Source organism: Hypanus sabinus, chromosome 4 (genome assembly GCF_030144855.1).
Source record: "Hypanus sabinus isolate sHypSab1 chromosome 4, sHypSab1.hap1, whole genome shotgun sequence".
NCBI classification, from domain to species: Eukaryota; Metazoa; Chordata; class Chondrichthyes; order Myliobatiformes; family Dasyatidae; genus Hypanus; species Hypanus sabinus.
Window position 1 is genome coordinate 43,958,791 of NC_082709.1, and position 226,647 is coordinate 44,185,437.

Consider the following 226,647-nt stretch of genomic DNA (forward strand, 5'->3'; position numbering starts at 1 on the left):
TCTCCACAAGTGCTGATCTGCTGTGAATTTCCAGCTTCTGCAAATTTTTTTTGGCCGGGTAGTCTGAGGAAACATTTGTTTCTACAGCGGGTTTTTGTCATATGACAAGTACTGTCAGTAGCTAACCTAAACAACTCAAGTACGCTGGCGCAATTGATCAAACAGGCTTGTTCTGTATGGTTTAATTTAATGATTTAATTCAATAGAAGTGTGTTTATCTTATTAAAAATCTTGCATCTACATGTTCTTCCTGAGCCTGCAGCTTGACTTCCTGTTATCATAATTCTGCTGCAATGTGTCAACTTGCTCATCTCATAAATATTCAAATAAGTTTTATAAATGATGAGGAACATGCAAACTTCGTATTATATATGCAGCCAGTGGAACTTTAGGATTGTGTATTTTATAGAAGTAAGGACTTAACGTTTTTTCCTTTCCACCCTCTTGCTCTCTGTCTGTTTCCAAACACCATTAAAAAACCCATTATCTTCTGATTATTCATCATTTATCAGTGAAAGAGCAAAACAAAAAGACTTCCTCATCCTTTCTTGTTTAGAACCATAGAACACTACAGGCCCTTCAGCCCCCCATGTTGTGCTGACCCATATAATCCTTTAAAAAAAAGTACTAAATCCACACTACCCCATAACCCTCCATTTTTCTTTCATCCATGTGCCTGTCCAAGAGGCTCTTAAATACCCCTAATGTTTTAGCTTCCACCACCATCCCTGGCAAGTCATTCCAGGCACTCACAATCCTCTGTGTAAAAAACTTACCCCGATGTCTCCCCTAAAGATTCAAGATTCAAGATTCAAAAACTTTATTGTCATTCTAACCGTACATCAGCTCTGCAGGGCAGAATGAGACAGCGTTTCCCAGGAGCAGTGCAATCATAACATAACAAATGCAACACTAAATAATAAACATAACAATAAATAATAAAACACAACAGCCTCATGTCAGTTAAAAACAAGTTATAAGTGTCCAGTGCAAGTTAAAAGTGTCCAAAGCAGAGTCAGGTAGAGCAGCTATTTAGCAGTCTGACTGCCTGTGGGAGGAAGCTGTTTAGTAGCCTTGTGGTTTTAGTTTTGATGCTCCTGTAACGTTTGCCTGATGGCAGAAGAACAAACAGTTCATGGAGAGGGTGTGAGGGGTCTTTAATGATGTATCGTGTCTTCTGCAGGCATCGACTCTGAAAGAGGTCTTGGACAGAAGGTAAGGAGACCCCAATAACCTTCTCTGCTCCCCTAACCACCCTCTGCAAGGCTTTTTTGTCAGCAACACTGCAGCTGGAGTACCAGGTTGTGATGCAAAAGGTCAGCACACTCTCAACCACTCCTCTGTAGAATGTAGTTAAGATGTTAGTGGGGAGTGATGCTTGTTTAATCTTCCTCAAAAAGTGCAATCTCTGCTGGGGCCCGTTTCACAATCCCAGTGGTGTTCCTGGACCAGGTGAGATTGTCCGAGATCTGCACCCCAAGGAACTTGATGTTTTCCACTCTCTCCACTGTGGAGCCACTGATGCTGAGGGGTGTATGCTCAAGCTGAGACCGTCTAAAATCGATGATCATCTCCTTGGTTTTGGTGACATTAAGCATCAAGTTGTTGTCACTGCACCAGCTCTCCAGGTGTTTAACCTCCTCCCTGTACATTGTTTCATCATTTTTGCAGATGACCCCCACCACTGTGGTATCATCAGCAAATTTAATGATCAGGTTCTCCTTGAATCTGGCTGCACAGTCATGTGTTAGCAGTGTAAACAGCAATGGGCTGAGCACACAGCCTTGTGGGGATCCAGTGCTCAGTGTGATGGAGTCAGAGATGTTCCTGCCAACATGGACTGACTATGGTCTCTCTGTCAAGAAATCCAGAATCAAGCGACACATGGCAGTGTTAAGGCTAAGTTTCTCCACTAGTCTCTGCGGGATGATGGTATTGAACGCTGAACTGAAATCAATGTACAGGATTCTGGCATAAGTGTCTTTGTTGTCCAAGTGAGAGAGAACTGTGTGCAGTGTGGTGGACATTGCGTCCTCCGTAGAGTGATTTGGACGATAAGCAAACTGTAGAGGATCCAGCGATAAGGGGAGGCTGGCTGTGATATGAGGCTTGACAAGCTTAAACTTCCCTCCCTTAATTTTGTACATATGCCCCCTGGTGTTTGCTATTGGTGCCCTGGGAAACAGGTACTGACTATCCACCCTATCTATGCCTCTCATTATCTTGTAGACCTCTATCAAGTCCCCTCTCATTCTTCTACGCTCCAAAGAGAAAAGTCCCAGCTCTGCTAACCTTGCTTCATATGACTTGTTCTCCAGACCAGGCAACATCCTTGTAAATCTCCTCTGCACCCTCTCCATAGCTTACACATCCTTCCTATAATGAGGTGACCAGAATTGACACAATACTCTAAATGTGGTCTCACCAGAGATTTGTAGAGTTGCAACATGACCTCTCTACTCTTGAACTCAATCCCCCTGTTAATGAAGCCGAGCATCCCATAGGCCTTCTTAACTACCCTATCAACCTGTACAGCGACCTTGAGGGATGTATGGATTTGAACCCCAAGGTCCCTCTGATCATCCACACTCTTAAGTAACTGACCATTAATCCTGTACTCAGTTTTCTGGTTTGCCCTTCCAAAATGCATCACCTCACACTTGTCCGGATAGAACTCCATCTGCCATTTTTCTGCCCAACTCTGCAACCTGTCTATATCCTCTTGTAACCTTCAACAACCTACAGCTCCATCCACAACTCCTCCAATCTTTGTGTCATTCGCAAACTTACTCACCCATCCTTCTGCCTCTACATCCAGATCATTTATAAAAATCACAAATAGCAGGGGTCCCAGGACAGATCCCTGCAGCACTCCACTAGTCACCGACCTCCAGTTAGAATACTTTCCTTCCACAACTACCCTCTGGTTTCTTCCTTTAAGCCAATTTTTTTATCCAAACAGCCAAGATTCCACTTATCCCATGCCTCATGATTTTCTGGATGAGTCTCTCATGAAGGACCTTGTCAAATGCCTTGCTAAAGTCCATGTAGACCACATCCACTGCCCTACCCTCATCAATTTCTTTTGTTACCTCTTCAAAAAACTCAATCAGGCTCATGAGGCATGATCTCCCCTTCACAAAGCCATGTTGACTATCCATGAGTAGACTGTACTTCTCCAAATGCTCGTAGATCCTATCCTTAAGAATTCTTTCCAGTAGTTTGCAGACCACTGAAGTAAGACTCACCGGTCTATAGTTCCCAGGTTTCTCCATATTACCTTTTTTAAACAAGGGAACTACATTTGCCATTCTCCAGTCCTCTGGCACTTCCCCTGCAGCCAAAGAGGATTCAAAGATCATAGCTAATGCTCCTGCGATCTCTTCTCTCAATTCCCACAAAAACATGGGGAGTATCATATCCGGCCCTGGGGATTTATCAACTTTGTTTTTAAGAAGATCCAGCACTTCTTCCTTAATCTCCACATTGTCCAGCACACAGGCCTGCTCTACTTCGACCTCATCCTGATCAAGATCCTTTTCACTTGTGAATACTGAAGCAAAGTATTCATTTAGGACCTCCCCAACCTCCTCCGCCTCCAGGCACATGTTGCCCTCTTTATCCTTTAGCAGTCCCACCTTCATTCTCGTCATCCTCCTGTTCTTCACATATGCATAGAATGCCTTGGGGTTCCCCTTAATCTTACATGCCAAGGCCTCATGCCCCCTTCGAGATCTACTAAGTCCTTTCTTTAGCTCTTTTCTGGCTACCCTATATTCCTCATGATTCCTCCTATTCCTGCTTCTTATATCTAATGTATGCTTCCTTTTTCCTCTTGACAAGTTGCCTCACATGTTTCGTCAGCCATGGTTTCCTTTTCCTACCATTTTTCCTTGCCTCAGTGGGACAAACCTATCCTGAACCCAGCTCAAGTGGTCCCTAAACTTCTCCCATATTACTTTTGTGCTTTCCCCTTTGAACATCTGTTTCCAATTTACTCTCACTAGTTCCTGCCTCATCCTTTCAAAGTTAGCCCTTCCCCAGTTAAGCACTTTACCATTTCGTCTGATTTTATCCCTTTCCATAGCTTTGCTGAAGCTAAGGGAGTTGTGGTCACTCTCACCAAAATGCTCCCCCACCAAGAGGCCTGTTACCTGACCAGGTTCATTACCCAGAACTAGATCCAGTACAGCCTCTCCTCTCATCGGCTGGTCCACATACTGTGTCAGGAATCCTTCTTGCACACACCTGACAAATTCAGCCCCATCTATCCCCCTTGCACTCAGGAGGTGCCAGTCAATACGAGGGAAGTTGAAATCACCTATAACTACTACCCTGTAATTCCTGCACCATTCTAAAATCTGCCTGCTTAACAGCTCCTCGGTGTCCTGAGGGCTATTTGGGGGCCTATAGACTTCTCCCAGAACAGTGATTGATCCCTTCCTATTTCTGACTTCCACCCAGACCGACTCAGTGGACACTCCCTCTGCGGCGTCCTCCCTTCCACCTTAATCCCTGCACTCACATTCTGATTCCCACCCCCTGCCAAACTAGTTTAAATCCTCCCCAACAGCTCTATCAAACCTGCCCACCATGATATTGGACCCTGGCACCTGGGAGGCAAACTACCATCCGAGTTTCTTTCCTGCGTCCACAGAATCGCCTGTCTGACCCCCTAACTATAGAGTCCCCTATCACTACTGCCTTCCTCTTCCTTTCCCTACCCTTCTGAGACACAGGGCCGGACTCTGTGTCAGAGGTACGGCCACTGTCGCTTCCCCCAGGTAGGCTGTCCCCCCCAACAGTACTCAAACAGAAGTACTTATTGTCAAGGGGTACAGGCACTGGGGTATTCTCTGGTACCTGACTCTTCCCCTTCCCTCTCCTGACTGTGACCCATTTCTCTGTCCCCCGTGGCCCCGGAGTGACCACCTGTCTGTAACTCCTCTCTATCACCTCCTCACTCTCCCTGACCAGACGACGGTCATCGAGCTGCATCTCCAGTTCCCTAACACGGTCCCTTAGCAGTTGCATCTCGATGCACCGGGTGCAGATGTGGCCGTCCGGGACACCGGGAGACTCCAGGAGCTCCTACATCTGACACCGACCACAGAAAACTGGCCTCACGCACATACTACTTCCTTTTGCAATCAACCACTGCCTCGCCTCGTCCCATTACCGCCAAAGCCTGTGGAACTAAAGCCCTTTCACTCTGCTGCCCGCTCCCAATGCTGCCTGCTGGATATGGCTACCTTCTTTTTAAACTGTTCATGCTCAACAGGAGAACGTCACGCGCCTGCACAGTCTGGCCTCTCTCTCCCCCCGGGAACTCAAAATGTCTTCCCGCTGGAAATCCTTAGGTGCTCTCCTGCTGCCTTCTTGTTCCAAATGATACTAATTACTCTCAATATCTTTGGATAAAATTTTACTAGATTGAGGAAAGAACTAAACAGAAGGATCTGGGATTATATTTACATGAATTACATAAATGGAAAAGTGGTTAACATAACAAATAGGATCTACAGAAAGGAAGTCATGATAAGAGTGATGTATACTTCCTTGTTCAAGTGCAATATTGCATCTATTTCTCAGTACTACACATCTGGAAAGATGCAAGGCCCTTTGTAAGGACACATGAGAGATTTATTCAGATGTTTACAAGGATGAGCAACTTTTGTTACATGGATAGACTGGAGAAACTGAGTTTGTCCACTTTAGAACATATGAGGTACAGAGGAGATCCAAGATTTATAAATTATAGCATCTCGGTAGTGTATATTAAGAAAAGTTGTTAGTATTAGCAATAGGCCAAGGTGCAGAGGAATTAAGCTGATTGCAAACAAACGAAATGAGAAATATCTTAGTATGTAGTATGTGGCTAAAAATTGAAATGCCCCATCTGGTGGGATAGGAGAGGCAATTTTAACTAGTGCTCTAAAAGGAATCAAGTAAGTGCGTGAAAAGAAAAATATCGCAGGGGCACGAGGCATGGGAGGACAGGGAATAAAACTAGTTATTCTTGCATAGAGCTGGTGTGTGCTGAATGGGCTGAATAGTCTCCTTCCGTTCTGTGATGTTATAATTCTAGCTCCCCTGTACACCTCTTTTTTCCGGATGTAAATCTTAAAGCACAAACAAATGTGCATTCTGACTGGCAAAAAATTAAATGACATCTTAAAAATATATTGCACTTAATTTTAAGTCTTTTATTCTCTTGGCGACCAGCAGTTTGAAGTTTAAACCCAACATAGTGAAGAAGTCAGGACTGCAATTTTATTCAATAATTTTAATCAATTCATAAAATTTTATCAATTTTATGAAGAAAACTATTTACATCTTACTTCAAAGGTTTTGATATTCCTGCTTTTCAAAATTATCTGAAGAAATAATGAAATGTTCAATGTAACTAAATCGTCAAAAATTTTCTGAATCCCTTTAAATGTTAAACACTTAGGGGCAGTAGTTGCTAACCTGGATGCTAAGCAGAAATACTGCCTTTTAATAGTTACGTCATCAATCAAGAAGCAACCATGTGTTGCTTTTGGCATTATATAAGTTATCACATCATCACCCTTCAGAGTAAATGAAAAGATATAAGATGAATGCTCATTAAGACATACATGGTAAACAGTAGGGCATTGAAGAATGCAGTAGAACAGAGTGTTCTAGGAATAATGGTGCATAGTTTCCAGAAGGCAGAATCTCATGTGGATAGAGTGGTGAAGAAAGCTTTTGGAATGCTGGCCTTTATAAATCAGAGCATTGAATATAGGAGTTGGGATGTAATGTTAAAATTGTACAAGGCATTGGTAAGGCCGAATTTGGAGTATTGTGTACAGTTCTGGTCACTGAATTACAGGCAACAAAATAGAGAGAGTACAGAGAAGATTTACTAGAACTTGTTGTGGGATATTTTATGCCATCCTGTGATGTAAAATAATCCAGGCACTAGTTTAGCAAGTAAATTGAAAGACTGTTGCTAACAGTGCACTACTAGTAGTGCATTACTTTTAATAATGCTCGGGTGCATCTGCCTACTTTATACTCGAGTTTCTGAAATGGAACCTTCAAATCCCTCAACTAAAGCAGATGCCAGGGAGCTATCCACTGAGACAAGAGGTACTTTAACCAATTGTGCTGAAATGTACAATGTAGAAGAATGAGCACTGAATGTTTGCATTTTAAAACATTGAAAACATCTATAGACCTTAATCAAGTGATTTTCATTTCATTCTTATGCAGAATCAGTATCAGGTATAATATCACTGACATATATAATGAAATTTGTTGTTTTGCTACAGCTGTACATTGTAATACTTGGTGTTTTTAAAATTAAATTACAGTAAGAAGTGTATAGATCAAAACTTAAATGATATAAATTGTGCAACAAGAGAGAAAAAAAGGTGAGGTAGTATTCTTGAGTTCATTGTCCATTCAGAAATCTATTCAGGAGAAGGAGCTTTTCCTGAAAGGTTGAGTGTATGTCTTCAAGCTCCTGTACCACCTTCCTGGTGGGAGCAATAAGAGGGCATGCCCTGGGTGATTGAGAACCTTAATGATGGATACAGCCTTTTTGAGGGTGGCCTTTTGAAGCTGTCCTCAGTGCTGGGTAGACCAATACCCGTGATTGAGCTGGCTGGATTTACAACTTTCTGCAGCATTTTCCAGCCCTATGCAGTGGCCCCTCCGTTCCAGTTAGACCCAGGATAGAACTTCAGAGACATTGGCACCGAGGAACTTGAAACTGCTCATCCTTTCCACTGATGATCCCTTGATGAAGTCTGGTTTGTGTTTCCTTGACTTTCCCTTCCTGAAGTCCACAATCAATTCCTTGGTCTTAACTGATGTTGAGTGCAAGGTTATTGTTGCCAAACCACTCAAGCCAGCTGGTCTATCTAGCTTCTATGTGCCTCCTTGTCACCATCTGAAATTCTGCCATCAATAGTTGTGTCGTCAGCAACTTTAGAGATGGCATCAGAACTGCGCCTAGCTACGCGATTGGGGGTGTAGAGAGAGTAGAGCAGGAGGCTAATCTTGTATCCTTGATGTGCACCAGTGCTGATTGTCAGCAAAGAGGAGATGTTACTACCGAACTGCACAGACTGTGGTTCCCCCAGTGAGGAAGTCAGATTCATTTGTAGACAGAAGTACAGAGGCCAGGTTTTGGAGCTTTTTGATTAGAACTGAGGCTATGATTATATTGAAGTAGGTGTTGTTATTGTCCAGGTGATCCAATGCTGAGTGAAGAGCCAATGAGATTTCATCCACAGTAAATCTGCCGTGGCATTAGGCAAATTGCAATGGGTCCAAGTCCTTGCTTGGGCAGAAGTTGATTCCAGCCATGACCAACCTCTCAAAGCACTTCATCATACTAAATGTGAGTACAGCTGGACAATAGTCACTGAGACAGTTCACCCTGCTCTTTTTGGGCACAGGCAGTCCTTTTGAAGCAGTTGGGAACCTCTGACTGAAGCAGTGAGAGATGGAAGATGTCCTTGAACACATCTGCCAGTTGGTTGTCACAGGTTTTCACTGCCCTACCAGGTACACCATCAGGGCCTGATATCTTGCAAGGGTTCATCCTTCTGAAAGATATTCTGACATCACCCTCCAAGACAGAGATCATGAGGTGATAAGATGCTGCAGGGATTTGCACAGATGTAGATTTATTCTGCCTTTCAAAGCATGCATGAAAGGCATTGAGCACATCTGGGTTGTGAAGCATCACAGACCCTCATGATGTTAGGCTTCCCTTGGTAGGAAGTAATGGCCTGCAAAATCAATTCACCTTGATACCTTATATTTTATGTACATCCAACAAGTCTAGGATCTCTACCACCCAGAGGGCAAGGAGCTGCAGGCAACTAGATGATTGTGTTACTTGTGCGTTCCCCTCCATCGTTGTTGCCGAGCCTCAATCTTTGAACCCATATTGAACAGATGCACGAAAGACTAAGTTTGCTCACAGTATTCAAATTTTTCAAGAAATTGTAATACATCAGGGTTCCAGCAGTTTAATCTGCACATATTCTGGGGAAGTATCATGAATCCAATACTCAATTTTTTAGCTTTTCCTCAACCCTCTAACCCAAGGCATGTCATTAATATTTATTATGTACAAGTTGCTTTTTGATGATGAATGGCTGGTTGTAGCAAATAATTTACTTTCTCTTCCATTTAGGATTCATCAAACATATAGTAATATCATGAAATACCAAAAAGGACAACTTATTCCCAGGAAGCTATTAGCACGTAACTTTTATTAATTTACTTTTCTGCAGATGCTGCCAGAGTGTTTCCAACATTTTGCTTTTAGGAATCACAGGATCTGCAATTGTTTTTCTTCAGCAAGAAAATCTGACTAACCCTGTCGTCCTCTTAGGTGAATCAGTGCCCTTCCACATTAGGCAACACTTGAATGAGGTACAAAGTAGAATGTACACAGGAATAAGATTTTAACTCTGGTCATCCACTAACCAACTATTATGAAAGCCTAGTGGTGCTTTGCCTGGCTCCTTGAATGCATTTTCCCATGCTCTCTTCCACCGACTAGGGCCCAATTTCTCATCTTCCCTTTCTTTCTCTGGCACATGGCTCCTGAGCTCCTCTGCAGCTCAACTATTTCACCTGATACGTCCTTCCCCAAACCCCCCCCCCCCCACACACACACACATTTACTAGGTTCACTGAAATCTGTTTTGCTTAACATTTTAAAAACAATGATGAAATGGAGCACAGGAAGCAGTTAGTCTAGTAGCATGGTGCCAAGACAATAACTTCTCTCTCAGTATCAGCAAAGACATAAGACTTCAGGAAATGAGATGTGATACACAACTTGCCTATAGAAATAGTGCTGAGGTGGAGATGATTGAAACTATAGCCAAAAAAAAGCATACCAACACCTTTACTTCCTCACAAAGCCTAAGGATATTTGTCATATCCACATTGACGCATGGTAACTGCTCTGCCCAGTATCACAACTGAACACAGTCCTATTCATCAGACAAATCAACCTTCCCTCTGTGACTCCGTCTACTCTTCCCATTATTATGGAAAAGCAGCGAACATAATTAAATATCCCTTCCAATAGTAAGTCACTTTCATTCCTGTTCTCCCACCAGTCAAAAGACACAGAAGCCTAAGAGCATGAACCACCATACTCAAGGACAGCTCTATCCCACTCTTGACAGACTTTTGAAGAGACCTCTCATAGGTTAAGGGATAAACTCGTGATCTCTCAATCTAACTCACTGTAGCCCTTGCACTTTATTTGTCCATTGCACTCTGTATTTTGCATTTACACTTGGTGACTACTTTAAGCAAACCTGCTCGTTAATGCAAGTATTTAACCAGCCAATCATGTGACAGTAACTCGATGCACAAAAGCATGCTGACATGGTCAAGATGTTCAGTTATTGCTCAGAGCAAACATCAGAATGGAGAAGAAAAATGATAAGTGACTTTGACAATGGAATGATTGTTATTAAATTGGCAGACGACACCAGTGATTGGCCTAATCTCAAATAATAATGAGGCACCTACCGAGAAAAAGTCATCACCCTAACACAGTGGTGTCAAGAAAACCTCTCCCTCAAATGTCGCAGAAACAAAGGAGCTGGTAATGGACTACAGGAGGAATGGAGACAGGCTAACCCCCTATTGACATCAATGGATCTGAGGTTGAGAGCGTGAACAGCTTTAAGCTCCGTATACACATCATCGAGGATCTCACTTAGTCTGGACACAGAAACTGTGTGGTGAAAAAAGCACAACAGCTCCTCTTTCACTTCAGACAATTGAAGAAGTTTGGCATGAGTCGCCAAATCCCAAGGACTTTCTGCAGGAGCACAACTGCTAGCATCTTGACTGGCTGCATCACTGTCTGGTATGGGAACTGTATTTCTCTCAATCACAGGACCCTACAGAGTGTTGCGGTGAGCCCAGCTCATCTGTAGATGTGACCTTCCCACTATTCAGGACATTTAGAGACAGGTGTGTGAAAAGGCCTGAAGGATCATTGGGGACCAGAGTCACCCCAACCATAAACTGTTCCAGCTGCGACTGTAGCATTAAAGCCAAGACCAACAGGCTCTGGGACAGCTTTTTCCACCAGGCCATCAGACTTACTAATTCACATTGATACAATTTCTATACTATATTCACTGCCCTGTTGTATATACTATTTATTACAAATTACTTTGAATTGCACATTCAGATGGAGATATAATAAAGATTTTTACTCCATGTATGTGAAGGATGTAAGAAATAAAGTCAATTCAATTGGTGCCAAACAGGGTGGTTTATGAATGGTGCAAAAAAAAAACAAAAAGAACATCCAGTGAGCAGCAGTTCTGTGGGTGAAAACGCTTTGTGAATGAGAAATCGGAGGAGAATGGCTATACTGGTTCAAGTTGACAGGAAGGCGACAACTCAAATAACTACACATGACAGTGGTGTGCAAAAGGACATCTCTGAAAACACACATCAAACCTTGGAAGTGGATGGGTGATAGCAGAAGGCCATGATACACTCAGAGGCCATTTTATTAGGTACAGAAGATAACTCGTAAAATGGCCATTTAATGTAGTTTCTACTACCAGGATGTGATTATGATTTGTCTGGATAGCATGTAAAATGAGAGTTCTCTCTGTATCTCACTGCACATGGCAATAATAAACCACAATTGCATTGGAGTATTAATAGCATTCAATACTGTAATCCAAAAATCCTATTAATCTGCACCATCATTCCAAGCATACTAGAAAACAGACTTTCTGTACTATAGATCAGTGACAACCAGTGCCTTGGCAGCACCATCACTCACCGAGTCCTGAAAGGGTTAACTGCCAGATTATGCTTTTGACAGATACTGTATCAACTAGATAGTCATTAACCAATTTCACTTTACCCTTAATCCATCCAATGTTCATGAGAGCATCAATGTGAATAGCCACAGCAATTGTGGAGGAAAAGTTCTACACTTAAAGTATGAAAAATAAAGCAGTCCATGTGTGTATGCAGCAAAATCCAGACAACATTTAAGCACGTACTGATAAGGGTCAAGAAATACCATAAGAAAATTCAAATAATGATGAGTCCAAGTACTGTACCGATTGACATCTTTGCCAGTACCACACCAGCATCTGAGGGTCAATACTGGCCATATGACCATTTCCTCAGCAATAAATAAGGTGCATCTTGAACTTTCAATTAGAATTTCAAAATTTAACTGATAACCTTTCACACCTACATAATCTTATTCCTACCTCAAATACCCAAAAGCAGCAGACTGCACCAAAAATACCATTACACATGAATTTCAATCAAAAATAAACCAAACCTTTACTACATTAAACAACCATTGGAGTTATCATCTCAAGAGGTGTTACCATCACAACTGTAGTTATCGTCATCTGGACTTGATTGCAATCTAAAATATTGACTGCCCATTTCCCTCCATAGATGATCTATTGAATTCCTCCAACACTTTATGTTGCACCACATTTCAGCACAAGTAGTCTGCTGTTTCAATTACCACCTCAATCTAATGAGCAAGGACTATCAAGATTAGACCATGGAGCTCAACAGCACCATGTTGTTCAAGTTGATAAAAAATAGCAACACTTGGGGCAGCATGAGAGCATAGCAGTTAGCGTAACGCTAATACAGTGTCAGTGATCCCATGTACAGAGGACAGTATAAGGAACTTAATATGTACGTTCTCCCTGTGACCACGTGGATTTCCTTCGGGTACTCGTTTCCTTCCACATTGCAAAGATGCACAGGTTAGTCAATTGGGGAAATTTAATAGTCCAACAAGTTAATGAAGATAATGTGTTCCTTAAACTTTCTTGAAAGCTCCTTAAAAATAATTTGAGAAATATAGACTGAAGACTAATTTTTTTTAAAAGAAACAATCTAAGCTTGAATAAAGACAAACTCAAATGAATTGTGAATTGAATATTCATCATCCTGCTGGTCATAAAATTGGGTAGTGTAGCGACCCACTTTCTGTGCAGGTGAACTGGCTCACAAATAGCCAGCGCGCGGGGGGGAAGACTTTGGTAATGCACCTCTGACGCCATTTCTGCCAGGAGAGGGTGGGCACTAGGGATTTAAATGCCAGCACCACGAAGTTTGAATAAACTAGTCTCGAAACGACTTACTGACTGCATGTCGTTATTTCAGCGCTGTGTGTAGCACATCGCTACATTGGTGACCCCGACTGTCCAAACGGGATTTGGACCAAAGCTGACCTACTCTTCATCTGTTCACGCAGTTTCACTAAAACTGCCGACTTTCTGGATGCTGTGACCACACGTGTGCTTTAGCCAAGCAGAAGCCCAGTTCCAGATTCGGCAGATCTCTTCTGATTCCACGCATTACTACCATGTGGTGAGTGCCCTTGACCAGCAGATGGCCGCCCAGGTTGCAAATTTCATACAGTCGCCCCCGGAAGAAGAAAAATATGAAGCATTCAAAGCGCTGCTCATAGGGACCTTTGGCCTCTCACGGTGTGAGCGGGGTGCCCGCCTGCTTCACCTGGATGGTTTGGGAGACAGACAGCCGTCAGCATTGATGAATGAGATGCTGTCCCTGGCTGACGGACACAAGCCTTGCCTCATGTTCGAGCAAACGTCCCTGGAGCAACTGCCTGAAGACATACATCAGCTGCTGGCCAACACAGATTTCAGCGACCCCCGGAAGGTGGCAGCCCGGGCAGACGTGCTATGGAAAGCCAAGCGGGAGAGCGTGGCGTCCATCGGTCAAATTGCCAGGCCACGCGCCCAACAGCAGACCAGACCAGGCCCGGTGGGGGGCACACACAACACAGAGGCAGGAGTGAGGAGGCCAGTGAACAGGGGTGTTTCTACCACCAGCGGTGGGGCATGAAAGCCTGCCATTGTCGCCCGCCCTGCAAGGACCAGGGCCAGCTGTCGCTAATGACAATGGCGGCAGGCCACCAGGACAGCCTCTTGTACGTCTGGGACAAACAGTCGGGACGCCGCTTTTTGGTCGACACCGAAGCAGAGATCAGCGTCTTGCCCCCGACAGGGTACGACACCCGCAACAGAAAGCCAGGACCCACCCTGAGGGCCGCAAACAGCAGCACGATACAGACCTACGGTACCCGCACAGTGCAGCTGCAGTTCAGCGCCAGTCGGTTCACATGGGACTTCACACTGACCGCTGTGGCCCAACCACTCCTGGGGGCGGACTTCTTGCGAGCTCACAGCCTGCTGGTCAACTTGCAAGGGAAAAGACTGGTACATGCCGAGACTTTTCAGACATTCTCCCTGGGTGAAGCCAAGTTGCCGGCCCCACACCTGGACTCCCATCACGCTGTTGACAACGAATTCACCAGAATCCTGGCGGACTTCCCATCGATTCTGGCACCAGAGTTCACGGCAGCCATGCCCAGACAAGGGGTACAGCACCACTTTCCGACCCAGGGACCACCCCTCCACGCCCGTGCACGAAGGCTCCCTCCAGAAAAGCTCCGCCTGGCGAAGGAGGAGTTCAAGAGGATGGAGGAATTGGGGATCGTACAGAGGGCCGACAGCCCATGGGCGTCCCCACTGCACATGGTGCCCAAAACAGCCAGGGGTTGGAGACCATGCGGCGACTACCGCAGACTGAACGAGGCTACCACTCCAGACCGCTACCCCGTGCCGCACATACGGACGGGACTTTGCAGCAAACCTATATGGGGCAAGAATCTTTTCCAAAGTAGACCTCGTCCGGGGATACCATCAAATCCTGGTGCACCCTGAAGACATCCCCAAAACAGCACTCATCATCCCGTTTGGCCTGTTCGAATTCCTCCGAATGCCGTTCAGCCTGAAGAATGCCGCACAGACGTTCCAGCGGCTAATGGACGCCACCTGGACTTTGCGTTCATCTATTTGGACGACATCCTTATAGCCAGCAGTTGTCGTCAGAAGCATCTGTCCCACCTCCGCCAGCTCTACTCCTGCCTGAGTGATTTCGGCCTCACTATCAACCCAGCCAAGTGCCAGTTCGGTCTCGATACCATCGGCTTCCTGGGCCACAGGATTACCAAAGACAGGGCAACACCTCTGCCTGCCAAGGTAGATGCGATCTGCCACTTTGCCCGGCCCAACACGGTCGAAGGCCTGCAGGTGTTCGTTGGTATGGTGAACTTCTACCAGTTTCCTCCCCTCAGCAGCCCGTATCATGCGTCCTTTGTACAGCCTGATGTCGGGTAAAGGCAAGGACATTACTTGGGTTGAGGAGGTCGCTTTCATTAAAGCCAAGGAAGCCTTGGCAGATGCCGTGATGCTGGTGCACCCCAGAACAGACGTTCCGACCACCCTCACAGTGGACGCATCCGACACAGCAGTCGGTGGGGTGCTGGAGCAGCTCATCCAGGGGCTCTGGCAACCCCTGGCGTTCTTCAGCAAGCACCTACAGCCACCCAAACTCAAGTACAGTGCTTTCGACCGGGAGCTGTTGCCACTGTATCTGGCAATCCGGCATTTCAGGTACTTCTTAGAAGGCAGGCCGTTTGCCGCGTTCACAGACCACAAACCGTTGACCTTCACGTTCACAAAGGTGTCCGATCCCTGGTCGGCTCGCCAGCAGCGACATCTGTCCTACATCTCCGAGTACACAACGGACATCCAGCATGTCTCGGGGAAGGACAACGTTGTGGCGGACGCACTCTACAGACCAGCTGTCCAGGCCCTGTCCCTGGGGGTGGACTATGCAGCACTGGTGGAGGCGCAGCTGGCAGACGACGAGATGCCCAGCTACAGGACCACAGTCTCGGGTTTGCAGCTGCAGGACTTTCTCATAGGCCCAGGTGAGAGGACCCTCCTGTGCGACGTGGCTACCGGCCAACCTCGCCACATCGTCCCGGCAGCCTGGAGGCGGCGAGTTTTTGACTCCATACACGGTTTGGCGCACCCATCTAACAGGTCAACCGTCCGGCTGGTCTCCAGCAAGTTCGTGTGGCACGGACTTCGCAAGCAGGTCAGTGAGTGGGCCAGAAAGTGCGCATAGTGCCAAACAGCCAAGGTGCAATGGCACACTAAAGCCCCGCCGCAGCAGTTCGAACCCACCCACCGGAGGTTCGACCACATTCATGTGGATATCGTGGGCCCCCTACCAGTGTCCTGAGGAGCGCGGTACCTCCTAACGATGGTAGACCAGTTCATGAGGTGGCCAGAGGCGGTCCTGCTCACCGACACATCTGCTGATTCCTGCACCCGAGCACTGATCACAACCTGGGTAGCATGCTTCGAGGTACCGGCCCACATTACCTCCGACAGAGGCGCCCAGTTCACCTCCAACCTGTGGTCGGCTGTGGCCAGCCTGTTGGGAATGCAGCTGCACCTCACAACTGCCTACCACCCAGTCGAACGGACAGGTGGAACGCTTCCACCGTCACTTTAAGTCAGCTCTCAGAGGACCTGAGAGGACCTAACTGGGTGGACGAGCTTCCCTGGGTCCTGCTTGGAATTCATACAGCGCCCAAAGAGGATCTGCACACCTCGTCGGCTGAATTGGTGTACAGCACACCCCTGGCCGTCCCGGGAGAGTTCATACCAGCCCCAAGGGGGCAAGAGGAAGAACCCGCAGCAGTCCTGGATAAGCTATGCGAGAGGCTCGGCAACCTGGTCCCCGTACCAACTTCACAGCACGGACGGACCCCGACCCACGTACCCAAAGACCTGCAAAACTGTAAGTTTGTGTTTGTACGAAGGGGCGGACACTGGGCGCCGCTACAGCGGCCATTCAAGGTGATCAACAACAACAGGTCCACATACGTTCTGGACATTGGTGGGAAAGAGGAGGTTTTCACGGTGGACCAACTCAAACCAGCCCATGTGGACTTGGTGCAGCCGGTCGAGGTTCAGGCACTGCGGCTCAGAGGTAGACCTCCCAAACAGGCTGATCCAGACTGTGGACATTGGGGGGTGTAACGCCGGTTCTGGGGTTATGTGGTGACCCACTTTCTGCACAGGCGTACCGGCTCACAAATAGCCAGCGCGCGGGGGAGACTTTGGTAATGCACCTCCGATGTCATTTCCGCCTGGAGAGGGCGGGCACTGGGGATTTAAATGCCAGCACCGCGAAGTTTGAATAAACTAGTCTCGAAATGACTTACCGACTGCGTGTCGTTATTTCAGCGCTGTGTGCAGCACATTGCTACAGTAGCACAGATTCATTGAGCTGGAAAGGCCAGTTAACGTGCTGCATCTCCAAATAAATGTAGGACAGGATTATTCATAAAGAACTTCACATGTCAAAACATTTTTAAAGATAGTAGAAAATTTGAATATTAGTTTATAACCCTGTAGAAATAAAAGAAGTCAAGCAGAAGTACATAAAGCTACATTTATATTTTTTCAAAAAAAATTTTCTGACAATTTAAAGAAGTCCTTTATAATGCTTGGTCTAATAATAAAGCACCAGGAGGCAACATACAGAGAGACATATTTATTACAACATCAAGTGTACCTGCAGTGACTTATTTAAAGAAAAAGTACAAGCCTACCAGTTATAGAATATGAAATCATAGGTGAATCTGACCACATAACCAACAAGTGACGTGTTTATTACGCTGTCTGGATTCATAAGTTTTCAAAATTAATTTCAGTCAAAATTCACTATGTCAAGAGTGGAAGATAAAGCCAATCATATAACATTAATCCTAAAGTTCATACTGTTGTAGCTTTAGTTTTAATGTGTTATAAATATTACAATAGAGAATGAAGAGTATTTACAACATAAATTGGAGATTTAATGGCAGCAAAACACTGTCATAAACCCATCTCCATATACTTGGAAGAATCAAGCAATTCTTAAATGTCACTGTTAATGTTATTGAGTAAAACTTAGTAAAGACATTTATCTCAAAATAGCTCATTTGAGTTTCTATTGTAGAAGCTACATGTTTTTCCACATTTCCACATCGATGGATGAGCAATCATGGTACATATCTTCATACTTTCATTAACAGTGACATGATCCTTCCATTCAAACTTTGTCTTGGATGCCTTGTTTGGGGATAAATGAGCATTTTACAACTTGTGGTGTCATGGGTGTCAGAAGCTGATTAATTCATTCAGCTTGTCAATTTAATGACCAATTGCTCACTTCATTCCTGGGATTTTTATCTGTCCTAATCAAGCAGTTACAGTTCATCTGCAAATAATAACCCCCAAAGTTATCCCTGAAGATCTTTGTCACAAACTATAGAAAAGATCATGCAAAGTGAATACTATATTTTAGCAAAAGTAGAAAAGGTACATCCGGTCATGTAAAGGTAACTGGGGAAATTTAATAATTCTACAAGTTAATGAAGATAATGTGTTCCTTATCTGAATCTTTCTTAAAAGCACCTCAAAAATAACTTGAGAAATATAAAACAGACTTAGACTTTTGTTTATTTTTTTTAAGAAACAACCTGTCAACACAAGGAATGAAATCTAAATCTCAATAAAGACAAATTCAAATGAATTGTGAATTGAATATTCATCATCCTGCTGGTCACAATATGATTTGGCTATTTAACAAGTAATGGGACTAAATTTACAGTCTTCAAGTCCCAATTAAAATAAAATAGTACTTCTAGCCCTATCCACTTACTACTTATACAATCTGTTCCAACAAGATGACCAATGTTTTTATTTCAGACTGTCATCACGTCACATCTGAAGCACAGCAAAAGTTTGGGTAACCAAGGGCAATTACAATGCAGCAAAATAGCAGACAAAGACAGTGTGAAGAATAACTTGCTTTATAAGATGTAGTCAAGTTCATAGCGGACATGTGTATTTTTTTCATCATTAAATATCCTTGGATAATGTGCAATTAGGGCATCCTGTGAACCGATGTAGATCGAGTTGTAGATCTTCCAGTAGACATCACGTACTTTTCTGGCAGGATGGAACAAGCCCTTTGAAAAATAAGAAAAAGGCAGAACTTTACTATGCTGCTGAAGGCCAATGAGGACTTCCAACATTGAGAAAACATTAAATGCTAACTCTTAAAATAAAACAGACACTGTTTAAAACCATAAGGTTTTTGGAAGTCGCTTTCCTTTGTTCACTAATTAAAACTTTAGTGAAAGGATTGAAATGCTTAAATTATTGCGATTGACAAGTGCAACATGCAGCACTGCGAATTAAATCAGAATGGCAAAATGGATCATACAGTCCAAGTGTGTAGCTAATTAACATTTAGTTATGTGAAATTTTTCCCCTACACAGGGAAAGCACTGGGCCATGTTGAAAGCCAGCAAAGTGCAACCTAATTTACTTTAACACCAACATTAGTATCTAGTACTAATGAGTTAGTAGAATGCATGCGTGCATTAAGGACAAATTGTTAACCTTAGCTGTTTTATTGTGAGAAGGCTGAACACCTTCCTTAAGAGCAAGGGAAAATTCTTGTAACTTGGCCACTCTTGTGCACCCTTCTTGGTGACACGAGATGACATGCAAGGAAATTTCTACAAGAATATCAGGACAAAAAGACTTGCAACAATTAAAAGTCATTAGCTAGAGGTCCTATGAAAACAATGTTGCATCCAGATCAAATCTAATCCAAATATATGATGACAAAATTTTAACTTACCTGTAAGCAATATTGTAGCATTCTGCAAGGTCCTAATGCGACCCTTAGACCCTCCAATGCCCCCATTACTGCCTGGATAACATGTGGTGATGTCTCAAAAACATTGGGCCATACATAATTTAACAAGTGATTTAGAGCATCTTCACACCCAAATCCATATACTCCCAGGGACATGTGCTGCACAACTGCACTAGCTGTCTGTCTGTGAACCAGGTCTCTAGAATAAAGACAAGACAAAATTACATATTAATTCACTACTTATTTTTAAGATTATATTTTATACCACAAAAAATCTTGTTTCCTGCCAATACAAAATTCTTTAAATCACATATTTCAAAGTTTTGAGACATAATTTATTGAAAACAGATATTATAAATTGCTACTGGTAATCCATTTTCCATTAATGATTTAGTTTATGAGCTTAGCAACAGCTAAGTGAAATACTCCAGTTGCCTTCCACAAATGGCAAAGGAGCCTGCACCAAACTATAAATGGGTCAGCTTCGACAGGAAAATTCTGGCAGAAGTAACATTACTTCATTTATGTGTGAGCAACTTCAGTACTTCATTGCTTTTAGAGCACTCTGATAGTAAAAAGGCACTATATAAATGTCACATTTCTAAAATATTTATTTTCCTTTGAAAGCAAATATATAGAATGCAAAGTTTGGTACCTCTCAGATATTTAATAAACACAAAATTCTTTCCTTGTTGGGATGGACAGAAACATTATGCTAGCACTTCATGTTTTAAGCAAAATTATTTTACTTGCAATTCTTGAAAGTGATGATTAGAGTATTGGACCACAAGTTTATAGTAAGAGCATGATTCAGCTTCCCACAAATGTGAATATTAATTTTTGCTTCAATAGAATGTTTACAGCTTTATTTTCCTTTTCTTTACCCCATTCCAACAGACAGCATGTGGTAATTTAATGTTGAATGAATGAGAAATACTGATCAGGATAAAGTCCTTCTCTTACTTTTCTTTCAAACAGTTTCATGTAATCTAAAAGAGACACCCTATGATTTTTGTTCTCCAGCCTCAGAAGTATGCCTTAAACTGTATCTTTTTGATTTAACATAGAAAAACTACAGCACAATACAGGCCCTTCAGCCCACTAAGTTGTGCTGAACATGTCCCTACCTTAGAAATTACTAGGCTTACCCATAGCCCTCTATGTTTCTAAGCTCCATGTACTTATCCAAAATTCTCTTAAAAGACCCTATCGTATCCACCTCCACCACCGTTGGCCAACAGCCCATTCCACGCAGTCACCACTCTCTCGAGTAAAAAGCTTACCCCTGACATCACCTCTGTACCTACTCCCCAGCACCTAAAACCTGTGTCCTCGTGGCAACCATCTCAGCCCTGGGAAAATGCCTCTGACTATCCACATGATCAATGCCTCTCATCATCTTATATTTGGATAAAGTAATGACTGTATAACCAGCTGACTTTATAGAACAGAATCACAATTAATTTGCCAGAAAATGACACTGGAATATGTAAGGTTTCATAATTAAAAGACTTGAAATAAAAAGTACACACAAAACTAAATTTGAGTTTTCTATTCATAACCAAAACACAAAACAATAAAACAAAATTGCCATGACAATTTTAAAATGTGTTCCATACCCATCTGCAGTGTTGTCTGTTTACAGCTGCTGAGAGACACCTTTGAGCTGGTGTGCTCCAACAGGGGTGGCGTGCCACAGCATTCTGGCTGGAGTTGGCGCTGATCCGACCCCTAGTATTTGCTCGGCTGAACAATGGACTCAGGATCTGGACTATATGCATATATATCTTGCGTGATTGTATTTTACTATATGCTATCTTGTATGTGCGAGGACTAAACCTCAAACCACAGTATTGCTTGTTTACAGCTGCCAGTGAGGGGCAATGGAGGGGGGGGGGGGAATATGACGTGGCATTGGTGTTGCTGTCTCTCCACCCCCACCCCCCTCACCACACAATGTTCGCTTGGCAGAAAACAATGGTGATCTGCAGATTTCAGTGCTTTTGGATGGCATGAGTTTGGTTTCTTTTATTGAGTGATTATTTTTCTATCTTATATGTGCTATGTATGCTTGTTGCTGTGTGAGACTGTTGGTACTGTGTTTTGCACTTTGACCCGGCAGTTACACTGTCTCATTTGGCTGTATTCTTGAGTATTCATGTATGGTTGAACAACAAACTTGAATTGAATTGAAAAAAAAAAACATTGGTCTTTGGCTGTTAAGATATCTGCTATCAGAATTTAACTGAACTCACCTGTCCATTAAAGCATCTTCAAGCAATGGTGTAACTGCATAAATATAATCTTTTCCCATTTCGCCAATGTACTCAAATAAGAACGAGAGAGATTTAAGCACACCATTCTGCACATTCAACTCAGGAACTCTATACTCATTCATCAAAGCAGGAAGCACTGTGAATGGAGAGCATGTTTCTGCCACAATAGCAATAGCTACTGTGGTACAGACCCGGTTCTGACGTTCTTGAACCTTCAGATTATTCAAAAGCGTGGCCAGTACATCATGTGGACTGAAAGGAAAGTAAACAAGTGAAAAATTTAAAAAGTGACTTTTTTTTTATTGATTCAAGATTCAAAAACTTTTATTGTCATTCTAACCGTACATCAGCTCTGCAAGGCAGAATGAGACAGTGTTTCCCAGGAGCAGTGCAATCATAACAAATGCAACACTAAATAATAAACATTACAATAAATAGTAAAACACAACAGCCACATGTCAGTTAATTGGTCAAAGAATACTAGAAACTTAAACTGCATTTTTTTTATTGTACAGAAAGCATTTCTTTTTAGAGTGCAACAGGAATCTAATTCAGTTATTTAACATTAGGAAAGCAAAGATTTTCTCCCTGTGCAAGAGCACAGCAGTCTTATATCATTCACCTTTTACAGTTGTATGTAGACAAGTGAAAAATAAACATACCCTTTGGACAACACTAAGCACTGACAACCAATTCTAACCTGCTACTGTAATCGCTTCACTGAACTTACCCAATAGCTTTTGCAATGTAGCCAAAGGTGTTTACTGTTGCTCTTCTGATGGCTTTTTTGTGTGCCTTTAAAAGTTCTAACAATTCAAAGCATATCCTCATCCATTCACGAGCAGATACATACTCTGCACCTCTGCATAAAGAACACAGGCATTCAGGAACAAGTTGTAAATGCATCACTGTATAATTTTTGATCAGTATTAATATCAAGCAACCTCAAACCAGTTTTGACTCCAACTGCACCATTTTAAAATGCCAATTTTTCAAATAACAGCAAGCACCCATTTCCTGGATTTTCCTTTATTTTCCCCAAATTTCTTTCAGGTTACCGTACCTACCTTTCATTCTCATTTACTGCAAGTCACATTTGATCAAGTACCAACTAAACTACAGTTTGCTACTTAAAAAATTATTCAACAAAACTAAAGAAAATGAGGTTTACTTAGTTGGCTAATTACCGATCAGCAATTCGTCCAACGAGGTCAATACAGTTCTCCTGAACCTTTTCATGCCTGTTTTTCAAAATTGGAGTAAGACGTGGAAGAAGATCCTTAATGGGTGGAGTCATTTTATGCATACCTGTAATATTACATAAGGCAGAAATTTTCTTTAAGTATTTCTTCAGTTTAATTGAAAATAAGCAGTCCAAGTTTAGATAATGGACATACCTATAACATTTACAATAGCTTTCAGTGCTCCCAAAATACTCCCCAATACTTCAGGGTACTCTTCACCCAGGTATTCATATAGCACAACACCCAAGTGGCCCATCAGTTTTTCCTATAATAAAAAAGGTATTAGCTCACATGACCTGAACAAGAAACAGTAAATATATTTGAAACTAAATTCAATGTAGTAGTTAAGAAAATCTAACACGGTCCTGAAAAGCATACGTACCTCCTGACAGGTCTTCATAACCACTGCTATCCGAGAGATTAGGTCTGCAGCTTGCTGTCGTACTTTGGCGGATTTATTGTTCAGACGCCACAATACTGTGCCACAAATCTGTGGTAAATAGGGCTTTACACGCTTACCCAATGCGTTTACCACTGTACCAAAACCATTTAACATTACAGAATCCTATAGGGAGAAAAATCAACAATATTAGAACAAATGTACAAAAGAAAACAATGTATGAAAACACTATATACAATTATTAATCAAAATAAAATTCACAGAGTGAACTGATGTCATTTTAACATTAGGGAAACTGAAATACCAAAGAACTCTGATGCAGCAGAAACTCAAAAGACAGTTAGCAGTTTTACTTGAACTAGACAAAAGGTGAATCCAAATGTAAATGCACACCTCAGTAGTCTGTTCCTGGAATGCATACAAGATGCCATCAATGAGCTGTTCTTCTAATTTATGATCAATATCTGCAGCTCCCAGATTACCCATGATCTTTTCAATGGTTTCCATCACCATTTTTCTGTATTGCTCAGCTTCATCTTTTAAATCATCAACTATCCTGGAGATTATTTCAGCTGCTCCAACCTTGTTTGCAAGTTCCACAGTGGTATCTACTAACTGTAAAGAACAGAAATGCAAAAATGTTATTCACAAGTACCGAAAATTTGTTACTTTTAACATGGATGATAGCAAATAATTTCAGATCATTTCAGAAGTATATAAAAAAAATTAACTGAAAGGTTAGAAATCAGTACTGTCCTCTAAAATTGTAGTGTCTCAACAATGCATTAAGAATTGAACCTTGCTTTGCTACAACTGAACTGGGAATAGTACTACAAGGATAGTCTCCATAATTGAAACAAATATTCCAATGTATAAATCAGACCAAAGGGACTGAAAATTAAAAAGCTTAAGTTCACAATGGAGAAAATATGAGGTTATCTATCTTGGATCAAGAGACACAGACTAGAGTATATGCTAAATTTTAAGATTCAAGTAACTAAAAAGGCCAGGAACAAAAGTATGGAAACACCACAAGCTACCAGCTCCCTTCCAAGTCACAATAGCCTGATTCAGAAATACAGCAGCAATTGCTTATTTTTGCTGGGATTAATTCACAATAAGTGAGGATGCTTTCACAAGAAATGCACTGTTGAAGTGGTGGCAATTGTTGAAAGACAAATACTGGTCTTGTGAGCAATCCTCAAATCTCTAAAATGCATTAAATAATAGATTTGCTTCCTGAAGATATAAACTTGATGTTCTGTTCTCAGTGGCTTAATATCCTTTCAAAATATAGTGATAAATGTGCTTCATTTAAATTTTTGGTGGACTTAAGATTGTATTGCTACTCTTAAGGATTTGTCCACAAGTACATACAGATCATAATGTCCTGAACCCATTGTTTCTTACTTTCCAGATATTCCTTGACTTTTTCACATTTGTTGACAAAACTTTAAAGCTTCACACTGACCAAAGTAGAAAACACATCAATTGTATTCCTATTCATCAAGTTTACCAACTTGTTCCTTCACAGTATTTACTTCCCACCCATCCCACTTTGCTCCAATTGATGAAATAAATAATAACCAACAACCCTGGCATTGGCTAAATGGAGCCTCATTTTCCATCTTCAGCCACTATGACTTGAATTTAAATTTTAAGCATCGTACCATATGAATTGATGTTAGCAGTTAATTGGTATGTTTCTCATTTGCTGTCAATGCCCATGTTCACTCTTGTCCATCCCGTAAAAATCCTTAACCTCACACGGAATTTACTTATTTGCAAAACGTACTCATTTTTACATCTGCACGTTTGCCCAGGTAGACCCATTGTTTCAGTTTGTTCCTGCCCCACTGAACTCATATCTCATACCTTGATTGTATGCAACAATCTTGGCGCTGGCTAAATGGAGCCTCATTTCCCAACTTTAGCCACAGTGAACATCTACCCTTTGTATCCATGCCTTTAACTTACACCCCCTTCATTACACTCCCCCCCCCCCCAAGTTCAGTCCCTTCCTATCTTCATCTGTGACATGTCACACGCTCTAGATCTTTTCAATGATTTCAGGTTCCCTCGCCCCCATCATCTTATTTTCACGATGGATGACCAGTCCCTATACACCTCCATCCCTCACCAAAAAGGCCTCAAAGCTCTCCATTTCTTTCTTCCCCTCCACCACCATTCTCCTCTAGCGGAACTTGTCCTCATTCTTGATACTGGCTCCTCCCACTTCCTTCAAACAAAAGGGGTAGCCATGGGCACTCCTGTGTGTCCCAGCTATCCCTACCTTTTTGTTGGCTATGTGGAACAGTCTACATTCCAAGCCTACACTGGTGACCACCCCCCCACTTTTCCTACGCTACATCGACAACTGCATTGGTACTGCTTTCTGCACCCACGTGTAACTCATCGACTTTGCCTCCAAATTCCACCCTGCCCTCAAATTTACCTGTTCCATTTCCAACACCTACCTCCCCTTTCTCAATTTCACTGTCTACTTCTGGAGACAGCTTATCTACTGATGTCTATTATCAACCCACTGACTCTCACAGCTTCCTGGACTATACCTCGTCCCACCCTGTTACTTGTAAAAATGCCATCCCCTTCTCTCAATTCCTCTGTTTCCGCTGCATCTGCTCTCAGCATGAAGCTTTTCATTCCAGAATGAAGGAAATGGCTCTACTCTTTTAAAGAAAGTAGCTTCCATATTCCACCATCAATGCTGCTCTCAACCACACCTCTTCCATTTCATGCACGTCTGCTCTTACCCCATCCTCCTGCCTCCCTACGAGGGATAGGGTTCCTCTTGTCCTTCCCTACCACCCCACCATTCTCTGCATCCAGCATTTAATTCTCAGGAACTTCAGTCATCTCCAGCGGGATCCCACCTCAAAGCACATCTTTTCCTCCACACTTTCTGCAGGGATCACCTCCTCTGTGACTCCCTTGTCCATTCATCCCTCCCTATGGATCTCCCTCCTGGCACTTACCCTTGCGAGTGGAACAAGTGCTCACCTGCCCCTACACCACCTCACTTGTGACCATTCAGGGTCCCAAACAGTCCTTTCAGGTGAGGCGACACTTCACCTGTGAATCTGTTGGGGTCATATACTGTATCTGGTGCACCCAGTGTGGCCTCCTATATAGCGGTGAGACCCAATGAAGATTGGGCAATCACTTCACCAAGCATCTATGCTCTGTCTGCCAGGAGATGCAGGAAATCCCAGTAGCCACCCACTTTAATTCTACTTCCCATTCCCATTCTGACATGTCAATCTATGGCCCCCTCTACTGTCGCGATGAAGTCACACTAGGTTGGAGGACCACCACCTTCATATATTCTGTCTGGGTAGCCTCTAACCTGATGGCATGAACATCGATTTCTCAAATTTCTGCTAATGCCCCCCCACCTCTTCACCATTCCCCATCCCTTTCTCCCCCTCATCTCCTAGCCTGCCTCCCTCTAGTGCTCCTACCCACTTTTCTTTCTTCCATGACCTTCTGCCCTCTCCTTTCAGATTCCCCCTGCTTCAGACATGTAATCTCATTTGACAATCAACTTCCCAGGTCTTTACTCATCCCTCCCCCTCCCAGTTTCACCTATCATCTTTCTCTCTCCCGTCCCCCCACCTTTTAAATCTACTTATCTTTTTTCTCCAGTCCTGCCAAAGGGTCTCAGCCCAAAATGTCGACTGTACTTTTTCTCCCCTATAGATGTTGCCTGGACTGCTGAGTTCCTTCAGCATTGTGTGGGTGTTGCTAGGATTTCCAGTATCGATGGATTTTCTTTTGTTTGCTAGTTCATCTGTATTTTTCTAGTGTACCTTTTTCCTTATCTTTATGTATTATACCTTTCTCTCTGGAGTACATGCACTAACTGCAACTTGTATATCATGCCTTTCTTCATCAGTGGTCTCAGTACATTTAAATCTAGTATGTTATCCTAAACTCTACTGAATACCTACAACAAAACAAACTGGTTTACCTGTCTGTAGTTTCTCCTGTCCAAAGCCATTCGATGCTGCCAGAAGTGCTTGAAAAATGGAGGAAGGATTTCTGTTTTGATGTAATTGGCTTCCACACCATCCGTTCCACAACATTGCTTTACCACCTACATATAGCAGGTACAATTAATTACTCAAAGCTGTGATTAATTTCCCATTAGTTAAACCCACATCACAAATTTAAACTCCCTTCACAATGAATAGAATAAATAATCAGAGGCTAGCTCATGCATAAAACATGTTCTTGGTTTGCAAACTACTTGTAATAACAAAAACCCCTTAAATACATTTTCAGCAATATATTACCAAAGCATATTGGGAGAAAGTGCAGCACCTAAAGTTAAGAATGCTCAAATAAAATATTTTAAAAACAGTAGCAATGCATTACTTTTAAGTTTTACAACTAAGTATTTTATATCCTAATACCAGAAATTAATTGGTAGGTCATATACAGCGACTTATAAGAACTTTAGACTCAAAATTATAGTATTAATAAACGATTTTACCTGAACGCACATACTTTCAGAGAACATTACAGCACAGTCTCGGCTCATGATATTGTGCTGACACTGTTAGATCAATCTAACCTTTTCCTTCCACTTAACCCTCCAATTTTCTATCATCGATTTGCCTATCTTAAAGACCCTAAAGTATCTGCTTCTACCACTACTTCTGGCAATGCATTCCACACACCTACTAGTGAGTAAAAGAAAAAACTACTCGATATTCCCCCCCCACTGCCTTAAAGTTATGCCTTGTATTAGCCATTTCTGCACTAGGGGAAAAAATCTCTGGCCATACATTCAACCATGCCTCTCATTATTCGGAGCACCTCTATCCTCATCTTTCACCCTTCTCCTTTTCAAAGAAAAAGCATCCTCATAAGACATGCTCTCTAATCCAAACAGCATCCTGGTAAGCCTCCGTTGCAACTCATCTCTTCTGAAGATCCCACTAGAACTGAGCACAACATTCCAAATGTGGTCCAGCCAGGGTTTTATAAAGCTGCAACACTACTTTGCAACTCTTGTATTCACCCCCCAACTAATAGAGGCTTACATACCCTAACAACTTGCAGGATTTCAGTGCATTAAAATTATTCCAACACGATACTCAATAACACACTTAATAAAACATCAAAAGAATGATGCAGCATTCTGAGGTCATTCATTTTATCACATGCACCAGATCTTTTTGCCTTTTAGTTCATCTTGAAACTATTTGATATGAATTATTCTATGTGAAGTGTTAATATCAACTCTGCTGCACACTTCAGATTGGAATTAGCTTATTACCGTCACATGTACTGGGGTACAGTGAAAGGTTGCATTACAGACATACTGTTTAAATAAATCATATTACTTCCATCTTTCCTTCAACGCCTCATTCACTAATCCAATTATTCAGAATTTTTTTTTTTAAAAACTACATACCCCTGATGGCTAACAAAGGATAGCATCAACCAGCAAAAATTTAAGACAGTAAGCAATATTTAGTCATGCTTAAAGTTATTAAGTACTAGAATATCATCATAATGGTTACAAACTTGCCTTAAGTACGATTTTTTTCATTTCTTCATCAGGAGACTGAAACTCTCGGATAAGGATCAACATCACTTCTCGTGTATAGTAGTTTGCATATTCAGCATCCATAAGCGGAATCAAGTAACCAATAGCCTTTAAAAAGGCAGCCAAACCCTGGAACAGACAATATCAATTCTAGGTGCTAGAATTTCAATGATAAAACGTTTAAACAATCACATTAATTTAAAAATAGCAAAATGTTGGTTGGGACTAGGATGCTCCACCAAACAGTAGAATGTTAAAAAAGAATGCACACCGCAAAAGTCAAATGAATTTACATTTGAAAGGTGAAATATATGAAAACATCAGCAAATTCCAATAGCTGAATCATCAAAACATTAAGATGTATTCAGTTACCTGATTCTTGTTGGAAAATTACAAAAATAAGTGGGAAGAATACTAATTTCAAACCTGTTGATTAATTTTTCTAAAATCTTTCTCTGTCCACATTAAAATTGCTAACATCTTGCAACATTTTTTACATCATACAAAGAAATTCAGATAAAAAAAAAACATTAAAATAGTCAACCACCAAGTTCCTTCATATTTGTTGGTTCCTTAAAGTTGTCATAGCCAGGTGAGGTAATGGAGATAGGCTCCTACTATCTATAAGTGCTCCCAACAACATGTGTCTCAAATAACCTCTGACAACCAAGCCCAGCTCCTGTTCTTCACATGTAGCTTAGCTACTAAGACTGGAGGAACCATTTTTACTAACAGAAGATAAAAAACAGGTTACTAGTGCCCTAAAACCAGTTACTTTAGGCAGATGGTGCTTGTCAGCTGTGGTTGGCAGCTCATCTAGAAGAGGAAAACTCTGATCACAAACCTCCACTACCTTGCAGCTAGACCCACTCATGGGGAAGGCTTCAGGAGTAAATCCGGAGGAAAAAATTCTGGAGCTGGAATCTCTAAGGCAGTCCTACGTTAAGTTCAATGCTGACTGGTAACTCCTGCTACACCACTGGTGTCAAACTGTACTGGCCTCTACTTTTGCTTTGGATTCGTCAGCTGTGTGAGGGGGAGCCAGTTACATGGGCATAACTTGCTCTCCATATCATACTGCCCTGGCTTGCGTATCCCATAGTCAGGCATGATGCAACCTCGACCAACAGAGGGCCTCACTCAATATTTGTTGTACAATGTAATGTTATCACATCTGCTCACTGACTATAGTCAAACCAGCAAACGATATACAATATTATGCTTACTTTGCCTCTATGTTGTCGAATACCTTTCCACAATGGTTTCAGAACAGAGTCAAATGACTCGATGCCATATGGAGTTGCAGCTTCAGCCAAGGCAGCAATAGCCAGAGCACTGATAGTTCGTACTTTCTGCTGCTCATCAACCAGACCTGTGGGGCAAGATATTTCATTTGATCAATTTATGCAATCATTGAACTTCAGATATAATGAACTAGAGTCACCAATTAAAACTATAAATCTATGTGAATTTCTCAGCTGGTTAATAACCGAATGGGATGAACTCATTAACATAAAAAAAACATTTAATCCGTTAGTACATACCATGTTCAATAATCTCAACCAAGCTCCTCAAATGAGGCAAGATGGCACAACCCATAAGGATGGCAATCTGCTGCACAATTTTGATTCCTGTATGTCGAGCCTGCCATGATTTTTTACTCTTGCATACAGCTTTGAGGAAAGGCAGCAGTGATGGAATACCCAAGGCTGAAGCAACAACAGCAAAGGCTCTAGCTGTTGTGTTTCTTACATATTCATCCATGTTATCAATATCAGGACGCATAGTAGAAATCATGGTGGCAAGACCCGCAGCCTAATAAAAAAAAACCAAACCGTCAATACAGGCAAACCCACAAGTTTTCACCCAGACCCTACAGACAAATTCCCAAATTTTAAACTTTGAAATTAATATATTTTAAGGGACTTTATTCATACCTTTGCTAAGTTAGAAATGATTTCTCTGCCTTCTACTCTTGCATAATAGTCTTCATCAATCAGCAATGGCTCAATAACCACAAGAATCTATAACAAAACAGCAACAATTTTGTGACTAAAACAATCACGTACAAATACATTTCCCCTCCCGCACTATCACAACAGGAAATAGTAAATGCGAACAGCCAAGTTTGACTTATTTTCTAATTTTCAAGAGAAACCCATGCTTTCATCCCCATAAGACCCAATTCCATTTAAGGCACCTCATTAAAGGATTATATTTCTGATTATTACTTTTTTGAATATATCAAAATGTAATAAATCAGGCACACCAAATTAATTATTTATTATTATTATTTTTTTTTAAGTCCTTATATTTGTTCCTCTCCCCAGCAAAAACTCCTAGGTTCAAACTTTTTTAAGAAGCACTATCATTTACCATCAGCTCATCACTTGTAAACTACAATTAATTGACATGGTTGTGTAGGTTATCAAGTGCCAGAAAATTGGTGGGCAATGCTTCATAATTGAGTTTAACCATCTACCTTTCACATTCCATGGGATTACCATCAAACTTTCCATCATTAACCAGAACCTAAAAGCACCAACCTCAAGGTAGGAGGCCTGGTTGTCTGCAGCAGGTTATATCACAGAATCCTAAGACCTATTCACCATAAAAAAAAAGCTAAGTAGGAGTGTGATAGATGTCATAGATGTGCAGGTTCAACAGTTTGAAGTTTAACATTCAGATTGAATCAATCTCCATTTGGCATTTCATTCTCCATTCTAAACATGTATTCCCTCTCCCACTGGCACACACTGGTTACAGTGCCTACCTTTTTACAGAATACACTGCAGGTGCTTGCCTAAGCCACTATGTCAGTGACTCTCAACCCACAGCCTCCAACAGAGGACAAAGGCTTCAGGAACATGGAAGTGCCACTATCTGCTTATGTATGCTCCTTTCCAAGTTACATACTATCCAGAATTGGAAATATATTGCCAGTCCTTCATTGTTGTTGCATCTAAGTTCTGGAACTTATAAAGTACCTTCACAAGATAGATTACAGCAGTTGAAGATAGCAACTTGTCATTGTCTTCTCAAGAGCAATGAGGGACAGACAAGATCTCAAGGAATGAACTAAAAATCACTCAACTTGAATTTTGCTTCTCACACTGTGCAAAGCTAATAAACTGAATGATTTGAATTGAAAGAAAAGTTAGTGTATTAACATTAAATTGCCCAGCATGAACAGCCAGGAATTCAAATGAGACAGACACAACTTACCAAATTGATCCCACCAATGAGACTACCAGAACAAGATAATCATGGCTATGACATTTGGTTCACTTCTTCAAAGTTCACCTATCATTAAAAAAAGCACTGTAGAGGAAGGATGCAATAACTGGACTCCTACAACTGAAGCTGCAATGATCAACCCATGTCATGATTGGTGCCTTATATTTCAATGTCCATCAGTAACATAATATGACAAACCCCACAGGATGCATTTAGCTAATAATAATAGGTCTAAGCGGGCTTACAATTTCTACCATTAAGAATGGGAAATAATTTCACAAAAATATCACAGTTGTCAATCTTGACAGATATGTCAATACCTGTTCTCACTGCTGCATAGCAATCCATAAGTTCAAGACCATTGCAGAAACACTATCACAGGGGCTGGCTATTTTTGTTTTGATAGTATAACAGGATCTCAGGTATTTAGGTAAACGCAATTTTTTAAAAAAACAGCCGTACCAGCACTGTGCTGGACAACATTTCTAACTAAAAGCTATAATTGTTAGATTAATCTTAAACAGGATACTATAAAGAATTCACAGCAGACATACCTTGTGCACATATGGTCGGACTAAATCGTCCAACTTGTAAAGGATTCGGTCAATAACTTTAACCAGCAAGTGGCGCTCCTGGTCTTCAAGAGTTGGAGACATCAGCAATGGGAGAATCTGATTGAATAGGGGACCAGCTCCAAATTCTCTGGCTTTATCAGTAATTTGACGCAAGGCAGCCTTGAAGTGGGATGGAGGAAGAAGAAAAATTAGTTTTTCCAGCCCCAAAACAACACGACCAGTTATAACTTTAAAAAAATTACACCCACCTTCCTCATTGGAGGAGTGCCATTCTTTATCTTCAAAAGCAACTTCATTATCTTTCTTTCTTTTTGCTCTTCTGGACTCAGGGTAGATTCATCAACTTCAACCTGGTGAATGCAAATAAGAAAATCTGCCTGTTATGTGCTACAACACCTTGAATCAGGTTGTTGAAAACTTCCTTCTGGGTACAGCTACAAAGCATTTATGGTATCCTTCTATCAAACAGTTTAAAAATATTTAACCAAAGTAAAGCTTTACAAGTATAGGGCACATATTATCATTGTCTAATAGTCTTCATTGTATAGAACTTTTTTTTTTAAACATTTTCACAGTTGAGTCAGTATCCCAATCATTAAACACTATTCCATCATTATGCGCTATCACTCTATCATTAGACATATGCTCTTCAACTTTGTTAGAAATTAAATATGAAGATTGAAGTCCTAATGGGTGCTTTCAAACTACAGCACTTGAATGTTATGTGTTTGTGGATTAGAGAAACTAGTTGGGGAGACTAAGGGTGGTTTGAATCCATCACTACCCTTCTCATTCAAAAATACAATATAATGGCACAGGATGGAAAATATAATCTACAGGCAGTCCCCGGGTTACGTACGAGTTCCGTTTCTGAGTCCCTCTTATTGGCTCCCATACCAGGCATGATGCAGCTATTCAGGGGTGCTCTTAATTGTGCCACTGTTGAAAGCTCTTAGGATTTGGAGTCCCATAAAAAACTTCAACCTTCTGAGGTAAAAGAGATACTGTTGCGTCTTTTTCACCACACAGCCGGTATGTAAAGACCACATGCAATCCACGGTGATGTGTACATCAAGGAACCTAAAGTTGTTCACCCTCTCAACCCCAGATCCATTGATGTCAATAGGGGTTAGCCTGTCTCCATTCCTCTTTGTAGTCCACAACCAATTCCTTTGTTTTTGTGACATTGCGAGACAGGTTGTTTTCTTGACACCACTGCATCAGAGTGATGACTTCTTCTCTGTAGGCTACCTCATTATTAGAGATTAGGCCAATCAGTGTAGTATTGCAAATTTAAGCTGTGTGTGGGGGCACAATTATGGGTATACAGAGAGTAAAGGAGGGAGCTTAGTCACAGCCCTGAGGGGCATCAACACAGAGGGGCAGAGATGAGGGAGCTCACTCTTAACACCTGCCGCTGATCTGACAGGAAGTCCAGGACACCTGTAGACAGGAAGGAATTACTTCACTTCCAAAATAGAAAGTGCACACAGTTCTTATATTATCGGATAAAATTTTTACCCAACACTACTTATACTTCCATGTGTATTACAACATTCTCAATTACAAGATCATAAGACCCAGAAGCAGAATTAAGCCATTTGGCCCCAGTCTGTTCCTCTATTCAATCGTGGCTAGTTTACCATCCCTCTCAACCCAATTTTTCTGCTTTCTCCCCATAACCAAAGACACACTGAGTAATTAAGAACCTATCAACCTCCGCCTTAAGTATACCCAATAGAGAGTAGGTGCAGGAGTAGGCCATTCGGCCCTTCTAGTCAGCACCGCCTTTCACTGTGATCATGGCTGATCATACACAATCAGTATCCCGTTCCTGCCCTCTCCCCATATCCCTTGATTTCGCTATCTACAAGAGCACTATCTAACTCTCTCTTGAAAGCATCCAGACACTGCCTTCTGGAGCAGAGCATTCCACATATCCACCACTCTCTGGTTGAAAAAGTTTTTCCGCATCTCTGTTCTAAATGGCCTACCCCTTATTCCTGAACTGTGGCCTCTAGTTCTGGACTCTCCCATCAGCAGGAACATGCTTCCTCCCTCCAGTGTGTCCAATCCCTTAATAATCTTATAAGTTTCAATCAGATCCCCTCTCATCCTTCTAAATTCCAGTGTATATAAGCCCTGTTGCTCCAATCTTTCAACATATAACAGTCCCGCCATTCCGGGAATTAACCTTGTGAACCTACGCTACACTCCCTCAATAGTAAGAATGTCCGTCCTCAAATTTGGAGACCAAAACTGCACACAATACTCCAGGTGGGGTCGCACCAGGGCCCTGTACAGCTGCAGAAGAACCTCTTTACTTCTATACTCAATTCCTCTTGTTATAAAGGCCAGCATGCCATTAGCTTTCTTCACTGTCTGCTATACCTGCATGCTTGCTTTCATTGACTGATGTACAAGAACACCGAGATCTTGTTGTACTTCCCCTTTTCCTATTTGACTCCATTTAGACAGTAATCTGCCTTCCTGTTCTTGCCATCAAAGTGGATAACCTCACATTTATCCACATTAAACTGCATCTGCCATACATTTGCCCACTCACCCAACCTGTCCAAGTCACCCTGCAGTCTCATAACATCCTCCTGACAGTTCACACTGCCACCCAGCTTTGTGTCATCAGCAAATTTGCTAATGTTACTTTTAATCCCTTCATCCAAATCATTAATGTATATTGTAAATAGCTGCGGTCCCAGCACCGAACCTTGTGGTACCCCACTGGTCACAGCCTGCCATTCCGAAAGGGACCCGTTAATCACTACTCTGTTTCTTATCAGCCAGCCAATTTTCAATCCATGTCAGTACTCTGCCCCCAATATCACTTGCCCTAATTTTGCCCACTAATCTCCTATGTGGGACTTTATCAAAAGCTTTCTGAAAGTCCAGGTACACTACATCCACTAGCTGTCCCTTGTCCATTTTCATAGTTACATCCTCAAAAAACACCAGATGATTACTCAAGCATAATTTTCCCTTCGTAAATCCATGCTGACTCGGACTGATCCTTCTACCATTATCCAAATGTGTCGTAATTTCCTCTTTTATAATTGACTCCAGCATCTTTCCCACTACTGACGTCAGGCTAACCGGTCTATAATTCCCTGTTTTTTCTCTCCCTCCTTTCTTGAAAAGTGGGACAACATTAGCCACCCTCCAATCAACAGGAACTGTTCCTGTATCTATAGAACATTGGGAAATGATTACCAATGCATCCATGATTTCGAGAGCCACCTTCTTAAGTACCCTGAGATGCAGACCATCAGGTCCCAGGGACTTATCAGCCTTCAGACTCAAGTCTATCCAACACCGTTTCTTGCCCAAATTTCCTTCAGTTCATCCATTACCCTAGTTCCTTTGGCCACTATTACATCTGGGAGATTGTTTGTGTCTTCCCTAGTAAAGACAGATCCAATGTACCTGTTCAACTCATCTGCCATTTCTTTGTTCCCCATAATAACTTCACCCATTTCTATCTTCAATGGCCCAATTTTGGTCTTAACTATTTTAGTGCTTTTCACATACCTAAAGAAGCTTTTACTACCCTCCTTAATATTCTTGGCTAGTTTACCTTCGTACCTCATTTTTTCTCCGCGTACTGCCTTTTTTGTTATCTTCTGTTGCTCTTTAAAAGCTTCCCAGTCCTCCGGCTTCCCGCTCATCTTTGCTATGTTATACTTCTTCTCTTTTACTTTTATACTGTCCTTTACTTCACTCGTCAGCCACGGCCACCCCTTACTCCCCTTAGGATCTTTCTTCCTCTTTGGAATGAACTGATCCTACACCTTCTGCATTATTCCCAGAAATACCTGCCATTGTTGCTCCACTGTCTTCCCTGCTAGGGTATTGTTCCATTGAACTTTGGCCAGCTCCTCCCTCATAGCTCCATAGTTCCTTTTGTTCAACTGTAATACTGACACATCCGATTTTTCCTTCTCCTTCTCAAATTGTAGGTTAAAACATATCATATTATGGTCACCACCTCCTAATGGTTCCTTTACCTCGAGGTCCCTGATCAAAGCCAGTTCATTGCACAACATTAAATCTAGAATTGCCTTCTCCCTGGTAGGCTCCAGTACGAGCTGTTCTAAGTATCCATCTCGGAGGCACTCCACAAACTCCCTTTCTTGGGGTCCAGTACCATTCTGATTCTCCCAGTCTACCTGCATGTTGAAATCCCCCATGACAACTGTATCATTACTTTTGCGACATGCCAATTTTAACTCTTCATTCAACTTACACCCTACATCCAGACTACTGTTTGGGGCCTGTAGATAACTCCCATTAGGGTCTTTCTACCCTTAGAATTTCTCAGTTCTATCCATACTGACTCTACATCCCCTGATTCTATGTTCCCCCTCGCAAGGGACGGAATATCATTCCTCACAAAGCCACCCCACCCCCTCTGCCCGTCAGTCTGTCCTTTTGATAAGACGCATATCCTTGAATATTCATTTCCCAGGCCCTGTCTGCTTGAAGTCATGTCTCTGTTATTCCCACAACATCATACTTACCAAATTCCAGAGATTCACTACACTCTGGCTCAAGAACTTCTTCCTCATCTGTTCCAAATGGATGTCCCACAATTCTGAGGCCATCCCTCTGGTCCTACACTCCCCCACGATAGGAAACATCCTCTCCACATCCACTCTCCCTAGGTTTCTGAATACAGTCGGCCATCCTTATCCACAGACCAACTGCAGATCAGAAAAACCCAAAAGTTCTCTCCCCAGCACTCGTCATTTGAGCATGTACAGACTATTTTTTTCTTGTCATTATTCCCTAAACAATATAGTATAAGAACTATTTTATTAGGTATTATAAGAAATCTAGAAATGACTTAAAAGTACAGGAAGCCCCCGGGTTCTGAACGAGTTCCATTCCTGAGTCTGTCTTTAACTCGGATTTGAAGTCGGAACAGGTACATCCGTTATTATTTAGAGTCACTGTTAGTCAAGCGTTTTTCTTAGTATATATTTTACCTTTCTATGCATATAAAACACTTAAGAAACGTATGTATTTCAATAATTAAACCACTGCGTTGCTTAATAATAACTAGCTTTCATCGGGGCAGGGCCTTTCACATGCTCCATTAAAATTGTTCCGATCACTGACCAACTGTAGCCTAACGCTTTTCCAATGACCCATGGCGTTTCACCTCTTTCCGATCGCTTTATTACTTCCACCTTATTTTCAATCGTGATTATTTTCATGAACAGAAACACTGCAGATTCAGAGCAACGCCGACAGGTCCTAATGTCCACCGCACTGAACAAGTTAAATAAAGTCCGGGGTTCCGCTGGGTCCTAAAGACCACTGCACTGAGATAGGTTAAACAAGGGACTTGAGCATCCGCATTTTTTGGTATCCGCAGGGGGTCCTGGAACCAATCCCCCGTGGATAAGGAGGGCTGACTGTATTCAATAGATTTCAATTAGATCACCTGCCGCCTATTCTTCTGAACTCCAGCCAGTACAGGCCCAGGGCCATCAAGTTCTCAAATGTTAACCCTTTCATTCCTGGGATCATTCTCATGAACCTCCTCTGGACTCTCCAATGCCAGCACATCATTTCCTAAATAAGGAGCCCAAAACTCTTAACAATACTCCCAAGTGCAGTCTGACTAATACCTTGCCTTTGCATTCTAGTCCTCTCGAAATTAATGCTGACATTCCATTTGCTTTCCTTACTGCTGACTCCACCCGGAAATGAACCTTTAGGAAATCCTGCACGAGGACTCCCAAGTCCCTCTACACCTCAGATTTTGAGTTTTCTCCATTTACAAAACAAACCACGCCTTTGTTCCTTCTGCCAAAGTACATTGCCATGCACATCCCTATAATACTTACCAACAATTTGTCAAAGTATTGAATGTCATCAGGCTTGAGGAATGGAAGATTACCAGAGGGTTGATCATTCATATTCTTTGCTGAACGTTCCTCAGATTGCATGTGGAAACCAGTTAGACCTCCAAGCGGTGTTGGTGTTGCAGTCAGCTTACGAGCAGGCGTTCGAATTGGGACATAACCAGCTGGAGGTGGAAGGACCTGAAAGCATTTAAAAACAAGCTATTAATCAATATATGATACCAACAATTCAGACAAAACAAGACATATACGAGGAAATCTGCAGATGATGGAAATTCAAGCAACACATACAAAATGCTGGTGGAACGCAGCAGGCTAGGCTGCATCTATAGGGAGAAGCACTGTCAACATTTCGGGCCAAGACCTTTCATCAGGACTAACTGAAAGGAAAGATAGTAAGAAATTTGAAAGTAGGAGAGGGAGGGGGAAATCCAAAATAAGAGAAGACCGGACGGGGTGGGGTGAAGCTAAGAGCTGGAAGGGTGATTGGCAAAAGGGATACAGAGCTGCAGAAGGGAAAGGATCAAGGGACAGGAGACCTAAGGAGAAAGAAAGGGGGAGGAGAGCACCAGAGGGAGATGGAGAACAGGCAGAGTGATGGGCAGAAAAACAGAAAAAAAAGGGGGGGGGGGAGAGAGAACAAAATATATCAGGGATGGGGCAAGAAGGGGAGGAGGGGCATTAATGGAAGTTAGAAAAGTCAATGTTCATGCCATGTCGGAGGCTACCCAGCTGGTATATAAGGTGTTGTTCCTCCAACCTGAGTGTGGCTTCATCTTGACAGTAGAGGATGCCATAGACAGACATATCAGAATGGGAATGGGACTGTCTATCCATGGCCTGTAAACACTCAGGTTAGGCAAAATCTACTGAGAGGAAAATAGTTGGCCTACCAGGCTGATGGTTTTTCATTAGAAATCTAGATGATGATGAACTTGAAATGTTAATGCTCTCTCTCCACAGATGCTCCTTGATCTATTCAGCAATTCAGCAGATTCAAATTTGTGTTGAGTTTTTCTGTATCTATATTCATGACTGTAGAACTTCATCATTATGAACTCTTAACCTACCCAATGAAACTCAAGATTATCAACTGCCCACAGTATCTTTTGACTCAAAGATCCGTAGGATGTGAATCTCTGTAAATAAACTAGTGAGACCCATAGGTCTCCAGGCAGTAGGTTTGACTTACTGTCAGGAGATTTAAGAGACATTGCATACAGGATAACATCGACACATTTCCAAAAGCCAAACTGCATATCACCAACTCATTCACTGAAGCATACACAAAATGGAGCTTGTATTTCACAATGAGGTTATCTACCTTTAAGTCCTCAAGAAAGGTCCCTTAGGCAGCTCTTGCCCCCCACATGGAAAATCCCGTTGAGCTACTTGAGCCCCAAGCTGAAGAGAAGGCTGATTGACAACAAACCTCTACCAGTGTTTCCCAAGAATGCCCCGAATACTAACATCTTATTGACTTGCAAGAGGTTTTTCACTACTTTAAAACAAAATTGACAGTCAGAAAGCTTCATATAAATTAAAAAATATATAATTGAATACATTAAAACACCAACAAATAATTATCATCAAGTTAAGTAAGGTAAGAATTCACTGGACTTCTATTCCTTCAACAGATTTCTTTGGTATAAAGCTGAAGTGAAGCTCAACCTGCTCTTCAGTACCTCCTGTGTTCCACTGCTGTGCTAAGTAGTGTGTTCAGCGAGAGTGGACAGCTACATGTGCTGAGAGAAGTCTAAGACACGCTGAGCTGCAAACAACAAATAGTCTAAAGTACTGGCTAGTAGCAAATAAAATTTGGTTATTTTCTAAACAATAATACGTAATCAGTAAAATATCAAGAAAACACCATCTTCTGTTGAGTACAATTAATAAAAAATAAATGTAGTAACTGAGACATTACCTTATAGCCTTCAGGGAACATTGCATCCAGTTCCTCATCTGTGAGTGGACGATTCCTTTCATCAATTTCACGTTCCCAACGCCAAGCCTGCAGTTGTTCAGGTGTCATACTCATCAAATGACCTAAGAAAATGAAATACTTTAATATTTTCTCTGTTCAATTTTTAATTCGTTCCAAGAATGCAAATCTTCAGCAGCTCAATTGGTTTACATTTGCAATAAACTTGTTCTAATTAAATTAGAAATTAATGCAATTAACATCAATATTAGAAAAAGGATCACAAAGCCTCATGTTTTTTGTTGCAATAAATTTTAAACAATTATTCAGCAATTCTGATAGATGAATTAACTGTTCCAAATAATGCTATTGATTTAAAAAATTTTGAAGACCAGAGTTAATGTTTCAAATATTGGAATGGAAGTGGACATTTTATCAAGGATGAGGACCACGCCAATTTCAATAGCATTGACTCCTTTCCCTACCACAAAGTATGCTGATACAAAAATAAGCCATTTGGTAAAGTACTGGGAGTTTACTACTGGCTACTAAACTACAGTCAAATGTGATCAGACAAAATATAGCATTTTATACTGCCACATGTAAATTCAGAAACAGTTTTTGTTTTATAATCAAAACCACCTACCTGGTGTTGGTGTTGCCATAGCCATTGCCGGTGTGCCTTTTGGTGTGATTCCACTGGGAGTAAGCAATGGAGTACTACCTCCCATCTGACTAGCTGGTGTTTCATCCCAACGAGATTTTCTTTTGCTTGCACCAGGGGTTGGAGTTTCACCGATGGAGTCACCTCCACGATCTGTACGTGGCGTTTCAGCCCATCCACTGCCATGTCCAGGTGTTTCTAAAATTTTTAAAAAAATGGACATTGAAGAATCCAATATTAATTCTCCAAATTCTGGGAAAATAAAACTCCCATTACTGAGATCATCTTGCTAGGTGCCCCTTGCATTATATTAGATTTTTGAGATTACAAATTAATATGTTCAAAAATATTCAAAAAAAATTCAAGACATTCTCATTAATTACTTAACAAGAATCACAGTAGTACAGAAAGTCTTCACCTCACCTCTATCTGTTTTTGGAGTTTCATCCCATCTATTTTTGCGCACACTGGAAGTTGCGCCTCCATGACCTGGTGTAGCATGCCCGGGTGTGTCTCGTCCAGGTGTAGCAGCTCCTGCTGGTGTATGACTGGGAGTGGGCTCCCACATTCTTGAGCTTGGGGTTGCACCAGGAGTCTCACTGCCCTTTGATCGACCAGGTGTTTCATCCCATCGGCTCTGAGAAGGAGTGTTGCCAGGTGTGTGACCTGGAGTATGCCCAGGTGTGTGTCCAGGTGTATGCCCTGGTGTGTGCCCTGGAGTCTGCCAAAAGAAAATTGCATTTGCTCATGCAGATTTATTGCCACTGAAAAATGTACAATAATATTTGCAGAAATGGAATCCACACAAATGCCTATATGATTTCAGAATTCAGTATTCTGACCGGATTCTCAACTAACTATTCAGCAACTCAGTGAATTTCGACAGAAAATTTTAATTTTATACCAAAAGCAGCCTGATCCTACAGATTTCTGAAGGATAAAAGGATTCAAAGAAAGTAGGAAAGGTAATATAATCTGATAAAGAAAATTATTGGTTACAAATAAATCTTCGAATTTATGTAAAATGCAACTTCCCATAATACACTGAACTTCAGACTAGTGCTGGTTGTCTATCCAACAGAAATTGAGGAAAAGTATAACAAAGGTTTGGGCAGAAGCCCGAAGATGCTGGTTAGAGTGAGAGTGGCTGGGGCACAAACAGGAGACAATTCCAAAGCTGAAGAACTTGGCAATTAGACAGCAAATTTGAGAACCATTATGATAGAAATAAGTAAAACATTTTTGATATTTACTAATTAGGATTTGGATAAGGGACTTGACCCAGGCTTAGCGTGCATTCCTCAGCATAAATGTCATGTTTGACTGTGTCCCTGTCAGCAGGTGCAATACGTTTTTGATTTAGGTCAGGAAAAAACAAGTATTTGGGCTGTTAGGTTTTTACAGTGGCTGAAGTAACAAGTGGTTGGATTTTAACATTTATATCTCAGCAAACTGTCACCTCCCGATGAGTGCTGTATTGCAGTGGGTCACTAAAACATGGAAACTCAGAAGACACCAGGTTCATACAGACCCCCCCCCCCCCCCCAAACAGCATGTTACTAAGCCTGGAAAAAAGCTGGTGGGTTTCATGGTTTTGATTCAATAACTGAGTAACGGAATAAGATCCAGATTATCAATATTCAAATACTTACTAGCAGATCTTGCCATGCTTCATCGATGAAATTTCAATTAATTGAGCGACCTTGCGTGGACTGACTTGGCCAAGAAATGAAAGCATTTCAAGAAAACAAAAAAAAGCCTTCTTCTCACCTCCGCTTGATCCCAGCTAGATAATTTCTTGGGAGTAGCGCTTGGAGTTTGATCTGCTGTTTGATCCCAACGGCGCTTGCGCTTGGCAGGTTGTTGGGCTGTTCCATTGACTGCTTTAAGATCCCCAGCTTTAGCTTTCTCAGCCAACTGTTGTCGGATTTCTCTCTGGGGGCAAAATATGTTCAAATTAATCAAACATCAACACTGAAATCATGCTATTAATATTTCAGATGAGCATTTGTAAGAGTGGGGAAATAGGCATCAGCATTGACCAGAAATTCACAAACCAACCACATAAATACAGTGGTTGCAAGAGCAAATCAAAGGCCAGAACTTGCTTTCTCACAAATCCTTTCTAAGATTTGTCAGGAGCAGAAAGGATCAGATACCATTTGCCTGACTGAATTAAATTCAAACATTCAAGCAGCTTGACAGGATCCAAATTGAAGTGTCTTGCTTGACTAGAAACCAATTCATCTTAAGCATTTATTTCAATTGTCACCAGCGCTATATCAAGAACTCTAGCAAGAAGCACATGATGATCAGGTACATACAGTAGGAACACTACCAGCTGCAGTTTTCTCCAAGTAACAAGACAACCTGAAACAAATCCTTTATAATTATTAGGCATACAGTGGTGCTAGAAAGCTTGTGAACCCGAACCCTGTAGAATTTTCTCTATTTCTGCATAAATGACCTAAAATGTGATCAGATCACTTGACCTACAACAAGATAAAGAGAGCCCAATTAAATAAACAAAAAACATTATACCTATACATTTATTGAGAAAAAAGATCCAATAATACATGGAAAAAGTATATGTTTCTCTGGGGTAACACATACCATAAAAGCTATCTGGAGTCAGCTGTCTCAATGAATGAGATGAGATTATAAAGGTGCTCTGTCCTATATATTAAAAAAAAGTCAGAGCCTGCTCTTCTTAAGGAAGATCCATTTATGTGCACCATGCCTCGATCAAAACAACTTTCAGAGGATATTACAAGAATTGTAGAGATACATCAAGCTGAAAAAGGCTACAAACGCATTTCTAAAGACCTGAGTGTTCAGTAGTCCACAGTAAGAGAATTGTCTACAAATGGAGGAAACTCAGTACTGTTGTTACTCTCCCTAGGAGTGGGCACCCTGCAAAGATCACAAGAGCACAATGTGCAAGCTGAAGGAGGTGAAAAAGAACCCAAGGGTAACAGCAAAAGACCTGCAGAAATCTCTGGAACTTGCTCTGTTCATGTGTCCACTATAAGGAAAACACTGAACAAGAATAGCTCATGGAGAAAGAACACCATTCTCCAAAGAAAACATTGCTGCACCAAAACCTCATTCCAACTGTGAAGCACAGTGGAAGGAGTGTCATGGTTTGGGGTTGCTTTACTGCCTCAGGGCCTGGACAGCTCACAATCAATGAAGCTTAATAGAAATTGGCTAATGCAACAAGACAATGATCTGAAAGACAAGAGTAAATCAACAACAGAATGATTTAAAAAGAAAATTTGTGTTTTGGAATGGCAGAATCTAAGTCCTGACCTTAATCCTATAGAAATGTTATGGAAGGTTCTGAAATAAACAATTCATGCAAGGAAGCCCACCAACATCCCAGAATTGAAGCGTTTTTTTAAAATGGCAAAATGGCCTACAATTCCTCCAAACCAATGTGCATCACAACTGTTACCGGAAATGTTTGGCTGAAGTTATTGTTGCGGCGGGGGGGGGGGGGTCACACCAGTTGCTGAAAGCAAAGATTCATATACTTTTTCCAACAAACATGCAATACTAGATCATTTTTCCTCAATAAATAAGCAAACAAGTATAATTTTTTTTGTGTTATTTATTTAATTGGGTTCCCTTTATCTAGTTTTAGGATTTGCATGAAGATCTGATCACATTTTAAGTCATATTTATGCAGAAATAGAGAAAATTCTACAGGGTTCACAAACTTTCTAGCACCACTGTAAATCCTGAAATGAATCACCCAAACACCTTTTCCCAAGAGGTCTGTAGCAATTCAAGGTGCCTCTTCTTGAGGGCAAGAATGGGCAATATATGCTCATATACTAAACAAACAGAAATACAAAAATTATTAATAATCTGCAATTACCTCTTCCTTTGTTAAATGTTGTTCTCGCATAACATCCATGTAAGTTCTGACATGCAATTTAGGGTCTGGTGTCTTTCCACCTGAGGGACAAAAATAGTGAGAATAGACAAAAAAAAACACCACCAATTAGTGCTGATATAAAAGTTCAACATTATTTATCTAGCTATGATAATTTTTGCAAATTATAGTTTAAACATTATTTTTGTTCAGCTTTTTTTTCTTTAAATTTAAGCTTGCTGAATTCTCAAATTTTCATATTTGTTTAAATCACAGCAACTTACAAAGAAGCAACCTGATGGTCAATTAAACCTGCTTGAATACAAACAGCAATAATTACAACAGTCTAAAAATAAATGCCTAACTGCAGTAATAAGCAAATCATACGCAAGACATCAAAACACATCAAGTGTCCATTATTGTTGGTTTTCCTTTGTTGATGTTCCGGAATACGTACACTGGCGGGCCTGTGTGTCCATCAGCAGTTCTGACTTCAAGCAGCAGAACAGAAGCCTAGAAAATTATCTCTTTACCATTAGTAACACTTTGGAAAGGGTTTTAAAATTCAAAACATCACACCTTGTGTTAGTTTTTAAAATCTCACTCAATATGTGTTCTAATAAACTTTTTTTTAGGAGAAAACAAATTTTACCTGCTTAATATTAACTATATTAAAATAATAATTGTAAAGGCAACTAGTTAAGCATAAAACGTTACTTCAATACTTTTATTTGGGATTATGCTGTTTGGGTTTGTCTAAAAAACATGCTACATTGGCAGTGTCACACTGCCACTTTCATTGGACTTCCTTTTGGTTTAGTTTTTCAGCATAACCTACACACGATCTGTAGCACTGCACCCTTAAGAATGCAGACAGGACTGTCATAGCAGTACTGCTGTAGGAAAGAAATTAAGGACAGTTAGTATGGGCCCGTGGAATTCCGGCAAACATATTTAGAGCAATTACAGTTACAAAAATGTCAGACTCTATCCCTGATAACACATACATTCTGTAGGTCTGTTACCTCTTAAGTAAAGCTGTACCACTAACTAAACTGAAAGCATTGTAAATATATTAAAACATTCTGTCTTCCTAAATGTAAGCTCACTCATCTGAAAAAAATCTCAATTTGGCCCTCTATGCCTCCCAGTATCAACCCTACCACTAATAACTAACTTGCTGTTTTAAAACTCATATCTTAAAGGCCATTCCAAATTAATTCAGAGAAGCTCCAAGCCAGAGATTTACAACTTTAAAAAATGAACATGGAGGAATCCATCTTCACGCAAGCTGGAACAACCAGAATTATTCTCCCACTTACCATCTTTCCCTAACTTCTTATGGAAACCCAGATTCTTGCAGAACTGTTCCACAAACATAGTTTCAGCTCACTTTGGTATCTGCACATTATGTCTTTAAACAGTGGATACTGCTCTAAAGAGGAATAAATTTGAAGGGTGCCACAATTAAGGCCACTCTGATGTAATGTTCATAACAGTGAATTTTTAAGTGAGATCCATAAAGGACTAACAGTCCACTTTACCATTTTCTTTAGCGCAATAAAAATGGGAATAATAGCAAAGCCCAAATTCTGGCCCTTGTGACTTTGAAAAGATTGGAAATTCATTTCAAGGCTTTAAAATGTTTGGGCAAAACATACACTGTTATTTTTTTTTCCATTAGAAATTACTAAAAAGCAATAGATATTTTAATCTGGCAACCTCAGATATTTTGTAATTTTTTTTTAAATATGTATAATTTATTTTTAAAAACCCAACCTGCTTTTGATAATTGAAGAGGATTTAAGGGGGAGTAAACATGTTTTATTGCTTTCACTCTGTATTAGTGTGATGTGTAGTATTTAATGAGTCGCTTAACAAGCCTTTGCAATTAGTGAACGTGAAGCCAATTTATGAATATTTAATTTGTACAATAGTGAAAATGCAAACTTTATGGTTTTTCTGACATTAATAAGTTTTCAAACATGAAATTAAAAGTGCTTTTTATGCTTCGGTTACACAGCCTACTGGCAGAAATTTATTGCACATTTAATGTGCTGAATTAATACTTTTAATCAATGAGGTTACACTTAGTTTTCAAAAATTAATCTTGTTATAAATATTGTGGTACTTGAAACAAGTCAGAGGGAATTGCTAGATAATTCTTGGCAAAAAAAAATTGAAAATTTGATTTAAAAAATGTTCCAAGGTTCATCATTATATCGAATGAACAAAAACTTTTTATGTTTTGGTACAACAGATGAACTACGAACATAATCACTGTAACATTTAATATTTTGACTCACCCGATGATCTGTGGGAGATGACTTTCTTTGTTGGGCCAGCAAACCTCTGTATACATTTGGAAGGCCTGTTATTTAATCCTCATCTAATTTTTGTACACGTAGCAAAACCTTCCACACAAGACCAGTGCTGAATGTACTGTTCTTTTATGACATTCACATTACAATAACATCTTCCCAGAAAAAAAATTAAATGTTAATAATCCCCATTGGATCTATAATTTCATTCAAGAACAAAAATTCAACCAGCAGGTCTTGCTTGAAACAAAAAACTCACTAATATATCACAACAATTGACATACTTTCCTAAGTGTACATAAAAAATTATCATCTCAAGTTGTACTGTTTCAACAGCCTGTCACAATCTACAAAAGGAAAAAGTAAATCTTCTATTGTATATCAACATGTATTTATAATTCCCATAAACAAGATTTAAAGCTACCTGCTATTTTAAATCAACACAAGCTGTGAAATAAGCATAGTAAATAAAGTTCAAGGGTACAACCTCAATGAAGAACAGCACAATCTGAAAAAATTACCATCTGCAAATGGATCATGTCGCTCAGGGGAAATAATCATCTGTCTCCTACGTGTTTTGTACTCATCCTCTCTTTCCGCAATTCGTTGCGGCCTATGTTCAGCAAACGGATCATACTACAAAAGAAATAAACAAAAAGGAGTAAACAAGCTGTGAACAGAAAAAATAACCTTAAATTTCCTGTGTAATTTTATCCATAAAACAATGAACCAATTTCATTGTAATCCAATAACTTAATATATAAAAAGATATGCTTTCTTATTCTTTGGACCGAGCCATTGCAGCAAGATTAATATTTATTGTCCATCCATCAGAATGATAAATAGTATACATTGACAAGAGAAAATCTGCAGATGCTGGAAATCCAAGTAACACACAAAATGCTGGAGGAACTCTGCAGGCCAGTCAACATCTATGGAAAAAAGTAGTCAAGGTTTCGGGCTCAGGCCCCCCAGAAGGACTGGAGGGAAAAAAAAGAATAGATTTAAAGGGTGGGGAGGGGAGAGAGAAACAAGGTGATCGGTGAAATGGGAGGGGGAGGGGTGAAGCAAAGAGCTGGGAAGTTGATTGGTGAAAGGCACAGAGCTAGAGAATGGTGAAATCAAACAGGGGAGGGCAGAAGGCCATGGAAGAAAGAAAAGGGGAAGAGAGAGGAGCACCAGAGGGAGGCAACAGGTAGGCAAACAGATAAGGGGAGAGAGTAAATGGGATAGGGGAATGGTGGGGCAGTGGTCATTTTCAGAAGTTCGAGAAATCAAGTTGGAGGCTACCCAGACAGAATATAATTTCAAGGAGAATGGAATGTAAAAGCAAGGAGATAATGCTGAGCCTTTATAAGACACTAGCCAGGCCGCATTTGGAGTATCGTCAACAGTTTTGCACCCCATATCTCAAAAAGGATGTGTTGTCATTGGAGTGTGTCCAGAGGAGGTTCACAAGGATGATTTTGGGAATGAAGGGGTTAACATGTAACAAGCATTCGGCAGCTTCGGGCCTGTACTCACAGGAATTTATAAGGATGTGGGGGGGGGGGGGGGGGGATCTCATTGAATCCTACCAAATGTTGAAAGGACCAGATAGGGTGGAAATGGAAAGAATGTTCCCTATGGTGGGGGTATCCATAACTAGAGGGCACAGCCTCAAAACAAAGGGGCGACCTTATAAACAAGAGATAAGAAAGAATTTTTTGAACCAGAGAGCAGTGAATCTATGGAATGGTCTGCCAGACTACGGTGGAGGTCAAGTCCATTGGTATAGTTAAGGCAGAAGTTGATAGTTTCCTGATCAGTCAAGGCATCACTTAGCGAGAAAGCAAGTGTATTCGGTTAAGTGGGATCCATGATCAGCCATGATGGAAGGGTGGAGCTGAATGGCCTAATTCTGCCATGTCTTATAAGGTGTTGCTCCTCTGACCTGAGAGTGGCCTCATTGCAACAATAGAGGCCATGGATTGACATATTGGAATGGAAATGGGAAGTGGAATCAAAATGGGTGGTCACTGGGAAATCCCGTCTGTTCTGGTAAGAGGATCGTAAGTTCTCAGTGAAGTGTATGTTCTCCCAGTCTATGTCAGGTCTTACCAATATACAGGAGGCCCCACCGGGTGCACCGGACACAGTATATAACTCCAACTGACTCACAGGTGAATTATCACCTCACCGGAAGGACTGTTTGGGGCCCCAAATGGCAGTGAGAGAGGTGGTGTAGGGGCATGTGTAGTACTTGTCCCCCTTGCAAGGATAAGTGCCAGAAGGGAGATAAGAGGGAAGAGATTAATGGACAAGAGAGTCGTGTAGGGAGAGATCCCTGCAGAAAGCAGGAAGTAGGGTGGGAAAGAAGATGGGCTTGTTGGGGGGATCCTGTTGAAGACCGCAGAGATTACGGAGAATTATGTGCTAACCGCAAAGGCTGGTAGGTGAGGGTAATAGGAACCTATCCCTGGAAGGGTGGCAGTAGGACGGGGTAAGAGCAGATGTACATGAAATGGAAGACATGTGGTTGAGGGCAGCATTGATCGTAGACAAACAGAAGCCCTTTTCTTTGAAGGAGTAGGGTATCTCTTTTGTTCTGGAATGAAAAGCTTCACCCTGAGAGCAGACACAGCAGAAACAGAGAAATTGAGAGAGAGAATGGCATTTTTACAAGTAACAGGGTGGGAAGAGGTATGGTTCAGGTAGCTGTGAGAGCCCATGGGTTTATAATAGACATCAGTAGATAAGCTGTCTCCAGAGATAATAGTTAACAATTAAGCAAAATTTAAACAACTAGAAAACCTTCCAAGTGGAAGATAAAGTATCCTTCATTTCTCAATCAGATTCCAACTATTTAATAAACACACAAAGTTGAAAGAAAAGCATTCCTACCTGCTCATTTGACTGTGGTATATCATTAAGGAGCGCCACTGGTGCATGATATCCTGGCTTTTTCTGGCCAAGCAAACTTGGAGAAGAATAGTCATCATCATCCTAGCAAAACAATACACATAGTGTTTAAAATCCAAATACAGTGCATTAATAATTAATTGCGACAGCCGCTTATTTGGGACAAATCTTGAAAACAAAAACTAATTGAAAAAATTGCCGGAACTTCCTTTATATATTTGGAATACTATGCTTCTTAATTGCAGGAGGAGGCTAACACCAAAGTTTCTAACTAGTGTCAGTTGCGTGCACTTCTGCAGTCATTAGGTGCTACACCATGCTTAGAGGGAACAATTTTTAAATAGCGTCAGTTGTATGAGTTTGTGTTCAAAAAGAAATTATAATTGTCACTGATTGACGAGAAATAAGCAATAAAACAATTCAGAACTGTTCATAGCAGTTTCAAGCATTCAGACTTGGAGATGCCAGGAATGGCCAGGAGTGAATATGAAACAATTTCACCACTTTTACAACTTAGGAACTACAAAAATTTGAAGGTATTGACAATCATCTTGCATGTTACAATGAAAATGCAGATTTGGAGGACATAATCATCAATAGCATTGTATGAAGACAGTGCATTATCTGCACCAGATGTCTGTGCTGATTTTATTCAATGCATACATTGGATGAATTCTTTGGTCAATAACTATTAGGAACTAATATACAGTTTTGTCGTACTATTGTTGGTGTTCTAATTCGTTCTGCATTTTTACTTTGTTATTGTTTATACCTTTTTAACTATTTCCATGAAACTTCAGCTAACTGGGACTAAATATATTGGTCCCCATGTGACCTCATTAACTGGTATCAAACATATCTTAGAACAAAATTAGCATCATTCTTTAACTGTTGAAACTTTTACAAAATTAGATGCAAGAGACAGCTGATTTTCAAAAACTATCTATTCTATCCAATTATTTTGATCCAGGATTCTGTCAATGAATAAAGATACTTGACAACATTTTATAGCATTAATGTCGAAAATGTAGTGAAAACTGAATATTTTAAAGAAAATGATTGATTTTTGATTGCACTTTCAAAAAGTTTAACATAGTTTTCATAATTATTTAGAATTCAAAGCTTAAGGGTTAAGGTAGGTGAAGATGAGTCCATGGTCAGATCAGTCATGATCTTATTGAATAGCAGAGCAGGCTCGATAGTCCAGATGGCCTACTCCTGCCATTTATGTCCTTATACTAAGACTGTCTGTCCACTCCATCAGGGAGGAGGTCACACAGCATCCATGCCAGAACCACCAGACTCAAAAAAGTTTCTTTCCCCAAGCAGTATAGCTGATCAACACCTCCACCTACTCACCCATCCCCAAAAAGAACCAATTTTCTGTTGGTCACCTTCCATACCAGACACTCCTGTGACTAATGTCACTTTATGGATGTACAATCTGTTCATAAACTATCATTTATATTTATTGTGCCGTTTAAATTATTGTGTTCTCTATCCTACTGTGTTTTTCTTTGTGCTTTACCAGATCTGGAGTACAAATATTTTGCTCTCCTTTACACTTGTGTACTGGAAATGAACAATCTTGACTCTGAACATACCTATCATTATGTACTTTTAAGTCTAATCATTAAGTCGTTAAGTCTAATCAGAATGCAGTTATCGCTTAAATGATAAATAATGCAGCAGAGCATTTGAACTAAAGGCTCAAATGGTTTAGTATAAAATTCCATCAAATATTATTCTATGGATCATTTCTACATTTAGACCCAAAAAAAGTCAGCGTTACAGGGTAACACAGAATTGCGATCTGCTTTTCCAGTTTTACAGTACGAGGTAAATCAAATTTAAATATAACGTAAAAGCAAAGATTGATCATAAAATAGCTATAACATACTAAGCAATTAAGCCAAGTTATTACCTCTTCTTGTTCATTTGCAGGAATTGATGTCATATACCCTGCAAATCTGCTGTCACTTCCGCCATAGATTTCCTGATCATAGTATCCAGTTGAATCAAGACCAACTCCATCTGCATCACCTTCTACAACAAGAGCTGCCTTCTTGTTCTGGATTTCTCGGATCTGTGCCTCAATATCTTTAGAAAGTAGAAAAACAATATTCAAAAGTAGATACAATTTGAACAAATCAAATTCTATAAAAAATGTAATAATGTAATATATTTCTCATGGAGAAATTAAATTGAGTCCACACAAACCATGCAAGAATTGCAAACAGATGTAAAACACTGGTTAATGTTTGCTTTGTAAACCTTTCTACCTGTTCCAATTACATAAAATACTTAAATTATAATCATTTAATTGAAGAGTATTTATTGCAATGGAAATGACAAGTAACAATTCCAATTTGTCTGATTAAAAAGTGCACCTAAAATACTATAACATGGAGAGAAAAAAAATTAAAAATAGAGGTAGGAAAATTGTATAGAACTGCTTTTACTACTTGCTTTCTTCACTCTTCGAAAAAAAACCTATTCACTGAATCTTGACTATTGTGGCAGTTTACTAATAGCTTCCTCAAGAAAAAAAATGTGATTGGCTCAAATCAACTGTGCTTTTAGCCCTCATTTTGCATGTAAAGATATGGTGCACATACAGCAATTTCATACCTTATAGACTAAATGAATTCTAAAGAAAAAGTGCACCTAATTTAAATGCAAGAGTAAAAAGTCCTAAAATTGGATGCAACAGAATGAAGATCAATTACACGGAAATTATTTTGGATCTCTTACTGGGTGACTTCATTATGGCAATAAAAAGAGACAGATTTTTAATAATTGTGATATTGCTTGCAAGTCACATTAGTAAACTGCAAATCTTGTAATATTACCCAGTTTAAACTGCTATTTCCATTTTCCCAAATGGAATTCAAGATTTCGAGCATGGTGGTATAATTGCATATGGGGGGGGGGGGGGGGGAGGGTGGTTCGCTAAATTTAGATTTCAATTAAATACATACTAATGTACTCAAACAATAATGACCATAAAACATAGAAGCAGAAGGAGGTCATTCAGTCCACTGAGTCTACACCACCATTTGATCATGGCTGATCCATTTCCCTCTCAACCCCATTCTCCTGTTTTCCCCCTGAACTTTTCACACCCTGACTTATCAAGAATCTATCAGTCTCCACCTTAAATACACCCAATGATCTGGTCTCCACAGTCTTCTGTGGCAACAAATTTCAGATTTACCACCCTCTGGCTAAAGAAATTCCACCTCATCTCCATTCTAAATTGATGTCTCTCTGTTCTGAGATTGTGGCCTCTGGTCCAAGACTCCCCCACTATAGAAAACATCCTCTCCATATTCATTCATCTAGGCCTTTCAACATTTGATAAGCTTCAGTGGGATCCTCCCCACCCCATTCTTCTAAATTCCAACAAGTACAGGCCCAGAGACATCAAATGCTCTTCATATGATAAGCCTTTCAATCCCAGAATCATTTTCCTGAACCTACTTTGAACCCTCTCCAATGTCAGCACATCTTTTCTTAGATAAGGGGCCCAAAACTGCTCACAATACTCCCAAGTCCTCTCCAGTGTCTTACAAAGCCTCAGCAATACATCCATTTTATATTCTCGTACTCTCAAAATGAATTCTAACATTCAAGCTGTCTCTACTTGTGTAACAATCGTCCCATCCTCTGCCTCTTCACTTTGGTTCCCACCCCCCTGCAAATCTAGTTTAACCCACCCACCCAAACAGCATTAGCAAACCTCCCCGCCAGGTTATTGGTCCCCCTCAGATTCAAGTGCAACCTGTTCTTTTTGTACAAGACAGGATGAAGCACAGGGCTACCCTTGAAGTAACTGAATAGCAGGGCAGTTGGGGTGGGCTTACCAACTATTCCTAATCCTAGTGTTTATGAATTCTGACATGGTCAGTCCCAAGCCCGCTGTGAAATGAGGTGGGTTTAGCAATGCCATCCCATTAAAAAAAATCTCAAAGCTATAGAAACATCCCTGGGACAGAAAAGGAGCCTCGGGACCCACATCACCAAGTTCAGGAACAGTTATTACCCCTCAACCATCAAGCTCCCGAACCAGAGAGGATAACTTCACTCACTCCAACACTCAACTGACTTCACAACCTATAGACTCACTTTCAAAACTCTTTAACAGAATTATTTTTAAATTATTTTCAAATTTTTTCCACATTGGTTGCTTGGTAGTCTTTGTTTATGTATAGTTAAACACAAGTTCTATTGCAGTACTTTATTTTATTGTAAATATCTGCAAGAAAATGAATTTCTAGGTAGTATCTCGAAATCCAGGAGTCCCAAGAGACTCCTGGATAGTACATAGGGCTTAGAATAATAAAGGGCTATGGGTAACCCTAGGTAATTTCTAAAGTAAGTACATGTTCGGTACAGCATTATGGGCCAAAGGGCCTGTATTGTGCTGTAGGTTTTCTAATGTTTCTACTGCAGTTGTCTTCCTCACCGCAGACTTAACCTTCAAGTTAATCTTTAAGGAATCTGGCATGGTGACTTCCAAGTTCAGATTTTTCAGTTTCTCCCCATTTAGAAAAGTTAATGGTTTTATTCCTTCTACCAAACTGTGTGATAGTACATTTCCTGACACTGGAATCCATCTGTCACTTCACTGCCCATTCTCCTAAACATTCTTAGGTCCTTTTGCAGCCTTCTTGCTTCCTCAACACTATCTGCCCTTTGACCTATCTTTGTATCATGCGCAAACTTGGCCACAAAGCCATCAACTCTGATCGAAATCATTAACATACAACATAAAAAGGATGCTTCTTCTTAATACCACATCTTCAACATAACACTTCACCTCAAAATAAATACTATTATCCTATTTAAGTCCTCACAGATCCAATATTTGATATGTCATACCAACTTAGAATGCAAAAAGGATATATGATTAATTATTTAACCTTTAACATAAGTACTTATAAACAATTTGGCAGGGTTACATACTGTATTTCACAAATCAACATTACTCTTGACATAATAGTGTGCATTTCCTACTTTGCAAACAATTAAAATTTACTAAGCTTTCCTCATTGTATCAATAATATTAACAGGATTCAGAATTACATTCAGAAATAAAGCATACTAGACACATACACATTAAGATATAAGGCAATAGCAGATTTAATATATGTGATAGTAACAGGATACTTTTCAGAAAACCTGAAGTATGGGCTGCCCGATTTGTCTGAATAGAAATATTTACTTAAAGAAATAGCACCCAAGTTTATCCATTAATAACTGCAGCCCAGCAACAATCTGAAAAGCCTTCTTGCCAGAACAAAGTTGAAATTTCAACCACCTTCCCAAAATTAACTCTGTAGAGAGGTTTTGATGGCGAAGGTGTCCTAATGGGTTTAGTATCGACAAGGCCACGAAGGAACTGCGTATCGCAGACTTAACAAGCAAACACCCGAAATACACGATTTCATGCTTGCATGTGTGTGTGTTTAGGGAATAGGGAGTCTGTATTCTTTCTCTTATTTAATTTCCGCCACGTAACAAATCGAGGCGTCCGGCAAGACAGTGGAGTAGTGGCTGGAAACGGGCCTCTCCCGTCTGCCAATGAACGCGACGCCATTTCCCGACTCGTTTCAGCCTCCGCTCCGATGTTCGGACACCCCCTTCTCACGACGCACAAAGCTGCCGGAGTCGGCAGGAGATGGTTCCTGCGAACCTCATTCGCGCCTTTACTTTGCTCTGAACGACATAGCGCCCTCCGGCAGCAAGAAACAGTCGCCATTACCTTCATGTGTTTTTGCGATCTTCGCCATTTTGTCCAAAGATCGAGAAAGGAAGTGAGTCGATGACTTTGTTCCGGTGATGGGCGGGGCGAAGGTTGATGGACAGCAGCTCAACGCTCGTGTCCGGACTGGGTGCGCGTCAGTTCATGAAATCCCCCCCCCCTCCCGTTTAACTGTAAAAATTTATGACGCAAATTAATTTATTTCTTCAACTGGGCGCCTGGTCTTTCTAGTCCGTGTTTGGTTATATTATTTGGTTGCGGGTTTTCCCCCGTAGAAGACATTCAGAAAGAATTATGCCTTTGAAATAGTACTTGAAATTTAATGGGCACAAGCGTAAAGTATTAACCGTTGGAGAAAAAAACATTTGCCCCTATAAATATACAGTAGTCACGGGTCGCTACTGATCCCACCAATACAGTCTTCACAAAAACGTCGACAACACCGTTGTTGTTACAAATTACAAGTGGTGATGAGGACACCTGATCAAGTAGTGTCATCACAACATTCTCCTGCTCAATGAACAAAGGACCGCACGGAAAATCCTGGCAACCTAACTATAAAACTGACTTTACAAGGGGGAAGGAGAGCAAACATGTGCTCTGTGGGTGATCCTTTGTGGAGAGAATCAACAGCTTTCAATTCCTGAGAGTTAACATAACTGCTCTGTCCCAGCACATCAATCAGGAGGAAGGCGTGCTAGCTTCTCCTTCTCTGCTTTCTTAGAAGGTTAAGGAGATTCAGCACGTCAATGAAGAGGTGAAAGCATCCTGTCTGGTTGCATCATGGTCTGGTACACCAACATGAATGAGCAGGAAGGTGAACTGGAGAGGGTTGTGGACTCAGCCCACTACAGCATGTAAGGACTCTGTACCTCCCCCCCCCCCCCCTTCCCGTGACCATGTGGATTTCCTCCTGGTGCTCCAACTCACCAACTCAGCCTCTTTTTACTTGGCTTCCACGACTGTTCTAACGATGCTCAAAAAAGTTTAAGAACTGATCTGCACTTTCTCATAGTCACTTATAGTCTTATGGCCTTAACATTGATTTTTACTTCTTTATGTCCTAACTATCACCCCCAATTGGCTGCCGTAAATTGACCCCAGTGTATAGGAGAGCGGCAGAATTGGGGGAAGTTGATGGTAACAAGAGGAAAATAAAAATGGATGAAGGTAAATGGGTGTGCTAGTTGGTGTAGGCTTTGGGGCCTAAGAGTCTGCTTTGTGTTGTGTGATTTTGTGACATTAGTATCCCAGTGTGCAGGTGCTGGTAATGAGGAATGTGAGAGAAATGATTCTTAAGGAGTCCATTTAGAATGTGCTGACACAGAAAGAACGTGCAAAGCAACTTGCAGGGCAACGTATAAACCAATTTGCAAAATCAGGATGAAACAATAGCTTGCTGATTAAAGAAGCGATACGGGTAACGGGAAGACATGCTTAACGGTTGAACAATAACGGTGTTAATGCGCTGAGGCTGATAAGTGGGCCAAAGGGGTAATCACATTTGTAATTTTGTAATGAGATTAAAGAAGAATGTAGGGTATAAAAAACTGTGCAAAGTGTAATTCGGCACTCAATCTAGCAGGAGCTGGTTGGGTCCGACTCTGCAGACTCGAAAAATAAAGTTTACCGTTCTGCAAATTGCTGAGACTCAGTGTGTTTCTGACAGAATGGCTGTGTCACACCCCACTATCAGGTGTGGGTAAGCGTGCCCAACGGGGGTCACCAGTTGAAAAAAACAGATGGTAAGCTGCAACAGCATGTTAGTGCCAGGGGTTTTATTTGGTGCCGGGTGGGGGGAATAAAAAGCAAAAGCTGCCCAAAAATTGTGAAGAGAAGAAGTATTTACAAATAGACAAACAAAAACAAACATATACAAAAATTTACAAATGTTCAGAGGATTTCTCCATGACACACTTTGTCGGTAACTTTCCAATATAACTATTCATCAACTGTCAAATCTAGCCTCCACACCTCTCAGCAAAGCCAAACTGAGGGTTTAAATCTGCTTGTGTAGGGTGTAGTGCGCCTGCTCCCACAAACTCAGGCATTATTTTAAGACACCCCAGATTGTCTCTCGGGTCTTTTGAGGCCATTATGCTGTCTACAAACCAATGTAACAGTGCTAGTGAAAATAAATCAAACTGACTGGAATGATTGTGTCCAGAATCCTTATTTTTATGAGTTAACTGAAAGGATTGTTTTGATTAGCCAAACTAGCTAATGGTGTAAATGGTGAACTCCCAGAATGGGAGGGCAAAGTGTATGAACTACTGAGGAAACTAGATTAGGGATAGAATGAGGAGGAGTGACTAATGGGGCAGGCTGCAGTAGATGACAGGGAGTGGTGTTGTGCTTAATTGAGTCTGATGGGGAATGTCTGTTTCTACATGGCTAGGAAATTGACCTGGGTCTACTCTTCATTATTTTTCCTCATTCCCAATATGTCATCTGCTCTTTGTCTCATTCACTATGTTTCTTCTGCCATACATTTTCTCTAACTCATCTTTTATTTCTTATCACCTCACCTGTGATGAGCACCATCACCTATTTATCCCTCCCTCCGCCTCGACTGACCCAGACCTTCCCAACTCTGATTCAATGTCTTCAACCTGAAATATTTAATTCTTTTGTGACGATGCCAAGCTTGCTAATAGTTTTCCATCATTGTTTCTATCTCAAAATTATAGTATCTGCAACACTGTTTCAGTTCAGAATAACCACTAACAGAATCCCCATTTAACTACAACTTCTGAAAGTATGACAAAGGAAGTACTGACTAAAACTGACAGTCCTCCAGTCAGAGTTCTGTTCACCAAGTCACAATTACAAATACAAAGCCCTTACAAAGACTAATTCTTCATGGTAAGGGTTAGAAAGATGCTCAAAAAAGAAGGAAGAGGAATGGCCACAAGGAATTAGAGATTCAAGCAGCATGCACAGAGGACAAAAGAGTATTAAAGTTTTAGTTTGATGACCTTCCATTAGAAAAAGGAATTAGGGCAACTCTTTTAAGAGGCAAAGAAACACTAGGCTGGGTTGTTGAGCCAAAGGGCCTATTTTAACACCAAATTATTTGTGAGAATTTTAAAAGGCAGTCGACAGATGTATATAAGTTTACATTTCAAATTATTAGGAACCGACAGTCTTCGAGCTCACAGCCACACGCTGCATGGCCAGGTAGGGTGTCCAACCCTGGGAACACCCACACCTCACAAGGCGAAGCCAGAGAGGCGAGGCAAGGCAAGGCAAGGCTGCACCCTCCGACTGGAGAAGAGTGAAACAGGATAGATCAGACAAAAGACAACATTAGAAGTTGCAATAAGATATTCAAAATGGACTTTTTCAAGATGGCGGCACAACGCTGCTTGCAGCGGCCACTCCAGAGCTGATATGGTATTTGTTAAGCGGGGGTGCCATGCACAATCCTAATCTAATGAAAAACGGACGTGGGAGCACGGAGGAACATCTGGAAATCTCCAGGAAGGCCCTCTTCGTTGCTGCTGCTGCTGTGGGGTCCAGGTCTCCGCTGAGAAGAACAGGAACCCAGTCCTCGGGGTTGTGTTGCCGGTGGCCGTTGGCAGGGGCATCATGATAATGCTCGGCAGAGGATGGTGCTCAGAGAAGCTGTGCCGGAGGCTCGGTGGTTTGACAGACTCGGAGTCCGCAGCGGTCAGGTCGCTTTCAGTGTGTGCTGCGTCTGTGAGGCTGGCTTCGATGGAGCTTTCATTGTGTGCTGCGTCTGCGAGGCTGAGTCAGGCCGTGCCATGGAAGTCCATAGCGGGGGTATTCCCTTCTGCCGCTGGCGTGAAATGATGAGTCTATCGGGACCCTGAGGACTTGTGGAAACTGTGTGGTGGTTTCTTTCAAACTTAGTCTTTTAACATCTTTGGACTATTTTTACTGTCTGTTATTTTTATCAAATTATGGTATTGTTTGCGCTGTTGTAACTATGTGGTTTTGTGCAGGTCTTGTAGCTTTAGTTTTTGGTCTTGTTTTGTCTGGTGGTTTTGGAGCTCCTTTCTCGGGAATGCACTAAGATGGTAGCGCAATATTAATACACAGCAGCCTCTCTGGACTCTGGATTGGGGATTGCCAAACATTATGTAGATTTTCTGGTGTAGTCTATTTTGTCATGTGCTTTGTTCATATCATTCTGGAGGAACGTTGTCTCATTTTTTAACTGCATTGCTTTTGTGGTTTTTAAATGACAATAAACTGAATCTGAATATGCTCAGTGGCCATATTATTAGGTACACCTGTATCGTGGTTGTTAATGCAAATATCTAATCAGCCAATCACATGGCAGTACTCAATGCATAAAAGCATGCAGACGTGGTAAAGAGATTCAGTTGTGGTTCAGACCAAACATTGGATGGGGAAAAATGTAATTTAAGTGACTTTGACTGTGGAATGGTTGTTGGTGCCAGACTAGGTGGATTGAGTATCTCAAAAGCTGCTGACCTCCTGGGATTTTCACACACAATAATTTATTGTGAATGGTGTGAGAAACAAAAAAAAAGAACAAAGAACAGCAGTTCTGTGGGTGAAAATGCCTTGTTAGTGAGAGAAGTCAGAGGAGTAATAGAGTCATAAAATAACCAAACTGGTACAACCCGACAGAAAGGTGATCTTAACTCAGACAACCACAGTGGTGTGCAGGGCATCTCCGAATGCACAACACACTTGAATCTTGAAGTGTGTGGGGGGGAGGGGGGGGCTACAACAACAGAAGTCTGTGAATATACATTTGGTGGCCACTTTATTAGGTACAGGAGGTAATAAAGTTGCTACTGAGTGCATAATACTGAAGGTTTGGTTTGACATCTTCCAGATAGCTCACAAAAATGTATTCTTTGCTTCTTTTCACCTTAAATTGTGCTGCTGGGACTGTAGAGCCTGCAATTTGCAGTTTCAGGATTGCTTAAGAGATCCAGCGCTTTGCTGTCTCTGCGAAGATTCTGGGGAGCGAGCATGTACTTTAGTCAAATGGCCTCAATACAAAGAAACTTCAAGACAGAGCATGATGTGGAGCTCCATTTTGCTGTTTCAAGCTTCCATTAGTCACTGATTAAAGCATCAAGGAAAATTGAGACATCAAGACAAATGTGGAAGGTTAGCGAAAGTTCAGCATTGACTGCCTTCCTTTTGATTGCTGCCAGAAAAGAAATCTGTTAATGGCATATTATTGTGTGGCTCCCTGTGACAGGAAGGTAGGCCTCTCTGCTTCACGTGGTGCCGCTGCCTTTCGATGAATATCAATAATATCAGAGAATAGTATCGTGGTTTGCACTTATGGATTGGACTACTGCATTTATGGACTTAATCAGACTTGTGGTTAATATATTTTTATCGCTTCTTCCTTTTCCGTTTTGTTGTGTGAGGGGAGGGTGTTTGGGGGTTCATGTATTGTGTTGTTAGTTTTTGTGTGGGGAAGGGGTTGTTTTTTGGGATCGATATTCCTGTCCCATTTTGTGTGGGGGAAGGTTTTTGGGGTTTGGGGATCAGGGTGCTATTCTCTTGTCTGGGGAATGTGGATTTGATGCTTCTCTCTGAACAACTTTCATGTTCTTTCTTTGTTTTGTGACTATCTAGAGAAGACAAATTTCAGAGTTGTATATGGATGCATGCATTGATAATAAATGGACCTTTGAAGCTTTGAACCCATGAACTGCTGCCTTGCTTGCCAGGAGGCTTCAGTCAATGTAGGATTGCACAGAATTGCAGAATAATAAGAGAACAAGGCAGTGTTTTGCTTTAATAGATTGTGGAGGGTCGGTGGTAGGTGCTTTGTTGGAAGACATTTTTATTTCCACAGTTCCAAGATTTCTTGATATAGTTCTTCCTAGAATGGACTAGAAAATTGAATAGAGAAAAAAAGTATAGTTTAAGAAACAATTTAATGAAGCAACTTAAGTTTTTAATAGTTAAAATAATATTGGTTAGAATATCTGCTTCATCCAAAAAGACAAAAAAACGACCAAGAGTAGGTCTATTGGCCTCTCAAACCTGCTTAGCGATTCACTAAGCAAAGTTGATTCAATCTTGCTCTCAATATCACTTTTACACTCTCAAGCTCCTGATTCCTTTTCAGTTTACATGTGTGTCAAGCACCACCTTACATACAGTATATTGATCCTGTCTTCCTCATAATTTGACATGTTATTTCAGATTTAATTTTTAGATGTTAATGACAGCAAGCACAATTGATTGTGTTAGAGAATGCCACAGATTGACAACCATCTGAGGGAAGAAATTCACCCACATTGCTATCTGTAGTGGGTGATTCTCTTTCTGAAACTTTGTTCCATGGGTCAACACTTCCACACTGAAGTAAATATCCCATCAATATCCACTAATGCTCAAACTTTCTTCAAAGGCTAACTTCTTCATCTCAGGAGTGAATCTTCTCTGCTCCATTTCTGATACATATCTTCCTCAAACATTGAGGACAAAACTGTACACAGTATTACAGGTGTTTTCTCAGCACCATCCTGTAAAATTCTATTAAACATTTCCTGCATCAATACCGGTACTTTATTGTCAGGACGCTGAAGCAGGGACCCAATCGCAGACCAAGTACTGTGCCCACTGTGATATTTACTGAGTAGCATATCCAGAGGAGCAACAAAGTTGGCATCAAAGTTCAGGCAGAGATCAACAATTTCAAAGAAATCCAAAAACCAGAATTGGGAAACAGGCAGAGACGATATCCGGATGGACAGAGTTCAGATATGAATGCTGGAAAGGTTCAGGAAAACTCACTGGCACACTCAGGTGAAAACACAGGACTAAAATACACTGAGCAATAAACAGAGAGGCAGATGATAGGTGGAGCACATTGAGATAGAAGTGGCAGCGAAACAGGTAATAATGAGAAACAATTGAGAGGTGGAGTACTCAGTAATACGGGGGCCGGAGTAGAGCAGGAGTGGGGACTCGAGCACATGGGGCATGAAAACAAACAACAGCACATGGCAATACAAAACCACAGACTGACGGCTAGGGGGAAAACACACAACAATACAAAGTTCAACTGAAGGTACTGACACTTTATACCTTTTGCAATAAAGACCAACATTCCATTGGTCATCCTAGTAACATCACTCTACTAGAACATGTTGGCTGACAAGACAGATGTTGTCACTTTGTATATCGGGCATGGTCACAAATGGATGGAGAGATAGATATTTTATTGATCCCAAAGGAAATCACAGTGTCACAGTAGCATTACAAGTGCACAGATATACAAATTTTAGAAGAGAAGTCAGAAAGAATAAAAATACATGACCTCAAACATGGGGTCATGTCTAGACAACAGGAGAGTGTCATCACTTCCCCAGCTATAGATTGACTCATTATAGAACCTAATGACCTCATATAGTGCTCTTTGGAGTAGCACAGTTATCTTAGTTTATTACTAAAAGTGTTCCTTTATTCAGCCAAAGCTGCATGCAGAGAGTAAGAAACATTGTCCAGAATTGCCAGGATTTTCTGTAGGGTCCTTTGTTCTACCACAGCCTCCAGTGTGTCCAGTTTTACTCCTATAACAGAGCCAGCCTTTCCAATCAGTTTATTGATCCTGTTGACATCACCCATGTTGATGCCATTGCCCCAACATACCACTGCATAGAAGATTGTACTGGAAACAATAGACTGGTAGAACATGCGAAGGAGAGGCTTGCATATTCCAAAGGATCTCAGTCTCCTCAGGAAGCAGATACAACTATGGCCCTTCCTGTGTTGGTGCTCCACTCAAGTCTGTCATCTAAGTGCAACCCCGGGTACTTGTAGGTCTTCACCACATCCACATTTTCACCATCAGTAGGAACAGGAAGCAGTGCAGGCTTAGTCTTCCTAAAGTCCATCTCCATCTCCTTTGTCTGATGTTGAGCTGCGGATGATTCAGTTTGCACCATTTGACAAAGTCCTGTCCTCCCTTTACACACTGAACCGTTGCTGAGTCATCAGGGAATATCTGCAGATGACTCAGCAGTCATGCTGCTTATAGCCATGTCTGACACACAGCTCTGAAGCCACACAAACTGTGGTCTGCCAGTCAAGTAGTCCATTATCCAGGATACAATGGATGTGCCAACCTGCATTGAACAGAGCTTGTCCCCCAGCAGTGAGGGCTGTACGGTATTGAAGGCACTTGAGAAATCAAGAAACATGATCTTCACAGTGCTGCCCTGCTTATCCAAATGGGAGTAGGCTCTGTTCAGCAGGTAGATGACAGTACCATCGACTCCAGTGTGCTCCTAGTAGGCAAACTGCAGGGAATCAACACCTTTGGTTCCCACCTGCCACCCAGCTCCCACAAAATAACTGTTTGCTGCAACAGTGGCCTCACTCTGGTACACTACTTCAACTAAACCAGGTGAGGGTAGCCAGGAACCTCCAACACAGTGAGATGGGGTTATGCCTACTCCAGCATGTGAAGCCAGTTCCAGCGGACTGGGTGGATGAGATCAACTATGTTCCAATGGCCAAGAAGGCTGTGCTGCAACTTCTTGTGGAGAGCGGAGGGCATGACAAGGCACAGAAGGCGTCGTGGCTATCCACTGCAGCCAAGGAAGTCTCCAGTTGTGATGATTTTTCGTACCATTGGACCAAGATTTTTGAGGCTGAGAGAGTAGATGCAGGGAACTTGTTTTATGTGCCACAGCAGGGCACCTAGCAAGGAACTGCCAGAATAGACAAAGAAGGGTAAAGGAGATGATTTACGACTGTGGCCTCTCAAACCATAATTGGAGGCAGTGCTCTGAAAATGGAATGGAAGAAAATGGAAACAGGCAGAAATGACAGCAGCCTGATTGCACTGATTTGACTGCCAACCAGATCATCAACTTGGTGATGACAGCGTCCAAATCGGACAAATGGAGGGCAGCAGCCTCCATTGTGAACACAGGTCACCCACGGATGTCCACAAAGGGTTTATGAGGAGGCCGGCAATGTAAAGTGTTTGAAGGCATAGAGACATCAGTATCGATAACTGACCTACCCACGCCCATGACTGGAAAGAACAGGGGGTGAAACAACGAAAGCAGAGAGAAGTGAGCCTCAGGTACTCAAGATTGAGGGAGTGCGGCTTCCTGTAGATTTCTGGGTGTGCCCAAACAATGAGTGTACTGTGCTGGAGATAAGACATTCTGAAGTAATGCAAGTGCTATCATGGACTCAGGAAAAGGAGAAATGACATGGACAAAACATTTATGACCCACAGAGCAGCTAACATGGCCCACAGAGAGACAGCAGCCACAAGTGGGGACAGGAGACAGGACAATGTGTGGACAAGAACTGTTAGAAGCAGTGCAGCTGCCTGCAGAGGTAGCAGCAATTAAAATAGGCACACACAAGAAAGGGGAGAGAAAGGAGCAGAAAGGGAATGAGTGTGAAAATCGCAGAGAGAAGAGGAGCATGAGTTGATGGAAGTTACAAGTGCACAGGAAGAAAATACAAATGGCAACTTAGTAAGGTTACACGAAGATGTGAAGGACCACTATAACCAGGGTAACTGCTGTTTCAAGGGATTGAGCAAAACAGCAACACATTACTGATTGAAGAGAACCAGAGGGAGAGAAGATAGTCCTCCCACAGCCGAGTGGTCAAGTCATGGTGAGGGAGCTGCCTGAAAGGGCAGGGCTTGTTCCCAGGTGGATAGGACCACAGGTGGTGCTTCTTACAAACAACACCTCTGTTTGCACACAGACTCAGAGCCAGAGGGAGAGAAGATAGTCCTCCCTCAGCCGAGTGGTCAAGTCATGGTGAGGAAGCTGCCTGGAGAAAGAGGTTTCACTCCCAGTGGATAGGACCACAGGTGACACTCAGTACGAACAACACCTGTGTCAGTGTTCAGACCCGGTGAGGCAGCCAGCGGAAACACTGGATTCAGGTTAAACCGTCTGACTCACATTCTTGTTGTCCTCACAGACAGAACAAGGGATCAAGACCACCCAGTAACAGTATCATTACAGAGAACCTAAGTGATGAACACAAGCCTCCTGTGTCACATTAGACACACAGATGAAAGAGAACAGAAACATAAATGCGGAAGTCAGAGAGAGAGGGTGTCAGCAAACCATGAAAAAAGTTTGAATTACAATGAATGATGGTTCATGTTTAGTTGCATAGATCAGAATATAAAGATATTGGGGAAAATATATGGGAAGGGATACAAGGTAAGGCAGAGACATCAAGTTCCACAACCTCGATGGCAAAGCAGTATGAGAAAGTGAGAAGGCAGCAGATTGGGGAGGGAATACAAATAAGCTGGGCCCTTTCAGTGGTTGGGCCAGCGATCTTAAGACCATAAGACGTAGGAGCAGAATTAGGCCATTTGGCCCATCGAGTCTGCTCCGCCATGGCTGATCCTTTCCTGCTCTCCTCAGCCCCACTCCCCGGACATTTCCCCATAACCTTTGATGCCATGTCCAATCAAGAACCTATTAATCTCTGTCTTAAATACACCCAATGATCTGAGAGAGAGATCGATATCAAAAATAATAACAGTATTGCTCGCTGCACTGTTTGCAACAGTGACTTTTCTATTGCCTATTTTGGGTTAAAATGCAAAAGACATGTTGAGGTGAATTTAACAGGTGTCATTCATTCATTCATTAGCATAGCTAACGTTATTTAAACTAGCTGGCTAGCTGCTAAGGAGGTATTCTATTGCAGACATTCCACCTCTCCCGGAAGTTCCAGGAGTCTCCCGCAAATTGATGGTGCTACCTCCCTGAAATGAGTTTTTGCAGGGTGGGATGTCTGTTATCACAGCCGGTGTCTAGGTGAGCTGATTTGACTGGTTTCAACCAGAGTTGAATAGAACAAAAGAAGTTACTTAAGACATGAAGTTGTGTATCCCTTAGCTTCATCAATGGGAGTCAGATGACCTTGATCCAACAAGATTGAAACACAATATTTGAACTCTTTAAGGGAAGGGTATCAGAATGAGGGGCTTTGAATGCAAAGGGGTGAGAACTCTGGAGATTAACTCGCAAGTAAGATACCCATGCCAGGGGCTGGGAGAAGAAGGATCAATCATTTGGTCAACAGGAGATCCCCTGTTTTGAATTTATAAATTGGAGAAGTCATCTGATTGACTGTTGGTACAGAAGGAATCGTAGAATTCATGTTTTAAGTTGTTGGCCTGAGGTCATAGTTACATTGGTGTTTGTGCAGAGACAATACAGTGCAAGCTTTGATAAATTAAGAGCTGCATAGTGAATTGCCTAACCGAGACCAGTTGATGATTGGTCAACACTTCCTTGCTGCAAGAGATCATGGCCTGGATATTGGGTGTCCTTGATGATTGATGCTGCTTTCCTGTGACATGTACATGTGCTCAGTGTTGGGGAGGGCTTTACCCGTGATAGACTGGGTCATATCCACTACTTTCTGAAGACTATTCCATAAAAAGGGCATTGGTGTTTCCACACCAAGCCAATATGCAACCAGTCAATATACTCTCCACTGCACAAACATAGAAGTGTGTTAAAATTTTAGATGACATGCTGAATCTGCAAACTTCAAAGAAAGTAAAGGCACTGCCGTGCTTTCCTCATAATGGCACTTATTACTGATACAGGACAGATCCCTGAAATGATAACACCAAAACAGCTGACCCTCTCCACCTCTGATTCCCCCCTGATAAGGATTGGCTCACAGACCTCTGGTTTCCTCCTACTGAAGTCAATAATGATCTCTTTAGTACTGCTTGTCATTGAGTGAGAGGTTATGGCACCACTCAGCCAGGTTTTCAATCCCACTCCTTTATGTTGATTTGTCACCACCTTTGACAGTGGTGTCATTAGCAAACTTAAATATGGCATTGGAGCTCTGCTTAGCCTCACACTCGTAGGTATAAAGTGAGTAGAGCAGGGAATTAAGCACATAGCCTTGTGGTGCACCTGTGCTGATGGAGATTATGGAGGAAGTGTTGTTGCCAATCTGAAGTGACTGAGGTCTGTAAGTGAGGAAATCGAGAATCCAGTTTCGCAAGGAGGTGTTGTGGCCTAAGTCTTGAAACATGTTGCTTAGTTTTGAGGGGATATAGTATTGAATGCTGAGCTGTAGTCAATGAAGAGCATCCTGATGCATGCACCCTCACTGTCCAGATGTTTTAGGATTGAGTGAAGAGCCAATGAAACGGTATCTGCTGTTGACCTGTTGTGACAGTAAGCAAATCGGAGTGGATCCAAGTCACTCTTCAGACAGGAGTTGAACTATTTCATTGGCAACCTCTCAAAGCACTTCATCACACTGTATGTACTGTAAGTGCCACTGGACGATAGTCATTGAAGCAGATTACCATGTTCTTCTGAGGCACCATTATAACTGGAGTCGGCTTGAAGTAGCTGCTGAAGTGGGAGGTTTAAGATACTGGTGAACACTCCAGCCAGTTGTTTAGCACCAGTCTTCAGTACTCAGTCAGGTACCCTGTCTTGGCCAAGTGCATTCAGTAGGTTCACCCCCTGAAAGAGGCTCTCACGTCAGCCTCAGACTGAAATCACTGGGTCATCGGGGACCGTGGGAGTTTGTGAAGGTATCTCCGTGTTTTGATGTGAAAGGCCTTGCATAAAAGTGTAAAAGGCCTTGAGCCCATTTGGGAGCGAATCCTTACTGTCACCCATGTTGCCTGGTTTCTCTTTGTAGGAGGTGATAGTAGTCAAGCCCTGCAACACGTGTTGAGCATCCTTCATTCATTATAACTTGGTCCGAAATTGTCAGTTTGCATGTGATGACTTTCTGGAGACTGTACCTGGACTTCCTGTAACTTTCTTGGTCACCAGACCTGACTGTCACTGCTCTGACCCTCAGGTGATTGTGAATCTCATCCAGGGCTTCCAGTTAGGGAAGACTCTGAATGATTTTGTGGGGACACACTCAATTGAAAGAGGTGGCATTGGGTTGGAAAGTGTTGAATCATTGTGAATAGAGCTAAGGAAGTGCAAGGGTAAAGAGACCCTGATGGGAGTTATATACAGAACCACAAACAGTAGTAACGATGTGGTCTACAAATTACAATGGGAGATAGAAAATGCATGCCAAAAGGGCAATGTTACAATAGTCATTGGGGATTTCAGTATGCAGGTAGATTGGGAAAATTAGGTTGGTGCTGGATTCCAAAAAGGGAGATTTCTAGAATGCCTATGAGATGGCTTTTTTAGAGCAGCTCATGGTTGAGCCCACCAGAGGATCAGCTATTCTGGATTGGGTGTTTTGTCATGAACCAAAATTGCTTAGAGAGCTTAAGGTAAAAGCACCCTTAGGGACAAGTGATCATAATATGATCAGATTCACCCTGAAATTTGAGAAGGAGAGGTTGTAAAAGGAATTACAGAGGCATTAAAGGGGAGTTGTCCAGAATTGATTGGAAAAGAACACTGACAGGAATTACTGCAGAATTTCTGTAAGCAATTTGGAAGGAACAGGCTGTATGTATGAAGTGTAGGCCTCCATTAGTCTTGATAGACCATGGATTTGCACCTTGCAAGCCGAGGCAAGGTTTTTTTTGTGGAAGACCGGCAGTTGCCCAAGCTGCAAGACTCCCCTCTCCATGCTACTGATGTTGTCCATGGGAAGGGCATTAGACAGGGCATATGCATCCCAAAGAGGAAGAAGTATTCTGAAGGCAAGATGTCACAACTATAGCTAACAAGAGAAGTCAAAGCCAACATAAAAGCCAAAGAGAGGGCATATAATAGAGCAAAAATTAGTGGGATGTTAGAGGATTGGCAAACTTTCAAGTACCAACAGAAGGCAATTTAAAAAAAAAGTCATTAATAAGGTAAAGATGGAACACAAAAGTAAGCTGGCCAATAATATTAAAGAGGATTAAAAAGCTTTTTTTCTGAGCCATGAAGTATAAAAGAGAGTGAAAGTAGATATTGGACCCCTGGAAAACAATGCTGGAGAGTTAGTAACGGGGAACAAAGATATGGCGGATCGAGTAAGTACTTTGCATCAGTCTTCACTGTGGAAGGCAGTAGCAGTATGGTAGACACTCCAAATGTCAGGGGTCATGAAGTGTGTGAAGTTACCATTACTAGGGAGAAGGTTCTTTGGAAACTGAAAGATCTGAAGGTAGATAAGTCACCTGGACCAGATGGTGTACACCCCAGAGTTCTGAAAGAGGTGGCTGAAGAGATTGTGGAGACATTAGTAATGATCTTTCAAGAATCACTAGTTTCTGGATTGGTTCTGGAAAGCTGTAAATTTGCAAATGTCATTCCACTCTTCAAGAAGTGAGAGAGGCAGAAGAAAGGAAGTCATAGGCCAATTAGTTTGACCTCAGTGGTTGGGAAGATGTTGTTGATTGTTAAGGATATGGTTTTGAGGTGCTTGGAGTCACATGATAAAATAGGCCATAGTGAGCATTGTTTCCTCAGGGGAAAATCGTGCCTGACAAATTTGTTGGAATTCTGTGAAAATATAACAAGCAGGGTAGACATAGGAGAATCGGTTGATGTTGTGTGCTTGGATTTTCAGAAGGCCTTTGACAAGGTGCCACACTTGAGGCTGCTTAGCAAGCTAAGAGTCCATGGCATTACAGGAAAGATTCTAGCATGGATAACGCAGTGGCTAATTGACAGGAGGCGAAGAGTGGGAAGAAAGGGAGCCTTTTCTGGTTGGCTGCTGGTGACTCGTGATGTTCCACAGGTGTCTGTGTTGGGACAGATTCTTTTTACATTTCATGTCAATGATTTGGATAATGAAATTGGTGGCTTTGTTGCTAAGTTTGCAGTCAATAAGAAGATAGGTGGAGGGGCAGATAGTTTTAAGGAAGGACAGAGGCTCCAGAAGGACTCAGATGGACTAGGAAAATGGGCAAAGAAGTGGCAGATTGAACATAGTGTTGGGAAGAGTGTGGTCATGCATTTGGTGGAACTGAAAGGATTGTCTATTTTCTAAATGGAAAGAAAATACAAAAATTGTAAGCTCCAATTGGGAGTCCTTGTGCAGGATTCCCTGAAGGTTAAATTGCAGGTTGAGTCTATGGTGAGGAAGGCAAATGCAATTTTAGTATTCATTTCAAGAGGACTAGAGTATAAAAGCAAGGGTGTAACATTGAGACTTTATAAAGCAATGGTTAGGCCTCACTTGTGAACAGGCTAGGGCCACTTATCTTGGAAAGGATTTGCTGAAACTGGAGAAGGTTCAAAGGAGGTTCACAGAAATAATTTCAGGATTGAATGGCTTGTCATATGAAGAGCGTTTGATGGTTCTGGGCCTGTATTCACTGGAATTCAGAAGAATGAAGGATGACCTCATTGAAACTCATTGAATGGTGAAAGGCCTTAATAGAGTGGATGTGGTGAGAATATTTCCTATGGTGGGAGAGTGGGACAGCCTCAGAATAGGGGGGCATCCTTTTAGACTGGAGATGAGGAGGAATTTCTTTAGTCAGGGAGCAGTGAATCTGTGCAATTCATTACCACAGGCAGCTTTGGAGGCCAAGTCTGTATATATATTTAAAGCATAGGTTGGTAAGATTCTTGATTGGTCAGGGCATGAAGGGATACGGGGACAAGGCAGGAGACTGGAGCTGAGGTGAAAGATGGATCAGACATCTTGAAATGGTGGTGCAGACTCAATGGGCCAAATGGCCTAATTCTCCTCCTATATCTTATGGTCTACCTACAATTGTTTTTATAAAGCCGTAACAATCATGGATTATTCTTTCTGATTGATGAATCCTTGAACACAGCCCTTTCCATAGATTCGGGTTTGAGGAGAATTGGTATATCATCAAAGACACTTGCAAGTTTGGACCATGAAGTGCATTCTAATTGGTTGCATCACCACGTCGAATGGAGGGGCCATTGCATAGGACAGGAAACATAGCAAAAAGTTGTAAACTCAGTCAGCTCAATCATGGGCACCAGCTTCGCCAATATCAAAGACACCTTCAAAAGGCAGCATCCATCATTAAGGATCCTCGCACCCAGAACATGTCCTCTTCTCATTGCTATCATCGAGGAGAAGGTACAGGAGTCTGAAATGCGCATTGAACGTTTCAGGAACAGCTTCTTCCCCTCCACCATCATATTTCTGTAATTTATAGTTTTATTGTTATGCATGGCAATGCACTGTTGCCGCAAAACAACAAATTTCACGACATATGCCAGTGATATTAAATCTGACTCTGATTCAAACTAATTATGCTAGATTCCTACTTTTCCAGAATTACTTACTAATCGTGGATTTTCGGCACCGATAACACCGATCAAATCTTAATAATTAATTAATTGTATATCTAAAATAAATACATAGATGTAATATCACTTGCAACTTTCCTGTTTCTGTAAACGTTCTGCTTAAAACGTTGCAGATTTCCACTGAGTAATTATTAATTCAAAAGCTTGTTGTCTCCTCAAAACTCTGAGACAATTTAAGCAAAGAACATTATATGATGTACAACACAAAAAGTTTAATATAAATTTTCTGATCGCACGTCGAACATAAAGGTCGATCACATTTGTAGGGTATTTTTAAATACAGTTACCATATATGCTCAAAGTACAGTCGTATCGGGGTAATCCGACCGCCAGCATCGCAGCCGAATCCCGTGACAAAAACCTTTACATAACCTTCCAGAGGCAATTCTGCAACGTCATGGGACTGACGTTTGGCGTTGCCGAGTAACCGGCCACCACCCACCCGCAGAGGAGGCGAATCAGGTGCGAGGGGCGGGGTCGTGACCGGCCAAGCCAGACCAGAGAGACGGCTGGGCAAGTTGGGGCTGACGTCAGCTGGCGGCTTTCGCGAAGAGTGAAATGGCGAGGAGCGGTAGGCCTCTCAGGAAGGTGCTGTGCGATGTATTCGAGTTTCCGGCTAACCTTGCCCGGGAGAGGCCGGCCAAGCACACCGTAAGGTAGTTTTTTACACTCGTTTTGACACGTCGGTAAGCACAGCCCCCCCTTCGCTCGGTTCGAGCCGCCGACCTTGGAAAGTTCGCGGGTCGCTTTCGGTTTTCGATGTGAAAGGCTTTCCATAGATCAGGTTTGTAGGCGTTGGTAGGGTAGCGCCGGCCGGCCGGCAGAGGCGAAGGAAGCCGAAGATCTTTGAATCGTCAGGTTACGATCTGAGAGAAACAGCGCGACTTTTAAACAGCGGTAGTTTCATGTGATTGTAATCGGAGCCCTGTCACTCCGATATTCCTGAAGCATTCTCGCCTGAACAAAGGTAATGGTCGCTTCTGAAGTAGTTTATGGTTCAGGTTAAATTTATTTCAAACGTGATTCAAAATAATGATAAACGGTACCCCATGGTAGGCTTATAGAGAAAGCCAGAAGACATGGGATCAAGAAAACAAGGTTGTGTGGATTCCGAATTGCCTTACCTACAAAATGGTAGTTGATGGAGCGTATTCCACCTGGACGTGGATGACCAGTGGTGTCCAACAGGAATCTGTTCTGGGACTCTTGCTTCTTGTAATTTTTTTAAAAAAACCCCACTTACTTAGATGAGTTTGTAGATGACACGAAGGCTGGTAATGTGTATAATGTAGGACGTGGGCTCAGATTACAATGGAGTATTGATAGGATGTAGAGCTGGGCTTAGTGACAGGAAAGGTTGAATTTGAAGACGGTTAATAACAGGATTCTTAGCAGTGTGGAGGTCCAGGGAATCTTGGGATCTATAGATCCCTCTAAGTTGCACATAAGTTTATAAGGTGGTTAAGATGTATTGTGTGTTAGCCTTCATGAGTTGGGGGGAATTAAGTTAAAGATATGTGAGGTAATGTTGCAGCTTTATATAACTGGTTAGACCACACTTGGAGTATTGTTTTCAGTTCTGGTCACCTCATTGGAGACATTGGACAGCCAACACCTTTTTCCCATAACATAAATGGCTAATAGGGAGCATAAAATTTAATGCATAGGAGTAATATATAGGGAGTGATGTCAGAGGTTTTTTACACAGTGGTAGATGTATGGAATATGCTATCAAGGTGGTAGAGGCAGATGCATTAGAGACATTTAAGAGTGTCTTGGGCACCCAGATGAAAGAAAAATGGAGAGCTATGTAGGAGGGAAGTATTAGATTGATTTTGGAGTAAGCTGAAAGGTCAGTACAACATCATAGGCTGAAGGGTCTTACTGCTGTATGTTCTAAAAACATCAGCCGGTTTTAGTAACACAAACAAAATGTTGGAGGAAATCAGCCACTCAGGTAGCATCTATGGAAAGACATAGAGAGTCAACAATTTGGTCTGAGATCCTTCAGGACTGGAAAGGAAGGGGGAAGACCAGATTTCTTTTGTTTATGCAGTAGTGATTTATCTCTACAGTAAGTGATAATATTTTATCCTGCGAGCAGACATTGTCCTTGTGTCTGAGTCTATGAAGCAGGTGGTGATGCTGGAGCTGACTGTCCCATGGGAAGATGGGTTGGAAGAGGCCTTTGAAAGGAAGCTATCTAAGTATGCAGGACTGGTCAGCAACTGCCAGCAGTCTGGATAGAGAGCAAGGTGTCTCCCATTGGAGGTTGGTTGTAGGGGATTCACAGCCCGTTCCTTAGCCAGAGCCTACAGCAATTTGGGCATTGAGGGAGAGAGGAAGAGGAGAGTCATCTGCAGTACCACCGATGAGGCAGAGAGGGCCTCAAGGTGGCTGCGGCTCAAGAGAAGAGAGCCATGGAGTCAAGTGTAGCTAGCCATCTGGACACAAGCTGGGGTCTGATCAGCCCTGGCTGGGTCACCTGGAGGAGGGTGTATGATGTTGAAAGACCCGAAACACCCGATGATTCCAGGAACATCACTGATGATGTGTCCAGAAACATCAGTAGATTTATGCAAACAGCAAGTTTGGTGCATATTTTTAAAGAACTAAGTTTTTAAAACAGATGTAAACGACCACAGTGTATAATCACAATAGTGTAGCAGTTAACACAGCACTTTTACAGCCTGGTACGTCGGAGTTCAATTCCTCTGTAAGATGTCCTCTGTAAGAAAGTTTGGATGTTTCTTCCCATGTCTGGGTTTCCTCCAGGTGTTCAGGTTTCCTCCCACAGTGCAAAGATGTAGATAATTGTCCGTGATTAGGCTTGGGTTAAACTGTTGGGTTACTGGGTAGCACGGTTCAAAGGGCTGAAATAAATGAAATAATTTAAGTGAGAATCGATAAGTTATTACAAACAATTAAAATAAAGGACTTGTAATAAAACTGCATCGTCACCTAAAGTTACTCATGATACAGCTGTGCGATGGCTCTCATCCTGATCAGTTCTTAGTAAAATGTGTATATTATTCCCAATTTTTAGATCACTTATTTTCATAAAATTATTATTCCAATCTTGATAAGCAACTGACAGTGCTGCTAATAGCAAACTGTTAAGTTGTAAGGTGGAGAATGTCAACATAAATAGATTAACTGTGCTCACTTGAGTGTGTTTGGGGAAGGAAGCTGCAACCTTATAGCTGTGTAGCTGCTTGAACTGAGCAATTGAATATTGGAGCATATAGTTTGATTAATAAGAAACCTATTTCTATGAACAAAAAACTACTGCCTTCATTTATGAGCTGGCAAGTCAAGCTTTATATGTGTGGGGAAAGGAATTGCTGATGTTTTGAGTTGAAGTTCTACATCAGGACTGAATGGGATATGTTATTAAAATGTAAATGTGATTCTCATTTTTCATGTGGTGTCATTTTCATAAGTTTATTGTTTCTTTCTACTTGTGTAACAAAGTTTGGTTCCAATGGCATAAGTGCCTCAAACTGTGAAGTGGTGAGTGACTCCTGGCAGAGGTGGTTGTGGAGATTGAAAGTTCGTTAAAGATGAATTTTGGTCATTTTGCTCAAAAGTTGATCGCATTATTGGTGTTTCTGTCATCTACTATTACACAATATTTTTTATAATTGAAGCTAAGGGATGCAGTGGGAAAGAGTAATCCAATTTTTTTTAAAGAACAAAATATGGAAAGTCAGTGATATTTTATGAAGGAATTTCAGCGAACAGATGTTGTTAAAATTTTACTTCACAATTTGGCTGTTTTGGTATATTTGGTGTCTCGGATAGAAAATGTTCTGTGTTCTAATAATGACATTCTTCACCTCAAACAAAAAAATGGATTGGATATTTCAGAATTAATAAGTGCTTCGGTTCCATTGTATTGAATCTTCTGGCTTGAGTATTCATTAGGCAATAATAAGAATAGATTATATCCACATTTTCTCCTTAATTCTCATACCAGAAGAGCATGTGTAAAGCCATTTCACTTTGCTTTTGACCAGGCTGTGTTGAGTATTGGACTGTTATTTTCCATTCCAGTTGCAATTTTCTTTGGTGATACATGTGAGATCATTGGTACTTGTTGAATATAAACTCATCAGAATTCTGTACTTTGAGCAAAATATTTTATACAATTTTGATTTGTCAGCATTAATGAATGAAATATTTAATTTTGTAGCCCAGAAGTGTATAATATCTTACTGTGCATGGATGTGTGGACTCAAAATGTGAGACTCTCATCATCATCATGTGCTGTGTTGCAGAACGTGGGTGACTATGGTCTTGACCATGATAGTTCTTGTCAAATTTTTCTACGAAAGTGGTTTGCCATCGCTGCCTTCTTGGAAGTGTCTTTACAAGATGAGTGACCATCAGTCCTCTTCAGAGGTTCTGCCTGGTGTTAGTGGTTGCATAACCAGGACATAATATGCATCAACTGCTCATAGGGAATCCACCACCTGCTCCCATGGCTTCAAGTGACCCAGATGAGGGGAGTTAAGCAGGTGCTACACCTTGCCCAAAGGTGACCTGCAGGCTAGTAGAGAGAAGGAGTACCTTACACAAAGTACACTGCAGATGCTGTGGTCAAATCAACACGTACAAACAAGCTTGAGGAACTCAGCAGGTCACCCCATCCTCCCGTCACCACAACAGAGACCGTGTTCCCCTTGTCCTTACTTACCAACCCACCAGCCTCTGGATCCAGCATATTATTCTCCGCAGCTTCCGACACCTTCAACAGGACCACACCACTAAGCACATCTTTCCCTCTCTATCTCCTCTGCTTTTCGCAGGGATCGTTCCCTCCACGACTGCCTGTTCCACATGTCCCTCTGCATAGTTCTCCCACCTGGCACTTATCCCTGCAAGCGTAAGTGCTACACCTGTCCCTACACCTCCTCTCTTACCACCATTCAGGGCCCCAAACAGTCCTTCCAGGTGAGGCAACACTTCGCTTGCGAGTCTGTTGGGGTCATCTATTGCATCCAGTGCTCCCGGTGCGGCCTCCTCTACATCGGCGAGACCCGACACAGATCGGGGGACCGCTTCGTCGAGCACCTCCACTCCATCCGCCACAACAGACAGGATCTCTCAGTTGGCACCCACTTCAACTCTGCTTCACATTCCCATCTGGATATGTCCATACATGGCCTCCTCTACTGCCATAATGAGGCCAAACTCCGGTTGGAGGAACAACATCTCATATACCACCTGGGTAGTCTCCAGCCCCTTGGTATGAACATCAAATTCTCCAAATTCCGGTAATTCCCTCCCTCTCCCTTCACCCATCCCACTTTCACTCTGCCTCCTCTTCCAGCTGCCTATCACCTCTCTCTTGATTCTGCCTTCTTCTACTACCCATAGTGCTTTCCCCTTCTTCACCTCTCCTGCCTATCCCCTCCCTGCTCCCCCTCCCCCACTCCTTTATCTTTCCTCTGATTGGTTTTTCACCTGGCACATTTCACCCTCCCCCACCTTCTTTATAAGGCCCCTGCCCCCCTTTCTTCAGTCCTGACAAAGGGTCTCGGCCTGAAACGTTTACTGTTTGTTTCTACGGATGCTGCCCGACCTGCTGAGTTCCTCCAGCTTATTTGTAAGTGTTGAGGAGTACCTTACATTCTTCTCTGTTGGTAGAGAGGTATCTGTACTGAGACACCTATGTGAGACACTACCCTTCACAGATGGAATATAGCTGGAAGTTTAATAAACTTCAGAGATTAGAAGTCCTGAAGCACAGAAGGTGCATAAATCCCCTGGTCATGATTAGATGTATCCTAGGATGTTGTAGAAAGGATGAAATTGCTGGGGAACTGGCAGATATTTTTGTATTATTGTTATCCACAGGTGTTGTATTGGAAAACTGGAGGATGGCTGACATTCCTTTATTTAAGAAGAGCTGCAGGCACAAATTAGAGAACTACAGACCAGTGAGCAGTGAGAAAGTTCCAGGAAGGAATTCTGATAGATGAGATTTATTTGCATTTGGAAAGGCAATGACTGATCTGTGATAGGATGGCTTTGAGTGGAAAATTTTGTTTTGAAGAAATGGCCAAGAGGATTTATGAGGGCAGGCTGGTGCATGTTGTCTACATGGATTTTAGCAAGGCCTTTGAACTTGCAATAGTGTTAAAATAAAACTGGATGGACCTTTAAGCAATCTATTTAAGATGTAAAATGACAACCTCTGGCCACAGCCATGCGAACTTTCAAGACCAAAATATAGGGAATGCAAAGATTTGGGAAAATTATTTCACAGGATGCTACTTCTCATCCAGCATTCCATTCATTTCTATCCCTGCCTTTTAGCATAGTCTATCACGTAGTTCATGGCAATACAGTCGCATGCATTTGTAAGGAAGTGGCCTTGAAAAACTAATTTGCAGAAACACCAAGCATGAAACAAGCAGATTCATTAAAAAGCATAAATCAAACAAATTATGCACTTTTTTAAACAAAGAACCCATTTGGAACAAACAAAAGCCTAAAACAATGTCTGTTGTAGTACAAAGTGGGCTTGTGTTGCTAAACTGTAGTGTAAATCTTCACCACATATGTGAAATCACTTGAAGTTTGTTGGTATTGTCAAATGTGTGGAGGAAACCCCGCTGGGGATGGATGCCAGATCCCTCAGTTGATCAGTAATCGCTGAAGGCTGGGATCTTTACAAACTAGCCTCTACTACTAACTGATGTGACGATTTCTGAGTGCCCCACAGTCAAAGATGCCAGTTTTTAAAACAGTTCAGTTTACTTGACACAAAAAAGTCAATGAACACCCAACAATATTCTGATTGTAGTACTGAAAGCTTGTGCCCCAGAAACAGTTGCATTTGTTAAATTATTTTACTGCCATTCCTGTATTAACAACATGTTGGTAAGTAAAATAGAAAATTGACCAGATTAGTCCTGTCCCAAAAAAAATGCAAGACGAACCAATCCTGCCAATTACAGTTTCATGAATCCACTCATTATCAATACAATGGAATGTATTGTTGACAGTTGGAACTTAAGATAACCTTGACAGTGCCCAGATTGGTTACTGCCAAGATCACTTTGTTTAAGATTGCATAACTAGGCATAAAGAACTGCTGAATTAACCAGAGGTAATTTCCATGGCTTGAAGTAAAACTGAATTGCCATCAATGATTGTTATTGTTGAAGGCCATTCTTAGGATATGACAGCAGGTTTTCTTTGGTGCCATGTCCTGAGTTACAACCTGCTTTATATTCTGTCCATTATGTGCATGGAAATGGAAATGTTTTTGTAGTGTTTAGTGAAGGCATATCCACATTCTTCTTGGGTGAAGTTTGAGAAACCCAAAGAATCTTTTCAAGTTAGTGCAATACATTTAACAAATAGTGTGTTGATCGTAAATGAGTGTTTTAAATGTGCCACTCAAATTAGCTGTTTAGTAAATGTGTTTTTTCTTGTTGGAGCTACATCCAGAGAAGCTGTGCATTTAATTTGGGCTGTGGTTGAATTTCTGCAGCTTGGCTGCTCTTCTGTTTTGTATTTTGCATAATTAAAGGAAGCATCCTGTAGACCTTTATAAACCACTTTATTCACTCATCCTGTCATTTCCAAGCATCTGTGGATATATCATCCAAGATTCCTTTGTTCTCCACACTACAGTATTTCTTCTAACAACACACACAAGATGCTGGTGGAATGCAGCAGGCCAGGCGGCATCTGTAGGAAGAAGTACAGTCGATGTTTTGGGCCGAAACCCTTCATCAGGGCTAATTGAAAGAAAAGATAGTAAGAGATTTGAAAGTAGGAGGGGGAGGGAGAAATCCAAAATGATAGGAGAAGACCAGAGGGGGAGGGGTAAGAACTGGGAAGTTGATTGGCAAAAGGGATACACAGCTGGAGAAAGAAAAGGATCATGGGACGGGAGGCCTAGGGAGAGGGAAAGGAGAATGAGAGCACCAGAGGGAGATGGAGAACAGGCAAGGAGTGATTGTGAGCGGTGCAGAGAGAGGGGAAAAAAGGGGGGGATAATAAATAAGGGATGGGGTAAGAAGGGGAGAGGGGCATTAACGGAAGCTAGAGAAATCAAAGTTCATGCCATCAGGTTGGAGGCTACCCAGACGGAATATCAGGTGTTGTTCCTCCAACCTGAGTGTGACTTCATCTTGACAGTAGAGCAGGCCATGAATAGACATATCAGAATGGGAATGGGATGTGGAATTAAAATGTGTGGCCACTGGGAGGTCCTGCTTTCTCTGGCGGACAGAGCATAGGTGTTCTGAGAAATGGTCTCTCACCAATATATAGAAGGCTGCACCGGGAGCACCTGATGCAGTATATCACACCAGCCGACTCACAGGTGAAGTGTCGCCTCACCTGGAAGGACTGTCTGGGGCCCTGAATGGTGGTGAGGGAGGAAGTGTAAGGGCAGGTGTAGCAGTCCAACCTGATGGCATGAAAAAGTATTCCGTCTGGGTAGCCTACAACCTGATGACATGACAAAGCTCTGTCTGCCAGAGAAAGCAGGACCTCCCAGTGGCCACACATCTTAATACCACATCCCATTCCCATTCTGATATGTCTATCCATGGCTGCCTCTACTGTCAAGATGAAGCCACACTCAGGTTGGAGGAACAACACCTGATATTCTGTCTGGGTAGCCTCCAATCTGATGGCATGAACATTGATTTCTGTAACTTCTGTTAATGCCCCTCCTCCCCTTCTTACCCCACCCCTTTATTTATTTATTTATTTGTCTATCTATCTATCGATTTATTTATTATATCCCCCCCTTTTTTCTTTCTCTGCCCTCTCACAATCACTCATTGCCTGTTCTCCATCTCCCTCTGGTGCTCCCCTCCCCCTTTCTTTCTCCCTCAGCCTCCCGTCCCATGATCCTTTCTCTTCTCCAGCTGTGTATCCTCTTTTGCCAATCAACTTTCCTGCTCTTAGCTTTAATCCCTCCCACTCCTGTCTTCTATCATTTCAGATTTCCCCCTTCCCCTCCCACTTTCATATCTCTTACTATCTTTTCTTTCAGTTAGTCCTGACGAAGGGTCTCAGCCTGAAACATCAACTGTACTTCTTCCTATAGATGCTGCCTGGTGTGCTGTGTTCCAGCAGCATTTTGTGTGTGTTGCTTGAATTTCCAGCATTTGCAGATTTCCTGGTGTTTACACTATTTCTTCTGTTTTGTTGTGTATTCCCTTGTTTATTGTACCTCCCCAAATGTGTCAAAGGTATTTCCTCAAACTTCTCTGGCCTACAATTAGCTGTAAATCATTAAATGTTTGAATGGTGGAGTTGGGAAGTTTACAGATTTATGGCCTTTCTGTTGTAAAACCATCTCTCAAACAGTATGTTCTCCTTCCTGCTACTGCATCAATTTTCCCTTCTCACTTGGATCATAAGGCTTTTACTCTTTTAAATCTGTTTACATTGCAAGACCTTGTTGAACATCTTGCTAAAATCTATGCAGGCTGCTGCATGTATTTTCCTTGTTGAATCTCCTTGGTAACTCTAAAGTACTGGAATAAGTTGGCCAGACATAAACTTTTCTTGACATGTTGGTGACAATTTTGAATAATAAGTAGATGGAGGCTGGGTGATTGTGTGGAACCTTTACAGATTTAAACGTGTTTGGGAGTTTTGATAGCAGTTGGGTTGGAGTAAAATGGACAAACACCTCAAGGTAGATTGAAGTAGAGGATCTGCCAAAGTGTATAGAGAAAGTGTAAAGTGCAAAGTGCATGGTATCACATAGGATATTGTGACTTTTTTACCCCCCCCCCCCCCCCCAGCAGTTTGTTTCATCTGAAGAATTGGCTGTAGAGGGGTTATGGAGCAAAGGTCATGGCAGTGTGTCAAGACTATTCCATTGGTTGCTGAGGCTTACTAGATGGTGGTGTCTGGTGTTTCAATGCTGGATACCTGGAGAAAATTGAGGGCCAGGAGTGGAAAAAGCTCATCAGGATCTGTTGTAAAATATATTTGGAACATACATGTAGACTCTTGTCTGTACAACCTACCTTGTCATGGCCTTGCACATTGCCTCTCTGCACTGCACTTCCTATGTAACTGTAGTGCTTTATTGTGCATTTTGTTATTGCTTTTCCCTTGAACTACCTTGATGTACCTACGTGGTGAAATGATCTGTGGGGAAGGCATGCAAAACTTTCATATTTCAGTACGCCTGACAATAATAAACCAATTTACTAATCTGACCTTGTAGAGGCATATTGTATGGAACTGGTTGTTTAGCCCACCCAGTCCATGACAGCCATCAATGTCTACACTAGTACCCAATTTCTAGCCCTCATCCCATTGTCTCCGCAGTGGTATTTTAATAGCTCATCATCTAAGCACTTCTAAAATATTGTGAGATGTCTGTTTCAGTTTATGTGTTTTAGATTTCAGTGATGCTCTTGGTAGGAGGGAACTAAATCTTTAAAATTCACTATCTATGTCCTCTGGTTATAATACTTCTACCACAAGGAATAATATCTTAGTCACCCATCAGTACGCCTCAAATTTGTGTACCTCATCTCGGTCCTGTCAGTCTTCTTTGGTTAAAGGATCTTCATAGCTGAAATACTCCATCCTGGTAATATCCTGGTTAGCCTTTTCTGCACCCTCACCAGTGCAATCATAACCTTCTTATGGTGTGGTGACCTTAAATGCATGCAGCATTTCATCTGTAGCCTAATTAATGTCTGCAACATCCTGCACTTCCATTGTATTCCCTAAGCAATGAAGATCAGTATCTCCTATGCTTTCTGAAACATTTCATGTACCTGGGCTCTTGCTTTAAGGGGTCCTTGGAAATGTATACAAGGTCACTGTACTTCCTACAGATAACATTGTAATGTCAGAGTTACAAAAAATTAAGAAACAGATTGCTTAAAATAATGCATTCTGATAATCTCCATAGCTTCTTCTTGAATTATTGGAGCCTGGGATTAATGTTACTTTTCAAATAAATATTAATCATTTGCAGCACTTCAGTGATTTCACATATCTATTCAGTTAGTGATCTAGCTCTTTTTGTTTGCCCTGGATCATATGGCTGTGTTATAAAGAATCGTAGATGTCAAACGTTGCTATATTTATTTTATTTGGTCGTCATCTTGTGCAAATTAGCTTGCAATTCAGTTATGACTTCAATGATTGATTTTAACCTTGACGCAAACTTCACTTAGTATACAGGTGAAATTGGCATTGCTTTCATTGGACATTTTAATTTGCTATCAGCTCATTTCTGTGAGGTTTAATTACAATGGCTAATGCAATAATGGTTTGAAGAATTAACATGGTTCAATAGTCTATCTGGATAATTTTACATAAATTCATTAAAAGGTAATTCAAATAGTAGCTTTTTTTTCTAAAATGCTTCATGGAATCTGAATGAGCTAAAATCTGCATAGATGTTTGAAGTATGGGGAATGTTTTAAGAGCTTTACAAATAAAAATGATAAAGTTCCTTTATACCACTTTGAACAGACTTTCCTCCATAACAATGAGCAGTACTGATAAAAAGAAATGCAGATTCTAAAAATCTGAAATTTAAAAATAGTGCTGAACATACTTACTGGGAGAGCAGCATCTAAGGAGAGAGAAACAATTGAATATTCTTTATGACCCTTTGTAGGTCCTGGATTAGTGAGATAGCGAAAGGGCTTTAAGTTGCAAACGATGGGAAGGTTTGAGAAAATAGAGGGAAAATCTGTGACTGGATGGAGCCCAAGGTTCTCAGTATAATGTTCTTGGTGCCGTCTGGTTAATAGATAAATGAAAGCAGTGTTGGAGACGGAGTAAGAAATACTATGCTAGAACCGCGAGGTGAATATCACAGCAGTGTTATGAAATCTGGAACAAGTGCCAATACAAAGAAGGCAAGGCAGCACCTCTACTTTCTTATAAGTTTGCAGAGATTTGGCATGTCATCTGAAACTTTGACAAACTTTCGTAGATGAGCAGTGGAAAGTATCCTGACTGACTGACTATCATGGCCAGGTATGGAAACACCAATGCTCATGAATGGAAAAGCCTACAAAAAGTACTGGTTACAGAGCAGTCTATCACAGGAGAAGCCCTCCCTTCCATTGAGCACATCTACAAGTTTCATTGCCATAAGAAAACAGCATCCACCATTGGGGTCCTCCACCACCCAGGTCATGATCTCTCCTCACTGATGCCATCAGGAAGGAGGTTCAAGAGCCTAGAGGTTCAGGTACATTTATTACTTTTCAACCATCAGGCCCCTGAACCAACGAGGATGGTTTCACTCACCTCAACACTGAACTGATTCCACAATCTATGGACTCACTTCCAAGGACTCTACAACTCGTGTTCTCAATGTGATTTATTATAATTAGTTGTTTATTTTTGGATTTGCAGTTGTAAGAGGCTTCACAGGGTTGTAGACTCAGCTGGTTCCAACATATGCACAAGCCTCCCCTCAATCGAGGTCATCTTCCAAAGGTGGAGTCTAAAAAAGGCATCATCCATCATTAAGGACCCTCATCATCTGGGACATGCCCTCTTTTCATTATGACCATTAGGGAGGAGGTTTGGGCACCTGTACAACCAAACTCAACATTTTAGGAACAGCTTCTTCCTCTCTGCTATCAGATTTCTGAATGATCTATGAACCCATGAATGCTGCCTCGCTATTTATTTATTTTATTGTAACTATAGTAATTTTTGTGTCTACATTGTACTGCTACCACAATTTTCATGATTTATCTTCCCCAGTGCTAGATCTTTATTCTTTAATTTTATGCATACCAACTGCGCTGTTGTGAAGAGATTCACTTTTTTTTTGCTACTTTCTGAATGACTGTTGAAACACTGAAAACATTCAGTGGTGAATCATTGAAGGCAAGCTAGTTGTGAATTGGCATTGTTACCATGCCGAGTGGTATTGGAAAAGCAGTAAATTCACTACTCAGCTACCTTCAAACAACTATGTAATAAAGGTAATTTGGGATAAGCAGGAAGAGTTGAAATTGCAGTCTAATCAGCCGTGATTTTGTTGGATAGCCGGAGAGTCCAAGTGATGTACTTCTAATCCCAGTTCATTGGTTGTATGTAAGTTGTAATTCTGTTCACGTTAAGTGAGATGGTGAGCATTAGCCATTTTTGAATTTTAATGGATCCTGAATGAAATGCAGTAAAATAATATGCAGGGGGAAATTTTGATCCAAATCTAATTTTGTTTAGTCTAGTGCAGTAATAATTATGTGTCAAATTCAAATTGTTTAAACACCAGAATACACATTGTCATATTTAATAACTAAGTTTCTGTTAATAGGTATCTAGCTTCTTGTGGCATTCTAATGAACAGAGTTCCTACATTCAAGTCACCAAGACATTGCCTTGCACAACAGCGAAATTTCTTCAACATTGCTGGTCCTCTAATAAACAAGAAGAAAGAGTATTCTGAGAGACGAGTAATGGGGTTGGTCATTTAAATATTATTTAAGTTTCTTTTTTTCTCATTTACTAGCATTAGTGTTAAATCTCATTTGAATTTCTATCTTTTTATTTAGATTTTCCATGCTGGAAATGTATAATGTTGTTTCTGGTGTTGCTGACTACAAGCATTTTGTACCGTGGTGCAAGAAATCAGATGTCATATCTAAGCGCTCAGGATATGCGAAAGCTCAATTAGAAGTAGGATTTCCACCAATAGTTGAACGATACACGTCTGTTGTGACCCTGGTACGACCACATTTAGTTAAGGTAAAGTTCAGTTTTGAAGTTTGGTGGCTTCTATTTAACATGAATTTAAAACAATTGAGATTTAAATGGCCCTATATTGTCATTGCCTTGTTTCTTCCAAAGATATTATTCGCTTATTGAGATGGATACTGTTCAATTCCACCAGTTGTTTAAGATGACTAGCGCTTCTCTGAACCCAGGTAGTGTGGTTTGAGAAGATATTGCAGAAGAAAAGCAACACCAACACGATGTCTACATTTATACAGTGCTTTTTGAATATCAGGATATGATTCAGTTATCCCTTTGTTTTCCCCTACAACACTTTCTCCTAGGTGTAACTGAACCAATGATAATATCTTTCAATGTCCCAGCATGCAGCACAGATGAGTGATCACGTTCAGAACTTTTTAGGTTTGTATCACTTGTAGATAAATTTGATGAGTTGGCTTGGTGTCTTGCAAAAAAGTTTTATTTTGTGTTAATGTTGTGATGTGATCCAATATTTTCAGTTCATGGTACCTAATCAGAAGAAAAAAATAATTTATTGTTATAGGACATATAACTTCAATAAACTAAAATTAAATTGGAGAGAATTAATTGTGAATATTAGGTACCCCATGGCAAAGTACTGTCTGAAATTCATTTCCTTTTAAAAATTTATATTAAGTAAAAGTTCTTCCATTACTATTTCAGGGTTCTCTATCACCTCCTGATTTTGGCAAGGATTCATTTTGACCATTTCCTTGAGACCATTATACGATGCTTTTTTCCTCCCCTATGACAACTAATATACAAGAAAAGTACATTTCTGGTACATTGAAAAATATTCTTGGCCTTAATAGAAGTAATTGAATAGAGACTGGAAAAGAAAGCAGAGATATTTCTTTCCACCTCTTCGATGCTGAATTGAAGCCTGCATTTTCCCCTCCCACTCCCAGTTCAACACAGTGAGCAAAAGTTCAAACTTCTTTGTTTGATACAGTTTTTCACTTCTGTTACTATCAGAGTCATTAGACAGATATCCAATTTGTTCACTTGTATGTGTGAGTGTCTGATATATTTCTAATGTTCTCCCTATCAAATTGCTAAGTATTTGAACATAAAATTGGATGCTGTAGCTGGAAAATGTAACATTACGACCCTTGTTTGTTATAGACTTTAGTTTCTTATCACTTGTTATCTGGCAACAGTAATGGCTTGTGACCTGCTCTTTGATTTCCGAAAACTGCACTTACAAAATAGCTGTCAGATGGAGCTCAAGGTCCATTAATGTAACTTGCACGTATGATATCCTGTACGATCAAGGATTGGTGCCAGAACTGTTTCTACTTGGTGACACATCTGCAGTTTACCTTGTGGAAAATTACTATCATGAAGTCTTTCCTCTCATTTTGACTACACATTTTTACTTTCACCTCTCCTTGCATCATTATAGTTTATTTAATAGGCTAGAATCAATGGCAGCATGATTACGAGGGATGATTGATAAGTTTGTGGCCTAAGGAGTCAATTTTAGAATGCCTAGCACATTTATTTTTCAACATAGTCTCCTCCTACATTTATACACTTAGTCCGGCGGTTGTGGAGCATACAGATCTTGGACCTCTAGAAAGTGTCCACAGCAGGGGTAATTGATAAGTTTGTGGCCTAAGGTAGAAGGAGATGAGTTGTGCAGCTCTCGTTACATGCATGTGCAGTTCAACTCTTTGAGTGATTATGCAGAAAGTTTGAAGTTAATGTCAGGGGTGATTGGTAAGTTTGTGGCCTAGGTAGAAAGACATGAGTTATTAACTTCAAACTTTCTGCATAATCACTCAGAGCATGTAACGAGCTGTATAACTCAACGTCTACCCTAGGCCACGAACTTATCAATCACCCATGCTGTGGACACTTTCTGGTGGTCCAAGATCCGTATGCACCACGACTGCTGGACTAAGTGTGTAAACGTAGGAGGGGACTGTTTTGAAAAATAAATGTGCTAGGTTTTCTAAAATTGACTCCTCCTGCCTTAGGCCATGAACTTATCAATTACCCCTCGTAATTGCTTTTTCAGGTTATTCTGTATCCACACTTTATTTTCAGAATAAACTTCTATAGGCTTAACTTGCAATTGGAACCAGAATGAATGGGAAAGAACCTGGAAAATACAACTATAGAGCACAGTGTTGTTATGGCATTGGTCTAGCAACCAAGGAAATGTACTGCTGGAATTCAATAGCAAGTTATGAAATTTACATGGTAGTTTTTGTTAGCTGTTACTTCTAGCCCATATTATCACCAGCCTTTAGCTCTTGGATTGAATCCTGGATGCCAAGTGCCATATGATCAATTCTTAATGAATTGTTTTGAAATATGTGCAAAAAAATCATTAAATGCATTCCTATCATGGACAAGTTTTGTTTTATGAGAATTGAATGTGCTAACTTGAAGTATCGTTGAGTTTTGTTTTACCTGTAAATTGAAATTCTTGCTAAAACATTTATTGTAGGCATCTTGTACAGATGGGAGACTGTTTAATCATTTGGAGACAAATTGGCGTTTCAGCCCTGGAGTTCCCGGATATCCAAGGACCTGTACTGTGGACTTTTCGGTAGGCCACATGAAACTTGCTGCTTGTGTTCTAATTTTAGATTGACATTAACTTTAGCGAAGTAGTGTTGATTTCCTTTTGAAATCAAGAACCTATAACTGTTCAATTCAACCTAGCTTCTTGGAAATTCTATGTTATCCCTGACTTCAGAATATTCGTTCTTTAAAATTATTATTAGTGTTTGAACAAATTGAAAATGGAACTTAATAAATTGATTTTTAAGAAAAATCATAAAACCCACTGGTCCGATTGGCAAGACCCAATTTTGATTATCATTAAGCCAGCTACCAAATCATGTTAGCATTGCAGAGTGGGAGAAAATGAAACATTTTTGCTTTGATTTTTTAAAAATTTTAAGCAGTTACGTAAATTCCAGCAGATTACAACACTGACAAATTTGAGACCCCCCCCCCCCCCCCGTCTTCTCATTTAATTCATGTGGTATATTTTCTGTCAGAGGGTTAATGTGTCAGACCAGAACTTAAAATTCAAAGTTATTCAGCCTTTACTAGGTCTAGGCTGTTCCGGAAAAAATGGCTGAAAAAGATTTTGTGCCATCAGAGCATTTGTCCAATACTATATAACTATTTTGTGTATTCACCCAGTCTTGACCATCAAACTTTCACTCACAGCTCTTAAAGGAACTTCCCCCCCAAAAGCAACATGGAACATTGAACGACACAGCACAGGAATCCTGTGGTCAGCTATATCTCTGTTGACCATGATGCCAATCTAACTAATCACATTTCTCAATGTTGTCTGTATCTCTTTATCTCCTGCCTGTTCGTTTACCTGTCTATAAATATCTCTTCAATATCACTGTCATATTTGATTCTTCTACCTCTCTGGCGCTGTTTTCATCCTGCTATATTCAAAGTTAACCAATTTTCTTATTATCTGTGAACATATACTTTTTCTTAATCATTTATTGTGTATGTCACAAACAGAGGAAGCCTCAGCACTGATCCTTGTGGACCACTGGCAGTCAAAATCTCCATTCAGAGAAACACAGTCCATCACTGTCCTGTCTTCTACAACCAAGCCAATTTTATATCCAACTTACCAACTCGCCCTGTATACCGGAACAGCTTACCATGAGGGACTTTGTCAAACGCTTTACTGAAGTCCATGTAGGCAACATCCATTTCTTCTCTCCCCCTCTCCCCCTCTCCCCCTCTCCCCCTCTCCCCCTCTCCCCCTCTCCCCCTCTCCCCCTCTCCCCCTCTCCCCCTCTCCCCCTCTCCCCCTCTCCCCCTCTCCCCCTCTCCCCCTCCCTTCCCTGGATGGATTATATTCAGTTTCATTAAACCCTCCTGGATGCACCTGACAATTGTGCCCCATCTAAGCCCTGGTCCTGAGGGAGCCCCAGTCAATATTGAGGAAGTGAAAACTGGCCACTGAACTACCCTGTTGTTTTAATGTTTTTCCGTGAACTGTTTCCCTAGATCTTGATGGCTATTGGCAGGCTCTAGTATAATCCTATCACCTTTCTCTATTCTGATTACTATCCTTCCAGCCTTGCTGGATGAATCTTCCAAGATGTTTGTTCTTGAAGTTCAGCTGTGATGTTCTCCCTGATCACTAATGCAACTCCCCCACCTCTTTTATATTCCCCTCTGTCACATCTGAAACATCTAAATGCTGGAGCACTGAGATTCAAGTCTTGTCCTTCTCTCAACCTAGTTTCTGTAATGGCTACATCATAGTTCCATGGCAATCTAGACTCTTAGATCCACTGCCTTGTCCGTTACACTCCTTGCATTAAAATAAAAACACTTCAAACTGTCATTTCCACTGTATTTGCTAACTAGCCCTTCCTGTTATTATTAGACTTACTTGACCTAACCTCTACTTCCTCCTCACTTTCTCCACTTGCACATTTACTACTCTGGATCCCAGCTTCCTGCCTCACTATTTTAAATCCTGCTAAGTAACATTACAAACCTGTCCCTGCAAAAATATTGCTGCCCCTCCAGTTTAGGCACAGCCATCCTTGTATATTTTCCACCTGCCCTGGAAGAGAGCCCAAAATTCGGATATCTATAGCTTTGTGTTCTCCACCAGCCTGTGAGCCATCCATTCAACTGTACTACCTTCTCATTTCTTGCTTCATGAGCATGTGACTGTATGGGAGTAATCTAGGGATTACATTCCTGGAAATACTGCTTTGCAACTTTCTGCCTAGTTCCCTAACTTCGCTTTGCAGAACCTCGTCCCTTTTCTTCCCCATGTCATTAAAACCGATGTTGACTGGCTTCTGGCTGCCCTTCCTCTCAGGATGGCTTGTGCCCACTCAGAGACATCATTTACCCTGTCATCAGCAAGGTAACACACCATCCTGCAGGTGCACTCTTGACCACTAAATGCCTGTCTGTGCCCCCAATTAAACAATCTGCTATCACTACCACTGGGTTGTGATGGTATCTCCTCTTCTTGGTGTTGTAGTCTTGCATGGAATTCTGAAAGCCAGAATACTAAAGGGCACCAAACCATAGTAACTGCATCTGGATGGTTAACAGAAATTGAAGGGCGAGTGGGGTTGTGGGACCTCCCAGTATATTTAAATTGGTTTAAATTTAAATTCTAGGTTTTAAATGCAGTTTGTCTATGAACTGTGGATTACCCTCTGGTTAATGTGGCAGGTGCACATTTAATGTTTCCAACTTTGACTTGGCAATGGATGAAAGTAGCCACTATTTCCCAACAAGTCCCTGCTGATCAAATTAGCAGAAGAAAAGTATTACCCACAATTGAAATTTGTTTCTAGCTATGAGAAGCAACTTTTTGTTTTCATATTAATGCCACATGTCGTCATTGAGACACTTATGGTGGGAGGAAGCTGTGTGTGTAGCTTTGGAGTAACAGTGATGAGAAGTACCACAACCAATGAACTTACTCTCAATCCAGCTGCTGTTTATCCTAACATAAGTGATGACCTATTTAAAATTTTAGTAAATATTACTACAATCTTGAGGTCAGGACTCCATTAAGTATATAAAACACATCTTTTTAAAATTATACTTTAATGCTGCTCAGTATTCAAAGTAAATTTATTATCAAAGTATATATACAGTATGTCACCATGTACTACCCCGAGATTCATTTTCATGTGGGCAATCGCAGTAAGTACAAGAAACACAATAGAATCAATAAAAGACTGTACCCGACATGATGGACAACAGCCAATGTGCTAATTCCAAATGAAGGGAACAAAAATAAGAACAGATAAATAAGCTTTAAGTATCGTGAACATGAGATGAAGAGTCTTTGTAAGTAAAGTCCATACATTGTAGGAATAGTTCAGTGCTGGGACGAGTGAAGTTATCCTCTGTGGTTCAAAAGCCTGATGGTTGAGGGATAATAACTATACTTGAACTTGGTCATGCGGTTCCTGAGGTACTACCTCCTGATGGCAGCAACAGAGCATGGCCTGATTTGTGGGGATCTTTGATGGATGCGGCTTTCTTGCTGCAGCACTCTGTGTAATGTGCTTAATGGTGGGGAGGGCTTTACCTTTGAACTAGGCTGTATCCGCTTCTTTGTGTAGGCTTTTCTGTACAAGGGTACTGTATAGGTGTCTCCATACCAGGTTATGATGCAACCAGTCAGTGTACTCTCCACCACACATCTATAGATGTTTAGCAGATTTTTAGATAGAATGCTGAATCTGCGCAAACTTCTAAGAAAATAGAGGTGCTACTGTATATTCCCTGTAATGACACATGTGATGGACCAGGACAGATCCTCTGAAATGATAACATCAAGTTACATAAGAAATAGGAGCAGAAGTAGGCCATCCAGCCCAATGAGCCTACCCCACCATTCAATAAGATCATGGCTTATCTGTCTGTAAACTCAGCTCCATCTGCCTGCCTTTTCCCCCAACCCTTAATTCCCGTACTATGTAAAAATCTATCTAACTGTATCTTAAATATATTTAGTGAAGAATACTCAACTACTTCCCTGGGCAGCGAATTCTACAGATTCACCACTCTCTGGGAAAAACAGATTCGCCTCATCTCCGTTCTAAATCTTCTCCCCTGAACCTTGAGGCAATGTCCCCCAATTCTAGTCTCACCTACCAATGGAAACAACTTTCCTACTTCTAGCTTATCTATCCCTTTTTGTATGTTTTTGTATGTTTCTATAAGATCCCCTCTCATTCTTTTAAATTTTAGAGAGTATAGTCCCAGACAACTCAATCTCTCCTCATAGGTTAACCCCTTCAGCTCTGGAATCAACCTGGTGAACCTCCTCTGCACTGCCTCAAAAGCCAGTATATCCTTCCTCAAGTATGGAGACCAGAACTGCACACAGTACTCCAGGTGGGGCCTCACCAGTACCCTGTACAGTTGCAGCATGACCCCCCCGCTCTTGAATTCAATCCCTCTAGCAGCGAAGGCCTACATTCCATTTACCTTCTTTAATACCCTGTTGTACCTGCAAACCAACTTTTTGCGATTCATGAGCAAGCAATCCCATGTCCCTCTGCACAACATCATGCTGCAATCTGTCACCATTTATATAATAATCTGCTCTTCTATTCCTTCCAAAGTGGATGATCTCGCATTTACCGACATTGTATTCCATCTGCCACCCTTTGGCCCATTCACTTAACCTAATTTTATCCCTCTGCAGACTCTCCACATCTTATGTACAATTTGCTTTTCCACTCAGTTTAGAGTAATCAGCAAATTTTGCTACGCTACACTCAGTCCCCTCTTCCAATTATCAACATAAATGGTAAACAGCTGCAGGCCTAGCACCGCCCCCTGCGGCACCCCAGTCACCACCGACTGACAACTGGAGAAACATCCATTTATACCAATTTTTGCCTACATCCTTTTTTAAAAAGTGGTGTGACATTTGCTGTCTTCCAATCCACCGGGATCTGCCCAGAGTCTAGAGAGTTTTGGTAAATGATTACCAACGCATCTACTATAACCTCCACCAACTCCCTCAGCATCCTGGGATGCATCCCAACAGGACCAGGGGACTTATCTACCTTCAGGCCCTCTAGTTTGCTCATCACTATTTCTTTAGTGACAGTGATTTTATCGAGGTCCTCACCACCCATTTTGTCCATAACATCATTCTTTGGCATATTAGACATGTCCTCCACCATGAAGACCAACTCAAAATAGTCATTCAATGCCTCAGCCATTTCCTTATCACCCAGTATCAATTTTCCCTTCTTGTCTTCCGAGGGACCTATGTTAACTTTAGCCACCCTCTTCAGCTTTATATATTTATAAAAACTTTTGCTATTTGTTTTTATATTTTGTGTTAATTTACTTTCATACTCTATCTTCACTTCCCTTATTTCTTGTTTAGTTGTTCTTTGTTGCTTTTTAAAAATTTCCCAATCCTCCAGTTTCCCACTACTCTGTGACTTTGTACACATGAGCTTTTAATTTGATACTATCTTTTATTTCCCTAGTTATTCAAGGCTGGCTCTCCCCACACTTACTGTCCTTACTTTTGACTGGAATATACTTTTGTTGAGCACTGTGAAATATCTCTTTGAAAGTATTCCACTGTTCCTCAACTGTCCTACCAAATAGGACAGTTTGCTCCCAATCCACATTAGCCAACTTCTCCCTCTTCCTGTTGCAGTCTCCCTTGTTCAAGCATAATACACTAGATTTAGATCTTAGATCCATCTGTATGCTAAATTTAATCATACTATGATCACTCTTTCCAAGAAGATCCCTGACTACAAGATCATTAATCTTACCTGTCTCATTGTACAGGACTAGATCTAAGATAGCATTTTCCCTTGTAGGTTCACTAACATACTGCTCAAGAAAGCCATCACGGATGCATTTTATGAAGTCCTCCTCAAGACTTCCTTGACCAACCTGATTCATCCAATCTACGTGGAAGTTAAAATCCCCCATGACAACTGCCGTCCCGTTCTTACAAGCCTCAGTTATTTCTTAGTTAATCGCCTCTGCCACTGCAATATTTTTATTAGGTGGCCTATAGACAACACTCATCAGTGATATTTTTTCCCTTTTACTATTCTTAATCTCTACCAAGATGAACTCAACATTCTGCTTCATAGATCTTATATCATTTCTTACAATTGCCCTGATCTCATCCTTAATTAAGAGCACCACCCCACCTCCTTCGCCTTCCTGCCTATTTTTCTGTATTACCTGATACCCTTGGATATTTAATTCTCAGTCATCTCCACCTTGCAACCAGGTTTCTGTAATGATCACTAAATCATTTGCCTTGGTGCCACAAGTTCACGAACCTTGTTTCTAATACTACGGGCATTTAGTTAAAGTGCCCTTATACTCATTGTCCTTTTAGAATCTAGTGACCTGTGCGATTTTTGCTTTTTACTTCTATGCACTCTACTCTTACTTTTTTCTTCACTAACTCTAGCTTGGTCTCTGCATCACTTCCCTCTTCTTTTCTGTGTGGGTTCCCATCCCCCTGCCATATTAGTATAAAACCTCCCCAACAGCACTAGCGAACAATCTCCCTAGGACATTGATCCCAGCTCTGCCCAGATGTAGACTGTCTGGATGGTACCAGTCCCACCTCCCTCAGAAGCGGTTCCAGTGCCCCAAGAATCTGAAATCCTCCCTTCTGCACCACCGCTCAAGCCACATATTCATTCTAGCTATCCTGTTACTCCAACTCTGGCTAGAGTTGAGGTCCTACTCTTTAATTTATTTCCTAGCTCTCTAAATTTAGCTTGTAGGACCTCATCCCACTTCTTTCTATATCGTTAGTACCTACATGCACAACAACAGCTGGCTGCTCACTCTCCCCTTTCAGAATGCCCTGCAGCCTCTCTGAGACATCTCTGACCCTTGCACCAGGGGGGCAACACACCATACGGGAGTCCTGTTTGTGGCCACAGAAGTTCCTCTCTATTCCCCTTACCATGGATTGATTCCCCTACCACAACAGCTCCGCCACTCTTTTTCTTTCCCTCATGCGCAGCAGAGCCACCCACGGTGCCATGATCCTGGCTACTGCTGCCTTCACCTGATGAGCCATCTTGCCCAAAAGACTCCAAAGCAGTATATCTGTTTTGGAGGGAGATGACTGCAGGAGACTCCCGTACTACATCCCAGCTACTACTCTTCCTGCTGGTCACCCATTCCCTACCTTTCCTTAGATCCTTAAACTGCGGTGTGACCAACTCACTAAATGTGCTAACCACAACATTCTCAGCATCTCAGATGTTCCAAAGTGAGTCCGTGCACAGCTCCAGTGTCGCCATGCGGACTATCAGGAGCTGCAGCTGGACACACTTCCTGCACATGTAGTCTTCAGGGGCGATGTTAGCCTTCCTGAGTTCCCACATGGCACAGATCTGAGCTCCCCTTGAGGGGGAGGTGGTAAGTGGCACCCTAACTTGAGGTACGATACCTGACTGACTTAGTAGAGCAGGCACTTCCAAATAAAAGGATGCGGGACTGGAATGCAGGAAGAACCATAGCTCTGCAGGCTTTGCCTTGCCATTCCTTTATGTACCGCTACCATAGTTCCTTCCGTGTCAACTCTCTGCCATCGTCAGCATCAGATCTCGATTCCCAGTTTGTGTTCATTTTTAGTCCCATTAATGATGGATAAATATGTAGGGCACAATCTGAGTTTGAAGGCGGTGAAGCCTTGAATTCTAATCCTGCTGAGAAACAAAGTACAGAGAGTGCATCAATACAATATTACATATAATGTGCCAGAAGTTTGTGAACCCTTTAGAATTTTCTCTTTCTGCATAATATGACTTAAAATGTGATCACACATTCTAAAACTAGATAAAGAGAACCCAATTAAATAATAACACTCAAAACCTTAAACTTTTTATTTATTGAGAAAAATCCAATATTACACGTATTTGTCAGTAACTGGTGTGACGATTCCCCCCCTCGTACAGCAATAACTTCAACCAAATATTTCCAGTAATTCTTGATCAGTCCTGCACGTTGGCTTGGAGGAATTTTGGGCCGTTTCTCCTTACAAAACTACTACAACTCTGGGATGTTGGTGGGATTCCTTGCATGAACTGCTTTCTTCAGGTCATTCCACATTTCTGTAGGATTAAGGTCAGGACTTTGACTTGGCCATTCCAAAACGTGAAATTTCTTCTGCTTTAACTATTCTTTGGTAGATTGACTTGTGTGTTTAGGGTCGTTGTCTTGATGCACAACCCACTTTCTCACGGATGGACACCCTGACGTTTACCTGTAGAATTTGCTTGCACAATTCAGGATTCATTATTTCACCAATGGTGACAAGCTGCCTTGGTTCTGAGGCAGCAAGGCATGTCCAAACCACGCCACAAATGAGAAAATCTGCAGATGCTGGAAATCTGAGCAACACACACAAATAGTGGAGGAACTCAGCAGGCCAGGCAGCATCTATGGGGGAAAATGTACAGATGACATTTCGGACTGCAAACTTTCAGCAGGTCTGGAGAAAAAAAGCTGAGGAGTTGATTTAAAAGGTGGGGGGGGGGGGGGGGGAGGGGAGAGAGAACCACCAGGTGAGAGATAAAGAGCTGGTTGATTGCTGGAAGAGATAGAAGGGGCCATAAAAGGAAAAAAAAGGGGAGGGGAGAGGAACTTGTCCAGCACGTAATTCTCCAAAATTTCCACCACCTCCAACGGGATCCAAGCACATCTCCCCCCGCCCCCACTCACTGTTTTCCACAGGGATTGCTCCCTATGCAACTCCCTTGTCCATGCATTCTTCCCCACTGATCTCCCTCCTGGCACTTATCCTTGCAAGCAGAACAAGTGCAACCTCCTCCGTCACTACCATTCAAGTCCCTAACAGTCCTTCTAGGTGTGGCGACACTTCAATGATCCCATTGGGAGAATGTTCTCAGCTTCCCTGCATGGAAAGTATGGCACACTTTTTCACAGACAATGGTTTGCAAGAGTACTGTTGGATCATTTACTGTGTTTGGTTCTGCTGGTGCGGCCTCCTGTACATCGGTGAGACCCGAAGTAGCTTGAAAGACTCCTTCGCCAAGCATCTGTGCTCCATCTGCCAGAACAAGTGGGATCTCCCAGTGGCTGCCCATTTTAATTCCACTTCCCATTCCCATTTTGATATGTCAATAGACAATAGGTGCAGAAGAAGACCATTCGGCCCTTTGAGCCTGCACCGCCATTTTGAGATCATGGCTGATCATCTACTATCAATACCCGGTTCCTGCCTTGTCCCCATATCCCTTGATTCCCCTATCCATAAGATACCTATCTAGCTCCTTCTTGAAAGCATCCAGAGAATTGGCTTCCACTGCCTTCCAAGACAGTGCATTCCAGACCCCCACAACTCTCTGGGAGAAGAAGTTTTTCCTTAACTCTGTCCTAAATGACCTACCCCTTATTCTCAAACCATGCCCTCTGGTACTGGACTCTCCTTGCATCTGGAACATATTTCCTGCCTCTATCTTGTCCAATCCCTTAATAATCTTATATGTTGCAATCAGATCCCCTCTCAATCTCCTTAATTCCAGCGTGTACAAGCCCAGTCTCTCAAACCTCTCTGCGTAAGACAGTCCTGACATCCCAGGAATTAACCTTGTGAATCTACGCTGCACTTCCTCTACAGCCAGGATGTCCTTCCTTAACCCTGGAGACCAAAACTGTACACAATACTCCAGGTGTGGTCTCACCAGGGCCCTGTACAAATGCAAGAGGATTTCCTTGCTCTTGTACTCAATTCCCTTTGTAATAAAGGCCACATTCCATTAGCTTTCTTCATTGCCTGCTGCACTTGCTCATTCACCTTCAGTGACTGATGAACAAGGACTCCTAGATCTCTTTGTATTTCTCCCTTACCTAACTTTACACTGTTCGGATAATAATCTGCCTTCCTGTTCTTACTCCCAAAGTGGATAACCTCACACTTATTCACATTAAACGTCATCTGCCAAGTATCTGCCCACTCACCCAGCCTATCCAAGTCACTCTGAATTCTCCTAACATCCTCATCACATGTCACACTGCCACCCAGCTTAGTATCATCAGCAAACTTGATGTTATTCTCAATGCCTTCATCTAAATCGTAAACAGCTGTGGTCCCAATACCGAGCCCTGTGACCCCCCACTAGACACCACCTGCCATTCTGAGAAACACCCATTCACCGCTACCCTTTGCTTTCTATCTGCCAACCAGTTTTCTATCCATGTCAATGTCTTCCCCCCCCCCCCCCCCCAATGCCATGAGCTTTTATTTTACCCACCAATCTCCTATGTGGGACCTTATCAAATGCCTTCTGAAAATTGTCCATCCATGGCCTCCTTCACTGTCGTGGACAACACCTTGTATTCTGTTTGAGTAGCCTCCAACCTGATGACCTAAACATTGATTTTTTTTCAAACTTCTGGTAATGCCCCACTACCACCTTCACTATTTCCCATCCCCTTTATCCCCCTCTCACCTTGTCCGCCCATCATCTCCCTCTGGTGTCCCTCCCCGCTTTTTTATTTCTTCCATGTCTCTCACCAATCAACTTCCAGCTCTTTACTTCATCCCTCCCTCTCTAATTTCACCTATCACCGGGCGTTTCTCTCTCTCCTGCCCCCTACCTTTCAAGTCTTCTCCTGAGCTTTTCTTCTCCAGTACTGTTGAAGGGATTTAGCCTGATACATTGACTATACATTTTTTCCATAGATGCTGCCTGGCCTGCTGACTCCTCCAGCATTTTGTGTGTGTTGCCCAATCTATGACTCTGCCATCATCATGTTTCACAGATGGGATGATGTACTTGTGCTGGAATGCAGTGTTTGCTTTTTGCAAACATAACACTTCTTATTTAAGCCAAAATGTTCTATTTTGGACTCGTGCATCTTTCAGTAACCTTATGGCTTATCCATGCAGTCTTCAGCAAACTTTAGGCAGGTCGGAGTGTTCTTCTTGGAGAGTAGTAATGGCTTCCTCCTTGCAATCCTGCCATGCACAGCATTGTTGTTCAGTGTGCAAACTCATGAACACTGACATTAACCAATGTTAGAGGGGCCTGTAGCTCCTTAGATGTTACCCTGGGGTTCTTTGTGATCTTCTGGGATATTACATGCTTTGCTCTTGGGAGTGATTTTTGTTGGTTGGCCACTCCTTGGGAGAGTAACAGTGGTGTTGGATTTCCCTTGGATTGATGGAGCCCAAACTCTTGAGAAATGATTTTGTATCCTTTTCCAGCCTAGTGAGCATCAGCAACTTCTTTTCTAAGGTCTTCAGAAATCTCCTTTGATTGAGTCATGGCACACATCCAAAAACCTGTGTGGTGCTGGTCAGACTTTCGATAGTGAAGACCCAAGTTTCTGTTCTTTAAATAGGGCAAGGCCCACACTCACACCTGATTGTCATCCCATTGATTGTAACACCTGACTCAAATTTCCCCTTTAAATGAACTGATAGTCCTAGAGGTTCACATACTTTTTCCAACAAATTCATTAAATTGTATAATTTTTCTCAACAAATAAATGAACGACTATAATGTTATTGTGTTTTTAATTGTTTTTTTAAAAAAATCTAGTTTTAGGACATGCATGAAGATCTGATCTCATTTTAAGTCATATTATGCAGAAATAGAGAAAATTCTTAGGGTTCACAAACTTTGTTGCACCACTCTACATGGAGTATGGTTTTATTCCATACCTGTCAGATCAGTATGCCCCAGGTGTCTTATTTGTAATACTATATTGTCTAATGAAGCCATGAAACCACCAAGATTGCAAGAACACTTCCGTAAGATGCTCTGAGAAGGCTACTTGTGATATTACTCAGTTCCAGAAGATGAAAAAAGCATTTGAAAAGCTTTCCACACTTGAGTCAATTGCCAAGAAAGGTAAAATGACCTTAAAATGCTCTTCATTGCTGCTTATAACATTTCCAAGTAACATTTTCCAGTTCTGGAAAATCTCATACAATTGGTGAAAGATTAATAATGCCAGCTGTAACAGAAGTGCTCACCACTGTTATCAAAATAGATACCAGTATTTTAAAATGAATTCCCCTTTGAGTAATAACTCTGTAGCTTGTCGTATTGACGAAATGAGTGAAGACGTCGAGCAGGAAAAAACAGGATTGAGATACAACTGGAAGAGTCAGCTGTGCAAGATGAGGCATTCCTAATGGCATATGTAAGGCTTATTAAAAATAGAAAAGTTTACTGAGAGTCCCTTTTGTAGAAAGTTAAAAACGAATATCAATGGCGAATCAATCTATGATGAGCTCAATGTATATAGAGGATAAAAGTATTCTGATCAGGAGCATGACTTCTTCTGTAACAGATGGAGCACCATATATGACAGGTCGCCATGCTGGTTTAGTGACTTCTATGAAAAAAGAAAATCCAAGTCTGTTTGCAATCCATTCTATAAATCATCGTCAACGTTTCGCAGCCAAAAACCTTAGCCTACAACTTTTATCAGGCACTGTAGCAGTGTGCTACACGCAGTGCTAAAATTACGACACGGAGTCGGTAACTGCAGTCGAAGGAAAAAACTTTATTCGAAATCCTCAGCCTCCCTCAACCTGCCCCCCGTGGCGCAGAGGCTCCAAAGCTCTTTGCTCGCAAACCCCCGTAGGCTATCTAATTGTGAGCCAGTTCGGATGTGCCAGGAAATGGGTTGCCACAGCATGACTTTTGTGATATCTGCTATCAGTAAAATTAAAGCTCATCCATTAAATAGCAGGATATTTTGCCAATTATGCCAAGATGATGAAGAGTTTGAACGCTTGCTTCTTCACGCTGAAATGCATTGGCTTTCAAAAGGCTGCTGTTTCAAATGTTTTTCTGATCTTTTTGATACTGGTTGAACTTTTGCTCAAAGTTGTCAAGAGCTTGGGAAATACGACTGAACTTCTACATGGAGATGTGGAGAATGAACATTCTAAATATGAAACTGCAGGGTGAGAATTTCAATTTAATCCAGGCAAAAAGTGCACCATCCGCATCTTATCGGAGGATTGGAAATCTATAAGTAAAACATTGGGAGAATGTTCTGTTTCCCTGCATGGAAAATATGGCGCACTCTTTCACAGACAATGATTTGCAAGATGTAAGAATAGGAAGAGAGCTTGCAAAAAGAAATTAATTTCAGAATGTTGAAGAAACAAAAATTCTTTTCAAGAATGTCAGCATTTGTGGAATGTGGCTAGACAACGTTTCCCGGTCTTTGGAGAAGAGCCAAGCTGCTCTTCATTGGATTTCCATCCAACTACCTTGTTGAAAGACGCTTCAGTGCACTGAAGAAAAGTAAACTGCTTGGAGCTTAAACTTTTGCTGTCACAACTCTTGCTAAAAGTCATCACTTTTTATTGTCATTTCGACCATAACTGCTGGTACAATACACAGTAAAAACAAGATGTTTTTCAGGACCATGGTACTACGTGAACAATACAAAAACTACACTAGACTACAGACCTACCCAGGACTGCATGAAGTACACAGAACAGTGCAGGCATTACAGTAAATAATAAACAAGACAATAGGCACAGCAGAGGGCAGTAGGTTGGTAGTCTGATGGCTTCAGGGGTAAATCTGTTACATAATTAAACAGCTGAATGGCAGCATCCAGGGATTCCATCCATTTCTGTACTGCCGAGTATTTCATTGCCTCAGATCCATCAAGCTCAAGGATCACACTGATACCGAACACAAATTTTTAAAAAGCGGAATCATCTCTCATGTTAGCATATGGTAGAAATGTTTTTTACACTATAAGGGCCGTAAAGTATTTTGTGTCTAAGAGGGGCATTGGCAGTGTTGGGTGTTGGGTTAAATACTCCTACCAATTGACCAGCACAGGTCTTTAGTTCTCAGCCAGGTACCCCATCTAGGCCAGTTGCTCTATGTGGGTTCATCCTCTTGTAGGAGTCGCTTGTGTCTCTCTTGAGGACTGAAATAATGGAGTCATTGGGGATGGTGGAAGCTTATGACAGAGCCTCCATGTTTTGATGGTCAAAGCTAGCATAAAAGACATTGAACTCATCCAGGAACAAAGCCCTTTTTTTTTACTGTTTATTGGTTTCACTTTGTAGCAGGTAGTAACATTCAAGCAGTCTTAGTTATCAAGCATCCTCCTTCAGTGATTCAAATTTGGTCCTGAATTGCCACTTTGCATGAGACGGATTTCTGGAGATCTAGTGTGGACCTTTTGTGTTTGACTTGGGTCATGAGACCTGAAGGCCACTGATCTGTGATACTTCGAGGCTTTGCTTGCCTCGGCACTGAACCGGCTCTGTAGCTGTGGATTCAGCTTCAGGGAACTCTGTGGTTCATGTTTTGTGGAGTATTTGTTTACTTTAAAAAAAAATTGTTTGCACAACAGGTGATTGTCTTTGTGTATGTAACCCTCAGGCTTGGCCAGCTCGTGTTCATTTAGGGGAAAACAGCCTTTGGCCCCGCCAAACTGAAAAATCAAGTTTGTGTGGATGCTGCCTAATGTACTACCCAGTTACAAATCTGTAATGCAAAATATCAGACAGTACACCATATGTAATTAAATAATTGAACCTTAAGAATCTTAATCTGAATGTAGGGTTAATAATGAAAATTAAAAAAGGGCCCAATTCAAGGAAAAGTCAAAAGTGCACGTTGGAGCTCACTCAGTTGCCATTCTTCCACCATCGATCTCCTCCTATTGTACCTGAACTTCAGGCCCTCAGATCCCAGTCCACCATCCAGTGGTCTACCAGCTCTCTCCACGTGTGTCTTCCCTCATCTGTCTTCGACAAAGACTGAAAGACCTCTTTCCAGATTCGCAAGCCAGTGCAACAATCTCTGATTGGCTAACATGCATACCAGTCCTGTTATCTCCAGCCATTACTCAAACATTGCTGCGACAGAGAAACCGTTACCGCAGCAGTGAACATTATAGATAAGCCACTATATTAGCAGTGAATCCTTACAGTGCGTTACATTTATATACTTTTGATAATAAATGTACTTAACTTTGGGTTTCTGCATTTTTTGTTGTTAATATTACCTATTTTGTGATGGGTACCTAAACTTTATTTTCTTGTCCACAGATTTCTTTTGAATTCCGTTCTTTGCTGCACTCTCAGCTGGCCACCATGTTTTTTGATGAAGTTGTCAAACAGATGGTAGCAGCATTTGAAAGAAGAGCAAAGAAGTTGTATGGCCCAGAAACCAACATCCCACGAGAACTTATTATTCATGAAGTGCATCACACGTAAATAAAAGCTGGGAGGAACCACTGTAGGTCCCCTTGAAAGTTGTATAGATTTATTTATTAGTGTGGCACATTTCCACATCTCCGGATGTGGGAGTGACTTTCATTACCTACTTGTAACACTTGAGCACTGTAATTATTGAAAAAGCTTTTTGAGTGTTACATGATGACACATACAAGTATACATGTATATAAAGTGCAAATAATTCAGTTGTAACTAAATGTAATTTTTTCCACATTGTGCTTTATTAAGATGGACTGGCCATACTAAGTTGTGCAAGTGGAAAAGACAGCCATGTGTTGTTTTGGGCCATTTAGGTAATTTAGTGTGATTTTAGTATCAAACACTTATTCCCTGTGTGTCAAAGATACTTTCTAAAGCCAAACATGAAGATATTTTCATAAATATTTTTAGATGTTTTTATCATCATCTTTTTCAACACAGCTGTGACAAGGCACTCTGTAATTAAGCTACAAAAGTGGAAATCAATAAATGGTCTAATTTAAGGCACCAGAAAAATTAAATTAGTAATTTAAATGAACAGATGTTTAGGCTTTTACCCACCATTGTTGAATTGTTCATATTGCTTTTTCTCAGCTGTAGCCAGCTCAAATGTTGTGAAGGCATTTGGGTATAAAAAGAACCTCTTTCTGCTGCTATAGCAAGGTCACTTGCAGAGTGACTTTTAAATGGATCAACCAGAAAATATTCCTTCTCAAACCAGTCTATCATAACGTGATATACTGTGGGCAAAATACTTCCAGCAATTATGATTCTGTACATGACAGGGTGATGGGAAGTAAATGAAACTTCAATTTGCATTGAAAGTCAACTTGCATGGTTATTTGTTCTAAATGTTAATGTAGTTTATAATCATGCAGAACTGGGAAAGCAAACTGATAAACTTATGCATCACAATATAAAACTTATCTGCTTTTATTTAAGGCAATGTTACATGATCTTGTACTGTACTGGATGGCATACAGATCAGTCTTGTTTTTCACAGAAAACCTCCCTTGATCATTTATTACCTGTGCCTTTAAACAATTGTCAGCACAATACTGTTACAATAAAATCAATAGTAATGTCTTCACATTCAGTACTTCCAGGAATGTACAAATGTTGATTTTATTCAGAATACAAAATAAATTACAATTCTTAGCACTGACAATGTGGGCAGTAAACAAGTTATGAGATCCAGCACAGCCTAACTGAGCTCCTAACTTAATTACAAGTATTTCAATGACAGACCCAGTTTCTGCAACACTTGGTTCATAGCCCCGTGTCTCGTCTTTTAGTGCAGCAGTATTTCAACCGAAACCCATACTACAGTCAGTCACCTTAGGTCATTGAAAATCCTGCAGCAAGGACATTAAAACATATCACCTCCCATACCTGCTCCAGGCATGCCACCCATACCCCCCATTCCTTGTGCTTTGTCATCTTTTGGAAGTTCTGTCACTACACCTTCTGCTGTTGCTAGGAGGGAAGCAACTCCAGCTGCATCCATCAAGGCAGTCCTTACAACCTGGAAATGAGAGTTACGTTACACGGTCAGATACTAACTAGAACTCTACTTCAACAAAATTAATCATCAAAAAATGTAGTGTGGATTGAAAAGTTTACTTATTTTACTGATGTATTAGAAAATTTAAAAAAATGATAAACAGACACAGAGTTAAATACATAAAGTACTCAGCATATTCTGTGACACAGACATACCTTTGTGGGATCAATAATTCCTTTTTCCACCAGTTTAACAAATTCTCCAGCCATTGCATCGTAGCCAATGTCTGGTGGACTCTGCAAGATTTTTTCTACAATTAGGCTTCCTTCAGCTCCAGCATTCTTGACAATTGTAATGGCAGGTATTTTCAGAGCCTTACTAACAATTTCAATTCCTGTTGAAACAATGTAAAAATATTTTACCACAAACTGCATACAATTTCCACAAGGCCTACTGAACCTAAAGAGACAGCAATGCAAGTAACTGGGCAAACATTTGAAATGCTGAACATAAACCAATGGCTTCAAAGCACCTCAGAAACATAGAAAACCTACAGCACAGTACAGGTCCTTTGGCCCACAAAGTTATGCTGAACATGTCCTTACTTTAGAAATTACTGAGGGTTACCCACAGCCCTATTTTTCTGAACTCCATGTACCAGACTGAAGCAGAATGTTCCAAAGCAGATAAAAGCTCTGAAGCAATTTTTTTTAAAAAATGGCAGCTTGTGGGCCTCTGAATGTAGATAAATCATCAATCACTTAAGTAACTGGCAAAATGATGCACCATGTCAATCCACATTTAGTATATTCAGGGCCCATTTGTTCAAACTATTTAATTAATTCAACCCAATATAAAGATGAGTACAATTTATGTACAAGTTACATGTAATAAAACATACCAAGACATAATTAAGTTGGCATTTAATACAAAATGTAATATGAGGAGCATTTGGTTCTCTGTACTGAATATTAAAATCACCCACCAACTTTTTGATCCTCATTAATTGGTTTGAGAGCTTCCAGTGCTGGGATACACCGCAGTAGAGCACATCCACCACCAGGAACAATACCCTCTTCCACAGCAGCTCGAGTAGCATTAAGTGCATCAGTTACTCTGTCTTTCTTCTCATTCACCTCAACATCACTGGTGCCACCAATCTAAATACACAGCAAAATAAGACTGAATTTTATACCTTGAACAGTCCATCACTGATTACTAAAAGGAGCTACAAGGTTAAATAATTCATTCTAAATTTTCCCGACACCAACCCTCATTCCCCTTAATTCCACACCAAAACCAATTTTAAATCCATTCCAGTTTCTGGAACCCTCCATCCTTGAAAGGCTGTGGATATTCAAAAGTTCACAAGGTTCATAAATTACTCATTAGAGACCAAGTTAGACTCCCTATCAGGAGAAACTAGCAGGATTTATGGAAAATTTCCTAATGATATTTAACCAGACTAATTCCCAGCCTTCTAACTTATGATTTCTCTTCCTAGTAAGCAACCCAAAGAAAAAATATTTGAATGTTTAGGCTTCCAGATTTATGGCAATTACTGTTTGGTCACATTTCTTAAAATAAGTAAGAAATTTTGGTTAAAGGCAAAGTTGAAATTTCTTTCCCCTTTAAACATGAATCCCAGAGTAATGACCATCAAGTCAAAACAAATATACATTTTCATGGTAATTATAAACTGGAGTGCATGTAATATCTATTAAATTTACAAATATTTCTTACCTTCAACACTGCCACACCATCTGATAGCTTAGCCAGCCTTTCATTTAGCTTTTCTTTCTCGTATTCGCTTGTGGTAACATCTAATGTTTCTGTTATTTCCTCAATGCGCTTTTCAATTTCAGCCTTGTCACCCTTTCCTTTCAACAGCATGGTATCATCTTTGGTGACCACCACCTCACCAACTTTACCGAAGTCATGAGCCTGGATGTCTTCCACGTTGAGGCCGATCGCCTCATCTCCAAATACCTATGAAGACGACAGTTGGAATTCTGGCTTTACTAAAGCCAATTTATTCACAAACATGCACTAATTTTCTTGCTCACTAGATGCACATATCTTTGCAAAATTAAAGGAATTTTTGGATCATTCATGAAAGTTACTGAAAGCAGTAGCAGCGTGGTAGCATACAGATTAGGGTTCAATTCCCACCACTGTCTGTAAGAAGTCTGTAACTTATTCACATAACTTCATGGGTTTCCTCCAGCTGTTCCAGTTTCATCCCACATTCCAGAGACGTATAGGTTAGGGTTAGTGAGTTGTGGACATGCTATGTTGGTGCTGGAAGCGTGGTGACACTTACAGGCTGCCCATCACAATCCTTTCTGATTTTACCCGATGCAAACAATGCAGTTCACTTTGTTTCACAGGTACATGTGACAAAGAAAGCTAATCTTTGTGCTGAAGCAATATCCTCTATGCAAATCTATTTTTGCTGAAAATAGTGTTACACTACGTACTGTACCACCAGTGGCAATGGCCATGTCCTTTAGTTGGTTCTTCCTGTTATCACCAAATCCAGGAGCTTTAACAGCAACAACCTGCAAGCCAACCTTCAACCTGTAGATCAGAAGCGAAAAAAACATTTATCACACTTCAATTAAAATAGACAATATGGACAACACAGCAAATGTTTTAAATATACAGTGCTATTTGCATCTCCACAAAAACACTAAACACCTAACTAACCTCAAAGTATTTCATCATTCTATACAAAAACCAACTTAAATTTTTAAAGTATATTATAAATCCAAATGAGATGATTTTCTACCGAGCTACTAGTTACAAAACTTGCATGCAGCAATGAAAATTAGTTGTTTTGTTCAGTGTGGCCCAAGTACAATTATTTTCCAGAAGGCTGGCTCACATCAGTAAAGCTCAGTGTAAAAGAGGCTTCTCTAAACACAAAATCACAAGAAACCGAAGCAGAATTGGGTCATTTGGCCCATTGAACCTGCTCCACCATTTCATCATGGCTGATGCAATTTTCCTCTCAGCCCCAATCTCTTGCCTTCTCCCCATATCCCTTCATGCCCTGACTAATCAAGAATCTATCAACCTCTCCCTTAAATATAAAGACTTGGCCTCCACAGCTGCACGTGGCAAGGAATTCTACAGATTCACCCCTCTGGCTAAAGAAATTCCTCTTCATTAAAAGGACACCCCTCTACTGTGAGATTGCATCCTCTTGTCTTACTCTCCCACCACAGGAAACATCCTTTCCACATCCACTCTACCAAGGACTTCCACCATTCGATAGGTTTCAATGAAGTCAACCCTCATTCTTTTGAATTCTAGTGAATACAGGCCGAGCCAAACACTCTTCATATGACAAACCCCAAGACCTTATTCTTAATAATCGACTCCAACATCTTCCCAACCAGAGGTCAGACCAACATGCCTATAGTTTCCTTTCTTCTGCCTCTTTCCCTTCTTGAAGAGTGGAGTGACATTTGAAATTTTCCAGTCTTCCAGAACCATTCCCAAATCGAGTGATCCTTGAAACATAATTACTAATGCCTCTACAATCCCTTCAGCCATCTCTTTCAGAACCCTGGTGTGTACACTATCTAGTCCAGGTGACTTTATCTTCAGACCTTTCAGTTCCCCGAGAACCTTCTCTCTAGTAATGGTAACTTCACACATCTCATGACCCCTGACAGCTGGAACGTTTATCAAACTGCTAGTGCCTACCACAGTGAAGATTGATGCCACTTGCCCCCCCCCCCCCATACGTTTTCCAGCAGTCTCACCCACTCTCACCTTTCATACATTTTATGTATCTCAAGAAACTTCTGGTACCTCCTTCTGTCTGCTCACCCTCACCCTTGAGAATGCCATGGACCTGATCAGAGACATCCCTGATTCTGGCACCAGGGAGGCAACATACCACCCGGTATCCAGGCAACAGAATCTTGTCTATGCTCCTTTGACTGAAGAATTTTCTACCAACACCACAGTCCTCTTCATTTTTCTGCTCTTCTGAGCCACACTAGACTCAGTGCCAGACCCAGTCACTGTGGCTCCCCAATAGGTAGTCCCACTCAACAATATCTGAAGTCATATACTTATTACTGAGGTTCTTGCCCACAGATGTCCTCTGCATTGGCTGTGCAATTGCTCTCCTACTCCTGACAGTCATCAATTTCCCTCAATCTTGGGTTGATCACCTGCCTGAAGCTCCTCTTCAGTCTCCCATAGGAGTTAAAGGTCATTGAGCTCCTTAATACCTTCTTTCAGGAGCTCTGGAGGTCACCCAAACTTCTCACATCCCATACACAGTGCAGAACACTTGCCCCAAAGCCATTCTCACTAAACTACTATGCCCTAACCAACAAGGAATTGACAACCGAAAGAGAGAAACTGAATTTCACCCAAGCCCAATGAGCCAAAGCACTGACACATTCAAAAGAATGGCTGCTCTGCTTGCACCTGTGCTATTTTTAATTGGCCCTTTCAAATGAATCCCTCTTGCTGGTCAATTGCTCCTCAATTCAGAGAAACTGTCACAAAGCTTTGCCTTTAAAATCTCAACCACCTTCCTGAAAAGTAGCTCTTCTGATGCACTCCCTGATGGTTGAGTGTCCAACTCAGGAAACTGCTGTGAATCTTTGCTTATTAAAGCTTGAACACAGACTTGACTCTTTTGTTGCACTGCCTCCTGTTGATAAGCAGGCAAGTGCACCCCCAGAATGGCTTTCAACAGCTACAGCGACCCTACTCTAATGTCAACATCTGTCAAATCCATCACCAAGACTGTTTGCACATATCCGGCACAAAAATTTAAAAGTAGTTCCACAACATTTTTACAGATTATAACTAAAAGTATTTGAACAAACAGGATTGTATCAAATAAATTAACTTACTGGTTTCCAACCAATTATTTCTTCCTGCCCACTTTAACTAGACCACAGTCACTTGCAGTAGCTTATCCCAGCACAGGTTTAGTGTCAGATCCAACAGGCTGTCAGCTGGCATATCAATGCCCCATTGGACATTGACAGCCACCTACATGGTGCCTGTGTACCAGGACCAACACTTCCTGGATTCAGGAGTCTCAGAATCCAGCCCAATTAAATGCTTAAATATGAGCAGACCTGTTGTATTTTAAATAAAAACTCTATTCCCGCAAAGCAGACACCAAAATGTGTTGTTTTGTAGTCTTATAAATCATACCTTAAAGTTTGTGAACTAACCTATTTAACACTAATGTGCTAAGTGCTTCTCCATCAATATCTTCAGCAACAATAACCAGAGGTTTACGATGTGTATTTGCAATTTCCAAGGCTGGCACAATTGACTGCACATTCGAGATTTTCTTTTCGCTGAGTAGAATGTATGCATCTTGGAATTCACATTTCTGTCCTGTTAAATTTAAAACATCCATTTATATTCTAGATATCTGATCAATTCAGCAGCTGGGAAACACTAGTATGCTCAAAATCCAGTATGAAGCCCTAACATTACCAAAATCCTTCACTTAGCACAGAGAAGGGGGGGGGGGGGGAGCAAAAAGGGCAGACAGAATTAACTTCTCAGTGCTGAAACACTGACATATAAAGATTTACCCCAAGTGGCCAAGACAGTGCTAAGTCAACTGAATCAGGTTTAAAACAGAATGGAGAAATGTCCAGCAGACATGGGAAATGCTGCAACTCTTCATGGTTCACAATTTACAGAGGTTCATTATGCTTACAGGAAGAATATTCATTCTCAAAATGTGGATGTAGCTGAAACTAGCTTTAATCCTAGGTCACCTCTAGGATTTGTACCTCATCACGAGGTGGTACAACATGGACAACACACCATTTATATGACATACCCCCCCCACCGAGATCTACATTAGGAAACTAATCCGTATTAACAAGAGGATGGGGAAAAACACACTTCAGCTTTTATGTAGTTCCCCCACCCCAGGTACTTCAATAATAAATTCTAAAAATAAAAACAGGAACTGATTGCAGACTTGAAAGCTACCTTTAGCTGTGTTGATGAAGTAAGGCGAGATGTAGCCTCGATCAAATTTCATTCCTTCAATTAATTCAAGCTCATCATGAAGTGTTTTACCGTCCTGTTTTACAGAACACATAACAAAACTGATTAAAATTAACTAAAAAGTGAACACCACACTTTTCTCCTTGTACAGTAGTTAAATATGCCAAACATATACTTGCCTTGACAGTTATGACACCCTTACGTCCAACCTTTTTCATTGCATCAGAGATAAGATCACCAATATCCTTATCTCCATTGGCTGAAATAGTTGCCACCTAGAAAAAGAGAGTCAGGAAAACATTAGTTACCGAGACAATCACATTGTAGACACCCAAGATTCCTGTAAAAAGCATTATACTAGTAGGTAAAAATGAAACAGCTTCAATACTGCAAAACAAAAACTCTTTAAAACTACATAGCAATAGACAAGAATCACACAATGTGTAGAATTTCTTTGAAGCTATCATTCTAACTTTGGAAGAGGCCCTATTTATCGACACAAGCAAGTTTTTTTAAAGTTACGCTACTGGAAATCAGCAGTACCAAGGGAATTCTAGGGCAATACCTAGAACATGGAATGCCAGTGATGGAGATGTTGAAGAGGGAACTACACTGGCTGGCCTTGGAGAACCAGTGATCACTGTAAAACAGAGGAGCTTTCATCTTCCAAAAAGCAGTGAACACAAAGGAAAGCTGGAGGAATTCAGCAAGCCACGCAGAAAAGAATAAACAGTCAACACTTCGGTCCCAGACCGAAGGACTGGAAAGAAAAGGAAGTAATACAAGGTAGCAGGTGACAAGTGAAACCGGGAGAGGGGGAGGGATGAAGTAAAGAGCTAGGAAGTTAACACAGAGTACACTGCAAATGTTGTGGTCAAATCAAAACGTACAATACGCCGGAGGAACTCAAGCAGGTCAGGCAGCATCCATTGAAACAAGCAGTCAACGTTTTGGGCTGAGACCCTTCATCAGGACTGAAGGAGGAGGGGGCAGGGGCCCTATAAAGAAGGTGGGGGGAGGGTGGAATGTGAAACCAGAGGAAAGATCAAGTGAAAGTGGGATGGGGGAAGGGGGAGGGAGGGAATTACCTAAAGTTGGAAAATTCGATGAATTCCTCTACATCGGTGAGAGCTGATGCACATTGGGGGACCGCTTCGTTGAGCACCTCCGTTCAGTCCGCCACAACAGACAGGATCTCTCAGTTGCCACCCACTTCAACTCTGCTTCACATTCCCATTCGGATATGTTGATACATGGCCTCCCTACTGCCATGATGAGGCCAAACTCAGGTTGGAGGAGCAACACCTCATATACCATCTGGGAGTCTCCAGCCCCTTGGTATGAACATTGAATTCTCCAATTTCTGGTAATTCCCTCCCTCTCCCATCCCACTTTCACTCTGCCTCTTTTTCCAGCTGCCTATCACCTCTCTCATGATTCCGCCTCCTTCTACTACCCATAGTGCTTTCCCCTTACATTCCTTCTTCACCTTTCCTGCCTATCCCCTCCCCCTTCCTCTTTATAGGGCCCCTGCCCCCTCCTTCAGTCCTGACGAAGGGTCTCAGCCCGAAACGTTGACTGCTCGTTTCAACGGATGCTGCCCGACCTGCTGAGTTCCTCCAGTGTGTTGTGCATGTTGATTTGAGCTAAAAAACTGACTGGTGAAAGATAAAGGGAATGGGAAGTAGAATTGAAATGGGTGGCCATTGGGAGATCCCGCTTTTTGTGGCGGATGGAGCAGAGGTGCTCAGCAAAGTGTCTTCTATCAGATTCCCCTTTCTCCCTCTCATTCATCAACGTCCCAGCTCTTTATTTCACCACTCTCCTGATTTCACCTATTACCTGCCATCCTGTACTTCTTCCCCTCCCACCTTACTAAATTCTCCACTTCCTTCCCAGTCCGGAGTAAGGGTCTCAGACCAAAACATTGACTGTCTATTCTTCTGCACAGATGATGCCTGACCTGCTGAGTTCCTCTAGCATTTTCTGTACGTTACATTTTGGATTTCTAGCATCTGCAGATTTTCTTGTGTTAGTGAATAGAGGATTTGAATTGTTTTAAGGTAGCGGTAGAATGACAAGGAGGTGAAAAATTAACAGACGGGAAAGGCAGAGTGGTCTACCCTGCTCCCATCCCTAGGTGCATTATTGGTCTTGTTCTTTTGTTCCCCCCCCCTCAAATTGTCAACTTCATCAGGAAATTCTACTCTGCAATGATCTAAAGGTTTATTTGAAGGTCCGTGACATATTTGAAACCAACACACATTTGAAATCAGCCTGACTGAACCGGTAAAGCAGAAATATGTTGATATAACAGACAAGTGAAATAAGTAATGATCTCACGATAGTCACTCACCACCCTACAAAAGATGGGTTACCATTTCACTAAGGACATGTATATATTAACTTTGCATCAATTCTTTCATTTAATATCAGAGAACGTGTACAAAATACAATGTGAAACAAATTACTTGTTAGTTATCACAAGGAAATCTGCAGATGCTGGAAATTCAAACAACAACACACACAAAATGCTGGTGGAACACAGCAGACCAGGCAGCATATTTAAGGAGAAGCACTGTCGACGTTTCTGGCCGAGACCCTTCATCAGGACAGAACTTGTTATGATAGCTATGTAATTTAATCAACCAGCAAGCATGCAAAATAAAAAAAATGACCCTCTCAAAACATTTCTGGGCAGGAAAGTCCTCTCATTTGCAATCACCCAAACAATGAGCTGAAAGATACCAGTTAGTTATTTTTATCTGCAAAGGTATAGCACCAGAATGGGATTTTGATTCAAGGTCACAATGCATAATTGGAAAGTGGTGTAAAGCAAACAAGAGTTCATTGAAGCAACTGTGGGGCAGTGTTCTGTGCCTGATCAGATATTTATTATGGTTGGTCCTAATCTCAGTTCTGTTATCATACCTATCCCCATCCACCCAACTCCCGCACTATCTATTAGTTTGGATTGTACCAACTCACAAAATGCACAGACCTTTTGGATCAAGAGTGCCAAGTTTCAAGACTGAAAAATTTTTCTTCACAGCAATTACAAATAACATCTCTTATGCTGTAAGAGCCTCTCGGCCCAAAACACCGACAGTGCTTCTTCCTATAGATGCTGCGTCCCACCAGCATTTTGTGTGCGTCTCTCATGCTGTACCTTGTTTTCAGACCATTCATTTATAGCAGTCGTTCACCATCTACTCTGTCAAAGTCTTACTCATTTCTACTTCATTCCACTGAACATCTTTGCTGTAAATGTCAACATTATACAGTGTGTGCAATTTATGCTTGAAAGTGACTTGCAAACCCCAATTTAATGTCCAGATGACTAGCGTACAAAATAAAGATTCCAACCAATTCTCAAAGTAACATATGTATTTATTACTCGAAACACATACCTGAGCAATTTCTTCTGGAGTTGTAACTGGCTTGGACATTTTTTTCAGCTCATTAATTACTGTATCTACAGCAAGCATCACACCTGGATGAAAAAAATGCATAAATTGCTAAAGCTCCATAATTTAGAGCTTTTATCCACATCACAAAAATAATCCTATTTCATTTAAACATCAGCATAATTAAACATTACTACTTATGAAACCTTTACCTTGAAGCAGTTTTCCCTTTACAGCCCATCTCAATTATCAATTAAAAGAGATCAACAGCAGGGTGGGGGGGGAGAAAATCAAATGGCAATTTTCTTATATATTTTGTTATGTTTGCTGACCCGCTTACGTTTTTCTTTAATTCTGAAGATTTCAAATCAAAATTCATGACATATACCTTTTTGTATCTTTCCCCAAAGTCAGCATCAGGCTCCAAAAGAACTCCAGGCAGGCAAATTTGTTTATGTTGCACTTACACCCTACCATGGGCTTTGCCTTTTACAAATGTTCTTTTTTTTTAACTAATATTAACCCTCCCCCCTCCCCTTAACCCTTATCTAAAGAAGAAAAAAAAAGAAAGAAGAAAAAGATTGCCTGGATATCGGAGGATCCCCACATGCTCCACGGAGTTCAAAATAATTTTGATATTTATTTTTTTTACTTTCCCCAATTACTACAATTTTATCTTCAAAGGACCTATGTATTTAATCCTATCTTTTGTAAGTATGGGAGCCAAATTTTCAAAATTATATCATATTCATTTCTTAAATTATACGTATTTTTTTCAAATGGAATACAACTATATATTTCATTATTCCAACGATCCATAGTTAAATATAAATCAGATTTCCAACTAACTGCGATAGCCTTTTTGGCTACTGCCAATGCAATTTTTATAAATTTTTTCTGATACTTGTTCAATTTAAGTTTTGGTATTGTCCCTTCAATATCTCCTAATAAAAATAACAATGGACTATGTGGAAGTTGTACTCCAGTAATTTGTTCCAATAAAAGTCTTAAATTTATCCAAAATGGTTGAAATTTAAAACAAGACCCAGTAGAGTGTAAAAAGGTACCAATTTCTTGATTACATCAAAAACATTGGTCAGACATATTTGAATTTAATCTATTTTTTTCTGTGGTGTTATATATAATTGATGTAAAAATTATATTGTATTAATCTAAGTCGAACATTTATTGTATTTCTCATACTATCAAAACATAATCTTGACCAGTTTTCCCATCAATTTTAACATTCAAATCAGATTCTCATTTTTGTCTTGATTTATGAATTCCTAATTTAATTATTTGCTTTTGAATCAGATTATACATACAAGATGTAAATTTTTTAATTCTTCCTTTCTGAATCAATATTTCTATTTCACTAGGTTTTGGCATCAACATTGTTTGTCCCAGCTTTTCTCATAAATAGGCTCTTAATTGAAAATAACAGAAAAGAGTGTTATTTGATATTTTATATTTATTTTTTAATTGATCAAACGATCAATGCTTAACGAGGTCAACTAGACAAGGCTGCCCGTTATCACCTGCTTTATTTGTATTGGCAGTAGAACCATTAGCAGAATTAATTAGAACAGATTCAGATATTGGGGGCTTTAAAGTTAATCAAGAAGAATAAAAGATTAATTTAATTGCTGATGATGTTTTGATTTATTTAACAAACTCGTTGCTATCGTTGCAAAGATTATCTTTTAGATTGGAAGAATATGGGAAAGTATCAGGCTGTAAAGTAAATTGGGATAAAACTGAAATTTTACCCCTCACCAAAGGAAATTACAATCAATGTCGATTAGCAACTCAATTTAGATGGTCAATGAATGGGATAAAATATTTAGGTATTAGAGTTGATAATGATGTAAAAAATTTATATAAACAAAATTATTTGCCATTATTAAAAAAAATAAAAGGGGATCTTGATAAATGGATGATGTTACCAATAACATTAATAGGTAGAGTTAATGCTGTAAAAATGAATATATTTCCTAGATTGCAATATTTATTTCAAAATTTACCAATACAATTACCTCAGAAGTTTTTTCAAGAACTGAATAAATATGTAAGGAAATTTCTTTGGAAAGGTAAGATGTCAAGAATATCATTGGAAAAATTGACATGTAAATTTGATCTAGGAGGGTTACAACTTGCAAATTTTAAGAATTATTATACAGCAAATCAACTTAGATTTATTGTGTCTTTTTTTGATGAAGAAAAATTGGCATAGATTAACTGGACAAGTTAGGAGAAAATATACCAGAAGATTTTATATATAAATGGGAATCCAAATGGATACGGGAAAAAAAAAGAATCTCCTATATTAAGACACTTAATTGATTTATGGATTAAGGTAAATATAGATGATGAGATAAAGAAATCTTTATTAGCAAAAAGCACTTTAATCCAAAATAGGCTTATTCCTTTTACAATGGACAATAAACTTTTACATAATTGGTTCCAAAAGGGGATTAAATATATAGGTGATTGTTACAAATGTTCTGAACACTGCCACTGAGGTCAGGCCATTCATTGTACAGCAATGATCCAGTGGCAATTTTAGTAGCATTTCAAAAAAAAAAATAGTAGTTTGAAGTTTTTTTTTCCCCTTTACAGAGTAGGGAAGAGTATGGTCATGCACTGTGGTAGAAGCAATCAAAGCACTGGGCAGGTACACAGAAATCAGAATTATAGAGTTCTAGTGCAGGATTCTCAAAAAGTTAACTTGCAGGTTTTGAGTTGGTAGTAAAGAGAAATTCAATGTTAGCATTCATTTTGAGAGAAATAGAATATAAATTCAAGGATGTGATGTTGAGGTTTCATAAGGCATTGGTCAGACTGAACTTGGGAGTACTTTGAGCACCTTTGGGTCCTCCATCAAAGAAAGGATGTGCTGCCACTGAAGGGTCCAGGTTTGTGAGAATGATGTCAGGAATGAAAAGGTTAACACACAAGGAGTGTTTGATGGCCCTGAGCCTGTGCTCCCTTTAGATTAGAAGAATGAGATGGAACCTCATCGAAACCTATATAATATTGAAAAGCCTAAATCGAGTGTATGTGGAGAGGATGTTTCCTACAGTGGTAGAATCTAGGATCAAGGGCACAGCCCCAGAATACAAGGATCTCCTTAAGAACAATGAAGAGAAATTTCTTTAGCCAGAGGGTGTTGCATCTGTGGAATTCATTAACAGAGATGGCAATGAAGTCCAAGTCGAATGGACATATTTAAAGTGGAGGTTACAGGGAGAAGGTAGAACAGGATTGAAAGGGAAAACAAGTCAGCCAAAATTTAATGGCAGTGCAGATAATGAGCTGTATCGACTAATTCTGTTCTCAAGTCTTATAGTCCATACTATTATGTATAAGGCTTTCACTCGACTTCTGAGTCTCTCATAATAAAGACCAGTATCAGAACAAAAATCACTGTAAATTGCAAAATAAATTAGTGCTAATTAAAGAAACAATAGTTCATGGATTTATGGATCATTCAGAAATATGATGACATAGGAGGAAGCTGTTCCTAAATTGCAGAGCAAGTCTCCTGTACCCTCTCCTTGATGGTAGTAACAAGAGGGCATATCCTGGATGGTGAAGGGACTGCACATTAGATTAGCGGTTTGCATGTTTTACAGTGTCAATGACCCAGCTTCAATTCCTGCTGCCGCCTTTAAGGAGATTGTATGTTCTCTCCATAACCTTGTGGGGTTCCTCCAGATAGTCCAGTTTCCTCCCAGTCTAAGGACGTACTGGTTGGCAGGTAAATTGTCCCATAATTAGGCTAGGGTTAAATCAGGGATAGCTGAGCAACGCAGCTCAAAGTGCTGATCCTGTGCTGTATCAATAAATAATGACAGACGCCACCTCTTGAAGATGACCTCGATGGGAACAGTTATGCCCATGATGGAGCTGACTGAGTCTACAAAACTCTGCAATCCCGTGTAATGGAGCCCCCTAGGCTGCGATAGTCAGAATGATCTCCACTGTATATCTCCAGGAATTTGCAAGTCTTTGGTGACATACTATTCTCCCCAAACTCCAAATGAAGTAACACCGCTGATATCTCTTCTTTCTGATTACGTCAATATGTTAAGCCCAGGATGGATCCTCGAGATATTTACACCCAGGAACTTGAAGCTGCTCACCCTTTCCACCACTAAACCCTCAATGAGTCTTGTTCTCCTGAATTCCCTTTCCTGCTGTCCACAATCAATTACATGGTCTTACTGGTGTTGAGTACAATGATCTACCTTGCCTCTGTATGCCTTCTCGTCACCAACGGAAATTCTGTCAACAATAGTCTGCAAATTTATAGATGGCATGAGCTGTGCCCAGCCACAGTGATGGGTGTAAAAAATAGAATAGGCTAAGCACACATCCTTCAGGCGTGCCAGTGTTGATTGCCTGGGAGAAAAGATGCTATTGTCCAGTAATCCAAGGCCAAGCGGAGAGCCAGTGCAGTGACAGGCAAATTGTAATGGGTCCAGTTCCTTGCTTAGGCAGGAGCTGATTCTAGCCACGACCAATCTTACAAACCACTTCATCGCAGTCACCCAGTAATACTTGTTGAGGCAGCTCATCCTGCTCTTCTTGGGCATTGGTATGACTGTTGCCCCTTTGGAGCAGGTGGGAACCTCTGGACTGCAGCAGTGAGATAAAAATATCCTTGAATGCTCTTGCCAGTTGGTTGGCACAGGTTTTCAGCACCCTACCAGGTACACCATCAGGGTGTGACATCTTGTGAGGGTTCATCCCCTTGAAAGATCAACCCTGGATCACTGGATGCTGCAGGGAGTCACATAGATACAACTTTTATTCTTCCTTTCAAAGCGTGCATAAAAGATGCTGAGCTCATCTGGGAGTGAAGCATCACCGCAATTCATGAGGTTAGGTTTGCTTTGTAGAAAGTAATAGCCTGAGAACACTGCTAGAGGCTGATGTGCATCTGATTCCGGCTCTGACCTCAATTAAAATTGTTTTTTCTCTCTTAAGATAGCTTTCTGTAGGTCGTACCTGGTCTTCTTGTAGAGTTCTGGATCACTGGTTAAAAATGCCACAGACCTAGCCCTCGGGAGACTATGAATCTCCTGGTTCACCCCTGGCTTTTGATTGGGGTTTGCTCTTGAACGCATACATTCATCCACACATTTGGTGACAACTGTGGCATATTCATTAAAACCCCAAAATGAATCCTCGAATATTGTCCTGATCACCTACTCAAAACACTCCCCCATCGCCCTCGACTATACATACCTTCTTGTTGCTGCAGTGTTTAGTCTCTACCTGTACGCAGGGAGTGGAAGTACAGCAAGGTGACTGGACTTTCTAAAGTGTGGGTGTGGGATAGCGTGGCAAGTGCTCTTGATGTGTAACAGTGGTCAAGGAAGTTGGCTTTGTTGGTTCTACAGGTGATGTGTTGGTGGTGATTGTTCAGAGCCTTCTTCAAGCTGGCCTGGTTGAAATCCCCCGCACAGCCAGGGAAGGCACCAGGGTGCATAGTTCTTGTGGCTCAGATTTATGTTGATCGGCTTCTCAGAGCCTACCTGGTGTTGGCCTGGGGTATAATGTACACCGCTACCGTGATCATGGTGGAAAATAATCCCGACAGATAAAATGGACAGCATTTGACTGCAAGATGTTCCAGGTTGGATGAGGAGGACTAAGACAGAACTGCCACATTTGTGCACTACAATGAGCTAATCAAAAAAGACAGCAGTGCAGACCTTGCGGAGAATGGTGAAGCCATTAAACTACAGTGCTGTGTCCAAAAGAGCAGGTGTGAGCCATGTTTCCATGAAGCAAAGCACACAGCAGTCCTCGATGCCTTTCTGATACAGCACTCTTGGTCTGAGGTCTTTAATTTTATTTTTCAGACTGCACATTTGTCAGCAAGATGTTTGGGGTAGAAGTCTAAAGCCTCTGCATTTCAATCAAACTTGTAGACTAGAACTGTGTCCCCACCTCCACTCTCTTAAAGGGGAACAGCACTCACAACCCGAGCCTGCCACCCCAGGCTCTTCAATTTTGCTTATTTACTGATTTTTTTTAAAAAAAGACTTAAAATAATATTGCTCTCTGAAATACTCATGTCTGTGACTGTGGATTTCAGCTGTAGTAGCCCTAAATGGGAATATCTGATGATTCCCAGAGCTCCACGTAGTTGCCACTTAATGGCAGCATTGTTATTACTGAATAATAAATAAATAAATTGAAAACATGAGATGAAGAGTCTTTGAAAGTGAGTCCATAGGTTGAGGAAACATTTCAATGATGGGGTGAGTGAAATTAAGTGAAGTTGTCCACTTTGGTTCAAGGGATAATAACTTTTACTAAACCTGGTGCTGTGATTAGCTTACTACGTAATAAGCAGGAAAACAAAAAATGAATTATTTGAATTAAGTGCAACAAATAAAAAAAATTTCAGTGCAAGGATAAGAATGTTCAAAGATTTAAATTGAACAGAAGGTTCAAGGGCTATTTTCAGGGAAGGTTGCCACAGAAAATCTTGCAGTACTCTCTTCCTATCACTAGATGGTGCTGTACTGGGAATTACTACCACAGCTCTCCCTGCAGCTAAAATTTTTTGTCCAAATCCAGCACAGTAATTGTTTAAAGAATTTGAAACTGATGCATTTTGTAATAAAATTTAGCAATCCTAAACATTTTATGACTGGGTAGAAAGAATTCAAAATTGGATGGAGAGAACATTTCAGATTAACAATGGAATTACTACAAATCTGTTAGCAATAAGCCTTAGAACAGGGATCAATCCCACTAAGAAAATACTGCATGTTGAACAAAGCACTTCCTGAATGCCAACAATTCCAAAGTTTCTATAGTAAAATCGACACATTGACATACAATCACATCTTGTTCCACTGTATAGCATCACCCTCAATTTTACAAAAATCCACAAGTGCTTCTGAATCTGACAGAAACTTGAATTTGTTGTAAGATCTGAGGTCTTTCTGGTTCAGTGCAAGTATATCAACCCGCCCACTGTTTGTAGCCTACTCTCTCAGGTGCTTGTTCACATTCCACCCTTCCGATTCTCCAACATACCTACGGAAATTTACAGTGGTCAATTAACCTACCAATTAGCATGTCTTTAGGACATGGTAAGAAACCAGCATTGTCAGAGAGAGAAAAAGAAACAGGTGTCAACAAACAAGGGAGTTGGAAAACCTAGTGGGCTAGGCAGCATCAATACCTACGGAGGGAAATGAGCAGTCAACGTTTTGGGGTTGAGCCCCTTTCAGATATATTTAAAGCAGAGATTGATAGGTACCTAATTAGTAAGGGCATCAAAATTTATGAGGAGACGCAGGGAGTGGCATTGAGAGGGAACATAAATGAGCCATAATTGAATGGTGGAGTAGACTCAATGGGCCAAATGGCCTAATTCTACTTTTATGGATCAAGATTGAACTTGAGGCACTGGAACCAAGCAATATCAACAGTGACACGATGTATTAGGAGATAAATACTAGAGTGTATAGGGATGGACAACGAACAGATAGAGCAGTGAAGGGATCTAACCATAAATACTGGTCTATGCAGAGAAGAGCTGCCAAACAGCAATAAATCCAGTAAAAAAATAAGATCAAATGCCCGGTCATGGTATTCATGTCTGCTCAGTAAAATTATATTTCAATTTCAAGCATCAGGACCAAAATAGAAATAAAAATCAAATCACAGAGAGGATACTGAAGAGGTGCAATACTGCCCTCTCCTACCAAAGGCTTAAGTTGCAAAGTAAGTTTGGATCTTAATTGAGTGCTATTCAAGGACCTTTCATCTTAACTGGTTTCAGAGTATTTATATAAAAAGTAACAGAATTTAAAAGATCCACATATTTACCTTCCTCATCCAAGTCAAAATGGCTAATGTTTACATCAATCTTATGTACTTCCAGCTTTTATGCAAGAATTAAGAGCAAGTCAACAGTATAAGAGCAGAAAAGGGAATTTCAAGAGGATTAAGATTTATAGGAATCACCTACAGTGGATTGTTTCATTTGGGCTATCGGTTAATCTGGGCAGTTACTTATTTAGGACAACTCTTAAAGACCCAAAACTAATTGAGGAAATAGTAGGGACTCCAATCATTTATTTGGGACACTATGTCACTCAACTGGGACAGGAGACTGTTGCAGACCAGTTTCTAAACAGCATCAGTTGTGTGCACTTGTGGAGATTATACACTATGCCATGCTTAGTGAATGGTTTTTAAATAATGATAGCTGCGTGTGTTTTTATTAAAAAGCAGTGATTCTTGTCACTGATAGATAGCGAAAAATAAGCACTAAGAGAATTCAGAACAGGTTTCTCTCACTGGGGGCTTTAAGCATTGGAAATGCCAGAAACGGCCAGCACTGAAAATAAAATGATTTCATTACTTCAACAAAAACAGAGAGTTTGAAGTTACTGATAATCATCTTGAGTGTTGGACCTTTAATCCCCGCTGGATACCCAGCTCTCACTGTGGCTCTGAGTAGCTGTTTGCATGCAGCAGCGGCCACACCCCAGTATGCCGCTTCAACAAGTGGGCTAAACTAGGTGAGGGTAGCTGGCGGCTCTTGTACCCCAATGACATAGTAGGAATATGCCTGTCCAAGCATGCGAAGTCAGCTCTGCCAGTCTGGGCATATTAGAACTACAGTGAGATCCAACGGACAGGAAGGCAGCTCAGCAACACTACATGGAGAGCAAAGGGCATGCCAAGACACAGCGTCAGGATCACTGACTGCAAACAGTCATGATGTCTACTTGTACCACTGGACCCAGATTTCTGAGGTCAATAGTGTGTCTGCCCCACTGCAATGGCTTTTCCAGTTTAAAGACTCTCTTACACAGATGTCCGGTCATTGCTGGATATGACAGACCAGTAGTACTGGTAATGTTCTATTTTGTTCTGCATTTCACTTAAATACATAATTTGTGGGTCAGTTAAATGATAGTTTATGTCTTTTTTAAAAATTTCTGTGAAACTTCATCTAATTGGTGCAGCTGCTTAAATGGGTGAGCCAAAATGTACTGGTCCTGATGTCCCCCAATTAACCAGAATTAACTTTATTCCCCACGTCCCATCCATTCCTCTGTATTGTAAACTTGTCTTCCCATTTCCCAATTTCAAAGGATACTTCTGTTTATTTGTACATACCTGCTGCCCTATTAGCATTATCTGCTTTTATTTCACATTTCCAGCATTTGTAATGCTTTGATTTGCGTAAGTGGGAGGTGCAGTATCATTACTCCCAAAACTAAACACATTAAACGTTACACATATTTTTGATGTGTTCGAGGCTCATTTGCTTGTATTATAGATATAATTTTATCTATATTGAAGGTTACAGTACCCTGGCTGGAGAAAAGTTAGAATGTTATAAGGCATTTAACAATCAAATTTAAAATAATCTAAACTAACCTCGTCTAATTTCAACAGGATTGGCTCCTTTACTGATCTTTTCAAATCCTTCTTTAGCGATAGCTCTTGCAAGAACAGTTGCAGTGGTCGTTCCGTCACCTGCTTCTTCATTTGTGTTGTTGGCAACATCTTGGACAAGCTTTGCACCAATATTTTGGTATTTGTCTTTTAGATCAATTGCTTTGGCCACTGTCACTCCATCTTTTGTTACTTTAGGACTTCCCCAACTCTGTTCAAGAATGACGGTTCGACCCTGGATAAAAGCCAGCAAACAACAATCCATGGTTAGTCTGGTATGGAAACACCAATGTCCTCGAATGGAAAACTGTATGAACAGCAATGAACATGGCCCAGTCCGTCATGGGCAAAGCCCACCCAACCACTGAACACATCTACATTGAAACACTGCTGCAGGAAAACAGTATCCATCACCAGGGACCCCCGCAATCCAGGACATGCTCTCTTTTATCAGCTGCTATCAGGAAGCAGGTACAGCCTCAGGACTAATGCACTAGGCTCCAAAACCATTACCCTCAACCATCAGGCTCTTGAACCAAAGGGATAACTTCACTAGCCTCATCCCTAAATGGTCCCCGTGACTGAAGGACTCCCTTTCAAGGTCTCTTTGTCCTAGAAGTAAGTTCTTGATATTTATTGCGTATTTATTATTGCTTTCTTTTCGTGTCTGCAGTTTGTTGTCTTCTACACTCTGTGAACGCCCAAGCTGGGTGGGGGTCTTTTTGTTCAGTTATGGTTATTATTCTATCGAACTATTGAGTGTGCCCACAAGAAAATAAATCGCAGGGTTGTATATGGTGACGTCTATGCACTTTGACAATAACTTTATCTTGAACTCACTTATCAAAATACATTATTCGAAATTTTCTTAGGACCCCCCCCCCCCCCCCCCCTGCAGGCACCCATTTTTCATACTGCATGCAAATAGCTCCTTTGGCTGATGTCCCTGTTAACCATCAAGCATCCTACACGAATCACTTTATCCTTTCCACATTTCCACCCATTCTGCACCTCCCTTTCCCCTTGTGGTCGAATTTACAAAGATGGACAGACCTGGGGACGTCACGTGATGACGTAGGATCGAGATGCTGGAACCCAGCCCTCCCGTAAAAAAGTTAATAAATTAATGTTTAAGTGAAGAAAAGTTAATTAATACTTTAAGGTTACTTATAAATTACTTTAGATTGTTTTAAGCTATGCCTCATAAACAGAGGACGAAGAAAACTGCTACCGCGAAGACCGCTCAAGTTGGAACAGAATCAAGGCCTACTTCTACTGAAGAACCGCGGACTCAGGTACAACACACCACCGGTGAAACAGAAAAGGAGACCGCGGCAGCATCGGCCATTTCTAAAGGAAAAGATCAATGAGAACTGCGCAAGCGTAAAGGAACGAGCATGCGCAAAAGAGAGCAACCAGAACTACAAAACCCAGCAACGACTGAAACCGACAGTGAAAGTGAGTCTGAGAGAGAGCCGGACTCTCTGGAAAAATCAGACGAAGATGGAGATGAAGAAGATGAAAGTTCCTCTGAAAATACAAAAAAGGCTTTGAGGCTAATAATGCATAAATTAGAAAAATTAGAAAAAGTAATTAAAAGTAACCAAAAAGTAATTAAAGAAAAAATAACAAATATGGAGGCTATGTTTGATAAAATGACAAAGAAACAGGAAAAAATGGAAAAGAAAATTACAGACTTGGACGTCAAATTGGAAGAAATGGATGGAAGAATGAAGAGGATGGAAGATGATAATGATGCCTGGACATCAGAAAGAAAACAACTCGTGGGAAAAATTGATAAGCTTGAAAATTTTAGTAGACGCAACAATATTAAAATTGTTGGACTTAAAGAAGGTACTGAAGGAGAAGACCCAATAAATTTTTTTCAAAAATGGATTCCTGAAAAATTGGAAATGGGAGAAGAAACTTTAATTGAGATTGAAAGGGTGCACAGAGCCTTAAGACCAAGATCTCAAGATAATCAAAATCCGCGATCAATTTTGATAAGATGTTTAAGATACCAGGATAAAGAAAAGATTTTGAGGGCGGCTGCCCAGGGTGCTAAAAGAAGAAAAGGTCCGTTGATGATAGCAGAGAAACCAGTTCTTTTTTATCCTGATCTAAGTTATAACCTTTTGAAGAGAAAGAAAGAATTTAATCCAGTTAAAAATGTTTTATGGGAAAAAGGTTATAAGTTTTTAATGCGTCACCCAGCAACACTGATAATTTTTTTGGAGGAAGGAAAAAGATTTTTTCCTGATTATCAAGATGCGGAGGTGTTCGCACAAAGACTTCCATCTCTTCGTTAATTAAGCGTAGAGACTTCTAAATGTAATGGTTAAAGACGAAGACAGAGAAAGCAAATGGAACTGATGGACATTTAAGGATGATATAAGGGAGAAAAGTAAAATTTTAGAAATATTAATTGAGAATAGTATGTTTTTTTTATATATATATATATACTTTTTATGTTGCGGGGGGGGCTGGGGAGCTTTGAATCGGTTACTACGGGATTCACGTGTGTAATCATGGCGATTGCCATGACCCGTACAATAGAGGGGGGTAATGTTGTGTTTTTTTTCTTTCACAACATTAGTAGGGGGGTATTTTGTTTTTTTTTTCTTTATTTTCTATTTTTCTTCTATTCTTTTGCCTGGATGATTGGTGGGGACACACATAGCAACATGGAAACTTCTAAAAAGATTTCCCAGGATACAATGAAAGTTGAAAGATTAGGTATTATTATAGATTGGAGTAACATAAATAAAAATAATGACTAATTTATTGAATTTTTTAAGTTTTAATGTTAATGGGCTTAATGGACCAATAAAAAGAAAAAGAATTTTAACATATATTAAAAAAATGAAAATAGATATAGCTTTCTTACAAGAAACTCATTTAACGGATATAGAACATCAGAAATTAAAAAGAGACTGGGTTGGAAATGTTATTGCAGCTTCATTTAACTCAAAGGCAAGAGGAGTTGCAATTTTGGTTAATAAAAATTTACCAATTAAAATACAAAATGTATTAATTGATTCGGCAGGAAGACATTTAATTATACATTGTCAAATTTTTTCAGAACTATGGACTCTTATGAATATTTATGCACCAAATGAAAATGATGTAAAATTTATACAGGAGGTCTTTTTGAATTTGGCTAATGCACATGATAAAATATTAATAGGTGGAGATTTTAATTTTTGTTTAGATCCAGTTTTAGATAGATCAACAAAGGCTATTACAAAATCAAAAGTAGCAAAATTAACTCTATCATTGATGAAAGATTTAAATTTGATTGATATATGGAGAAGAATCAATCCAAAAGAAAGGGATTATTCATTTTATTCAAATAGACATAAAACATACTCAAGGATAGATTTTTTCCTATTATCAACAAATACTCAAGATAGAGTGAAAAATGTGGAATATAAAGCAAGAATATTGTCTGATCACTCTCCTTTAATAATGACAATGATAATGATAGATAAAGAGGAATCAATTTATAGATGGAGATTTAATTCAATTTTACTAAAACGTCAAGATTTCTGTGATTTTATGAAAAAGCAGATTCAGTTCTTTTTAGACACAAATTTACATTCAGTTGATGATAAATTTATATTGTGGGAAGCAATGAAAGCATATTTGAAAGGCCAGATAATAAGTTATACTTCTAAAATTAAGAAGGAATATATGATAGAAATAGATCAATTGGAAAAAGATTATAAAATTAGAAAAAGAATCTCAAAGAAATATGACAGAAGAAAAACGAAGACAACTTATTAATAAGTTAAAATATAATACACTCCAGACATATCGAACAGAAAAAGCAATTATGAGAACTAAACAGAGATATTATGAACTAGGTGAAAGATCACATAAAGTTCTTGCATGGCAGTTAAAAACAGATCAGATTTCTAAAACAATAAATGCAATTCGAACAAAAGTGAATGAAATTACTTATAAGCCTCTAGAAATTAATGAGGCTTTTAAGAATTTTTATTCTGAGTTGTATAAATCAGAATCAAAGAATGATGATGTTAAGATAGAAGAATTTTTATCACAAATAACTCTTCCAAAATTAAATATAGAAGAACAGAGGGGATTAGGTATGCCTTTTACATTGAAGGAAGTTGAAGAAGCTTTGGGATCACTTCAAAGTAATAAATCTCCAGGAGAAGATGGTTTTCCACCTGAATTTTATAAAAAGTTTAAAGATTTATTAATTCCTCCTTTTATGGAGTTAATATATCAAGCGGAAAGAACGCATAAACTTCCAGAATCTTTTTCAACAGCTATTTTAATAGTATTGCCAAAAAAAGATAGAGACCTTTTAAAACCAACATCATATAGACCTATTTCTTTATTAAACACCGATTATAAAATAATAGCAAAAATCTTATCTAATAGATTATCTAAATGTTTACCAAAATTAGTGCATATGGATCAAACAGGATTTATCAAAAATAGACAATCGGCAGATAATGTAACTCGGTTATTTAGTATAATCCACTTAGCACAAAAGAGGGAGGAAATGAGTGTGGCAGTTGCTTTAGATGCAGAAAAAGCATTTGATAGATTGGAATGGGATTTTTTATTTAAGGTACTGGAAAAATATGGATTAGGAACATCATTTATAAAATGGATTAAAACCTTAAATACTAATCCCAAAGCTAAAGTAGTGACAAATGGTCAAATTTCAACATCATTTCAGTTAACAAGATCAACTAGGCAAGGTTGCCCACTATCACCTGCTTTATTTGTGTTGGCAATAGAACCACTAGCTGAATTAATTAGAATGGACCCAGATATTAAGGGTTTCAGAGTTAATCAGGAAGAATACAAGATTAACTTATTTGCTGTTGATGTTCTACTTTAACAGATCCATTACATTCACTACGCAAATTATCTTATAGACTAGAAGAATATGGGAAAATATCGGGTTATAAAATAAACTGGGATAAAAGTGAAATTTTACCTCTTACTAAAGGAAATTATAATCAATGTCGATTAATAACTCAATTTAGATGGCCAGCAAATGGTATAAAATATTTAGGTATAAGAGTTGATAATGATATAAAAAACTTATACAAATTAAATTATTTACCACTTTTGAAAAAAATTCAGGAAGATCTTGAAAAATGGATGGCATTACCAATAACATTAGTAGGTAGAGTAAATACTATAAAAATGAATATATTCCCTAGATTACAATATTTATTTCAATCATTACCAATACAATTACCCCAGAAGTTTTTTCAAGAGTTAAACAAATATGTGAGGAAATTCCTCTGGAAAGGTAAGATGTCAAGAATATCGTTGGAAAAATTGACATAGAAATTTGATTTAGGAGGATTACAACTTCCAAATTTTAAGAATTATTATAAAGCAAATCAACTTAGATTTATTGCATCTTTTTTCGAGAAAGATAAACCGGCATGGATTAGAATAGAATTAGATAAAATAGGTGAAAACGTACCAGAAGATTTTATATACAAATGGGAATCTAAATGGATACAGGAAAAGAAAGAATCTCCTATATTAAAACATTTGATTGATTTATGGAATAAGATAAATGTTGATGATGAGATAAAAAAATCTTTATTAGCAAACAGATCTTTAATTCAAAATAGACTTATTCCTTTCACAATGGACAATCAACTTTTATATAATTGGATTCAAAATGGGATTAGATATATAGGGAATTGTTTTGAAGGAGGTATATTAATGTCATTTGATCAATTAAAGAATAAATATAAAATATCAAATAACACTTTATTTTGTTACTTTCAATTAAGGGCTTATTTAAGAGAAAAATTAAGTCAAACAATGTTATTGCCGAAATCTAATGAAATAGAAATTTTAATTCAAAAAGGAAATATTAAAAAATTTATATCTTGTATGTATAATTTGATTCAAAGACAGGCAATTAAACAAGGAGTCCATAAGTCAAGACAAAAATGGGAACGTGATTTGAATATTAAAATTGAAGAAACAAATTGGTCAAGACTATGTCTTGATAGTATGACAAATACAATAAATGTTCGGTTAAGATTAGTGCAGTATAATTTTCTACATCAATTATATATTACACCACAAAAAATAAAAAAATTAAATCCAAATTTAATCGGATCAGTGTTTCCGATGTAACCAGGAAACTGGTACTTTTTTACATTCGACATGGTCTTGCTCTAAAATTCAACCTTTTTGGACAAATTTAAGACTTTTACTGGAACAAATTACAGGAACACAATTTCCTCATAATCCAATATTACTTTTACTAGGTGATACTGAAGGGATAAAACCGAAACTCAAACTAAATAAGTATCAGAAAGAATTTATAAAAATTGCACTGGCAGTAGCCAAAAAAGCTATTGCAGTTACTTGGAAATCGGATACATATTTAAGTATAGACTCTTGGAAGAAAGAAATCTATGGCTGTATTCCATTAGAAAAAATTACTTATAATTTAAGAGATAAATATGAAACATTTCTGAAAATTTGGAGCCCTTATTTACAAAAGATAGGATTAAATATATAGATGCTCTGAAGATGAAACAAGTGGTTATTAGGGGAAAGAAATAAATATACATATTAAAGTTATTACGAATTCCATGGAGCATGTGGAGATCTTCCAACAACCAGGCATTCTTTCTTTCTTTTTTTTTCTATAGGGCAGTCAGGGGGGAGGGGTTAAGGGGAGGGGGTAAGGGTTATATACATTGTTTTTTCATACTTCACTTTGTAACCACTTAAAAATGCAATAAAAAAAGTTTAAAAAAAAGATGGGCAGACCTGCCAGCCCTGCGGATTTTTGGGATGTGGAAGCATGCAGAGTCCACGGGCAGTACGGGAGGCGATGGAGGTATGGCAGGTCCCCGGAACTGCAAGGCAGCTCCTCTACTAGGTACTTCACTCTGCCACGGTACTGTGTGACAACATGGTTCCAGATCCTTCCACAACTCTTCCGGCATCTCGCAAAATGCTCAATAGTATACAAGCTGATCTCAAAACAGAACTCTCAATAAACAAGCCAAGTGCTTGGATAGCCAACACCAGGAACAACAAAAAATTGTGGACATTTACTCTGGAAGGGTGACCTTTATAGTACATTAACTATGACGTAAAGAGTAGTTTCACTGAAAACTGTTTGGTGTTCCTTGCCTAATTTTCTACCAGAAAGGACATGAAAATGCATCAGAAAGAGAAAAAGCAGACCACTCACTTTTTTAGCCTATCCCCTGAAGAATCATGGCTGATCCTTTATCTCAATAACATATTCTGCCCTTTCCCCATTTCCTTCAATCTGCCTGGAAGCCTATCACCTTAAATATATTCAGACGCTTGGTCTTCTCTGGTGGAGAATCCTACAAGTTCAACACCCTTCAGCTGAACAGTTTTCCCTTCAGGTCTATAACACCCTTTTTCTTGTGAGACCCAAGTAAGTATCAACCCAGAAAGGTGAGAGTCCATTTCCCTCCACTGAAACTGCCCAGCCTGCTGAGTTCCTCCACCTGCACTCTTCCTTCCACCTTTATTTTTCCTACTCAAGTGCACATTATCCAAGTCATATTGCGCCTGCTTCATATTTTGTTCAAAGCAAGTGGCCTCAAAGCTTCTCTGCAGCTTTCACAGAACTTAAGCCAACACTTATGCAGTAAGTAAAAATTCAAAATGCAATTGGTTCCCTCATCCAAATCAATGAATAGATGAGGCACAAGCACGAATCTTCATGGGAACTGTAGTTACCACTGTCAACCCTGAAAAGACCCACTTCTTTTCCATTTGTTGATCAGTTTTTAATCCATGCCAGTGGATATCTGCAATCTCACATGCACAAAGCTTTTACATAGAGGCTTATCAACGGACTTCAGTGAATCCAATGCGCCACCCCCGCTTCCTTATCAGCACTAACACTCAAAAACCTTCAGCAGCTTTGCCGAACAATCTCTTTTATGGATTCATGCTCACTTTGATCCCAGTGGCCAAACCAAAGCCCCTCCACCCACCCGGTGTCCAGTTATCCTTTGTAAAAGATTCCACCATGCTCCCTTGCGCCATCTATGGAGGGAAATGAACAGGTGCTCAAGATTTCCAGCATCTGCTCTCTCCTGTCTCCAGTGATTCCATCCAGTTCACTAGTCAATGAACAGCACAAAAACAGGTTCTTCCACTCACTGAGCCTGCAACAATAGTGTTATGCAACATGGGTTGGTGCTCAGACCTACGCTGTAGGTTAATTACATATAATGCAAACACACAAGGCATGGCGAGTAAGTTCCCATATAATAGCAACACAGATGATTATCAGTCAAGTCAGTTGTCAAATTTTACTTGATCAGCTAGCTAAGTGGGCTGAAAATTGGTAAATTTTGTCAATTCATAAAATAATGAGGTGTTGCATTTTGGTAAATCAAACCAGGGTCGGGCTTATGCAGTGAAGAGTAGGGCTCTGGTGAGTGTTGTGCACAGGGACCTGGGAGTACAAATATAGTGGCACCATGGGTAGACAGGGTGAAGGTGGTATTCAGTAATCTGAAGAAGGCCAGCATGCTGAGTAAGAGTTGGGTCATCATGATGCTGCTGTACAAAATGTTGGGGCTGTATTTGGAGTACAGGTGTCCCCGCTTTACAAATGTTCGCTTTACGCCACCCACTTCTAGTAACCTGTTTTCGCATTACAGAGAGGATTTTCGCTTTTACAAAAATTTCCCCCATATAAATGCTCAACTTTTGTGGGGGGGGGGGGGGAGACACCTGTATTTTCTGTTCTACGTCAGTCACTTCATTAGACGAAAGACATTATTAAACGGAAAAAGGGTGCAAAGAAATATGAGAACATTGGTAGGTCTAGGGCAGGGGTCGGCAACCTTTACCACTGAACCGCAGGTTGCCGACCCCTGGTCTAGGGGTCTGACTCACAGGCAGAGGAGCAATTTGTTCCTTGAGATGTACAAGACTGTGGGGATGCTCCCAACCTGGAGTCCATGGTTTAAAAAAGATACCCGTTACAGAATTATATAAAATCATAAGGGACATCGACAGGGTGAATGCCCAGCCATTTTCCCTGGGAAAGGGAAGCAAAAACTAGAGGGCAAGACAAAAGGGAAAGAGATCATGAAAGGGGACTCGAGGAGCAACGTCTTCAGTGGTGAGGGTGGTGTTTATGGAACGAGCTACCTGAGGATGTAGCTGAAGCGGGGCCCAATAACATTTTAAGGACATTTGGACAAATACATAGACAGGAAAAGATTAGAGGGCAAATGGGACTTGTTCAGTGGGCATCTTTGTAGTCTTGGATCAGTTGGGCCAAAGGGTCTCTATGACCCCATTCAACCCATCACTGTGTCACCCACTTAGGAAATTTACATCCTCTCCCGAGTGCTCCGGAGGTACGGAAGTTCCCACAGTACCTTCAAATTTGTAACTGGTCTGTGCAGCCCAATGAAATTTGTACTGCAGACATTTTTCTCCAGGGAGAGAAGTATAACAAATGGCAAAAAAAAATCAAGCTGTTAGCAGGCGAAGACAGAATAATATTTATGCCAAATATTTAGCCAAGGGACCTTGAACAGCAGAGTTTGAAGTAGTTTAGAATGGTTATCAGAAAAATTCCTGATTCAAGGACTGGAATGTGGTTGGTTTAACCATCAAGTTAAAACAGATTTCTGCTCATAACCAAGGTCTCTTTCAACAATTCAGCTAATATAGAACATTACAGCACTGTAGAGGCCCTTCAGCCTACAATGTTGTGTTGGCTTTTTAACCTACTCTTAAAATCAATTTAAACCTTCCCCTCCACATAACCCTCCAATTTTCTATCATTCAAGTGCCAATCTCAAATCTGCCTGCCTCTACCACCATCATCCCTGGAAGTGCTCCAGAAACCCACCACTCCGTAAAACGACTTTGACGTTCCCAATCACCTTAAAATCATGCCCTCTCATATTAGCCATAGTATTTTCTGGATTCCTTTCGGGAGGGGAAAAAACCTTACCTCTGATATTTCTTTGGAGAGGTGACATTTTTTCCTACGAAGGTCACAATGATGCATTATGGTCAGATTACATTCAAGAGCAAGCCACCTAGGCCATTTTTCTACAGTATAATTTTACTGCAAAATATGCTAGATAGGATGATTCAACTTTTTGATACTCCACAAGAAACCCAAGGAGACTTTCACCCAACAGATCCCATCTAAAAAGGTGTAAACCTTGGTGATCTAGCAATCTGCAAACTACATGCTGATTGTATCTTAATCTGACTGTACTTAATGACAACATAGTTAATGATAAAACAGCAAGTAAACAATGATTGGTCTGAATACTTAAACCAGGACGATTAATAAAGGTTTTAAAACAGATCAGTGCCATTCAAACCCAAGCTTATGTAACAGTCTCCCTCCTCAAGCTAAGGAATTGGTGTCAAAGGGCAACAATCAATACTCAGGAGAAGCCCAATGAGATTTAGGGTATTGGGAGATATGAATGGCTCCACATTATTAGTTATTCTATCACCAAGTCTGAGTTGTAGAGCACTGAACCACTTTGTCTTCTCTACACATTTCTTATATGTAGCCACGATTTTATTCCAAGAGGTCTGGTAACAAATTTCCAGAGATCAATCACTGTGTTTAAAAAAAACTTTCCCTCTCAAGTTTAAATTTCTCTCACCTTAAAACCTATTCTTTCTGATACCCAACCATGATAAAAGGATTGACTGTCTTATCTATGCCTCTTATAATGTTATCAGGTTTGCAGCAAGAACAATGCTGGATTAGATTTTTTGTAAAGAATGGAATAATCAAGACTGTGTAATCCTTAACAATTATGAAAAACCCATTGATGTTGCCCATCAACTGTTTGCACTCTCTCTTCATGAAGCAGCCCAGAGATTCTAAGGCTGCATGAGTTGAATGAAAAACCTGTGCGTCTGCAAAGAGCAGATTAGGTACTATAATCCATTTCACTCCATGACTGTTCATTGGACTGCATTGGACATTTCAGCAGCTTGATTTAGAGACCTACAAGCACGATTTTTCATGCAAGTCAAACACTACAGATTTAAAAACTGTTCACTACTGTACTTCAGAGCTCAGTTGTAACACAACTGAACATTGGACCCTCTGGCTAGCAGAGTCAGAACCAAGTTGTGAACGTGAGGACACGCTGATTTAATGGAACTGAAAGGGACAATGTTGCAAATTCAAAAAAAAAATCTCAATTCGATCAGGCCTTTCACCAAGTATACTGTACTCGCTCTGTTGTCTCATTAACAATTTACTTTAACACCAGGTCACATACCTGGTTCGCGAACAGGGAATTACAGCCCATTGTACAACGTAGCTTATTGCCAAAATTGTAACATAGCTAACTCGTATTAAAACGTAGTAGTAAAATACTACCCCAACCCGCCAATGACGGGTCTAAATTCAAACCACCTTTGGTCCCATAGTAACAGCTACGGCGTCAGCCAGAAGATCGACACCCTTCAGCATCATAGCCCGGGCTTCAGACCCGAACTTCACGTCCTTAGCGTAGGTTCGGCTGAGACCAGGTGCCAGGAGCCGAGACGCGGACCTCGCTTGGCGCAGAGCAGACGGTAAACGGAGCATCGTCTAGGGCGAGACAAGAACATAAGTTTTAAACCGCAAGCAGTTCATCAGATGCAGGGATTTGTCTCAGTCTGCAGGCACAGGCTTCCCACGTGTCGTGAAGAAACGCATGTCACAAGGTCAAATCAAAGAGGCGGAAAATTAAAGGAAACGCAAAGAGAACTCACAAAGATCCAACACAAAAGAACATTAGGATTTGTAAATACAGACGAAGGTTATATCTAAAACGCAACATTCCCGCCATAGCCCGTACTTTCTCCAATTCATTCACTGGTTCGTTTCACTCCACAGAGGTCGGCATTTTGCAAAATATTTATAAACACATAACTCTTTAACATACGTGTTTTACAACGATCATACTCACTGATTTGTGTTTTTTTTCCCCACAACTGAGACTAATCGGCCTGCAACTAGAGTGTTGAGCCGCCACACACCCACTGCACAAACCCGGGTCTGAGACTCGGCGACTCTCCCTACGTGAACACGTGAGTCCACAGCCGGGCGACCCGCTGCCGCCCCGTACTCTGCATAGACTAATAATCACCATCCTCTGCAACCCACCGCTACCAAATAATCCGCTATTTCTCTTACAAACTGCAGCTTACCTACCGGGATTAAAGTATTTCTGAATTTCAGCTGCACAACACCTGAACAAACCTACGCTGGGGACTAGAAGCGGAACTAAGTCGCATTCATATTCGGTTTCAGGGCTCCGATTTCCAGAATCTTCCAGACGCATAGCGTAGGCAAGGTCAAAGTGCAGTTATTTAAGCGAAACTGGAGTTATGCAATAATTTTATTTGCAATTATTCCCCAAAAAATAAATTCTAAATTGCATATGTTTACATAGAGGCGTGGGTTGCGGTTATGTGAATTTTAATTTTTTTTTGTGAATGAAAAGCTGGGAAGCCCGAGGTTCTAGAAGTTGCGTTCTGATGAAATGCAACCTTCTCCTGACGTTCGAGGTCACGCCGTCGGTTCGAAGGCTATTTCTTCACGTGGAACGGCTGCCATAGTCGCTGCTGCGGAGAGGAGGTTGCAGACAAGCTGTGTGATTTACAGAGCTTGCTCGAAGAGAACGAGTAGAAATGGTAAGTATTAAAAGGCACATTTCCAGCTTTCTCTATATACTTCATTGAGGGAGGCTTGATAAATCCAATCTTTAAGATAACGTCATATGGTGTCAGCGCCCTTTTTAAAGTTGTATGCCTCAGTATTTTTTCATATGCTTTTAGTGGAGATTGTCTAAAAAGAAGTTAGATCCATTAGTATAGAAGTAAAGCTATTAACGATAATAGTGATTACAGTTAGAATGAGTGATAGTGATTTCTGATCCACGTTGGTATCAGAAGCCAATTGGTAACATTCGTTGTTGATTGAAGATGTTGATACATTATTGCTATCGTATCCTGAATTGGTATTTGAATGACTGTGAGTAGCTAATATTGTTAACGTACATTTTACATGAGCGACCTTGTGCGAGGTTGGGAGTGTCTACAAGGTCAAATGCTCATTCTTTGCCTTGTGGTGGCGGGGGTGGTGGTGGGGGTGGGCTTGTGTTGCGAAAAAAGTTTTTTTATTATGAATCTTCACTAAAAATGTGATTTTTCCCGTGTTAACAGCTTCATGCGATTCCCCTCCCCACTTGTAATGTTGCTACACATACTGAGCTAGTGAATGTCTTTCACACGTGCTTTTATAAAATAATTTTACCAACTTCTATTTTATGTTGTAACAAAGAAAGTGTTAACACTAACAGATGCTGCCTGGTCTGCTGTGTTCCACCAGCATTTTGTGTGTGTTATTAACACCGTTACAAGCTTTGTCATTTATCATGAATTTTCTCTTGAGAAATGCCATTGTAATTTTCCCGTGTTCACATTTTCAGGCGATTATTTTCCCGCCTGTAATGTTAACACACATACTACTGAACCAGTCTGTAATCGAAAATGTTTTTTAAACCTGCTTTTCTTAATCTAATTTTAGTGACTTCTATTTTATTGTTTCAAGTTTAAAGAGAAGCTACATATATGGCAACAATTTGCCCAACTGAATAATTGCAGATTTTTCCCAATAATTTTGATAGTTATTCATAAATGTAATGACTATGTTAAGGAATGTAGATTTATAATGATTTTTAAGAAATTTATTTTGTAATCTTGGTTAATAAATTACTGAATTTCTTTTGCTTATTTCAACAGGCAAGTCAAGCATTTAAAAGGTTCCTTCCCCTCTTTGACCGTGTTCTGGTGGAAAAAGTTGCAGCAGAAACCATGACGAAAGGTGGCATTATGATTCCAGAAAAGTCTCAGGGAAAAGTTTTGCAAGCAACAGTGGTAGCAGTTGGACCAGGGAGTCGAGTAAAGGTTCGCCTCTAAATGAAGTGACTACTTGTTAACCACATTCTTCACTTTCCCTGTTTCAATATCTGGCAATTTTTTAAAGTTAGACTCAGTTGTAAACTAAGTGAAGTTTTCTGATTGTTAGAGAAAGGATTTTCCTGGTCTCAGAGCTCAAAATTTGGTTAACAATGAGAAATGTTGCACTCTAAGGGAATGTAACCCTGATGGAAGTATCAAAATGTATACTCTCTCTTTCAAAACAAAGTGTTACAGTTGTAATTTTACTGCAGAGACTCTTTAAACAAGGTATTTGTAATGTTCTTTGGAATGTGGGCTTTTCCTAAGTCACTTAGGATGGTTGTCGTAAGTTGGAGCAGCCTTCTACTCTGGGGCCAAGGTGTAACACTTTTTCATTTTTTTTAGAATGGAGATGTACAGCCAGTTAGCGTAAAAGTTGGTGAAACCGTTCTACTCCCTGAATATGGAGGAACTAAAGTGGTTTTAGAAGATAAGGTTAGTACTATCATCCATATTTTGAACACGAGTAAGTTATTTTCCTTGACACTGCCTACACTACTGAAATAAGACTACTAAGTAGTTCCTTACTACCTACCTTGTTATCTTGCACTTTATTTACCTACAATGCATTTTCTTTCTAGCTGTTGCACTTTATTTAGCATTGTTACTGTTTTACTTTGTTGTACCTCAATGCACTGTAATGATTTGATCTGTATGAACAGTATGCAAGATGAGTTCTTCTCTGTATCTTAGTACCTGTCAATAATCTGTATCTTTTCCTTTCTCCTCCCCCCCCCCCCCCCCTTTCAGGATTACTTCTTGTTCAGGGATGGAGATATTCTTGGAAAATACACAGAATAGACATTGGATGTTGCTGTCAGTTTCATGAACTGACTGTTCCGTGAACTAGTCTTTTTGTTCCAGTCTGTAAATAATTTTGTTTTGAACTTTGGTACAGTACAATAAAATCAACAGTAAACCTGAAGTTTCTCTATCCTGCTTTGAGGCGTTTCCACTTATACTGGAAGTATAAACTAGTGAATAAAATTCTTGAACTGGAAGGGTTCTTGTTCATGTTTTGAGATTTTATTTCCCCCAAGAACAATAAATAAACCAAAGACTGCAATTATGCCCTTGGCAACTGGGGCAGTTGCTCAATAAGTATAGTTTAGGTCATTCAACTTGCATGAATACAGCCAAACAAAAGTGTTATTCTGGGGCCAAGTGTAAAACACAGTACCAACAAGAACGCACATAGCACAAGGCACACTTAGCATGTATACAAGGTCACAAGTAATAAGATATTGGTAAAATACAGTCACACAAAAATATAGTCCAAGCCACTGAGTTCATGAACAGTGGCAGTCTGTAGTTAAACACAATAAGGCTTGTTTTCTACTGAGCAAACACTGGGGCAGCACCAACTTTAACTTAGATGCTGCACCACACTGTCCTGCCACTGTTGGCCAGTAAATCAGTGAATTGGACTTGCAGTATTCCACAAGAAAAGTGACTAAGACTTGCTGTTAGGCTGCACACAGTCTTCATGGACAGACTCCTGATACAGGCAACGGCACAATCTGTACCAAGTCCAGCTTTGTCAATTTGCCAATGTGTAACTCACTGATGGGGTAGACCTGCAGTACTCTATCTTGCAGGATATAGTGATAGTTTAAAAAAACTTACAAAGACAGTAACACCTTTGTTCAGCCCTGTAGAAGTTGCTGCAGATACAGATGAAGTGTATATTGAATGTGGTTCAGTTTATTGTAGTGAAGTGGCTTTTAATCACTTAAAAGGAATAATAGTAAAACTTGATTTCAGTGATTAATTTTAGTTCTGAGTCAAATGATTTCACTAAGATCAGAATTGGGTTTAATATGAAAACAGCAGTGCAATATGTAATGAAAAGCTATAAATTACAATAAGGAAAAGAAAATCTAGGTTAAGTAGTGTGACAAAATAGTGTACATGGGTTCCTTATCCTCAGATATCTGAAGGTCTTGCCACACCTGGTCGTGATGGTAGTGGGCTATTAAATAGTTAATAGGAGGAGCAGACTAAATATTCCCTGCCCCTGTGATAGCTGAAAGAGAGGCTGAAGCATTTGCACCATTTTCAAGCAGAAGTGCCCATTAGGTAGTTCACTTTGGCTATTTATTTTGTTTAGAGATACAGTATGGAGTGGAACTTTCTGGCCCTTCGAGCCGTGCTTCTCCAGAATCACCCAACAACCCCCAATTAACACTTGCCTAATCCACATGACAATTTACAATGTCCAATTAACCTACCAGTACCGTGGGGGGAAACTGGAGCTCCCAGAGAAAACCACACATTTTAGGGAGAGGCTGGATTTGAACTCTTCACTCTATCAGCCTGAGCTGTAATAGTGTCATGCTAACCACGATGCCATCGTGGCATTGAAGATGTGCTTCAGCATTAGCTGTTCCAGTACAGTTGCAATAGTGGCATCTACTAGAATGGGTGAAAATCTCTCAGGTACACCCTGTTCACAAAAGCAAGACAAGTCCAGCCTTGCTAGTTACCAGCTTGTCAGTCTACTCGTTAATAATCTGTTCAGGTTGGTTAATGTAACTATCAAAATAAATGAACTGGATTCCAAAGATAGAAAAGTAGTGACTGGCAGCATTAAGAAACTGTCCTTGATAAAACAGATCAGTGGGAGGCCAAAGGAAACACTACAATGTCTGAAATTGTAGTTTACACAAAGGAAGATGTTATGGTGGTGGAGATCAATATTCCCTATCCCTGGTCAACATCGCAGGAGTTCTTGACACAAGGTCAGAAGTGAGGATGCTGACTGATAAATGTTCCTTTGCAACTTCTCAGTAAATGAACCATCTGTGCAAAATGACAGAAGCATTAACTGCTAAATGAAAATATCCAACAGGAATGAAATCACCTATCAGAATTTAGCAGCACAGGCCCAGCGACAAATGCCCATTTACTCCACTCCTCAATCATTTCATTTTATTCTTCCTCAGATTGTAAACTTCCAACCAGCAGTTTATCTACACACAATTCACTCCTACAAGTGGCAGAACTAGCTTGTTTTCTCTCCCTACTTTTGGTAATTGTTCTCTCATGTGCCTTTGATGCCATTCATTAAGGTTCCATATCCAATGATTCTTGTGTATTTTATAGTTTATGGACGAAATTCACTTGTGGACCTCTGTGGAGCAGCCCATTTTCTGATAAAAGATTTCAATTGTGTCCAGTTGAAGACTTGGAAACCTGAAGCCATTCACGTTGCGCTACCTGCCACATACAGACTCTTGGCCACTAATACCATCTTCCATTCTGACCCATTCCCTCTAGCTAAACAAACATGCTTTAAACTCAGATTGCACTTGAAGAAGAACTGAACAACCAACTACGTACCTTCTCTGGTTCTATCCTTTCCTCTTCATTCTTTTATATTTTAATAAGCTCACCTTTCATTCTAATTCCAAGGAGCCCAACCAGCACAACATTTTCTCACAAGAGTGCACCTTTTTGGAATCAATGAACAACTCATTTGCCTTCTACGAATGTATTATTCTTCTCATCAGAACTGCATACAAGCCTCAAAGTAAGGTGTCACTGACATTCAAGATTCATCACAAGATTTCCTTTCTTCCATCCACTTGAAAGAAACACCATGATTCTAATAATCCATGCACCTTCCCAGTTCCCTCTTTTAATTTTTCTCCATTCAATCAGGAGTTACAAAAATTTTCAGAACATTTTCAGATGTGACTAATTTTTGGGGTATGTTGAACTTTGGTAATTAGTATGAAACATTAAAATTCCAAATGGCCTTTGTGTCTGCTGCAGCTTAACTTCAGTGAGAGCAAAATCATTAAAATTGGCTTTTAGATTGGTTAAGAACTGATTAGTTGCACGCTGAAAATCTGCAGTCTGCATGGGTTAAAAACAAAAGACTGGGAATATGTTTCCCAGTTCTGAAGTTTCCCATATTTAATTCAAACTGGATGGTTGAGTTGAAAAATAGTGAAAGGTGGGAAAAATGTAAAATTGTGATACAATGGGATGAGCCCAGAAAGTGGACATTCACTATTGATCACTCCAAACTGACATTGGTTTCAACAAATTAAGTGAATTGTAGCTAGTACCAAGAAAAAAATATGAAGACTGGGTAATTGAATGTTTAACTGAATTGCCCTGCACCCAATCTATACATGATTCTACACCATTCTAAACTGTCACTTAGGGAAAATAAAAAAAAAACAATTTTATCTTGATCCCAAAAACATTTTTGAAAAGTAAACCAGGAGGACCTACATGTTACCCTTTCAGCTGACAATACAATTGATCATACATGTCAACCAGACTCAATTGTTGACCTTTTATTTAATTACACAAAATACATTGTTCTGTGCTGAAGATTATAAACTCAGATATCTGTTTTGTTGTCATGTGAACAAAACTATTTGAGAAATACTGGTAGATCTGAAGTAGTCTCTTTATTCATCAAAATGGGACATAGTAGGCTTCATATTTAGATTCCTTTCAGAGGAAAAAGGTCTGCTTAACCCAACACCACACAACATTTATGTGCTAAAGATCAAAGGACAATTCCATATTTACAATGCTTCCTTTGAACTACACACCATCCTCACACCTCCCTCTCTGCACCCACACTACAGACACCCAAATTACACCCAAATAATGAATTTAAATCAGCATTGTCTGGTCTTCCAATTAACTGGTTCGAAGTTCTTTGGAACCCATTGTTCAGAGATTGCATTTTGCATTAAATCCACAGTTCATATTTGATGAAGACTGGTGGCTGAAGTCAGTTGCTGAAGTTATTTGCTTTATATGCTAACCCCACCCCCCGAAAAACGCTCTAACAGTTTCTTCCTCTACGTTGGTGCCAACATACTTAGAATACAGTCTAATGAAAATGTGTAAACATAACAGTGGGAGCACTGGTGTACTGATGACACAGGTCATTTATTGATTTTTTTGATGCATCAGCATTATTCTTTCAATAGCAAGTTCCACTTGAAAAAAATCATATGTAAATTCATCTGTTGCTTTCTAAAATTCTATAAAAAAGAGCAAGGAAAATGTGGAATGTATAAAAATTTTCTGTGAAATTTGATCAGATTTTAAAAGGTAAATGACCCAATGGCCAACTTAACCTAATCAGAGAGAGAGTAAAGAAGTGTCATTCCTAGCTTCTGAATCGAAACTGCCAATCACACAGGAGTTGTTACTCCTGTTATTTTGATACAGGTATTTGGGAAGGGGTGGAGGGCTGCAATTTGGGAAGGGGAAGGGGTAAAAGTTCCCACAAGAAAACAGCATCCGTCTTCAAAGACACCACCATTCAAGCCATGCCCTCTTCTCGCTACGACCCTCAAGCAGGAAATACAGAAGCCTTCGGTCCCACACGACCATGTACATGAACAACTATTACCCCACAATCATCAGGCTCCTGAACCAGCATGGAAAACTTTATTCACCACTACTCTGAACTGATTCTATGACTCACTTTTAAGAACCTCTTTACAACTCATGTTCTCAGTATGATTTATTTGCGCAGTTTATCTTTTTTTTTGTACATTGGTTCTTTGTCAGTCTTTGTCTATGTATGGTTTATTGTAAAACTCTACTTTATTTTCCCAGTAAATGCCTGTAAGAAAATGAATGACAAGGTAGTATATAACATATATGTACTTTGATAATAAATGTATTTTGAGCTTTGAGGGGGTTAAATAAGAAGGGTGAAGAGTCAATAAATTGAATATAAATTTTTTGTTGAACTCAGCTGATAATGTTTGACATACTTACATGATAATGACCTTGTAGAATGAACAATTTATGATGAGTAAAATGGCAGAGATAAGAAGGAAAGAGATTTATTCCTTCCGGCTTCAATGATAACTCGTTGTAAGTGAGTCCTTGAGCAGATTTTAAGTGCAATATAGTTGATTACAGATCTGAAGGACACATGAGGAATTTACACAGATAAATGTTTCTACAATTTTAACAGTTTTCTAGATATATTTAATTGGGCAAATTGAACTGCATCTCTCCACATACAATTTTTGACTTACAATCAATTTTCTTGCTAATGTCTCCTATCTTATTCCAAGCCAGTTCATCAGGCTAAACTTAACCTTCCACAATTTGGCATCCTGTTCAACACATACTAAGTTTTTAATCCTCTAATCCTCAACAGCAAGACTGCTCATTTCCATTTTCTTCGTTCAATGCATCACTCACAAGGATGATCCTGCATTTATTCTGAGACTTGATGAAGTCAATTCTCTCCTTGTTGGCCCCCTTCTTCCAAATATCTCAAATCACCACACAAAACTACAGTTAAATCATGTCTCATTTTGTTCAGCTGTGGTAAATCCCAGTGCTTTAAATTCCTCAGTATCCTGACCTGAGCGGTTTGTGATTTGGGAACATTTCCAATCCCAGTTTGTGTATTAGATTGCTAACTTCCTTTGCTTTAAAATTTGGGCCATATTTAGACTAATAACAGCATGACTGGTCACAGGAGTGAACGTGTTTGTAGAGGAGACTGTGGAGGGATTAATCATCAATTACTGTTGTGCTATGTTGGTGAAAGTAACGGGAATGAAAATCTATGTTTTAAAATTATATAACAAGAATGTTAGTGTTAGCAAGCATGTTCAGCATTACTTTATGGCTTCTCTGAATTGATGCACAAATAGTAAAATATATGCTCAATAGCACCCAATCATTGTTACAGTTTGTATACATTTTTGAATATGTTATTTGTTTTATAATTAAAGTTGACAATGATTTCATTTTCAAAATGTGTCAACAGTTTATTTGAACTCTGCATACAACTTTTTCAGCTTTAAATAAGTAAATAGAAAATATTGTGTAAAAACATGAAAATAACACTGTGGTAAAACAAATATAACATGGAAAAACAAGTTTTGTCATAAAAACATCAAAGGAGGGTAACTAATGGTCTTTCAAGTTAATACCAACCATGTTATGCAGCATTTTATAATTAAGCAAACAGAAGATCATTAACACATTATTCTAATAACTATAGCCATAACAGCATTATAATTTGCTTTGCCACTAAAGAACATTTTGTTGAAATCTTCTGTCAATCATTTGGTGAGATTGTCACCCTGCTATGATGATACCAAAACTCAACCATTTTCTAGACTAGTTTGTGTTTTTTAATTTATTTTACAGTATGTATCAAAAATAATGGCAGACCGTGATTTAATTGCAGCACTTACATCAAATCATCCAAAATCCAGCTTTATCACACGTACAAATACCCGTAATGTGTATTACATGGTTTGATATTAGTAAATTGTTTCCCTCTATAACGTCAAACAACACAAAAACAACACAACTTCAGCTTCATTTACTCTCTGCCATTCCATTCTATCACACTAACAGTGATAAGCATCAGTTTCATGAAACCCATTAAACCTCGCTTCTAAACAGTAACTTACAGTTAACAATTTAATGAATTCAGCAGATTTAATTAATAATATTACACAAAAATGCAGACATTTGCCTCATTCCACTTAAAATAAGGTTGTTTTGTAGTGATTGTAAGGATAATTTCAAACTAGAAATTTTGATAAACAGCTCCATTATTTTTATTTATCTTTGTCAATTAGGTCTAACAGAAAATTGCCACACATACTTAAGGTGCATCTTGTAGTCGTCCAAATGCAACAGCATTCCCAATTTTTCTTCCTATCAATGACTTTTCATTTTAAGTTACTGACAGACTTACCTCATTGCTGGACATCTGTATGGGTGTATTTCAATTTTGCATCCTATTAACAATGCAAGTATAACATGTCCATGATGACTTTGGAATTATGGTTCTAAAGCTGGGGTTCCCAACCTGATGTCCATGGACTCCTCGGTTAATGGTAGAGGTCCATGGTATTAAAAAGGTTGGGAACCCCTGCTCTAAAGGATGGATGACTATTACTCTCATTTGTAAGCGTTCTTCAATGTTATAACATATAATCAGCAATTGTGTAGGGCAAGGAATAAGAAAGTACACTGTGATGTAGATTCAGGACATGATTTATCTGAGTATTTCAATTTGAATCAAAATTGATGCAAAGGCTCTTTATAAAGGACAACCATAATATTTGTTATTTTCCTAATGAACCGAAGAAATTAATAAGTTAACTGAGGGAATTTTGTACTGACACCAGTGCCAGACTGGATTATAGAATACCTCTCAGTGCATTGGAAGTTAATAATTCCATCAGTAGGTCCAGCTGATATTAAAGGGACAGACTAACAGTATTTTTTTAACAATTCATTATTACATATACATTACTTGGCAGGGTAACTACCATTTGATGAACAGTGCTCCAGATTCAAATAGATCATGCATTGAGAATATCATTTTGTGTGAACATGTTCTTAAATGATAGAAGTATAAAAAAATCAAAGAACTGTACAAACAGAAATTAAATGAAAAGAGATTACTTATAATTAAAAATATCAGCACACACAATATAAATTGAAGAAATAGCAAAAAATCACTTGAAAATAGAAAAGTAAAATATAAATACTTATGGATATCTAAATATACCTTTTCCTGCGGATGCTTTTACTAAGTAAGTAGAAAGTAGTTTTACAACAGAGTTGAAGTTTTTCCTACAGATAAATCATGACTGATTTGTTAAAGAAACTGGTTCTATCAACTTAGAACCTGACAGACTAAACTATTCATTGACATCATTTTTGTAAGCTTACATAAGAGTAAAAACAGTAAGTATTAAAAAGATATATTTTCTGTTGAAAAGTAAAATTCCTCATTTTCAGCTAAAGCTATTCGCTCTCAGCAATGTAAAATCAAGGAAGTCTGGTTATCTTTAAATTGTTACTTTTTGAAATAAGAACAGAATAGTGCAGTGTTAGATGCAGGTAACTTGAGGTGTTTCTTCTTCTTGATCTAGCTGCCCATCATCCAAGTCTCTCAGAACACTCATGCTGCTAGGCATTCCTGAAAAGCCATCAAATTGACTGGATGGCTCTTTGAGCCAGAGGGTTTTCTCAGCAGCAGTACAGGAATGTTCAGCAGATTCCGAAGGCTTATTTTTACCAGTGTTCACACCCACATTTCGGTTCCAGCTTCTGCTTTTCTCATTAGCTTTTGGTTGCTGAGTAGATCTTTTCTGTAAAGTAAGTCTTAGTAATTTAGCTTGTCAAAACAAAAGGAGGACAATTTTTTCTTTGTTTAAAGCTAACCATGTTTAAAGCTCATTCTTAATCTCAGCAGTTCAAGCAGCTGCCTCCTCATCCACTGTTATTCTATTCTACTGTCAATGTAGTCTTATCTACATTTGCTGTGGCCACTTTACCTTCTCTGCTAACCATTTAAGTTAGCTCTAGATATCACCATCTAGAGAAACCCTCTGCAGTACCTAGCTGCAGTGCTGAAACTTGGATCCTGAGATTCAATGGCCATGTGATCATGGAGCCTAAAGAAAACCATTTTAAAACCAAGCTTATGCTTGGTGTCACCTGTAACACCATTTAATAGGAGATTCAACTAATGAGTATAAAAAGGTAATTAGAATTTAATTACATTGTGTGGGAAGATCAACATGTGAACAATGGGCTAACGAGATTTACACATAAGAAATATCAGAACAACTTAAACAAAATGTGGAAACTTAGGAACTGGAGCTCTGATCAGCAAGAGAGGAAATGGAGGCAGAAGTGAAGCTGGAAGAATAGACAGTTCTGTGTGTTTTTTAAGACAAGGATAATTGGATGTGAATGTATATAATTTGATTCAAGGAGTTTTGTTCTAGGTTCTATGGTAATATGGCCATTGGATCTCAGGACTCTTGATAGTGATATGCAGGGCTATCTTCAAATGGTTAGTAGAGAGGGAAAGTGACCACAATAACATAGAGTAGGTACAGTATCATAAGTCATTTTATGGTAGGCGATGTACGAAAACTTGGCCCATTATGGAATAATCCTGTTGGTAGAAATTCAACATATTCAAATCTATGAATTGGAAAATCTTGTCAACAATTTGTATTTAGTACTGTTAATGTAGTAAAGTATACAAAGATACATCACAGGAATATTATCAAATAAAATCTGACTAGTGGACAGATGACCAAATGTTTGATCAACAAACAAGGTAATTCCAAAAACTCTTAAAGGAGGATGGAGAATGGAGAGGTGGAAGAAGGCTGGCCAGAACTCAGTCCAAATGGAACCCCTGGATGGATTAATTAGTTGCTGACTAAAAGCCAGGAGGAACCATTATTTTTCTTGAGTCTCCAAAGAAAAATAAAAAAATATGTTTCTGTGCTGATGGTTCAAGGAACACAGGAGTAGTCAATTTAATGCTCCCAGTTAATTCAGGAGTCCAAAACAGTGTATTCGTGGGGACATGTGATATTATCCACAATAATGTTCTAAACTCACTAGTGACAGAAAGTTTCCTTCTCATTTTAACCCCCTTATTTAAAATGAGCTTAGTTATAAGCCAATATGGGGAGTTTGCTCAAAGAATTGCACTTTGAAGATCCTTGACATTTTTTAGATAATTGTGAAGAAACTTAATCTAAGGGAGAAAAGCCAAATAAAACTCAAGGTTCTAGAAAATAGCGACTAACTATTTCTAACTGGATTTTAGCTTCACTAGTATAACATCTCTTCCAAGTATAAAGGAAGAGGGATCATGAGAGTGATTATGAAGGAGCTATTGGGTATTTTCAAATAGCCGCTGTGATATGACTGTTCAGGACATGACAACCAAAACTGGGGCGGGACAGTGGTGTAGTGGTTAGCTCAATGCTTTACTGTACAGGTGACCTGGGTTCATTTGCCACCACAGCCTGTTTGTATGTTCTCCCCGTGACCATATGGGTTTCCTCCATGTGCTCTGGTTCCTCCCACAGTCCAAAGACGTACTTGGTTGGTAAGTTTATTGGTTATTGTGAATTGTCCTGTGATTAAGCTAGAATTAAATTGGGGGATTTAAACTGGCCTTCCCTCTCAACAATAAGTACTCCATTTTGAGTATTGTTGGAGGGGAGAACCTACTTGGGGGAAGCAATAGTGGCCATGCCTCTGGCTCTGAGTCTGGCCCTGTGGTTTAGAAGAGTGGGGAACTGAAAAGGATGACTGTAGTAATAGGGGACTCTATCGTCAGGGGGGCAGACAGGCAATTCTGAGGACGTGAAAAGGAAACAGAGGTGGTAGTTTGCCTCCCAGGTGCCAGGGTCTGAGATGTTTCTGGACGCATCCACAGTATCCTGAAAAGGGAGGGTGAGAAGCCAGAAGTCATGATACATATTGGTACCAATGACATAGGAAGAAAAAGGCAGGGGGTTCTGAAAAAAGGGAGTTAGGAAGGAAGCTGAGAAGCAGGACCTCGAGGGTAGTAATCTCAGGATTGCTGTCTGTGCGATGTGACAGGGAGGATAGGATTAAAATGAGATGGCAAATAAATGCGTGGCTGAAGAATTGGAGCGGGGGCAGGGATTCAGATTTCTAGATAATTGGAACCTCTTCTGGGGCAGGTTGGACCTGAACAAAAGGGATGCATTGCACTTGAATCAGAGGGGGGGCAGTATTCTTGTGGGCAGATTCACTAGAGCTGTTGAGAGTGGTTTAAACTAATATGGCAGTGGGTGGAAACCGGTATAGTAGAGCTGAGGATGAGCCAGCAGTTGATGATGGGTGTAATATGAATGAAACAAAAGACAAGCCAATTATTGGGTACAAATGACAGACAGAGCAAAGAGTTAAATTGTACCACAGACAAAATTCAAAAGAGCGAAGAATGCAGGACTAAAAGTACTATATTTAAATGCGTGTAGCATTCGGAATAAGTTGGAAGAATGCACGGTACAATTAGAGATCGGTCGGTATAACACTGTGGCTATCACTGAGTCATGGCTGAAGAAAGGTCATAATTGGGAGCTTAACATCAAGGGATAAACTTTGTATCAAAAGGACAGGCAGGAAGGCATAAGCGGTGCTGTGGCTCTGTTGGTAAGAGATGGAATTACATCTTTAGAAAGAGGTGACATAGGGTCAGAATGCTGAATCTTTGTGGGCGCAGATAAGAAATTCCAAAGGGGAAAAGAAACATTATGGAAATCATATATAGGACTCAAATAGTAGCCAAGATGTGGGGTTGAGATAGCAAAAGGAGCTGAAAAAGGCATGTAAATAAGGGTAATGGCACAATTGTAATAGGGGACTTCAATATGCAAGGGGATAGGGAAAATCAGATTGGTGTCGGATTGCAAGAGAGGAAACTTGTTGAATGCCTATGAGATGGCTTTTGAGAGCAGCTTGTGCTTGAGTCTACTCGGGAAAAGGCTATCGTAAATTGTGTAAAGACCCAGATCTTATTAGGGAGCTTAATGTAAAGGAACCCTTCGGAAGCAGTCGTCATAACATGATGAATTCATACTGTAAGTTGAGAGGGAGAAGCATAACTCACATGTATCAGTATCACAATGGATTAAAGGGAATTACCAGGCATGAGAGAGGAGCTTGCCCAGGTGGATTGGAGGAGGATACTGGCAGGGATGACGGCAGGGCAGAGATGACTGAAGTTTCTGGGAATAGTTCACAAGGTGCAGGATAGATATGTCCAACAGAGGAAGACGTTCTCAAACGGCAGGGGTAGGCAACAGTGGCTGACAAAGGAAGTTAAGGATTGTATAAAAGCCAAAGGAAAGGATATATAACATAGCAAAAGTGAGTGGGAAGATGGATGATTGGAAAGCTTTTAAAATCAAACATGAGGCAAATAAAATGCTATAAGAAGGGAAAAGAAGAAATATGAGGGCAGACTCACCAGTAATATAAAGCAGGTACCAAAAGTTTTTTTCAGTTATATAACGTGTAAAAGGGAGGTGAGAGTTGATATTGGACCACTGAAAAATTATGCTGGTGAAGTAGTAATGGGGAGACAAAGATATGGCAGATAAACTTAATGGGTTCTTTGCATCATTCTTCACTGTGCAAGACACTAGCAGTATGCCAGAGGTCTGTGAGTGTCAAGGAGGAGCAGTGAGTGCCATTGTTATTACAAAGGAAAAAGGACTAGGCAAACTCAAAGATCTTAAGGTGGATATGTCACCTGGGTCAGATGAACTACATCCCAGAGCCCTGAGAGAGGTTGCTGAAGAGATAACGAATACATTGGTCATAATCTTTGAAGAATCATTTGATTCTGCAATGATCCCAGAGGACTGGAAGATTGCAATGACACTCCACTCTTTAAGAAGGGAAGAACGCAAAAGAAAGGAAAATATAGGCCAATTAACCTAACCTCAGTGGTTGGGAGAGTGTTGGGGTCTATTATTAAGGACGTGGTTTTGGGGTACTTGGAGACTAACGATAAAATAAGTCAAAGTCAGAATGGTTTCAGTAAAGGGAAATCTTGCCTGACAAATCTGTTACAGTTCTACAAGGAAGTAACAAGTAGGGTGGACTAAGGAGAGGCAGTGGATGTCATTTACTTGGATTTCAGAAGGCGTTTGATAAGGTGCCACACATGAAGCTGCTTAACAAGATAAAATCCAGTGGCATTACAGGAAAGATGCTGGCATGGATAGAGAAATGGCTAACAGGCAGGAGACAGTGAGTGGGACTAAAAGGGGTCTTTTCTGGTTGGCTGTTGGTGACTAGTGGTGTTCCTCAGGGACCACTATTGGGATCGCTGCTTTTCACACTGTCTGTCAATGATTTAGATAATGGAATTGATGGCTTTGTGACAAAGTTTGCAGATGATACGAAGACAGAACAAAGAACAATACAGGCTGTCCCCGGGTTACGTATGAGTTCTGTTCCCGAGTCCGTCTTTAAGTCAGGTTTGTACGTATCGGGACAAGTACATCCAGTATTATTTAGCATTAGTTAGTCAAACGTTTATCTTAGTATATAGTATATATTTTATCTTTCTATGCATATAAAACACTTAAGAAACATATGTATTCCAATAATTAAACCGCTGTGTTACTTAGTAATAATTCGTAGCTATCATCAGGGCAGGGCCTTTCACATGCTCCATTATTCTCACTTTATCTGTTATCATTTAAAATTGTTCCGATCATTGACCAACTGTAGCTTAACGCTTTTCCAATGACCGATGGCGTTTCACCTCTTTCCAAATGCTTTATTATTTCCACTTTACTTTCAATCGCGATTGCTTCCCATCAACGGAACAAAAACACTGCAGGCAGTGGGTCCCGACCTCCACCAGCTGCCGAGTTCCGCTGGGTCCTAAGGACCACTGCACTGAATTCCCTGGGTCTTAAACTCCACTGCACTGAGACAGGTTAAATGGGACAAGTGGGGCCTGTGCTGGGTTTGGGTACTGTATTTGATCCTCCACAATATTCCGCGTGGGAATTTAAACTGGAGGTGGCAGTGTTTTTTTTTAATGAGGTCGAGTTGCGAGTTCGACATCAACCTGGCACGGATGGTATGGGAATTACTGGATCGACATCAACCTGGCATGGAACCAGTCTGTCACTGGATTGAACTCAGGAACCTCTGTTCTCCAGCCTGGCGCTGATCTCACTGCATCACCAGCCGACCAGGACAGGGGGCGGGGTCAGGGTGAATCTTGCTAAGAAAAATTTAAGCCAAATACAAAGTTACACACTCAACACAGTGTCAATGGCAACGACTTAAAATGGCGGACGGTGTCGCGATTCAACTTTAAATGGCGGACGGCATCGCGATCCGACTTAAAGTGGCGGACGGCGTTCTCCTTCATTGGTTCGTAAGTACGAGTTGGCCGTAAGTCGGACGTTCATAACTCGGAGACTACCTGTACAGCACAGTACAGGCCATTCGGCCCGCAATGTTGTGTCGACCCTTAAACCTTAAACTAATAGTCTCTTAAATTTCACTAGTGTATCTGCCTCCACCACTGACTCAGGCAGTGCATTCCATGCACCAACTACTCTCTGAGTAAAAAACCTTCCTCTAATATCCCCCTTGAACTTTCCTCTCCTTACCTTAAAGCCATGTCCTCTTGTATTGAGCAGTGGTGCCCTGGGGAAGAGGAGCTGGCTGTTCACTCTATCTATTTCTCTTATTATCTAGTCTCAGTCTCAGGAATATGGGGTTGAATATACTAACGTTTGTAGGTTGAGGAGTAGGTAGTGCTGAGGAAGCATTGCAATTGCAGCAGGCCTTAAAACAAATTGGAAGAATGGGCAAAAAAGTGGCAGTACGAACATAATGTTGGGAAAGATACGATAATACATTTTTGTAAAAGGAACAATAGTACAGACTATCATCTAAATGGAGAGAAATTTCAAACATCAGAGGTGCAGAGGAACTTAGGAGTGCAAGACTCCCAGAAGGTTAATTCACAGGCTGAGTCTCTGGGAAAGAAGGCAAATGCAATATTGGCCTTTAATTCAAGGGGAATAGAACATAAAAACAAGGAGATAATGCTAAGCCTTCATAAGACTCTTGTCAGGCTGCACTTAAGAGTATTGTCAAAAGTTTTGGGCCCCATAACTCAGAAAGGACATATTGTCATCGGAGACAGTCCAGAGGAGGTTCACAAGGATGATTCCAGGAATGAAGGGGTTAATATATGAGGAAGTTTGGCAACTTTAGGCCTGTATTCACTGGAATTTAGAAGAATGCGGGGATCTCATTGAAAGGTACCGAATGTTAAAAGGACTAGATAGGGTGGATGTGGAGAGGATGTTTCCTATGGTGGGTGTATCCAGAACTAGATGGCACAGCCACAAAATTGAGGGGTGACTCTTCAGTAAGGAGGAATTTTTTTTTGCCAAAGATTAGTAAATCTGTGGAATGCTCTGCCACAGACTGCATGGAGGCTAAATCCGTGTGTATATTTAAGGTGGAAGTTGATCGTTTCCTGATCAGTCAGGGCATCAAAGGATATGACAAGGAGGCATGAGTATGGGGTTGAATGGGGTCCGGGATCAGTCATGATGGAATGGCACAGCAGACTCAATGGGCTGAATGGCCTAATTCTGCTCCTATGTCTTATGGTCTTATGGATTGCTGGGCAGAATAGCTTGGAAGGATGAGAAGGGCCTATTCTGCACTGTATTTCAATAAATAAATAAAAATGCTACAGATTAGTGGATGGCAAGTACTTAAGTAAATCGAAGTGAACTAGTCCTTAGCAATATAGCAGGATGACCTGTAAGCTCAGAAAAAAGATGAAAGAATCAGAACCTTTTTGATAGCTAATATAAAATCAGGCTCATAAATACTGCGGAGCAGTTATGTGTGAATAGAACAAAATGTCTGCAGAAAATCTGCAACAATTTTTTTTTGGAAAGGCATTTTTAAAAGAAGTTAATGTATTGCGATTTTCTTTTAGAATATAAATTAAATAAATTTGGAATAGAAATCTGTGGGTAAGTAAAAACCGATTTAGTTCACCGATAACCTCTAGGTAAAAACCTGCCATTTTTACCATCTAAGTGACTCCATGTGCACAATAATGTCACAGTCTCTCAGTTGCCTTTTGAAATGCCCTTGAGCTGGCTTTCATTGTCAGAGCAATTTGCGATGGTTAAGAAAAGTTCCACTTGCCAACCACATCCATATTTTATGAATGAATTAAAATCCTTCAATTCCTCCACTCTATATGTACCTGATTTTGGAAGTAATTTATACAAATTCTGATCTGTTTCTCTGAGACTGTAGATCTTGGAATTAGCATGGAAATTTCCTTTTTGTTCTTTCATATTGGAAAGGTAGATTACAAATAAGTGCTTTAAAATCACAATAAATAGCATTCATAAATAAGATGTTATGGTATCCTTCAATTTAACCTACCTCTGCTGTTTCCAGACACAGGTCATGGCTGGGCATGGCAGATCTCTGTAAGAATATCACTTGTTTCGTTGCTAAATTTCCTTCACTGCAAACATGAAATAAATTACATTGTTTATAAAATCTGCAACATCATAACAATTAATCTAGTATTAGGCGCAAAAAAAAACTCTTAGAAACTGACAACAAAATGATGGTAGAAACTACCAGTTCCAGGAGTCAAGGAACATTCGAAGTATTCATCATGGGAAAATGAGGAGAACCCCCGTAACCAAATCTCCAATGTCCCATCTGCTGGCCGTGGTCTCTCTATAGCTTGCACTACCATTGTTGATCCTTAAAGGTGATGTGTGCTCCCTTCTTTCTATTCCAAATCTCTATAGCTGCAGTTACAGATTCAAAGTGGAAGGCAGAACAGGACTTTAAAGATCACAGCTTCCTTGTTAATTTCACTGACCTATCCATATGACGCGAAGATATTATGATGACCATAAAGGCAGTCGCTTCTCCGTGATAGAGAATCCACATTGCTCTGCCCTTTTAAGACAGGGATGATAAAAATGAATGAACATAACTTGTTTTAAAACTGATATGCATCCTGTCTAATCTGTTCTTGAAATTGCCTGGGCCTGTTAATATAGAATCATAAAACTGAAAAAGCTCCATTATAATTGGGCAATGTTAAAAAAAAACTTATTCTGATTTATCCCACACACAGCTCAGTCCATCAGCTTCTAGGTTACAGCCGATTAAATGCCCATCTGGATGCTTTTTAAATGTGATGAGGCTTTCTGCTTCTACCAGGGTTTCAGACAGTGAGTTACAGACCTTCATCACTTTTGAGTGGAAAAGATAATTCCTCAGCTCTCTTCATGTTCTTACACCACTTATCTCAAATATATTCTCCCAAGTCATTGACCTCTCTAAGACAATATGTTCTTCCTATTCACCTGTTTGAGCGTAGCCGGCAAGCTCATACCCTGATGAGATAGGAACGTGCCTGTCCTTGCATGCAAAGTCAGCTCCAGCAAACTGGGCGGATGAGATCTGCAGTGAGGTCCAATGGCCAAAAAGGTGGCTCTGCAGTGCGTTGCCGAGAGCAAAGAGCATAATGAGACACAGAAGTCATGGCTGTCCAAAGTAACCAAGGAACAGCCCAATTGTGATGCTTGTTTATACCACTGGACCCAGACCTCCGAGACTGAGAAGAGTTGAGCTGCCCCGAACGGCTTTTCCACTTTAAAAACACTCCCATACAGGTCTTCTATCATTGTTGGATATGATGGACAACCACCGCTCATCTACTTATGGTTGTTGTACTTACTTAAGAATACGACTGATATGCAAAATATATGTTCCAGACTTACATGGACTGATATGGCAAATGGACAATATACTCTGTTCTTCTGCTTAAATATTACTCATGTAACTTTTAAAAAGTACTTCAGCAAATTATTCAATCAATTCTCCATGAAGTTATGGTACCTGTCATGGCGAATAATAGGTGTGGCAAGCACACATGTAACCAACCATCCAAATTCTGCAAGTGTATGCAGCAATGGACCATAATCAGTCTTTACTTCACAACCCTGTAAAAACAAGTAAAGCTATGATTAACAAATTCAATTATTAAAATAATTCGAAGTGAAATGAAAATCATAGAACATCACTACACAAACAAAAACAATTTGGTGTTTCAAGTGTATGCTGGCTGACTGGAAGTGTCCGTATTTTCCACAGAAAACACTTTTTTAATCTTTACAGTATACAGTACAGCCAATATTTTAAGAATATGACATTGATTCATTTACTATCGGCCTTGCAGGAGGTACAGATCATTTCAACTTGCAACATTAAAAAACCCCAAGTTTTTACCCACCAATTATCTCAAGTTTGCCAGTGAGTAATTATTTGTTGTTCACACTATCAAAACTTTGAACACCAACTTATTCATTATATTTCTTTCTCAACAAGGGGCATTGTTTATTAAGCCACTATGAAAACACATGTGGCAGCAAATTTCAATGTTGATTAGCATCATTTGGGCCAAGTTTTTCTGCGAGCAACTATTATCAGAAACCTATGGAACAAGATTTTCTTCCAAGCTGTCTGCTATATCCAACACCTAGCTCTCATCAACAACCCAACACTCCCTCATCCCCAGCTCCACAACCATTTCCCTGATTTCCATTACAATCTACATCAAGTACTCAAGGTATCGATCTTGATTACATGATCCTCAATGCCCAGACTTCAACCACTCAACTCTCTGTCACAGAGAGTTAATTTTGCTCCTCTTGTATCTACCAAAACGTCAACCACTTACCACTACAGTTCTGATGGTAGGTGTCAGCCTAGGACATGTTTAGTTTGTAGCAAGAGGAAGGTGAGGGGCAATGACAGACATGATATCTGGCACCTCACCATTGTGCCTATCTAGTGGGCACAGTGTAGGGAAATGTATGGTCATGCACTTTGATAGATGGATTAAATTCAGAAATTGGAGGAGCAATGAGTTCTAGTGTAGGATTCTCTGAAGATTAACTTGCAGGTTGAGTCTGTAGTAAGGAAGGCAATACTTACCTCAATGACAGTCCACTGTTCAACAACTATTGCATCATTTGGCATCTTGTTTGACTTAACTGTATCGAAATGATGTTCTTCATATATAAACATTCCGTCCACAGACTTGGATAAATACTCTCCTGAAATTGAATATAAACAGATCAAACAAGTTGTCAAAGGTATTTTTTACATTTACATTTGCCCAAACACTCTCTGTGAGGTTATTCACTGGGGCCTGCTGTGATTGGAAGACCATTGTATGCAGGATCTTACACAGGATGGAAACACACGAGACTGTAGATGCTGGAATCTGTTGAAAAAAAATATGCAGGAAGAATTTAGCATGTCAAGCAGTATCGGTGAGAGGAAAGGAATTGTCGATGTTTTGAGTCAAAATCATACAACCCTTTGGGTTTCAACCCAAAATGTTGACAGTTCCTGTCCTTGCATGGAAGCTGCTCAACCAACTGAGTTCTTTTAGCAGGTTGTTTGCTGTATCTTGTACAGGATTATCTGTAAGAAGAGAATGAGCAACTGCACAGCTCCTCTACAGACCTGCTATCAAACCTTTGCAAAATCAGAACCGGGAAGTGTCAATTATAATGACCCATACACAGAATCATAGTGAAGGAACTGTGTTCACCTTTTAGCTTGAAAGAAGCTGCCTACAGGATTTATTCTAGGTGATCAATGTCCCCTGGTATAATGTTACTTTGAAGTTGGTGCCCTCTACAGGAAACCTTTGGAGTTTATAAACAGAGCAGGTAGCAGCCAGGCCGTTTAAACAAACATTAATCAATCTGAAAAGTCATGTTAGGTGGAAGGCAGGAAGTAAATAAACAAGAGATAAAAATTACATTTGATATTGTACCAAAACTGAAAAATAACAGGGATATACATATAGAATCAAGGAAGAATTATGAAGCTTATCTTTTTAAAAACCTATATTGTTAATTTCCTTTAAACAAAAAAAAATCCACATTTCTGAAAAACATCAGCAATAATGATGACCCATTATGTGATTAAAAAACAATTACTGCTAAATGATAATGGACCAATAATATTGGTTTTAATTTTTCTCATGAACTGTGCAGATTCCAACATGAAATATGGCATCAATGCTCTCAGTAGAAGAAGAGGGAATCACTGGTTGCAACCCCTGGATTTTTAACATCAAGCTAAATTTTAATCCATTTGAAATGGTCTCCTGGTATAGAACATTAATTTTCATGTGTGGAATCTTATTCCTTCATCTTATGTTTCAACACTCGATGACTGAGGATTGCCATGTTCTCTATCAACACAGCGAAACCTGAGTCATCAAATCAAGTGCAGAAGCCAAATAAAGAGACAGAATGAAAGCTGAGATCAGGAAACTGAGAGAAGCAGAAGTTTAAAGAAAATATGGATTAGAAATCTTAATTTTTTCATTAATTTAAATCTCCAAACAGGAGTTTAATTATTAAGAAAATATCCTGGAAACTTTTGAAATAGTATTTATAATGCTTCTCTTATAGATGGCTGTTGATTAACCTGTGACAATAAGAAATGTTAGAATTAGTTATCATTGATCAAGATGGAATTGTAATAAAAATTAAGTTTCAGAACAATGGACAGCTTTCATATTTTATAACCTGCAGAGAAATAATAATGATAAACTTCATGTATGAAACTCCATGCGGCTTAACTAATTTGCATAACAGCTGCAAGTCCAGAGCTTACATTATTACCCAGTTACCAGAAGATGTGAAAGATGGAAAACATAGAACACAAACCTCATTCTGAAAAATAAACCATACCATTCTCATTACCAGTTACCATCAGTGTATTCTATATTTGTCATATGCTTTTTATATATAAGTATAGAAAACAATTCTGACACAGAAGTGTAAATAAATATTTTTATTTGTTTTTTTTTAGTTATTAGAGTAATAATTAAATTATATTAACGTATTATACATCAGTTCCTATAGAAAACCTTTGGGAAAAATCAACATGATCAGAGTACTCCAAAACATCAGCATCAAATATTAGAGCTGGTCAGATTACCCCGTGGAAGTTGGCTGCTGAAACAAATTATCCAGGAAGAGTACTGAAGGATTTCAAGGAGATCTTCCATGATACAGATATAAAAAAGAAATGACTAGTGAGGGCAAATACGGTCCAGAGATTATAAAAGAATTTATCAGGAATAATAACAAACAAAGCAGGGGAAATGAACTAGTGATTTGATTCTCTGTTCAGCAAAAAAGACAGAAAAAATTATGGAGATACTGAGAAGCAGGGGTCTATAAGTGGATGCTAATGAACAAAATATTAGTTATCAAAGAGATGTTGGAGAGATTAAAAACTGATCAACCCCATAAGCTTGAAGATCCACTATTCAGCTACCCAGGGGTTTGAAACAGTCACTGTAGAGTTATCATCTGCCAAATATCTACACAATCTTTAATTGTTACTGTAGACTGGAGGGCAACAAATATGATCCCGCTGTTTGAGAAGGCAGGAGAGTGAAAAGATGGAACTACTAACTTGTTCATCTAAAGTGAGTGCAGGGAAGATGTTGGAGTCTATTGTGAAGGATGTTACACAGAAGATCTTGTAAAGTATAATAGAGTCAAGATGGATTTATGAAAAGAAGATAATACTTAACTCATCTGCTGGAGCTATTGAGAAGGCAACCAGCAAAATAGATAAGAGGGAACCTGTGAATATGGATTGTCAAAAAAGCTTTTGATTAGGTCCTGCAGTGGAGATTCTAACAGTAATGCTACAACACATGGAGTCAGATAGAAAGGGAATAGTGGGAATATAGATCCTTCTAAGATCTGTTTATAACTAAAACAGTTTGTAAGTTGGAGATATGGCCATAAACCAAGATCCCACTTGGCATAAGACATGTACAACACCACAGCAACTGACAAGTCCATTCTGCTGGTCTCCCAAATCCTTATTTGGATATACAAGTTGTACACAACTTGGGTGTTTGTAAGCTGGGGAGGACTTGTAAATGGTTCTTTCCCAGGTATGGAGACTTTATGGGGATGCATGGATATGTGTTTGAATCCTAGCTATAGATATGATAATCTATATCAATGATTTGGTTGAGTGGATCATGTCATAATTCCATATTTGGCAGTGATGCAAAATGATGTGGGATTGTGAATAAGAAGGAAGATGTAAAGTGGTTTAAGGGGATATCGATGGATGAGTGTGTGTATAAGAGCACGGTGGATCAAAAGTAATATAGAAAAAGTGGAATTATCCACTTTAGTGAACAACGTATAAAGGCAAAGTGTTCTTTAAATGATTAAATTTAATAGTAATGTTAATGTTAATTTTCAAAGGGATCAAAGCATGAAAGTCACTGAAAGCCAACATACAAGTATAGCAATTGATTAGCAAGGCAAATGAAACGTTGATCTTTATTACTAGAGGAATTGAATACAGGTGTAAGGATGTTATATAGCAAAGGTATAGCACTTTGGTGAGATGGCAGCTGTATATGTCTAGTTTAATCTAGTGCAGTTTATGTCTACTAATCTAAAAAATATATTTTCTTTAAAGCAATCACAACAATGAGCCAAATATAGGAAGGATAGAAAATGTAGAACCAGGTATCACAATCTGAGAGAAAGGATAAGCCTGTTTGGTTTGAGGCAGGAAGACATTGCTTGATACAGAGAGTGATGAAACTTTGGAATTCTCTACTCTGCTTGGTCATGGAGATTAATTTCTTTGTTTCAAATCAGACATTGAGACATATACTATTATGAGTATAGTACAGGAAATGCTGCAGAGGTTGAAGATCAGCTGTGATTGTGATAAATGGTAGATCAGATCTGAAGGGGCAATGGCTAAGTCCTACTCCAATAGCTTACAATCTTGTGGTATGTGCTGACATTCTGCAATAAAGAGGCACAATGATGTTGTTGACTCACTAAAAAGAGGACTAACAGTTGCAAGTAAATTTGGCTATCCTTTTCTAAAGCCACATAGGGCCATAATGCAATGTCCATGATTTGAACCGTATCAAAAATATTTCTGGCTCTTTGACTTCTTGGGACACTGTTATCTCTAGATGTGGAGGTGGGAGTGGAGGACTAAATTCAACTGTCAGCATTGTTTTTCAGGAGCAATGCCTTTTCATTGTGTGAACCTTTTGTTGAACTAGTAAGTGAAGTGCCTTTCGAAGTATGATATTCTTAAGCTGATTTATGACCTTGAATGTAGGCTGGTCTTTCACATTTGGAAATGGGATTGACCTCTCTTCATTTTTGTCATCTTCATTGAAGCCCTAGAGCTGGCAACTTCTTCCAGTCATGGATTTGGATTAGCATCGGAAATTATTGGAAACACTTAGCAAATCAGGCAGCATCTGTTGAAAGAGATAATAGAGTTAACGTTTCAGGTCAAAGATACTTTGTGCTAGACTGGAATTATTTGATGTTTAGTAGACTCACCTGGGTAGACACCATCTCACAGAATGTAAAATGTCAGGGTGCTTTTGGCTGATATTTAGATGTTGGCTAAAAAAAAACTCAACTAATCCCACTCCCTGTTCTAAATCCTATATATTATAGATTTTCAGACGTTCACCCAGTTATTTTTTAAATGTGATGAGAGGTTCTGCCTTCATCTCTCTTTCAGGCAGTGAGTTCAAGACCTCAAGTACTCTTTGGGAGAAAATACGTTCCTTCATTTTCATTGAAATTATGTCTCAGTGAAATAGATTCTTTCTGTTCACCCTGTCTAGGTCTTTCATTGTTTTTATACATCTGGATTAATTCTCCACTCAACCACCTTTGTTCCAAAGAAAACAAATCCAATTTATCTAACCTTTCAACAGAATTAACAATCTCTATCTTGGTAATGCACTGGTAAATTGACTTTGCAACCTCCCCACAACTATTACATTCTCCCTGCCGTGTAGTGATCAGCACACTGAGTGTAAAACCCCAGAAGGTCACCAGTTTCTGAGATATCCAGACCACCCCTTCTGGCACCATGGTCAAAGTCACTTAGATCACATCGTTTTCCCATCCTGATGTTTGGTCTGAACAACAACTGAACCTCTTGACCATGTCTGCATGCTCTTATTCATTGGATTGCTCCATGTGATTGGCCAATAAGCTATTTACATTGATGTACAGATGTACGTAATAAATGGCATTATTATATAATAAAACCTAACCATCACTGTGTAATAAGTCAGCTTTTCTAAGTATGGAAATTCATCTTCCTTTGAAGTTAGAGGAAGAGATGAAATTATGCAGAGAGCAGCAAATACAGTTTGGAGACTTCTATCTTGTTGAGTAAAATCCAGCCTAAAATGACAGCAGAATTTCTGCTTCAATCTACCAACTTTCCGTTCCAGCATATATCCTGTACTTTTATGTCAGCTTGTTTGAGGATTCTTCTCTAGTGTTAACAGTCAGTAACAGTACTGGGGTGGTGCAGTAGTGTACCTGTTGTAATATCAGGATGCAATTCCTGCTGCTGTCTATAAGGAGTCTGTACATTCTCATTGTAACCACATAGGTTTCATTCCAGTCTTCCAGGTTCCTCCTACGTTCCAAAAAGATGTATGGGTTAGGATCACTAAGTTGTGGGCATGTTATGTTGGTGCTGGAAGCGTGGTGACACTTGCCTCCAGCACAGCCTTGGACTATATTGGTCATTGATGCAAACAACGCATCTCACTGTATGTTTTGATGTATATATGACAACCAAACATAGATAATCTTCACTCAGTCTCTTAGAAGCTGTCCCTCAGTTTGCCAGCTCCTTGTGATAGTGGCAACTTTGATAGATATCAGGTTCTCATTCACTTAATCTGGATTATTCTTTTCCTGTGCTATGATAAAACTTGTATATTGATAAGATGTCAGATTTTTTGATGCAGCATTTGTAATAGGTAGGCAGCATGTTAGCATTCACACTGAGACCCTTTACTCGAGGAGAGGCTGCCAAATAGTAAAACTACAATGTCTTGTGGTGAGATGAACAAATATAGGTAATGCAATGTTCCCACTTCACATTTGATGTGTTAGTAGAAAAATTCCAAATGATGCAGCATGTAACATCAACAAATAGTGATAGTTGTGACTTGCAAAGCCAAGATAAGGTGAATGGTATGGTAGATCTTGCTTGCAGATCATATCCCAGCCAATATCCTAATTCGAATGGCAACATTCTATGGAGTCATAGAATCATATTTGCACTACACTCTCTCTTTCTCTATATTTATATATATATCCATTTCTTTCTTTCTTATTGTAATTTACAGATTGTTTTATGTATTACACTGTACTGTTGCAGCAAAACAACAAATTTCATGACATAAACATCAGCAATATTAAACCAATTCTGATTATGATTAGAGTGATACAGACAGAAACAAGCCCTTTGGGCCAACCTTTCACAGATTCTACCATTCACTGACATAGGAGCAAGTTATAGTGGCCAATTAACCTGTCAGCTCACAAACCTTTGTGATGTGGGAGGAAACTCATGTAGTCATAGGACAACCTGTTAACTTCACATAGATACCACTTTTTATCAGGACTGAACCTATGTCTGTACTATTTGCGCCAATGTGCCATCTATAACATAACTATGTGGTTGTGTTTTGGACAGATATACTGTATGCTCTTACATGGTAATTGCTGTGATATTTTCCTCTGCACAATCTATTTCTTCTGGAGGCCTCCAGACCTCCATTTAAAAGAACTACAAAAACATTGAGCAAATGACTTCAGGAGCCTGATTCACATATTCTGATGTCTATCATAGGTTTCAGTCAAGATTACGTTTACTAGGAAGACTTTACAAGTTGTTGTTCTGACCTTGTGCCCAAGTTGTGTTCAACATTCTTATCTGAAGTTCTTTGTGGCACTGGATTCTTCAGACACTTATTTAAGAATGCTTACAAGATTTTTTGATTCCTGTGGCATGGATTTCTCCTTTTTGATGTTGGTTGTAATGATCAGCGAGATCAAAAGGGAATACAGGCTGTCCAATAATCTGGTATCGTCAGTCTGGCCTAATAACCAAATGAGTTTAAACCTTCTTGTAGAGATCAATCAGAAAGCAAAAAGTTTACTTTACCTATTTGCAATGCATAAATGCAAAAAATCAAAATAAACTAATGAAATGGGAAGGATTGTGTTAAAATCAGAAATTCAGTCACGCCATGTTGCCTTTTTCAGTATTACTGGATATTAGTATTACAGTAAGTCAATGTTTCCCAGAGTAAAGCATAGTTTTAATGTATTTCTGGTTAAATAATGTAGTTGTGGAAATTCAGACACTCGTGTAATGTTTGAAGAGTTATTTTCCACACTGGAAATGTACGGTGCAATATGTAGGCTCACTTAGAGGGCTGGGAAATTGAAAAGGCATTAAAAACTCAGCTGCACTTCATTCAGCTGAATAACATGGTCAGCATCAGTAGATAGTTTGGAAACACCTAAACCTTTCAGCAATTTGCTGGCTCCACACAACAAAGAAAGCTCTGGGAAGGAGCAGTAAATCTCTGAAAGCACACTCGGTTTCTATCTTTATTGTGTATATACTGTACGTTTTTCAGAAATTGTTCTCACTTTCCTAGCAGCGAGTGCTAATATTTTGGTCACTGTTCAGCTTCTATAAAATTGATAAACTATTCCAAATAATCTAGTTAAAAGCAAAAGTTTCCTTTTGGTATTTCTTTTGAAAATCTGAAAACAATTTACTAAAACATGGGGGCCATTGTATAAATGATTGCCTTATAAATTGCTTTCAGATGACGAAGAAAGTATTCAATAGTAGACTGTAAATTATGTCCACTGGGACTCAAGCCAGTTGGGTATTATTAAATGAAAATTTAATATCGGCATACTGATCGTTCCCTTACTTTTCAGTTGTTTGCCACACTCAATCTGGGGTCTATGATCCCTGGAGTGGAACCAACCTGGAATAACTTCTAATAATTTTATGCCATAACTAGGACATTTTCTATTAGTGAAATAACGATTCAGTGTTTAAACAAGTTATGTAATCCAATTTTTAGGAAACAATGTTTCAGAAATTCATCTTCTCAATGCCTAAAATAAAGGAGCATAGTGCAGATGAAGATCATGGTGATGTGGCATTGACAAGATTTAAATACATTCCTGAGTGAAATAAACCCAGCTGCTAACATGAGATGGATATGTCCTAATCAACAGCTGTACAACACTCTAATAAAATACACTGATGCTGAAGCACAGAAAATGATCAGATACACTGACAATGAAGGAGATACGTATGGATGTAAAGCTCCACAGTCTTAAAGATACAATCTCCCAACTCACAGCCCAAAGTTTACACAAGTGACTGCTACTCTCATGTGGGGAGAGAAAAAACATTCTTGTACATTGTGCTAAGAAGTGTGATTGGTAAATAGTTTCATATTTAAAGACATATTCAAGGAACTTACCTATTTTGATGATCCATCAAGATTATTGCCTCTAGTGCTTTATCAGTGATCCACGCACATCTTTGAAACTTCTCAGTTTCAGGTATCTTTCAATGAATAATCCACTGATTATTGCTCGATGAGCTGCTCTGTGGCATTCTCCTGTGCTTCAGTGAATGATTATCTTCTAACATTCCATAAAGTACTTTTAATGCAAAAGATCACATTCATTCACACCATGTCTGTGTGCCCGCTGAATCCAACCAAATATAATTTTTTCCAATTTTATCTAATTGACACAGACATAATACATTTATCATTTTCATGATAGTATATACTATTTTCAAGGCATTTTAAAAAATATGATAACCTATGGGCAATTTCACTTAATGTATTAAATGTATTCTACCCAATATGGATCTTGCTGTACATGGAAAAACTGCTGATTCAGTACTTTTACAAATCTTAACAAATATTTACCCTTCATTATTTCCCAGTCTACGAATGAGTCAACCAAGGACATTCCTCTTTTATAGTAAGTTGTTGTAATTTCCAGCCAATCTGCTTCCAGGGTACAAATAGTTTGGCCTTTCCGTGTTACTCTGAGGGAAAGATTGCCTTCATGGTAGGACCGTGTTCTGAAGTCTTCATTAGAAACATTGAAAAGAGCAAACAGTTTCAAATCTGGATTGGAAAGAAATACAAACAAAAACAAACAATTCATTTATGCTCTTCCTGTTGAGCTAAAGCAGGCACCTCAGCAAAATATTGTAGAATTCTGACCTATGGTGGTTAGAACGAAGCTCAATCCCTAATTATAGGAAGCTGGAAAAAGTGCAGAGAAGACTTATAAAGATGTTACCGGGACTGGAATGCTTGAGTTTTAACAATAGAATGAATACCCAGGGCTATTTTCCCTAGAGCAGGGGTGTGGTGTACCTGTCTAGACATGCCCCCTTCTGACTGCTCCTGTGGCTCCTCCCACAGACCCCTGTATAAAGGCGATCTGAGGCCTATGCTCTCTATCAGTCTCCAGGACATAGTATGATGGTCACTCACTCCTGGTTCCTTCTTCCAGTCAATAAAAGCCGATATCTCACCTTACGTCTCAGAGTGAGTTATTGATGGTGCATCAATTTTATTGACTGGAATTTTTAAAACATGGAAACCGTTTTACGTCTAGAAAGTTTGGATTTGGACCCTCAAGACCCTGAAGCAGCTCTCGCTTTTGAACACTGGCTTGCATGCTTCCAGTCATAGTTGGAGGAGGTTTGTGCAATTGAACCCGCCGTTATGCACAGAATTCTCCTCTCGAGGGTCACCCCAAAAGTTTACTCCATTATCCGGGACCTGCCGACCTACGATGGGGCACTGGACGCCCTCAAAAGACAGTACCTGCGGCCGGTGAACACCGTCTACACAAGACATCGTTTAGCTACCCGGCAACAGCGGCCTGGCGAATCGTGCGCTGAGTTTCTCCGAGCACTACAGACACTCGTCCGACCTTGTGACTGCAAGACGCTCACGGCAGACCAGCATGCGGAGCTGCTGGTGCGAGACGCCTTTGTGACGGGACTGAGGTCAGTGTACATGCGCCAGCGGCTGCTGGAAAATGCCGACCTTACCTTACGCTCGGCGATCGAGACGGCCAATGCTCTGGAAGCTGCTTTGCATGATGCTGACGCTGTCCAGTCGCGCGATTCCCCGCCGGTTCCGTGGACACCTCAGACCCCGCCACCAGCGGCTCCCGGGAGCGAATTCGCCAACGCCGCTGCCAGTCGCGATTCCACGAGCTCCCCGAACCTGACCACGGCTGCGGCCCGTCAGAAGCCCGTGCTTTGTTATTTCTGTGGCCACAAAAAGCACTCTCGACAACGCTGTCCAGCGCGAGAAGCGACCTGCTCCAGCTGCGGAAAGCGGGGCCATTTCGCCAAGGTCTGTAAGTCTCAACTACGAGCAGAGTGCAGCGCTGCGGGTGAAACGTGGGGGCCGCCATCTTGCATGCCCGGATGTGGGCGGCCATCTTTGTCGGCGTCAGCATGCCCCGCCCCCGCCCCTCCAATGCGTACCAGGTACCCCGACGGCGATTCAACTCTGGCCACTGTAACTCTCGACCAAAGCGCCCCACACCAGCTTGCAAGGTCAATGTTGGACATCCGGGTGGAGGGGCACAGGACTAGATGCCTGTTTGACATGGGCAGCACTGAGAGTTTTATTCACCCGGACACAGTGCAACGCTGCGGACTCGCAACACGGCCAGTAAGTCAGAAGATCCATTTGGCTTCTGGGTCGCATTCCGCAGACATCCGGGCGGGTTGTGTAGCGACATTGGTGGTTCAAGGCAGAGAATATCGGAACTTTGCGCTACTGGTCATGCCTAATCTGTGCGCACCTGTGCTATTGGGGCTGGACTTCCAGAGCCATCTTGAAAGTGTGACTATGGTATATGACGGGCCCCTCTCACCACTCACTGTCCGGAATCCTCAGTTTTGTGGGACTTCTTCACATACCCCGCTACTGACCACACACACACACGGACACACACATCCCACCCAGCACCATGCTGACAGCTGCGCTAACCGACACTACTTGCAGTCTCTCCACCCTCAAGGTCCCTCCCCCACCGCTGTTCACCAACCTGACCCCTGACTGTAAGCCTGTGGCAACTAAAAGCAGGAGGTACAGTGCGGGGGACAGGGCCTTCATTCAGTCGGAGGTGCAGCGGCTGCTCAGGGAGGGGATCATTGAGCCAAGCTCAAGCCCTTTGAGGGCCCAGGTGGTCGTTGATCAGACTGGGCAGAAAGATAGGATGGTCGTGGACTATAGTCAAACCATCAATAGGTTCACGCAGCTTGACGTGTACCCCCTACCCCGCATCGCGGATGTGGTCAACCAGATAGCTCAGTACAAGGTGTACTCGACAATAGATCTGAAATCCGCTTAACACCAGCTCCCCATCTGCCCAGAGGACCGCCCCTACACCGCCTTCGAGGAAGGCGGCAGGCTCTATCACTTCCTGCACGTCCCTTTCGGTGTCACGAATGGTGTCTCTGTCTTCCAGAGGGAAATGGACCGGATGGTGGACCAGTACCAACTGAAGGCCACATTTCCCTATCTGGATAACATCACCATCTGTGGTCACGACTGGCCAGATCACGACGCCAACCTCCAAAGATTTCTCCAAATGGCCGCAGCTCTGAACCTTACTTATAACAGGGACAAGTCTGTGTTCGGAACCACCCGTCTCACTATCCTTGGGTATGTCGTGGAAAACGGAGTTATTGGCCCTGATCCCGACCGTATGCACCCCCTGTTAGAACTCCCTCTTCCCACCACTCTCAAAGCCCTCAGACAGTGCCTGGGCTTCTTTTCCTATTACGCCCAATGGGTCCCCCATTACGCAGACAAGGCATGCCCCCTGGTCAAGTCTACCACGTTTCCCCTCTCTGCTGAGGCCCGCGCGGCCTTCAGCTGCATTAAAGAGGACATTGCCAAAGCTACGATGCATGCGGTAGACAAGACCGCTCCCTTCCAAGTGGAGTGTGACGCCTCCGATTTTGCTCTGGCTGCTACCCTCAATCAGGAAGGCAGATCAGTAGCATTCTTTTCTCGTACCCTCCAAGGCTCTGAAATTCGGCACTCTGCGGTGGAGAAAGAAGCCCAGGCCATAGTGGAGGCTGTTAGGCACTGGAGGCACTATCTTGCTGGCAAAAGGTTCACCTTGCTGACCGACCAGCGCTCGGTTGCGTTCCTGTTCAGCAACCAACAGCGGGGCAAAATCAAAAATGATAAGATTTTGCGGTGGAGAATAGAACTCTCCACCTACAACTATGATATCCTGTACCGGCCTGGCAGACTCAATGAGCCCCCTGATGCCCTATCCCGGGGAACATGTGCTAGCACACAGCTCGACCAGCTATACACCCTTCATGCACAACTTTGCTATCTGGGGGTCACCCGATTTTACCATTTTGTGAAAGCTTGGAACCTGCCGTATTCCCTTGAGGACATCAGGACGATGACCAGGGACTGCCAAATTTGCGCTGAGTGCAAACCACACTTCTACTGTCCTGACACGGCGCAACTTATCAAGGCCACCCGCCCTTTTGAGCGACTGAGTGTTGACTTTAAGGGCCCCCTTCCCTCCACTGACTGCAATGTCTATTTTCTCAATGTTATCGACGAGTACTCACGGTTCCCTTTTGCCATCCCCTGCCCTGACACCACTGCCACGTCCACCATAAAAGCCCTGCGCCAGCTCTTCACTCTGTTCGGGTATCCCTGCTATATCCACAGCGATAGAGGGTCCTCCTTTATGAGTGACGAGCTGCACCAGTACCTGCTAGCTAGGGGTATTGCTACTAGTCGGACCACGAGTTATAATCCCTGGGGTAATGGACAGGTGCCACCCCTCACGAGCGCCTATTCTCTTTTCCCAGGAAGTCTGTCACTGGGACCACCCTACCAGTTTGGCTGACGTCCCCGGGGCTAGTGCTGCTCCGGAAACATGTGAGGAGCAATAAATACTCCCTGCTGGTCGAGAGGGTTCACCTCCTACATGCGAACCCCCAGTATGCCTACGTGGTCTTATCTGATGGGCGGGAGGACACGGTCTCCATCCGCGACCTGGCACCCGCAGGTGCAGCAGACCACTACCCTGAACACTCTCCGGTAACTATGAACCCTGCACCAGAGGTGACACCGTACTCACCAGGCCCTACACAGACTCCTCACGACACTTATATACCGGGTGTTTCGTACGCATTTATACCAGGCGCCTCGCACATGCGTGAGGGATCACCGGCGCCTAGTGGGCTGGAACAAGCACAACCTCCGTCCCCTGTGCAATCACCAATGTCGCCGGCATCCGTGCGATCACAACCGGTGCTACGTAGATCGCAGCGACAGATTCGACCACCTGATAGACTTGACTTGTAAGAAACTTCGCCACATGGGGACTCTTTTAAACAAAGGGGGGGGGGGTGAATGTGGTGAACTACATGTGCCTGTCTGGACATGCCCCCTGCTGACTGCTCCTGTGGCTCCTCCCACAGACCCCTGTATAAAGGCCATCTGAGGCCTATGCTCTCTCTCAGTCTCCAGGACGTAGTATGATGGTCACTCACTCCTGGTTCCTTCTTCCAGTCAATAAAAGCCGATATCTCGCCTTACGTCTCAGAGTGAGTTATTGATGGTGCATCAAGGGGTTCCCAATCTGGGGTCTATGATCCCTTTGGATAATGGCAGGAGTCCATGGCATAAAAAATATCTGGAAACCCCTGCCCTAGAGCAAAGGAGGCTGAGGAGTGACCGGATGGAAATATGTAAATTCATGATGGGGTTAGATAAGGTAAAAGGTCACAGTCTTTTTTCTAGCAAAGGGTAGAATAAAACTAGAGAGGCTTAGAATTAAGACAAGAGGGTATAGACATGAATGTGACCTTTTCACACACATAGGATGGAGCTGATGAGCTCCAGAAGAAGTGGTAGACACTGGCACAATTAAAAGGACATTTGGACATTCGGATGGGTACATGGGTAGAAAAGGTTTAGAGGGCAATCAATTGGAGGGCAAAAATCTGCAAACTATTGGAAAGGATTCTTAAGGATCCTTTTGGAGAAGTACAGTCTACTCAAGGATAGTCAACATGGCTTTGTGAAGGAAAGGTCATGTCTCACAAGCCTAATTGAGTTTTTTGAAGAGGTAACAAAAGAAATTGATGAGGGTAGAGCGGCAGATGTGGTCTACATGGATTTTAGCAAGTCATTTGACAAGGTCCCCCACGAGAGACTCATCCAGAAAGTCATGAGGCATGGGATCAGTGGAACCTTGGCTGTTTGGATAAAAAATTGGCTTACAGGAAGAAAGCAGAGGGTAGTAGTGGAAGGAAAGTATTCTACTGGAGGTCGGTGACTAGTGGAGTGCCACAAGGATTGTCCCGGGATCCCTGCTCTTTGTGATTTTTATAAATGACCTGGATGAAGAGGCAGAAGGATGGGTGAGTAAGTTTATGGAAATCACAAAGATTGGAGGAGTTGTGGGTGGAGTTGTAGGTTGTTGAAGATTACAAGAGGATATAGACAGGATGAAGAATTGGGCAGAAAAGTGGCAGATTGAGTTCAATCTGGTTAAGTGTGAGGTGATGCGTTTTGGAAGGACAAACCAGAAGGCTGAGTACAGGGTTAATGGTCGGTTACTTAAGAGTGTAGATGAACAGAGGGACCTTGGGGTTCAAATCCATACATCCTTCAAGGTCTCTGCACAGGTTGATAGGGTAGTTAAGAAGGCCTATGGGATGCTAGGCTTCATTAATAGGGGGATTGAGTTCAAGAGAAGAGAGGTCATGTTGCAACTCTACAAATCTCTGGTGAGACCACACTTAAGAGTATTGTGTTCAGTTCTGGTCAGCACTACAGGAAGGATGTGGAAGCTATGGAGAGGGTGCAGAGGAGATTTACCAGGATGTTGCCTGGATTGGAAAACAAGTCTTATGAGGCAAGCTGGGACTTTTCTCTTTGGAGGGTTGAAGGATGAGAGGAGACTTGACAGAGGTCTACAAGATTTTAAGAGACATAGATAGGGAGGATAGCCAGTACCTGTTTCCCAGGGCACGAACAGCAAACACCAGAGAGCATATGTACAAAGTTAAGGGAGGGAAGTTTAAGGGAGACATCAGGGGTAAGTTTTTTACCAAGGTTTGTGGGTGCCTGGAATAACTTGCCAGGAACGGTGGTGAAGTCTAAAACATTAGGGGTCTTTAAGAGCCTCTTGGACAGGCACGTGGATGAAAGAAAGATAGAGGAATATGGGGTAGTGTGGGTTTAGTACTTTTTTGTTAAGGAATATATGGGTCAGTACAACATCGAGGGCTGAAGGGCCAATACTGTGCTGTAGTATTCTAGTGTCTAGTGGTCTAGTGTCTAGGAATATGAACCAAATGCAGCTGATATGACGAGCTCAGTTAGACAATGTAGTCAGCATGAGCAATATGGGACAAAGAGCCGTTTGCCATATCCCATGACTCTACGATAGATTTGGATTGTTTATCAGTTTTTCACCAGCCAACTAATTTTACTTTCCAACAGAAACAGCATTTGGTCTAATTATGTTGGTGAGGTTTTGTACAAGGGTGTAAAATGGCCGATGAAAAGGTGTGGGGATGAGGGTGGCAAGAGTGCAAAACAAGGGCGACTGGACTTCTTAGGATTAGACATGGTTATGTAGAGAATAACAAAGTATTCGTTCCCTTCATAGGATGCAAAACTGAGACATAATTTTTCATGTTACACCTCATATTGTTGAAGGATATACATATTAACAGATGTTGCATTATAATGAGGGTGAAGTAAATTCAGGTCTTCACAGTACACCTATTTCTGTTAATATACAAACTACATTTTAAACCAAACTATACTTATGAAAGTAGTAACTAGAAACAAAATATAACCATCATTCAAACCTTCATTTGGTTGAGAGGTAGTAGAGCTTTCCTTTCCAATTGCTTTTCCTCTTCCATGTAAAAGATCTTCTGGAGATGGACCATTCTCTAAAACTTTGGTGATTTTATCTGAAGAATCTTCTCCTTCTGCAAATTCCATGGGCTTCATGTTCAAAGTTACTTCATTGCATTTTAGAGAGTCATTGTCAGGATCATGCTTACTTTTATCTGGCAAATGCAGATGAAAGCTGGCATCCTGAGCCAAATCCACATCTGACTCTATTAATAAATTTGAGCCATTGCAAGGTTTAGATTTAGAATGGAGCTCGTTTAAAAATCCAATGAACTTCATTCCTTTCTTAGCTGAGTCATTAACCTAAGACAAAAATAATATGCAGGTTAATGTGACACAAATATATTTCATTTATAATTTAATTGTTGAAGCAGCAGGTTGTAGTCCTGGTAAAGGACAATGGGAAGACAAAACAATTACTTCCAAATACAGATTCTGTAGACTCTGGAAATCCAGAGCAACTCACATAAATTTTAGAGGAACTCAATAGGTTAGGCAACATCAATGGAGAGGAATAAACAATTGACATCTTGGGCCCAGACCCTTCATCAGTCCTGATGAAGAGTCTTGGCCTGAAATGTTGATTGGTTATTCCACTCCCAAATATAGACTTCCAAGAGACAAATAGACAGATCAGGGATTGAGTTCCTTCTTCAGCTCTTAATGGATTCACTGCCTCCTTAAGAATATCTCATCTGATGCATTCTGGAAAAATTAGTGCATCAGTGGATTGCTTAGAAGTCTTCTCGCTTATTGCAGAAACAATCTCTTGGAGCTCAAAGTTCAAAATTTCAAAGCTAATTTATTATCAAAGTACATATACGTCAAGATATACAACCCTGAGATTCATTTTCTTGCAGGCAAATTAAATAAATCCAATAACCATAATAGAATCATTGAAAGACTGCACCAACAGAGCAGAAAACCAATGTGCAAAAGACAACAAGCTGTGCAAATACAAAAAGAAAAAAAAAGAAAGGAAAGAAAGAAGCAAAGAAAATAAACAAGCAAACAAACAAATAAATAAATAATCAAGCAATAAGTATCATGAACATGAGATGAAGAGTTCTTGAAAGTGAGTCCATAAGTTGTGGAAACATTTCTGTAATGGGGCAAGAGAAATTGAGTGAAGTTATCCCCTCTGGTTCAAGAACCTTATGGATGAGGGGTAATAACTGTTCCTGAACCTGGTAGTGTGAGTCCTGAGGCTCCTGTACCTTCTTCTTGATGGCTGCAGCGAGAAGAGAGACTGAATGGTGGGGGTTCCTGATAATGGATGCTGTTTTCCTGCAACAATGCTCCATGTAGATGTGCTTAATGGCGGGGAGGGCTTTACCTGTGATATACTGGGCTGTTTCCAGTATTTTTTGTAGGATTTTCCATTCAAGGGCATTAGTGTTTCTATACCAGGCTGCAATGCAGCCAGCCAATATATGCTCCACCGCACATCAATAGAAGTTTGTCAAACTTTTAGATGTCATGCCGAATCTTCACAAACTCAAAAGGAATTAAAGGTACTGTTGTGTTTTCTTTGAAATTGCACTTATGTGCTGGGCCCAGGACAGGTCCTCTGAACTGATAACACCAAGGAACTTAAAGTTGCTGACCCTCTCAAATTCTGATTCCCTGATGAGGACTGACCCAGGAACCTCTGGTTTCCACTTGAAGTCAATAATCAGCTCCTTGGTCTTTCTGACACTGATTAAAAGGTTGTTGTTGTGGCAGTGCTCAGCCAGATTTTCAATCTCCCTCCTATGCTGATTTGTCACCACCTTTGATATGGCCTACAGCAGTGATATTGTCAGCAAATTTAAATATGGCATTGGAGAAGTGGTTTGCCACATGATCATAACTGTAGAGGAATTAGAACAGGGGGCCAAGCACATAGCCTTGTGGTGCATCTGTGTTAATGGAGACTGTGGAGTAAAGATTGATGCCAATCTGAATTGACTGGGACTCCAAGTGAGGAAATCCAAGATCTGATTTCAGAAGGAGGTATTGAGGTCAAGGTTTTGAAGCTTATTGATTAGTTGAGAGGATGATAGTATTGAACGCTGAGCTGTAGTCATGCATGCATCTTTGGTGTCCAGATGTTCCAGAGTTCAGTGAATAACTAACCTGTTGTGCCAGTAAGCAAATTGGAACTGGTGATGCCTTGCTTTCTCTCAGATTCTGTAGCTCTGAGGTGGCTTATGAGGCCAATCTAGGATCTGGAAACTCTGCTAAAGGTGGATACAATGTGCTGGGAATTGCTGGGTGAGTTGCTTGGGAGGTTCCATTTTGAGTAGTCACATGTCAGGAATTGCTGCGAGTAGTTGATGATTGACCTTTTTCCTAAGTTACAAGGAGAAGGCAGGAGAGTAGGGCTGAGGGAAATTAAGTCAGCTGTGATCAATGCCAAAACATATTTGATGGGCTGAATGGCCCAATCCTGCTCCTATGCCTTAGGGTCTTATCAGATATTAATACCATCCATTAAGTACTCTGCTCTATTTTATGAATTTCTTGCCATGACAGGAACAGAGTGCCTGTTTTAAGAAGTTGCTTTCAGCAATGTGACCCATCTATAGGATCTGGATGAATTTTTAGTGCTTCCATTCTGGAAATGCTGGTCTTGGGAAGGGCACTGTTATTATTTACAATCTTCTGCCAATGGATTTGGAGCATTTTCTGGAGACAGCATTAGCACTACCACGCTAGTGTTTTAAGGTTCCTGCACTACACGTTGGAAGCATACAGATCAAGAGACACTCCTGCCCAGTAGACCATTAACTTAGTGTAAGGTACGAAGTTTTTATTGAACAGTCCTTCCTTCAGATGGCTAAATCCTATGCTGGAGCACAGAAGGAAGTTGTAAATTGATGTCTGCCTTCATGGCAGGTAGCTCCTGAGATATGAGAAATGGTCTACATTTTCAGAATCTCATCATTAAACTTTATTGACAAGGCCTGATTTTATCTAATGAGGACTGATCAGTAGAGGACCTTTGTCCAATAGTGTCAAATGGAAAGCTTATTCACTTGTAAGTCCAGTGAAGCAGATTGTGATGACTTGCAAGCTTGGCTTCTAAGCTTGTACAATATGCAAGTATCATTTCTGCTTTGTCGTTCATTAGCTGAGGTTGGTATACCGTGATTCTAGAATGGAGGTGATTTAGATCCAATTGTTTTGTAAAATAGCTCCACTCCAGTGGGGAACTTATGGATGTGAAATGCATTGTAACTATGAGGAAGTGAGTTGGACAAGGGCATAGCCTCGTCTGACCTCTGTCAACAGTAGAATTAAGTTCAAGTGGCTAGAATCATGATAATCATATCTCAAATGGAAACTATGAATCCAATGGCCACTGCATGGTAAAAGAATATGCATGCAGGCATCTTCCACTTCAAAATGAACCTGGCATCCTAGGACATCAGAACCCACATGGTCAACATCCACTTGCATGTTGTCCTGCTTTCATTGCCTTGGAACTCAAATGCTACTTCGCTGATACTCACAGAACAAAACAGAGATTACACCTTCATTTGGTTTTGCAAACAGGAAGAGAAATGCTGTATTCCTAGAGTGGGATTTAGATAAACTAGAGACTACAGATGATGGAATTTGGAGTAACAAACAACATTCTGGAAGAATTCAGCAGGTCGAGAGGCATCTGACAGGAAAATGTCAGGTTGAAAGCCTGCGTCATGAGAGTGGAGAGGAGAGATGGCCAGTAGAAACAGTTGAGACAGGAGCCTGAAGTGATTGGTAGACAGAGGAGGGGTGATGGGAAAGGGAACACAAAATGGCAAGGTTGGAGGTGGGGAATGGTGGGAAGGGGAAAAGACAGTGGAAGAGAGGATTCTAACATTAGAAAAATTGGTGTTTGTGTCATTGGATTGAACCCTGGAAGAATATGAAAATATTCTGAAAATAACAGAAAGCAAGCCTCTCACTCTTGGCTGCTGGAGGAAGGTATCTGTGTCTGATGGTCCCACTCTCCCACTCATTCACTGTCCTCGAGAAAAGTTTCTTGCATTCAAATGATCTCTTTCCTTTGATGCTGTCAGAGGATGATGCCAAAGTTCTGGGTCTACAGTTTGTGGACTGGACTGTAGTTCAAATTGGACTCACATGTGGGGGGGGGGGGGTTGATGTTGTTGTTGTTGTTTGCATGACTTGTTTTTGTGTGTGGGGGGGCTGATGTTCTTGTTGTTGTTTGCCAATTTGTTTTTTTGTGGGGGGGGATTGATGTTCTTGCTGTTTGTGCAATTTTTTTGGGGGGGGATTGATGTTCTTGTTGTCATTTGCACAATTTGTTTTTTACTGTGTGTGTGGGGGCAGGTTTGATGTTTTCCTTTGACCAGCTTCCATTGTTTTCTGGGTTTCATGGCTGTCTGTGAAAAAGACAAATCTCAGGGTTGTATACTGTGTACATACATTGATAATAAATGTATTTTGAACTTTGAATATTGTTATTTTGCTCCTAAACCACAAAAGACTCTGTGCAAGTCAAATTTATGGTTAAAAATTGTTGTGAGGGGTGGCTAGGATATATAGATCAGTTCATCTAATTTAACATTAGACTTGATGAAAAAACATTTATTTTTCGGTTTTGTTCATAATAAACTTTAGTTGAAGCAATTAAATTGCAAATAATAGTGCATTATTAATGTAATAAATGTTTAACGAAATAAGCAATGTTTCAAAACATGGATTGATTCACTTTTCTAATATTGAGAAGAAACATATAAGGAAATAAACAACTATATTTTAAACACAACAAAGGTATTTTTCTAAAATTGAAGTTCCTAAAAAGGTGTTGTTGATTTTATGTTAAATGATATGCCCTGGTCACAACTGAATAGTTTCATCTGGTGTATATCCAGTAGATATCTTCCAGGTAATACTGCAAACATCAAGGGTGAAACTTTAAAATCAGCCAGTGCAAACCAAAAGAAAAGGACTCCTTATTCACAAGGAAAACTGATCAATTATGCATATGCAGTTTATATACCCAGGTGCTCCTCCAGAACCTGATTCACTAACACAGTACTCATTTGTTTAACTCTATTCATGACTTCAATGAACTCATTCTTGATTCTGTGAGCAACTCAACAGGCCTCTCTGAAAGGCAAGCGTTATGTGAGAGTACCTTGTCCAAAAGCCCTTTCAAAACATCACTGGAAAGCTTTTGATTGCTGACAGGCCATTCTTCAACAACTAACTTGCTGTGCTTTTGTTCTCCTTGTGACTTCTTTACACTGTATTGAAGAAAAATACACAGAAACTACATTAGAGCATGGCCTTTTTATTAAGCATAAGCAATTTTTCCAGGACATACGTACACATGAACAACTAAACACTATCATTTATGTTCACTTTTGAATTGATTTTATCAAAAATATTCTGATAATCTGAGTTACATTCACTTTGAGAAAGGTCATTTTGCGACAAGATTAATGGAATCACTCTTTTTTCAAAGTTTTGCATCAGATCAGTTTGTCTTTCCTGAAGTAGCTAAACATCAAAGTAGTATTTCTATCCATAATTTCCTCGTGTTTAGTATTTCTTTAGTTTAGCAGATGTCACCAAATGTAAACTGACACGTTGCAATGTTTATCCTAACTATTAAAATATGAAGTGGAAATTAAGGGCAGGGCAAAGTTCAAAGTAAATTTATTATCAGAGTAAATATATGACACCATATACAACCCTGAGATTCATTTTCTTGTGGGCATACTCAATAAATCTATAAAATAATAACCATAACAGAACCAATGAAAGACCACCCAATTAGGGCATTCTGTGATGAGAATCCTTGATAAGGATGGCTTGGACCCAAATGCCGGAGTACCTGAAGTAAGGATCAAGACATGATATCAAACTGGATCGAGAATTGAGCACAAAACAAACGCTAGACAATATCACTAGTAAGGTTTACAATTGAGCATCAATCCTCAGTTCAGGTGCTCTTTAAATACTCAATTCTTGGTGCCAAAACATGACTGCCAGTAGGATGGTTCTGAATCCTTAATGGGTCATGCTTGTTATCTATACTCTGGAGAATCAAAGCATTAACCTGGAAGCTAGTGCGGTTGGCTGCGGGTCCTAATAGGACCCCTCTATGGCCAACTCCTAACAGCCTGGCTGCTCGGAGAGATGATGATTGTAGTCATGGATGAGAGCCTGATCCAAGATGTCCCTTTCAGGAACCCAGCACAGTTCCTCACGTTTGAATCTTTTGCCGTCCACAAGGAACTGCCGAACACCCTGAACAATTTGTGAATTCAAAATTCTTCTCACAGTGAAGACTTGTTCCCCATCTACAAACCTGCATGGTGGTGGTACCAAAGGGTTGATGTTTACAGGTTTTATACTAGAAGTGTGGAAAGTAGGATTGATCTTGAGGGTCTTGGGGAGCTGCAAAGTGTAGGTCACCAGGTTTACTTCATTGAGAATCTTAAAGGGTCCAATGAACTTGGGCGCCAATTTCCTGGACTCCACTTGGAGAGGCAAATACTGAGTTGACAGCCAGACCTGTTGCTTACGCTGCAAAACAGGTTCCTGTCTTCTATCGCAGTTAGCCTTTATTTCAACCTTTTGGGTAGAAACTACAAAATTTTCCTTTCCCTAGTCCATCTCTCCTTGCAGCATTGGACGAGATCTTTAGCTACAGGAATCCCAACCTTGGCCTCCTGCTCAGGGAAGAGTGGTGAAGAATGCCCAAATTGGGATTTGAAAGGGGACATCCTGTGTGCCGAATGCCATAAAGTGTTGTGGGCAACCTCTGCCCACATCAAATGGTTGCTCCACTCGTCCAGTCTTTCAGAGGCCAGGCATGTTAGGTATGTTCCATATCCTGGTTCAGCCACTCTGTCTGGCTGCGGGTGAAACCCAGAGGAAAGACTCACTGTTTGCCCATCACGAGGAAATCCGCAGATGCTGGAAATTCAAACAGCGCACACAAAATGCTGGTGGAACACAGCAGGCCAGGCGGCATCTATAAGGAGAAGCATTGTCAACATTTTGGGCCAAGACCTGATGAAGGGTCTCGGCCTGAAACACCAACAGTGCTTCTCCCTATAGATGCTGCCTGGCCTGCTGTGTTCCACCAGCATTTTGTGTGTCACTGTTGACCCAAGCAGTATGCAAAACGTCTTCCAGAAACGTGATGTGAATCGTGGACTGCAATCCAATACAACGTCCACCAGAAAACCATAGATCCTGAAGACTAGTGCAGGACAATTTCAGCCATTTTTGCCACACATGGCAGTCTGTCCAAAGAGATAAATTTGCAGGCCTTTGTAAAGCAATCAACAACTACCATGATAATGGTCTTCATCTTGGAAGGAAGAGGGTCTGTGACAGCCCATGGAGATGTGAGCCTGAGTTCTGTCCAGAACAGGTAGGGTGTGGAGAAGCCCTTCGGGCCGCATACGTGGCTCCTTGTTGCAGGTGCACACCTTGCATGCCTGCATGTATTGCCAAACTTCCTTCATCATTCCAGGTGTCCAATATCTCTCCTTGATAAACGCAAGGGCCCTGGCAATCCCTGGGTGAGCAGTCATTCTCAATGAATGTCCCCATTGGAGTACCTTGGACTGGACAGAACTTGGGCCCAACAAAGGACTGCTCCCTTTCAGCTTGGGCCCTGCAAACAAGAGTCAATCCCATCTTGGCTTGGGACAAATGCTGGTAGGCAACTCTTCTTATTTTGGTTTGTCAATCTGTCTGGACAAGGCATCTGACTTCTGGTTCTTTGACTCTGTTTGATAGGTCAGGATGAAATTAAAGGAGTTAAAGAACAAAGACCACCTGGTCTGCCTGGAATTCAGCCTCTTGGCCTCCTGAATATAAGCCAGGTTCTTATAGTTTGTCCAGATGATAAAAGGGTTCTTGGTCTCCTCTAATCAATTATGCTGTTTCTCCAAAGTTAACTTAACCGCAAGAAGCTCCCGATTCTCAGTGTCATAAATCACCTCTGCCAGAGATAGCCACTTGGAAAAGAACCCACATGGGTGCAGTTCAGACCCCTCCCCCTTGGAGAATCTCAGAGGCAGTGTTCAGGAGTGGAAGAGGGTAACGATTCTTGACTATTATGTGATTCAGTTTTCTATAATCAATGCACAGCCCCAGGCTCCCATCCTTCTTCTGTATGAAGAAGAGGTCAGCACCAACTAGAGAGGTGAAGGGCTAAATGAATCCCAAGGCAAGAGCCTCCTTTATATACTCCTCCACAGTGCCTCTCTCTGGGTCTGGAAGCACATATAATTGACACCGCGGAGGACAAGCACAAAGGAGAAGATTCCTAGCACAGTCGTAGGGTCCGTCCGGTGGAACAGCTGAAACCTTTCTTTTACTGAAGACCTCTTCCAAATCCTTGTAGATGGAAGGGATTTCTACAGCTTGGGGGCTGCAATTACCTCCAAACCTTTCTCCAAGAACGACTCCTGAGACTTTGTAGGTAGCAGGGGTAATTTGGCGGACTCCAGAGTCTCCTTCATAGGCCTACAGAAGTCTTTACTAAAAACAGAGGCCAAATCACAATCCAATCTTTCTCCATCTCCTCAGACATTGGCAGCCAGGTACGACAAATGATCCCTGTGCTCCTGTGACTAGGCTCCAAGGATCTCCATTTTGGAGCCTTCCCCTTAGACAGGACCTGCAACTGGTGCTAGAGTTCTATACTGTCTGGGCACTTCCTTGCTTTGCTCTTGGACTAGAGACTTAGTTCCTGCACACCCCTGACTAAACAGGGTTGGGACTTGCATAGGCCTATTGGCTGCAGCTGGTTTGTCTTCCCTTGAAGGTAGGACTGGGTATTCCTGAAGGCTCCAGGTTACCCTGAACAGAAGGCTGTCCCTCATCACCTGCTCATCTCAGGAGAGTCTGGGAGTCCGAACACTAAGCCGAAAACATACCCTCTTGCAGCGACTGGACCATTCAATGATCCTCCCTTTCTACCAGTTCACAGAAGAGTTATGCTGGGACAGCAAAGGGTGTCCGAGGATCAAGTGTATGTGAGGAGACTCAAGGAGATAGAAACTAATGTCCTCCATATGATCCTCTATCCTCATCTGTTAGACCAATGTCTGCTGTCGGATCTACCAGGAATGAAGTGGACAGCCATCTGAGACAGTTGAGGGCAAAGGGCTGCTCAGCTCTTGCAGTGGTGTTCTAAACCAACAGGCATTCCCCAAGGCCAGAAAATTTCTCTCTGCTCCAGAGTCCAAAAAAGCATTTACCTCTTGATGGTTCGTACCCCAGGAGATCTCCACCCTCACTGTGGCACCAGAATCTTTGAGGTTGGAGGTAGTGACTGTTACTGGTACAGTCCTCCCAACACAGGATGGTCTGAACAGTTCTCCTGACAGCTGTGGTTTTGGACATTCAGCCCACTGTAATGGCAGCAACCTTAATTCCTAAGCCTGAACCTCTCATCAGTAGAGATTATTATGCAGCCAACTTACATGGGCTTCACAGGATTCTGAGCAGAAGATAGGAAGGTCATGGTCTGAGATTAAGAGATGGAATTATGATAAATTGAGGCTGGGCTTGGGCCAGCCCTCCTTGACCTCTTGATATTGTCCCACTTATGTCCTGCCAGACAATTAACAATGTGAATGGGTTGGTCATATAGAACCTCTAAGTCTTTGGCTGGTTCTCACAAGGCGAGGGCATCCTTCAGTTCATCTCCATGGAGATATAGTCCACAGTGGTATAGAGTTGCCAAGGCCTCCCTGTTTCAGCCACTCTCGTGGGCCAAGGTCTGAAATTCAATCACATAGTCAACTGCTGACCGTCTGCCCTGTCAAATCTTCATCAGGCGGTCCAAGGATTGGCTGGCTCTAACGAGGTGATGAAGCACCTTCCTGATGGTGGCTACGAATTCCTTCTGAATCCAAGCAAATCACAGACCTGCATTCCGAATGTGCAGTGACCCAGGCCAGGACTCTTCCAATCAGAAGAGGGACAATGAGGCCATCTTTCTGCAGTCTGAAGGGAACCAAGGTGGCTGGAGTTCAAACACTAATGAGCAAAGGATGAGGAAGCTGCAGCAAGAACCTGGGTCACCATTGAATCTCTCCTGGGTTGGAAGAAGGATAGGCTCTGCAGAGTGACCGACAGCCTCACCCAAGCCACTTTGGCTTCCTTCCTGCAATAGTTGGCGCACGGCGACCTGGAGGTCGTGTATCTCTAGGCTTTGTCTTGAAATTTGTTCCCTATGGTTGACCACAGCTGACAAAAGGCTCTGATACCCCACTGGGTCCATGTTGGCCCAGTTGTACTGTGATGAGAGTCCTTAATGAGGATGACTTGGACCCAAATACTGGATTATCCAAAGCAAGGATTCAGATACACTATCAAACAGGATCGAGAACTAAGCACAAAACAAACGCTAGGCAAAATCACTGACAGGGCTTACGACTGAGCACCAAACCTCAGTTCAGGTGCTCTTTAAATACTCAATTCTTGCCAGCCAAAACATGGGACACTCCTGAATCTTTAAACGAGCCTTGCCAGCTATCCATACTCTGGAGGTTTACAGCATTTAAACACCAGAAGCTGGTGCAGTTGGATGCGTGTCGTAACACATTCACTAGCATACAGAAGACACCAAACTGTGCAAATAGAAAAAGAAGAAATAATAATAATAAATAAATAAGCAAAATATCAAGAACATGAGATGACAGGTCTTTGAAATTGAGTCTATTGGTTGTGGAAACATTTCTGTGATAGGGTAAGTGAATTAGAGTGGTTATCCACTTTGATTCAATAACCTGTTGGTTGAGGGGGAGTAACTTTTACTGAACCTGGTGTTGTGAGTGCTGAGATTCCTATACCTTCTTCTTGATGGCAGCAGAGAGAAGAGAGCATGGCCTAGGTGTTGTGGGATCCCTGAGGATGGATACCGCATTCCTTCAACAGTGTTTCATTTAGACGTGCTCTAGGGTTAGAGGGCTTTACCCAAAATGGAGAGGCTACATACACCACTTTTCGCAGGATTTTTCTGTTCAAGGCTATCATTGCCCCCTTATCAGACTGAAGCAGCCAGTTAATATACTCTCGCACCACACATCCACAGAAACCCATCAAAGTTTCAGATGTCACACCGAACCTCCACAAACTTACAAGGAAGTAAAGGTGCTGCTGCAATTGCACTCATGTATTGGGCCCAGGACAGACCCCCTGAAATGATAACACTGAGGATTTTCAAGTTGCTAACCCTTTCCACCTCTGAGCTTCTGATGAGGACTGGCTCCTGGACCTCTGGTTTCCCTCTCCTGAAGTCAATAATCATCTCCTTGGTCTTGCTGACATTATGAGTTTGTTGTTATGGCATCACTCAGCCAGATTTTTAATCTCTCCAATATGCTAATTTGTCACTACCTTTGATTCGACCTGTAACAGTGGTGTCGTCAGCAAACTTCAATATGGTGTTGGAGTTGCGCTTAGCCACACAGTCATAAAAGTAAAGCAAGTAGAGCAGGGAGCCAAGCACACAGCCTTGTGGTGCACCTGTGCCGATGGAGATTATGGAGGAGATGTTGTTGCCAATTCAAACTGACTGGTGTCTGCAAATGAGGAAGTCCAGGATCTAATTGCACAATGAGGTACTGGAGCCAAGGTCTTGGAGCGTATTGGTTAGGTTTGAGTGGATGAATTGAATGCTGAATGCTGATAAAGAGCAGCAGTAGTTGATAAAGAGCATCCTGATACTTGTACCTTTGCTGTCTTGATGTTCCAGGGTTGAGTGAAGAGCCAATGAAAGGACATCTGCTGTGGACCTGTTGCTCTAATTGCAACAATAAAACTAAGAACCAAACATACAAATTAGGAGCAGGAGTAGGTCTCTCATCTGCTTAGGTGTGCTCCATCATTTCTTTAGATTTTGGGTTGATCTTTGGTTGAATTGAAATGCAAACAGCTTCAAATAAATGATAATTATTATCACATTCAAAGGCAATTTGCCCAGTGGTGCAGATTTTCATTGATTCTATCATGATTATTATTCTGTTATGGATTTGAGATTGTCCGTAAGAAAATGAATTTCAGGATTGTATATGGTGACATATATGAACTTTGAATTGTCACATTAGAATTCCAAACATCAACTTAATTCATTGATCTTTTTGAATGAGAACTTTTGAATTCCTGAACTGATGTTTAAATATAAAAAAGTCCATTTATCTAACTTACCCTGATTTTATTTTAGCTAATATAACTCTATAGATGTAACTTAGTGGAGAACGTTTCCTTCGTCCCACAGAAACAATTGTAGGGTGGACGGTGGCAACAACATATCCCTTCCTATAGTATCCTTCCAGCTTAGAATTAAGATCCAAGAGAGAGGAGATCCGGATAACATCTGGATTTGATGAACCTATTATGGTATGAATAAAAGACAAAATAAACAGAGCTCTCGTTAAAGATGCCCTAATTACTAAAATATGAAATATAAAGATTTTAAAATTGCAAATTGTAGAAGCATCCCCTCAAATTGTAACATTAAGTAAATACAAAGTCATTGTAATGGATCACATTGAATATAAACCACCGCAATAAAATCAAGAAAAATTTTATATATTGTTGAATGCAATATTCAAGTGTTTTCATGTTGTGATATTAAGCCATGGATACTGTCAGGACTTGATACCTTCTCTAAAATGTCTTAGTTATTTAGCACTTAAGAGCATCTAGTTTAGTGATTCATTGATGGACATCCTAGTTGAACAGATGAGGATATGTAAGTAGGTTGTCCATTATACCACCTAGCAAACATTATAACATGCTTGGATCATTATGCCAGCTGACAGGGATTTTTCTTCTTTCTCTGTGATTTTTTTTCCCACAGAGAGAACTGCTTCAATTATAATACATTATCTAAGCAGGGTAATTTTTAAAGGTATTTTGAATATTAACAAAACACACATCAGAGTTTCAAACTATATCAAATATCTTCTTATGAGGAAATAATCTACAGGCCTCAACAATCTTTAGTTCGGCTGCATTCTTTGGAGAGAGAAACAAAGTTAACATTTCTGCCTTTTCAGCATAGGTGGATAAAAGTAGAATTAAATTAAGTTTAAATGGCATAGAAAGGGGGCAGAGGCGAAGAGTCCAAAAATGGATGTCTGTGGTGGCTTCAATGGAATGTATTTTGATTGTGCAATTACTCATAAAGAATGAATTTCCAGGAACTTTCACTTAATGTTTCAGAGTTTTTACAGAATGTCACTGTTGAAAATCTACTATTTGCATATGTGTGTGCACGTGTGTAGATCCCTCAAAAATCCAACAGAACTTTGTCCCTGTAGATAAAATTTAAACAAAGAGTTAATCTTTGTCAAATTATGGTTGAAAATATATTAGCAATTTGAAAGGCTGTTAATTATCTGTGGCTTGATACTTCTTTTCAAAAACTTCAGAGCAAACATAGTGACAATTTAAAAAACTATCCTAACCCTATGATTATTATTGCTGTTTCTGTTGTGTAGCTCTTTAACTTAGGCATTCAGTTACAAAATCAGGAATAGGTGCTGATGTGCTACTGCTGTGACTATCAAGATGCATTATAAGTTAAGATCATAAAACTTTCCCAGAAAAGAAAATCAGCAAATTTGCAAAGCAAGAAAGTTATAGAGACTCCAGGCTGTACTAACAGGGCAGATAGAAAATAAAACTAAATCCCATACACAGAAGCTCCCAGGACTAGCGGGCAACAAAAAATCTCTGAATGCAGGAGCTAAACAAATAGATTTTATTGGGAATTTCTTAAGAAAAGTCTGCTTTAATTATTTCAGTACCATTAGGTATTCACTCTGAATTCATTACTAAGAGCTAATTATGTGTTGTATTAGACTTCTAATATAATTAGTTGATAAATATTAAGGGAACAGTAAATGAAAATAAAATGGACTGAATTTGTTTTCCACAGAAAAAACTGCTTCAATTAATAATTTTAGTTAATTAAGGGAAGGGTACTTCCTACGGTTTTTAGAATATTAATAAAACACACATCAGTATTTCAACCTATTGAAAGGATCTGCTGTAAAGTGATAATGTGTAACTCTCAGCAACACATTTTATGGTTTCCAGTTAATCTTAGGTAGTCTGGTGTTTTTTTTTGCATTCTTATATGAAAGAAACTCCAACAATATCATTAACAATATTATCATCAACAATATAGAATTGCAGGATCACATAGATAATGGAGGGAATTCAAACCATTATTCTGTGTTTGTATTTTGAAAAATTATTTCTCTTTAGTCCAACCCTACTGCCAGTGGAAACAAATTCCCCTTTTTTGGTCTGTCAATTACTTTGAACATCTTTCTAAGTCTCTTGTATTCCTTTCAAATAAAGGTGAATAATTGCAGTCTTTCCAAGTAACTGAAGGCCCTTGTTCAAGGTGTCATTCAAGTAAATCTCTTCTGCAATAGCTCAAAAGCATGAATATCACTCCACCTGGGGCTGAAAGAATGTTTTATGTCTAGTACAACTTCCTGGCTTTGTTTGATAAGATTAGATACTAGATAGGTTTGATGGCTTCTGACTCCCAACAATTTATGTATGCAAACCCCTTGTTCTCTTTGTTTCTGTATAATGTTTAAAACTGTACTATTTATTGTATTTCCCCAAAAATGGATTTCTTAAGGTGAAGGAAACCAGAGTAGATTAGAGAAGACAAACTCTGGCAAACAGATCACAACTGATTGAAACAACACTATTTTAGTGATACATCATTGTGAAGAACAATGGTTTGTTTTCCACCTTTTTTTCCACCTTTGATTCTTTGGTGGCTATGTACTAGAAATTCAATTTTAGCTCTGAACTAGTTTGATTTAACATATAATAGAATTTTTAACACAGCCAGCTGATAAACACAATTAAACTTCTTGGCCAATGATAGAATTCCAGGATTTAGACATGATTTTACTGTACGTGCAGTTCACATAATGTTGAAAACAGGGGTTAGGTAGTTTCTCAGTCTATGGGGAGACAGGAGTTATGGATTCAAGCAAGAAAGTTGAGTGGACAACAGAGTTGAATCAGTCATAGTCTCACTGAGAGGTGGATTAAACTCAAGGGGCTGGATGAACAACACCTCTTCCGATTTGCTTTGCTATTTTTGAAAACACTTACAGCAAGCTGTAATCCACAGGCAAAACCTCAACGTTGTATTTTTCCTCTCAGCTGAATACCTACTAAGTGTGTAAATAGCAGAATCTTCCCCTCTAATGTCAGTCTCCCAGCAATCCTGGCATCCTCTCCTCACAAGCACTCCGATATTTTCCTCTATCTACTCTGATTCTCTGCTCTCTTGATTTTCTCTAACCCTGTCGCTCTTCAATCTTCATAATTATTTCCCTTCAGTCATCTACTATCCTCTCTCACAGTCACTAGGCTGAACTTCAAAGGCACAACGAAACTAGCTGTTGCAAAGTATGGTACCTTTTGGCACTCCTGGCTGGAGCTGTAGCAGCTTGTGTTTCCCACAATTCAAATCCTGCAGATTGATTTGCTTGAGGACTAACCACCAAGTATATTACACTTAATAAATTCCTTGCATGCTTTGAGGAGCATTATATCACTGGACATACTAGTCTTTAGTATGGCTGATTAACAATATATATATGGCTCAAAAGCATCTTCTCTGATTGTTAACTAAAACAGAGCAACTATTTACTTCACATAAGTAATTTACATTTGAGAAAGGTGAGAGATAGAAGAAAAAAGAAATCAAAGCTATTTTTTGGTGGTAGGGGTATTCTCTTGATTCTGTGAGAGCAAATACCATGAAATCAGTTTCTGCATTATTATTTCAGTGAAATCTTTTGTATGCAGTAAGTGATATTCTAGTATTAACATTGCTATTGGTATTGGTTTATTATTACCACGTGCACAAGAGACAGTGAAAAGCTTGTCTTGCAAACTGTTCATACAAATAAAATCCTTACACCGTGCATTGAGCTAGAATAACAAAAACCATTAACAGAGTGCAGAATAAATTTTAAAAGTGCAGTGCAGGTAAACGATAAAGTGCAAGATCGTAACAAGGTAGACTGTGAAGTCAAGGGTCCATCTTATCATACAATGAGGTTGGTCCAAGAATCTGATAACAGTGAGATAGAAGCTTTCCAGTTATTTATTAACAGAATGTGTTTGATAGTTGTTGCATCAAGCTCCACTATGTAGACACCAAAATTACCATCTAAATGAGGTAGTACCTGAAACTGCATCTAATTTTTTAAAAAGTCTTCTTATGTAAATTTGCTAATGAGAAACACTCCGTAGTTCCGTATGTTATCATAATTTACTGTCATAGAACATCAAGGCTATGCATTCACATGTGCCTTGCAAGCTTGATGTCTGATTCTTTGTTCTCTAGTTCACTAGGTATGAGGAGCATGATCTTACTAGGCTTTCTGGTTATCTCTGAAACAGTCCATGACATTTTAATGATTTACCCAAGTGAATTGGTAAATTACTCCAAACTTCCAGTGTTTTCAGCATTCAGTATTTAGAATGCACTCTGTTTTATCAGTTTTGATCGAAAGTGTATGGCCTCACATTTACTTACAATGAAATCAATTTTTTGTAGTTTTGCTAGGGATCACTTGTTTACTAATATCCCTTTGTACTTTATTTGCCTTTGAGCGATTAGCTACAATGCTATTAATCTTTGTGCCATCAGTAAATTTGGATTGTTAAGAATCCACTCCACATTTCGAATTTGTCTTCCTACTCTGTCCGGGAATCGCTTACGTGCTTTTATAATTAATTGCTTTTACTTTTATGATCTTCATTGCTGGTTCTTATGAGTGCTCCTAAAGTACATTTGTAAATAATAAATAACATCAAGGTATATTCACTTCTTCAAAAATTATAATCAGGTTTTTAGGCCTGGTCCTTATTGATTAGTTTAATATTTTCAAGCAATTTAGAGTTTTTATTCTTAATTACAATTTTTCTACAACAGATAAAAGGATTCCCTTAATTTCTTTCTCAATTTTCTGAAATAGTAGCATGCACCATTATGGAAATTAAAGAAACAGAGATAACTTTGAAAGATTACAGTAAAGGGTCCTACAATATCTTCACCAATTTCCTTTAATCATCATTCCGAGAGAAGATCCCTTTAAATACATTATTTAGTTTATTACTATAACATTCATTTCATTAATTTTGATGAGCCTCTTTTGCTGGTTCATTATTTGATTCCTTGGGATACCTGGAATGCTGCCCTTTTCACACAATGTAAATACCAAGGCAAAATATGATTCTCCCTCATTTTGTTTTATTTTCAGTTGTAATTTCAATAACATCAAGTTTTAAAAGGTTCAAATTGTTCATAAGACCATAAGATGTTGGGGCAGAATTATGCACATTTAGTCCATCCAGTCTGCTTCACCATTGCATCATGGCTGATCCCGGATTCCACTCAACCTTCTCACCATATCCTTTGGTGCCCCGACTAATCAGGAAATGATCAACTTTCACCTTAAATGTACACACAGTCATGAGGAGAACATACAAACTCCTTACAGACAGCGGTGAAAATTGATCTTGGGCCGCTGGTACTGTAAACCATTATGCTAACCACTATGCTATCATGCCACCCTCATATCCAACTTGCTGTTAATTGAAAAAGTTATTTGAGTTAATTTTGTTATCTTTTGCCAGTTTATTTCCAAGATTATTTTATTATCTTACTTAATAAAGTACAAAAGGAGTCCATTCAGCCCATTGGGTTGTGTAGGCTGCACAAAAACAATCCCCAACACTTCCATTTACCCACTTATTTCTCTTTAACCTATCCTCTCTTGTATGTCCATCAACCCTGCCCCTGAATATTTACCTTACCTTCATTAGGGATAAATTAAAATTACCAATACCTTTGATAGGTAGGTAGTGATCAGAGCACCTGCAGGGAAACCAGTAAGTCATAAGAAGAATGTTGAACCTCCACACAGAAACAATGCTTACCAGAGTTGAATCTGGGTCCCTGGAGTTGTGAGACAGCAGTGGCAGTGCTGTTGCAGAACTGTGAGGTTGGCATCTCTTACAATCTGTATTGCTGTTCTGTGTAATTTTCCCAAAATCATCACCATATATTCTTCTTCTGTACTTTTATTTCAATGTATCATTTTTTTAAAATCTATTTTTATTTTATGGCAGGTAGAGCTCTTTCGCCTTCGGGATATAAACTGGTTCTAAATCAGATTAAATTGTTTTTTTAATCTCCTGCTGATCTACTGTCACTTTTTCTATTACTGAATTTGTCTAGACACTGACAACAGTCTCATCTCATCACATGAAGCCAGACTTTTCTAAATTTAGAATATACGTCAATGTGTTCCCCTTCTTCAAATAGAAGGCTGTTTTTAAAGAGAGTGAACCCTCGCAAGGTGGAAGGTCCCAGTGGAGTACCTGGTAAGGCTCTGAAAACCTGTGCCAATCAACTGGTGGGAATATTCAAGGACACTTTCAACCTCTCACTGCTACAGGCAGAAGTTCCCACTTGCTTCAAAAAGCACCCGCCTAAGAAGAATAATGTGAGCTGCCTTATTGACTATCGCCTGGGAGCACTCACATCTACAGTGATGAAATGCTTTGAGAAGTTGGCCATGACTCGACTGAACTCCTGCCTCAGCAAGGACCTGGACCCATTGCAATTTGCCTATCACTACAATAGGTCAACAGCAGATGCAATCTCAATGGCTCTCCACATGGCTTTAGACCACCTGGACAACACAAACACCTATGCCAGGATTCTGTTCATTGACCATAGTTCAACATTTAATACCATCATTCCCACAATCCTGATTGAGAAGTTATAGAACCTGGGTCTCTGTATCTTCCTCTGCAATTGGATCCTCGACTTCCTAACTGGAAGACCACAATCTGTGCAAAATGATGATAACATATCCTCCTCCATAATGATCAACACTGGTGCACCTCAAGGGTGTGTGCTTAGCCCACTGCTCTACTCTGTGGCTAGGCATAGCTCAAATACCATCTATAAATTTGCTGATGGTACACCCATTGTTGGTAGAATCTCAGATGGTGACGACAGGGCATACAGGAGTGAGATATGCCAACTAGTGGAGTGGTGTTGCAGTATCAACCTGGCACTTAACGTCAGTAAGACGGAAGAGCTGATTGTGGACTTCAGGAAGGGTAAAATGATCCTCATAGAGGGATCAGAAGTGGAGAGAGTGAGCAGTTTCAAGTTCCTGGGTGTCAAGATCTCTGAGGATCTAACCTGGCCCCAACACATCGATGCAGTTATAAAGAAGGCAAGACAGCGACTATGCTTCATTTGGAATTTAAAGAGATTTAGTATGTCAAATACATTCAAAAACTTCTGAACTGCTGCTGTTAACAAGTTTCATGACACATGCTGGTGATAATAAACCTGATTCTCATTCTGAAATACATTAGTTTGCACTATGAATGCCATCAACTGAAGGTTCTTGCAATGTTTGGCTACAGTGTAAGCCGTCATTTTTGTCAATACTAAATAAAATATAGTCTTTCCTCAATTGGTTTGATGAAATAAAGTTACAGAGAATTATTTTCAAAATGCTCTAGAAAGTCATCACTTATCAGTTTGTTAGTCTGCTTATCGCAGTCCATATGAAAATCAAAAAAATCCTAGTCAAATTATTGTGCCTCCATCTCCAAATAGCCTGTATTTTTGAGGATTAGATTCTTCCCAACATGTAGGAACAATTATGAATCTGCTCGATGATCCTTTCTAAAGAAGGACAATGAATTGAATTGCGCCTTGGGGCAAGAGTGCCCTATGGCCATTAAAATGATCAATGGGATTACACAAAAGTAAACAAAACCAACAACAAGGGCCATAACTTGATGAATTCTATAAACCAACCACTATTATGTTCAAGTGTTCAGATAATCTCTGTGGTATCCAATACATATAGGTAAGAACAGGCAGAGGTTTAAGAAAATTTCTAGTAAATTTTTTCTCTTTCTTTGTTTATTAGTACATAGCGAGTGCAGTGAGAATGGATTCAGGGCTAGTATTATGTTCTTCGTGTGTGATGTGAGAATTCTGGGAGACCTCCAGTCTCCCTGATAACTACATCTACACAAGATGTATTGAGCTACAGCTCCATAGAGACTGTTAAGTAACTGGAGCTTCAACTTGATCACCTTTGCTGGCAGAATGAGAAGAAGCGACTATAAGGAGATGGAATGGGAAGAGGCAGCCAGTGCAGAGTATCCCTGTGGCCATTCCCCTCAATAATAAATATACCACTTTGGATACTTATAGGGAGGACAACTTACTAGGGGGAAGCTGCAGCAACTGGGTCTCTGGCACTGAATCTGACTCTGTGGCTCAGAAGAGAATGGAGAGAAGAGAAGTGCAGTAGTGATAGGGGATTCTATAGTTAGAGGAACAGACAGGAGATTCTTTGGACATGAAAAAGAACCCTGATGGTATGTTGCCTCCCAGGTGGCAGGGTCAGAAATGTCTTGCATCAGGTCCACAGAATCCTAAAATGGGAGGGCAAACAGCGGAAGCTGTGGTACATATTGGTACCAACAGCGTAGGTAAGAAAAAGGACAGGTCATTAAGAAAGAATATCGAAAGACAGCAGAAAGACTTGAGACAGAATAGGAAAACGGGCAAAGGATGATGCAATGGACTATTGTGTAGGGAAATGTAGGGTCATGCACTTTAGTAGAAGGAATAAAGACATAGTGTAGCGGTGTGCTACACACAGCGCTAAAATAACGACACAGAGTCTGTAAACTGCAATTAAAGATGATTTTATTCGAACTTCACAGCCTTGCTTTAAAGCCTCCCTCATCCCGCCCTCCCCGGGCGCGGATGCTGTAAGGGACACGTACTCACAAACCCCCGCAGGCTTTTTCCCTTTGTTGGTGAAGCAGACCTGGCGCCCTTTTGGGACTGGCCTTTGTGCCAGCACAGTGGCTATTTGTGAGCCGGTTCGTGTGCGCTAGGAAGTGGGTCGCCACAATAGCCTATTTTCTAAATGGGGAGAAAATTCAAAATTCAGACGTGCACAAAAGGACATGGGAATCCTCGTGTAGGATTCCCTAAAGGTTAACTTCCAGGTTGAGTCAATATAAGGAAGGCAAGTACAATGTTAGCATTTATTTTGAGAGGACTAGAATATAAAAGCAAGGATGAAATTCTGAGGATTTATAACGCATTGGTCAGACCACACTTGGACTCCTGTCTGCAGTTTTGGGCCCCTTATCTAAGAAAAGATGTGCTGGCACTGGAGAGGGTCCAGAGAGAATACATGAGAACAATTCCAGGAATGAAAGTGTTAATGTATCAGTTGTGTTGATTCTGCTGGGCCTGTACTCGCATGAGTTTAGAAGAATGAGGGGATCTCATTGAACTTTGTCGAAAACTGAAAGGCCTGGACAGATTGGATTTGGAGATGATGTTTGTTATAGTAGGGGCGTCTAGGACCAGAGGGCATGGCCTCAGAATAGAGGGATGTCCATTTAGAACAGTGATGAGGAGGAACTTTTTTAGCTGGAGGGTGGTGAATCTGTGGAATGTATTGCTATATGTGGCTGTGCAGGCCAAGTCATTGGGTATAAATAAAGTTGAGGTTGATAGGTTCTTGATAGAAAATAGGTATCTTGATAGATAAATAGATAAATAGAAATCTACAGCACATTACAGGCCCTTCAGCCCACAATGTTGTGCCAACCATGTAACCTACTCTAGAAACTGCCTAGAATTTCCCTAGTGCATGGCCCTCTATTTTCCTAAGCTCCATGTACCAATCTAAGAGGCTCTTAAAAGACCCTATTGTATCCACTTCCACCACTGCTGTCCGCAGTACATCCCACACACCCACCACTCTCTGTGTGAAAAACTTACCCCTAACATTTCTCGGTACCTATTTCCAAGCACCTTAAAACCATGCCCCTTCGTGTTAGCCATTTCAACCCTGGGAAAAAGCCTCTGGCTATCCACACGATCAATGCCTCCCATCAACTTATACACCTCTATCAGGTTACCTCTCATCCTCCAGTACTTCAAAGAGAAAAGGTCAAGTTCACTCAACCTATTCTTGTAAGGCATGCTCCCCAATCCAGGCAACATCCTTGTAAATCTCCTCTGTTCTTCCTCAATAGTATCCACATCCTTCCTGTAGTGAGGTGACCAGAACTGAACACAGTACTCCAAGTGGGGTCTGAGCAAGATCTTATATAGCCGTAACATTACCTTGAACTCAATCCCACAGCTGATGAATGCCAACACACCATATGCCTTCTTAACAACACTGTCAATCTGTGCAGCAGTTTTGAGTATCCTATGGACACGGGGACCAAGAACTCTCTGATCTTCCACACTGCCAAGAATCTTACCATGAATATTATATTCTGTTTTCATATTTAACCTACTCAAATGAACCACTTCACGCTTATCTGGGTTGAAGTTCATCTGCCACTTCTCAGCCTGGTTTTGCATCCAGTCCCGCTGTAACCTCTGACAACCCTCCAGACTATCCACAACACCCCTAATCTTTGTGTCATCAGCCAAGTTACTAACCCACCCTTCTACTTCTTCATCCAGGTCACTTATAAAAATCACAAAGAGGAGGGGTCCCAGAATAGATCCCTGTGGAACACCACTGGTCACTGACCTCTATGTAGAATACGAACCATCTACAACCACCCTTTGCCTTCTGTGGGCAAGCCAATTCTGGATTCACAAAGTAAGGTCTCCTTGGATCCCATGCCTCCTTACTTTCTGAAGGAGACTTGTATAGGGAGTCTTATCAAATTCCTTACTGAGATCCGCAAAACCATAAGACCATAACATATAGGAGCAGAAGTAGGCCATTCAGCCCATCAAGAGTTCTGCACCATTCAATCATGGGCTGATCCAATTCTTCCAGTCATCTCCACTCCCCTGCCTTCATCCCATACCCTTTGATGCCCTGGCTAATCAAGAACCTATCTATCTCTCCCTTAAATGCACCCAATGGCTTGGCCTCTACAACCGCTCATGACAACAAATTCCAAAGATTTACCACCCTATGACTAAAGTAATTTCTCTGCATCTCAGTTCTAAATGGATGTCCTTCAATCCTGAAGTCGTTCCCTCTTGTCCTAGACTCCCTTGCCATGGGAAATAACTTTGCCATATCTAATCTGTTCAGGCCTTTTAACATTCGGAATGTTTCTATGAGATCCTCCCCCCCCATTCTCCTGAACTCCAGGGAATACAGCCCAAGAGCTGCCAGATGTTCCTCATAGGGTAACCCTTTCATTCCTGGAATTATTCTCGTGAATTTTCTCTGAACTCTCCAATGTCAGTATATCCTTTCTAAAATAAGGAGCCCAAGACTGCACACAATACTCCAAGTGTGGTCTCACGAGTGCCTTATAGAGCTTCAACATCACATCTCTGCTCTTATATTCCATACCTCTAAAAATGAATGCCAACATTACATTCACCTCCTTCACAACTGACTCACCTGGAGGTTAACCTTTAGGGTATCTTGCACAAGGACTCCTAAGTCCTTTTGTATCTCTGCATTTTGAATTCTCTCCACATTTAAATAATACTCTGCCCAAAGTGCATGACCATACATTTTACAACATTGCATTTCATTTGCCACTTCTTTGCCCATTCCCCTGAACTATCTAAGTCTCTCTGCAGGCTCTCTGTTTCCTCAACATTACCCACTCCTCCACCTATCTTTGTATCATCGGCAAATTTAGCCACAAATCCATTAATCCCATAGTCCAAATCATTGACATATATCGTAAAAAGCAGCCGTCCCAACACCGGCCTCTGTGGAATTCCACTGGTAAATGGCAGCCAGCCAGAATAGGATCCCTTTATTCCCACTCACTGTTTTCTGCCGATCAGCCAATGCTCCACCCATGTTAGTAATTCCCTGTGATTCCACGGGCTCTTATCTTGCTAAGCAGCCTTGTTACGCATTCAATTCCTCTGCTATCTCTGTATCTCTCGTTACAATATCTCCAGTGTCATTTTGCATTGGTCCTGTACCTACCCTCGGCTCTCTTTTACCCTTTATATACTTAAAAAAGCTTTTAGCATCTTCTCGGATATTAGTCGTCAGCTTTCTTTCATAATTCATCTTTTCCTTCCTAATGACCTTCTTAGTTTCCTTCTGCAAGTTCTTAAAAGCTTCCCAATCCTTTATCTTCCCACTAGCTCTGGCTTCCTTGTATGCCCTCTCTTTTGCTTTTACTTTGGCTCTGACTTCACTTATCAGCCATGGTAGTGTCCTTCTTCCCTTTGAAAATTTCTTCTTATTTGGAATATATCTGTTTTGCACTTCCCTCATTTTCCACAGAAACGCCAGCCACTACTGTTCTGCTGTCCTTCCTGCAAATGTCCCTTTCCAGTCAGCCTTGGCCAGTTCCCCTCTCATGCCATTGTAATTTCCTTTATTCCACTGAAATACCGATACATTGGATTTTATTTTTTCCCTCTCAATTTTCAATGTGAACTCATCCATACTGTGATCACTGTTCCCTAAGGATTCCTTAACCTTAAGCTCCCTTATCAACTCCGGATCATTGCACAACACCCAAACCAGCACAGCCGATCCCCTAGTGGGCTCAACAACAAGCTGTTCTAAAAAGCCACCCCTTAGATTTTCTACAAATTCTTTCTCTTGAGATCCAGTACTGACCTGTTTTTCCCAATCCACTTTCATGTTAAAATTTCCAACAATTATCATGACATTATCTTTCTGACATGCCTTTTCTATCTCCTGCTGAAATTTGTAATCCACATCCCGGCTACTGTTTGGGGGCCTATATATAACTGCCATCAGGTTCCTTTTACCCTTGCCATTTCTTAACTCAACCCATAGAGACTCTACATCTTCCGATCCTATATCATCTCTTTGTAATGATTAGTATTATTTCTTATACACAGAGCCACACCTCCCCCTCTGCCTACTAACCTATCTTTCTGATACACCGTATATGGTTGGCTGTTCAGCTCGCAATGGCAGCCATCCTTTAGCCAAATTTCAGAGACGGCCACAACATCATTTGCCAATCTGTAGCTGAATTTCAAGATAATCCATTTTATTTCTTATGCTGTGTGCTTTCAAATATAACACTTTCAGTCCATTATTTGTTGCTTTCTGTTTTAACTGTACCACGGCTCTATTGCCCTGTAACTCATGCCACTGGCTGTGATTAAGCTTCATCTCCTGCCTGTTATTTCTATATTTTTGATTTATTTCTGTTTTCCCCTTCCTCAACTCTATCATTCTGGTTTCCATCCCCCTGCCAAATTAGATTAAACCCTCCTTAACAGCTCTATGAAATCTGCCTGCTAGAATATTGGACCCTTTTGGCTTCAGGTGTAACCCATCCTTTTTGTACAGGTTGTAGCTCCCCTAGAAAAGGCCTGATGATCCAGGAATCTGAAGCCCTGTCCACCAGTCTCTCAGCCACACAATAATACACCCGATCATGCTATTCTTGCACTCACTAGCACATGGCACAGGCAACAATCCTGAGATTACTACCCTGAAGGCCCTGCTTTTCAGCTTCCTACTGAATTCTCTCTTCAGGACCTCCTCTCTTTTTCTACCTATGTCATTGGTACCAATGTGTACCAAAACTTCTAGCTGTTCACCCTCTCCCTTCAGAATACTCTGCATCCCGATACGAAACATCCTGAACCCTGGTACCTGGGAGGCAACACACCATGTGGATATATCTATCAGGCTGATGGAACCTCCTGTCTGTTCCCCTCACTATGGAATCCCCTACGACTACCATATTCCTCATGTACAATGTCCTGTGTATGTTACTCAAAATGGCCTCTTTGGTTTGTTACAAGTAGGAATGCTTCTTTGTCGGATAAGTATTTCTCTCGCCGTTGTTTCACTTTAGAATGGCTGATATGGTAATTGTATTCATTTGTTAATCAATGGGGAATGTTATTGTGTCTTGTGATGCTGGGAACTTGGGGGAGGGGTTTTCGCGGGTTTTTGGTGGGAGGAGGAGGCCGAGGAAGACGCCGAGGAAGGTGGACGTGTGCTGGACTGCTCGTAAGACCACCGGGGTGGTCCGAGGTGCGACGGCCGGATGGGTCGATTGGTTCGTTGATTGAGCTCCAACGAGTGCACCAAACAGACTGAACTTTGATAAGTTGGCGCCTTTTGTTTTTTTCCTTGTGTATATATATTGTATTGCTTACTACTCTTTTTAATTTTAGTAAACTCTTTAAAGTGTATTTCATAACGGTATTTGTTGTGGGTTTGATACTGTTGGCGGGCGCGAGGCATAAAACTCGATTCTCACAGCACCTGCGTGTAACGTGTAACGGGAGGTGGGTTGGTGAGTGGCTGGATCTCCGTTTCCCCTAGACATATACCAGCCTGTTGGGTAAGGGTTACATTTGTGGGGTGCTCGTCCCGGATTGGATTGTCAGGGGCTGTGGAGTCGCGCAGGCAGCAGAGTGGAGATGGACAGAGATAAGATTTTTTGTTGGTGCCAGTTTGAAGATGTACCAGTACAGTACGCATGCGTAGTGAGCGGAGTGGATGTTCGAGTTTCGGGAGACGCGATAGTGCGGGGCTTAAGTTCGGTGAAGGGTATTGGGCAGGTTGAATTGGTAGCTAGACGGTGTGGTAAAGAGGTAGAGTCTAGCTGGGTGTTGGTTCGTACGAGTGCTGAAGTCAGGACGGTGGAACTGCCGGCGATGGTCAGTGTACCGGGGGAGGAGGGGCCGTGGGGGCTCCACTTCTACAAGGATGAGGCTGAGGAGACATCGGAGGAGGAGTTAGAGCTACAGGTGGACCCCAGAGAGGTGCCCGGCACTAGTAAAGGGAGGTGGGAGGAGGGAGTCGTGACTAAGCCCCGCTCTCCAGGTGAGTGGAAGCCTCGGAGCTGGCAGCCGCACTTAATTCCCTGGTGGGGGTGGCCGAGAGGCCACGGCTGAAGCTGGGGGTGTTCTCCGGAGCCAAGCCTACTCCGGACGGGGAGGTGGACTATGAGACCTGGATCGAGCATACGTCTTTGATGTCAGAGGAGTGGCCAGGCTCAGAGGAGGAGAAGAGGCAGCGATTGGTGGGAAGTTTGAGGGGTTTAGCAGCCAAAACCGTCCGGGAGTTGAAAGCTGAGAAGCCTGGAGCCTCAGTGGAGGAATGCCTAGAAGTTTTGGAGGGAGCGTTTGGGTTGTCAGGGGAACCCTGGCTGCTTTTAGCAGAGTTTCAACGCCTGGAACAATGGAGAGGGGAAAAGCTCTCCGAGTACATATTTAGGATGGAGGGGATGCTCTCGGGGCTGCGGCGCCGGGGGGTAGTGAAGGCGACTGACGTGGCTAGCGTGAGGAAGAGTCAGCTATTCAGTGGCTCTCTGGAGGAGGACAAGGTGGCGTGGACTATCCGGCAGGCTTATAGGAAAGGTCCCCCTCCATCCTTTGGGCAACTGATTAGAGAGGTGCGAGAGGAAGAGAGAGCGTTGGGGCGGAAAAGGGGCGCGGGCCTACGGGAGCAATCCTCAGCGATACAGGAAGTGGTGGCTGAGTGGAGGAATGACAATCCCCCGGGGAGTAGGGAACCCCCTTTGGAGGGGAGGGACAGGGGAGGTACCTACTCTCAGGGGCGATCAGTGCAGTGGATTGGGAGCAGGAGCCATCCTGGGAGAGGAGGGGCGGCAGGCAGTGTGTGCTTTAACTGTGGGAAAGAGGGGCATTTCAGGCGGGACTGTGGAAGGCTGAGGGTGTGCTATAGCTGTGGAGAGGAAGGACACTTTAGGTGGGATTGTGAGAGACAAGGAGTCCCGCGGAGGACAAGCCCCACTATGACTAGAAAGGGAGAGGTGTCGGGAAACTTAGGAGAGGCTCAGTGAGGGAACGGACTGGAGCCTCTGGAGGAACACGTTCCCAGAGATCAGCCGGAAGACCATCGGGTGCCCACACCTCTATTCCAGATGGGCTGGTAGGACCCCGTGCCAGTGTGGGTCTACGGATAGAGGGAATTTACGCAAAAGCCGTTCTTGATACGGGATCGCAGGTGACCTTATTGTACCGGTCTTTCTACAATCAATATCTAAAGCATTTGCCCGTAACCCCTTTTGATGCCCTGCAGATTTGGGGTGTGAGCGAGGGTGACTACCTGTACGATGGGTACCTATCAGTGAGATTGGAGTTCTCGGAGGGCGATGTGGGAGTGTCGGAAGCTATTGAGGCATTGGTGTTGGTGTGTCCTGACCCGGTGGAAACTGGTGGTGCTGCCCTCCCGGTGGGGACTAACTCCCCAGTTGTGCGCTGGCTCCTGGGAGCTTGTAAGGAGAAAGGGGGGGAAGACTTTCTGGAGACCCTCTCGGTGCATCCAGTGTTTTGAGCAGTGTTTGCAGAAGGGGTTGCCTCCCAAGGGCTGGACCCGGAGTGTAAACGAGGGACGGTGTGGTGTACGCAGGCGAGGCCCAAGGTGATCCTACCCGGGGAGGTAGCCCTAGTGATCGGGACCCCCAGATTCCCAGGAGTGCCGACGGGGGAAGCCCTGTTAGTAGATGCCCCAGACAATCTTGAAGGGGAGATACGATTTCCGGCGGGGGCGCTGGTGAGGCCCGAAGTGCAGAGACCAGGGGCGGTACATGCAAGGCGTATAGCTATAAGTGTCAGGAACACCACGGCAAGAGAAATCACCTTTAAGAGGGGAATGCCGCTGGCACATCTGTTCCCGGTAACTGTAATGTCCAGCGCACCAGTGCGGACCCCTAACGGGGAGGGATCGGAGCATCGAAGGGAGCTGACAGCTGAAGCACTTAACTTCGGGGATTCCCCAGTGTCGCCGGAGTGGAAACACCGGCTAGTGGAGAAGATGCTGAAGATGGAAGCTGTTTTTTCTCGGGGCGAGTTTGATGTTGGCTGCGCCAAAAGCACTCGCCACACCATCTGGGTGACGGAAGACACCCCGTTCCGAGAGAGATCCCGGCGGCTGGCTCCGGCAGATGTTGAGGACGTGCGACAGCACTTGTGCAAGTTGAAGGAGGCTGGAATCATAGCTGAGTCTCGAAGTCCTTATGCGTCCCCAATAGTGGTGGCACGGAAGAAGAATGGGCGAGTGCGCATGTGTGTTGACTACAGGACGTTGAATCGGCGAACTGTCCCTGATCAATATACTGTCCCGAGAGTCGAGGATGCGCTGGCCTGCCTGAGCGGTGCGAAGTGGTTCAGTGTGCTGGACTTAAGAAGTGGGTATTACCAGATCCCGATGAGTGCGGCCGATAAAGAGAAGACCGCTTTTATCTGCCCGCTGGGGTTCTTTCAATTCGAATGAATGCCCCAAGGCATATCCGGAGCCCCAGCCACCTTCCAGAGGCTCATGGAGAGAACTGTGGGGGATATGAATCTGTTGGAGGTGCTGGTGTACCTGGACGATTTGATAGTGTTTGGATCGACTTTGGAGGAACATGAGGAGAGGCTGTTGAAGGTGTTGGGCCTGCTTAATGAAGAAGGGTTGAAGCTTTCCCTAGGCAAATGCCAGTTCTGCAAGTCGTCGGTTAACTACATTGGCCATATCATTTCGCGAGAGGGAGTGGCTACTGATCCAACCAAGATAGAGGCCGTGACCACCTGGCCGAGACCCCAGAAAGTGGGTGCTCTGCGCTCATTTTTGGGGTTCTGTGGGTATTACCGGCGATTTGTGAAAGGATACGCCAAAGTGTGTCACCCGATGACTCAGCTGTTGTGTGGCTATCCCCCGGTGGGGAAGAAGAGGACGGGGAACCAGAGGCAGGACGCTGGAGGATACTGGAACCCGGCGGTACCTTTTGGCTCGAGATTGGGTGATCAATGTGAAGAGGCGTTCCGATCTTTGAAAAGGGCACTGACCCAGGCCCCGGTGTAGGCTTTTGTCGATCCCCAGAAGCCATATGTGCTGCACACGGATGCCAGACGAGAGGGTCTCGGGGCTGTTCTGTACCAGGAGCATGGCAAAGCATTGAGACCGGTAGCCTTTGTCAGCCGAAGCTTGTCGTCATCGGAGAGAAACTATCCCACTCACAAGTTGGAGTTCCTGGTGCTGAAGTGGGCGGTGGTGGACAAGCTGGGCGATTACCTGTACGGAGCCAAGTTTGAGGTGAAAATGGATAACAATCCTCTCACTTATATTTTGACTTCGGCGAAGCTGGATGCCACAGGACATCGGTGGCTGGCGGCCTTGTCGGTGTATGATTTCAGCCTGAGGTACCGTCCCGGAAGCAAGAATGTCGATGCGGATGCATTGTCTCGTCGGGAGCTGGGGGAGGAGGAGAGGGACGAGGAGTGGGAGAGTGTCCCTGCCCCTGGAGTGAAGGCCATGTGTCAGTTTGCTATCACCGTGAAGGCCGAGGGAAGAGGGAGGCTGGAACGAGCCGTGGACCATTTGGGGGTTTTTGACAACGCCATACCCCTAGTTTACTGTGACCTGACTGCACTGGGGACTAAACAGTTGCCGGAACTGAGTCCGGGGGAAGTGGCAGCTGCTCAGCAAAATGACCCGGGCATTGGCACAGTATGGAGAGCGGTCGAGAAGGGGGATGGGGCGTTGGCTGAGAAGGTGAAACACCCATTCGTGCCTCTGTTGTTGAAGGAGTGGCCTCGGTTGAAGTTAAAGAACAAATCTTGTACCGGGTAACGGCGCCTCCGGACCAACCCCGCTGTTGGCAACTGGTCCTGCAGGAGGAGTATCGCCAGGCTGTACTCCAGGCCTTACATGATGATTCTGGACACTTGGGGGTGGAAAAGACATATGGATTACTCAAAGACCGGTTCTACTGGCCCCGGATGAGGGGGGACGTCGAAGAATACTGTAGGGGATGCGGTCGTTGCATCCAGAGGAAGACCCTGCCAGCGTTGGCGGCTCCACTGTCGCACTTGCAGAGTGCGGGACCTCTGGACCTGGTATGTATGGATTTCCTGTCGATTGAGCCTGACACCAACAACACCGCGAATGTCTTAGTCATCACCGATCATTACACTCGCTATGCTCAGGCATTTCCCACCAAGGATCAGAAGGCGACGACAGTGGCGAAGGTGTTATGGGAGAAGTATTTTGTGCATTACGGCCTTCCCAGGCGAATCCATAGTGATCAGGGGCGGGACTTTGAGAGCCGCCTTATCCAGGAATTACTGACTATGCTTGGGGTTGAGAAATCCAGGACTACCCCTTACCACCCACAGGGAGATCCTCAGCCAGAGAGATTTAACAGGACCCTGTTGGATATGCTCGGGACGCTGGAGATTGGGCAGAAAAGCAGGTGGAGTCGTCATATTGGACAATTGGTTCACTGTTACAACTGTACTCGCAATGATGCTACAGGGTATTCACCCTATTATCTGATGTTCAGGCGGGAAGCAAGGTTGCCCATTGACATGTGTTTTGGAGGTGGAGTGGGTGAATTTCCTGGGAAGTCCTATCTAAAGTACGTGTCTGACATGAAGAGGGAGTTACAGCGGGTGTACGAGTTGGCCGAGGCGGCGGCTACCAAACAAAATCAGAGGAATAAGATGCGGTATGATCGAAAGGTGAAGTTTGTACAATTATTACCGGGCGACCAGGTCCTTTTACGGAATTTGGGACTCCCTGGTAAGCACAAGTTGGCAGATCGATGGGCGGCAAGCCCCTATGTAATAGAGAGCCAGATGCCGAACCTGCCAATTTACTGGGTGAAACCTGAGGATGGGAAAGGGCCTATCAAGGTACTCCATAGGAATCACCTGCTGCCACTGGGTCAAGCGGTGCAGGTGGATAAGGAACCCGAGTGGGAGGTTACGCCTAGTACAGGGACTCTGCAAGGGCGCGGAGAACGGGAAGAGCCCGCTGCTGAAGAGCGGGGACGGGTCCCTCACCCGGGAATGGCTACCGATTCAGAGGAGGACGACTCAGATGAGTGGGCTCTGTTCCTATTCGCTGGTGCTCCAGTACCAGGAGAGGAGGCTCCTGGCCCTTCCCATACTGAGTTGGGTGAGAGGAGGGAAGGTCTTGAGGGACAGATGGAGAGGCAGCCAACATTGGGGGGAGAGAGGGTGGAACCCAAGCGTGAGCCGGAGAGATCTCAGGTGAGGGAGGACCCCTGTGAGGAAGGGGGTGCGGGTCTGTCAGGTAGACCTGGGGTGTCCGAGACAGTGGGTTCGCAGGTGACGAGGGAGCCCAGTGGAGCAGAAGGGGTATGGAGATCTCAGAGGATTAGGCGCCCCCCGGAGCGGTTGACATATGTGGTACCGGGAGAACCGAGTGTGATTTCTACTGCTCTGGGTAGTTATGTCACTGCGTTCTGCACCTGGGTTGGGTTTTGTGTGTTGCAAGAAGCTTTGGGGAACTCTAGTAATGCCATGAGGGCATGACATTTGCGGGTGGGGAGAGAATGTACAATGTCCTGTGTATGTTACTCAAAATGGCCTCTTTGGTTTGTTACAAGTAGGAATGCTTCTTTGTCGGATAAGTGTTTCTCTCGCCGTTGTTTCACTTTAGAATGGCTGATATGGTAATTGTATTCATTTGTTAATCAATGGGGAATGTTATTGTGTCTTGTGATGCTGGGAACTTGGGGGAGGGGCTTTCGCGGGTTTTTGGTGGGAGGAGGAGGCCGAGGATGACACCGAGGAAGGTGGACGTGTGCTGGACTGCTCGTAAGACCACCGGGGTGGTCCGAGGTGCGACGGCCGGATGGGTCGATTGGTTCGTTGATTGAGCTCCAACGAGTGCACTAAACAGACTGAACTTTGATAAGTCGGCGCCTTTTGTTTTTTTCCTTGTATATATATATATATTGTATTGCCTACTACTCTTTTAATTTTAGTAAACTCTTTAAAGTGTATTTCATAACGGTATTTGTTGTGGGTTTGATACTGTTGGCGGGCGCGAGGCATAAAACTCGATTCTCACAGCACCTGCGTGTAACGGGAGGTGGGTTGGAGAGTGGCTGGATCTCCTTTTTCCCCTAGACATATACCAGCCTGTTGGGTAAGGGTTACACTCATCTTCCTCTTTCCCTTTTGCACCAAGGAAACCAGGCTCAGTGCCAGAGCCCTGATCGCTGTGGTCATCCTCTGTCAGGTCATCCCCCTCAACCGCATCCAAAACATGATAACAATTACCGAGGAGGATGGCTACAGGGGTGCTTTCTATTATTTGAGCTCTTCCCTTCGCTTCCCTGACTGTCACCCACTTATCTAACTCCTGTTGCCATGGGATGACTAACTCCCTGTAGCTCCTTTCTATCTCCTGTTAACTCTCCCTAATAAGCTGTAGGTCATCGAGCCGCAGCTCCAGATCCCTAACATGGTCTCTCAGGAGTTGCATCTTGGTGCATTTGGTGCAGATATGGCCATCTGGGAGATTGAAAGATTCCCAGGATTCCCACATCTGACACCCAGAGCAAAATACTAACCCTACTGACATGTTCTCTATTCCTCAAAAAAATGCAAAGATAAACCAAAAACGAAGTCCACCTACTCACTTACCTCGCCCAAACCCACTTTCACTGAAGCCTGAATGAGCCAAAGCCTGTCGCTTCTACACTCGCCACTGGTCTACTCTTGACAATGGCTGCTCCGCTGATCCCTTCTGTACTTTTATTTAGTCCATATACGCTACATCCACTAGTCAGGGCATCAGGGAGAAGGCAGGTGAATGGGTTTGAGAGGATTAATAAATGAACCATTTTGGAATGGTGGAGCAGACTCTATGGGCTGAATGGCCTAATTCTGCTCCTATGTCTTATGTCCTTATGCTTTCCTACCATGCTCTGCATGGGCCAAGAAATCAAAGATGCCTGAAAAGCTAAGTTCCTTAATGTCAATGAGGCTAAACACAAATGAGGACTTGGAAGGATCATAAACCAATGGGAGAGACTTTCAATACTATGGCAACCATATCCTGTGATAAGCAAGATGGTCCACATCCACTCTCCACCCCACTTCAGGAAATTTTATAATAATTAAAGCCTGAACTGGATTCAGTCCACTGCAGATCTACTGTAAATTTCCAATAAAAGAACATTTCAAAATATTACATTCAACAAAAAAAATCTGGAAATGTTACCACTGTGCTCTTTATGTATTTTTAAGATTTCTTTCATCCTCTTGAAGCTTTTTGTTCATCTCTGACCGTACACAATTTGAAACTCTCTAGTCTGGCCCCCTCAGGACCTGAATCGTGACAGACCACATAATGTCCAGACCGTAGAAAATGCCCTTGATCATCTTCCTCTGAGCTTTTTAAAAAATATATTCACTCTTTGGGTCACATATTCCAAGGGTCACGTTCTCTCCTATCAAATTCCTCCTTCTTCAGCCCTTTACCTCTTCCACATATCACCTCCTAGTTTCTCTCATCATCCCTCTCAACCCCCTGACCTTTTTATTCTGCTTCTGCCCCCTTCCTTTTCAGGCCCAATAAAGAGGGAAAACATCAACTTTTTCTTTCCCTTCCATATATCAGAATCAGAATCAGGTTTGTTATCATTGGCATGTGTCATGAAATTTGTTCACCTAACAGTAGCAGTTCAATGCAATACATAAACTAGCAGAGAGAAAAAATAATAAATAAAATAAAAATAAAAATAATAAATAAACAAGTAAATCAATTATGTATATTGAATAGATGAAAAAATATTCAAAAACAGAAATACTGTATATTAAGAAAAAGTGAGGTAGTGTCCAAAAATCCAGGAATCAGATGGCAGAGGGGAAGAAGCTGTTCCTGAATCACTGAGTGCATGCCTTCAGGCTTCTGTACCTCCTACCTGATGGTAACTGTGAGAAAAGGGTATGCCCTGGGTGCTGGAGATCCTCAGTAGTGGATGCTGCCTTTCTGAGACACTGCTCCCTAAACATGTCCTGGGTACTTTGTAGGCTAGTACCCAAGATGGAGCTGACTAGATTTACAACCTTCTGCAGCTTAGATTCTGCCTGATTTGCTGAATTTGTCCAGCATTTTGTATTTGTTGATAACAGTTGGTAACCCAGTTTTCCTAAATAAGCTAAAATTGTAGAAGTTGCATTGGCACATTAATTGCCTACAATTTAGTACAGATCTTTGTTAATTTACAATTAGAGTTAGAATTTATTTAGATCTTACATACATCCCACAATGTGAGGGAGTAAAAATCTTTGTGTTACGACTCCGTCGCAAAGTACAGCATATGAATTTAAAAGTTTGATGGCTTGTAGAAAGAAGCTGTCCTGTTCCTGTTGGTCCTGGCTTTAATGCTGTGGTACTGTTTGCCAGATGGAAGCAAACAAACAGTTTATGGTCAGGTTGACTGGTGTCCCCAATGATCTTCCAGGCTTTCTTTACGCACCTGCTGCTACAAATGTCCTCAATGGAGGGAAGTTGAAATCCACAGATGTGCTGGGCTGTCTGAACCACTCTGCAGTGTTCAGTGATCAAAGTTGGTGCAGTTTCCATACCGGACAGTGATACAGCCAGTCAGGATGCTCTCAATGGTGCCCCTGTAGAATGTCTTGAGGATTTGGGGGCCCATGCTGAACTTCTTCAGTAACCTGAGGTGGAAGAGAGGCTGTTGTGCTTTTTTTTTTGCCTCAAAGCTGGTGTGTACAGTCCAGGTGAGATCTTGGGTGATGTGTATACCGAGGAATTTGAAACTACTCACCCTCTCAACTGCAGTCCCATTGATGTTGATTGGGGCGAACCTGTCTCCATTCCTCCTGTAATCCATGATCAGCTCTTCTGTTTTTTGGACATTGAGGGAGAGGTTATTATCCTGGCACCACTGGGTCAGGGTGACATCTTCTCCTCTGTAGACTGTCTCAGTACTATTAAATTTCTGGCTGATCGAAGTCATGTCATCTGCGAATTTGATTAGCAGATTGGAGCTGTGTGTGGCAGTACAGTTGTGGATGTAAAGGGAGTAGAAAAGGGACACAGAACACAACCCTGGGAAGCTCCTGTGTTGAGGGTCAGAGGGACAGAGGTGATGGAGCCCATCCTTACCACCTGTTGGAGATCTGATAGGAAGTCTAGGATCCAGCTGCACAAGGTTTGTTGCAGGCCGAGGTCTCTGAGCTTCCTGTCAAGTCTGGAGAGAATTATGGTGTTGAATGCTGAACTGTAGTCCAGGAACAATATTCTAATGAATGCATCCCTCTTCTCCAGGTGAGTGAGGACGGTGTGTAGTGCTGTGGCTATGGTGTCATCGGTAGACTGGTTCTGTAGGGGATCCAGTGTAGGTGGTAGCATGCTGCAGATGTAGTCTTCGACCAACCTCTGAAATCATTTGCTTATAATTTTAGATCTTAGTTAGAATTAATTAGTTAGTATAGAGCTACAGAATCAAAGAATGCCAGACCATGGCAGCTGCTGTACCACAGAATACCAGCTCAGAGTTCCAACCTGCAGATCCGTTGTAAGAGCTGTGCAGCCTCAAAACACAAAATAAGATGCATAACCTCCTTATAAATCTGTCACAGTTTCTGGGTACAATGAGCAATACCCTGATCCTGACCATGAATATTAAGACTGGCTGACCATGGATTTCTCCCAGGTTAGTGCAGATGCATTATGTAGGCAGAAGTCCCACCCCACTGGATGACAGTCACTCTAAAACAGATTGCAGGGACTCCCTTGGTCTTTTCACTGGTTCCTCTGTCTGCAGTTTATTAATTCTGACCACTTTTTCTCTGCTGCATACCTCCATTTTCTTCCTCTGAGGCTTACCTCAGCAGTGGTGGGCAGCCCTCTGAGCTTTGCTCATTTCCCAAGCTTCCACTCCTGGTCCGTCTTCCTTCAATGGGAACAGGATCTCTCCTGCATCACAACTTTCCATCCCAGATCTATGGATTTGTTAGATAATTTTTCATGATTTACAACACAATTCCAGTTCCAGGTTGCTTTCACTTACTATTTAACTAAGAGCTAAACCACCCCTCTATAGAATATATTCTATGGATACCCCAACTCCCATCTGCACTTTCCTGACCATTTCACTATATAAATGTACAAAATGAAAATTCTATTTAGTTCTTCCCACATCAGTGAATTAATAGTGTGAGACTGCAATTTACAGAGATGCCATCCAAGCTGTTCACCATTCATAGAAAGTAGAACTGCTCAGCGCAGGAAAAGGACCTCCAGCTCATGATGTTGTAATGAACTAATTAAGCTAATGACACCTCTACCATGTGCCTATCTGAGAACCTCTTGAATGCCGCTATTGTATCCTCCACCAGCACTGCTCCTGGCAGTGCATTTCACTTTCTATGTGAAAAAAAACTTGCTCTACATATATGGTTTGAAATTTACCCATCTCATCTTAAATATATGCCTTTCAGTGTTTGACATATCGTCCCTGGGAGAAAGAAATGAGCAGTTTAGTCTATCTATGCCTCTCATGATTTTATAAACTTCTATCAGGTTTTCCCTCTGTCTCTACTGCTCCAGAGAAAATAACCCTAGTTTGTCAAATCACTTCGTATAGCACATGACCTCTAATCCGGCAGCATCCTGGTAAACTTCTTCTGCACCTTTCTGAAAGCTTCCATATCCTTCCTATAATGAGGCAATGAAAGTTGGATGCAATTCTCTAGACATGCCTAAACAGAGACTTCATAAAGCTGCAGAATAACTTCCTATCCCTTGACTGATAAAGGCAAGCATACTATACACCTCATTTACCACCCTATCATCCTGTGGAACCAATTCAAGGTGAAATCACTTTGAATTGCCTTGTTCCAACGCACTGTTCTGTTCTGCTAATCATTTATCACTTCAGTTTATTTCCTAATTTGGGTTGTTGCACTGTTTAACTATCTTTTCTTCCTGCATTTCTCTGAATAATCATTTAAGCAATTTCACACTTCAGCTGGCTCACTCAAAAGTTCAAAGTAAATTTATTATCGAAGTACATATATGTCACCATATACAACCTTGAGATTCATTTTCTTGCAGGCACTCACAGTAAATACAACGAAACCAAAAAGAAACCCAAAATAATAATAATGAATAAATAAGCAATAAATATTGAGAACATGAGCAGAAGAGTTCATAGGCTGCGAGTACAGTTCAGTGAAGTTGGGTGAAGTTATTCCCTCTTGTTCATTTGGAAGTGGTAGGAGTGATGGTTGTGTACTTAGTTTTTCAGGTTCTCATGAAGGTTTGGATAAGAAGGAAATGGGTATTTTGGGCTACAATCTTCAGTGGAAAGGAACAACTTTGCCTTTTTAAAGAGCAAATACGAGGAAATCAGCAGATGCTGGAAATTCAAGCAACACACACAAAATGCTGGTGGAACACAGCAGGCCAGGCAGCATCTATAGGAGAAGCATTGTCGATGTTTCCGGCTGAGACATCGACAGTGCTTCTCCTATAGATGCTGTCTGGCCTGCTGTGTTCCACCAGCATTTTGTGTGTGTAACTTTGCCTTTTTATTTCTTCTGCTAAATGCTGAAAGACCTTGTGTGGGCCCTGAATAGTCTTACTTTGCTTTAACTTCCCTGTACTTGCAATTGTATGTTTAATTATTTTGTCACATGAATCTTCTTCTCCCTTCTCAATGTCTCATTAAGCCACTTACTATTCTTTTGCAATTTTCTTTACATTTATCATCTACCAGTTCTTAACTGCTTCCACCTTGGCAGAAAATTCATCACTTTGTCCTTTGGACTGTATTTTCCTGCCATATCTGTGAGGAAAATCACAGGGGGTTTTATACATGCTCTTTCAGCCTGCTATCAATGTACTCCTTTTATTTTGAGCTATGGCTCTTTTTGAGCACAGGGCAGTCACCCAGAGGCAAGTGTGTTATCAAAAGAGGGCTGTCACTGTAAAGGAACTAAAGGTTGATTGTGTTATAGCGGACGCTTACTACAGCACCAAAAAGCAGCAGAGCATGGTTAAATGGACAAAAATGCCTTAATATTACTTTAAACCTTTCATGTGACATGACCGACCTTTTAAGTGAGGAAAGGAGCCAAATATGAAACACTCTCATCTTAGTGTCATTTACAAGGATTGAGCTGCGAAGTTTGCAACAATAGGATTTTTGAAATGAAGGAGGGAAATGGCAGTAAGATACCATGCCTGATTTCTTTTTCATTCTATGATTTTGGGTGTTAAATAATAAAACATCTATTGCAGTAACTTTTCTTTGTGAGATAAGACAACAATATTATAACTTGAATTTTACCTGTTCTTTTCAAGTTTGCTCTTTATTTTGATCTGAGCTAAGAAAGAACTATACTTCATTTAGGTTCCAGTTTACAACCTGAATCACGTTGAATCTACTGCGCTTTTCTGGAATGTTAAGTATTCCATAATAAACCTTCTTGTTAAGAATATTTTTGGAAAGCAGCAAAAACTCTACAACATTTCCTACGGAACTGAGCAAGCAAGTCTACTGTCGAAGTCTCAGAGAAACCTGTGTATCTACATCGATTAGTGATTATTTCTTTAAAGTGATTATCTTCTTAAGAAATCTCCTCCCAACCCATCCTTGACACCATTCTAAATTATTATACAGAGACAAAAACAAATCGATGGACAGTGCCTATTAAAAAAAAATTAGAAATCAAGCAGTAATGTGCCATATAATTTCTAGAACTGCAAAGTAACAACCGTCTTTATATCTTCCTCTTTTCTGCTTGATCCTCCAAAGAAAATAATATAAGTCTGTAGGCTGTCACAGGAAACCAGCATCCATCATCAAAGACACTCAACATCTAGGTCATGTGTCTTGCCATCAGGAAGAAGGTACAGGAGCCTCAGGACTCACATCACCAGGTTCAGGAACAGTTATTACACCTCAACCATCAGGCTCTTGAACCAGAGGGGAGAATTTTGCTTGCCCCGTCACTGAACTGTTTCCACAACTGATGGACTTTCAGGGACTCTTCATCTCATATTCTTGATATTTATTGTTTTTTAGCCCCTCTTTTGTAATTGAACATGTTGTCTTTTGCACATTTGTTGTTTGTCCATCCTGTTGAATACTATCTTTCATTGATTCTATTATGTTTCTTTGATTTACTGTGTATGTCCACAAGAAAACAAATTTCAGTGTTGTAATGGTGACATTCATATACTTCGATAACAAATTTACTATGAACTTTGAACTAAAGTGCTAGAAATAAGCTCCTTTAAAATTTCCCTCTCTCAGCACCTGAGATTTAAATTTGATTATCTTAGTTCTCTGCTTCCAGTGTTAATTTGCAGTTTCAATTTCATTGCTGCAATTAGTTTATGTTCTATAAGTAGACAAACAAAGCACAGTAATGGTTACTACTACCAAGTGCTGTTATATGTGGATTTAATGTGAATAAACCCAGCTGTAATATGCCCAGCAGTAAAAAAAGATCATTAAGATTGCCTCAGTTTATCTATGAAAAATAGTTGTTTTGGCTCCTGTGTATTGGTGGAACAGTAGACAAATGGAATCAATGTGTTTTGAAAAGTGGTGGGGGAATGTGGTGAGGGAGTAGGTGGTGAAAGGGACAGAGGTGGAGCAGAGGAGAATATCAAAATAGTAAAAACATTACAATAATTACTTTTATTCGATTTTCTTTAAACATATAGCTTTCATCAGATATGATAACATTATTTTCAACAAATAACAATCTGATTGAGCAACTGGAAAATTTCAAATGAACTACAACTTAAAACTGTTAAACGAACCTCAAATGGACACTGGATATTCTGTTTCCAAAACACTGCCATCTGGGTTTGTTTATTTGTCTACGGACACAGTTTAAGCAGGGGTGCTATCTTCATAAAACCAATGGGGAAAAGCAGCCTGCTGCTTTCTAAATAGAATAGTAACTGAACACCCAGAAATAATATTTAGTATGCATGTAATTTGCTTCTTGAAATTGAGCTAGGTATTTAACTTTGAAGCCATTTCTAAAGCAGCTTTGTTAACTGAAAAAGACCTCAACTCCTATTTGCTATCATTGTGTGTCTGGAAGTGACAGATGTTAGTGCTAAGTTACAATAACTACACTGAAGACTGTTGGCTGAAATGTGGGTAAACAATTGCTCAACCAACAATTTTTTTGATTAACATGAATATTAAAAACATTTAACTGTAGCTTTTAACAGAAGCAGCAACAAAGTAAAAGCAACTCACTGATGTCTAAAGTAAAATCCAGTAAAAGATATTCATATGAAATCTCAGTCTTTGTTTCCACTTGTGGTCTCTTCAGAGTAGAAAATATTTTGCCAGGACTGCTATCATCAGGTTCTTCCAGCTTTCGTAGCCCACAACCCATGGCAGGATCTGCAAACGGTCAGATTCAAGAAATACTTGTGAGTACTGTGACTCTGATTTCAACAAAGGGCAGTTATAATTTCTGTTATGCCTCTGGCCTCTATAAATCCTGAAGTCAGTTAAAAGTGAAACAGGGCCCCTCAACTCACAAAAAAGTCAGCAGTTTCTCAACATACAGTATTAAAATCCTGCCCATTTATTTGAGTTTTTTGGGGGGATATTTTAAGCATAATCCCTGAAAACTTGAAGTTAGCTACATCCATTAATACTATACACATACAGCTTCACTTATCACAGCCTTTCATGCCACGTCAGTCTGCTCTAAGGCCCTTAATAGTTTAATAGTAGACACAAGCCTTGTCCTCCCCCACAGATTTAAAGTAGGTAATTAACAAGTAAACAAAAGACAAGAATCAAACTTGGCTGGCGTTACCTGCGATGAGAAGAACTGCTCTGGAACCAGACAGATGTCTGTTCAATCTGCAGATGGAAACTCTGTCTGAAGTAGAAAGCTCCAAAATGGTTGTAGACTAAAATCATTTCCAGAAAGGAAGTAAAATCCCTGAGAGGAAACTGTTTCTGGCATCTGAGAGGAATCGTTAACGCACTGAGAGCCTTAGATTCTGTTGAAGTCGTTCACTTTTTAGATTAAAGTTTAGTTCCTGGATACTTAGAAAACCACAGCAAATCAAGAATTTGTTTCAGGAAACTAATTTGTCATATACAATTACAACAAATTGATCTTGCTGCATTAAAATCCAAAAAAAATAACAATCTTGTCCGAGTTGCACGGGTATAACTACTTTATAACTAAACTAAAAACGGTGAATGGCAGAGATTGGAATTAAACTAAAAGTAGATGAACTGTAAAACTGTAAGATTTCTAAGATGACGAAAATTACTTCAAGTATTCCCAAAGGTTACACTCCTTTACTTTTCATAAATTCAAAATGATTAAAAGAAGGAAAATATGCTGAAGCAGTTTCTTAAGCACCACAAAATCACCTCCTCAGTGGAGTACTGCGATATTACGAATACATTTGGAATTCAAAACATCACCATCGTCTAAACAAGTAACTGCTGCAATATTAATAATACACTGCCCTGCACAATAACATTGTAGAAGTTAAATGAGGCTTGAACTTTATTTTTTGTTATCTCTTTCAAAATTAATCAAATACACACTTACACAACAGTTACTTAACTTGTAGAATGCTGTAACATAAAATCACAGGTTTGTCTTAGTTCAAAATTAGAGTCCTAGTTTTTTGATCTTGGGCTGGTAGCATGGAAGGATAGCTGTTACCAATTTTGTTAAAGTTGCATTTAATTGGTTCCCTCACATAATATTCAGAATCATGATAGGCAGCTAGCAGCATGACATGTGGAAATCCACTCAGGCGGTTGTTCTTAAAAGGCTGCTCCTTGCTTATAAAAGGTGGTTGGGGGGTGTTATTTTTGTTTAGTGAAAGCTATAACAGAATTGCGTACTTGCATCCAAAACAATCTGGAAGTAGGTATTTGAAAGAAACTCACACACCTCTTTTACAAGGTGGAGCAAATGAAAATGCAAATTTACTTCATGAGAGAATTTAAAGCTAATTGGGAAGGTGAATAAATAGTTTTCAGATGAAAATAATTTTTTTTGGAGGGGATTAGGAGGAATGTTATGTACCACTTTCTGATTTCTACACCGGACTATATTTTCAAGGTGTGCATTCCTCACAGAAATATCATACAAAGTAAACAATTGTTCCCTCTGCTCTATGTGATTATTTATTGCACTAAAGTGTTGTTTGGGCTTTGTCACCGAATTCTACTAAAGTATGCTACAAAATAATACTGCCACCAAAAGTTATGCCTAGTGTATTAGAGAAATAGAACCTATATAGATCAGTGACAGTATGGTTGTGTGCATATTTTATCAATTCCTAGTAGCTGAATGTATTGTATACCCTTCTAGAAAGGGGCAGTACATGGAAGTAAGTGTTTTTGTTTAGAAATATTAAATAGAAGAAAAGCAGGCCATTATTTCAAGTATAGAAACATAGAAAATAGGTGGAGTAGGCCATTCGGCCCTTTGAGCCTGCACCACCATTCAGTATGATCATGGCTGATCATCCAACTCAGAACCCTGTACCTGCTTTCTCTTCATACCCCCGATCCCTTTAGCCACAAGGGCCATATCTAACTTCCCCTTAAATATAGCCAATGAACTGGCCTCAACTGTTTCCTGTGGCAGTCTGGTGAATTTTCTCTGTCTTCCCTCTATGGCAAGAACGTTTTTCCTCAGATTAGGGGACCAAAACTACACACAATATTCTGGGTGCGTTCTCACCAAGGCCTTGTACAACTGCAGTAGAACCTCCCTGCTCTTGTACTCAAATCCTTTTGCTATGAATGCCAACATACCATTTGCCTTTTTCACCGCCTGCTGTACCTGCATGCCCACCTTCAACGACTGGTGTACAATGACACCCAGGTCTCGTTGCATCTCCCCTTTTCCTAATCGGACACCGTTCAGATAATAATCTGTTTTCCTGTTCTTGCAACCAAAGTGGATAACCTCACATTTATCCACATTAAATTGCATTTGCCATGAATTTGCCCACTCACCTAACCTATCCAAGTCACCCTGCATCCTCTTTGCATCCTCCACACAGCTAACACCTAACACAGTATAACTGATCATCCACTATGGTACCCTATTCCTGTCTATCCCTGTCCCAAATCTCTCTAGCATTAAGAAATACATCTATTTATTTTTTGAGTATAATTAATGACTCGGCCTTCTGTGTTGGAGAATGCCATGGGCTCATCATCCTCAGGTTTTCAGATTTTTTTCCTGATCTCAGTTTCAAATGGCATACACCACGTCCTGAAGGTGTAATACTTGATTCGGGACAAAATTTTATTGGTGTCTATGAATCACCTCCCCATCTCCAAATTCCAGTGATTATAGGCCTAAATGGGCCCAATGTCATGCATCAATACTACCATCTCAAAATTCAGTCTGGAACTTAGCAGGAACATCCTTCCTCAGATAAAAAGATCAAAACTGCAGATAAATCTCCAGAAAGGGTCTCACCATGGCTCTATACAACTTAGAAAGATTCCTGTATTCAAATTTTTTTGCAATTCTAATACAAACACCATATTCAGGTAATCCTAACCTCTGAATTCTTGCTTCAGTTTCTGGTGACTAATGACACACTCGTTGTACCTCTGCTTTCCCAAACTATTACCATTCAGATGATGTTTTTAACTTAAACATCAAAGTGGATGATCCCATATCTAGCCAAGCATTTTCCCATTCATCCAACCTGTCAAGATTAAAATGGAGCCTTTTTGCATCCTCCTCACACTCTCCATAACTTCATGTCAGCTGCATACTTGGAATTGTTACATTTAGTACTTTAATGTACATTGTATGTGTGAGCAACTGGGTCCCAAGCACTTGTTGCTGCAGCAGCCCAATATTCATTGCCGTCAATAGAGAAAAATACCTCTTTATTTCTACACTTACCTGACTGCCAATTAATTCTTAAACAATGCCAGTATATAACCCCAAACCCATGCACTTTAGTTTTGCACATTAAACTTCTGTTGAAGTTTATCAAAAGCTTCCTGGAAGTCAACTGCAAAATACGACATCCACTGGTTTTCCCTTATCTGTTTTACTCAGCAAACTTCAATGGGTAATTGCTATGAATAATTACCTCTTCATAAAGCCAGTCCCATCAATGTTCTCCATTTGTTCTAATATTGCACCTCGTATGATATATCTTTAAAATTTCCCTATTATGGACATTGGGATGTCAATAACTCTGTATTTAACTTCCTCCTATTTTAAAAGGTGAGGTTACACTCCAATGCATTGGAACTGCTCCAGGGTCCCAAGATTTTTGGAGGAAGACCACCCATGTATCAACTATTTTTAGTGCTACTTTCTTTGGGATGTATTATCAGCATTTAAAAAAACATATCTCAGAACCCTAGTGTAGCATTTTGAACCAGAATGTTGACTGTTCTTTTCCTTTCACATATCCTGATTTTCTCGAGCAGATTTTTTTTTGATCAGAACATTGATTTGCCTGAGGATAGGTCACAGAATGTGAAGAAAGTGTGACTGAATGGATAAAAATTTCAGAACTCAGATGGCCATTACCTTCTCAGTGACCACAACTATTTGTAAGTAATACTTCCATTAATTTTTCATCTTATTACTATGGTGAATTATATTTTGAGTGACATATTAAAACATGCAATTGCCATAGAGTCCTGGAGCTTTGGCTCACTATGTCTATGCTAACTATTGAACATACAGTACATTCACATTAATGCCATTTTGTTTTCACCATATTCCCATCAAGTCATCCTAGATTCCATTACTTGCTGCCAACTTGTACATCTTTGGGATTTGACAGGAATCCTGAGAAACCTCACAGGTCACAGAAAGAATATGTAAACTTTATGTAGTCAATACAAGAGGTCAGGAGCAAATCCATGCTGCTGGTGCTGTGAAACAGCAGCTCCACCAGCTATGCCTTCTGACAATCACTTGATTATCTCCGTATGTTAATTATACTCTGCAGATATTACTGAAGGAAATGACCATTTTCTACTATAGCTGTTTACACAGGCTTTTGTAGGTACTTCTACTCTCAAAGTACTTTTCTACATTTCTACACCTCTTCCACCTGAAGAAGTATGGTACGAGTCCCCAAATCCTAAGGACTTTATACAGGGGCACAATTGAGATCATCCTGACTGGCTGCATCACTGCCTGGTTTGGGAACTTCCCTCAAAAGCAGGATTCTGTAGAGAGTGGTGTGGACAGCCTTGTGCATCTGTAGATGTGAACTTCCCACTATTCAGGACATTTACAGAGACAGTTGCGTAAAAAGGGTCCGAAGGATCATTATTCAAATCTATTTAAAGCTACTAATAAAATTATTTTATTTAATTACAATACAATAATTTTCACCAGCAATTTTAGAGCATGCATGAGTAGTCAAACTATTTACTACTTCATTGCATTTTCACTTTTCAATGAGATGGACGGGCTTGGTGTAGTGATGTCAGTTTCTCAACATCAGGCTGAATGTCACTCAGGAGTCTCAAATCCCTATGTTCAGTAATTTACAGTCTGCTTCGTTCCTTTGAAAGAAGTTGGGCGATTGCACTGAACACACATTGTTGTAAATAGAATGTTGGAAAAGCAATAAAGAACATTTTGACATTTTTTCACATTGCAGAATAGCATTTAAAGATTTCTTTATGCAACAAGAAGTCTTAATATGATTTTTTGAACCCTGACTTCAGCTCAGTCATTTTGTAGTGAGATCTGTTCTTCTTCCATCCTTCCTGTTAATTCCTCATTACAAGTGTTCAGGAATGGATTTATTATCCAATCTGGAATTTGGATCAAGTGAAGATCCTGAAATATATCTGACATGACTTTATGCAGCTCATTCAGGTGGGCACAGTATTCTTGATCATCATCCAGTATTCTTTCTCTTCCAACATAGAGAGGCTTAAAAATTGGAAAGGGTTGCAATGGTCAATGGTCAAAGTAAATTTGTTTTCAAAGTCACCATAAACAACCATGGAATTAATTTCCTTGTGGGCACACTCAGTATATTCAAGAAACATAATAGAAACAGTGAATGGCTGCACCCAACAGGGCAGTCAACCAACCAAAGTGCAAAAGCCAACAAACTTCAAATTCAAAAGAAAATGTGGTAATAATGACTAGATAAGCAATGAATATCAAGAATATATGATGAAGAATCTTTGAAAGTAAGTGGGAACAGTTCAGTGATGGGGCAAGTGAAGTTATCCACTCTGGGTCAACAGCCTGATGGCTGAGATGTAATAATTGTTCCTGAATCTGGTGATATGGGTCCTGAAGCTCCTGTACCTTCTTTCTAATATAGCAGCGAGAGGAGTATGGCCTATGTGGTGTGAGTCCTTAACCTATGATGGACTGGGCTGTATCCACTACTTTTGGTACTATTTTCCATTCAACGGCAATGGTGTTTCGATATCAGGTCATAATACAACCAGACAATATAGTCTCCACCACACATCTATAGAAGTTTGTCAAAAGTTTTAGAAGTTATGCTGAACATTAAACAGTTGAACTTAAATAGGGTTAACTTGGACAAAAATCTTGAGATGACTGATTTGACTTTGTAAAATGCGTATCATTTTCTTGAAATTGAAGATTTAAATTTTGCAAATAATTTGGACAAATAAGCAATGTCATGCTTAATATTCTTGAGTTGATCACTGAATGAAGCATTTGAGACTTCAAATAATTTTACGATTTCAAAAAGCGCATAAAAGTATCTCAGGCAGTTTCCTTTTCAGAGCCATCTGGCTTCTGTGTGCAACAGCAAGCATTCAAACTATTCACCATTTTCAATACAAAGCTCTTAAAATAGTCAAGAATTGAGAGCATAGGGCTTTATTTTATTTACTGCTGTGATTTAGTGATTTGTGCAGCTGACAAAATGTCTGTGAATTACACAGTAAATGGTAAATATGTTAGGTGCAGCTTTTTTCAAGAAAGTAATGACCCCATGCTGAAGTGCTGTCATTGTTGGTGCCTCATCTATTTCACCAGCAAGAATGTTGGTGAGTGGAATATCCTTCTCTTTGAAAAAATTGCTCAACAAACCAAAATATTGATTCCCCCCTTTGTATTTGTTTCTAGTACCCATGAATATAACAACTCGAACCATGCTTGCATCTTTTATGAAGCGAACATAACCAAGAAGCAAAGATCCATTCACAAAATTGACTCATCCAACTGCAGAGCAATTTCTGTTGTCCTAAGTATTTTGCACAATTTGTCTTCTACATTCTCAGACACTTCATCTATTCGTCTTTGAACAGAGTTGTTACTGAGTGAAATTGCTTTAATTATTTGGTCTGGTGAAATGTGCAAAACCATACTCAGAACCCTCCCCCCCCCCCCCACTACTGATGGCAGAATCTTTTTCAAGTGTATGGGGCTTTCAAGATTTAGCAATGAGCAACAAAATGTTGCATGAAGCACTATTTTGCTGTGAAGTGCTGGCAAACAAAAAGTGTTTTAAGTTGCTGGAAGTTTTCACTAAGTGACTTAAAATAAGCCAAGTTCTTGTTTGCTTTATCGGAGTGTATTCCCTTCAATGCTCAAGGAGCCTTCACAGTTTGCCTTATTTGAAAAAACCTTTTCACACAACAGACACTTGCTTGGTGTTGGTGTAATTCCATATTTCAGATTATCTACACTACATTGTCCACACTTTTTTGTTTGGTCTGCTTCTGCTATGGAATAATGACTACAGTTAATCACCTATTGGTTAAACCTAAACTCATGCGCAACAATTATGAAAGGGGAAAATTAAGTTATCGTAGCTCAGGGAAAACCTGATTCTCCCCCTGCCAGAAGGTACATAAAATGGAGCAGTGATATCTTGGTTGGGCCATGGGCTAGAGAAATGTGGTCAAGACCATTCAAGAGATATTGAACTTTACCCCATTGAACACCATACCCTAATTCACAGGAATTGCTTCACTGAGTGATTAGAGTATGGGAATTGTACTACCACTGTACTACAGTTTTGAATGGCAATAATGCACAGACCAAGTGTGGAAATAATATTAATTCAGTCCAGATTTCTCATGATATGCCAAATACTTAGTTGTCATACTGTTTTTCAACAATTATAAAGCAATTCAAGCAAAGTCAAAGAGAATAGTAGGTTAGCAATAGGTATAATGAAGTGATCATTGTAATCAATTATGAGGCACTGAAAATCAAATGCTTATAGTTCATTTCTTATATGATGCCTGTAATCCATCAACTGCCCCCTTGCTATCAAGTACTTTACTGCTCTCTTAGGAACTTACACTGCTCGAGGGCGATATAGCGCACTTTGGGAATCACCACTCAATTTTAAAACCTATTTTGTTTCCTCCAATTCCTCTTTTGAGTAACCCTTGTAGTTTTTGAATGTAAAAATTAACTAAGCTTATTATTTGTAAATATAAATTCTGATATAGTTCTATCTTTGTGTACCTGAGAACACCTCAGTCTGTTTTCTTTCCATATCTTAATTCAAGTTAACATACTCCAAACCTATGTAAAATGATACAAGCATTATACATTAACTTTAATAATCTACTAATTTGTTCATCCTGATGCTTCAGCATCTGGCTCATCATGTTGTTAAGAGCCATTTTGAGTTTAACACATTTACATTCAGCAAACTGCTTCAGCCACCTATTTTCAGATCTGAATATTAATTGTGAATTTAAAATACAGCTCTGAATAGGTTAATAGCCTTGAATCACAGACTAGATAATGATTAAATTCATCTTGATGTCTGTGGTGTGGCTGCTAAGTTTGTGTGTAGTTTCAAAGACAGCATTATGGATACTTTGTAAATATGGAATTATCCTTTAAGTTTAGCACATAAAACATTGAGCCTCACTTTGGGCCAGCCAGAAATTTCCACCGAAGGTGTTTCCATATGATGCCTGCTGTATCTTGTTTTGTCAAATAGAAAAGTTGCTTCCTATCTACCAGTACTTTTCTCTGGTGACTTCATTCACACATCATGGTAATATTTGCTGCATTCCAGCTCACCAGGCCCCATCATCTCTTCCCTTCTGACTCGCCAAGGTTCTAAATCCCACACTCCCTTTCCATTCACTCCTACTCTGGTTCAACAGTAGGTATTTTGCTGCATTCTTGAGTTGCTACAGATTCCCATGCTGTTCTCATTCAGCAGAATTCATACTCCTACAATACCTTCCCAATCACTAGAGTCTCATCCTCATGCCTCTTGTACTTACTAAACTTTCAACAATTTATATATTAATTTAGATCACTTCACTTTTGCCCAACATGGAGAATTTTTCAGTCTTTTAATTTTAACTATTAGAACTAAGGACAATATCTGTGGAATACTATACCACAGGCAGCTGTGGAGGCCGTCTTTATGTATATTTAAGGAAGAGCTTTATAGATTCTTGACTGGTCAGGACACGAAAAGATATGGGGAGAAGGCAGGTGATTGGAACTGTGAGGAAATTGGATCAGCCATGATGAAATGGAAGAGCAGACTTGATGGGCCACATGGCCCAATTCTGCTCCTACATTTTATGGTCTTATTTGTTTATAGTTAAACACAGAAACATGGAATCATAATAGTGAACTGTTTATTTACAATAGGGCTTACAAAACCAACACAAATTTAAGACATTGCAGTTTTTTTGAGTTGCTGGTCATGGTTGACTTTAAGCTTTAGATTTTGTTATATTTTAACAAATGCTACTGGTCAAATATGGTACATTTTCCTATTTTGAATGTTATTGCTTTGCTTTAATATTTAGCACAAAGCTACATTTTAGATATGCCTTGGTACCAAACCAAACTCATATCTGCATCACATTAAAAAAAAACAATTGTTTGTCCTCATTCAGAATCTAGTTATCAAAAATATGGCTATGTTCGTAAATTAGACCATGCTTTTCTGCTTCACAAAAAATTAATCAGACTATGTTGTTGCATGTGTCTGACTTAAATAATTCACAAAACAGTCATTGGACATAATTTATTTTTATGAGTGTAGTAGAAGTTGCATACAGATCAATAACAATGTATGTGATAACCATTTTCCTTGCTTGAAATTAAATATTACAATTAAAAACTGTGTGTAAAAATTTGACAACATGCTTCTACAAAATCCATGTAAGATGCTTGTCTTATGAGCTTTACATGGGAAGAGAATGTAATCGAGTAACAAACTGAGAAATGTTAGATGTGATGCACTAAACTGAGTTTAGTTTGTACTGTTACTTAAAGTTGCAATATTTGTAATGAATTATCTTAAACAACAATGGTACATCTCCAGAAATTACATGTGTTGTATTTTAACAACAACAGGAAAATTTTTTATTGTGTCTTATTACTTGCTAGTTTGATTGGACAAACTTTGATGTGGCATTTTGCACAATAACATACTATTAATAATTACTCAGCAGTAAATTTACTATACACTACCTGATAAAACGTGGTTACAAATTTCTTAATACAATGCTGTAACATCAAGTTGTTTCAGAGGGTGTGTTGGATATTACTGTAGAATTTAACTAATACCATTGCCTACCAGAAATATGTTACTTTAAAACTTTGCTAAAGATCAATTTTTAAAGATTAAGTCAACAGCATTTGTAAATTTGTACTTGTCCTTTGAATCAGAACATTTGTAGAACTGCATTTTAGCATTCTATACTTTTCTACCATACTGGGTCTAGTTAATCAAACAGTTAGCACCACATCAGACTTTTTATTGACAGATTTAGAACAGAGATAACAGAGGGAACTGGCTTAAAAACCAAGGTATTTTAGTGTTAGATGATTACCCAAGGGTCCATAATAGGGTTTGAGAATAAAATATCATTTACTTAGACGAACATCTTCATTCTCAAAGTGGCACAAAGTGTTTCACTGCTAGCTAATTACTTCCACAAGCAGTTACTGCAATAAGTGCAAAGAACATTGTACTGATTGTTTTTCTTCTAGAAATTGGTTGTGGTCAAGTAAAAAGCACGGCAGTTTGAGAACTTATGAGATCTTTATAATTTTAACCTGTAATGTGCAACAAATCACGTTCAATGGAAAAGGAGCCTAACAAAAGTTAAACCTTTTAAAATTCTATTCATTCAACTACAGCAGTAGCTAATTTCTTTTTGTCTGAACATTCTTTCAACTCTAAACACCAAGTATTTTAAATGCTGATGTTTTGGTCTAGACTGACTAGTGAGGTTCTACAGACTGTACAAATATAAATGTAGGCTGTTCCATGCATGACAGTTGATGTTCAGTGAACATCTGCTGATCTTGGATCACATTGCCTTTGCAAAGACACATCATGTAGCTTTGGGGTTAGAGAACAAAGGGTACTTGCAGAATTACAGTGAAGCTGTTCAGTAACAAAATAATATTTCAGAATTCTGCATAGCATAGATTATTGTAAGGATGACACCAAAACTTGTAGATCATAAATTATTTACATCAAAGATGCCATGCAATAATTTCTCAAGATAGTATTTTTGCAACAATGCACATAGATGATATTCTGAATGCTGCCAGTATCGGAGAACAGTGAAACACTGGTATCTTAACTGCAAATGCAATAAAAATTCAGCCCAGATTAACAAACAAGCTGAGACACAAAATGGATCTTTGTCAATTTAACTGGCTAGATGACCAATTTTCATGCCACTGACTAATAGTGTAAAAACTAAATGTGTTCTGCTTTCAGAACACACTTACTGCTGGAACAACAGAGCTGAAAATTACCCCCAACAAAAAAAAACATCACAGACAAGAGTTATAGTTTCAAATTAGCATTAAATTTAGCTAGATACTTTCACTCCAACATTCCCCCTCCTATTAAATAATGTGTATGTTGCACTTTAGCAAGATTTCAATGCATGACTTTTGATGAGGTAGCAAGGTCATTTGATGTGGCACATAAATTCTACTTGTACACTTGTGGGTCCTGAAGCACTACAACAAACCAGTAATATCATTTATCACAAAATAAAAGTGAAGAAAAATAAACAACGTTGACAGGATAATTTGGTTAATTTGCAACAAATACATGAAAAAGATTGGTTATGATGTTACATTTCACAAAGCCAGTGATAGCAGTCAAAATAGTTTCCCAACTTC

General features: G+C 40.8%; 6 protein-coding genes across 10 annotated transcripts; 3 read left to right on the forward strand and 3 right to left on the reverse strand.

Moving 5' to 3' along the window:
• Positions 1–17,451: 17,451 nt before the first annotated feature.
• sf3b1 (splicing factor 3b, subunit 1) lies at positions 17,452–72,849 on the reverse strand. 3 transcript variants are annotated; one of them, XM_059966948.1, is made up of 25 exons: positions 72,786–72,849; positions 52,433–52,608; positions 50,491–50,592; positions 48,129–48,243; positions 45,290–45,369; positions 43,177–43,341; positions 41,830–42,127; positions 41,389–41,604; positions 40,746–40,867; positions 38,804–39,001; positions 33,185–33,286; positions 32,916–33,095; positions 31,062–31,148; positions 30,669–30,939; positions 30,351–30,496; positions 29,107–29,253; positions 27,538–27,663; positions 23,940–24,161; positions 23,529–23,711; positions 23,300–23,411; positions 23,090–23,210; positions 22,633–22,764; positions 21,882–22,154; positions 19,609–19,825; positions 17,452–18,928 (listed from the first exon to the last, which is right to left on the reverse strand). In XM_059966948.1, the coding sequence occupies exons 1-25, from the start codon at positions 72,832–72,834 to the stop codon at positions 18,770–18,772; spliced, it is 3,999 nt and encodes a 1,332-aa protein (XP_059822931.1). In that variant the 5' UTR covers positions 72,835–72,849; the 3' UTR covers positions 17,452–18,769. The 3 variants fall into 3 exon arrangements, with proteins under 3 accessions (XP_059822931.1, XP_059822932.1, XP_059822933.1); XM_059966949.1 differs by lacking the exon at positions 72,786–72,849 and adding an exon at positions 56,276–56,387; XM_059966950.1 differs by lacking the exons at positions 52,433–52,608; positions 72,786–72,849 and having other exon boundaries at positions 45,744–48,243; positions 50,491–50,515.
• A 140-nt stretch (positions 72,850–72,989) lies between these two features.
• On the forward strand, positions 72,990–105,080 carry coq10b (coenzyme Q10B). The gene is made up of 5 exons (XM_059966957.1): positions 72,990–73,154; positions 85,799–85,945; positions 86,037–86,229; positions 88,697–88,798; positions 103,814–105,080. Exons 1-5 carry the CDS (start codon positions 73,057–73,059, stop codon positions 103,979–103,981), a joined length of 708 nt encoding a protein of 235 aa, XP_059822940.1. The 5' UTR covers positions 72,990–73,056; the 3' UTR covers positions 103,982–105,080.
• hspd1 (heat shock 60 protein 1) lies at positions 104,899–136,698 on the reverse strand. Of its 2 annotated transcripts, none has more exons than XM_059966952.1 (12): positions 136,575–136,698; positions 135,792–135,968; positions 124,334–124,586; positions 114,911–114,993; positions 111,680–111,775; positions 111,483–111,576; positions 110,702–110,870; positions 107,966–108,065; positions 107,229–107,474; positions 106,471–106,645; positions 105,701–105,879; positions 104,899–105,506 (listed from the first exon to the last, which is right to left on the reverse strand). In XM_059966952.1, exons 2-12 carry the CDS (start codon positions 135,963–135,965, stop codon positions 105,351–105,353), a joined length of 1,725 nt encoding a protein of 574 aa, XP_059822935.1. In that variant the 5' UTR covers positions 135,966–135,968; positions 136,575–136,698; the 3' UTR covers positions 104,899–105,350. The 2 variants fall into 2 exon arrangements, with proteins under 2 accessions (XP_059822935.1, XP_059822934.1); XM_059966951.1 differs by lacking the exon at positions 136,575–136,698 and adding an exon at positions 136,330–136,473.
• A 201-nt stretch (positions 136,699–136,899) lies between these two features.
• Positions 136,900–139,391, forward strand: hspe1 (heat shock 10 protein 1). Its single transcript, XM_059966958.1, has 4 exons — positions 136,900–137,056; positions 138,167–138,331; positions 138,731–138,820; positions 139,136–139,391. Exons 1-4 carry the CDS (start codon positions 137,054–137,056, stop codon positions 139,184–139,186), a joined length of 309 nt encoding a protein of 102 aa, XP_059822941.1. The 5' UTR covers positions 136,900–137,053; the 3' UTR covers positions 139,187–139,391.
• Positions 139,392–145,146: 5,755 nt separating this feature from the next.
• Positions 145,147–215,904, reverse strand: rftn2 (raftlin family member 2). 2 transcript variants are annotated; one of them, XM_059966953.1, is made up of 10 exons: positions 215,341–215,877; positions 214,767–214,916; positions 185,865–186,048; positions 178,816–178,924; positions 173,630–173,984; positions 166,650–166,853; positions 157,748–157,869; positions 156,650–156,753; positions 155,168–155,252; positions 145,147–147,513 (listed from the first exon to the last, which is right to left on the reverse strand). In XM_059966953.1, exons 2-10 carry the CDS (start codon positions 214,906–214,908, stop codon positions 147,253–147,255), a joined length of 1,566 nt encoding a protein of 521 aa, XP_059822936.1. In that variant the 5' UTR covers positions 214,909–214,916; positions 215,341–215,877; the 3' UTR covers positions 145,147–147,252. The 2 variants fall into 2 exon arrangements, with proteins under 2 accessions (XP_059822936.1, XP_059822937.1); XM_059966954.1 differs by lacking the exons at positions 145,147–147,513; positions 155,168–155,252 and adding an exon at positions 155,260–155,701 and having other exon boundaries at positions 215,341–215,904.
• LOC132392701 (uncharacterized) lies at positions 166,879–171,445 on the forward strand. Its single transcript, XM_059966955.1, has 2 exons — positions 166,879–168,104; positions 170,609–171,445. The coding sequence occupies exons 1-2, from the start codon at positions 167,463–167,465 to the stop codon at positions 170,690–170,692; spliced, it is 726 nt and encodes a 241-aa protein (XP_059822938.1). The 5' UTR covers positions 166,879–167,462; the 3' UTR covers positions 170,693–171,445.
• Positions 215,905–226,647: the final 10,743 nt, after the last annotated feature.

Excerpts from the sequence above, each read along its gene's own strand:
- sf3b1 (XM_059966948.1), bottom strand. The coding sequence starts at position 72,834 with ATGCTGGCGGTCGGATTACCCCGATACGACTGTACTTTGAGCATATAT. Across the intron at positions 33,287-38,803 it reads AATACTTTGACAAATTGTTG|GTTGAAGTTGATGAATCTAC; the intron begins GTAAGTATTATA and ends TGCATTCACCAG. Across the intron at positions 22,765-23,089 it reads GTTGGACGAATTGCTGATCG|AGGTGCAGAGTATGTATCTG; the intron begins GTAATTAGCCAA and ends TTCTTTATGCAG.
- coq10b (XM_059966957.1), top strand. The coding sequence starts at position 73,057 with ATGGCGAGGAGCGGTAGGCCTCTCAGGAAGGTGCTGTGCGATGTATTC. Across the intron at positions 86,230-88,696 it reads TACGACCACATTTAGTTAAG|GCATCTTGTACAGATGGGAG; the intron begins GTAAAGTTCAGT and ends CATTTATTGTAG. Across the intron at positions 88,799-103,813 it reads CCTGTACTGTGGACTTTTCG|ATTTCTTTTGAATTCCGTTC; the intron begins GTAGGCCACATG and ends TCTTGTCCACAG.
- hspd1 (XM_059966952.1), bottom strand. The coding sequence starts at position 135,965 with ATGCTCCGTTTACCGTCTGCTCTGCGCCAAGCGAGGTCCGCGTCTCGG. Across the intron at positions 124,587-135,791 it reads CTGTTACTATGGGACCAAAG|GGTCGAACCGTCATTCTTGA; the intron begins GTGGTTTGAATT and ends GCTTTTATCCAG. Across the intron at positions 105,507-105,700 it reads GAATTATTGATCCCACAAAG|GTTGTAAGGACTGCCTTGAT; the intron begins GTATGTCTGTGT and ends TCTCATTTCCAG.
- hspe1 (XM_059966958.1), top strand. Across the intron at positions 138,332-138,730 it reads GACCAGGGAGTCGAGTAAAG|AATGGAGATGTACAGCCAGT; the intron begins GTTCGCCTCTAA and ends CATTTTTTTTAG. Across the intron at positions 138,821-139,135 it reads AAGTGGTTTTAGAAGATAAG|GATTACTTCTTGTTCAGGGA; the intron begins GTTAGTACTATC and ends CCCCCCTTTCAG.
- LOC132392701 (XM_059966955.1), top strand. The coding sequence starts at position 167,463 with ATGCACAGAATTCTCCTCTCGAGGGTCACCCCAAAAGTTTACTCCATT. Across the intron at positions 168,105-170,608 it reads AGCGGGGCCATTTCGCCAAG|GAAGTCTGTCACTGGGACCA; the intron begins GTCTGTAAGTCT and ends CTCTTTTCCCAG.
- rftn2 (XM_059966953.1), bottom strand. The coding sequence starts at position 214,908 with ATGGGTTGTGGGCTACGAAAGCTGGAAGAACCTGATGATAGCAGTCCT. Across the intron at positions 186,049-214,766 it reads GGATTTTACTTTAGACATCA|GTTCATCAAATCCAGATGTT; the intron begins GTGAGTTGCTTT and ends ATACCATAATAG. Across the intron at positions 157,870-166,649 it reads AGACTGGGAAATAATGAAGG|GAGAGTATTTATCCAAGTCT; the intron begins GTAAATATTTGT and ends ATTCAATTTCAG.